Source organism: Gambusia affinis, linkage group LG06 (assembly GCF_019740435.1).
Source record: "Gambusia affinis linkage group LG06, SWU_Gaff_1.0, whole genome shotgun sequence".
Taxonomy (NCBI): Eukaryota; Metazoa; Chordata; class Actinopteri; order Cyprinodontiformes; family Poeciliidae; genus Gambusia; species Gambusia affinis.
The window spans coordinates 24,816,220-25,081,126 of record NC_057873.1 but is presented as its reverse complement, the minus strand read 5'-3'; the positions used below and the strand labels follow the sequence as shown (position 1 = coordinate 25,081,126).

At 39.2% G+C, this 264,907-nt stretch overlaps 7 protein-coding genes, 2 long non-coding RNA genes and 2 other non-coding genes across 26 annotated transcripts; 7 read left to right on the top strand and 4 right to left on the bottom strand.

Annotated features, from left to right (window-relative positions):
* Nucleotides 1-6,814: 6,814 nt before the first annotated feature.
* On the top strand, nt 6,815-14,467 carry zpld1b (zona pellucida-like domain containing 1b). The gene is made up of 10 exons (XM_044119440.1): nt 6,815-7,276; nt 8,383-8,603; nt 8,708-8,889; nt 9,758-9,830; nt 12,236-12,333; nt 12,674-12,754; nt 13,004-13,175; nt 13,275-13,380; nt 14,141-14,170; nt 14,295-14,467. The coding sequence occupies exons 1-10, from the start codon at nt 7,138-7,140 to the stop codon at nt 14,465-14,467; spliced, it is 1,275 nt and encodes a 424-aa protein (XP_043975375.1). The 5' UTR covers nt 6,815-7,137.
* Nucleotides 14,468-72,754: 58,287 nt separating this feature from the next.
* On the bottom strand, nt 72,755-73,528 carry LOC122832121. Its single transcript, XR_006370798.1, has 2 exons — nt 73,393-73,528; nt 72,755-73,326 (listed from the first exon to the last, which is right to left on the bottom strand). It is a non-coding gene; the product is annotated as an uncharacterized LOC122832121 (long non-coding RNA).
* On the top strand, nt 73,238-189,220 carry LOC122832119 (CD166 antigen homolog). 10 transcript variants are annotated; one of them, XM_044118553.1, is made up of 19 exons: nt 73,238-73,341; nt 97,655-97,760; nt 97,864-97,919; nt 100,077-100,219; nt 164,158-164,267; nt 164,516-164,729; nt 165,925-165,989; nt 167,423-167,510; nt 167,672-167,833; nt 171,892-172,016; nt 173,406-173,538; nt 173,905-174,017; nt 174,123-174,249; nt 176,048-176,169; nt 180,148-180,280; nt 182,499-182,528; nt 182,963-183,074; nt 186,654-186,788; nt 186,882-189,220. In XM_044118553.1, the coding sequence occupies exons 2-18, from the start codon at nt 97,734-97,736 to the stop codon at nt 186,754-186,756; spliced, it is 1,863 nt and encodes a 620-aa protein (XP_043974488.1). In that variant the 5' UTR covers nt 73,238-73,341; nt 97,655-97,733; the 3' UTR covers nt 186,757-186,788; nt 186,882-189,220. The 10 variants fall into 10 exon arrangements, with proteins under 10 accessions (XP_043974488.1, XP_043974492.1, XP_043974489.1 ...); XM_044118557.1 differs by having other exon boundaries at nt 73,247-73,341; nt 100,173-100,219; XM_044118554.1 differs by having other exon boundaries at nt 73,247-73,341; nt 100,080-100,219.
* LOC122832120 lies at nt 85,349-87,636 on the bottom strand. Its single transcript, XR_006370797.1, has 4 exons — nt 87,511-87,636; nt 87,330-87,437; nt 86,579-86,737; nt 85,349-85,453 (listed from the first exon to the last, which is right to left on the bottom strand). It is a non-coding gene; the product is annotated as an uncharacterized LOC122832120 (long non-coding RNA).
* A 10,480-nt stretch (nt 189,221-199,700) lies between the features above and the next one.
* Nucleotides 199,701-213,033, top strand: dyrk1ab (dual-specificity tyrosine-(Y)-phosphorylation regulated kinase 1A, b). 4 transcript variants are annotated; one of them, XM_044120466.1, is made up of 12 exons: nt 200,532-201,229; nt 202,262-202,328; nt 203,808-204,004; nt 204,294-204,386; nt 204,642-204,830; nt 204,922-205,069; nt 205,166-205,452; nt 205,547-205,693; nt 205,777-205,917; nt 206,015-206,318; nt 207,065-207,189; nt 208,795-213,033. In XM_044120466.1, the coding sequence occupies exons 3-12, from the start codon at nt 203,885-203,887 to the stop codon at nt 209,380-209,382; spliced, it is 2,142 nt and encodes a 713-aa protein (XP_043976401.1). In that variant the 5' UTR covers nt 200,532-201,229; nt 202,262-202,328; nt 203,808-203,884; the 3' UTR covers nt 209,383-213,033. The 4 variants fall into 4 exon arrangements, with proteins under 4 accessions (XP_043976398.1, XP_043976401.1, XP_043976399.1 ...); XM_044120463.1 differs by lacking the exons at nt 200,532-201,229; nt 202,262-202,328 and adding an exon at nt 199,701-200,486; XM_044120464.1 differs by lacking the exon at nt 202,262-202,328.
* Nucleotides 213,034-213,218: 185 nt separating this feature from the next.
* trnap-cgg lies at nt 213,219-213,290 on the top strand. Its single transcript has one exon. It is a non-coding gene; the product is annotated as a tRNA-Pro (tRNA).
* A 241-nt stretch (nt 213,291-213,531) lies between these two features.
* Nucleotides 213,532-213,603, bottom strand: trnap-agg. The gene has a single exon. It is a non-coding gene; the product is annotated as a tRNA-Pro (tRNA).
* Nucleotides 213,604-214,758: 1,155 nt separating this feature from the next.
* On the top strand, nt 214,759-220,832 carry thap12b (THAP domain containing 12b). The gene is made up of 5 exons (XM_044120460.1): nt 214,759-215,103; nt 216,147-216,267; nt 216,370-216,477; nt 216,571-216,607; nt 217,822-220,832. Exons 1-5 carry the CDS (start codon nt 215,015-215,017, stop codon nt 219,714-219,716), a joined length of 2,250 nt encoding a protein of 749 aa, XP_043976395.1. The 5' UTR covers nt 214,759-215,014; the 3' UTR covers nt 219,717-220,832.
* A 1,187-nt stretch (nt 220,833-222,019) lies between these two features.
* On the top strand, nt 222,020-249,739 carry map6b (microtubule-associated protein 6b). 2 transcript variants are annotated; one of them, XM_044120462.1, is made up of 4 exons: nt 222,154-223,063; nt 226,291-226,504; nt 227,995-228,043; nt 247,128-247,253. In XM_044120462.1, exons 1-3 carry the CDS (start codon nt 222,360-222,362, stop codon nt 228,037-228,039), a joined length of 963 nt encoding a protein of 320 aa, XP_043976397.1. In that variant the 5' UTR covers nt 222,154-222,359; the 3' UTR covers nt 228,040-228,043; nt 247,128-247,253. The 2 variants fall into 2 exon arrangements, with proteins under 2 accessions (XP_043976396.1, XP_043976397.1); XM_044120461.1 differs by lacking the exon at nt 227,995-228,043 and having other exon boundaries at nt 222,020-223,063; nt 247,128-249,739.
* Nucleotides 249,740-252,003: 2,264 nt separating this feature from the next.
* zgc:112083 (uncharacterized protein LOC550461 homolog) lies at nt 252,004-257,703 on the top strand. Of its 2 annotated transcripts, none has more exons than XM_044120455.1 (10): nt 252,004-252,111; nt 252,440-252,619; nt 253,466-253,692; nt 253,778-253,886; nt 253,970-254,122; nt 254,226-254,300; nt 255,319-255,439; nt 255,783-255,921; nt 256,004-256,128; nt 256,799-257,703. In XM_044120455.1, the coding sequence occupies exons 2-10, from the start codon at nt 252,469-252,471 to the stop codon at nt 257,229-257,231; spliced, it is 1,533 nt and encodes a 510-aa protein (XP_043976390.1). In that variant the 5' UTR covers nt 252,004-252,111; nt 252,440-252,468; the 3' UTR covers nt 257,232-257,703. The 2 variants fall into 2 exon arrangements, with proteins under 2 accessions (XP_043976390.1, XP_043976392.1); XM_044120457.1 differs by having other exon boundaries at nt 252,010-252,152.
* A 132-nt stretch (nt 257,704-257,835) lies between these two features.
* Nucleotides 257,836-263,119, bottom strand: LOC122833132. Of its 2 annotated transcripts, none has more exons than XM_044120458.1 (6): nt 262,926-263,119; nt 260,941-261,022; nt 260,737-260,844; nt 259,381-259,452; nt 259,063-259,183; nt 257,836-258,986 (listed from the first exon to the last, which is right to left on the bottom strand). In XM_044120458.1, the coding sequence occupies exons 2-6, from the start codon at nt 261,013-261,015 to the stop codon at nt 258,466-258,468; spliced, it is 897 nt and encodes a 298-aa protein (XP_043976393.1). In that variant the 5' UTR covers nt 261,016-261,022; nt 262,926-263,119; the 3' UTR covers nt 257,836-258,465. The 2 variants fall into 2 exon arrangements, with proteins under 2 accessions (XP_043976393.1, XP_043976394.1); XM_044120459.1 differs by having other exon boundaries at nt 260,737-260,823.
* Nucleotides 263,120-264,907: the final 1,788 nt, after the last annotated feature.

The window sequence follows — 264,907 nt, the reverse complement described above, 5'->3', positions numbered from 1 at the left end:
CACCTTGCACTGGACAGCAGATCCCTGAAATTATGAATGCAATCAAAAGTAGTGAGCATTGGGTGTGCTCTGGTGGCGCGACCCACATTTGGAGGCCTTGAGTCCTCGACGCGGCTGTCGCGGGTTTGATTCCCGGACCTGATGACATTTGCCGCATGTCTTCGCCCCTCTACCTCCCCCTTTCCTGTCAGCCTACTGTCATATAAGGGACACTAGAGCCCACAAAAAGACCCCCTGGAGGGGAGAAAATAAATAATAATAATAAAAAAAGTAGTGAGCATTCTGTAAAACTATTCCCACGTTTGAAATACGTCTTGCTTTAAAGTAGACTTGCTGTTCAATGTTGCTCAAACGGCAGCTGAGCCTTCATGAGTACGAATGAACTCATGAGGAGAATTTATGTTCAAATGAACTAATTTCTGAATATCAAACTGTAAAAAGTCTTAAATTAAATATCTTTCATTGCATGTCTGAAAACACCTCATGCAACCTTTTTCTTGCAGCCTGGTTCTTAAAAGCTGCCAGGGCGTGAGGCGCCTTGAGCTGCAGCTACGGCAACCAAAGAGTCCACTGTGAAAGCTTGATCCTTGAGGAGGGATTTCAAATTTCCTTTCCTCTCCGTTGGCAGCCGTTCTCTTCCGAAGAAAGACAAGCGATCGACTTGCAGGGTTCTTTGCTAATTCAGCGCACGCACACCTCCAGCTAATAAAGGTTTACTGATACACTGCTCACCCTGTCCACTCCTTTCATTCGCACCAGATCAACCTTGTTTGGTGTGGAGACGGAGCACACGGCTTGGACTGGAGTCGTCGTTACGAAGAGTTGCAGATATTTTCAGGAGTTATTTTGGCGTGGACCGACACACAACGCGTTCTATGACATTTAATTTCGTTGGTGTCGATCAAAGTTGTTAAAAGGTCAGTCATTAACAGATAAAAGGCAGACTAGACATTCTGTCTTTTTCTCCATTTAAGTATAAACATGTTAAATCTTTTCTTTGGCAAGATATTATACCGTTGACATTTACTGGTCATGATACGCTTACACCCGGAAGAAGAGAAAACCAAAAACACAGCGGTTTTTGAATAACATCTAAACTATTTTAATATGGGTTATTTTTATTTGGATCCCCATTTGTTGCTTCTACTCTTCCAGGAACCCATGCATTCAACACAAACAACTAAAAATACATAACACACAATGATCGCTTAACTAATTGAAGATAAAAGTAACTTCAAAACTGAACAGATACAAATGTAAAATAGAGGGAAAAATCAAAACAAAAGGATGTTCAAAATATGAAAAAAATATACAGTCAATATAACACAGTTTAAGATTAAGAAAAATCAATTAACATCATTGTTTACCTGTTAATCACCTTCTTAGTTTTTTTTTTTAATGCGAACATTGAACTTCTTTTAAGTCATATTTGACAACTACTTAAGTTAACATAGTTACTTGATTGTGGGATAAAATGACACTATGTGCCCAAAAGGTAAATAATACTGCCCCTTTAAGAAACTGGCACTAACTGCATTAAAAGCAGTCTCCAATCCACCCAGGACCTCAACTGGTTCGCTTACAGAGCGAATAGAGAGACCAACAATCCCGTCGCCACCTCCACACCATCTTGAACAGAAATCAATGTGACGAAATGTTTTCCCCAATGTGAAAAATGGGAAAACAAAAGAATACAGTTCAAACTTCAGTGGTTCTGCCTCCCTCCATTTTTCATTGTGGAGATGAAAAGAAAACCAAACATGGATACTAGAACACAACGGGACTGAAGGAAATAGGGAAAGTGATAATCAAGGCTGGAACAGAACCAAGACAGGGAAGACGAGGATAATGGAGACGAGACCAGGCATGAGAACTAGATAAAACTAAAACAGAAATCTAATTTCATTAAAACAGATGGAAACAAAATATGATACCAGGACAACTGTAACTAAATAACAAACCTATGGAAAACAAAACACAAAACAAAAACAAACACCCAGACATCATCACAGACCTACATTGTTTCAGCTTTTTAGGGAAAAAAAAAAAAACCCAACCTGTGTGAGTTGCTGCTGGTGCTTTTCAATCGTTCCACCATTCAGAGTTCCAACGTATGTGTACAGTGTGCTTCAGCGGACACAAAAAAGCTATGCAGAGAGCAACTAACACAATCGCTGGCCGCTCTTTTCCATCTTTAGAGAAAATTGCCAACTAGTGAATGTTTTCTAGAGATACCAAAATTACAAAGACTCTTCTGAGCCTGGTCACTGACTGCCTGAACTTTGTTCCCCTCAGCAAAACATTACAGGTATCTGAAAAGAACAGAGAAGGAGGTTGAAGAAAAGCCTCTTTCCAAAAAAAATCAGGAGACGTTCACCTTTAGCAAGACAATGTGGCTAAAACACACACACATAAAACAAACAAACAAAAAAACATATCCATTACTTTCTGCTGGCCCACCCCAAAAAATACATTGAAGTATATATATATTAGATGACAAAATGTAAAAACTTGAAGGTGCATGACCATTTTTGCAATATGTTGACAATGAAGTACTATAAATACTTTATTATTTTTAATATTTTACTCGGAATAAAATGTAATTGTCTTTCCTCCTCGTTCGTATTTTTCTTCAACCGATATAGAAAAGAAGAGCAATAAAAGCGAAAAAACGTCATTTTCACTGTGATATTTTGAAGCTGCATGCAGTGGGATGACTTCCCCACCAGGAGGCGCCACAGCGCCACGGCTCCCAAACGTTACAGCTTGTAGACAGTTTGAAGGGTAACTAGCTGTAATGAAAGAATTATAATTAATTTGACTTATTGGTAAAAAAAAAAAAAAAATTAAACATAAGTTAGCTTACATTTATTGATAACAAAAAAATATTGTAATTATTTACAAAAAAAATTATTTAACTCTTTAATATATAAATCCTATATTAAATTATCTCAGACGAGAACTGGACAACCCAAGTTTTTTTTTTCTTCTTCTCTTGAAACCACTCTTAGAATTAGAAACAAAGATTAGCAGATAAACAAAAATGTAAACCTAGACAGTTTTCTGTGAATTTTTTGATGATGTCATGCTAACAGCTGCGCTATAAGCTCCTAAATAATCCTTTCCATCTCGCCTGGGAATTTTCACAAATCTTGACTCCTACAACAACAACAACAACAACAACAACAACAAACTCTGTCAGGAACCTCAGGACACACTGCAACCTAAATTCCCTTTTAAATGGAAATCTCAAACAAACTTTTACCTTTTTAATCTTCTGCACTAGTGGAGCATTATAAAAAAGAACTTAAATTAGATTAATTTTTATTTTGCCTCTCCTCCTACTTTTTGTCCGTAGTGCAAGTCATTTGCGGCGACATAAACAGCCTTATTACCCAAATCCATTTTAAATGGTCCCCCTTCTGCTGTGGCAAGAAAACAAACATTACTCGGCGAGGATCAAATGGCAAAGAGGCCTTTGATGAGGGCTTTACTTTCCTGTCTGCGTTAAAACTGGAGCGTCAGATTACAGCCGCCATTCTCTGTTTTTTTTTTGATTTGTTTTTTGTGTGTGTGTGTGCGTGTGTGTGTGCTGCGCCCCAGATTGTCGTCTGCTCGCTGAATCTGAATGTTTTACAGGTGGATCAGATAGAGGACGGTCTTATCGGGCACATCTAAGTTTGGCAGTCGGTCCAGAGACATTTTAAGTCTCAGAGCACAACGACCTGCAAAAAGAAAAGAGCTCAAGGGTTTTTACTCAGGCAAGGGCTTTCGATGCAAAGGCAGAATAAAGTGTTTAGGGGTCGAATGTAAATTGAAACATAGACTGTGTGTGTTCCTTCTCTATTTGGAGGCCAAAGAAAGAGGATATATGTGAACATAATCGACCCTGACGCGCCGAGCGTTATGGATGTGGAGGAGGAATTTAATGAGTGCACAAAGAGTATCTTCACTACTCTATGATTCTCTATTATTTCCATTTTTCTAATGAATTCACACCTCTTGAAAATTTTGGACGTTTTGCCCCATAGGGTTTTCTGTTCTGTTTCAAATAACATTCCCAAATCTAAGGCTGTTTTTCTTAGCAATTACAAACTTTATGTCAATAATCTTGGTATCTAAATGAGGCTAACACCTGGGAGACTCCTTCAGAAGTCTTAAGTGTCACATCAGCTGCAACGGTTTTAACCAACAATGACGATGAAACATGAAATAATAGTATATAAACCTTTTAGGAAAATAAATAAGTCTGCAAACTTTTGGAAACTATAAATTCACATTACCTGTGCAAAAGGCTGAGGTGAGCTAGAGCAAATTTACAGAGGGGTTAATAAAACAAAATACCTGGATGTTTTGCCTTCGCCACAGGTTGGCACCATCTAACCTGGAGATATCTTAAACTGCTAGATTTGATTTTTCTTAAATAGTCATATTTATTTTTTTATCCAGTTAGAATAAAACAACAGGAAATTGTTACATTTGACTCCAGTTGAAGTTGTAAACTACTACAACAAATTTAGGCACATTTTGCCAAATAAAAAGTTAAAACCACCAAAATACTGACTTTTTTTTGGCAGTATCATAGCTCCCTACAAGGTCTTTTTGGTGACTTTCCTAGACAGAGTCCTGTCATGAACTCATATGTATTTTATCAGCTTCCAGCCAATAGTCTGACGTTTCTGTAGATACCAAATATGTTCATGTTTAACTGAGGGGAGATGCAGTAATGAGTGTAGGGTAAAAAAGTTCAAATCTGACCCCGGGGGAGGGCCCAGATCTTAACAAGTATAATTTGTTTGATGGAGATGTTATGTGACAGAGTACATGATGTGGGACATGACAGTGAAGTGAAAGAAAACTGATGTTTGTTTTTTAATCAATAAAATCATACAGCTATGTTGAATAACAACCAGCAGCCTGCACTTTGGTCTGTTAAATTGAGTGCAACCAGTTACCTTTAGAAGTGAAGAGTAGTGAACAAAGTCCATAACCACAGAACACAGGGATGATTTATAAAAGAAAACACTTCTCACACAGCAATGTTCAATCAATCAGCATTAAATTTAAAGTGTATGACCCAACTGCAAACCCATCAAGACTTGGTCAATCTTCACTCTCATGCTGGGCAAAGACAGCCTTCATTCGAGAGGGTAATGTCGTTTTTGGAAGAGCTGCAGAGGTCAATAGCTCAGGTAGGTGGATGTGTTGGCAAGCAACTACTAACTCCTCAAATATGGTATCTAAGGAAGAAGAAAACTATTCCTTGAACAAAATCATTAGATATCTAATCTAAGCTTGACACAAGCCGTTTTTGGTGAGATGAGACCAGAAGTAAACGTTCTGGCTAACATGCTAACATGAGCCTGTTAGCTAGCATCATGGTGTGGGAAAAGGTTTCTTCAGGGAAACTGATAAACGTTAATGTGAAAAGATGGCAGATGGAGCTAATGCTGAATTCCAGTTGTACTCTGAGCAGGGAAATTTTGACTTCCCAGTTGGAAAAAAAAAAATCAAGCGGAATGCCCACCAAAGTCAGATTTCCTACTGGGAAACTAGGAGCAACTCCGATTTTTTGTCCCGATATGGCAGCTCCTCATGTCAACAGTTGTAAGATGTGATGGAAACATGCTTGTTTTACAAGATACACATGAAAAGGTGTGTCTAAAATAATTATTATTACATGTAGCACCTGCAACTCTAAACTGAACAAATGAAAATTGGTGTTTGCTTATGGAAAGTAAAGCTTAAAACAATGTTTGTAAGTCATTGCCAACAATGTTTATGGGTGTTGCCATGTTGAAATTCAGACTTTTTAACTAGAACACTGTTACCTCGGGTCTGACGTCAAACCCAACTTTGAGTTGCGACTTCCGGGGTAACTGGAACGCAGCATAAATGCAGAGTGAAACCAGAAAAAAAAAAAAAAAGACTCCAGACAAGGTCAGAGGTTCAACTTCCAGGACATTGGTGCTAAACATACAGATAGAGAAATGCAATGAAATGGTTTAGATCATATTCATGAGCTAGAACAGTACAGTAAACAACCAAACCGGAATCTAATCGGTCATTTGTGGGAGACTCACAACTTGCGTTTGACAGATTCCAACCCTACTGAGTTCGGTTAAAGAAAAAAACCCTCATAGACTTTTCAACAAACTGAAACTTCAACAGACTAATCAAATCATTTCCTTCTTTGAAGATCTGTAGGAAGAGTGAAGGTAAGGCCTGTTTTCCTGGTAGCGATTTAGAAAAAGAAAACGTCTGCCGTGGCTGCATGAACAGCTGAATGCTCCTACTTTAAGTGATGCCTTGCGCATCACAATTACTCACACACAGCTCTGCATCGGACCGTGATCTGACTTTTGTGCTCGCGCGAATGTGAGCCGCCAGTAGCCGATGAAAGCCGAATCCCCGGGCGACACCTGCCCCCTGCTGAGGCCCACCATTTGTTTGACCTGACAGATGGAGATCAGACTGAAGAGAGATGAGTGGGAACCCACCGAGCACGCTCAGGTTTCTTGGTGCCGTGAAAAGATTTGTCCCGTCCATTCAGATCCGATGGAGTTTCCCATGTTCCGCGCCGCACCGGCTTTTTGTCGTACTATCTTTCTCATCTCCGCGTGCACAAGAGAGATACAGCGTGAGGCTGACGTCGGGGGTTCAGTTTGGCTTCCTGGGTGCCCACCACAAACCGTGGCGTCCCCCCAGTTTGGAGGTTGCTCTCTCGTCACAAATCCGCAGGAAGACGACGGTTACGGCCAATTACCTTGGAAAAAGACTGGAGACAGGTAAACAGGTGAGGGGAAAAACACTCAAGGGGGGTGGGATGGAGGAGGGAAGTGGAATGAAATGAGCCGGAAAGAGGGGGTGACCTCAGTTTAAAAGGCGTTGGGTGTAGGGGTCAAAAAGAGGAGGCAGAGAAGAAGGATTAGTAGGGGACCTGAGGACAGAAGGCTGAACTCCTTGGTCCAGGTCAGAGTGTGCAGCAGATAAGTGGAAGGAAGCATTGTGTTTGTCACCTCTAATTTCGACATAGGTGCTGTTTTTTTTTTGCTGTTTTTTTTTTTTCTTTTTGACATATAACTGAGGAATGTGGTTGATCCAGTGTTGACTCCCCCACCCTCTGCCTCCCTGACGATGACCCCGGGCAAACCTCTGTCAGGCGCCAGAATGGCACAGACCTGCTTCCTCCTCCTGTTAATTGGGAACGCCATCTCGGTTTCCACGCAGTTTAACGGATACAACTGTGACGCCAACTACCACAGCAGGTTTCCTGGTGAGATAAACGACAAAACACTCACAACACTGTTTTTTTAAGGCCATATTTTGTCTATTATTCTGCACTGATGCGACTAAAATCTGCACAAGCCGAATTAAGCTGTGCCCTCCTCGGGTGTTCTTAGTGAAATGTTTAGTATTCCTTCCACTGTGTTTCCAGAGAAGACGTTAGCTTTCTGCAGGGCAAGATTTATTCTCACAGTTAAAAAAACAACAACAACAACAACAACAACAAAAAACACCGTTAGAGAACAATTAAATCTTTGCGGATGAATAAATTTGTAATATTTGCATTCGCATCATATTTGTGTTATATTTTAGCACAGCTACAAACACAATTAAAGCAAAAGTATGTATTTTAATAGCTGATGGGTTTTTTTTCCGCCAAAGTGTGTTTATTTTATTACTATAGTATAAGGAAGACTTAGAAATATCCCATCTTGATGGGGATTGTCACACTGTACATGTAAAACTGTAGAAATATTTTGTCTTGAAAAGAAAGTACAGTTGAATGATTTTTTATTTATTATAAAATATTTTATTTTTTTACAATTACATATTTAATTATTTTGCTATTTTTAAAATATTGTTCAAATCTTTTTCTATATCTTATCTGGGTGAGAGTTTTTATTTTTCAGCTCAGTCTGATTTAAATAACATTTTATTTAATGGCTTTATTTAACAAAATATATCAACTGTTTGTTTCACACACACACACACAAAAAAAATCCCAAATTGACTACATTTTATTTAGCTTTTTACCATAAACAAAAACCTTGATTTCTATTCACTCTTCCCTTACTTGAAGTGCTTCATGAATCCCGCCAAAACAAAGAAAAAAGATGAAAACGCCATATTTCTACAGTACAGACCAAAAGTTTGGACACAACCGTGTGTCTAATTAGTCACACGGTTGTGTCCAAACTTCTGGTCTGTACTGTACGTTTAAAAAATTAAGCAGCAAATAGGACAGATGCGATTTGCTTTCACTTACAGCACAACTTTAAAAACAAAACGTTGCTGCCGATTTAAAGTGACTCACTCTGGTACGAGCTTTACCCCCGTCTGTCTGTCTGTCTGTCTGTCTGTCCTCCGCCCCTCCAGCCGAGCGGGACATCAGCATTTACTGCGGCGTCCAAACCATCACCCTGAAGATCAATTTCTGTCCCGTGCTCTACTCGGGCTACACAGCCGCAGACCTGGCCCTGAACGGCCAGCACGGCGATGCTCAGTGCCGCGGCTTTGTCAACAACAACACGTTCCCCACCGCCGTCCTGTTCAGCATCAGCCTCAGCACTCTGGAGGCCTGCGGCAACAGCCTGGTGGTGAGGGACGACGGAGAAAAGGAAAAAAAAAAAAAAAAGCCTCCCTTTTATTGAATCAACAACCGATTTCATTGTTCTGTGAGATGTTCTCCCTGTTTGCGCAGGTCAGCACAGCTCACGGGGTCAACGCCTTCGGGAACATGTCGCTGGTGCAAATTGGGAATATCTCAGGATACATCGACACCCCCGACCCGCCGACTATAATCAGCTACCTGCCTGGTTTGCAGTACAAGTTCAGCTGCAGCTACCCGTTAGAGTACCTAGTCAATAACTCACAGCTGGCGTCGTAAGTTACCTTCCCTTAAAGGGGCAGTGTTTTATAACAGCAACTTTTTTCTCTGTTTTACATCATTATAATGTTATTCCCCACTCAAAAACACACCTGGAGTGTTGCATTGATTCTCTCATGCATGTTTGAGGAATTCTTGAATCTCTGATGGCAACCATTTGGGTTTGTAAGATGCCTAGGGCGCCTGCTCCTTCAAACTAGCTGCAGCAATTAGCAAACACCTGGCCACTTCATCAAAAGCATTCTTGGAGTGTTGCTTTCTTTACTGCACGTCTGAGCAATCATTGAATCTCCCGTGGCAACCATTCGAGTTTGTAAAACGAGCGCCGCCTTCCACGCTCAGCTCCTTTAAACTAGCTCAGCAATTAGCAAACACCTGGTGGAAGTGCACATCTGCTAATGAGTTCATTATTGAAACTATTTCTCAGTCCAGAACCCCAACAGATGTTTTTAAGTGCTTAATAGAGGAATGCTGATGTGTCAGAAAGAGCAGGAGCTCCTTAAAGAGACAGAGGCCCAATTTCAAGGTGTTAAATTGAAATCAGATTTCTTTTATATCATGTTTGATAAATGCCGTATTTTTATAACCACCGAATGTGACATAATTACTTGATTGTGCTATATAATAGCACTATGTAGCTGACAAACACACAATACTGCCTCTTTTTAATGTCTATAAGATCCCCTGGCCTGTTTTTTTTTTTTTTTACTGAATTTCTGAAGCTTTCATATCGGTGTATTTTTGTCTGTGGAGTTTTGAATCATCTGATTTTTAAAAAGGCTCGCATATTCATTCAGACCCAAGTACACAAATCCAACATCAGTGAAACACAGTCAATAATGAGTCTTGAATCTTTTTCCACAGCTCGTCTGCCGCCGTGTCAGTGAAGGACAGCAACGGCACGTTTGTTAGCACGCTCAGTATGATCCTGTACAATGTGAGTGCACAGCTTAATTAAATGACCCTCCAGAAAGCATTCATTCAGTGGAAGTTTATCCAAAATGCTCGAATGATGTTTTCGTTCCTCTGTAATCTTTCTAAGAAAAGTAGACATTCAGGCCTCTTTCTCATGAAATGGATGTTAAAAGACTGAATTCTTTTCAACAATTCTGGTGAAAAATCAAAACAAGGAGAGAAAGGAAGTCACAGTATTTAAAAGAAAAAAAAAAGGCAAAAAGAACTGAGTTTATTTTCACTTTGTCAATGTGAATACTCCACAAAAGGGCTGCTAGCATATTTATTAACTAGAAGCAAAGCTGAAAAATTAGCGTTGTGGATTCTCATCTTCTATGAGAAAATGCTACAGTTGTTCAAAATGAGCGTGTTTGTAGCCAGATAAACCATGAACGTTGCCTAATTTGTTTCTCTCTGTTAAAATATTAAAGCTGACTCTTGAATTGTAAATATAAGCCACTTTAGATAATGTTTTGTTGAAAGAAGCCCACAGCATCACAGATCCTCCACCATGCTCTATAGTGATCATCCTGTGTTTCGTGCCAGACTCACGTGGAAAGTTTGTTGCTGAAAAACTCAGTGTTGGTCTCATCACAAAAGCCCGCTGTGCCAGTTTAAATTACACATTTACATTTTAATTACACAAATACACATTTACATTTGTGATGGTAGGGCAGAAAATACTTCCTCATTGCTTGAGCTTGACTGAGTTTTCATAGTTATTTCTGCAACCAGATCACTTTTTACTGACTGTATGTATGGAATAGTCCAGGAAAATATCCAGGCCAACTTTATCCAGTTTATCGTATAAGACCAGATAGATGCACATCATAGCAAAACGATCCAGTTTTACTGACAGCTCTGAGTCAATGAGTATCTGCTTTCTTGAAGTTCATTTTCTGACACACACGCACACGCACACACACACACACACACACACACACAAAATCAACACTTCTACTGTTTCCTGTCTTTCCCATTTTGAAGAGAGGCTTAGAAAAATGGGGGTTTGAGGTGCATCATATTTATAGCCAAAAGAAATTGAAAGTGACAGATTCTAATTAAACGTTAACTAAACTTTGCTTAACCTTTGAAAATACATCATAGGCACAATTAGGGGTTCCAGTGATTATTGCATAAGTAATTTTATAGAAATATTTATTCATTAACATGATTTCTTTTTATCACTTTATAAACTCAAGTTGAAGGTCAAATTTTTCTAAAAATGTGAGAGTGAAATTATACTAGAGCAATAAAAGAAATGCAGAAATGTTTTTGGTTAAATCTTTACCAAGAGCACCAATAAATATGTAACTCCTATAAATGATTTTAAAGCATTTCCCATGTACCGTATATTGTGACATATTGTCACCTGTACTGTAAATTACAAACAAAACAAAAGAAGAAGAAATATAACATAGCGAAAAAACAACAACAAAACAAAACAACAACAAAAAAAACAAATCAAAGAGTCTTTTGATATAATTTCAGCTTTGAGTTTTCCATTTCCATCCTTTAGCAAAAGTCAGCGTTTGCAGAGAGGTTCTTAAGTTATGAACAATGTCACTGAATAAAGGTATCAGTCAGGAGAAGCCCTAAAAAAACCTTCCAATGCATTTTATAAGGTAAAAACTGACTCAGAATGGAGACATTTACAATTTCATCCAAAACGGCATGAATCAAAAGGAGAAATGGTCACATTTCTTCCTTCTGAAGACATGTAGCCACAGAGCATCATACTGCCACTACCATGTTTCACTGTGGTCATGAAGTTATTTAATTGACGTGCAGTGCTCTTTCTAAGCCAAACGTACCATTTGGTATTGTTCCCCAGAGTTCAACTGTGTCTTCATCTGATCATAGGATCTACCCCTACAAGGTTTCGGTACATTTTAACCAAGCATGCATGTTTTCTGGGAATGAAAACGCTTCTGTGTTGCAATAATCCCAGACATAAGTTTAAAAAATAATAATAAAAAAAAAGATTGTTGTGACAATGAGTACTATCTGATGCAATTTCAGTCGTGCTGTCCACCTGCTGACAGCCTAGTCTTAGTTTTTCATCCGTTTTGGGAAAATATAGTTGAATGTTTTCTCCAGTTATTAATGTCTATTTTCAACTTGGTATATGTGCTATGCTGCACAACAGTTTCTAATCTACTCTTACTTTATTTAATCTTACCGCTTTATTTTAATACTTTATTATCTCCATGTGAATCATGGCACGTTACATTAAAGGAAGACAAAAGTTAGGAAATTATTTGTCAAAAAATTTAACACGGTGTGTACAGTTTTGAGACACACTATACATCGAATCAGATTTCCAGTATTTGACAAAGCAGAACGTTAGTTTTATTCATTTGAGGTCACTTTTCCCTTCTCCTGCAGGACTCTACGTACAGTCAGCCCCTGTCAATCCCAATGACCGGCCTTGCTCTGAAAACCAGAGTGTTTGCTGCTGTAAAAGCTACCAACTTAGACAAACGGTACAGAACACTTCATTATTTTTCTCATTTCAGCTTCATAGGTCTTCACATTTTGAAGGAATACATCTCATTTATTTCGTCCTTTGTTAACATGGCGTCTTTACTCCAAGGCTTCACTGATGATATTTTTGATTCTTGACACATTCTTTCCCAGCATCATTTTTTCTCTCTCACTTTTTCCAGATGTAGTCATTTTTTCTGTGCTTAGGCTACTTTCATTAGGCCATTATGTTATTATTGGACGTGAAGGCGCCAGTCTGCGGCAAAGAAAGCCCAACCAGTGCTTTCCCATGTGCAGTTAGATCTCTATCCCATCTCACAGTGTTGTCCCCCCTTGCAGATGGAATATCTTGATGGACTACTGTTACACCACCCCCTCAGGGAATCCTAATGATGAACTCCGCTATGACCTTTTCTTCGGGTAATCTTGCTTTTTTCCCCCCCCCCATTCAAGATGATGACTTGATAAACCCACAAAAGAGAGTCATTATCTTTTCATGCTCTCTGCTGGGCTTATCCTCATGAATGCTTCCACCCTATGACAGCTTAGGCAGACACCCAGACATCCAGTCTGTCATTTTTTTTTTTTTAGTGCATGCATGTTTAAATATGCAGGTGTGCTTGTGCTTGTGCTTGTGCGTGTGCGTGTGCGTGCGGCGCATGTATGCAGATGCTCCAAAGACTCGCAGACGACCGTTTTCGAGAACGGAAAGAGTCAGATGGGGCGTTTCTCCTTCGAGGTCTTCCGATTCGTGAAGCACAGACACCAGAAGATGTCCACCGTGTTTCTGCACTGTGTCACCAAGCTTTGCAGGGCGGATGACTGCATCATGCTCATCCCGGTACGGGTGGCAAAAAATAAAACAAGCAAAATAAATCTGCGAGTGTGTGTGAGCAGATGATCTTGGCGAGGACTGAAATGCGACAATTGTGACTGACAGATTTGTGGGCGACGGCGCAGGAGGGATGGAGAACAGAACCTTGATTCCCGGCCAGTGGCGTCTGGGAATGCCGTTATCACGGCCGGTCCAATCATCACAAGGAGTGGTATGAACAATAAACTGATCCGTCTTGTTAGGTTTTTTTTACAAGTAGGCTGATCCTAAGAGTCCAAAGATAAAAAATAAGATATTTTGACCCAAACAAACAAAAGCACTTAAGGGGCACCTAATATGTAAAATTCATATTTTGCTGATTTTTCTACTTCTACTTGGGTTTCAGTTGCTTATAAAAAATGGACCAACCACTTGAAATAAAAAACAAATTTTTTTGACAATAGGTTTTTTTGGTGTTTGGAAAATGTGCCATTTCAAAGACCTCCCAATTCTTGAGTTACAAAGCGCCATTACTTAGCAGCTCCAGCCGATGGCAGCCCTGTTACCTAGCAACCCAAGCTGAACTCCAGCACATTTGGTCAGTTAGTTTTACCACTATATGCTATGTACAATGGCTGCTGGAAAAGACAAGTGTTTTGTTGTTGAAGTACCACCTGGAAACCCACTTGCTGGATTCGTGTTGGTTGTGCAGGAGGCTCCACTTCTGCTTTTCAAAGATGTAGAGTGGTACAGTTACTCATCTATTTTAAGCCATTTTCAAGAGCAAGTGTAAACATTGAGTTAAGCAGGCATGGCCAACAGAAGCCAACTTGGATTTAAAGTGACAGAGGCTCTATGATTTTGTGCAAAAGGGGTAATGAACCTGTTTAGTATAGCCCATAGTTCTAGTCTAACCTGTTCAAGGAAGCATAACAGGTCACCTTTAAAATTATGTAGAGATTTTAATGTTCACCTACATTTCCTTTTTGCAGATGAAACACCTGTCAACAACTCTCAACTTGGTAAGAATATTTTTTAAGCTCTGACAATCATTTGTAAATTTAAATAAATTATTTAAAAAATACTATTGACGCATCAACAAATTATTTGTTTCTTTTTTTTTTTCTTAAAATTTCCATCCACCAGCAATTGGCAACTCCTCCCAGCGATTAAACGCTTTGACCATTGCGCTGATCTCGGGTGTGGCCATACTGGGCGGAGTCAGTGTTGGCTTCCTGGTTCTGTCGCTCCGCCTCCTGCAAAAGTCCCGCCTCCCGACAGCTGCAGCCTCTGGTGTTTGGAATCCCAGCTTTAATTGAGTTTGACTGCATTTTTTTGTTAGTTTTTCTAGTCTCTTCAGAGCATTGCATACTTTGATACACTCATACCTACGTTTTATATACATATACCATGTTTTAGGTATTTATTGACTTCAATACCTCAATTTTTTTTTTCGGGGGGGTTTGTCAGTAGTTGACGACAACCTTAAATGTTAGGAAAATAGAAAGGAACAACATGGGTAGTTTTTGCAAATATTTTTTTATTTTAACTTTTCCGTCATTCAGTGGATAAGTTGTTGCATTTTAAAAAGATAATATGCCTTAAAATTACCAATGAATTTTATGCTGGATACTGTAAAAGCCAATGAGTGACTATAAAATGGATTCACACTTGATCATCTTCACATTTTGTCATGTTACATCTACAAACATCAATGTATTTTGTTGGTATTTAATTTTTCATAATATGCAACACTTGTCAGTTTTTTAACTACCTTCTAGAAGTAATTGCATTATATTTTGCACAATCCCAATAACATATATTCAGGTTTATGGTTATAACTTAACAAAATTTGAGAAGTTTGAGTGATATGAACACTTTTTTGCCATACAGCATAATACAGTCAATTCATAACTTTTTTTTTAATTATCAAGGTTAAAAGTGTATGTGTAAAACAAAGAAAGTGTACATTTTTTGTTGTGTTTCAAAAATAAAATTTTATTCAACCTTTTGTATATGCGGTGAGGCATGTCATAAATGAAACATTAAAGAGCTGCTTTTAGAGCAAGACTGAAAATCTTTATATCATGGGAATGAATTTATGAGCTACGTATTTGTTACAAATTAAAAATACCTGGTGCTTCTTCATTTTTGACAATGAAACCAGTAACCAGTTAAACATCTCAGTTCGAAGTCAGTCTCGCACTTATGCAGTCAGTATAATTTTCTCAGAACATTGAATCTTTAGCTGTCTAAGACGCTAAATTTAGTGATCTATGTAAAGGGCACGTATCATTTTTACAGTTCTCCTCAAGTGTTCAGAAGTCATGATAGGCAAGTTCAGTTTTATTTGACTGTCTGATGTCTAGAAACATCATATATAAACTGTTACCACAAGGATACAAAAAGATGCTGACCGGCGAATGATGCTACGTCTGGAACACAGAACTTGGACCTCAATGCGAATCACCGCTTCCACCCCGAGAATTACTAGCCATAAAGTCTCCAGCTTGAATTTGAGTCCATAAAAGTGAGGATTTATTGAATGATTTATGCGGCGAAGAACATGAGCTCAAAAGAAGCCGTTGCTTGAAGGCCCAACAAACCGGCAGCCTGCCCAGAGATTGAAAAGCAGGGAAAACCGTCACGTCTGAGGTTTGTTGATGAGTGCTCAAACGGCAGCAGGACATTGGGAGGCGCATGATGGAGTGTGCAACGACAGGTTCAATAACGGAAAACTTAAAGGAAAAATCAACATGGGAGCCAGAGCAAGAGTAGACTCCAGCAATACTGAAAACTCCTAAAAACTGAGGAGTGTGATTACTAAAGCCGCTTTTCGCTCAAAGTCTCCCTCCAGCCAGTTAAAGTCTGGCTCGGTTCTGGCCGTTGCAGTCTGCTCCTCACTATTGTCGATGCGAATATGGGCAATGGAAATACCTTTTTTGATTTACTTCTGTTTTATTTTTGGCTGTTTTCTGGCTCTCAAACATGATGATGGCCTTTCAAGATCGCGGTCGTTTCAACTCGCACGTTTCTCAGGGCGACTGACTACTCGCGAAGATTAGGAATTACACCCACTCTTATCTAACGACTGTTAGATAAGAGTGTGATTTATTAAAAGATGAAGCAGGTGTAATAATGGACGAATTAAATGCTGCAGCGGGAGAATCATTATTTCTTGCAGATAACTCTCCAGGGAAGGTTAGAGAGGAAAAATATTCCTTAGCTTTAAAGATAACCAAATCTGCTTAGGTCAAAATCTGAAATATCATGTCATGCCTTAAAGTTTACTCTTAAACGGTAATTCTTCTTATATTTGCACACAACTTTGTTCAAAGTTGTGTCACATTTTCACTGTTTTAGGGTTTCACAACAACCTCAGATCATTCTGCGACCTCAGAGCATGATGCTGCCAATACCATGACTTGTTGTGTTCCTTCAACGATGTACAGTGTTTTGTTTTCTGAGCCAAACATATTGCTAGAGATTTTGTTTTCATCGGACTACAACAACTTCTCCCAACGGGGTCCTTTCAGTTTATCCTGTCACCGTTTCCCTGGAGAGAAAATAATGAGGAAGTTGATTATTTTTTTACATTCTGAGCACACTATAATCTTGCCATCAGCGACAGCAATTTAAAGCACGAAACATTGCTAGCTTGATTAATTAAACATCCTTTTTATACAACAATTTGATTATGTGTGAGCAGCCCCGAGTGCCCTGAGAGTTTAATTCAGAACTTGTTACGCATTTTGATGACAGCTTATCCCAGTTTTGACAGGAAACGCTCAAGAAACAAAAGGATGACAAAAATTACACACCAGCTGTGAAGCATTAAAATAAGAAAGGTTATTAACAGTTTCACTGTTTTTGGTCAGTTTTAGCCCAGACTACATGATTGTAGCATCACAATCCTTCTGGTATATCGGTTTCTGACAGACTCTCACGACGACGCAACATCAAAAATCATAATTAAGGCCTACAGATTACAGTTTGGAATAAAAACAGATCAAACACTGTCAAAGAGTTCCTGTTTCTGTGTTAGATAAAGTCTCTGGTAATCCTCCAAAGATCTGCAGTCACAGGAAGATCAAAGTTTGTGTGTGAAAACATAAAAAATCTCAGCCTTTCATGTGTTAGCAGCTGATATAGGTAAGGAGTAAAACATGTTTACCAGTACACTGCAGCAAGTTAAAAACATAACAATAAAAAGTTGCCATAAAGGATTCTCAAACAGCAGAGGTTTAAAGCTGCATCCTGCAGGATAACCAGCCATCTGCAGTTATCAGGAGTGGACAACTCTGGTCCTGCAGGTCTAATGTCTTACATTTTAAAACATTTGCTTGTACACACTGTACTTGAAGGAAAAGTTCATTATCAGGTTCTGAAACACAGTGGTGAGATGCATCAACCATCTGAATCAGATGTGTTGGGACTGGGACACGTTTACAACATACCCGACACTAACCCTCTAGCATCGGTAGAAAAATAATTATTCATCATGGAAGACAGAATGCTGACAGAGGGGCATAAATATTTAAAATGCCAGTTCATGAAAACGGCTGTGACTCAGTGGTTCAGTTTGACTGACAGCAAAGGAGAAGCAGAGGTAAAACAAATCAAATGCTACAACTGTTTGAGGAGAATCTCGAGCCTAGCACTGCTTTAGCCATGCTACGGCTATCTCCACATCTGATAACGACAACAGAAAGCACAGGAGAAAATAACAATGGATTAAAGTAAATAAATAAAAAATTTGACGTGGAAAATTTCGTACATTTAAAAATATTCACGTACTTCTCATGTAAACGCGATATAACTCCTTCCGTTTTGCGTGTTGCTAAACAATATAATTTCTACATGTGTGACACACCAGGCAAAAAGTTCACATGAAGTGAAACCAAATATGCCGTGCTGCAAGTCTTCATAAATGCCACGCGACACCTTTTTACGCACTACTACACAGTTGTCGTAAGGGAAAATCGTGTTTCTTTCACAAAGGCATTCCCAGCGGTTGCTAAGCAACACCAGTTCTATGTTCAAAAGACGAGGTTACGGGCAAAAACAGAGTATAATCGTGCAGCGTTTCAGTGTGACGAAACATGTAGGAAAATCTTCCACGTGTGAAAGTTAGCACTCGAATCTGAAGAAATTCCCCATTTAAATGACAGAAGCACATCAAATGCCATTCCCGTTTAGAAATATATATTTCTGAAGACGCACGTAGGCTACTGACCGACTAGAGGAAATTTTAGGGCACGATAAGAATCCTAACATCTAATTTAAATCAATAAATTTGTGTTCATGTTTCCTACATGAAACTCAGTGTAATGATTTTCACTTAATCATTTTCAAAATCAGATAACATCTTAAAACTCATGTTTGGTTCATTGGTATGACTGCCTTACCTGCTTTTTGGATCTTTTGATTTCTCATCCCAGACATTCACCCTGCGTAAATCAAAGTGATAGAAAAACAATTCAAGCATCATTTTTTAAAAATCTTGAGATCTTTTCAAGCGCCAGGGTTTCAATTTTAAATCTCAAATTTAAAATTTGAGATTTTAAATTCTCAAATTTTAAAATCAAAAGCCTACAAGTCAAATCAGGTCTATATGTATGGTGCATTTCATCAATAAGGTGACATTAAAACACAAAAATAACACTTCCAACCAAATATAAGTTTCCTATGGATTTGAGGTCATGTACTTCACTTCTTTTCTAATCACAGTACGAGCCAACAAGAGCCATTTAAATGTCACAATTTCGTGAGGGCTCCAGTCTCTTTGAAAATAAACAAAAAATAAAACGTGCTATCAAAAACCTATTTGATAAGTGAATCAATCGTAGATTTTTCTTCCTTTTTTGCCCTATTGATTCCCTCCTCTGATGACCTATCTAAATGTCTGCTGGCGGCTGCTGTGTCTCACGTGTCACTCCGCGAGGCTCGCTTTTTTCTTGTGCGCCGCTCGGCTCTGCTAAAGTCGGCGCTCCTCATTACTCTAATCCGTCCTTTCAGCAGCCATTCTGCCGCGTATTCAGCATCTACAATGTCCACAGATAACCAAAAAATGGGACGAATGAATTCTATCATCCCCCCTCTCGGCTTTCAATCGGCGATAATTGATTAAACTCCTCCTCGGGAAAAACAGACGCGAGGCTGAGCTTTGGCTTTTTAACGCTGAGCCCAAAGTTCAGGTGGACCTTGAGGCAAAAAGAAGGTTTTTTATTTATTTATTTAAACAAAATTTGTTCTGCATAAATTATTAAGGACAAAATAGCAGAAAGACCTGGTGTGAGGCTTTTAAAGGGACTCCATACTTTCAGGAGATGGACAGAAACTCCCCTCTTCCAATCTCTTCAGATGTTTTCCTTCCCAGGTGGCTCATCTGACAGGATCGGGTTTCTAATATGCTTACATCGTTTCCTCCCTCAGCTAATAATGTTTTAATTGACGCTTTAAGGAATTAAAAACGCTAACTATGATCAGAGTATTCTCAGACAAAGTTTCAGCCTAAATCTTTTATTTTATTATTTTTGTCCTACTTGCACTTCAAAACTAAGCAGATCACGAGGTTCGATTGTGACTCTGTCAGGCTTTTATTTTCACGATAATAACTTGTCACAAAACTGGGAGCATCAAAAGCCTCCTCACAAAAGCTCCTTTATTCTAGTTTTTTTTTTTTTTTCCCCCCTAAATTAAGACTCATTCAGGTCGCACCGAACCAATAGAAATCGCGGCAGACTTCATTCCTCCGGGTGAGCTGCTTCATTTTAAACAGAAACAGCCACATTTCCGAACTTTTTTTAAGCTTAACATTTGTAGGAAACAACAAACTCACACCAGATAATTCCCATAAAGACTATTTAAAGGATTACGGTTCAAACCAGACATTTAGCTACACAGTATTAAAACGACAGCCTATCCGCCCGCCCCCCCAAAGGTCAGATATTAAATCAGGCTAAACATTTACCGTTTCTGTTCAGCTAACCAGATATTTATGGTTGATAAATACCAACATAGTGAAAGATGTCAGTCTTTCAAAAGACTGAACACATTTTCTTAGCATTTGGTAGAATTGCTTTTAACTGCATAACTTTGGTAAGATGCTAGGACGGCCCTCTGCTAGCATTTCACAATACTTTACTGAAAGTTTGGCTAATTGCAGCAGAGATAACTGCTCCAATTGATTTGGTTACCTTTTCAATTTGTCCATTTTGACCAGTTTGTACCCAAAATATAACTTTTAACGTTTTGCCTTAATGGTAAGATGATGTCTAATTTGTGAATTCAGGACTCCCTCCTTCACCTCCCGCCTTCTCCTGCAAACGCAGCAGCGGTCGTCATGGCCACAAATGACTCCTTCTTTGTCTCAGTGTTTGGAAACGTTACTTTTTAAGTTGGTTTTGAAGTAGAACTGAAAAATGTCTCGATTTTTCTATCGTCTTTGCAATATCAATGTGACCAATATTGGAGCCCCAAACTAGAACTTGTGATATTTAAGATGACGCAAGATTGTAATTGCAAATTGTCAGGTTTAACACCTATTAAAGACAAATTAAACAAACACAAGAAAGACAAGAGAGTTAGATTCACAAATCTCTTCCGCTTCTGAAAACATATGTGTCCGTTCTCCCTTTTTATTGCTGGTAGGATCCCTGTCACAGAGAGCGTTGCAATTCTCAAGGGGTGCGGAAAAACACTTCAATCACATGATTGCAACGCACATGTTAGTCGCTATCTAGACACATGTTATCTACACACTAGATTCTTCTGTTCCAGACACAGGGCAAAACAGAGCAAGTTGTACGTCTTCACGGCGACAGTTTTACAGCTATCTAACAGGTCAGGAAGGCCTTGGTTTCTGCTGAGCGATAAACCCTGTTGGACCTGGTCGTCACTGCTTTTCTTCAGAGAGGCCTTTCCTTCTGGAGGAAAGAAACAGAGCAATACAACAACACAAACATTCCTTAAGCTAAGATAAAACAATGAAGCTATATAACTCAAGAACATTATATAGGTAAAACTAAAGGCTACATCCATCCATCCATTTTCTGTTCACCCTTTGTCCCTAATGGGGTCAGGAGGGTTGCTGGTGTCTATCTCCAGGCGAGAGGCGGGGTTCACCCTGGACAGGTCGCCAGTCTGTCGCAGGGCAACACAGAGACACACAGGACACACAACCATTCACACACACACTCACACCAAGGGAGAATTTAAAGAGACCAATTAACCTGACAGTCATGCTTTTGGACTGTGGGAGGAAGCCGGAGAACCCGGAGAGAACCCACCATGCACAGGGAGAACATGCAAACTCCATGCAGAAAGACCCCGGGCCGGGAATCGAACCCAGGACCTTCTTGCTGCAAGGCAGCAAGATACTAGACTCTAATTAGAGATACAGAAAATACAGAGATACAAAAAATTTGGGAGGAAATAAAAAAAAAAGAAGTTTTAAGCATCACAGATGTTACACAGAGGATTATTTCTCTTAGCAACTTTTCAAAATGGAAAAGACAAAAGAACATGGCGTTCAAGTCAGGAAGCTGTTGCACAAGGCAGCATGTGCAGCCCTAAAGGCTACATGAAACAACAAATATTTGATAATAATATATACGATATATATATATATATATATATATATATATATATATATGAAATCATACAAAAACTGACAGTATAAGTCCCTGTATTCAGCTGTATCTCTAATTAGAGTCTATTTTTGCTTTTCTTTTAAGACTCACTGGAGGCGCTGCAGTGAAAGCTTTAAAATAATCAATGTTTCATTCAAGTAAACCCAGTTCCCGCTAAGTATGTTTTCACCCAGTTTTGAGTCAGTGACGCCCACGTGTGGAGTAAAGGGAACCATGATCTGTTTATTGAGGAGTTAATAAGCAGCTGAGATGTCGCAGAAAACCAATAAAATGAAGAGATGATAAGAATGAGAGTTGCACTAAAAAATAATAATAATCAACATTTCAGCTATATTTAAAAGACAAAAAAAACATCAAACCCTGTGGAATGAGTGAATGTAAGAAAGAAGTAAAGTCATTATTGGTTGAAAGCAGCGATGTGGAAAACTGGAGGCAGAATTATTTTGAAAGCAGGAAAGTGGCCGAAATGTTGCAGAACTTGGAATACCGGACAAAGCATGCAAGAACATTTTGCTCTTACTTCATTTTTACTGCATGTGGAGTAAAAACGGTTTGTTCCTCGTCCGAGAAATCACGGTCAATTATGAAGTACTGCCTGGAGTTAAGCACATGGGCGGCTATGAACAAGTGTTCACAAATAAGCACGGCTTAGCACAACCGCATATTAACGAGAGAGAGAGAGGGAAAATGGGACGCATTGTCTGTTTTGTGACATAATCTTAGGAGTACTTTCTTGTTTTGCGAAAGTCTGATTAAATATTGAATTCTATTACAAAATTAACAGAACGTACAATAGACAAGAGAAGGGAAACTTTGTCTTTTCACATCATCTTATCTTTGAAATTAAACAACCTCTTCTTTTAATTAAAAAACTGTGTATATTTAGATGTTTTTTGCAAAACGTTGTAATTTGATGGTCTTAAGGTTATGAGAGTTTTGCGGTAAATTACGTTACTTTACAGAAGGCAGAGTAATGTGAACCACAGCAGTTCTCACTCCTCTGATTGTGCTGCTCCGTATTAACAGAAACTGTCACAATTTTCACTTTTTTAAGCTTCAGATTTGTGGGAGGCAGCTGCAGCACGAGCCATCCTTTCTAAATCCTCTCTTCACTGATGTACATTTCAGCTTGTTGGCAGAAATGTAGGACCTGCTCAAAATTAAATCTCTGATGTTTTTCAAAACGGCAAGTTTCGAGAAAGATGTCTGTTAACACAGGGATGTTTTTCTGACTTCCTATTGTTCCATCTATTCCATCTTTGGTTTTATTGGATTGTAACGGTTAGCCACTGGATTTCATCGTCAGGATAAAGAATTAATGTTTATGTAAGAATTCTGAATGTCATTCAGCTGTTATCTATTTAAAGGGCCAGTGTGTGTTTTCCAGTAACATACTGCTATTTTATAGCACAATCAAATAACTATTTTACCTTCAGGTGTTAAAAAAAAATGCTATATATAGAATATGGCTTGAGAGAAACCTTACTTTGTAATTTAACGACTTGAAATTGTGCCTCTGTCGCTTTAAAAGCTCCTGCTCTTTCTGAAACTCCGCCTTCTGGAAGTCATCACAACATGGCTCCTCTATTAAAACCTTAGTAACGTTTTTACCTCGATAGTGAGGTCAGCAGATGAGCAGTGCCACCAGGTGTTTGCTAATTGATGCTGGCTCGCTCCCCACTGAGCTCCTACAGACTAGCAGCAGCAATTAGCAAACACCTGGCGGAACCGCTCATCTGCTGAGCTCGTCGCGCTACTTCTCAGTCCAACAACTAAGAACGGCATCATGAGAAGCATTGTTGTGAGGACCTGCTGAAGGGAGGGGGTCAGAATGTGTAGGAGCTTCTTAAAGAAACAGAGGCTCAATTTCAGAGGTGTTAAATTGCAAATGCAAATTTCTTTTAAGTTATGTTTGATACATACAGTATTTTAATAAGTTAACGCATTTAACCCCCCGGCAACAAATATTGCTAGACATTTTATCTAACTTATAGAAGCTCTAAAATAATTATTTTGACTTTTGGCAGCTAACTGAAGTTTTAAAATAAAATAATAATGTGTTTACTCTAAGCAATATTAATTCCATGTGGCACGTGTGAAAGGTCACACGACCAGACCTCTTTACTTCCCGCCTGTAACGCTGGAGGTAAATGTCAGTCACAAACCTGCACAAGAGGAAGTCAGTAAAATACTTCAACAAATATAAATGAAACGTTCTTTCAAGTGTCTTCTACTGATATATAAAGAAAATTGTATCCCTTCATTCATATTTTGATCATAAGAAGAAGCAACAATAGTAGCTGCTAGCGTAATACATAGACAGCACTATGCTGTGTGTCCATAGCTTTGCTGTTTCTTCTATATGCCTTGTTGTTTCCACACAGCTTAAAACCATCAGATATTTTAGATCTTCCAGACCTGAATGAACCTCAAAATGATGTCTTCTACATCACTGTCATTCCCACTGTTGAAACCCTCCCCACCTTCACTCCCCCAAAAGGTGATCCTTCACACAAAGTGTGGTCTATGCACTGAATGACGACTAAAAGCTGACGCCACGCCTGAAACTACTTTAGGATGGGGCTAAGGCGTAGAGTTTGGTCTGGTGAAACACAGAGTCTCCTCCCAGAGGCAGATTTGTTCATGAGAACATTTATGAAACGACCAAATGAGGTCAAAGGTCGCTCGGCACATTGAGACAATGACATCTGCAGGCTGTGGCATTAAATTTTTATATACCTAAAATATTTCTGAACACTCTTGTAACCATTGTTTGTTATAATAGACTATGCGTGTCGTAATTTTTCTTATTTTTTTCTATGTATAAAGAGGTCAATTTAGAATATGCAGTTTCCCACCGGCAACAATTGTTGCCGAGTATTTTCACTAACATAACCAACATAAAATGTAATAATTCATAAATATCATGTGTTAGGGGGGGTCCAAGGATTGAAATGCATGGACTTATTTTGCAGGAAAAAAATTGGGATTAAAAGGTAACAGTTACTAGATTGCACAATAAAATGGCTCTATGTGCCTGGAAAATAAATAAACCCACCCTTTAACATCAAAGAATAAAATAGAGAAATTTTTAACTAAGACAACAAGTGGTGTGTGGTTAAACATGACTTGTTTTCTTGCATATTGAGTGCTTAAAAAGGTCTTTTAAAGTCACAGAAAATTTTCTTTAAATATTTTTTGTTCTTTACAAAATGCAGTATTTCCAAATTTTCAAACAAGTGGCGTTAAAATAAGCGTGGTGCTTTTGTTGTCTTCAACCACAGGCCCGTTTCTGTGCAGACTGTAAGTCAGAGGGAGCCGGCTGTGACCCCGTCGCGTTTATTTCTCTGTCGTGGTTCATGGATTTTCAGGTACTTTGTTCTACTGGACCAATACCACAGCCTTCGACCGCCATCTTCCTTTGTTCTGTTTGTCTCGTAAGGCACAAAAACACATAAAACACGATGTGGCAAAAGAGAAAGAAAGCGAGCTGCCCAGAGTAACCATGATTTGATTTATATTCTTAGTACTGTTAGGCTTTACAGTGTGTTCTGCCTCTGAATCCAGCAGTCCAGCTTTAAATTTCAACCTTTACACATACCCTCAGGTTTTCCTTTCTTCCATTTAATAAGAGCAGCGCAGCTACCTAAATCCATAGAGAGCCCCAGTCTCGTTTCTTCCCTGCCTTCATTTCAATCAATACCACACAGCCGGGATGTGATGTGCTGTCGGGATACATGTGAGGCTTGCCTTAGACTGGAAAGTGATGCCAAAATCCAGCTCATTTCCATCCTGGAGAGCGCGGACTGAAGGAAAGCTCGTTCTTGCCTCCAGTCGTATGACTTGGAAACTGTTGGCTGCTTTAAATGAGGACCAAGATCATCAGGTTTATCTGCAGCAGCTTTTACGAACAAACTGCTTTACAGAAACACAGATGGAGATCAGCGAACCACTTCAAAACATGAACAAGTCATTCAAAGAACCAGAGGTTTTTTATTTTTGTACTGTAGTGATGGAAAAGGTGAACTGCTAATTCAAACTGAAATAGAAAAAGTTGTAATTCCTATTTAATGGAGCCAACAGTGTTGACATGCCTCAGTTTTTCCAGGAGATTGTTACAAATTGGAGAACAGAAAACAAATGTTGCCTCCTGTGGGGCAGCAGAGTCTGGAAAATAAATATTTAGTTTGAAAAGTAATGTTTAGTTTGGAAAACAAGTATTTAGTTTGCAAACTACATTTTTAGCTCTACATTAAATATTTAGCTGGGACGCAACATATTTGTTTTTACAAACTGTACACTAAACTTGCAAGTGAAATATTTAGTTTTACATTTTTTGTAATGGTGTCTTATTGATCCTACCTACTTTTCACTTGTTGTTCAGGATGTTCTGATCAACTGTTTTGAACGCAGCAGTAGGATTCTGTTGTTATGGATTTCCCTCAAATGTATGTCCATTGTGTCTCAGCTTAAAATTTTTACCAAACTTTCTGGCACAAAATTCTTTTGTGTAATCCGTTTCTTCTTTTAAAAATACATTTTCTTCACTTTGGGTCTCTTTATTTTCTTTAAAGCACTTTAAATTCCCCTCTGCACCTGCAGAACAAATGCTCCTGCTTCGCCTCGCTTCAGCGAACCGGAGAATGAGACCGTCTCCATCTGCGCCTCCCGACAGTCTGGGAACGCGCCGTCTTCATTAGAGGCAGAAATCTTTGCAGATCCAGCTGCGATTGCCCAGGATATAAAAGTTAAAGCTTTGATCTGCAGGTTCCCGGCCATTCATCCGTGTTTGGCTTCACGGAAACTTGAGGAGTTTCCATACAAATGTAAAAATTAGCACACACAAAAAAGAAGAAAAAAAACAACTTCAAGGAATCTTGATGTGAAATGCAACACGGTGACCGAAATGAATGCAGATCTTGGCTTTTGTGTTTTTATTTATGTTTAGGAAATTAATCGACAGTCGTCCGCCTTCACCAAGATAGTGAAAATAAATCACTAAACGCGTAACGCATTTCCCATTTCCTGTCACTGCTACAGAAATGCAACCCCACAGCATGATGCTGCCACCACCGTGTTTTGGTGTTGCAACATAAAGTCCCCACACACATCAAAACACACACACCATGTAGGAATCTGATCATAGTTTCATGTTTTCATGACTTGTTCTGTATGTTTTTAGGACTTCTTATTTTTTGCGTTTTTATGATGTAAAACACTTTGAACTGACTTGTTGCTGAAATTTGCCATACAAATGAATTTGATTTCCTTGATTTAAGGTCAGTGTCAGGACTATTGTTCAGTAAAGGTCTCACGGTTTGTTAGAAAACATCATTTAGCAAATTTTCATTTTATACGCCGCTTAGGGAACACATGAAACATGTAAAAGACGTTAGATAAAATTATAACCAAAATCATAATCAGACCTTTTTGCCCGCTTGTTAAACTCAGAATGTTACCAAACTCTTCTGTTTCTGAAAATAAATCTGTTGCTCGACTTTTAAACACTTCTACTTTATTCATCTTTCCCCTTGTAATTTAATTTCTAGCTCCAATGTTGTGGCAAATGTGATATTTTGCCCCTTTTAATGAAATATTGATGTTTCTCTGCCTGCACTTGCAGCCACTGTCTCCAATAAAGAGAGAAAGATGCTGGTTGCTTATTAACTTTGCTGCCATGTGAACCGCCATTCACAAGGCATTTGCTAATTAGATTCCTGAGAAGCGTAAAGCACTTCTTATCTGCAGTAAGCCATAAAGTCCTCTGTTTCTCCTCTGCATTCGTGTCACTCTCATTTGTAAAAAATAAAAAAAATTAAAAAACTCCGTCTGGTGGACAGTTGGACGACAAGGGAACATCTGCTGCGCCGCTGGAGCATGTGTTAGTTTTATGACAGGTTTGGTGTCCATTTTGGTCGCAACAGTATTTTTTTTTATTTTTTTTGGCAACAAAATGGCAGCTATCACTAATGAGGTCAACTGCAGTTCCCTCTGCAAAATGTGCACGTTTATTTTGGGTGAAAAATGTTTATAATTACTTTTCTCAATGTCACCAGCAGTGGTTATGGGCAGATCTTCTCCACATTAGTAATTTTACAAAATACACAAAAAATTTGGGAGGAAATAAAAAAAAAAAAGAAAGAAGTTTTAAGCATCACAGATGTTACACAGAGGATTATTTCTCTTAGCAACTTTTCAAAATGGAAAAGACAAAAGAACATGGCGTTCAAGTCAGGAAGCTGTTTCAAAATAAAAGCCGGTCATCTCAGTCTTTCCATACATACAGTTAGAAAAATAACAATAATAATAAAAAAATCATGCTGGGTGTTTATGTTGCTACACACAGAGAGGAGGATGCTGAAAAAGAGTTAAAAAAAAACAAAAACAAAAAAAACTGAGGTCACCATCCAAAGCTATTTTGTTCCAAGCATCACAAACCTTAAAACTGAACGAAGCTTTGTGCAAAAGGTTCAGTTTTACATCAGGCTCCAAAACCTGAGCTCTGCCTCCTGATCAATGAAATGATTCATGTAAATTCATTTCATTGATCAGAAATGAATTTACTATCAGTTATAGAATGAAACTGAATCTTAATTGGACTCATTTTCCATCAGATATATTTTGTATGCCTTTTTTTCTCAGTGCTGTGCAAAAACAGCTGGTGAGTACAGTGTGCAGAAATGGTAGTTCTTGTCTATTTTGTTTAGACAACAACAACCGGTTGTTTTCGGATCCATCTAGTGACTATTTTTCAAAGAAGCTGCCAGTGACAAATCCAGCGGCTTTATCGACCACGATGTTTGTGTGATCGTCTTGAAACCTCAACTGCAGTAGCCACCTTTCAACCTGAAGAGGGCAGCACTGAGACGGTTTTTGGCCAAATAATGCAGAATTAAAAGGTTTACTCGCAAGTTTTCTCTGCAGGATAAACATAGCACCATAAAGTTCCAAATTATACAGTCTATCTGCAAAAACTAAATAAAGAAAAAGTTGATCTGGGTGTTTAGTCTCTCTTTATACTGGGAGGAAACCTGTGCAGAGTTCAGATGAAAGTGCTATTCAGCAGATAAAGCAAATTAAGAAAACCCTTCATCTAGCTTCATACATAAAAATCATTTTCTGCACTGAATAAATGTACTGAAACAAAAACATAGAAAATATTTCAAAAAAGCATTATGCAGCTTCAATAAGAATTTTTTAAGGCTTCTCTTTACCAGGAGAATTGCAGAAGATGCTGCAAGTTTGCGACATTCTTGTTACAGAAGAAAAGTTTGATATATCAGGGGAAAAAAGGCGGCAAAGCTAATTATTGCTTGATGTGAGAATTTAGCTTTTTATGCATTGAGGGTACAGAAGGACGCAATAATATGTGCTAGAACTGGTCTATTAACGAAAAAGACATTAAATGTGTTTGCTTATGATTGTACAGAATAGTAGAACAAACTGCTTAGCTAGAAGTTAACTGCTTCCTAATCACATGCACAAATCTAATAAAAGTTCAGCAAAGTACCAACTAATACCACCCAAAATGTAATTCCAATGAAGGACTAAAATACAGATAAAATCACAAAATCATGGCGTTAAAGGAAGTAGCTCGGAGAGATCGATAGTCGTCTGTCAAATTTAACGTAGAAGTGAATATATGCAAACTGGCAAAGTAGTTGCCCTCCATTTACCTTGGAATGAATGTTCACTTTTAGAAGTTTTTCCATACTTTTCAAGATCAAACTATACATTTTTAAACAAGAAAAGACAAAAAGCAGAAAGTCAGAAATCAATCTCCCAGTATTGCAGAACCAAAACAAACCTTGAAAGCAGGAAAATAAACCAAAGAGTCAGGCAAGAGGCTGCTTTGGTGTTGCAAACACCATCTATTTCAACAGTTTTTTGGGGGTTTTTTTTGGTGGGGGGTTTTGAGTAGAAGAAAAAGAAATGAAAACAAGCTGAGCGAAATTGATGCTTGGAGCAGTGAAGGTGCATTTGCACTGGCGTTTTTGAGGACCAGCGCTCTAATTCCATCACAGCTAGCAGGAGCTCATCGAGAGACAGCAGCACTGAGATGTGCAAAGGAGGGGGAAAAAGATCAGAGTGTTCGGAATAAGGAGCTGGCTGGTGTGGAAAGCATCAGATACGAGATGAGGATTACAGATGGAACAAGGCTGCTCTGTTCGGTGTTAAAAAACAGAAAATAAAATAAACCGCTATCTCAGAGAGAGAGCTCTTCACTTCACAGGATCCTGTGTTCACAGGAGAGTGAGAAAGGGCTGGAAAGGTTTGTTTTTAACACATGATGTGGTGCCAAACGTAATGGAAGCTTCATATGAGTGGAATACTTTGGGCGTTGGTCATTTCGTCCCTTTGCCTTGTTCTGGTCATTTCATACTCGACATTTTTAAGCTGCAGAAAATGAGCAGAAAGGAATGAGCTACAATTCACACCTTTTCACTAAATGTTGCCAAGTATTTTTTGTATACTTTCTAATGCAAACATTATGGTACATTAAGTAAAAACAAAATGACTTAAAAGTAACTTTTTCAGCAAGAGAAATAAGGTAGTTTTTCCTCAATAATTCTTGAATATTGATTTGATAAACCACTAGTTCTACTGGCAGATTTTTTCACTTAAAAAAGTAATGCCTTGTTATAAGTGGGGGAAAAAAACTGCCAGTGAAACTAGAACTTTTTATATCAATATTCAAGAATTATTGACTGAAAAATATATTTATCTTTACAAAAAGTTACTTTTAAGTTATTTTTCTCTTATTTCAAATGCAACAATATTTCTTGTAGAGAGTAGATAAAAATATCTGGTGAGTTTTTATGTTTCTGCAGCGCAGGTTGATGTGTAGAAACCACTTAGACAACCTTCGCTTTTAAATATTTCCATAATATCTAAGCACAGTAAGGAAATGTGGCTATAAGACTAAAATATTGACAAACAAGACATTGCCTAGACTTGTTTTGGTTTTGTTCTGGGATCATAATCTGTCATGTTTCTTTTTAGCTTTTTATTCTGTGTCGTTTAATGTCTTTGGGATAATCCGCGGTTAGATCGGGTTGCACATAAAATTCGAGCAGTTTGGTGGATATGGATGAGTTTCTCTAGATCTGGCTGAGACATTAGTCCTTGGAGAATATTTCAATAATCAATTAATCATCACTAATTAAATTAACCCTTTCAGCCCCAGTCCAGAGTGACGTTTTTCACTGTCAGATAATTTGTTGACTCGTGTCATCTGCTGGTGTAAGTCCAAACTAAGTGCTTTGTGATACTGAGGACATTTTTGAAGATTCATGTGTTCACACATTTTCTGTAAATTTGTTGGGTTTTTTTATTCATTCGTTCTTGTATTCATCTTGCTTAATTATTTCTCCGGTGTTCCTTTATCCATTTGTTAATCTTTGTTTCACCAGGAAGATCCCATTGAGACTAAAAAGTCTCTTTAGCAAGAGAATCCTGGACGAGGAATTTATGGAAATATTTCCACACTCTCTATCCAAGCCTTTTCTCCCACATCTGAAGCTCAGTTAATGCTTCAGCCCGGCTCCAACACATTCTGTTGATCAGACTAACCCGTTATCATCCTGTCTCCTTTCCTTCATGCTGTTTTCACCTGCCATTGCTCTGCTGCTGAGCTTCACTTCATTAAGTTATAAATGACGGTGACATTAGCAGCTTCTTGTCTGCATACGAGTCCACAGAAACCACCACTCATGTCAGATGATGCCTGCCTGTACTGACAGGCTTAATGGAGATCCTGGCTCCATTCTCCAGCTGGACTTGCCTGATTGCCGCCATGCCAACGGCGCATTAATGCATTAAGTCATTAATTCATGTAAAAAGAGCAGACTTTGCAGTTGGAGTACAGAAATTTAAGTCCTTTAGTTTAATTCTCTGGATAATATATATTTTAATATAGAGTGAGGATTTTCTATACAGTTTTCCTCACCAAAATTCCCTGCTATTATTAAAAAAAAAATTCTCAGTCAGGTTTTTTTATTTTTTTGCCTTAAATGCATTAATAAATGGAATATTTTCATGTTCTATTTTTTTTCTTTTTCCATACTTGGAAAGTACTTGTACAGAACAGAATGACCTGTTAAACCAGTATTGTCCAGAGTGGGTCCTGGAGGGCCGGCGTCCTGCATGGTTTAGTTCTCTCCCTGGTTTAATGCACCTGGATCCAATGATGGCTCATTGGACGGTCTTCAGTCGTATTGATTATTGTAACGGCGTCTTCACAGGTCTGTCCAACAAATCAATCAAATAGCTGCAGCTGATCCAGAATGCTGCTGCTGGAGTTCTGACTAAAACCAGGAAGATAGAGCACATAACACCAGTTTTAAAGTCCCTCCACTGGCTCCCTGTAGCTCAAAGAATAGACTTTAAAATACTGTTGTTAGTTTATAAATCACTGAATGGTTTAGCACCACAATACATTAAAGATCTGCTGCTGTTGTATCAACCTTCCAGACCTCTCAGGTCTTCTGGTTCTGGTTCTGCTCTGCATCCCCAGAACCAGAACCAAACAAGAAGAAGCAGCATTTAGCATCTATGCACCAAAAATCTGGAACAAACTTCCAGAAAACTGTAAAACAGCTGAAACACTGACTTCCTTTAAATCTCAACTAAAAACCCACTTGTTTAGAGTTGTATTTGAAACGTAATCAATTACAAATTTATTGACGGAATCTGACTTAATGTTCTGTTTTTATTGTTGATTCTATGTTGCATTGTGTTTTTGTGTTTGATTTGATGTAAAGCACTTTGAAATGCCTTGCTGCTGAAATGTGCTATACAAATAAAGTTTGATTGATTGATTGATTGATACGGTTGTGTACGCTATGACATTGTACTTCTGTATTAGTTTCTTGCTCTGGTGTAATGAGATAGTTTTCAAACGTAATTTGGTGGATTTATTCGCTGTTAATCACAAACAACAAAATATAAAAAGTAACATGAAATATACCACTGCTTACTTTTTTGATAAAATTACTGACATAAACTACATTTCTAATGACTCATCTGCTCATGCCTTTGCGATTTTTTTTATTTAACGTCACTCATTTTAAATTTTTATGTCAAGTGAAAAAAAGAAGTTGGTTTTAGATGAAACCAGCAGAGACTCTGCAGCAGCTTAAAGTAAACGCGCCTTGTTTGCGCTCTGCAGTCCTGCGTTGGGGAGCGCATCTTTCAGTTCCTGAGAAACAATTCCTGACGTATGAGGGGGGCTTTGGTTATTCCGAGCTGCAGGAAATGAAAGGAATTAATTTATCAAACTGAGTGTAAGTGGCACACACACATTGTGCTTTGTTATTACTTCAGGAATGTGGCTGGCACAAACAGAGGAGCAGCACAATATGAGAGCGGCATTCAAATTCATGCATTCAGTTTGAGTTTCTTTTTCTTTTTTGATGCGTGTAGCAGGCACAGAAGAAAAAAAGTTCGTGTGTGAGAGAAAGACAAGAGGGAGAGAGAGAAAGAGAGAAAGTGGTGTGTGGGGTATTTGGGAAGTCATGTTTGTGTTCAGATTTTCCACTAGGGGGTGTATAATCACCATATTTATAAATTTTTAGACTTGAACAGCAACCTACTTGTCCACATAGTTTGATTTGGGGATAATTGTTCTACCAAGAATTTGTTGAGCTGAAGATGTGAACTTTTCAAGCTCCAGTCAGGATTATTTGTGAAATTCTTACATCACCACAAGCTTAAGTCGTTGTCAGCTCCCTGAAACGCTGGTTAGTCTGCAGGATGTTTGTTTTCCCAGCCTACATGGATTTGCTAAATTCACACACACTGCCATGTCGCACCACAGACTATAATGCACTTTATTGGAAATTGTATGTACTAGACGAGCACAAAGAAGCAAGTGCTTGCAAAGTGGAGGGAAAAGAAGAGTGTTCAAGTTGTTTTTTTCCCCATAAAAATCTGATCAGTGTGGCGTGCATTTGTGTTCAGGCCCCGTTTGTCAATGTTGTCGAGCACAACCTTTGAAATTACAGCTGCAAGTCATTTTGTAATGTGTCTCTCTTCCAGCTATTCAAACTAAAGATTGGAAGTTTTGTCCACTCTTTTTCATAAAAAAGTTCATGTTTAGTAAGAATTTAGGACAGGACTTTGTCTAGGCCATTCTAAAACATGATGAACTAAAATCTAAACCACCCTACTGTCAATCTGGTTATATGGATATTGCTGTGGTCATGATGGGATCTATTTCAGTGTCAAGTCGGCCATGATGCTGCCACCACCATTATGACAGTGTTAGTTTTTCCTAGTGTTTTTGCAGGTGGGTCAAAAAGTAAAACTTTGGCCTGATCTGATCAGAGCAATCTCTACCAAATATTTATGGTGATCCATTTCTTTGCTTGAGATAAACTTGAAATTGACTTTTTAATTTTTTTGATATCATTTTATTTCTTTTTCTTTTTAAAGGCCACATTTCTGGAGTGCATCTGAAGAAATACACAGAAGCAACCAGTCACAGCAAAGAGGAGTGTCTTAACGTTGTCAATCACCTTGTGTATGCGCTGCTGTGCCATTTGTGGAAAAACAACTTACCGACACGGAAAAACTGTTATCACTGATAGCCATGCTAACTAGCTTGCACATTCATGGTCCGCTCCTCAGTGCTTTGAGGGTTCGGGAGTGGACTGTGTGAACAGCATGCACACAGGCATGATTGACAGCGTTAAGACCCTCCTCCTGGCTCTGATTAGTTGTTTCTGACTGAATTAGTTGTTTCTGCAGGTGGCAGAAATACACGGCTCAATTTTTTTCAAAGATTATCTGTCTCGTGTTATATTAAGACAGTGACAGTTTTAGCAAAGGTGTAAAAACAAAAAAAGCAACTAATTTTTTAATGAAAGTTACCTCCTGCTGCTTCAAGATGTTGCACCGGGGAAAGTACAACATTACACAAATCCCAACAACACAACTAAAGTTTGCTGCTTACACACGACACATACAAAGTTCAAAGGTACTTTTTGCAGCACACTGTGTCTGTAACTAAGGATTTTCAGTGTGAGCTAACAGAGTTGTTTTTTTTTTTTAAATCCCCCTTTGTATGTGGCAGAGAAGGACTAAGCCAATCAGCTGATTTGACGGATGATCCAAATAAAAAAAGTTACTGTATTGTTAAGTAGGCCATAACAAACTCAACATGAAGACGACCCACTTTGAAGCCTGAGGGGGTAAATCAGCTGAACAGCGATGTGGTGCTCCATTAAGGCTGCAGTAACTGCGCTGAGCGGGATAAATCGCCCCTTTATGAATTCCCTGTAATTTAATTAAACCAACAGGGATAAACGTGTGCGGTGTCGCTCGCTAATGATGTGGACATTAACCTTTGGTTCCAGCTGCTTTGCCCTCTAAAATGTTAACGGCCCGGCGAGGGAGGGGGAGGATGCCCGCTGGAAATCCGTTCGGCTCTCGGCTCGCGATGCTCCTGACACGGCACGAATTTATTACGTCGTATTTTATTTGCAGTCAAGTCGTGTTGTGATACGTCTTCATAAGCTCTATTTTATGCTGCTACCAACATCGTCGTGCCTTTTAGACTGTTGTCTGTAAATCCCCTCGCCTGGTTTCTTTTCTTTTTTTTTTTTCTTGTCCTCGGCTCAGAGACTAATTGTCCTGTCATTTCCATACTAATTAATATGCATAAGTGTCTGTCTGTAGGCTATACGTAAGGCTTAGTAGACGGCACAATCATGAAAAATTGATGGGCCAGCTGTATTTTAGGCCATTCATCGGAATATGACACTTTTAATAATCGGCTGAAAACCCGAAGCGGGATGATTTGGAGGCAGCTAAATGCGCGGTTTTCTGAAGGCGCAGTGTGGGACTGGACTGACGGGGAGGTGAAGTCACACAGGAAGGTCCTGTCGTTCCATTAACCTTTTATAATGAAACAGTGAAGCTGGACAAATGACACCATGTTCACATCATATCAGGGGGAGCAGAATAATAGCACCGGCACACAATCCGTTTTCTTTTTTAAAAAAAAAAGGCATCTGCTTCCCTGAATTATTTAAGACTATTGGAGGATTTTTAAAAAAATGACTTTTCTCTCTGACTTGCTGTGAAGAGCTAAATAAGGTCTCCAATGTCACTCTGGTAGAACTCAAGGCTGAGTTGGAGGCACAGAAATCTGCCAGCCACTGATAATTTGTGCCTGATTTGGCAATTCAGTGTATTAGTTTTGCACACAACCCGTCAAAACCGATGCTTACTCAGCTCTCTTGACTTTGCCCCAATGGATTTTGTTACCTTTCGATCCAGAAAAGGTCTTCCTTTTAAGAATCTTTAAGCTCAGCCACACTTCAGTTCAAGCAGAAGACAAATAAAAAACAATAAAAATTAAAGCTGCAAGCAGCCTCGTGCGGCGTCAGCAAGCGCGCTCGCTCACCGCCACCGCGGAGTTCCAGCCGCCGCTGAGCTCTCGCCGTTCCAGAGCCGGGCGCCGCCGCGAAAGCGGGAGCCGCCTGCGAACCTTCCCACTCGATCGCTGCCAGATCTTCTGGCGTATATATTGCTGTTGGATTAACCTGGGGGCGCAGTGGAGTCAAATTACATTTCAAAACATTTGAGCTCTTTAAAGGTTACCACAGGTCTTACATTTCAAGTTTGGTGCCAATCGGATCATCCATGTGTGATTTAAAGACAATCGTATGAATATGGCGAGGTCTGACATTTGCAATTTGGCCACGCCCACACTGTTCAGCCAGCATTGACAGATGTCATCTAAAAGTTGCAGGACAGCGCCCTTGAGGACTGGAGTTTGACACCCTGCTGTAAGAAGATGGTTGGATAAATAATTTTAATATTAAATAATATGATTTCTACAATAGCTTCCAAATCGTGTGGCCCATTAACTCAAAATCAAGGTGAAATTGTTCTACTAGAGAGTATAGATGAAGCACATTCATCTTTATTACATTTGACCCATTTTTTATTTAACTAATTTTGTATTTAAAAAATATACTCTATATAAAAAAATTCATAAAATGTATTACCTCACATTATCATCACATTTGTTAGCTGTAATGTTCAATTACATAAAATTGGAGGACAGGATCAATTTCATTACATGTTCACTTCTTACCTGAAATATGTTAAATACAACAAATATTTACTTTAAGTGTGACAGTTTAACCTTAGTGATGTCATCATTTGACCACATGACGATTAATCACTGAAAGTTTGGTTCCTCTGAGCTCCGTCTACTGTGAAAATCACATTGAGCTTTGCCAATTCTTAATTGTAAGCTATTTTATAATGGTAACATCAACAATGTGTATCCACTGATAAGGTTGAACTGAAGAGGAGATTGTCCAAAAATAAAAACGTGAGTAATTTATGTGGTCCACTGCTGTGTGGAAAACTCTAAGAATTACTTTAAAGCCCCACCCCACCCCGCCTCCAGGTTCTGCGTTCGGCCCTCGTTTAATATCATAGCTCAGCGCTCCTCCTGCTCATATTTGTGACAATTATCTCAATATTAATAATTATAGTGCCGTTAAGTTTCCATTATAATTCTTAGCAACTACGGACACGTTCATTCGTGGCTGTTTTCACCAATTTTGGACCAGTTTATTTTATTGTCTAATAAATAAAATTCACTTCCTGTCAACACTTTGGAGGTAATATCGTTTAATAGGTTTGCCAGGCAAACTTTTAACTGTAAGGATATTTTGAAAGTACTAAACTCCACAGCTTTGAGTGTGCAGCCCAGTTACGGTGCAAAAAAAATAATGTGGCTTCCATTACATGAGCAAGAAATTATTTAGCATATCAGACTCACCAGAATCCACATCTCTGCAGCAAACACGTTGATAAGTTGGAATGCAACAACAGGACATCTCACCGCTAATACCCATGACATCTGTCTCCTATTCGTTAGGTCCGACGAGCAGCTTAGCTACGTTAGCTTGACTGTCAACCGTCATATTCACCCCTTCGGGGGGAACGGGGGAACAGGATTGCGTGCGTCGTGCGTTATAAAGATTGAACTGCACACATATCATGACGGCTTGATTGATCGTGAATGTTATCCGTGGAGGCTATTTTTATCCCAACGAGCCAGCCATTGCTACGTATATGTGGGCGGCGGAGGGGGAGGAGGGGTGGGGGCGTGCGAAAACCGAACTGAGAAATAAGATTTAAGCTTTGGCATGCGCTATGCGTACAAGATGTTTTGAAACAATGTTTCCACAATTTTCTTAATTATAAAGATGATTCAAAAATAAAAATATCAGAAATTCTTCTTTTCTTTTTTTACTTCAGGGAAAATTAATAAGCAGCCGTACAGCTGCAGGCGCTGCTCTCTCCGTTAAATCATGCATGCTTCGTGCACTTGATAGCTTAGCTGCGTTAGCTTGACTGTCAACCGTCATATTCAGTTCTCTAGTGCTAATAAGTGATATAAACGCAAATATAGGAGATGGAAATGTATACTTACATAATAAAAACGCACATGCAGACGGGATTAAGGAAGGCTTGATCGTTAATGTTATCCGTGGAGGCTATTTTTATCCCAACGAGCCAGCAGAAGTATCGAAAACAACGTAACTGTGGAACTACAAAATACACAGATGCATCTTTGGGAATTGCAGTGGTAAAATGTACACATAGTCATGTATGGCGTGATAGTGACACCAAGTGGTTAATATCGCCATTACAGCACCTCTCTCATACTGTGTAATTCTCGCCTTATTCATGTGTGGAGTAACAGTGACACCAAGAGGACTTAATGGGAATAACATATTTTTTTTCTGAAAAATCTAAAATTACAGAAAATCCGTTGAATTTAGAATATGGCTCCAAGAGACTTTTTTGTTCGTCCTGAAAAGATACACATATGTACCAAGTTTGGTAATTCTAGGTTAAAGCATGTCTTGGGGCTGATCATTTAAAATTTTCTAGCCGCGCCATAAATACATTAGGCCACGCCCACCAAATTTTATTATGGATTTCTTTCAGGGGTGGATAAGGATCCATCCTAGTGAGTTTGGAACAGCTTTGCCCAAAACTGTGGAATTCAGAGCCAAGCGAATGACAGCGGCGTTAGAGGTCACTTGACACGCCGCCACGCCCACCTGCTCCATCAAAGCCGGTCGGGCTGGAATCCAAAATACACCAGCATGTCTTCTGTTTCTGGAAAAACTTTCAAGTTGATTAGGTCAAAGGTGTAAGATAGCGACCGTTCCCAGTAAAACATGACACTTCCTGTTCTCAGGGGGCGTGGCCTGAGTGATGTCATCATTTGACCACAGGGTCTTTTATGTCAAACTATGATGATCAATCACTGAAAGTTTGGTTCCTCTGAGAGTTTTAGTGTAGGAGTTATAAGAGTTTTATGTTTCATGGCGAATAGTCAAAGTTTGACACATAGCCACGCCCACATACTTTGAAGTACGAAAATTCCTTTGATAACTTTTCACCTTTGATGCCTCAAGTGTGTGCTGAGCGATTTTGAAGTCTGTATCTGAAAATCTGTAGGGGGAGTTCGATCAAATCTGAAGGCTGTAAACATCAAAATGGGGTCAATTTTAGAACTTCATTCCAAAATGGCCGACTTCCTGTTGGGTTGAGACCATGGCTCCAAGAGACTTTTTTGTACATCAGGACAATATACAGATGTGTAACAAGTTTCATAATTCTATGTTAGAGTATGGCTTGGGGCTGATCATTTAAAATCTTCTAGGGGGCGCTATAGAAAAATTAGGCCACGCCCACCAAATTTTATTATGGATTCCTGTCTTGGGGTGGATAAAGATCCATCCTAGTGAGTTTGGAGAAGCTTGGCCCAAAACTGTGGAATTCAGAGCCAAACGTATGACAGCGGTGTTAGAGGTCACTTCGCCACGCCGCCACGCCCACCTGCTCCATCAAAGCCTGTCGGGGCTGGAATCCCTTATAGAGCCACATGTTTCCTGTCTGTTAACACAGTTTCATGTTGATTAGGTCAAAGGTGTAATATAGGGACCGTTCCCAGTAAAACATGACACTTCCTGTTCTCAGGGGGCGTGGCCTTAGTGATGTCATCATTTGACCACAGGGTATTTTAGGTCAACCCATGATGCTCAATCACTGAAAGTTTGGTTCCTCTGAGAGTTTTAGTGTAGGAGTTATAACTGTTTAGAGTTTCGTGGCGAGTCGGTGAACTTTGACCCCTGCTATCCCCCCTTCAGCATGCTCAAAAACACACCAGTTTGATAACTTTGAATCGCCCATGCCTTCTGATCGGACTCACCAAGTTTGAAGCCAATCAATCAAAATCCCTAGGAGGAGTTCGATCAAATACCAATGCTGTAAACGGCCAAAATGGGGTCAAAATGTGACCTTCCATCCAAAATGGCCGACTTCCTGTGATAGTTGGACTATAACAATAATTGTAAATTCTGAGCATCTTGGGGAGCTCTACAACTGTACCAAATTTCAGGTCTCTACGATGAAGTTAAGTGATTGGTTTGGGTCTTTTGAAAATTGCTAGTTGGCGCTGTTGAGCCATTTTTTCTGCGATTTTTGCGTCGACCTTAAAATTCAAAATTTTTAAACAGTCTCTATGTGTCTGCCAAGTTTGGTGAGTTTTTGAATATGATAAAGCCCCCAAAAAGGCACCCAAAGAGGGGGGCAGAAAAAAAAGAATAATAATAAACAGTACAGATACAATAGGCCTTCGCAGCGCTTTGCTGCTCGGGCCTAAATACAGGACAGATAGTGCTAGCTAAACCTCCGGAAGATAGAAAATAATAAGGTTTAAAGGCTTTCAGAGGCAGAGAGATTCTGCTACCTTTATGCAGAGCAAGTCTTTCTCCCACATTTTTTGTTGATTTATGCTACTCTTAAAGTGAATCTTAAAAGGTTTGACTCAGCAGTTTGCTCCAGCTAATGGACACTCACAATGGTCCATGCATACACTTTAAACGTCCGATTCACACATTTTGTAAATCGCCATTGATCTACAGTTCTGGCGATTTTTTGTGTTACATTTAGTCACATTAGAAACCACAAAGTTAAATGCATTTTAATTTGATTTTATTTGATAAGCTGTGTATGCTTGTGAAGTGAAAGAAAAAAAAACATTTCAGGATTTTCCACATTACATAGGAAAATCAAAAAGGGTGGCGTGAACACGGGTTTCACCAATATCAAACATCCCGTCACTTGATTGACATACAGGGAAACCATTCAGATGACAACTGAATTTTGACCTTTAGGTCTCCACTCATGTGTAAACGAGTAAGCAAGTGCAAAAAAAAAAACAAGCTAGCTAGCAAATTACCTCAGATTTTAAGCCTTGCTAAAACATGCTGATCAAAATGAGTGAGAAAGCTGGACCAAGTAAGAAGGCAAAAACATATCACTTTCATACGAAATGGGAGGTGGACTTTTTTGTCACGTTGTCATTTTCGAAGTGCGTTTGTCTCATCTGCCTGTCTACCATCGCAATACCAAGGAAGGGAAATGTGAAGCGGCATTTTCGGGATTGTTCATGGAAAATACGACATCAGCTTTCCGCCGAAAAGCCAGCTGAGAAAGAGAAAGGTGGAGGAACTAAAATCCCAGTTGTCCGGGCAGCACTCGTTTTTCCCTCAAACTTCAAAAGCGAAAGCTGCCACAGAAGCATCGTTCCAGGTGAGTCACGCCATCTTTAAAAACAATAAGTCCTTACTAGACGTAGAGATGGTCAAAGAAGCATTCGTTGAAGCAGCTGACTCATTGTTCCGAGACTTTAAAAATAAGGCAGAGATATTATCTTCAATCAAAGCTCTCAGCTGTCAAGACATACAGTTAAACGGCGCTGTGAAGCCATGGCCAAGGATTTAACCCAGCAAATGTGGAAGGACATCGGAGATTGTGAGTGTTTCTCCCTGCAGTTGGACGAATCTACAGATGTGAGTGACACAGCCCAGATGTGCATTTTCACTCGTATGGTGTTTAGTGATCTTAGTGCAAAAGAGGAGCTATTGATAGCACTTTCCATGAAAGAACAGAAGCGAGGAGAGGACATTTTTCAGACGTTTCACAACTTTATCGAGAAAACTCAGTTCTCAGTGTAAAATTGGTGTCCATCACCTGCAATGGATTTATTGCAAAGCCCAGTCAGGACGATGCGTTCCCAGACTTCTTGAATTACCATTGCATAATCCACCAACAAGCGTTATGCGCTAAAATGCTCAACATGAAAGAGATTGTGGATGTGGCAACGAAGATCACCTGTTCTATTCGAGCCAGATCTCTTCAAAGACGGTTATTCCGTGCACATCTGGAGAAGGCTGACTGCAGCCACTCTGAGTTGTTGCTACATACTGATGTGAGATGGCTTAGTCGTGGGAAATTCCTCCAAAGATTTCGAGAACTCTGTCCGGAGATTAAAGAGTTTGAACATGCAGAATACAAGCAACTAAATGATGGTCAATGTTTGGTGGACTTGGCATTTTTAACGGATCTGAAACTTGTTGAATGACCTTAACCTTTAGCTGCAAGGAAAAGACAAAACAGTGACCAATATGATTAGCTCAGTTAATGCTTTCAAATGATTTGGCAAATTTCCAGAACCTGGCGTCAGAGGGAAGGCCCGTGAGCAGCTTGACAGTGCACGCTACTTGGAGCAGATGAACAGTTGTCTGTCAGAGTTTGACAAATGCTCTCAAGACTTTTCTTTGCTCGAGCCAGTCGCTACATTCATGTGCTTTCCTTTTCAGGAAGATGCTGAGGTTGATTCACTCGCATCAAACATTGCAGCACTGTTTCACTTGAACTATTCTGAGATGAGATTTTGACTCCACAAACTGACATTGAGCTGAAGTCGAGAGCTCATGGACACTTCTGGAACTTACTCACAGAGGAAAAGTACCCCAACATGAGGAAATGTGCTACCTCCTTGATTGCATTATTTGACTCCACTTATTTATGCAAGTCAGCCTTTTCCTAAATGAAGATCATTAAGTTCAAATACATTTCCACCATGACTGATGAACATTTGGAAATGTGCTTGAGGCTGGCTGTCAGCAGCTACTGTCTGGACTATGCATCCCCGGCTGATTCAATTCAGTGCAGGTCATCAAAGTAAACTCAGGTAATTACAAAAAATTTAAATAATCATTTATTATGCGTGTTGTGCAGTATTGGCTTATTCAGTAATGCAAGGTACATTAATATACATTGTACACACAAAGAATCTTTAATAAATTTGAAAATAGTTACATGTTCTGCATTTTTGGAGTGGGTAGGTAGATCATTTTGAGTTGGTTGTTTTAGAAGTAGCTTGCATGCTGAAAAAGTGTGAGCAACCCTGGCATCCACCAAGCCATTCTGAGCAGCGCTGAACTACTGGAAGCTACTAAAAAAGACCTTCTGCTACTACTAGAAAGTTCCAGAATACTGAGGCCCTAATTGGCTGTTATTGACCATGACTGACAGGGAGGCCAGCCAATCACAGTCCAGATCAGCCTACAATGCACAGTCTGGGAAACTCATTGTCTTTTCCACATTAGGAGTCTCACATTCAAATGAAAATTGTGTCAAAATTAAAAACTTGAACAAAGTCCAAGTCCTGTGTTAGCCTTGATATTTACTGAGAAAAGGTCTGCAACCCAGTTCGTTTCTCTATTACTTTCAGATAAAATTCCAGTCACCGCAGTATGGAAAGGAGCAAAGATTAACAACACAACCTCATGTGAAGTCAAAGGTCAAATTTGGAACCGTTTTGACCTGTCACAAAAAATCTCCAACCACTGACATTAAATACACAACGAGAAAATGTTAAGGGGGTCTGACTACTTCTGCTGCTTAACCATATGAATGTTAATTCACTAGAAAGCGAGTTCATTACTTAAAAAGATTCATGCAAGATAGAAATACAAATATATATATATATATATATATATATATACATATATATGATCACAATCCTTCTTTGGCCTAGAAATCCAAGATAACTGTATCTCATCACGGTCATAAAAGAGACCAGCTGAACCCGCCATCAAACTAATTATCAGACTGACTGATATAAGAGGGGCAGATGTGCTTGAAATCATCCTCTCTTGTTACCAGTGGTTACGTAATGAGAAGCAGGGAGCCATCAGTTCTCTATCAAAATGGCCTCACATTCAATGAAATTGCTGCTAGAACATTTTTTAGATGAACAAAAGCTAAAAGGTTTAACAGCTGTGCAGAAGGCTTCAGGACATCTAAGAGAGGAGAATAAGTTAGTGTTATACAGTACAGTGTTGCCACCAGTGCAGAGCACACTGTCAGAAGGTGAACCTTAGTGCATCTGTATGGAAAGACAAATGCCTTGAAGCAGTTTCAGTCCAGGAAAAACAGAAACAACAGACTGAAATTCTGCAGAAATGACAAGAACGGACATAAAACGACTGGCGAAAAGGTTTTTTTTTCCTGATGAATCATTCATCTGATTGTTTGGGACATCTGGAAAATTGTTTGTCCACGGAAGAAAATATGAGTGCTACAATAAATCCCCCATGTCCAAACACTGTCATGAATACTGAGTGGAGTTAAAACATCTTCAAAGAGTGACTTTTTAAAGCAATGCGAGAGGGAGAGGGAAAAAAACCAATACATTTAGATCATGTGAATTTTCTGACAGGACATAGCACTATTTCACAAAAGCAAAGGTGATCACAACGTGGCTTAAATATCCTAATACTGAAACTTTGGATTAATAGCTAGAAAACTCTCCAGACGTGAATGATCTTAAACTAAAACAAGGGAAAACTTGAGGTAGTCAGCCCAAGTTTTAATGCAGTCTTGGGAATAATCACGGTGATAAAATATAGTAAACGACACAGTTTACGTGAAGTTCACACAGCATTCAAACAACATTATTTTAATCTAAATTGTGATAATAGAAGAAAACGGTATTACGCAGGTTCTCAAGTCCAACTTCACTAGAAAATAAGATGATTCTTTCTGCCAAATGAACAAGATGGTGGCTTTTGATCTAGCAGAAAATAAGAATGTGTAATAATGAATTCAGCACCTTATTTTTGATCATTTCTAGATTTATAAGAGCCACAGAGACTCTTATTTGCAACAGTATTTTTTGCGGTTGGTTTGTAACACTTTCATCTCTCTCGTTTTCCCATTCTAGAGGGGTATTTGATATTTTTATGGTTTTGAGGGAGCGAGGAATTAATAAAAAGTGCCTTCTGCTTTCTCATTCGCAGGAATCCCAATGTGTTATGAACAATTGGACCCAAGAAAGTCCAGTGTTACAACTCTGACCTCAAGTTCAAGACTTTCTAAAACACCTACAATGTGGTTGTTGGTGGTGCAGTGCCCTTACTTGTCAAACAAAGATCTGTATTGATTAATCCTTTCACACTCTAGGGCTAGTAGAGTGTGTGAGCTTCTGTGTGGAAAACAGAATATAATTCTGAATTTCTGACCTCATGCAAACCCTGCAGAAACAACAATTTGTATAAGATAGTATAAACTAGGCTATTTGAAGGGAGGTGGGACCAAATTCTAACAAACATGATATGGGGCATTTGTAGAAAGGGTTCTGATAATTTAGGACTTTCTTTTCACACCTGAGAATCCAGTAGACTCGCTTTGACTGGGGACCAAAGTTGCAATATTTGACGCATTTGCCACTAAAACAACAACTACTGAAGGAAATGAGGCAAAAACCTGTGAAGAAGACTTTGAATACATTTCTTTTATAGGCAATGAAAACAGAAAAGGGTTGTAGAATGTCTCTCCTCTTTGTATTTACCCAGAATGCCTTACATTATAGTCCACATTCTGCTTTGGGAGCAGTCTCAGGTCTGCTTGGTGTTCACATATGTATTTGACCTGTGCCAGAGTTCACTTCAACCGAACTGAGCCTTGGTTCAATTATTGTTTGCTTGTCTTGGCTTGTTTTAAATTTTACAGTTTACTGAAGAGCAAGTTTGTTCCAGAGTTAATCTGCTGCCGTGTAAAGGCTTTATACCGAAGATGAACCTGAACAAACTCAAGTCCAAGGCGTCTAATCTCAGTATAAAAGATTTTCTCACAGATTTAAGAACATAGTCCAATCTTGATCACACAAGTACTCTAAGCAAATGTAACAGGATAGTACACGCCACTCCATATTATGTTTTTGACAATACATATATAATAATCAAAGTTATGAAACATTTATCTTATTAGATTTGTGCTAAGAGAACTAAAACACAATTCAGTATCAACGATAACCCGTGTGTTGATCTGTGAAAGTGGGTGGATAAACAAAATGTTAAACGTTCCAGTAAACTACAGAAATATACATACATATATACATACATTATATTTGCTACTGAAACAATTGGTAATTACTGAAAACATGCTTAGCTTCATATTCAGTTTTCTTTGAAAACCTCACACTTAAAAAAAAAACAAGCTCATTAGCTACAGTCACCACTATGAAAACCTTGTACTTAAATTAGAGAGCAGGTAAAAATTACAGTTACACAACAACCACAGGCACATGAACAGTCCCAGAAATCTGAGAAATATGTCTCTTGAGTTGGTGGTTCAGAACAGTCACTTTAACTTAGCTAATAGAATATCAGCATATTTAAGTGGACTCATCTATATTTAGAGCTACTGGATCACACAAAGCCGATTAAAAAGCAGGCACGTCTGTGGGCAGCACTGTGTTGTTACACTTGACCTTGTGCCCCTTTTTTCTAATGTTCTTCCATAATTAGAGTGTTTTTAACTGCAGAGGAGTTTTATTTCAGTATCCTTGATGGCCCCTAAGAGACTGGCCAGAATATTACAGAGTATTTTGTAACTGAACAATGTCCTTTTTTAGCAGGGGAAATGGTTAGGCCTATTTCTCATTTTACAAAATCTATTAATTTTATAGATTTTATATACAATATTTCTTTTAAAAGAGAAAACGTTTATATATCTTTGGAAATGCTCTCATGCTGAGCCTTGAACAAGCTATAGCACACAAAGAAATATGAATAATATTACACACCGGGCCCCTGGGCCACATCACCAACTGACAGGCAGTCATTGTGTGATTTATTTCCCCAATCTACTATGGTCAAAAACATATGAATATTAAACTGTTATGGGACAAAAAGGAACAAATACATCTTGTTTTCAGATTCAGCTAAGGTTTTGTTTTCACCATCAGGCCTGAATGCTACCTGATGTGATTGAGAAAGTGAAGACAAACCAACATTTTCCAAATTTGAAAAAGACCAAGCAGGCCATTTTTAGGGTAGTGATCATAATTTGCATTTAAAAATTTCCCCTCATTGAATGCCTTTTAATGCCACCATACTGGCTAAGCTGGCTAATTACAGGCTAATTGCAAGCTTAACTGCTGCTAACAGCAGGCTATTCACTGGCTATCTAACTATACTGTAATTATGCAAACCAGTGAATAGGGCAAGACTAAAACATAAAGTAATTTTCAGGCTGTGTTGGATCACTGCAAGCAGACTATTGTGAGATAATTAAGCTAGCTACTTTAAGGTCCATTGTACGCTAGTTTTGAACTATAGTTCAAATTGGCACTAAATCAAACTTTGATCTATGAACATTATTCTCAACTTTACCATGTCCTAGTTACAATTAGGAAAACTAAAACGTCTATCAATTGTAGCACTCAACAACCAGGTTATTTAATATTAGCATCATTAGCTAATACAAATATTTGTTTCTTCATTATGCATTGAAATACTAAAGGAACACCCATCCATACCTAGAGTCATATCTCCAGTGGTCATTGGGAAAGAGGGGGGTACACCTGGACAGGTCCATAACAGGGCAACACCGAGACACACAGAATGGACAAAAACAAAACTGAGTTGTAGAAACTCATAAAAAAATCCACTTCCTAAGTTTTGTTCTGGGTACAAATGAGAAGAGGCTTCTGTTACGTCTTTAGCTTCTTTTCGGAGGACGACAAGAACAATTTGGGTACAATCTAAACTAACAGTCATGTTCTTTTTGAACTGTGGGAGGAAGCCAGAGTACACAGAGAGAACCCACACATACATAAGGAGAACATCCAATCTCCACGCAGGAAGACCTAGAAATACCCCAAGCTGGGATTTGAGCCCAGACAATTTTGCTGCAAAGTAACAGTGCTACCAACTGTAGTCCTATGCAGCCCTTCTAAAGAAATGGGTTCTCAAAGAAAGGTTTTACATGTATTACTGTATTTTCTGGACTATGTGTCACTTTGGAGAATGAGGCACCTTTCAGTCAAAAAAGAAAGCATTACAAAGAGAAGAAAAAAAAACATACAAGTCGCACTGGAGTATAAGTTGCATTTATTTAGAAATTGTCAATCGTGAGGGGGGCCTCACAGAAACTGTTTACTTTTGCATGAAAGTTATCTGGCAGTTTCTGATGCACCAAATCCTGCTCTAAATCAAGAATGGTTCAACTCTGCCAGTGAAGTGCGCAGCGGGACAGAGACGCATGTGGTGTAAATCCAGAGTGACAGAGAATTGTGCGGCATAAAGCAGTAACACCAAGAATGTCTGCATGCAAAATCATTTATATTATTGTCCTGAATAATATAAATGCCTCAACAGGTGTCGAAGTAGTTGCCAAAGGTAGAACAGACAGATTATCAGAACTCCAACAGCATGTTCTTTGTGGACTCAACTGTGGACTCGTTTCAAAGGCTCTGGGCATCTTGCATTCAACCCGCAATTAGCTTTATTCACGGTTGCAGGCCATGCTTAATCCTTGCTGCATGTCCGTATAAATTAATATTTAACGCATCAGTCAAAAACATGTCATGAAGAGGAAAAAAAGATAAACAAGTCACAACTGACAGAGTCAAAGGAACAACCAATTAGTGAAAAAAATGCAACTTATAGTTTGTAAAATACTGAATACTTGTCTTTAAATGTGTCGTCCAGATAAAATCACCATGTTTTACCCACGCGGCAGCCTTTTTGGATTTTGGGCTTGGGGTTGTTTATCTTAGCCTCTTGAAATTCAGAATTCAGCAAGCTTCTTGTTTACTTTTTCAACTTGGAATAAGAAATGTTCCCCCACTTCATGCCCTCCAAATAGATAAAAACACAATGAAAGGAATAAGTCAAACTCCTGTTGTGTCTTTTAAAATGTCTCAACAGAATAGTGGAACTCAAAGAAAATCATTTAATGAGGAGGCATTCGTAATGAAAAGCCTGGCAATAACTGTCACACTAGAACAGCAACAATCACATCTTTACCAAAAAGCCTACTGTTTTCCACTCATGCTGTCATTTTCAATTTCAAATAATCCCCTTGAATACCGATGCAATTAAACTCTTAGAATACATATATTAACCCCTCTAAAAGGACTTCTGACAATTGGAAAGAAACCTGCTGCTATAATGCTTATTGTGTTTTTAAACACTATATGCATCACCACATGCTGGTGTCTTTAGAGCTAATTCTGAAGAGAGCCAATTACTTTCTCCAAACTATCTATTCATACAATGAGCAAAGATTATTCCTGCCACATTTGCATGTCCCGTACCTGCATAATGTTCATTGTACATTATTCAATGTTGTATTTGCAGTTATGGTCAGAAACATTCAAGCCTTTAACCAAAGAAATAGTGATTTAGATGACATATTTCAACATTTACTAAAAAAATATTCAATATCAAGTTAACTTCTTCTGAAAAAATAACTAAGTCAAAATTAAAAACGTAATTCTGCAGCATGATTTGCTTTACCTCTGAATCAGGTAAGTAAGCGATGCTAACTTGGAGTGTGTCCGTAACCGGACAGTGAAGCAGTGGAGTAATGAACAACACGTCTGTCAACAATACATAAATCTAAAAAAATTTAAAGAAAATTAAATTGCGTCAGATTTTAGCGGTTGTAAGATTTCTATTTTGTCTTGGCAGAACACCACAAGCCATTTGCTCTGCTAGACTCATGTCTGTTTAGGTTGCATATTCCCAGAATGCACTGTGTCATATTCCGCTTCCTGCTTTCGGAGCGGTCTCCGGTCAACTTGCAATTCACATATCCAATTGAACCGAGCCAGAGTTCACTTCAACCGAAATGAAACCCAGGTTTTAGGACGGAAAAGAGTTTGCTTTTGAGATGTAGTGAGATAATCTACACTCGGCTTTGAAAGAACCATTTTTCCCCATCATTACAACTCACCTTGAATATCTTCATGATTGAGGTTTACTATTTATAGATATACATGATTCACAGCTGAAGCTACAATCATTGCAGAACTCCTATGGGTTTTATTATGCTTCAACTCCAAGCTTCACCTTAATGTGATTTTGGGATTAAATCACTGGCATATGGCTATCTTAAAGTATACAACATGCATTGCCCGTGTTGATTTTATGATTTAATTGTTTTTTAATTTATTTAACATCCAATTAAAGTGGAATCTTTAATCACTAAATCCTTAAACCCTCAGGAGGGATGGAAAGCTTTTAATGCAGCTGTGGATGCACAGTCGTTTCTCTGTTGCAGTTTTTTTTAATGTTGTTAGGCTAACAGCTTTATGTCTGTTTAACATTTTGCTTAATTCAGAAACACAATTAGATAAATGTTTTTATTTAACTCAAAGGAGCTAATGTGATAGCATGCATATTTTCTGTGTCTGTGATAATTCTTATTCCGTTTCAAGTGCTAACCTTCTCCTTCGGTTCAACGCTTAGCATACGCTAATTTGAATTTGAAAGAGGTTGCTCTGCTTTCCTGCAGCTGTAAAGAACTCGTCCAAGTTGTGTCTGCAACCTCGGAGCAAAAACAGGTTGCGTTTTACTCAAAGGCAACCTCTAAGTAAAAAGCTAATTTTCTGTCTAAATAAAGAAAAATGTTAAGTGTTTTTCCCTCTATCTAATGGAAAATTGATGTTTATTTAAATGGCTTTGTGATGTACTGCTGCTTAAGTCAAAGATAAACCCTTGTGACTCCAAAAGAGAACTATGTGAAATCTGCTAAATTGAATAAAATAACTATGCATATTTGGATGAATAAACATATAATTTTAAAGGAGAAAAAAAAGGGTTGTGAGGAGCCAGACGGAGACAACTAACTGGACCTCTGTGGACCCCATGACCTCTGGTCCTTTGATTTACAGTGCTGTTGTTTTTTTTATTGTAATTTCACTCAAGACCTCAAGACTTTAACAGTAAGACACTGCTTTTGTGTTGTAATATGAAATGTAGTGCATGCTTAAAGGTAAATACACCATTCGTACAGCTTCTGTAGCGTCTGGGAGCCGATATCGGTTCAACTGCATCTGAGGACTCAAAATATAATAAACTGAATAGCTAAGAGGCAAGTTCACTACTAATGCCTTCAGATATTTTCTGATCAATTATCACTGCACAACATAGGATGAAGCAAACTGATTAAAAGAACATGAGAACATTTACAAGCCGTCATGAAGACAGGTTGATTGACATGTGGCTTGGAAAATTAATAACCGCGAGGATGAGAGCTGCAGAATCTGATTAGCAATAACTGTTGCCATGGAAATCGGGAGACAGACATGCAGCTCTGGAGAGAAAAACTCAGCTGGTGTAATTAAAGGATAGAAAGTAAACTTGAAGCCAATCAGATTCCAATGGGTTCGTCTCAGTTAAATGCCAACAGTTTAAATGAGTTATGGAGGATGCTCGGGTGAAAAGCAAGACCAAGTGTATCTCTTTTATTAAAATTTGCCACCACACTTTGAAAATGTTTTCGATTCGCGGGTTTGACGAGCTCCTCTGTGCTGAATGAGTGCAATCAGGAGCTGTGATTAAGCGAGGAGTGGGATTTTGACAACAGAAAAGGTTGTGTCACAAAGTGTTGATGACTCTTCAGAAGAAAAAAAACAACAACAAAAAAAACCAAACATATTTTGAACTTTCTACAAGCTGCATGTCATGTTTTATTCTCTTCAGAAAATGATTGGACTGTGTTTTTACTTTTCTCCTGGCTGAATCAAACATTTCTACTCACATTTATGTTGTTTAGATATTACTCCCATACATGCATTATTTCTCCTATTAAAAGACCTTATTCTATCAGCAGCCAAGAAAATTCATTATTGGATAGTGGAATTATAATGATAAAATCATATCATATTTTCTAGACTAAAAGTTGCACTATTTTTCATAGTTTTGTTAGTCCTGCGACGCAACTTGTGTTTTTTTTTTACCTCTTCATAATGCATTTATTGACTGTTGCATTAAAGCGGCAGTATGCACATTTTATGAAAATGTTTCTTACATATTACAAAACATAACTATATTGAGAAAATTTTTAAAAAATTAATCAAATTAAAATAAAAAAAATTGAGGTCACAGTGGTACTATTGTAATAAAAAGAAATGCACCACTCCTGATCCAAAATAACCAATCAGAGTCACGAGGAGAGTCTTTGTGTGGTCAATCAAGCTCGTGTATACTCTGCTCAATGTGCTATTGGAGGAGAAACAGCGTATAGTTAAAGGAAAACTGTTTATCTGCCGTCATCGGTGGATAAACTATCAGAAAGAAGCTGTAATAGCAGAGAGCAGGGGGAAGGTATGAACAGCGTGTACTCAAGCATGATTGACAGCACTAAAACCCTCCTCCTGGCTCTGTTTACTTGTTTCTGACCGGGCTGTGGATTCTGCCATGGCTACTCAGCAATTAGAGGAAAAGAGCAGAGCTCAATTTCTCATAAATGGGTCTCATATTACACTGTCATGACATGGTGACAGTTTGACAAAATATGTAAAAAGCATACTTTTTAAAAACAGTTATTCAAACTGCAGCTTTGAATGTAAATTCTTACTGAAAGTATGAGCCAAGGAGTCAGCATTAAGTCTGGAACAGCAAGCTGACCATCGCTGGAGGAATGAGTCTATAAAGCATGTACAGATCCGTGAATTTGTTGAAACTCAGGAAACATGTCACCGGATCATATCATTAACAAGGCCCGTGTTAGTGATACTTTAGTAGCATTTAAATAATTCTATTATTTAACACCCTCCAGAGTTCCTTTTTCTCGTACATTTTTTATTTAACAGTCTTGGTTGAAACAGCTGTTTTCCAATGCGCCCGATTCATCACTCCCGTTGTCGCAGCTTAAACTGATTAAACAGTCTTCAGCTGTACTAACGAATGTATGTTTCTGATTATGTGAGCGCGCGTGAGTGTGTGTGTGCTCACACAGCACTGCAACATGTCCAGTCTTTAAAGTGGAAGAAACAAAGGGCCTCTGAGACCGTTAGCTTGTCAGATTTGATAAAGCTACCCCAACCTCTCCTTGTTTTAAGCCTCCTTTCAGACAACATGATCTGGACCTCAGTACTGAGGTTACTGAGGAAAGTTATTCTTATTCTTACTCAGCTTCTTCACCTCTAACTGTGGTCATAGTGCTGCTGGAGCTCTAAGCAGTGGTCCCCAATCATCCCCATATTGTTTTTCTATGCAACTTGCCTCTATGTATCTTTTTTCTAATACATAAATGTATTAGAAAATAGAAGAAGAGGCTCACTGTGGATGTGTACAAGCAGAGGAGGGTGATGAATGCCGCCTCCAGTAGAGTCAGTCCAGTAGATCCAAACTTCTCAGAGAAAGTTTTTGACAGTTTTTCAGAGTTTTGTATTCTTTGTGAACAAATCTTTTGGGTTTTATGGCATCAAATCCTACTGTTTTGCAAAGACGTATTGATGTACTGACACAGGCTTTGGTAATGTTGGGCTGGCACATTTACTTCTAAACCAACATTGTCTTTATAATGTAGCTTTTCTTTTCAAGCTGTTTTGTAGTTCAACACTAGAGGCAAGAAGAGTTTACTGGTATCAAAGTATAATTAGGTTGTTAAGGTTTTGTGTGGCATAGGATCCAAACTCAGACTGGAAGCAGATTTACAAATCAGTCTGAGCAAGAATGAAGAAATTTGGAGGACCAGAATTGGCATGGCAACAGGAGAGTCTCACAATGACAAAAAATAAATAAAAATCCAATGAGCCATTGGAGAACATGGATTGAAGTACTGAGGTAAAAATGTAATGAGCCCTGATAAAACCTGGAAGAAGCAGAAACAAAGAAATATAAAAACCATAATGTTATGAGAATATTGTCATTTTCTCTTTTTGCAAAATATACTAGTTGACATCATGAAAAAAAACTGTCCAATGTTTTAAATAACAGTTTTGACATTTTTAAAAAGGTAAACTTTGTTTGAATTCAGCCTATTTTGCAGTGTCTGACTGCCCGGCACACAGCTGATTAACATACCCGCCTCGTCTGGCTATTCCTACGTTTTTGTTATTGGTTTTGGACAATAAGCTGCATGTTTGACAGTTGACAGTCAGTGCTGGGGAGGCCAGAGGGGCGAAAGGCTATTAACTGCAAAGTATTGTAAATAAACAGTCTTTGTTAACACCAATAAGTAAGGGGAGAAACTAAACTAAACATACGGTCAGAAATGACAAGTTCAAAGGGACCTGAAAACGAACCTCGAAGTCCTAAGGATAACGTAAAGGTTTTAAAACTTTTCTACCATAAAGCTTCTTCTGAACACAACAAGTCGGATGGCTAATATAAGGATGCTATGTTTTCTGAACTTGTACGGTCTTCTAAAAACAAATTTGGCTATTTGAGAATATCTTCAGCTGCAAAAGCATGGACAGTCATGAGATGGAAACTACTGGAGTGAAACCCATTTCTCTGATTGAGGTAACAGTTTCCATACAAGCTCCATGTCTGTTAAGCAGCAGACTGCATGCTAGCTATCAGAGCAGATAGCCTGACTAATCAGCTAATATCAAGAGATTAAACTTGTATTAAGCAACTGAGTGAAGTATTTCACCATTAAACACTTAAAAATTATCACTAAAGTTCTAAAAAAAAAAAAGAAAGCATTATTAAAGGTGCAATAATCAATATTTTAGCAATAGCTTCAAATAAAAATTGTTATTGTTTACATTCTATTCTTTTTTTTGTCATATTACATTATCTATACATAAAATTGCACTGTAAAAATGTGTTTTCTACTCCAAGTTAGCAGATTTACTGTCAGACTCTCATACAAGCATAAGCTGTGACCTGACCACCAACCAGGACAAAATCCAAGATTACTACAATGTTTAACTTCCACAATCTGAAATAACCAAACTGATTTCACACCACGTCAGGGTAAAATATTCCCAAAACACCTTAAATTGTTGGCTTAAGCCAGTGCTTCTCAATTCCAGTCGTCAGGCCCCCCTGCTCTGCATGTTTTAGATGTGCCCCTATTCCAGAACAGCTGATTCAGATGATTGCATGACCATCAAGTGCTGCAGAAGCCTGTTAACCACCCACATATTCAATCCAGGTGTGTGGCAGAAGGGAAACACCTAAAACATGCAGGGCAGGGGGGGGGAGCATGAGGACTGGAATTGAGAAACACTCGCCTAAGCTGACTAAAGTGTCAAAGCAGCTTTTGTCATTTAACACATCCAGTACCATCATCTCTTCAGTAGGAAAGTGAACTTATCAGATAAAATTCTAAATAAGTGCATTTTGATGACTGACGGCAAACAGAGTTGAAGGTTTTGGGTTTCTGTGCAAACTTTCATCACAATAAAGAGACAAGGAAGACGCCAAAGAAACCTCTCAAAGAGCCAAACAATCCTGTTCCGCATTAGCGGATAACGCATCCGTGGCTACAATCTCCTCACAGGCTTCCAAGACTGCTGGATTATTATACCTGGTTAGATGGGGGGAAATGAACACCACACAAGAATCTCAGTGAGAGTGACTGACCACCCAGGAGAAAAGCATTAAGAGAAGCTCGTGTCTGAGCACTTCAGATTCTCCTAAAAGCATCAGCCGATTCACTCTGTGATTCGAGTTCAGTCGAGGTTAAAGCTCTCCAACCGCGAGCGCATTATCCGTTATTATTTAGCTTCTTTTTAGAATTACAGCAAATTTCTCCCCGGAACCATTGTGCCGGCTGCATTTAGATGCGCTACGGCAGCATCCGCGAATGAACTGCCTCGAAAGTGGAAAAAGGCCTGCATCGCCTCGTCCCGCTTCATCTCAACTTATTTGTCGAGCTGTCCGTCATCCTTTCAACGGACGACTCCTTGTTAATGATTGATGTGGCACCTCTTAATGTGATGGATGAATCGCCTGCTGCATGATGGGATAGGGGTGAGTCACACACCCCAGTGCCCTTTCTCCCACTTCCCCCCCGCAGCACTCAATGCTACCCTCTGCGTGGAGCCGACACACGCCTGGTGTCCATCGATGGCGGAACAAAGAGACATTCAATTTAAGCCCCATCAATAATGTACAGCTTAGAGGGCCTTCTGCTGAGGCAGCCCTGTAAAAGCCGGGACATTGTTGCGGTGAAGCAATAGTTTCTGACTGGTTTATTATCTCCGGATCTGCACACTGACTCACGGATGATATCGCTTTATTTACTTTGTCACGGCAGCGCCACCGCGACGTCTGAAACGGCTTTCTCGAGCCACTTTGTTTCCCTGCAGGATGAATCTTCGCTTTTCGGTGGAACATGTCATAAAACAAAACGGCAGCGCCATGGTTTCTCATTTGTCAACCATGTCATATACAAGAGCACACATGAAGAAAAAGAAATATGTTTGCTTTAAATGTAAAGTAGGAAGCAAGTTGCTGCTTAAAAAGTGATAAAAGTGGGTTTATATATATATATATATATATATATATATATATATATATATATATACACACATAAACACTACCTTTATATAAAGACAGCCTGACAAAAGAGAGCAAAATGTAACAAAAGTTATACTTTTCAGAACCAGCTAACGACAACAAAAAAATAATAATTGTACAATGACTCCTGTAAACAGAAGGGCAGAAAAAAACTTACCCTTAAACCTTACAAAAAAAGTTGTTTTCGAGATAAATCAGATAAACAGCCCACATGAGACTCCAAGGATACACACAATGTCTAAAAGGTTAGTTAAAGGTCAGGGTCAGAGCACAGCAACACTAATCAATATATTTTTCTTAAATGGGGAAATAAATTGTGCGAATGACTCACTGTTTGGGTGAGCTTTTTTTTATCAGAGGGAACATTTGGTGTAGCTATAAAAGAAATATCCAGGTGTCGTAGCAGAAGCGCAGTGTTCTGGAAACGTTTGCTAAAACATGTGTGTTTGTGAGAGGTTAAGCCGGTGCAATAGAGTCACACAGGCTTAACATCACTTTAAAATATTTGAAAAGTCCAGCATTTCCATTTGGTCCATTTTGTCGGTCAGGTCAGTTCTCTTAGCTGCTGGCCACAAAACTGGATGGAGCTAACATTTATGTCACCACCCTTTACAGTGAGCTAGGCTCATCTTAATTAGACAGTAGGTTTACCAGGACATGTTAGGAGAAATTTACTTTCATTGTGACAGAAGCTGAAGGAGCTACATGGAGGTTTTGATGACCTCTAGAGGTGACACCGCAAATAGCATTTTAAACATGCTATTTAAACAGCTGCAATTTCTTCAATTTATTTTTGAGAAAAAGATTAACTACTCTGTTTATAATACATTAAAAACACGATCTTCCCTCAGGTCTAAGCAAACTGTAACTTCTATAACTTCTATGACTTGACATTACTGAAACCAAATGTTTAAAAGGTCAGTGTTACAAAGAACATAAGATAGTCGTTGTTGTTGTTGCTGTTGTTAATTTTATTGCCGAGTGCTTTTACACAGACATGCTGTCCGGTTAAACTGTAAATAAAGTAAAAACAAAACATCAATACTTAGTATTGCAATATTCAATAAACAAACTTAGACATAGTTTTAAGAGCTAGGATTGACTTGACTAACTGGTTATAAGGCAAAGTTTACTCTTAGAACACTTCTTAATGTAATAAACATCGGTATTCAAACGTCACAGTGCAGCAAAACACAGATAGCATTTGGCTAATTAGCTCTAGCAAATTCACCAAGCTCACGCTTTGAACAGATAACAAAAACTCATATTCCCGCAGCTTACAACATTAATATAACTCACCACGCTGGGCAACACTCATAGGATGTGATTTTATGGTATATTCAGCTTTTTAGCTTCAGCTAACGACAGTCTCAGTGCATTACTGGCCTGCCGTAAGTTTCTTCTCTGGTTTCACCTCCCCTACTGTACCAATACAAAGCAACTACATCGCCCCCTAGCGGAATGGGAGGAGTGAATCCAACAACCAGATTACGTAAAATTGACTTTTATAAACTTTACATCATGTTATGTTATTTCCACACCAAACAAATACCTGGAGTGTTGCCTTGATTCTTTCATGCATGTTTAAGAAATTACGTAATCTCCAGTGGCAACCGTTCAACTGTGCAAATGTTGACTAGCTATCCGCAATTAGCAAACACCTGGTGGAACTGCGCATCTACTGAGCTCATTATACTCTGGTGGCCGAGCCATTATGTGCTGGTAAAACATTAAAGGAATGATAGCGATAGCTTCCTGAGTGTTGGAAAGCGTCAGAGTTTCTTAAAGAGACAGAAGCCCAATTTGAATACGTCATATTATAAAATCTATTTCTTTTAAGTCATATTTATATATAAACTGCTTGTATAAAAACTGAAGTTACTAGATTGTGCTATTAAAATGATACCATGTATTTAACAGTGAATAAGAAGAAAACAAGCAAAAAAATCGTCATGAAATTATCCAAATCTTATGGTCATTCCTGTTTCATGAAATCTTTTTCCAGATCTACGTTTGGTACATTTTCCTGTCTGTCGATTTATTTTCTTAATCAAGTATTGGCCGTTTGGCGTCTTCTTAAGCTGCACTATTACTAAGGGCCAACGTTTGTGTTTCTCAGAGCTGCTGCAGACGCTGATCAAATGTTTGACCCTCTGAGTGAAAAACAGAGGGCTAACATTGTAACATTGCCATATGGCACCTGCGGTAATCATATTACTGTGTCCTACAAAGAGAAAGTTACATTTGTCTGTGTTAGGTGCCAACATTACATTTTGAAGCTATAAAGATGGCAAAGGAAAGTTTCAACTCTGTCTCTTGTTACTCGGAGCAAAAGAAAAAGAAAAAAAAAAACAATACAAGCTGTATCATCTTTATGAAAGCTGAAAGTGAGGTCATATTCTCGACTTTTGTGGCCAAGGGGAAAATATTTAAGAAAACAGAAGTGACCCTCAAAGGAAAGGATCCACAATTCCAAGTTTTGAGCAGAGATAGCAAAGCTACTTTAAAGCAAATTCATATCAGCCTGTCGAGTTAACTTGTGCGATCAGGCCCATCAAAAAGCCCCAGTAGAGGCTCGTTGAATCGCAATGGATGATTTCTTTGTTTGGCTGCTACCGCGTTCACAAAAATGATTACATTCCAGAGAGATAATTTCTTATTGCAAGTGCAATCAGCTGATTAGCAATTAAATCATCATGGGGTGTAAGTGAAGTTGGCTCCCTGTCCTTCCACCCTTGCCAGACATCAATTCCTGACCTAGAACAGAACCACATAATAGGCACTCTGGTGGCCGAGTCATTTAGACCCCTTTGCATGACACTCTATGTAATTGATCCCTTCCCCCCAATTTCTCCCCATTACTTTGAAAAGAGTCTTTACCTCTAAGGGTCAGGATCTAAAACTCACACCTGTTCCCAATCTGATTGTTTTTCCCCCCACAAGCATATTTAGTCAATTTTTCTAACCTGAGACCAACCTGGTGCACAGAAGCCAGGGGAGACGAGCAGCACTTACCCAAACAAGTGAATCCCTCCCAACTCCCCCCACCTATCCCAGACGGCCTCAGACACTTCTGGCTGAGATGGTCTACTTTGCCCCCAATCCATCTGCAGGCCTCCAGGGAGCCTGTGGTGATTATGGTTTATAATTTATAGAGGGAGGGCCAAACATCCAAAGGAAGACAACCCCAGGCTTACCTTTTCATAATGCATTGGACCTTGAGTGCTGGATGTTTCGCCTTTTTTCCCCCCTGATTTTTCCAAGCAGTGAATGTAGGTTATTAGCTTAGTCAGATATGCACACAGCCACAGAGTCACAGTCCCTGAGCAGACGGGATATACGGAAAACATAGTAATTGGAAAATTCCAAAGAGAAATAGACTCCGTTTGGTGTTTGCGTAGGTCACTGATTAAGCTGGATGAGCCGGAGTGCTCCTGGGATGAAAAGCGGTGGCAAACCTACAGCTCTAAAGGTTGCATAAATCCCCTTATAGGAGTCTGACTCCCACTTCTCAGTTAAATCCTGCCGCATTCTTAAGAGTCAGGGAGTGATGACGAATGCCAACAGGATGCTCAGACCAGAATTAATTTACTCTGGTTTTCCCCTAGGTCAGGGTTTTAAGTTGGATCTGTTGTTGTTTTACATGATGTGTACTAATGTCTCCATGCGCTCTGTAAAAGCTAGTGTGAATGCTGTCAGCTGGTTGTGGGAGCTGAAAGGTGCTGAAAGAGCTGAAGTGAAGCAGAAGCGCCAAAAATTAGGAAGAATATAGAAAGAAAGAAATGTGTTCAGGGACTTCTGTAGAGGTAAGACGAATAGCGCAAGCTAAAACTAAAGGATAATTCTGAAATCAAAGTGAACTGATCATTTTGGGTGGATTCATACCAGTCCTGTTTAATCCGGTTTAATTGGACTCTGGTGCGGTTCAAATGCAAATGTAAACATCAAGCGGACTGGAGACTTGTCCAAAGGCAGGAAGAGGACTGTATCAGGGCATTCTCGACTAAAACAAACACATGAGTCTAGCACTAGTGGGAGAACTGTCTCGTGATCGTTTACCACAAAAGACAAATCATACAGCCTCTAAAATCCACTGTTTACATTTTTCGAAGCAGGGATCTTTAGAGGTTTTTGTGTCATTTTCTTCAGTTTTACTGAAGTTTGAATCGTTTGCCACAGTGCAGTGTGGAAGTGAACTGCAGCAGCTGAAAGTGGAATAAATGGTGCAATTTTGGTCCCCAATTGAAACGAGTCTACTGGACTACCAGGTGTGAAAACACCTAAAATTTGTTGTTTAGAAGTTAAAAACATGGGAGAAGCAATACCAGAAAATCTGAAACGTTACAAGGTGAAATCTGTTCATGAAAATGAATAGTACATTGACTTTGTAATACTAGACACATAATTTAGAATTTTGTCATCTTATTTACTAAAAAAAAAAAAGAAACTCAAAAAACCCGCTCTATCAAGTATATATGTTGCAAATTTTATTTTGCACAATCTTTATAGAAATAAAAATAAAAATGCATGGAGAATCAAACATGTATTTTTAGTTATGAGAATAACATAAGTTAATCGACCTATTGTGTCACCAATAGTCAGAAATGGGAAATGAGGCAAAGTTTCTAAACATTTTATGTTGTCAAAATAATTTGACTTAATAACAAAAAACTAAATTCTGTTAGTTCCTTTAACAAGTTCCAAAGATAAAGATGTTTTCAAATCAAACGTGGAAAACCAACAAAAGTAGTGTCGCTATGAATTTAAATAGCTAACATGTTAGCAACAATTATTGTAAGTAAGAAACTGTTTGTTTCTTTTTAATGACCACATCCATAGCAACACGTCTGAATCCAGCCTGGCTGGTGGTCAACATCCTTCTGTCTAGGAGAAAAAAGTAGTGGCTTAGCTTTGATATATCTTGAGGCTGCAGTAAATATCTAATAAAACCCAAAGCAGTAATGAAAGTAGTGAAGACTACCACCACCCACTGGCGAGTGCTACAGCTTGTTACTTCAGCAACTTCCCCTGCAGCTTAGGTGTAAGAAATGTTCCAAAAAGCAGCTTCTATACCAAATGATGTTTGGTCTCTTGACAAAGATAATTTGTTTCAGCTCCTCCAGGACTAATCATAAATTTCTTGGCTTCTTCTGCACTTTAATTACTATCTTTGCGTCAACTAACTTACCAACTGAAACTACTAGCTCTGGTAGCAACAAGCAAAGGAGATATTTGCTTGTTGCTACCGGGAAATATTTGAACCCTGAATATTTGCCGGGTCAAATATTCCTACAGTACAATAGTAGTATCCTCCAACACACTTCATCAGAGCATCGACATCCAGAAGGTGGCAGTAAATACTGTTGAAGTTTTGATTCAGGATTACTTCTTCATTAATTACCTTTGGATAGAGAATTTGATGAAGAGGGAAATATGTATTTCCAGGCACATAGTCATTTTACAGCACAATATAGTAGCCATGTCAACTTAAGTTGTTATAAAAATGCTGTATGTATCAGACAGGATTTAAAATAAATTATACTTCCAAATTAGACATCTTGAAAATGGGCCTCTGTCACTTTAAGAAGTTCCTACTCTGACACTCTGCCTTCAACACGTCATCGCAATGCTTGTCATTTTGCTGCTTACAATCATTCTTAGGAGACTGAGCAGTAGAGCAGACACATGCAGTAGTTTCACCAGGTGTTTGGTAATTGCTGCAGCCGCTAGTCTGGAGAAGCCGAGTGGCAGCGGCGCGGGCCAAGAGGTGCTCTGTGAGACACAAGCTTGGATGGAGCCTGCAGCTCCAAGGAGGAGCTTTGTAGAAATAGGCGGGGCTTTGTCAGGGCAAGCGTTGAGGCACCCTGAATGGATGTCAAGGGAGATTCATGGATTCCTCAAACATGCATGAAAGAATCAGAGAAACAGTCCAGACATGTTTCGGATGAGGGAATAGCATTAAAACATGACGTAAAGCTAAAAGATTATTTTGCACAATACTCCCCACCTCTTCCTCCTTTTTCAGTATCAGTTGACATTATTTTACTTCTGGAGAAAAATCTGCAACAATGCACTCCGACCACCTTACCAGGTGAAATTAGTGCTTTGGCAGAAGGTTTGCATGTCAGCTCATGTAGCCGGATACATCACAGATAATCATGAATCCTTGTTTGGACAGCTGTTGTTTAAAACTAGACTAAACATGGCAGCTTCTTTGTTCTAACCAAGAGCCACTGCAGTTCCTCACTGGCGGCTGAGCAGCCCTAAACATCTGATCCCACAAATATCTCCTATTTATTCCCTAAAGCTTTGTGGTTCTCTTCTGGCTAAAGCATTTTTCAGAAAGTATAAATAAATAAATCTCTCTGACTGCGCCATTTGTGTGAGGATGCTTGTCATGTACTTTGTGTGGTTTGTGGAAAAAAAAATTGTCTGTTTCGGTGGGTTTTGTAACTCCATGAAATTTCACCCAGTGAATTTATTTCAAAGAACTTTCAAAATCCAGAGTGTTTCTGAGGTTGGCTTGTCGCATTTCATATGCACGGTCTCCAAATGTCTGATTTAAAAAAAATGAAAAAATTTCCGACCCAAAATGTCCTAAAATTTTAATCGCTGAATAACCTAAATGAGAGGAAAATCTTCCCTTAGATTGCATCACAGAAGACTGACAAGTGTGGATGATAATCTATTAATGCTAGGCATCTTCTTTAAACTACAAAACCGCGGATGGTGTGGCAGATGGAGTCTTGTCACATTTGAAGGCAAGGTGGAGTGTTTGTGGAAGCCTGAATTCATAAGCACATTTTACATTCATTTTTCAGTAGACAAATCTTTATATATTTTTATATAAAAAAAAGGTTCTTCCTGGAGATTACATTTCAAAATCTAAGACTGGCACATAAGATTCTCTAAAGCCTAAATCAAATCCTGGCAAAAATAAAAATCATGAACAGCTAAAGATGTCTGTACATAAAATATATATGTGTATTATGAATAATGAGAAGAAGGCTCAACCATTTAAGCAGGGAACAGCATTCTGACCGAGGAAACAGTCTGTGCATTTTTGAAAGACGGCAAATTAATGAATCTCCACAGAATAGATCAGCGGCGATAATGTTCGTGGTTAAACTAATTAGAGACGCTCTCACGTCTCACAACCAATAAAGCTGCAATCTCTGTAATGAAAACGGTTCTAGCACTGATATTCAGCAGCTGGAACATGCATGAATAGAGTGCGGCAGTGATGATGAGTTTGTTTAACTCCTCTCGGCTAATCACAGTGTGTTTGCTTTCTGGTTTATAGCTGCCAGCAAACTACTTCTTGGTTCGATTTTTACTGAGATTGATGCTGTCCTCTCCTGTCATTATAGCTTCAAGATCAGGTGGTAAACATTTAGGCTAACCAAAAGCAAATGCCAATTAACCTGCAATGATGTTTAGCAAAAAGGCCCCATCTTTTTCAACATTTTTGCAAGATTCAGGGGATGAAAAAATATTCAACACCCTCATAATTAAACATTACTGCATTGCAGAGGCTAAATGCTATAATTTATTTACATTTACTAACACCTAGAGCATGTTTCAATTTTTCTTGCTACATATAAACAGCCACATCAGCTGAAATAGTATATATTAATGCTGAACAATGACTCAATAACAATGGATATTGACAGACATCTGATCAATATCAATAGATAATACGTCTGAGAATATTCAATATATGGTAGATTCATTGAACTCCGAACCACACTGCATTCTGGGAGATATAGGCAGAGGAAAGGCTTTAGCTGTTCAAGCAAGGTTAGAGGCATTAACTAACCTGTTTAGTTACCTAGCAACAACCTGCCAAGTTACTTGCACAGCAGCAGTTCCAGGTTTGTACCTCATTATTGGTTAAAAAAAGAACAAAAAACAGCATAAAGTGAAAACTAACTCAGAAAAGGTTACTGCACCAGTTTGGCAGTATTTCAGATATTGAGTGACATTAAACGCCTGGAAATTGTCACCTTCCTAAAATAATAACCCAAATAACTTTTTCCCTAAAGTGATTTCGTCAAAAAAAAAAGGCCATTATTTCAGGAAGGTGATGATTTTGTATAGATAGGTAGAAATAAAGAGAACGTCTGTCAAAATTACAATGCAGGGCAGTCAATTTATAAGCTATTGCTGATTGGTAAATGTCATTTTATGTAAGAATTCGTTATCTTTGCTGCAACTCCTCCCTGTAAAGAAGCCTGCTGTCGACAGTGAAGAAGAGCCACTGGATTTTAAGTGGAAGAAACTCCAATTTGGAGCAGCTCAGAGTGACCTGCTTGGGACAACAGGGAAGACTCTAAAAACGAAGAAGCTCCCTAAGGCCAGGAGTACTTTCTATGGGTGGAAAACACCAAAACAAAAAGCAAATAGTTAATGTCAGCGAATAGCTCAGTCAATGTCTCTGTTCAGGAAAGAGGCACAGCTGAACACAGAAGCATTAAGCCAATAGAAAAGCTAAAGTACAACTAAAGTTAATTGCAACGTTCGCTGTATGAGTGACTCGGCCTGGAAAATAAAGACAGCTAAGCACAAAAGCAGTGAGTCAGGAGTACATGAGGAATGATAGACAGACAGGGTTTGCAGAGGTTTAATGATTAGCTTTGTTTAGACAAGAGGACTAAATCAGTGAGCCAGAGCTGGTTTGAAGGGAAAAAGGAGTACACAAAGGAGTTGGTAGCAATATTTCTGTCAATGGCTCTATGCAAGAAAGAGATGCAGATAAGCACAAAAGTATTGAGCCAGGGACTTTCTGGGATGAAAAACATGGGGAAGAAAAATAAAGAAAACCAAACCAGATGGACTCATCTGGATGTGTAGATATTTTTAGAACATATTTTCATTTTGTAAAATTATACATCAATCAAATTTTATTTGCATAGCACATTTCAGCATCAAGGCATTTCAAAGTGCTTTATATCATAACAAACACAGAAACACAATGCAACATAGAATCAATAATCAAAACACGACAATGAGTCAAGTTCCATCAGTAAATTTGTAATTGATTACGTTTCAAATACAATCCTAAACAGGCTGGTTTGTAGTCGAGTTTGCATCCATAAAAGGTTTACTTGTTCCACTCCTACTGCGTTTTATGGAACAAAATACCTATTGCTATTTTTATTCCCACTCACGCTCACAATCACACAGTTTAAAACGATGTAAACAGCTTTTCAAAGGGCTTCCCGTACCAGGCTCTGTACAACTCTTTCATGGAATTTCGAGCAGGGACTCCGCTGTCCCTCACAGGTTTTTGTGCAAAATCATGTAAAATGTAAAATAATATGCTCATATAACATCCAGACTGTATTAATCACGATATACTTTCCATCTATGCATTTTCTTCCAATTATCCAAGGTCAGGTCGCCAGGGCAACAGCCTAGGCAGGGATACACCGATTTCCCTCTGCCCAGCCACTTGGGCCAGATCCTCTGGGAAAACGCCAAGCAGAGAAATATAGTCCCTCTAGCGTGTCCTGGGTCTCCCACTGGTGGGACAAACCTAGAACTCCTCGCCAGAGAGATGACCAGAAGGCATCCTGACCAGATGTCCGAGACACCGTGACTGGCTCCTCTCGATATGGAGAAGCAGTGGCTTTACTCCGAGCCCCTCCGGATGACCGAGCTTCTCACCCTGTCTGTAAGAGAGCCCATAAAAATTCATGTCAGCTGCTTTTATCCACAATTTTGTTGTAGTTGATGACTGCCCTCATGACCATAGATGAGGGTAGAACTTAAATAAAAGGTGCAAACTGCTCCAGCAAAAGCTGTAGATCACGACATGATGAACCCAATAGGACTATATCATCTTCAAAAAGGAGAAACATGATCCTAAGCCCTCAACACCTTGACTGTGCTTAGAAATTCTGTTACAAACAGAATCGGTGACAAAGGGCATCCTTGGTGGAGTCCAACTCTCACAAGGAAAGAGTCCAACTTTCTGCCACCAATGGAGACCAAACTCCGACACCGGTCAGGTACCTAACTGCCCATAACAAAAGGGCCTGATACTCCATACTCCTGAAGTATCCTCCACAAAACACATGTGGACTGGTTTGTCGAACTCCCACTCATCCTTCAGGAACCTGGTGAGTGTGTAGAGCTGGTCCAGTGTTCCACGACCAGGACGAAAATCACAGCGCTATTCCTGAATCTGAGGTTTGTATATCCGGTGAATCCTCCTCTCCAGGACACCTGAATAGAGCTTACCAGAGAGGCTTAGATGTTTATAGAAAATAAATTTATACGCCAAAGATATCAGACAAGTGATGCAACAAATAAAGGTCAAAGGGTCAGAGATACTTAGGAAAAATCACTGAGCTTATTGTGGTTTAGCATTTGGATCCAGTTACTATCTGCCTTAGACATGCACTCGCATAATAAGATCAATCCATCCATCGTCTATGCCTGATTGTAATTGCGGTCATTAGGCAAGAGGCGGGATAAACCCTGGACATGTGGCCAGTCCATCAGAGACATGATAGGATCGTTTTGGAAACCTGATCCATCTGGAAGGGTACACAACTCTGCCAGGCCTAAAGACGCCACTGCGGTTCTCACTTTGACCGCCATGTTCTGCAAGAGACGTACACGCAGTCAATAGTGGGAACAATAAAATATCACACTATCATACTAAGTTATGAATAATTTAATAAACTGTACTTATATCCGGTTGGCATTTCCTCGAAGCTCTCTAAAGATTGATTGTTTAAAATCTGTAAAAAGATTTTTATGACGCAGACACAATAAAGCTGCTCGTGTGCCGTGTCTAGCAAAAAGAAAAGAAAATCAACCTACAGACACAACAAAGCTTATAAGTGCAAATAAGTATATACAGAAATATAACCCTGTCTCACATCTGATTCTCCATTTAGTCATGCAGAGTGATGAATTGCATCCAATGCTTTCCATTTATCTCCACTGCCTTCATCAGCATTTCCCAAAACATACTCTCGTTTTTCTCTCTGATAGAGTGTGTGAAAGAGAAATTTCTCACTTTAAGGTTAAAGCATTCAATGACTTCTCATTTTGTCTTGCCGCTGCTGCTGCTGAACCATCTTCCTTCCTTTGTCCCAGTCTGTCTGTTTTTGAGAGAACAGCTTAACAAGGACGAAGTTTTGCATCGCGACACTGCCGCAGCCTACCTTGGTTTCTTTGCATCAGTTTTTTTGAAGAATAACCTGTTAGCTGAGAGAGCCGTATACATGAATGTAAAGTGAGCACACTCGTGTGAATGTCTGTTATTTTTCTGCCTTTGTCCATTTTTTATTTTCTTCCTTCTTCCTATCATTTTTCATGTGTTTTATATGTGCGTTCCTTCTCCTGTGGGTGCATATGCATATGAATTTGTAGGCAAACACTCACTGGGAGTACAGCAAAAATCTCTTTGAAGTCATTGTTAGTGCCACTGAGAGAAATTATGACGCGTTGTGTTTGACTGTATGACTGTGTGGGAGACAGCCTTTCATCTGGTTATTTACATTAATAGGTGCATTTTAGAGAAATGTCATGATTTTAATGTGGATGTTTCATCATATTGTGTTTTTTTTACTCCGCTGATTTAAAACCCGTGACTAAGATACCGCGTTCAAAATATTTTCTGCAGATGAATGCATTGTCAGTGCATTAAAACACTTTATGTGGAAACTGTAATACAAATCGCACTTGCCGGTGCACTTATTACAGTAATAACACATGAATCCCTGTCCGCAGTCTAATGCACTGCATGGTTACCTCACTAAAGTTTCCATCTCTGCGCTGTCATTAATCGGTTCCATTCATAAATAACCACTTCCTCCTTTTGCTACAGCATTAATGCATGTTTTGCGAGGAGCACTTATCATAAAATCCATAAACTGCCAAGATGCCTGAAGTAAAACCTTTAAAGAACTTTAAAGAGACACTCCAGAAAAGCCATCAATGAGCACAATAATCATAAATTATTACAATTAAAAAGGGAGTGTAAAATAATAAAAAAAGATTGTGTGCGGATTAATTATTACACTAATCTTACATTCCTACTGTCATTCTTACGTTCCATCTTGTGCTCAATCTGGCGTAATGTTAATAAGCAGACTCATGTCTGGGTGTTTATACCGGGACTGTTTTTAGATATTTAACTGGAGGCAAAAAGATTAGGCGTGTGCTCGGCTGCCTCCTGTTCCTTACCCTTTTCAAAAACGCTGAAACAGTGCTGATTCCCCGTGGGAGTTTCTGAGGAGGGAACCCGAAAAACACAGCAGCTCCGCTGCACGCAGAGCTACTCCCATGACACATTTGTACTAGAGAAGGGGATTTATCTTCCTTTTTTTTCAGGAGGGAAAAAGTGAAGGGAGGGCGGTGGGGGGGCAAGATCTGAGATCTCTGCATCTGCTCAGCAGCTTGTCACTAGGAGTGCTGGAGGCAAGGTGCGTCACCGTCGTTTGATTAAAGATTTATGCCCTCCCAGAGATGTTTTCTCTCATTTTTTTGGTAAACCTGATCTCCTACAATTTGCTGAAAAATGTGTAAAGTAAAGGAGTGACTCTTGCCTTAATTGTTTTCCTACTGCGGGGTGGAATTTCCAAAATGCAGGTGAGGGTTTTAAATCAATACATTTTGTTTGAGTTAATAGCATGTTCACATAAAAAAAAATATATATATATATATATATATATATAGAAAAGCTAAAAGATTAAAAATGAAAAAAACATTTCTAAATTCTCTACTCTAGTTTTCTGTTATCTCCTCTTCACGCACGACTGGAGGAAAGCTGAATTTCCCTCTTTTCTAAACAGATGTTTAAAAGCCTCCATTCGCCAAATTTACATTTGAATTGAGGATGCCTCTGCTCTCTCTGTAAACCATGAGCACCATTGTGGCTCCTCCGTGAATCCAATAAATAAACATACACTTTTAATCCAAACATTTAAATGGACAAAACACATCTTCGAACACAATGCCGTCCATTATTCCGAATTGAAAGTGCATTTTAAAAAATCTAAAATTCACACAGCTTGATGTTTTAACCCTTACCGGGACGAATCACAAACGTTTAAAATCCATTTTGTTGCTCCTTTTCCAGACTTGTGTTGAAGTCTAACTAATGACAGGTTCTATAATGATATTCACGCAGGTGTTGTTCTACTTCAAAACGGACTTCGGTATAAAGATGCAGGATAATCTTTACCAATGTCTGATTTCCACAACATGCCCTTTTCACAAAAGGTACTTTGGTAAAGTGCCCACTTTCTTTTGAGCCAACAGAGTGACTCAGCATGCAGAATCCAACGAAACCAAAAGCCAAGCTGAAAAACAGAAAAATATTAATTTATTCATCACTTTTATTTATTTATTTTTTCTTTTCTTTTGGTGCTGTGACGTAGTTTTGTAGTTTTTATATAACACGCAGTATGTGACAGAGAAGACGAAAAGAACAAAAACGAACAGTTTGAATTTAAATTGAAGTAATGGATCTAAAAGCAATACCAATGGTAAATGGACTGAACTTCTATAGCGCTTTTCCAGTCATTTTAACCACTCAAAGCGCTTTACACTAGAGTCACATTCACCCATTCCCACTCACAAACACACACCCATTCATACACCGATACGTAGATCGGTAGGCAATTCGGGGTTAAGTGCCTTGCCCAGAGGCACATCAACATGTGGCAGGAGGAAGCTGGAATCGAACCTACAACCTTCCGATTGAAAGACGACTACTCTACCATAGAGCCACAGTCGCCCCAATAAACTTTAAATAAATTAAGTGAAATACATAGTAAGCAACTATGTGGCTTATGTTAATCAGGCATACTGTTGATTTTGAATGTCATAAAACTGCTGAATGCTCATTTGGCTAACGCGACTGTTTCATTGATACTTAAAACGTGTATGTTTAATATACCACGTTTCAACACTGCAGCAAATGTAATGTGATCTTTAATTCTTCTAAGAATTGGTATGCATTTTATAAAATATCAAGCCTCTCATGACTAAAAAGTACGCTCGTCTGATGTGATGCAACCATATTTTGCATCTGGAACAGGCTGCAAACTGTGATGCGCTCTTCATCATCTTGCTTTTACTTCGTAGTTGATGAACGAAGTCAAGTATGAAAATGATCTTCTGATGATTTGTGGTGGAAAGTTTTACAATAATTAACAGTCTTGAGTGCCCAGAACGGGTCAGATAATCATGTATTTGCTGAATTAATCAGCATATAGGCTGTGTTAGTCATCCCAACCGTTTGGCACTCTGAGGTGAGTGAATCTTAATTAACGCATACAGAGAGTCTGCATGGTGCAACATGATTAATGAATGAAGAAGGGTTTTTTTTTTTTCCCATTAGATGAATTTTACAGTGATGGCTGGGAAATATCAGTACAAGCATGTTATTTACAAATGTCTTAAGTAAGTTCTTATAATCTGTTTGAACACCATTTCATCTTACTTTTTAAAAGGGTACAGAGACAGAAATTCATTGAACACCTTTCTGATAAAAAAAACTTCACATTTAGATGACTTATAACTTTCAGTGACGCCCCTCATTTCACCATAGACTTACTTTAATTTCTTAGCCTCATGGCTACACAAAACATATTTGCAAGACCTATAAATAGCTACTTTTTACTTGGAGTCAAAATATCAACACTGATGATGTGAAAAGACCTAAATAAAGGCCACAGACAAGAGGAAGAAGGGGGAAAAACATCCCTTAAACAAATGGAAGCTCAGAGGGCACAAGGCAGAGCCGCCACAAAACTAGTGCAGATGGTGAGGCAGGAGCGAAAAGAGGATGTGACAGTAAATTAAAGCAACCTGGGAAAATGAGCACTGGATGGGAGGATTATTGAGTCAATACAGGTGTGCTATTACAATCTGGAGCAGATGTTGAAACAGAAAGGCAGGGAACCGAGGACATCACAACGTAGACAAAAACAAAAAAAAAGAAGAAGAAAAAACTCAACTCAACTGAACAAGTAAGAGTTTTAAAAGATGTATAATTAACAAAATCTGATAGAAAACATTACGATAGCACCAGAACCTGGATAAAAACAGAGACTGAGTCTCTAGCAATTTTAGCAGCATCTGCTACGTTCAATAAATGTCAAATAATCCCAGAGAAACTTGCTTTGTTTTGATCATAGTCAGTAACTTAGCAACATTAAGAGGGAACCCGTTTCTGGTTGGACCTCCTCGACTTGCTGTTTACTAGAAAAAAAAAAGGGTGCCAATTTGGGTTTTATATCATAAAAATCAGCATTAAAAACTGATTTAACATTAAAACATGTTCAGCTTTTTTAAGCTAAAAACAAGTCACCTTGACATAATGCTTAAGGAGAATGTGAAAATACAGAGAGAACAGAAACTGCAGACCTTTCAAATTTCAGTGGATCATTCATCCATAACAAATTGAGCAATTGGCTCTCTTCTGCTACACAGACAAAAAAATACCACCTACATCCATACATGGTGGGCAAATGCATATTTATCATAAAAGAAAAAAAAATGCTATCTGCATTAAATTTGCTCCTACTTGGAAACTGTCAACAGCAGGATCAACTTCAGCTTATATGAGTAATAAGTAATAGGATTAGTACAGTGAGTTACCAGTAGAGCATGAAGCTGTCAGCTAGATTACAAAATGCTGGGTTGATTATATTTAAGTGGCCCTATGTAGACGTCTCCACAAGGACAGGTCGGAAAAACAGAAATCCTGATACAAGATTTAACTTTCACCCTCAAAACGCTTACATGCAAGTCAGTGGGTTTGGGTTAACACTAGTTTAAAACAATAGGGAGGCAACAGTTGCTCAAATAACCATTCCCAAGAACCATTTCAACTCATTCATGTGGTCCCCGAATTTTAAGACCCACAGTGATCCCATGACAGCCCCCCAAAGAGGGCAAAGTTCACCTAAAAATACCTAAAATGATCCTTCTTGGCCCAGGTTAGGTGAAGTTCCATTTATAGCCACCAGGTGACATCGGGACATCCAGGAGGATTTAATATGGGAAATTTGGGAAGATTTAGGCCATTATTAAAATGATGTAGGCCATTATTTTGGGAAGTTGACAAAATATCAAACTCCACATTCCACCTGTTTGTTGACACTGGACTCAATTATACACTATTTACAATAAGTAAGCACAATACGGAAAAATGTCAGTATTGTGAAGAATTTCAAAATATAGATACGATTTTAGTATGTTGGAGATATGAGACAGAAAACAGGTTAATGTTGCGGGAATTTAGAAAAAATAAAGAAACATTTAATTTAATCATTATACTACAGGAAAATTCAGAAAGTATAAAAATTCAAATAGCAATTAGGTTTTTATGGAGAACAAAGTCGATTAACAAAATATCGTCAGATATTAACCGTGTAAAATAAACATTGAGCCACACTCCATACCAGTAGGTGGCGGTAATCCACCAATCTTTTCTTGCTAATCGCCAGTAAAACTTTAGTGGAGTCTCCTCATGTCCGAACAGACGCGTTCAACTCGGCTAGAACCGAACCAGACATTAACCAGCTGGAGTTAGACTTTGACAATGGACAAGGAGCGTCCAAGAGCTTAAATTTGGGGAGAATGAGAACCGTGAGCTGGACTCCAAGTGTTTTAAAACTCAATAATCCAGCAGGTGGTCAGGTAAGACTTTACTCTGCATTTCTCTGGGAAGATACAAAAAAACAGAAGACTCATTTCTACCCGTTTGGTCGACCGTCAGATGTTGAGGGGGTTGTCACAATATGAATCCAACCAGACGATGGGTAGCTTGTTCGCAGGTGTGAGAGCAACCATCTCAAATCCATTGCTCCAACCCTTTTCCTGAGGAAGCAGAAGGTAAGCAACACAGTCGCTCCAAAACATGACAAAGACTAGTATTTTAAATACCTGTATTGATCTTTTGGATATTAGTTTACTGTTCTTACCTTAGTTTGGAGTTTTTGAGGTTATCGTGATTTATTTCTTCCGACATTTTTGTTGATTCCCTATTGTGTCGTCAACTTCCCTCGGTTGCTTCTAGTCAGTTAATGGACCTTACCAAGCTCCGCCCACAACCGACCCACGTGACCGCAAGTCTCACAAGCAAAGCCTCTAGCGCATTGTTTCTATGTAAACATGACTCCATTAGTGCATAATTTCTACCTGATTTTCACAATATATCAGCTACTACAATGGACAGAGGAAATAACAAGTTCATGTCATCATCTGGGAGGAGGTTACTGGTTTCTCAGTCACAAGCTGGTTGCAAACCTGAGGCCAGCAGGTGTCAGTCGGTCAGTTATGGTAGATCTGAAATTTGGTTTGATGACCTCAATATGAGAAGCTACAGACTGATAAGAGGAACCAAAGAGCTCTGTTACGGTAAAGAAGCCATTTGTTTGTTAAAAGTTTATGAAATCTATTTGTTCTATTTGATGTTTGTTATGAATGACGTTAATCACAAACAAACAGGGTAATTAGTCCAACGTTTAGAAACCACAGCGGCTGTAATGAGCCACAGCAAAGGTAAACAAAGGTAAAATAACCCGAACAGGTGATCAACTCAAAACCATTCGTACCTTTTTAGTCTAGTCTCTCTTTGTAGTTTAAGCACACTTGTTACCGTATCAACCGCCTGCGCCCCGCAAGACGAGCAAAGATTACGTTAAAAACATAACATCCAGTCCGTTACGATATCAAGTTTCCAGGCTTGATATTTATTTCTCGATTATTAATCAGCGCTTCCCTGAACACAGCGATGGTTGATTTACTAGCTGTACTTGGTGCTAGAGAGGCTAACACGAGTAACAATTTAGTCCAAAGCCTTTTCTGCTAAAATAAAATCTTTAGTGTGTGTCAGATACAGTACACGTTGCATATTGATCTGTTTAGCTAACATAAGACTGTGTAGCAGACAGGCTTCAAGGTGTAGACGTTGTATCAGAACTGCTATTATGCTGTACTTAGCTAACGAGAAGCTAGTGTTTGTGAGACTGCCACCCACGTGACCACGTAGAAAGAGCATCAGCCAATGAAAAGCGGCCCCTCTGGTAAGGTCCATTAGTCTCACCTGGTACCATCCCATAACTTCTCCCGTTGCAGAATTTTTTTCATACTTCCTTCCGTTCTTTCTTCTTCTTCTCTTATGGCAGTTGGCAATCAATGTTTAGATGTGCATTACTGCCATCTACTGGAACGAAGTGTGCACTACATTCGGTTGTTTGGTCTTTTTGTCTTTGTAAATTTTGGGTTCTTTTCATCGAACCTCCTCAATATGCGTTGGTCAAAATCAATGTGTGCTGTTGAATGTAACTTCTCAACATCCTGTTTCATTGACTTTTATTTCTTTGTAGGCCTAGCAAAAATAGAGGTTTATAAATGTGTTTATGTATAAATGAAAATTCAGGACTTTATTTCCCTGTAAGACGTGTACATACTGGGTGTTTGTTCAGTCAGCGTTAGTCCAGAAAGATCAGCTTGGTGACAACTGAATAAAATAAGACAAAATATGGTTCAAATATTAATGCCACTGGGCTTCTGGCAGGTCTTTAGGCTGCCAATACTGGAGGGGAAAAGAGAAAGAAAGAAAGAAAAAAAACCCAGACTCACACAGCTGGTGGTTTCTTTTCCCAAATGTGACCTTCAGCAGGCGCCGGGGCAGTTGTTAGTCGTGGAGGGTCCCTGGATGAGAAACAGCTTCTCCTGAGGCCAAAATAGTGTATGCCTCTCAGTGGGTTGGGAGTGAGTTACAGCCTCAAGCAGAGAACATGTCCTTTAGAGTCTTGCTCACAAGCGCCAGAATAAAGCAGGTGATTCACAAGTGGACGGGATGCAGCAGTGATGTGCATAAGGTATGAGATCATGTTGAGCCAGGAGGAAAAACATTCCGTCCAGCCATCGATCTACGTTGAAGCCTTCATATATCATTGTTACCTTGAGTGAATAAGTAAGCAAAAAGAGGATAAATGGGTTTAGTCCTTTTGCTCCCGGACCCGGGAGGACATCTGGATGCCACTGTGACCCAACCCCTGATGAACTGCTGAGAACCGACTGATGGGAGAATAATTGGTGCTTTCAGACGTTGCACAATTGCATCGGCTGTCTGGCAACATTAGAGCTGCAAGTGTGCAACTTTTATAAAAAGTGTTTGTTTTTTTCCCCCCCCCACATTCTTTAAAACTGTCACAATGTTGAGACAGTACAGCATGAAACAGATAATCTGTGGAAGAACATCAAAACAAAAACAACTTCACTTTTTCAATACCTTCATAGTGATCATCATAAATTTCTGCCAGTTAATTTTGGGTTTATCGCCCAGACCCACGTTGAAGTCTTTTTAAAAAAATAAAATCTTCTGTTACAACATGAGTAACAGAACTAAGTTTGCTCTTTATTTTACTTCTCTCTTCTATTTATCTTCTTCTGATGGTCCTAAAACAAATTATTTTTACAAAATGATTTGTTTTGCAGAGCCAATGCATGGAGAAGCTGTTTTTACCCAGCAATTTGCTAACCTTTTGCCGTTTTCCCTCTTGCTCTCGCATTTGTCCTGAAGGGACCCAGCATTCACAAAATAATTACTGTAATTTGCAAACTAATTTGCATTAACTAGCTGTGCAGCGACCAAACACCACAATGTGTCTCGGAAACCTGGGAGATGTTTGGAGGTTAACTTAAGTTTATTGTATCAGAATGTACCGGCGTCATTACGTGTCGATTTTCTTTTCCTTCTTTCTATAACTGTAGGCTACAATATGTGTTCTCAGCCGCATTGCTCCAAATATTTAAACGAAGCATGCAGCAAGTCTTGACAAATTCAGCCAAGAATGCAGGAAGCACGACTTGAAAAGTGGGGAAAGCGTTAAGCGAGGTTAAGATGAGAGGGACGTGATGGAGGCGAGTGCAAAAATATCAAATGCAAATTGTTGCTTTGATCACAAAACACCTAACAGAGAGAGCTAAACATCACAGACTTAATGATGTACGAGAAGTGTAATTTTGCTTTAAAGAGTGCTGGTTGGTTTTCACTTGAGTATGCTGTTTTGCACCGAGGGTGTCAGTCTGTCTGTGCCCTGCAGCCTCGAAACAACACCGGTGACTTTTAATTGGTCTCCGTGTCATGGAATCAGAATGCACAGACTGCTCTCAGCCCTTTAATTCTCCTCTGGTTTGAAGGAGCCAGAAAAAAGAAATCTAAGAAGTTTCATTTTTCATGAACTCGTGGCAGGTTTAAAGAAACCGAGATTAGATGTAAATGAGTGAGGTTGGGGGGTGAATGAGTCATGGCAGATATTTCTTTTTCTGACTTCAGAAACTTTTGGCTCATAATATTTCAAAGGCCTTGTAATCACCACGGCGAGGATTGTTTTGTTTTTTTATTATTATTATAATTTTTTACTGAGGACTAAAGGGTTAACTGAAGCCTGAAGGGTAAAACTTTTGCACGATCTTGCAAATGTTTGGTGGGATTTCCACGAACTTGAGCAAGGACCTCGAACCGTATAATTGCCATCAATAAATGGAGTTCTTGTAGTCTGTTTGAGTGATTATTAGTGATTTAAAGGTGAATTTTTTTCATGCACAAAAGCTCAAATATAAATCTGTGATGTAATTTATTAAAATTTAAATATAAGACAATTATATGTTGAGGTGTTAGAAAATACAATTTCAAAAGAGGATTCAATTAAGCGAAACACAAAGCTATGTATTAAGAATATTAGATTGCTGCGTATTAAATTTGGCCTCCTACTTCTTTACCTAATTTTAATTAAACCATATTGGAAAAAAATTGACCATGAACAGCCAGTTTAGGATAAAAAAAAAAAAAATCTAAGTGTCTTTGAAGGCAAGTTCACACACTGAATTCAAGATATTCTGCTTCAGGATTTTGTGATATAAGAGCAGAATTTATGTTTGCGTTCTGACTGTTATGGTTTTCCCAAAATTATATTGTATCTTCTAGATTTTATTTTATTTTTATTTTTTATTTTTTGGACAAATTAGATGACTTGGATCAGTGCATCATGTTACTTTTTGAAATCTTTTCATCTACCTCGCATTGCCAGTTTCTATTTTTGTAACATGTTGCTTCTACGGGCCGGACGGTAATCAGGTGTGGTGAGCGAAACTAAAACAGAATTATAGTTTCAGTTTCACTTCTGTTTTAGCAAAATTAAGACAGAATTATGGTGAATCCATGTAAGACCTTCTAGAAAAGTTTTACAGAATTTTCAAATTATTCTGTAGGTTAACGTTTGGCCTTTGATTTTTTAATTTTTTTTTTAAATTTTTGCTTAGGATCTGTTTGTGGTCGACTCAAGAAACCAGGGATATGTGAGTCAGGAAAATGTGCTGAATGGATTTTGTTTTGCCCTGACGGCGAGGGAAAATGGAGGTCTCCCCGATCTGAAATGGAGAGGACGTCAGATGTCAGGGTTCGGAAAGCGCGAGCTAGCTGACCTCTGACCCTTTACAAGAAGCATGCGGCTTGTTGACACAAGAAACGGTGGGAAACGGAGCCCGGAGGTAATGGGAGGGCCTCAGTGGTTAAAACATGTCACGGAGCAGACATTGCACCTCCGGGAAAGGAGATTTAGCAGCGTTAATGCAACATGACTTTCATACAAAAAAAAAGTAAAAATTGTCGGGTTCTGACATGTTTTATGTTTCTGTGGAATTGGACCGGCTCTAGCCAGGGTCACATCATTTCTGTTCATATAACAAACGGAGCAGGCAGCATGTAAACAGCCGAGACTGAAAACAAAGCCCCGATTCTCACAATTATCTTTGGGGAAAAAAAATTCCTTAGAAGTGTAAATCTGGGAAAACCACTTGGCGAGTCCTTCTACGTCTGTCAAAGGAGGCAGGTTTAAAGAAACCAAGATTTTAGAAGTTGGAGAAGTCTTCTTTTAAAGCTTCCCTCCTCAGATGTATTTTAGGAAGCATAAAGTCACAAATGTAAGGTGTCGTTCCCATTATCCCAGAAGAAAAGATGAAAATCAATTTTTTATTTTGATTTTTTTTTGTTAAATAAAGCCCACAAAATTTTCTGACGCACTGCAAAACCCGTAGCGTTTTCATTTCTCCACTTCACACCACTCGTGGCGCACCGGAATTGGTTTCTTTGTTTGTAGACGGTTTAAGTCCGCGCAGACGGCGAACACAAAGACTCATCGGCATGTAATTGTGCAAACAGCCTTCTAGTTTCAAACTCATCACTGTGAAGGTCAGCGCTCCGAGTGAAGGAACAACAAGTGAAATTATGTTTTTCTTCCTCGCCGAGTCTACAGACAGATCGCTTTGTAATTCTGCACTATTGAAAAATATTACATTTAATGCTTCTGGATCACATTCACATGCCACATTTAGTCCAGTTAAAGAGAAGAAGCATGCTTTTATGGTTCAGAAACAATACAGCGATGGCTGAAGGACATATTGGTTATTGGACTCTGATGGTGAAGTTGAGGACTTTACATTTTGTTTTTGTGCCTCTGGGCATGTTGCTGTCTTTATAAACCAAGATGGAGAGCATCTGTGTGCTTTCGTTTGTTACTCCAGGCTCAGGTTTGTGAAACACTGCTGTTTCATGTGCACAGAAAGGTTTGAAATCATCTGCGTGTGGCAATGTGCTGGAAAGTGTAGAAAATCAGAGTTTTTGTTGAGCAAATTCTCATTCAGCATTTGCTTATCTAACACATGAATATCAATCAATCAATCAATAAAATTTTATATAGCACATTTCAGCAGCAAGGCATTTCAAAGTGCTTTACATCAAATCAGACACAAAAATATAGTCATGCAACATAGAATCAACAATCAAAACACGACATTAAGTCAAGTTCCATCATTAAATTCATAATTGATTACTTTTCAAATACAACTCTAAACAAGTGGGTTTTTAGCCGAGATTTAAAAGAAGCCAGTGTTTCAGCTGTTTTCTGTTTTCTGGAAGTTTGTTCCAGATTTGTGGTGCATCGATGTTGAATGCTGCTTCTCCTCATTTGGTTCTGGTTCTGGGGATGCAGAGCAGAACCAGAAGACCTGAGAGGTCTGGAAGGTTGATACAACAGCAGCAAATCTTTAATGTATTGTGGTGCTAAACCATTCAGTGATTTATAAACTAACAAAAGTATTTTAAAGTCTATTCTTTGAGCTACAGGGAGCCAGTGGAGGGACTTTAAAACTGGTGTTATGTGCTCTGTCTTCCTGGTTTTAGTCAGAACTCCAGCAGCAGCATTCTGGATCAGCTGCAGCTGTTTGATTGATTTGTTGGACAGACCTGTGAAGACGCCGTTACAATAAACAATACGACTGAAGATAAATGCATGGATGAGTTTCTCTAGATCTGGCTGAGACATTAGTCCTTTAATCCTGGAAATGTTCTTCAGGTAATAGAAGGCCGACTTTGTAACTGTCTTTATGTGGCTCTGAAAGTTCAGGTCAGAGTCCATCACTACTCCCAGGTTTCGGGCTGATCGCTGGTTTTTAGTTGTAATAACTGAAACGAATATGAGCGACATCCCATTCTTAATCCTCTGGCTTTAATGCAGTCAGAATTAGAACAAGTGCAATAATTTATGTAAAATAAATCACGTGTATTGATTTGCTGTTCATGAGATGAAAAGTGAACATGGTGCAGTCATTTTATAGATTCATGACACGCAGTGGAAAATATTTCAATGTTTTATATTTTTTTCTATCTAAATGATTGTCTTACAAAATCTGATGTTTCAGAAAATCATCACACTATTAGATTTGATGTCCCGTTTTTTTCGGAATCCCTTCAGTGTGATCAATTTGATCGACAGCAGACTGTATTTGGTGTTTGGTTGATGGATTTACGTCACTGGGTGAACAAAGGTGAAACAGTTAATTGCTTTGTGACAGAAGAGTGCATGAAGCATCATCTGACCGAGGCAGCGACCAAATATAACCAGAGACTTTGGAGAAACTGGCCAAATAGAAAAAACTCATTGCCAAGGAAAAGTTGTATTTTTTTATACCAAACATGTAACCCTTTTTCTTTGCAGATTTTATTCTTTATGTTTCAGTAGAAAGAATTCAAATTCAAACGCAAAAGTTCTTCTTAGTCTGGATAATATTTTAGTTGTATGACATAAAAATTTTGACATTACACCATACATAGCTGAAGATTTGTAAAAATTAAATGTTTTTTTTTTATAATGGCCTTTTTCTTGTTCCAGACTGAATTATCAAAAATCCCATAATAACATGAAAAGATTACGCTTTGATTGAGTTGAAGCGAAAAACAAACTTTCTTGTGTAGTTTGTAAACCAAGAACATTTTCCTTTCTATCGGTTCCAACTTGAATGTAAAAACAAACTGAAAACTAAATTGCTTCGTCCCTAATCTCGTCAATCAGTAAGCTGTCCATTTGTAGCCTATTTTACTATCTAACCTATTTATCTAATAAAAAATCCATGCACTAGTAGTTGTTTTCTATTATCTTTGATAGAAAACTTCCTACTTTCATGTAGAGGTTGTGCATCATGTTCTCGCATGTCTTTCTGGAGCCGAATAAAAAAAATCACCACTGTGAAGACTTGTCTTGTGGTAAATCCCCTGCTGACTTTTTCACAGGCAGTGGGCAAAGTCTGAATCTGATTCTGCTGCTGTTGTGCCTGTATTCATTTGTGGAAGAACTATGCATCTAGCCGAGCCTTTTCTCTCACAAAAATAAAAATTGCAAGCTAGTAAAATGACATTGGTAGAGAACTGAATGAACTTTGTTGTGTAAATTATTTTTTTTTCTTCTTCTTCTTCTTCTTTTTCATTCAGCACTGAAGGAAAACTTCCTGTGGAGGTTTTTGCTGTAGTTCTGGATTCAATGCCTCTTTTATTGCAATCCCATGTAATTTAAGTTGGATTTTTAAATTTTTTTCCAACCGTTATTTAACAAACACTCACCTCAAAATGAGAATATTTGTGGATTATGCTTTCATGACATCTGACTGGATTCTATTTGGCAGCGTTTTGCGTTGTTTGGGGTCAGTTTGTTCAAACGGGGAGCCTAATCCCTCATCATTTGAAAATGAAACTTAATTGAGTCTATCTCTTCAACACTGATTGATGGAATAAATGTCACCTAGATTACACCAATGTGACTAAGAGTAACCCCACTGTGGAAATGCCTAATTCTTATTTGAAAATGTAAAGTTCGTGTCTCTTCACTGATAATTTGAGGTCATTCTTTGGCTCAAGGGGAGGAGATCAAGTGTATTGATTGGTTGTTCATGAGCGATCAAAGGCGAGAGCACAAGATGAAAAGGCAGGAGGTTTACAGTTCAGTCCAGAGCACCTTGCCTTTCACAAGATGGCGGCTTAAACAGCTGGAAAGAAACTAGTGTTTTGCTGTTTTTGAAAAAATGTTTTTAATTCCAAGTGCCATAAATAATATTTATTGTTTATGAATGCTAGCAGTTCACCAGGGTCGACCGCAGAGGCAGTGAAAAGCTATGTTTTTAAGCACGGCGCCTTAATAGCATTTTGCTATTAACTAAGTTTGGCTAGCGTTTAGCTTTTAAGAAAACAGAGCACATTAGCACATTTTAGGGGTATTTTATAGTGCTTAGCGGCAAGACGGGGAAGGAAAACTTCAGTAAACTTGAGAATAAACATAAAGCTCTGCATTCACTGGCCTCTTTGTACCCAATCAGCTTGAAGGATTAAAACAAAGACACAGAAAGCACCTCTTAAATTGTTTATGCTAAGGTAATCTATAAGAAGTGGACCTCCTTCCCGTGACATCAGCTTCTTTCCTTAAACTCTTCCTCCTCCTCCTCCTCTTGGAACCTCTTCGATGGAGTACATTGTGGGATTAGTAGTTCTTATGCCCACTTCCTGTAGTTCAGGTGTAACCGGATCCCTTCTGCGTTGTGCAGGTTATTAGATGTTAGTCAGGCCGTGACTCTGTTTGGCTTTCAACGATTTATTCTGACGAAAATATCCAACAGAAAAACAATTGTTACAAGCTGCCCGCTCCAAGTCCTCTCCCGCAGGACAACATGACAAAAGGGGCGCGGCGGGATCATGTCTCACATTAAATAAAATAAATCTTTTTTATACAACATACCTGACGAAAATATCCAACAGAAAAACAATTGTTACAAGCTGCCCGCTCCAAGTCCTACACAAACAAAAATACATAACAGAAATTAACTTAATAAATCTACAAATAAACTGGAAGTATTTAGATAGAAAATAAATAGGACACACCTCTCCCGCAGGACAACATGACAAAAGGGGAGGGGCTAAGGAGACTAAACATTTTAAAGTCAAAACCATAGAAGAAGAAATAAAAAGGAGGGGCTACCGTTCTTAAAGTAACACATTCAAAACAATGACAGCTTTTCGGTCAGGTAGAGAACAATACAAACAATAACAAAAAAAAAGACATTTTGTGTAATTATAACAACCAGGTTACACAGGCACGTCAACTTCATCTGGTGAGCACTGTCATCCAGATTAAGCACAATGTCTCAAAGCTTAAATTATCTCAGACTGGTTTCCTGAACACAATCAGGTTACATAATGTCGACAAATAAGAGTTAACAACTCTGCAGTAACTTTCTTATGCTAGCATGCTATAATGGGCTGTAATCTCTGTTTTGTTTCCAACGCCCTGTTGGAGTTGCGTCACAAATTAAGGTAATTCTGAAGGCGAAACGACATTCATTCAGGTGCTAGCAAGGTGCACCTTGAGAAATTTGCACACATCTTTAACTAGAAATTACTCCTGCGTCACTCTCTGAATTGCAGTCGATTCAGGGTGTTGATGCAGATCTGTAAACCCATCTCAGATGGATGGATTGAAAAAACATTTGGTGAGAATTTTTCACCGTCAAATCCTGTAGAAAATGAAACCGGATGTGTCTGGCCGCTTTACTATAGATCCATACTAACAGAGAACCTTAACTAGGGGGAGAAAGCACCTTTTTCTGAGATAATGTAAAAGTAGAAGTTGACTCATGGGGAAGGGATTGTGCTTCAAACCCCTCAGATTAGCTGTGAAGCTGGAGAGCGAAATGTTTCTTCTGAACATGAAAGGAAACCAGGACGCAGTTCGTTAAGAGTAATGAGACATTTTAGTAAATGCCACATTTCGCTTTTTGCCCCCACAAATGAAGAGATTGAAGTTTTGTTTTTTTTACGTTACATAAATGACAGCTCTGATGAAGTTAAACTAATGACATATTTTCCAAAAAAATCATTTAAAAGTGCTGAAAATTGTATGATTTCTTTAAAAAATTTATGGGGATTTTCAAAGCATTTTCTTCCCTCCTTTTTATAAACATGCTTTTTAAACATGGGTGACATTTCGCAGGGAGTGCATCTTAATGATGTCTTAACACATCATTTTAACTGAACGCACACAAATGAAAGGACAAACAGCTGTATATCCAGGACTATCTCTGGTATTTTGGTTGAAATGGCGCGTTATAAGTTAGAGGGACACGCAGGTTATTCGAGCCGTGTGAACAGGGTGCTTATGCTGCTCAGTTTGCTGATTTGTTGTCCTCGGAGCAGTTGCCAAGGCGTCCGGAAGATGAATGAAGGAAACGTGATTTATTCCTGCGAGGAACGGACAACAGGATATACGAAGATTTAAAGAGGCTGTCTAATTAGAGGTAGAGATAGGCAATCCTTCTCATTATCAGTCCATACAGACATCCAACGAGAAAACAGGGTTGACAAGGTTGAGTAATTGCTTTACCCCTGTGTGTCCCACAAGCACGGCTGCAACAGTATGCAATGGGAGTACCGATTCCCCAAATGAGCCAGAAACGAGGCGAAATGCTCCATTTATAAACCAAAATACAAAACTACTGATTAATATTGGCTTTAAATTGTACTATATAAATTGGTTTCTTTTTTTGTTTTTTCTTAATTTTTAGTTTCCATGTGTACCAATGTGATACTGGCGAGTTATACAGCTATGTTGTCATGCATTACTTCACATTGAATGCTCTTAGTTTGGCTGGAATGGAGGCATCGTACAACCATTCGATTCTATTAAAGGAACTGATCAATTTAAAAACTATCGTTAAGGTTATAAGATGAGTAAATATTGTATAAGTTACAGAAAATTAACAAGTTACATTTTATTTGATGAAGTCTCTGTCAAAATGTTTGATCCGAGTCATTCAAGATGATCGATGACTTATCTCAATTCCAGTCACAATTTCATCATTTCATCAATATTACACTAATTCACGAGTAACGTTCGGGATGCTAGAGTTTCTGTTTTTCTTGAACATATCTGGTCTTTCGTCTCGACTGAAATTTGTGCAGTTGCTATGGAGCCGCTAAGACAGGAGTGGGCAATCCTGGTCCTGGAGGGCCGGTGTCCTGCAACTCTTAGACGTCTCCCTGGTCCAACACACCTGAATCCAACAGCTGAATCATTTGCAGTCAGGTTCTCCAGAGTCCTGCTAATGACCTCATGACCCCTTATTTGACTCAGGTGTGTTGAAGTAGAGATACATCTAAAAGTTGCAGGAGTCTGGCCCTCGAGGCCTGGAGTTGTTCACCCCTGTACTAAGAGGATTTGGAGAGAAAACAAAATAGAAATCCCGACTTATTTTTCTCGAGATCCAAAAGGTCAGAGACGTAATGAAATAATCACAGCGATTATTTCATTACACACAGGGGAGATTTATAGGTTTTTATTTCAAGCTTGGGCTTACATATAAATATATCAGATCAGTTCTTGACAGAAGGTTTTTATATCGGTCATTATGTGTCATAATGCTACAATACCTGAATTTCTAACTGTAAGTGTTTGCAAGAGTGAAGCGGTCTGAACATGGAAAACATTTTTATTGAAACAAAATTAAACACAGACATCTAATCCCCGAAAACTCTTTGCACATTAATACGTTGTCTGGCAGTCTTCAGATGTAGCTCACCGGTCAAAATGTGTCCACCAATCTGCACAGGTCACTGCACCTGAAAAGAAAGGGTAAAGCTTCTTAATATAGATCAGAAGCAACTCTACATATACACAGCTTTAATCACTCTTAATAACAACATGCGCTGTTTGGCACGGTTTAATAAAGAAAGTATTGTTAAAAAAATATTTAAGAGCCATTTTAGAGGCAAAATGGCTCACAAAAACAATGTGTTTTGTTCACTTGGTTGACGCCAAGCAATGAGACTTTCTAGTTTACAGTTTGGTAACTACAGACTAAACCAAAGCGTTTTCAACCGCCTGTTATGTAAACTTAAAACATGAAGTAACAGAGCAGCTTGAGGAAAGCTAATTATAAATAACTTAAATAGAGCTTTCTGTAATCTTCAACAAAATAAAACGGATGGACTTTCCACAGGTAGGATGTATCGATGAGGGAGCTGCTGAGTATGCAACAGGCAACGTAACGTCTGCTCTGAAACCAGGGAGGACGGATGGATGGGCGGCACAGATGGTCAGAACAGCGCAGGATCTCGAGAAAATAAGTCACGACTTTTATTTTCTCCATGTCCCCTTTGGGGCTCCGTAACTTATAAAACCCCATTAAAGGGGTCAGAGATTAAAGCCTCTGACCCCAGTGACTTAAAGCAAGGTGTTTCGAGGGTGAGAGTGAAGGGGTCAAAGAAGCTACTGCAACGTCTCGACAATGTGTCGCTTTGTCCTGATGTCTGAAAATGTTTCTGAAACCAAAACGGACATAAGAAACTTACACGTTGCTCCTTCTGAGTCATTTTCAATGCCAGAAGTGTTAATGTTAGCATAGTTACTCTCTGTTTTAATGCCAACATTTGGTTGGCAACACATTTTGACTTTGTGTCACCTAAGTCATGTCTGGACATGTCTCACAGAACCAGTTCCACTATTTCAAAAAATTAATGTTTTGAACGTCCGAGTAATAAACCAGCTAGCATTTCAGTCACACTGCAGCAACACGCATCTGTTGAGTTTAGGCAGGGTCTCCCTCCCGTATTTAACCGTGATTGGGGACCCCAATCTAATTTTTGACTTAACCTTTATTTAACCAAGAAAAACTCTTGGAGAACAAACATTTCTCTTCAAAGAATGTCCAGGGACTGGCAGAGAGTGGTACAAAATCCACTTACATAATCAGCATTTTCAACAAATTCAGTTAGGCAAAACAACTCCAGACAGATGTAGCCGCCTCGGTCAAAAGCAGAACCACAACGGCAGCATCGGGTCCAAAATGTTTCACTTCTCATTCCTCTACCTTTTCTTTTTCTTCCAAGCAGTCAGACTTTTTTCTGCAAATGAGATTTTGTTTAAAAATGACAAAGTGGAAAGTTCTGAAAAAAATAATCTACAGTACAGATCCTTCCATTAGATTAAAATATGATTGAAAAGTCCATTTATTTCAGTAACTTCATTCACAATGCGAAACGGATAATATAAATTAATTACACACACACACTGTTTTGAAGCTTTCTATTCTTTTTCCTTATGATTTTCTGCTTATTTATAAAACATCCAACCAATAATTTTGCTTTAAAATACAGAAATGTAGGCTTGATAATAAAATATGTTTGATACCTGCTTGAAAATGATTTTCAAAAGGCTGTTTTTTATCTCACAGCACAGCTTCATTGGAACTGGTGATATAATTTATTGAATGACTGTAAATTAAAATTGAAAAATTTTATATCTTCACAGACACATCTGGAAAAATGTGCATTGTTTTTAAGCTATCATATTTTTTTAAGTAACATTTTGTTTGCTTGCAGAGTTGAAAAGATTTTTTAAAAAGTACTTTTTTTGTATGGACATCTGGTATGCAACTACACATCACTTCAGTTTAAGAGCTTTTTTACACCTACCTGATTCATTGCTCAAACTTACCGGTATGTGTTTTGCAGGGGAAAAATCATTCCTCTGAAATTAGTCATCTACCAGACATGAAATGGCCGCCAAAGCTCCAGAAAATATTCGGAAAGACCTTCAGAAACCCTGGAGGACATTTTGTATTAAAAATGAATGCACAAAATATACATACATAAATTTTTTAGTGTTTTAAAAATACTTTTTCTATGCAGTTCATGAGCTCTCTGGAAACAAAAAGTCCATTTGATTCTGCTCTTTGGCACCGTGAATGATTAAAATATTTGGTTTTATTAACTGCAAGATGGGTTTGAATGTCAATCCACGCTGAAAACGGTGGGAAGTGTTTTGCCTGGTGGGGAGAAAATAAAGAGGTCAAGGCCACCGGCTCCCTCCTGATATGATTGTCCGCTACCAGGAAGCCTGGTCATGCATGCCTGATGATGCTCAAACCAGCTGCCTGTATTCAGTAATAAAGTCTCTCTGTTTTTGTTACATCATCAGTTTACTCCCGCGATTCTAAGCGCTGCCAGTCTCCACTGCAGCCTTTACTTTTGAGACCCAGTAGTTTCATTTCTTTTATGTTTCTCTTATATCTAGTGAGTCGATGCTGAAACGCACAAAGGCTTTGGAGAAAGCCGAAACCAGACGATATGGGGTGTGCATCGATCCGATTTTAATATCTGTGTCGGTCCCGATCTTGAACGAAATTCTAGATCAGGTGTCTGTGAATAATTACCGGTTTCAGTTTCGCTGTGCGGTCCCGTCGACGCGGCCTCTGCTTTGACGGCGCGCCACGTCGAATGTGGGTCGGCGCTCGTCCTTGAACCCACAGCAGAAACGGTCCCGCTTTTTTAAAACGCCCGGTCTTCAGCAGCTTGTGACGCAGATGCATCATTGACAGAAATCAGAGGCAGCATGCCGCTCGCTGTGATGGATTACTCGTCTCCAGCAAGTTTCAAATCTCTTTAAGCTTATTTTCGTGGCACGCTGAAAATGAATGGAAAATAATGGCTGCCAAGACGATGGGAAATCAATCTACAATCTGGTGGTTTGCTCTGGAGAATAGCCATTGATGCAAAGTGTGCCTGATTTGTAGCTAATGAGCTGGAAGATGCAGAACTACCATTATGATCCTTTAAGAGACTCTCTGATCGTACGATTTGAGCAGATGAAAGTTATCGAGCAGATGCGGGATTAGCACTCGACGTTAAATATTATTCGTGGAAGTTTAAAAGCGGGTATAAGAAACTCATCAACCATTAGACGAGCCCAGCCCTGCCTCCAGCACCTAATCCTATTTTGCTTTGCAAATGCATTCACTTGCACCTAATTGCAGCAGCAGCAGGCAGCCAGAGTGGATAAAGATGCACATTTAGTTGATTGTTAGAGCTGCTCTGACCCTGCATGAATATTAAGGTTAATCAGGCCGAATTACCGACTAACACAATAAGCTAAAAAATAGATAAATTGGTAAGTAACAAGATGATGGTTTCGATTTACCAGCGTAAAGTGGCAATGAGCTTTTGATGGATATCTAAAAAATATTTTCTGTCATAACGAAAGGCTTAAAATAGGACAGTCTTTTTATAGGGGCTGCGTGTTCCTTTTCCCTTTTTTTTCTTTCTTTCTTTTTTGAAGCCACTCTGACATTTGCATGGTTGACTCAGACACTGCAGAAACTTTCTCTGCAATGCGTGATAAGCCGCACCTCCTGATTCAGCCTGACAGCAGTCCGACAAGCTAATAATGGTTCGCAGAGACACTTACAGCCTCTTAAATGTTTTCCATTTCAGTAATATGAAGCCTGTTCCTTAATGGCAAGACAAAATGAGTTTGTTTGTGGAAATGTTTCTGATTTGTCATATTTCTATTTATTTATTTTTTTTGTAGCTATGAAAGCCACAGCAACAAAACAAGGACACACAAAAAACCTTCTAGCTGTAAAGCTGCTCTACAGAGTGTTTTTATATTAAGACTTGAACAAAGCATTGTATTTAATCTGAAAGCTTTTACTTTCAAAGATCCGTGCACAAAAGAAAAATCAGTTGCTCCTGCAGCTCGCATAACCTCAGATGTGCCTCATCACCTTCTAACCAGTTAGCGAAACATGTCATTGTTCTGAATTTAGACACATGCATCTAAGAATAGGGCAGGGGAAGCTCCAAAAGTGAATGCATGTCACCTAGTGGTTAAAAGCTAGTTCCTTTAAAGAACAAATGACATCGTTTTGCATCGTCCTTTTTAATGGTGTTTGGGTTGAGATGATTACACTGATGCTAGACAACAAAAACAAGACAAGAGCCGTAACAGCAAAGTCTCCAGCTCGGATTTCGATCATAAAGTGATGATTTTGAGGGTTGTTTAAACATTGAGGAGAAGAAATTCAGAAGGATGTTAAGAGCGGGATCTTGGAGACCTAAATAACTGGCACTCTACGGAGGAAATTAAAAGCTCTCTGTCCAAAGGCGACAGGATTCTCCAGAGTGCTGAATCACCACTTTGGACACAAACTGTCCTACAAATCTCTTACATTTTGGCAGTAGATGGATGGATGCAATAATTTCTGCCACAATTGTTCCTCTGATGCGGACAGAGGTTTGTCCTACCAACCACTGTGTCTAAAGAATAGCCTGCTTAGTTACTGGTACTATCATATGTTTCTGATCACATTGCTGTTATTTTAGCAGAGGCCTGATCCGTCTTATCTGGGTCACCTGAGTGAGGGTGCATGACGTTTTGACCCTTAACACCCAGTTGACCGAAACATTTTTTAAAATTATTTCTACTGTTTTGTGTTACCATAACTTTATTTTTTTAGAACATTGCACTTGCTTATGTTACTTAACTTTTCTCTTCCTAAAAATATCTATCTATCCAGCGTTTTCTTACTAATGAACATGACTGGGCTTGCACAGTTTCTCATTCCCTATTGTTGATTGATTTATCTCATGCTTCCAATTTTTTTAATCTCGGTGTTATTTCTTGACTTGTTAGTCAGTTCAGTTAGTTTGATCATTATAATGCCGTCTGTCTCTGATCTACAGGAAAATCGTTTTTAAAAGCTTATTATGGTGATGCTGTGCAAAAAGCCACCTGAACTCTTTAAAGCAAGTCCATGTTGTTTGGGTCTTGATAGTTGATTCAAGCTAATGCTACATCATGCTAATGCTACAACAAGTTAGTGCGATATTAAGTTAATGCTACATCAAGCTAATACTATATTAAGCTAATGCTACATCAAGCTAATGCCACATTAAGCTACTGCTACATTAAGTTAATGCTACATAAAGCTAATGCTACATTAAGTTAGTGCTACATCAAGCTAATGCTACATTAAGCTACTGCTACATTAAGTTAATGCTACATCAAGCTAATACTATATTAAGCTAATGCTACATCATGCTAATGCCACATTAAGCTACTGCTACATTAAGCTAATGTTACATCAAGCTAATGCTACATTAAGTTAGTGCTACATCAAGCTAATGCTACATTAAGCTACTGCTACATTAAGTTAATGCTACATCAAGCTAATACTATATTAAGCTAATGCTACATCATGCTAATGCCACATTAAGCTACTGCTACATTAAGCTAATGTTACATCAAGCTAATGCTACATCAAGCTAATGCTACATCAAGCTAATGCTACATTAAGTTAATGCTACATCAAGCTAATGCTACATTAAGCTACTGCTACATTAAGTTAATGCTACATCAAGCTAATACTATATTAAGCTAATGCTACATTAAGCTAATGCTACATCAAACTAATACTATATTAAGCTAATGCTACATCAAGTTAATGCTACATCAAGTTAATGCTGCATCACGTTAATGCTGCATCAAGCTAATGCTGCATCAAGCTAATACTATATTAAGCCAATGCTATACCAAGCTAATGCTATGTCAAGCTAATGCTACATTAAGCTAATGCTACGTCAAGTTAATACTACCTATAGCTAATGTTACGTCAAGCTAATGCTGCATCAAGCTAATGCTGCATCAAGCTAATGCTACAAATGTGGTGGACTGAAGTCAGAATGCAGTTGAACACTAATTTGGCTTCATTTGTTTTAGAAAGAGACAAAAACAATCTGAATTCACAGCGAAACATCGGCTGGAGCTAACCACTTAAGCTAAGTGATTCCAGCAATGAATTTAAAAAAACATGTGGACATCCTCACTTATTATATACAGACTCAAACAGTAAAAATTGCTGTAAAATGATTGTAAAATGATTTTGGTTGATTGGCCGCTGACTCTGCTCAAACTGTTCTGGCTGTGGAACAGCTGTGTTGTGTTGTTTTCTCCTTTTAATCAACATTTGTGCCGTTTCATAATACTGGGGCCAAAAAGTTCTTCCAGCATATTTTCTGGTAGGTCAGTAGAAATCTGTTCTTTTCACCTGTTTACTTCCACAGAGCTCACCCACATTTCCTACCACTGCACTTGATTGTAGTTTAAGTTTCTCATCAGTCTGACATCCATTTGACACATTCCCACTAAAAAAAGATCTTTATCGAAAAGAAGGTCTGTTTTCGCTGTAAAACATCTGACCTTCAGATACAGAAGGCACAACTTCATTCCTGGTTTAAGAGACGCGTGGCTGCAAAATCTTAAAAATAAAAAGAGCAAAGAAAATATAAAATTAAAAAAAAAAGAAATGGAAAGAAATACGGCAATTATTGATGTTTCATATATTTTATAGCTCTAATATATTTGCCATTCTTGCCAAAAATCCACACTTCTATATCCTTCTTAATACATATATATAAAATCATTGTCATCCAAATAAGATGTCTTTCACACAAGTTATTCATATTTGTCAAAACAGTTTAAAAGTGTTTCTGGCACAAACCACAAGGCTGATTTATTATTGACAGCATGTGTGGGATATGCTTTTTGGGTCTTTTTTGTCTATTGTTGATATTATGTAATCAAATGCCCTGTGGAGGACATGTTCCTTGTAAGAACAGCAAACTCAAATACGTAAAAAAATTTTTTTTTAATTTCCATAGTAAAATTAAACAAATTCATCCATAAATCATCATCATCATAGCTCCAAACTGTTTATCCATCTCTAACCAACCTGGGAGATCGAGAGAAGAAAAAATAATAATAATTAAGACTTGAGGAATCTGCTCCTTTTTATAAACTCTGAAGGAAAGTAAACTTTGTAGACAGACAAAATGAAACTGTGAAACTTTCTATTTGTAGCTTTAACCACAACAATCTTCACAAAAGTTGCAGAAGTACATTTTGAGATGCAGTTCCAAGGTGTCATGATAAAAAAATTTAGAAAACGTTAATTTTAGGACATTTGTGCAAAACGTTAAAACGAAATCACTGTTTCTGATATAATTACTAGTGCCACAGTCAGTGGTGTTGCATTATTACAAAAAAAACACTTTGTGCATTTGTTTAATGCAAGAAACATGACAACACAGTTTCCTCTCCACACCAGTTTATGCAAACATTAAGGGCAGGATTAATTGGCAGCACAAAATCCTCTTTCTTCATCTACACACAGCTTCCGGCAAAGAGTAACGCAGCCATTGGTCACATTATTCCATACAATGAGGTGTAAACTAAATTATGACCGATCAATCGTCTCCGCCTCTTTGAATCGTCTTTGACACATTAAATTATCGATTCATATAATTACTGACATATATGGGGTCACTTTTCTGAGAAAGCAGGACTCTGTGTGTGTTTTTCTAAATGTGTGCTCGTCTGTGTGTGATTGTGCATGTTGGGGATTTTTTTTTTTTTTTGCTTGCCAGTTTTATCAGGTCTGGCTCCAGCACTCGACCTCGCAGTCAGTATCAGTAAGCCGCCTGTCACACTGACCCACACGCTGACAATAGCCTCTTAAATCACTGCCCAGATGGTATTCACACCCTCGTCTCATGTTACGACTGAAAGTATCCAAAACTTTCAGAATTTAACAAAACCTTTTTTAAGTTTCTTTAATCTTAAATTTTTCAGGAAGTCTAGGATCATCTCCCTCGTTTCGAAATCTGGATTGTATCATATTTATCTTGAAGTCCTGTGTACAGTCCAATAACAGGAGACTTTTTTTTTTCTCTCTCTCTCTCTTTTTTTACCTTTAGCTACTCTTCAAAATGGCAAGACAAGAAAACATGCCATTTAAAAATTGGATTTATAAGTCAGTCAACGGGAAAATAACATCTCCCATAAATTGCCCACATTTCCAGTCAGAGCAGTAATTAAAATGTTTGGGGGAGAAGAGATGTCACGGTTCTTTCAGTGTGAAACGTTTTGGGACATTTTATACGTCTTTACCAGGGGAGCCTATTACAAAATGCTGGTTACTGTACGCAGGTTTGAATCCCGCCAAGCAACCTTTAAAGGTAAGATAACACGACAGAAACCCCCCAAAAAAACAACATTTAGCAGGAGTTGAACTTTCTTTTCTTCTTTTGTCTTTTCTCGGTTTCACCATCTAAAAAAAGTAGTATAGACCACAAAAGTAAAAAAAAAAAAAAAAACCAAATGCATATTTGCTGCTTTCTCACAAAAAAATACAATCTTAAGAGTCTGTTATCTTAGTTTGCAACATTCGGGGCGCCACCGAGTCGCAGGAACTTTCAATATAATTGTAGGAGTGCAAACATTTTCTTTTTTTTATCTGCACCAGCACACAATATTGTACCACATTCTTCTGCAGTCAATCATGCAACACTGAATATTTCCAGAAAACATTTTTTTTTTTGTTTTAAAATGGATGTGGGTATATAAAAAACAAAAACAAAAAAAAAAACCATTAGCGGGTGCAATATTTTGTGTAGTATTAAACGTAAAAGTATGTAGAAATACAGTGACAAATAAAAACATCACATTTTATGACCATTTATTTGCCCTTGGTGCAAACAGATTAATCTCCACCAACCGTGTCCAGAAAAGACTTTGCTGTGACTCGGCTTTGATATTTTATTCTGATGGTCCTCAATAAGAAAAAAAAAGAAAAGAAAAAATAAAATCACACCAGTTCCACCAGATTGCATTCACACACCGAATGAAGCAGTTTGCTAATCTCCATATGAAATACGCACAACAAAAGAGGAAAATTAACTGGAAAGCAGGATTGTATAGAAGGGAAGTACAGAGAAAGTCAGCACAAGGGAGCACAGGCAGCAGAGCAAGAACATGTCAGTCTCCTCTGTGGGCATCATGGGAGTTCATATTGAAGGCTGGGTTTTTTTATATACCAAGAATAAACAAGAAAAAAATCCATAATCAGCTACTGATTTAATTTTATGTTTATTTTCCAAACAGGATCCGACCGAGAAGTTCAGTCAAACTGACAGTTTTTTGATCAAAAAGCTCATTCATGTGCACAGCATTCATTAAAAAATATTGTTTGGGAATTAGTTGGTTATATTCGTGAATAAATTCGTAGCGAGTTGTGCGTGGCGCAACCAGAAACGAGACAACAGCAGAGGGGAGCGGGGGGAACCCAGACGGGGGCGTAAATCCCAAGTTTGATGCTCATCTGCAGGTTGCAAATGAATGAAAACGAGGAAGTGAAGAACATTCTAGAAAGACTGAAAAACAAAAACTGAGTAACTCCAAATGGCCTTTCACCAAGGAAAGGGTCGGTGCGGTGTTTATTTCACGGCGGGTTCTGCCATTCCAACTTTCTTTCTGTGACCTCAGACGACCTCTTGTTCCATCCTTCATACCTAATAGATCATGTACTCCATTTTTCTTTAACATAAAAAAGTACTGCTGGACCGGTGGTTTTATGTTTTCTTTGTTTTTATTGTCTCCTCTGTACTTTCATCCCCCAGTCAGTCTCAGCTGATGCCTACCCATCCTGACCCTGGCTCTCATGGAGGTCACTTCCTGTTAAAATGAAATATTTCCTCCATCGTTGCCACTCAGGACGAGGGGTCGACTCAATACAATCGGCTTAACGTCCTCGAATAAAAACAGTTTCATTCACATTATTAGCTGACTCCGCTCGTACTTACATTGCACTTCGTTTACACCGGTGGACCTGATGACGAAATGATCGGCTGGGAATTAAAGGAGTTGATTTCATCAGACTCTGATCTGAACTGGGATTTAGTGCTGATATAAGGAATTAACGTACACTGCATAGAAACAACTTCTCCCCTCTGTCATCAAATCTATCCAAGACTTTCCTGTTTAGGGCCAGTCTGTATTAAGAATACATTATTTTGATCTGTAAAGTAAGAGAATTGTGAAAAATGTAATTCTGCTTGTGTACATTACCACAATATTTCGTAGAATTGCCTTTTAAACTGAATGAGTGCATGACTCTGTGTCCTTCCAGAGGCTTCTCGCAGCAGTTTGATGGACGTTTTTCCCATTTCCCCCCCCAACAGAACCAGTGTTGCAGTGTTGGGTTCTGAGGACGACGCCACATGATTCATTCACTTCTACTGGTAATCAGGCCTGTAGATGGTACTAGTTCCCTTAATCGTACCTTACTTATTACTTACCTCACTCCTTGTCCTCCGTTCTTGCAGTCAGTTCCTCCGTGGATGATCTGGTATTATTTTGCCACCTTCTTTACGTCACAGTGGGGATGCGTTCTGACTTTCTGAGGTAATGGCTTCTCCCTGTAGAAGCAGCATTTCAGGACAGGACATGTTACATAATGGATGATATGTTAATAGTTTCAGCCAGCCTGCTTTCCCTTTCACATCAAGTCACATTCGTCTTTGGGACACAGAACTCATCTCCTTCTTGAAACGGTGTGATGGCTGGTTATTCTCATGGTCTTAATAATTATTAGAATCAGTGTTTGAAAAGGTGAACACGGCACCTTTAGACATCTGCAGGTACTGCTCAATGATGAACCAAACTTGTGGAAGTCCACAGTCTTCTCCTCATGTTGATCCTGGTTCTGTTGGGTCCTGATGGGGCTCACTTTTCGTTAAAATGAAATGTCCTTTGCTTGGCTAATTTATTAAGAATTTTTTTTTTTAAAGATGTCACAAAATGAAGCATTGTTTCATCAGAACTCTTTTCTTCCCCATCTTAATTTACAAGCTCTGTTCTGACATCTTGTGTTGCTTTTGAAGGAAAGGTTTCTTCCTATAGGAGCGGCGTTTCAGTTCATGTCAGTACAGAACATGTTTTATTGTTAAAGTCCTTTTTCTCGTTTCAGCCAGCCTTATTTCCCTTTCACTGCAGGGTTGCTGTTTCACCTCAGGTCACATCCATCTTTGGGATATTTCTTGAAGTATAATGGTTATTCCCATAGGTTTAATACTTTGCTGTAAGTGGGAAAAAAAAAAAAATAACCTGGCACATTTAGGCATCTGTAGATTTTTCCCTGCTACAAACCAAGCCTGTGCAGGTCTTCATTTTTTCTTCTTCATTTTCATTAAGGTGTTGCCTGGAAACAGATTTGCACACATTTCAAAATCAGATGTTTTGAATTATGAATGTGAATGTTTAGTTTCAACCGCATATGACTTCATGAGTCAAACCGATTTGTAAAGTCACTTGAGCTGAATTCAGTTACAATGTTGTGACATATATATAAAAAAAACAAAGTAAATTGTGTTTTGCCTTACAGAGGGACTATGACTTGGGCTTAAGTTCCACATTAAGCTGTTTCCAGAAGTCTGTCTTGAGCCGATAGCTGTAACCAGTCCTGATTTCCATTCCCCTGCAGGCTCTGTCTCAGGAGCCTTCATCGCTTTCATTTAATAATTTCCCCCACTTTTATTGTGTGAACTCAGACAGATACTTATTTTACTAATGTGGCATCTTTTTTCCGCACCCCAATTCTGAATAGGAGGATTTTTCTTTTTCTTTTTTTATTTTTTAACTTTTACAGAAACACAGTAGATGGGAATGTTTAGGAATTCCCATTTTTCTTGCCACATTCATTTTAAATCCTCCTGTCCGTGCCTCTCTAGTGTGGTTAAATTCAAAATACAAGGTTTCGGGATGCACAGGCAGAACCCTGTGCTCCGACCTCGACGTTGCCTTTATGGCCTCAGGCTGGTTTCAGAGCAGCTTTCCTGCTTTCAGTGCAAAACAACAAAAAAAAAAAAGACAGACATCATGATCCGTCCTGCTCCCGAGTCACAGCTCTCCCTCTCTGCAGCCGGAGCAGCTGCATTGTCATGAACACGGCATGAGGCGGTCAGAAACAGAGCCGATTGTTATGGTAACATGTGTTTGTTTGGAGAAGGGATGTGAATGTAGGAGGGGTTAATTGCTCTGTTATAGTGGGTGACCACCAGCAGCACATTAATGCTCCAGATAAAGCCTGCAGGCGCCGGAAAGATAAAGTCATTACATGTTTTCTTTTTGTTTGGTTTTGTTTTCAGCCTGGGTGCTCATGTCCTGAGCCGGCAGCAGACCCTTCAGGGCGACGGCACTCCAGCTCCTCCACATTCCAGAGTCGGGATGGCTTCACTCGTTCCTCCTCCACAGGTCAGCCGACTGTTTGAAGAGCTCTAATCAGATCTACGTGCCGGGCCTGTCGAGGGCAGGGCTGGACTTGCATTGTTTCCTGAAACAATGGCTGCCTTCACAGGAGCAGAGTGAGGCGCGAGGTGCTGCTTCTCCACCTGGCAAACGAGGAGCTGCGAAGTGAGTGAGGTTCATCTGAGAGTCATTTTCAAAGCAGATCAGATTTGTCTTCCAAAATGACACATTCTCCTCTAAGCACTTTGTCACATTACAGCTAGTGCTGGAGCAATTAATTGCATTAATTGGTTTACAGAAATTATTGACAACTAGTGTAGATGGCGATCAATCGTTGAAGCTGGGGTATGTAACTTTTCTAGAAAATATGTTTTCACTATTTCGGGACAGCGTGGTATGAGACAGATGATCTGCGGTAAAATTTAGATCTCCTGTCTTCTCCCAGTGCTAAATAGAAACAACCAATCAGAGTCAGGATGCGGGTCTTAGCGCTGTCCATCACAAACTCTTGTGGCGCTGCTAACAAATGCTTTTGTTTTTGATTTTGTAGATTTTAGATTGATTTGAGGTTTATTGCAGAAAATGAATCCTGCTTTATTTCCCAAATATTTTTGTTCTCTCGGAAAAATCAAAGAAACCTCCATTAGTCAGAAAAAGAAATATCACAAAACTACACATTTATTTAAAATGTAACGAGACGGCAAGCAAGTTTCTTCTTTTTTTTCTGCAAGCAGTGAAAGCTTTGCTAAAATAAATGCAACTAATTCAAATCAAATAAATGGCAGGGTGTCATTAATGCACGCTGCGTGTTTGCATACGAGAGTGACTGTCGCCAAATCCGAGGCCTGAGTGGGAAACTGAGCAGCAGCAGCGCATTCAGGAATCTGACAGCCCCGCAGAATAAGAAAATATTCAGAGGGGCTTTCAGTTTCAGAGCCACATATGTTTAACTCCGTTACTGCAAAGTATTCTCATTGGATAACAGGGCATTTTAATTTGGATACTCATATTTATTTCATTAAAAAAATTAATAAATCATCCTCTCTGGTTTCTGGCAGATAAACGACGTATTATTCTGGAGCAGAAATGAAAAACGGAATACCACATTCATTTTCAAGCTGTTACCTCTAAAGAAAACCTTGGACCAACTTTGTAAAAATAAATATTATTTCATTTAGGTTTCATAAAATGTTCTGCATTACTCTTTTAACCCTCCTGTTATGTTCGTTTCTGGGGTACAGCAAAAATGTTCATGGGTCAATTTGACCCGAGGAATGTTTAATCATGCAATAGTGTCAGAAACCAAAAAATGCAAACGTGTAAAATGAATAAATTTTTAATTTCTATGTAGAGTGGACCTATTAAGACAACTAGAAAGAGTTTCATGCAAAAAAATACCCCCAACTGGGGTGTGCTCCGGTGGCGTAGAGGTTAGCGTGCCCCACATTTGGAGGCCTTCAGTCCTCGACGGGGCCGTCGTGGGTTCGATTCCTGGACCCGACAACATTTGCCGCATGTCGTCCCCTCTCTCCTTCCCCCTTTCCTGTCAGCCTACTATGAAAAAAGGGACACTAGAGCCCACAAAAAGGACCCCCTGGTGGGGAAAAATAAAAAATACTCCCAACTATTTTCAAAATTTTTTTAAAACGGGTCAATTTGACCCGGAACATAACATGAGGGTTAAATTCGTATTCAAAGCTGCAACAGTCACTTTTTTTTTTTTTACACCACCAGCGGGTCAAATGTTTTTTTGTTTTATGCGGAAAATGAAACTTTCAGCTTGTTTTGTGGTTTGATAACCCGCGGATGCATCTCGCTGGTTCATTGTTGCCATAAGTATAGAGGACTGCAATTCCGTTGCCAGCAAAAAAACAATTCCAGTGGAAAAAAAACAAACAACCTTTGTTTACTACCTACCTACCATTAAAATCAGCAGACAGAGTAGGCACCATACCGGAGAGCATGTCGTGACATTTAACAGCCAGAGCTACATCTGCGCTGGCGCCTTTTCATTTGGAAAAATATCATCTCCATCCAGATGAGCCTGTGAGCCCAAATTTGGAAATCAATGTGTGTTTAGAGCAGCAAGTCTGAAAATGTCCACTCATGCATTCGGCAGGTAGATAATGTTCAGATCGGGGAACGAAACAAAACGCAGCCGTAATCCTTTGGAACGGCAACAGGGATACAGTTCAAACATGACGGGCATGCAGGTCTAAACATGCTGGTGCTAAAATAAATAAATAGAAAAAAAAAGTATGACCCAAAACACTAACACGCGTGTCTCCGTCAATGTTTACTAAAGTCTCACTTTATGCACAGCAGGGAAGCTTCTTCAGAAATAAATTCTGAATGGACGGCAGATGCTCTGACTACACCTACTCGGCTTCGTGATGCTGAGGATTTCTTTGGTTTCAGGATTGGCCATATCGACACGTTTATCTCGATTCTGAGTCGAGCTGGAGGTGAGTGAAAGCGTGAGCCCTCGACAGTGGAAGGTAGGCAACACAATGGCAACCGGAGGAGATGAAAAGGAGACAAAAAGATTCAAAATGAGCATCGCTCGCTTATGGAATTAAAAAATGTAAGGAGAATAAAGAGGTGGGGCTCCAGTCACATGACATTAACTCTAGTCATTAAAGGATGAGTGTTGTGTGTTTTCCAGGCATATAGTGTCATTTTCTAGCACAACCAAGTAACTGTTCTGTTCAATTGATTTAAATATGATGCATATATCAAATGTGACTTGAAAGACATTGAACACCTTGAAATTGGGCCTCTGTCTCTTTAAGAAACGTGTGCTCTTTCCAACAGTGTGCGGTCAGGAAGTCATCCCAACATGGCTCCTCTATTAACCCTTTAACCACATTTTAACCAGAGTTGCTCTGAGACGTGGCTCATATAATGAGCTCTGCAGATGAGCAGTTCCACCAGGTGTTTGCTAATTGCTGCTGGCTAGTCTGAAGGAGCTGAGTGGGGGAGGGCTGCTCTGTGAGGCAGAAGCCTGGAAATTTTCCACCCAGGTGTTTTGCACAACTGAATGGTTGCCACGGGAGATGGAAAAAGTCCATTTCCAGAGAAATGTCACTAGACTTGGACTTTTACACCAATAACTTTGCACTTGAATTGGGCTGTTTACTTGGAAACACTTGGTATTTTACCCTGAATTCAAAGTTTAAAACAGATATTTTAAAAGTGTTCCCCATTTACTAATTTCATTCAATCCATTGCTCTTTTTCCCCCCCACACAATATGTATACGTGCAACCTGCAGCACAGCCAATCACGTTAACCAGATGTAAGAAAAAGAAAAGAAAAAAAAAACTCCTAAGAATAGTACCTTCTGGGTAAATAACTTACAAAGTATTCAACAAAAAAACTAAATGCAACATCAAAAACAAGAAAGAATCCCCGTGGAGATGGAACAACATCCGACTTTGTCCGACATTTGAAGCGGCGGTAAGAATGGCAAGCGGTGCTTTCCTTTTCCTACGACGAGACAGCTGACTTTAGCTCACGTGGTGTTGTGAGCTGATGATGATACCATTTCACACCAAGAAAATAGTTGGAGGCTCACAAGTTAGACTTCAATTTTCTGTGTAAGCACATTTGCCTTTTTGTGAATGATCCACCAATGTAAGCAGAAAAAATGCCTGAGGATCATAAAGTGTAAACCACACAACAAAGGTAAAGAGAGCTCTAGTTGGGACAATCTCTAGAGAACTTCAGAGGGAATCAAGTATGGAAACGTTTTTTAACATCTTCTGTTAAAACACGTTTCCAGATTCTCTTCTTTTCAAGACTTTGTGTGTGTAGGAACCCGCTTGAATCCATTTGCCCATCAGAACCTCACTTCAAAAATCATGAATTATCCCTTTAACTAGATGTCGATACTGGCAGCTATTTGTTCGCCAAATTAATTTTTTATTTTTTACTTTTATCTTGCTTCTCATGCAGCCCAAAACCAGTTAATGAAAGCTTTGGTTCGTGAGGCCTTTTTGTAGATTAAATTTAAATTAGTTTCAAAGTCTGAACAGGGAACCAAAGAATCTCACATCATCATTTCACTTTTAACATCAGTAAAAATAACCAGACTCCTCCTCGGGCGCTCGGTGACAGAGAAACCTCAGGGGTGGGAAAACCTCTCAGGGCAGAAACTTCTGTGGGAAAGCTGTGAGATGCCACGATATGAAACATTTTTTTTTCTTTTTTTAGAATCTGAAACTTCTCATTGCCTCACTAAACCTGGAGACCTAAAGTGGAACCAATTTGTCATGATCAGATCGGCAGTCACAGCTGATCAAGAGCTTCTCTGTATTTTTTTTTCTCTCTCTCTCTACCTTGTCTTTTTCCTGTCTATTTTGTGTGAGGATTTAAATAGAACTTCTTGTCACATTCGTCAGCGCTCTTATGAGTTAAATTATTGAATGTAATTTGCAGCGACAGCAATCAATTTCTCTAGTTTTTTTTTATCCACACAGTTGAACAAATAACCTCGCAGACTCTCTAAACCTTGTGTGGTAGCACATTTTCAAACTGTTGAACAGGAGCAGGATTATAGTAATGTATGTAAAGCTCCAAAGCAGAAACGCGCAGGCCTGGGCGGCTGAAAGCAAGGACTCGTTCCTCCACATTGTACATATTCTCCTGAAATTCCAGCTTTCCAGCAGTCCGACCAGTACCTATGCTCAGCTGATTCCGGAAATGCCCATCCTTCCTATTTGATCACTTTGCCTTCTGTTTGATATTTCTGGCGTGCCCTTTTCACTCGAATATTTCAGCCGATTGTATCTCCTTTTGGGGGGGTATCTCTGCTTTCTGCTTTAAAGATAAACAGAATGTCAGCCTGATTCGCTACTTTGTTGCCAAAAAAAGAGAAGTTGAAAAGGCAACGGGGACCGACGGAGCAGAGACAAATCGCCGGCGCCAAACGTCTTCGAGACACGCCGATGAGTTGGAACTTCTCAAAACGCGAACGGCGGAGGGGCGCCGCGACATGACTTATCTTTTGTTTAAGAGTTAATTTCATGGAACATTTGAGAGTCGTGCGAGAAAGTGGCGGGAGATGTATTCCCCTCCGAAACGTCGGCGGCCGTATTAAAAAGGGATAACGAGAGAATGCCGATTGTGTTTGTTCCGGCTTGTTGTTTAAGGCGTCCACCGGCAGCGGGGCGGCATTTAAGTACTGCCGCTGCTTCCTCCCGCTGGCAAAAAACTAAAGAATAAAATAAAATCAACGAGCCGTCCGCCATTAAATAACAAACCAACAGCGGTTTGAGGCTCAGGTGAGAAATAAACAGTACAGACAGCTGACAGATGCCTGAGTTGTAGCTGGCTGGTCTACATTCTCATGAATAATTTCTCTGGCTTTTCATGCTGCCAGTGAATTACTTGTGAGCTTTCACACCCACCTAATTTGGGAAAACAGACACAACCTGGCAGCCCAGGCCTGCCAGACTGGGTCAAATATATCATACAACAGCAGCTCCGTCTGCCGCCGACACAGAATGGGAGGACGGCTCTTGTAAAACATCTGAAAGTTATTTCCCTTTCTTTCAGCAATACATGCCTCCTCAAGTGACTTTCTTTTTGTCCAGAAATCACCTTCCCTTTCTTCTACTCGCTAATTCTTCCTCGATTCTTTGTTCTCAGCTAATATTTTGTCTCCTTTTAGCAATAATTGCAATGCTAATGTAGTATTTCCTTCAAACTAATTTCTTTCGAAAAGGATTCTGCCGTCTTTGAAGGCTATAATAGCTTGCGTGCCTTGCTGTAATTGTCAGACTAAAGCAAATAGGAGATTTACGCGATTTTTCTTTTTTCCTCTCCACAAGATCATTAGCCACAGCCACATACAACAGAAATTGTACTTGGTATGTGAAGAATTTGCTCTCCTGTGAATACTGATTAAAACTGCATTAGTCTCTCTGTAAAGCCTTGCAGTGAGGGTGTAGGACTGCAGAAATGTTTGTTTCTTACAAAGCTGAATGCCTTCAGAGGGGAATGCTGTCTCCAAGAATTTGTGCTGACTTGTTTGGCACTTCCACAGTACAAGGTTTCCACAGCTGGAGAAACGCCAAAGAAAAAACAAAATATGCACCTTTCTTTCACTCCTGGCATTCAGAATAATGCAGCATCTTAAAAAAAGAGACAGAGAGAGAGATCAAACGTTTACCAGGAAAAAGAATTAATCAAAATATGGTACAATTATTTATTTTGGCAACTTTTCCCATCGTGGGGGGTTTTGTGCAGTTTGACAACTTTATATTTTTGTGCTCTTTGTATTTGATGACAACTTATTTGAATGTCAGAAAAACTGAAATTATAGACTGTATACACACCAAAGATGAAAGTGTCCACCATGACAGAATCCGTTGGTTCCTTGGTCGCCTTCTTTTCAGTATTTCACCATAAATTAGGAATCTGAGCTGAAACCTATGACAGAATCGACACACTACTGCTAAACTATTGCAGTAATACATTAATATTGACACCACGTATTCTAATGGAACGTAATAACAAAAAATTCTCACCTCAGGATGCCGGATGCTTGAAATTTAAAGCGAAACTGAAGGCTTGCCCTACCATTAGGCTGCCAACAAAGCATTTAAATTTCAAAAGTTGGTGAAAAAATAGAAAACCAGAGAGATGACTTGCCAGATGTAACACAGCAGAACCCTATGAATTTCCACTCTCTCTTTGTGCATTTTAGGGATCCCATGTAAAACATAAGAAGACTTAGCAAAATGTCCCTCTTTGCTCATGTTTGGACCCGTCACATGGCAAGACCTTGAGTCATCCCTCCATCTTCTTCCAAGGAACATAAATCTGTTTCTGTGTTTTCTTTTTAAAGAACTGGCCTTGACTGTTTTTCTTGTTACATTCCTGTGCCTTCATCTGCAACCAATCATATTTTACAGAGTTCTTAAAAGAAAAAAACAAACTTTGGCATTTTAGTGCTTGACTGACCTTTCGTGTAGTACCCGATTGTTTTAGGAGAAACAACTGGCTTGTTTTGGAGCCTTTGTGTCATTTCCTGTTCAAAAACAAACCGTTTTCCAACCTTATACTTAACCATAAAATCCTATTTTCAATCTCTTTCTAGTCACTTATGATAATCTGCACAGGCAATTAAATAAGTGTTCAAAGTGCTTCCTAAATTAGGCACGAGGCAAAAATACGATGGTTTTATTATTTAGAAATAGCAAATATTACACTAAGCAACATGTAAAATAATCTGCTTTAAATTAAGAGAAAAAATAGATTATTTTTAATCTGGATTTTAGTTGTTCCTTATTTTGATTTCAAAACATAGGCTTTACCAAAAACATAGCCCCTAAAATAAATGATTGTAATATAATATTTACTAATACTAGTAACTACTGTAATAACTAGTACTTTTTTTGGCCATTTTCCCTTTTATAGAGCAACACAAGCATGATAGAAGAGTAGCACAATGTGATATTAGCTGGCTAATTTAGCTAGGTTAGCATCACAAATTGAAACGCTGACCTCCAGCCATCTCCTTAAACATCTCACTTGTGGCTTGGTACCAGTAGATATTCATATTTATCTGAATAACAGTGAAGGATGGGGTTCACACCATGAATGTCTGTGTTTCATTCTTTATTCAGCCAGCTGACCAGCAGCTTGCAGTCACAGTTGAGGGAGAGGTGGTGCTCTGTTGCTCTTAGCAGGATGAAAACACTGCAGTCATTCCAACATTTTGTCTGGCATCTGATCTAAAAAGGATCTCAACCATAAGAACAGGATCCTTTCGACGGATATTTATCACGTTAGCATATTTTCTAGCTGCAGACTTTGTGTGTTCTCTAGAAAGTTACTTCAAATCCTCAGTTGTCGGGTTTTAGAGCCCTTTGTTTGAAGCGCTCAGAGACGGCTTAATAAAAACCAGAAAAAGGCCGGCGCTGCAAAAACAAATACAACATGACAAAGTAGCAAGAAGATGAGCCACCCCTGGTTTTGTTTCTCAAAGCCTGTCATGAAGACACAATGTGAAAAATATCAAATGTAGCACAGTTTGATACACAAAACAATGTTTTTCCTTTAAAAAAATAAAAAAAAAGCACTTTCAGCTGAAAATTTGTCATACGTGGGGACGAAGGATCATACATCTCTCTGTTTCTGTTTTTCTGTTTCACATAAGCAATACTTTCATATACTGTTCATCAACTCACAGATAAGGGTTTTGGAGTAAAATGACTTCTTTCCTTCCCCCGCCCCCCTCAGGCGCTCAACACATAAAACATTTTGTCAAGATCAGGTGAAATGACTGTGCAGAAAATAAATAAATAACGAGAGCTATTCAAAAGGTATCTCAGCGCGCACGCATGAATGTGCAATAACTGAAATCTATCACCTGTGCCAATCTTGTTCATGAGATGCATATTTGTCAGTCAAATTAGCCTGCTGGCATTTCTGCTGTCATAAAACAAATGAAATAAAAACCCGGTTGAAGAAAAATCATGTCTGCAGCACTGAGTTGTTTGACTGATGCTTGATTTACTGGGCAGACATCTTTGGCTTTGCAGTCGTTCAATGGGGTTTTGTTTGTGGCTCGCGACAGTTCAAGTCGATGTTAAAATCCTCAAATATATATATATATATATATATATATATATATATATATATATATATATATATATATATATATATATATATATATATATATATATATATATATATATAAGATGCTGTTTATTCTTGTTCTTATGTTATGACTACCTTCATAGATTTCCTTTTAAAAACAGTAGAAAAGCCTGATTGTAACACGTCTGTTTTTTTTGTTTTGTTTTTTTTTCCAATATTAAAAAATGTTTTTGCCTTTTAAGAAATGCATTTTAACGGAGTTTCCGAAATGTCCAGGCGATCATAATAGATAGTTTTAATTTCCCTAAAAGGGAAAATGTCTGACGCAGTAAAAATTAATGACTGCGTGAGTAATTTTCTATCAGCAATAAACCAAATGACCACATTAAACATAAAACATGAAGTCCACGGAGCTCACTCTTCATCACGTAGGGATGCATTTCGCAGATTCATCTGAACCAGCCCTGATCCATACCAGTGTTTTGGGAGTTTATCCACTCCAACTTTTCCACCAGTTGTCATGAATTTCAGCTCAGCAGTTTATTTTTTGTTGTTGTTTTGTGACAATCCTGACGAATAGAGCAGACAGAGAGAGACAAACATATGGGACTGTTCTCACTTGAATTTGCATCTCCCCTCAGCGTTTCAGCATCTTTTCATCTTAAGCCCTGCAGCTTTGCTGTTTTGGTTCGCTTTCACCGCTCTCATTAGCATCGCCTCTGACAGCCGGCAGCGTGATGTACAGCATTTAGCAGCTGGCTTGTCAGACCTTTCCCACTAGAGTAGCTGCAGCCCCAAACAAAGCCACGATGAATGTCAGCATTGGACTTCAATTTGTTGAGTGGACAAATGGATCCCTGGAGAAACGTCCATGCTCCACTGTACGTGTTTGTATGTGTAGATAAGAAACGGGTTTCTATAGAGTAGCCCATGCACATCAGTGGAGCGACTTGCAAAGGTGTTCACCGAAGCTCGCTCACATTTAGCTACATTTCCACCACACACTGAACGCATTTTATTGGAATTGGCAAAACTGCAAAGTGGGAGTAAAACAATGCACATTTGTAAAACAAAACAAAAAAAAAAATGCAACCAACAAAAATGTCCAAGCATTTCTATCGCAGTCACCTTTTACTTTTACTTGTATGTGTTCACATTTTATTCATAATCCATACCAACAAAATAAGCTATTTTATATATTATAGACATATGAGCTAAGCAACAAATGCATTTAATGTTTTATTCTATTGTTTAGGTAATTCAGCCATCAGATTGGTTCAAAGTGCTATTATACCCATTTAGCTTCCAAGTGTTTATCTGGGAATAACTTCAAATCCAATCTATGTTCCAGCCACTTGCTGGAAAGCAAGAATTATATGTATACTAACTGCTAGCTTGTCAGTTTTTGTTATGTTTGGGGGCTAAATAAAAATCCACACTACCTTTTCAAGATTTTATTTGCTTTCACATCATAAATAAACACAATATTTTGTGTGGTAGCACCTCAACTTGCCTCATTGGAGTGAACTGCGTGCTTCAGACCAGCGGGGTGTTTTGGCGTTTATTTCATTGATTTGTGTTTGTTGTTATGTGGCAGCCACGTTGTCTTCCCCTTATGTGTTATCTCAGGAGGTCAGTTTGTCTGACGTCTGTTTGAGGGTTTTGTTGGTTATGATTTTGAGTCTAGTGTATCGAGTTGTACGACTTCCATTGGCATGCCCGTTTTAGTGTTGGTTTTAATTATTTTTCATACTTTTTGGGGTAAATTTAAACCCACTGTTTGAATTAAGCACTTGTGTGCTCTATTCCATACTGCTGTGTCCCCGACATACATTGAGGTTTTTGGTTATAGCATGAAAAGACAAAGTTCAAGGCATTGTGCAGGTTAACACAGATTGTTTGTTATTCCTTCTTTGACACTCGGATTCATTTGTTGATGTTTTAGGACCAGGTGCATGCTCAAAGTGGTTATCGTTTCACCTTTCAAGCAATAACTGTGTGGCGTCATTACAGATGCGATGGATTCTCATCATTAGTTTTTCTGTCGCTAACGAGAAGCCGACTGTATTGATCTGTTTTAATACAATGAAGGCGGGGATGGCATGAGAAGCTCAAAGAAAAAGACCCGTTCTCCTCTTCTTCGTGTAAATGTGGAGATTAGTTGGGGTGGAGCGGGGGCAGGAGCAAGTTTGGCTCTGCGGTAAAGAATGAAATCAATGAAACACAGACTCCACTCAGAAAGAGAGGTAACTGTGCATTGACTACAAGCTGCTCACACACTCAATCAGATTAACTAATGAAGCAATTATTGATCCAGCGCAGAGACGGTGGCCGGCTGCAGGACGAGCCATTAAGTGGATCGTCCTCTCCCTTTGGTCACGCTGAAAAATGTCAGGGTCACTGTGTTTTGCCTCTTGACACAGTTTACCAACGTTCCCGTCTAATCACTTGTTCGCCTCCCACGAGGGACACTGAAGAGGCTAACGCCTCCGTGGGCGAAACCTGATTGTCACAATGCTCGGAAAGGAGCCAGGTTAGCATGCCTTACTTGCTGCATCAACACAGGACTAATTAAGGTATGCAAAAGAAAACCGACATATTGCCAGAAGGGAAATAAGTGCCATCCCGTTTGCTGCGTAACCCAGAGCTGCGCCGTCGGTTCAGATTAAGGATTTTTCTCTTTGTTGTTGTTGCAATCCACCTGAAAAGGTAGGGTTTAATTATTTTATGTTGGCAACACACCTCTGGCAAATTAGCGCGGATCTTTTACGCGAACCTGCCGAGGTGAGGAAGTGGAAGATTCGCTGTCTGCAGCGTCCCTGGATTTCAGGAACGCGTACTTTCCTTGCCTGAGTCCTTAGCAACACACTGTTTTGTTTGTTTCCATGTTCATAGCAGGAGCCGTGCCACAAGATGCCTCACGAAATGTCAAAATAGGAGCCCTCATTCTTTCATCAAATAAAAGACAGCAGGAGCTGGTACAGTTTTCTCCTCTATGACATGATGTATTGTAATTCATTATTCTGTGTGTAATCTCTCTCCTGAGTCCTGGGGACTGACTGAAAATGCTCTCCTGCGAATACAAAATCAACCTGAACTACAGCTGCGTACAGCTGCGGGGTGGGGTAAAAAAAAATAATAAATAAATGAAAAAATAGCCTGATGTGGAGTTTTAGCACAGACTTCTCACAGTCTCTTGGTCTTTTCAATATTTAGTCCTTGAGCATGCCTCACCTGAAATCCCAATTATGACAGGGATGTTATTGTTTGGTAATTGAACACAATGCTCCAGGCTTGGTCATCAGTCACTCATTCACTTTCACCCACATTCACATGAAAAAGTAAATAGTTATTTTCCTTTCTCACACACACACACACACTTTCTCTCTCTCTCTCTTTCTCTCTCTCTGCGCACTGAGGCAGGGAAAATATTGCTTTGCGGTTAACTTCTAATCAAATTGCATTAGGTTTTCACAGCCTGCGCCTTCTCTCCATTTGCACAAACCATCATAGACCTTACATGAATTTCACACCCAGGGTGAGGAATACTTACTTCTTCACCCCCAATATATTTCTGCTCTAGCCCACCACACACATGAGTGTGCATCCCCATACAACCCACCCCCCACACACCCACATACAAACACACACACTCTCACACGCTCGCATGCGCACAATTTGTGATCAGACAAGCATGATCATGCAAGTTACAGCCCAGTGGTGGATCATTTTATTTGCAGTAAGTGAGGTTTTAATGACATTTTACATGGTCTGCTGTTATTTTTTAACCAACTTCTGAAGTGGACCTGAAGAGACTCACTGTGGCAGCACTCTTACTGGGTGGCATGTTTTGCAGCACACAGGTTCTTTCAAGTCATAACTTGTATGGCATCGGATGCGCTGTATTCGCGATGATCAAATCATAAAATTATGCGGATCCTCGAGCTCATTTTTACGAAATGAACTGCAAAAAGTTGGTTTAAATCATATTGTCACCTTGCTCAAGTAATGACCCAAGTCATTTTTGTTCCAAAAGTTATCACTTCTGCTGAGTCAATGTGATATTTAATTAAATAATTTCTGTTTACTCCATAGAAATAGTGTTGAATTTTCCTCATTCCTCATAGTTTGTCAAGGAGTTCAGCAGGGTTGAGTGCTTGGACCACTTCAATATTTTTTTTATTACCATTTTGTTTTTCATCACCATCTTCACTAACTCTGAAGAATCTAAATTAATGGGTTACAACAACATTTAATTTCCCTTTCGGATTAATAATGTTTTATTGAATTGAATTGTTGGGCAGCAACAAATGTGAGTTGTTACGCAGATGATGCTCTGTTTTACAGCACTCGCCATAGTTATAAACACGTGTAAAGGCCTAAAGATACACATGCACAAAATTGCTGGCAACCCTCTATTAATTACTGAAAAGCCCACAATTGTCACAAAAATTACTTGAAACTGGCAAAATTCAGAAAGTATAAAAATTTACTGAAAATTAACCAATGAAAATCAGACTTTGCTTTGGTATTGTTGTTCCAATAATAATTGTAATAATTTTAAGAAACTAATGAAACAGGCCTGGACAAAAATAATGGTACACATAGCTTACATTTTGTTGCTCAACTTTTAGGCAATCAATTCAATCAAATGATTTCTGTAGCCGTCAGTGAGGCTTCTGCACCTGTCCACAGGTCCAGCTACCTCGGGTTCAAAGGTTTCCTCCTCCAGACGTTTCAGCTTCTTCAACAGATGTTCACTTTTAATTTTTGTGAAGGGTGTCCTGGGCTCTTTGGTTGCCATTTGTATTATCCTTCTCCTCAATTTGTCATCGGTTTTCCTCCTGAGATCACAGCCAGGGCGGTTGGCTCCAGTCCCATGGACCTTAATCTTCTGAATATTATGGTCAGCTGTCGTCACAGGAGCATGAAGCTAATTAGTGGTGGTCTTGTAGCCTTCACCTTAAACATGTTTGTCTGTAATTTTCCTTCAAGTCTCCTGGGACAACTGCTTCTATATTCAGTGTGGTACACACCATGTCACCAAATGAGCACAAGGACTACTTGTCACCCTTTAACTGGGCCGACTGACTGATTACAGAAATGTGTCCTCCAATCATCACTGCAGGTGTCTTCAAGCTTGTAAAGTCTCAAATTATTATTTATTTTTTTTTTTTCTGCTGGACCTCTTTTGAAAAGCAATGTATGGTTTCCATCGATTAATTTTCAGTCAGTTTTTATTTATTTATTTGTCATTTTTCATGTGATTTCAGTGACAATTGTGGGCTTTTTGGTCAATTAGCGACGGAAAGTTTTTGTTCACTAAAAGTTCACGGACATGAACGTAAAAAGTAAAGAAGTTCCAAAAGGTACTTCAGCTACACTGAAGGAGATATTGCTAGGTGTCCCAATACGGGTAGCAAGAATGATTTTTGTCAGTAGTAATGATTTCTTATTTTTCTCAGTTCTTCAACTGGCATCCTCAAATGCACACCTGTAGGTCATTGGGTCCATGAGGACAATGGTCTATCATCATATCAATGAAAGGGTTAACAAATTTACAGCACTTTGATGAAACCCTTCTTTAAAATTCATTTCAAGCTTTGTCTTGATCAGCTACCACGAATGTTGAAGAGGCCACTGACAAATTTCATCAAGTAAATACGTTAGAGGCTTGTCCTGTAAAATTCATACGAGGCCTGGCTGAGTTTCATATTCTGTTTCTAAGATTAAATGAGGGGGACGCAAATGTCTTCAGAGTGAAACTGTCTTGTTGTTTAATTTTTCAAGATGAGATCCTTCTCTTCTCCCTGTAAAAATCCAGAATAAAGCCACAAAAAGATTTATTCTTCTAACATACCAAGAGCTGCTAATCGCCACGCCCCATCCAGCTCCAGAGACTAAAAATTTCCATGCTTTCCCAGCAGTCGTTGCTCTGAGACTTTCAGGTCCAGCCGTGGTTGTTGGAGCATCTGAGGCAGAGCCTTCACTTATCTTATTCTCTTTGCTCTCTGTGTGTGTGTGCATGCTAATGACATTGTGAATAAAGTTGGGTTGAAGTAGACTGTAGGTCTCTGGAATTGAATTAGGCCATTTTTTTCCCCCCCACCCTCCACTTGCTTACTTTGGTTCAATGCCATTAAATCACATTTGTCCTCAATTGGCACCATCTAAACAAACAGTTTTTAGCTGAATTATAATAGCATAGGAGTAATTCAGAGATCTGCCAGCAGAACTCGCAGCCAAAGGAGGATGTTCATGAAAGCAAAAGCTGTCTTTGTGCCATTATTTCCATTTAATGGACAGTCATTGTCTATCATAGTGGCATTGCTCTCGACTGTGTTGTGAAATAATTGAAAAGAGGGGAGATACGAGCGAGGGTTTCATTAATTAAGAATGAATTCTTTATTTATGCGGACATTTCCTCTTCATTGTAATTAACATGCAGCTTTACCATTGGCTTTATGTTCTTTTGCCTGACGGGCACAGCAGCGGAGTGACGCCCGCTCGCATGAAACACCCCTCGACGTGGGGATTGGCAGAAAATACATGCGAGTTCATGCAGTAGCATGTGAGAGCGCGTGTCGGATTCAGTAAAAGGGGGAGAAAAGGTACAAAAAAAATGTGCTTCTGACACTTTCCATCATATCTTCTTTAAGTCAAATTTCTGTGGATTTCATCAGTGAATTTTTGTAAGCAGGTCAGCAGCACTTTGAAGCTGCTTCAGATTCTGCTAACAATCTTTTGCAGGTTAAAAATACCTAATTTCTCTGATGGGATCGCTGAGCAATTACCTTGATGTCAAATTTAAGTTTTGTTTTTTGTTTTTTTCTCTTGCATTTTGGAAAGCCTTGTTCTTTAACTTTTTCCTGTGCGTGGTCAGAAACTTAACAGTTTTTGGAAACACAAAGGTTATTAAAGTTCCTTAGATTTAGTTTCGGATATGGTTTATTCATATGGTACAAATCCACAACTAACGTCATCTCTAGGGGCTTTGCAAGACAAATAGGTCAAATTAATATCCAACATCACCGAATCCAGTTTGGTTGGAGTTTTGATTCAGATCAATCTGATCAGTTTGATCATACAGCCAGACCCTAAACCAGTTACACTCGTTCCAGTTTAGTTAAATTACAACACAGTAACATGACTAAAGTTATCTTATCTGTTGAACAACGCTTTAATTCACTTTGCACTTCTTACTCATCCATACATTCATGCATCAGTTGAAATTCAATTTATTGATCCCAAAGTGAAATTAAACGTTAATTAAAATGTTACTGTAGATGGTGATGGTTGTGGGCAGGAAAGATCTCCTGTAGCGGTCTGTGCTGCAACAGATTTGGAGAAGCCTCTGATTGAAGACGCTGTTTTTCTATGATTGTCTCATGAAGAGTATGTTAACCCTAACAATGATAAACTCTGGTTAATTCTCAGGATGCCATTCCCATCCAATAAGTTACATGGTCTCTACAGTGATCACTTTGTTTGCTTTTCTATTCTGGGAGTTATAATCAGAAAACCTTCACATCTCAAGTGATTCCCCTGGGTGTGGAAAAGCAGTGGCTCTCTACTCTCAGCTCCTCAATCTGTCTTTAAGGCTGAGTCCTCCCACCCTACAAAAGAAGCTCATTTCAGCCATTGATCTATGGGATCTTGTTGTTTCAACCACAATCCCAATCTCATCACTGTAACTGAGGGTCAGTAAATCAAGAGCTTTGCTTTTTGGCTCAGATCTTTATTTACCACGACAGCCCTGAGCTATCTATTCATTACCGCAAGTAAGACCCCGATTCGTCCATCTTCTGCTACATTCTTCCATCACTCAAGTAAGGCACGAAGGTGCTTTACGCCATCCACTTCAGGCGGAGATTCCCACCAGACCTGGAGGGAGCATTTTACCTTTTCCGTTTGAGACTATCGCCTCAGACCCCTTCCCCCACTCAGCCATGAACCACAGCAGTGCACTTAAAAGGTGATTACGTGAAGATGACAACAAAACGACATCATCCGCAAAAAAGATAAATCAGACCCCGAGGCTTCCGAACCAGAACCCCTCTTCTCCACGACACACAGAAAACCTGTCTGTCAACACTGCAAAGTGGATCAGTGACAAGATGCACCCCTGGCAGAGTCCAACCTGGACTGGGAACAAGTTCAGACTTTGCGCTGAGGGTGCGGACAGCACTTTTGCTTTGGTTTTTCAAGGACCGGACGGCCGTTAAAAGCATCCTTGGTGCCCCGTGCTTCCTCAGCACTCCCTAAGAAAGCTTTAAGCAGCAAACTGCTTTCCTCCAACCTGATCTTCTGAATCTGGAAAGTCCTTGGAATAGTGTTCCTACAAAGCTGAGAAACGGTGAACTATTGTTTCAAAACCAAAAGTTATCTAAAATTTAAAAAAGGGAAATTTTCATGACACATTTTCCAAGCACTGCTGCGTTCAGAATTTTTTTTTCTTTTGTTAAAAACCCATCACTTATCGTAACACGCAGAAAAATTCTCCGCAGTTGCTGTGAGAGTATGTCAGATGTTTAAAAGCAGAAACATTTCTTTCTTTCATTCTCTCATTCTCTCTAGTTCGTTCTCTTAAACTATGTAATTTCTGGAATCAAACTGCTGGGGAAAAAAATTGAAAATGTCACCTTGGTATCTTTTCTTTTCCAATATAGCAGTCTGGTGGGATGTCACTTATAAATGGCCAGATTCCAGGAGAAGATTTGAATCCTGATATTAAATAATACACCAGAAACGGGTATTCTGGAGGGCATTAAAACTATTAAAGTTGAAGAAAGCACACCAGCTGTCTGAAAGTTGGTAAGTGTAAGGTTTTGTGAAAGTATGACAAGGTCCAACTTGTGATGGACAGATGATAAGCAGACCTGGACCTGCCATTAAGCGGTTGCTTAGGATCCCACGGTCACTAGGAGGCCCTGCGTGAAGCAAGGCAGACTGACTCACTGTTGCTCTAACATGGAGCAAAACTATAGAACCTACATAACGTAATTTTAATCAACCAGAAGCTACTCAAAAAGGTGTTCATTCTGTGTCTCTGCAGGAGCAGGAATAAAGAGAGTGGTTGTTTTACGGTCTTCCTGCAATAGCTGGAGAAAGATTAGTATAATAAGTCTATGTTGGTTATAAAGAACACATAGTTAGAATAATGTCAACAGTTTCTAAAAGCTGACTACTCAAACTAGTGCAAAAAGACAAACATTTTCTTGGTGAAGTTTTATCAATTCAGGGTGTTTTCGCACCTGATCGTCTGGTAAATTCAGTTTAATTGGGAACCAAAATTGCTACGTTTGTATCATTTTCAGCTGGTGCAGTTCTCTTTCACAGTGCACTTTGTCAAAACGAGCCAAACTGTTCACCTCCTCGCCTGTGGTGGGGCTGCACCAAGAACCACTGAGGGAAGCGACAGGAAAACTTCGCACAACTTCCCTCCTCACAAAATGTCAATCCAAATGGAGTGGCATCAGATTTTAGTAGTTGTAGGATTTCTCTTTTGTCTGTGGTAAAAGACCACAAACCATTTCCTCCTCTAGCATTAGACTCCTCCTTTTGTTTTGGTTCGATTTACCCAGAATGCCCTACACTATAGTAAGTTTCCTGCTTTTGGAGCAACCTCTTCCATCCACATACACTTTCAAACCTCACCAGAGTTCGCTTTAATCGAACCGAGACCTCGGTTTTTAGGCGGACCAGAGTTTGCGGTTTTTGACCACATTTGAGTTTGATTGAGCACTCGCACCTCCCCAAACAAATTGGACTTTGGAGACAAACGGGCTAAAGTTTAATTAAAGCTGGCACATGTGAATGCACCCTCAGTCATTGACCTTTATTTTGTTCATTTGAAATTCTTTCTTTAGTACATTAAATATTGCTAGTGTATGTGCGTGTAAACCTGCTTCATCTCTGCCTGACGTGGATGACCAGATGTGTCTCTGGTCCAACTCAAATGAATCAAACGTCTGAATTGTCTCCCCATTATGCAGTCAGGTTTCTGCAGACTCCGGCCAGTGATGTCATGATTTGATTCAGGCATGTTGAAGCAGAGAGATGTAAAAGATGCAGAACAACGGCTCTTGAAGCTTGGAGTAGAAGACCCCTGGACGAGGTCCATTGAGTTTTACTGGATAACTGAGCAAGAAACGTTCATTATTTTTATCAGTATAAATGAAGGACTCTACTACAGATGCTATCTTTATTTTCTATATTACTCTAATGGCAGCATGACTGACTGAAGTTAAATATAGTTGTGAGTGAGCAGGGAAGCACTTTGCTCAAGGGCTGAGTTCTTTATACGTTCCTCTAATTTGCCTTGGCGAGAAAATTTTAGAAGACACAATATGATTAATTTTGTAATTGACAAGGTCCCATTTTTTTAATTTCTATGAACAAAATTTAAAAAATTGTGGAAGGCCCCCTGTTGGTCAGAGGCCCTTGGAATTGTCATACCAGTATGTATGTTTAAAAGTGAAAAACGCAATTAAACATTAATTAGTTTTGACTAATTATAAATGTTAATAGAAAAACATAATCACAATAATATGGAATTAAGGAACATTTAAAACATGTTATAGCAAAGTCACAATCATTTCTATAATGGTTGTTATTATTAGTGGTAGCAGTTCTGTTATTATTGTCTTTCCTCTTCTTACTTATTGCTGTGTTTACATTGTGTTGGTAAGTTACTGAATAAATCATAGTACTTAAAATAATTGAATAATCTATCTCACACAATTGTTGCAAAGCAAACTTTTTCATCACCTCAATTATTATTATATTTTTACTTCAGTTAGCCTTACCTCTCTGTGTTGTGGTTTTTTTTTAATTAATTTATTTTTTTAAGAAGTGCTACTTTCCTCCAAGTGTCCCTTTGAGTTCTAAATGTGTGTGCAGACTGAGGATGAGAGTGAATGAATGAGAGGACGGTCAGGCAGAGAAACGAGGAGTTGGAGATGAGAGAGTACAGAGAGGCGGTGGTGGTGGGGGGCTTAAGGAGGCCGGTGTGACGGGGGTGCACTTATATACGTGTGTGGGAGGAAGGAGGGGAGTGCTGCTGGAGGGAGCGGGGGAGGCGGGTGAGTATCGGAGGCGGAGCCGCGCGCTGGATCCTCCGCCCTCGCGCTCGTCTGCGAGCCCCTCGCAATTACCTGTTCGAGCAGAGCTGATGTGAGCGCGAGTTGGCGAGCACATGCCACGTTGGGAGAGGAGCCAAGACTAACCAGCGCGAGGGAGCGAAGCGAGCCGGGCGCGCGAGGACTCTTTGGTTTAACCCACCCGCTTAAATAAGAGCAATAACAGAAAAAGACAAAAGAAATAAAACTGTGAAGTGGGTTTTAACAAACAGAGCTGACTAAGGATCTGTGAGAATCGCCAGGATGATGCACTTGTTGTCCCTCCTCTTCTCCGCGCTCCTGTGCCAAGGTAAGCTAATTTTTTTATTTATTTAATTTTTTGTCTAGGGTTACTGCATGGTGGTAGGAGAAGTGGACGCAGGTAAATCTGTGAAAAGTGCGTCCTCTTCCTCGCAGGTCCATCACAACTTCAACAACAAGAAATAAACAGAAACGACGAGGTTTTTAAATCACATTCTTAAGTTTGAGCTCTCGCTGATAGTCTGTTTGCTTTAAACAAGCCTTAGAATAGGTCCTTCAAACATCCACGTTTGATTAAAATTTCCTCACTTACCTTTTAAAAAAAATCTGTACTAACTCTTTGCGGTATTTTTAAAAAAGTGTCCGGCTTTTGTATCGATAGGTGACTTATTACTGTCTATAAACTCATTACGAGCCCATTGTGGATCTGTGAGGTGGTCATCACTCAACCCTGATATGTGCTCAATGCCATGGTTATGATGATCTCATTAACGTGAGTCATTTTTCCGTGTGTGTTTTCTGTCCTTGTTAACAAGCAGGCTGTTGAGACCGAATGATGCCGGTCTCCTTTATGATTTATGATAATTATGGGCTGTCCATGCGAGGGAAACATTCCTTACATGCTCTGTCTAGTAATTACACATAGGGATGTTGGCAGGACTGTTGGCTTGTGTGAGTGAATGGGCCCTTAGTTTTAGCAAATCCAGTGGAATCTTTTGTTTTCAAGCCAGAAAGTATGTATTGAAAGTGATTGTCTTCTTTTATGGGGCGGGGATGCATTTAAATATGGACAAAGGAGGTGCACCTATGTGTTTTGCACATGTTTTGCATTTGTGGACATGTCTGCGGCTCTTTGTAGTTTTCCATTTTGTCTGCTCTTGTTGGGTCAACAGGTAGCAGCACCATGTGTTCTCATCACTCAGCCTGGCTGCAAGCAGAAAGCCATAAGCTCAGAGCATTTCCTGGGATAAGTGAGGGGCGGGGAGGTTGAGCCCACTCTGCTTCCCTTCGCCTGGCTGCTCAGCAGAGGCGCCTGTTGTTGTAAAAGATCACCGCGCAGCACCTTTAAGCTCAATCCAGGTGCTTCCTTTGAATGGAAATACAAAAAAAGAAAAAAAGAGATCTCTTAATGGCTTTACATCATTGTGTTGCTACGGTGCGGCGTGGGCTTTCAGATATCCTCCAGAGTTGGCCATGATGCGAGTAATTAAATAGTTGAGACATTTTGTCTTTGCTCGCAAGATCGCGAGAAAAGCAGCCACACTGATTAACGCGGTGGGAGAAATCTACTCAAAGGCCCTCAAGCTAAACATTTGGGAATGGCAGTAGTAACGCTGCTGCAGAGCTTGTTTCACAAACGGCTGGGGTTTATTTGATTTGAAGAGATCACATTTATAACAGCTGCGAGTGCTTGAGCCTCAAACTCCAAGCAACTGCTCGCAACCAGATACAGCAGGAAAACAGGAGTCAGTCCTGGGACAAATACTCCAGAAAGATGCATCTGTTTTTTTGTTCACCGCCTCAGCTCCACCCTTCCCCCACCGCCGCTCCCCCAGCCACCACTCCCTCCTGCACTGCCCTTCCTGAACAGACAGACAGACAGACAGACAGTGCCTCGGTGTCACAGCTGGTCTTAGTTTTCGGGCAAGTGGGGGCTCTTCTCTTGCTAATGGACTAATCTCGTGCTGGGAGGGGGGTCACCCAATTCCACCTGAGAGTCATTCACTCGCCACTCTTTCATCTCCTAACTAGGTTATGTCGAGGCTTGCCTGATGTTTGAATCTCAGGAAAAAGGGATTGAAGGGCTTTAATTGCATGTTTGGGTTCTGCGCTTAATTTCCCACAACTGTTCATTTGTGCACCGTCTCTTTTGAAGACCGCGTGCAGTTGGGTTTCTTCCTTTTGAAAAGCGATTCCTTTGTTGCAACTCGCAAGTATCGTGCCCCCTTCATGCAAAATTCAGACGCAGTCATGAGAGGGATGGGGAGCCATCCGAATCATGACTGAACAGAAATCCCGGAGCTTTACTTCCCATTTCGATATCCTGTTTAACTCTTCACCTCCTAAAACACTTTTCTGTGGACTGGAATACGAAAGTGGAAAGCTGCCCAAGCGCCGTGATGGGACTAGAAATTAAAATTGACTTGATTAAAAAAAATATTTTTATTTTTTTTAATTAATAGCTGCACTTTTATTTTGGTGGCAAGTTTTGACTCGAGGCTCAGTTAACATATTTGGATGATAACTCTCCTGGTGACTTTAATTAGTTTCACTCCAGATTGGTTGGATCTGGAGGCTAAAGCTGGATGGTAGTTCAACAGAAGCTAATGCCACTGTGGACATCCACCCTCTTCAAACAATTCCCACCTGAATAAATGTCACTGGGGCCTCTGTGAACACTGTTATATGAGCGTTTGAACCTCTGCTGTGTTTACATTGGGTGGTCATTTGCAGAAGAGCTGATAATTATTTCCACAGGAAGTTGAGGTTGGAGGGTCGGTGTTCCACCAGAGATTGTCCTGCGAGAAACAAGTTCTGAGCGTGATAATGCATGCACACAGAGCATACGGATTAGTTTCCTAATGGTTGACGTTTTGTTTGCTGTTGATATTTAAAACCACCTAAATGCTTCCCTTCTTGTCTAGTACATGTGAACCCACTGTGTAGCATCTCATGAGGTGTGGGTAACTTTGCGCTTGCATCTAAATGAAAGTAAGGCAATGTAAAAATCAATAAAACAGCATTCTCTTAGTCTGATAAAAATCTGCTCCTCGTCCGAACAGAGTTGAGGCTTACCGGAAGTTGCGTCCGCTGTTAGCAACCATCCACCATTGCGAAGAGATAAGTGCGAGTTGAAAGAGTCTAATTCAGCATTTGGAAAACTACAGGCAGGCTAATGTTCACTTAAAACACTATCCAGACTTCCCTTTAATACAACTTGAATCCCAAAAGGTTCATAGACTTCCACAGGAAGAATATTTATGCGACAGGTCATCAGAATGTTGCAGAAGTTATGTTTGACACAGGAAGATCATCGATGGTGCGCCAGCTCCTACCTCCACCTCTCTGTAAAAGTTCAGTGGGTACTCTGTGAATAACCACACATATAAATGTGACAGCAACTTATAACACGGTTTGTATGAAGTTTTAGTTTTATTAGTAGACTACAACAATTTTAAGATGGTAGAAATCCGCTTTGGTTTTGGGACTTCTTGGACTGGCCGTTTTAGCTTCAGGTTTTTTGTTCAGCTACTCTAAATATTCACAGACTTCTTGTGCAAATAACTGCTCATGACTGCAGATGAGAAATCACATTAATGGCATCAACATTTTTCCTGTTGAACAGTATGAACCTGTTGGGATTTGTTTGAAAGGGAAGTCTGTATTGGTCTTGTTTTTATTATTTGTTAACTTCAGAATCTGGCACCAGCTATGCTAAGTAACCGTAGGATTACACCCAAGAGTGGAAATTAGCACCCGCTACTGGCCAAATGCGGGTAAAAGTATGAAGTGGCATGCAACTTGGAGCAACGCACCTGCCAATGTGGCGGGTTGACAATTTGAACAGAAGAAAAAGCTGCATTCAGTTTGAACTTCTGTCCAGGGAAGGAGAGGCTGACTGGACTAGAGACTGACGGATGTACTGTATGTTGGACGGACCTAGGCTGTCGTAATTTAACAAAAATATATATCAAATCTAATTTTTATCGACCGCGGTAGCCCATTGATTGATTTCATTGACGGACATTGGGCTTATCCAATGAAATCCCTCAGTCCTCCTTGGCCCCGCCCCTAACCCTAACCCTACCACACAGTAACGTCACAAAGGTATTACTACTGGAGACGCGGTGAGGGAGAGAAGCTAACGTGGGAGTAAAGCGGGAATATAAAGTACAGTAGGTAAAATACATTAGTTTCCCTGAAAAAACGGGAGACTTGACAGGTATGGGGATATCATTTGCTTGGACTGGTGGGATTTGTAATTGAAAGAAAGAAAAAACAGTGGCTGGTGAAATGTCTGAGTGGCTGGTAATGTGGGTGGTGGAGAAAGTTTTTAATTTCCACCCCTGATTACACCAGATGCAAACAAGGCAGTGGTTTAAAGGCCAAAAGAATAACAGTTGTTTGAAATAATAGGGTTATTTTTTATTGATTGTTTTAAGATGGTAGAAGTCCATTACAGCCATGGTCACTCTCAAACTAGCTGCTAGCTTCAGCTCCTGGGACCAACTTACCCAAATAGTCATTGCAAAAAAATACAAATGTGACTGTGGTCTAACATTTCAATAAATGGAGTTACTATAAAAGCTATGTGATTTTTTTAAAATTAGAGTCATTTTAAGATGGCAAATACTCATCTTTTCTTGGTCCTCCTGGACTAGCCACTAGCTTCAATCTCCAGGACCAACTATGCAAATAACTACCTAATGCAAAATGAAAGCATTTTCATGGTTCGTTCAATATCATTCATATATATATATATATATATATAACAACCATTGCACTTGAGACTGAAGTCATTTTAAGTAATTCTTGGCTCCTTTTGCTGTAGCTGTGAGTCTAAACTAATCTGGATTCACTCTAAATAAATAAGCCAAAGGAGCTGCAGTATTACGTTTGCATAACCTTGCTTCAGACATTCTAAAATATCCTTTTAAAAGGAATAAATGGGCTGCAAAATCCATGTAGTCTGACTAACCGCATCTTAAAGGAACAAAGGGAACATCAGCCCTATTAATCCACAGTTCCCCTCACTTCTTATAATAAGAATGCTTGAAATGCTCCCAAAAGTGATATCTATGCAAGTTATTGTCCTGCTGGCTGCTTAACCCAAATTTAGCTGCTCATGATGTCTCTCAAAAGGCTCTAAAGGCCTCTTAGTGCTTATTTGGGAGTGAGAATGTGAAGTGGACCCCCCCCCTTTTTTTTTTCTTCATTTCACACAGTTAGCACACTTGTGTTTCGGATGAAAAAGACCACGGATAAAGGGAGGCAGACGCTATTACTTATCCAAGAAGCACAAAGAAAGAGAGATATAAGAAGGAGACAGATGTTCGCTGCTGAGAATAAGGTTTGTGTGTGCTTATTTGTGTGCACCTTGCGCTCCACTGGCCTTGATCAGAATAAGAAATGAGCGGAAAGTCTGAGCAGAAGGCAGAGCTGTTGCTGGTGGAGAGAAGGGGGGGGCTCCTTTAAAAAAAGAAAAACAAAAGAAAACCTGAGGCCTGTTCAGGCTGGTGAGGTCATACTGTAAATTTAAAGCAGCATTTGAGGCTGGGAGCCCCGTGTCATTTCTCACCAGGGGTCCAGGATTCCTAGCATCGCCCCTGGTAGCAACACTCCATGACCAGACTATAACAACCAAGCCTAAACTACTTCCCCCGATCTGCCAGCGTCACTATTAAGGTTACGACCAACTGGAGGTAACGCAAAAAAACAGCGCAGCGTATCAACGAAATAGAGACAGAGATGTTACGTTGCTTTTGATTAAAACTCCTGGAAGAGCCGGTTTTATTACACACCTAACAGTGGGTAAGCACACATTAGAGCGGCTCGTTACCCTGCTCTACTTCTCCGAGACGGAAAAGACGCTTCAGATACCGGCGTTTCTAAGAAATCAGGCCGGTGCATCTTCTCCTCCCTGGAGAATTGATGCTTATAACATGTGCATCCTTACCATATGGTGCTCTGCTTTGGGTCTGCTCATTAATACTGCGCACCTCAAATTAGAGGTAGAGTAATAGTACAGTGCAGATAAGGACAGTTTTTTTAAAACTGTAATTTTTCATGGTTAGACTGCACTCGGCACATTGATTTTTTATTTTTTTTTTGGTTCTTTGTCTGTACCCCCTTACGCAGTGAGCAGTGAGTGGGTGTGCTCAGGCTTGTATCTACCCCACAGCAGGACACCGAACAGGTGGAGGAGTGTTGGGATTTTTTTTTTTTGTGTGCCTGAGGAACGGGGGGGAGGGTATCTCTTTATGATCCAATGCTTATGTGTACAGTTGCTGGAAGAACAGCTTGTTCTCATCACTCACCTTGAGCAGAAAGATAACTCCATCTCTCAATTGTTCGGGACTCTTAAATAGATTCTCTTTCTTTTTTTTTTGTTGTCTTTTTTTTTTAGATCACTTTTGACTAGTGGTGTAGCGATGCATCCAGCTCTTGAGATTAGAAGCTCGATTCTGGATTCATGAGGATGAAACCAAAGTTTGGTAATATTTTGGGGAATCCTTAAACTCCATTTTTGTTTTAATTAATCAATAACAAGTGTTGGAAAAACCAACACTTGTTAGTTTCACTCAGTTTAGTTTCATACATCTGTTTATTTTTGTCTTGTGTCGATGCCTGAAAATGATTTTAGTTCATTTCTCCTTTTTATATAATACTTTCACAATGTGTCCAGTGTAGTTATAAAGGTTTGATTAGTTGAAGTATTTTAGATGTAGGAAAAAACTTAGCAACCATTTTAGTTTAACAGTGAGAAGCTACAAAGCACTTGCAGGAAGTCAATCATGATTTTCTCCCATTGCTCATAAGTTGTTTGTATTGTGAACATCATACATTAAATATTACATTTTTTCTACTTTGCAGCCAAGATTAAATGATTTTAAAAAAATAAAAATATTTAAATGTGTGTTGTTGGCCCAATTACTTCTTCTGTTAGCCGACTCGCTCAATCCAACTGGGGAGGAGAACTGTGGCGCGTCCTCTTTTCATCCAGAAATGAGTTTTTCCTAGTTACAAGTTGACAATACTACAAGAAAACATCCCTTAAGTCAGAATTACAACTGTGAAACTGAACCCAAAGCCCCAAATTAATCCACAGCTCAGGATACACACCTGCAGCTGTGTAACTTCTGTATGTTCCTTTACTGTTTGACCACCTGATATAGATAAAAATACACTGTTATTGACTTGCATTGTCACTAGTAGTTGGTACCAAAATAATCCTGCTGGCATTCAGACTTGGAGCCAAGCCTCAACCTCCTGGACAATTCAAATGCTCCACTTCCTTCCTATTACTTCCAGGTCAAGCCATGTTCACACCAGTCCTGTTTAGTCCGCTTTAATCGAACTCCAGGTCATTTGTGTAGAGAGTCCGGTTTGTTTGGGGAGATGTGAGTCATTTGAACTCTGATGCAGAGCAAAGATGAACTCTGGTCCACCTAAAAGCCAAGCTCCTGGTTTAGTTTAAGTGAACTCTGCTGCGGTTCAGATGCACATGTGGACGTCAAATAGACCGGCGACCACTCTAAAAGTAGAAAACGGACAAAATAGCTGAGCATTCTGGGTAAATCCAACAATTGGGTGAGTCTTACACTAATGGAAGAAATGTCTCTTGGTCTTTCTGCTAAGGACAAAAGAGAAATCCTACAACTGCTTAAGTCTGTCGCCACGTCATTGTTTACATTTCGTGAAGAAGAAAGTTGCGCTCAGTGTCTTCTTCAGTGATTTTTGTGTCATTTTCTTTGGTGGTTCTTGGTGCAGCGCCACCACAGGCAAGTGAATGAACAGGTTTTTCAAAGTTTGTTGGACACAGTGCAATGTGAAAGCGAGCCGCACCAGAGAACAATGTAACAAATGTTTTGGTCCCCAATAGAACTGATAATACCAGACTATCAAGAATCTCAACTATCAAGATGTAACAAGGTGTAAAGTGGAGTTGCCAAGAACATTTCAAATATATCATCATTGTGTCCGTGTTTGCAATATCAAAACCTCAAAGTATTATTTGAACGTGTTTGTTAATAAATTCCAAATATAATGAGTTCACAGTTTGCATGCCAATATGATAATCCAGTTTGTAGGATGGAGTCTTAAAGCATTAGATTCCCATATCAGACCTGGATTAAAGTAATTATTTAAAGTCAGATTTCACAAGGCAGATTTCACTCTGATTAAAAGTAATGTGGTGTTTTTTTTTTATTGTTGCCAGATGTTGTACCACAAAACACAGTTATACTCCTAGCTTGAAAATCTCATCACCTTTCAGATTAAACGCCACGGTGGGAATACGAGCCACCATGTGAACATGCTGAGTTTTCTTAACATGTCACACAGAGCAATTCCCTTTCTGCTGGGTTCACAGAGCCGGGAGACTTATGACTGTCCTTTCCTTGAGAAAAACAAAAGACTTGTGTGGCAAAAGTAATCACTCTCAGGCGACGACTCAATAAAGGAAGGGTCCTTTGTTCGCCCGCAACAGTTTTACACACAGGATTATCAGTGAAAACAGCGGCGAGTGAATCTTAATTACGCTTTGGTGATTGGCTTGCCCCACTTTGAAGGCAGAGCGTGAGAGATATATTCAATTTTAATCATCTTTGCCAAAACTGCCTTTTCAGCTGCTCGTTTCTGATGTAATTAGGTCAAAAAAAAAAAAAGACTGTTGTGAGTTTAGCTCATTATTTAGTCTTCACAAATCGAGTAAAGTAAAAATAGAGATAAAAAAAAATAAAAAAATTCCCCCTCAACATTTCCTGACTTTCCTCACTGCTCACAGGTTTGCCTTGCAAATGGTTTATTTGTTATCCGCGAGGAGGCAGTAGAAAAAAAAAATCTATTGTCTCTGCTTTAAAGTCTTAACAGCAGAAAGGTGACTGCTCTGCACAGTTGTGCCTCTTTCTCTGTGTGGGAACGCTCCACCATTGAAATGCATGAAGCCGGTCTTGGGTTTTTGGTAAAAGACGAACGGTGCTCTGAAACTCTGTAACCCCTGTTTCGTGGAGTAAAAAGAAGTGAGGTTGCTTCTGCCTTTTGTCATTGACTCATCCCCCTCCGGCTTTCGCTGGATTCCTGCGGACTCCTGCCGACTGTATTGTGAGGGTGGCTCTTTTTAAACAAATGAGTATATGATAGTGACTTCTTGCTCCCGCTTCTCTCTTTGTCATTAATATGGAACAGCACACACCCCCTCGGAGGGGCAGAAGGAGGGAGGCGGCGCGGAGTAGCTGCCGCCGGTCCCGGCACTTCACATGTGCAACCTGGAGAAGCGGGAGGAGGGAGTCTCTCTGCTCCATATGAAAAGCCTGGTGCCACACCCATCCCTAACAGGGCCTAGATCTTTGTTCAAATTTTCCATTAGTCGTTGCTCCATTTTAATGAATTCTTCACTGCCTCCCTAACCACCCCTATTAACTGTGTTGGTAATGAATCACGAGGAGTAATGAGGAATACCACAGATTGGCAAATCACATGTATACAGGAAGCTACAGGATGTTTGCTAATGCCACTTTTTGTTGTTATGAATAGCGTTTAATGGACTTCTGTGGTCACGGTGTCTGGGTGAAATCAGAGATAAAGTGGTTCCCGTTACTGCTCTCCTCCCGGCATAAAAAGTAAAGATGCACCAATCCACTTTTTTAACTTCTGATACTGACACACATGTCTGAGGTTTACAGAAAATCAACACTCAATTGACTTAAAACATTTCTTTTTAAAAAAAACAAAAAAACAAAAGAATAAAAATGTACTGAAATACAAATGTCTTTGATACTTCTACAGTCCAGCACATCCAGATCATTGCATCTCCATATGAAAGTGGATCATAGTGGTGATGCTTTAATATTTATGCTTTAAAGTCATTCTTTCTAACTATTAACGAGTCTCCTGGTATGCGAGGAGTTTTCGTTTGTATTAGACCTTTTTTAGAGGTTAAAGAGAGTCAAGAAAGTTGATACAGCTTTGGTGCAGAAAAAAAAGGTGAAACATTCATTTCATGCCTCGAGGCAACTAATAAAATGACAAGGAGTTTTGTCTTGCGATTCATGCATGAATCACTCTCTTTTGCAAGAAGTCTCTCTCTATTCACTCTGTTGCCGTCAAGCCATTTTCTTTTTTTTTCTGATTTATGAAACATCGCGCCGGTTCCATCACGTCCCAACCCCATGGGAACTTGGAAACAACGGTTTTGTGTCGGCATTTGACCCCCAAGTATTCGCATTCTTGCCGTTTTAAAAGCGGCTTCTTTGTTGCGCCGCTGATGTCCACCATCCCTTCCTTCACAGGCTGTGGCAGCAAGTCTGCAGCGCCTGGAGCTACTGCTGATTATAGTGGTGCAGCTGAAGTTCTTGGAGACAGGGATTCTCATTCAGGGAGGCTCTCTGTCACAGGGCAAGGGTTTGTAGAGAAGATCTCTGCTTGGGAATTAAAAGCATCTTATTTTGGCGGTATCTAAGCAGCAGATATAATGAAAGACTAAATGGTTAGTCTATCTCACTTAGTCTTGTCAATACACTTTTGGCTCTATTGAATCTTCTCAAGAAGTCAATAGTGTGCCTTAGGGGAAAAACAGATTGAAATGGTGTAGCTTCCCAACAACGGTGAAATCACACATTTTAATAAAATATTCTAGTAATAGACATGAACTAGTGGTGATCAAGGTATTACCGGCCAAAGGTAATCTCAATTTTCCTTTAATTTCTTACCTTCCTGTTGTAATTATCTTTGAAATGACTGAAACACAAACTCAGTTTTATTTTAATGTAACCTTAAGGTTTATAAAAAGCATTCAGAATGAAATGGCCTGCAGCATCTTTAATAGTAATAGTCTAATGGAAATTGAAGGAATTATTAGACTATTCCCATTTATTCATCTAAGCACATCTTCCTAACCTCTGTACAATTTTTAATTAACTCCAAACAAGGCTGCTGTTCTGTTTATTAAAAAAAGTGTGAGTTTTTAATTTTGGTTCAGATTAAACACGAATAGGATAAATAATTAATTGTGGTGAATCAGTTATTGAATTAAAAGTTAACTAATTCAGTAACTGATTAATCGTTAACCAAAATATACAGACTCTTTAAAAAAATGTAATTTTCTAAAACAACGGCATATTCAGAGCAGCAGTTTAGCCAAAAGTGTCCAAAAAGTACATATATAATTTGGATCTAAGGTGGAAAAAAAATAAAAACTGTAAACATGTTCTACCCAGAATTCAAGTGGGATAGTTTTGGCTCCATCTGGTTAAAGTTCTGTTAAAAAAAAAAAATCAATAAAATCCTCGAAAGCATCTTTTGCTTTTAATCACTTAATTAAAAAAATAATCAAATGTATATCTCGACACTGCATTGCTGTTAAATTAAGCAGAAAGGGCCGAAAGGCTTTTCACAGGTTGTTTTTTAGCTGCAGATTCATCTTTTGCTACAAATGATCAAGTGTTCATTAAAGGAATTCTGTTATTGCATTTTAGCAAAAAAAGAAAAAAAATCTTTTTGGCATTAATGTGCTACCATAACACTTACTTTCCTTGTATATTGAGGGAAAATATTCTGACTTCAAAGCTTGGCTGGCTGATTGGTGCTCCACTCAAATAAATAATTTCTGCTAAACTACCAGAAAAAAAGCAGATTATAAGAAATCTGCTTTCATCCTCGGGTTGCAACACCTTTTGGCCACGTCTTAAAATAAGCAACACGTTCCACTGAACATTAGTAATGCTTATCCAGGCGGTTTACACACTTAAAACAAGTACCTAACATTTATGAACATGCCAAAAGGATAAACATTTGGGATGATTGGGCAAAAAGTAATGAACAAAATGAGATATGTAGCTGGAGGAAGTAAAAAAAAAAAAAAAAAGTTTGAACAAAGTACTAAAACAACCAGCTTCATAAATTATAATTCCTTCTCCTTTTCCCATTTAAAAGCATTTTTTTCCTCACATTCTAGTCAGTGAACAGCTAAGACTTCCTTTCTGGCTTAAGGGCATTTCTTTTCTAATGAGAAACTGCCAAAGAAAAAAAACCACGATTTAGTGTGAGGAAATGTAATCCTCACAACAGCTTACTGTGACTTGAAACTGTCTCGTCACTTACAGGCAGCGGCAGAGTTTCCTCCCCGGTTCAGATTCGCAGGCCAGGTTTCTTGGCTCGCGCCCTCCTTGTGGACGTGTTAGATGTTTTCTGATAAAGTAGTCTTCGTCGCTGCTAAGTATTCAGCTGCCTCCTCTGCCAGGCCATTCGAGGGGAGGTGAAGAGATGCTTGTCTTGTAATTGGATGCAAAACTTAATTTTTCTAATGGGACGTATTAGGAGGTCAGCAGCCTGTGTGCACCTGGAGTGAATTTCAAAGCAACGCAGAACCCCCCCCCCTCAGGCCTCATTTACTTTCAGGTTATGGTGCCGTTTTCCCTCTCGGTACAGAACAAGAAACAGGTGTTGTATGATTCCTGCTTAGTGATTTAATACAATTTATCCTTTATGATTGTCGCCCTACATTGTTTTTAAGTCTGCTAAATCTGTGGTTTGAGGGAAAAAAAAAATCTGAAAAAGAAAGACGCCATAGGATCAAGTAATAGATGCAGAAAAACTGAGATGTTGTGTTGTGATCCGCTGAAAAACAGACCGAAAATCTGCTCAGAAGAACGGACCCCCAGGGCGTAGCAGCTGGGATTTTCTGCATTTTTTTTTCCCCCTATTTTTTTTGGAGAGGAAATCTTAGGATTACCTGTCTCATTGTGGAGGACTTGCTGTAGCACGCTCATATAAACAAAGCCAACACGAATGACTACTCCGAACCGAGACGGCATCACAGCCACGGTATGTTTTTATGAGCATGTTTACCCAGATAATATTATATTGTGAGCTTCAAATAAATCGATGAGCTTGTTCTCTGCTCAAGGCTGCATCTTTTATTCTTTATTTTTCATATTTTCCACATATCATGCTTGAATGAATCCATTTCTTATTGAAATGTCTTGTAGTTAATGCATTTTCATATCTCAGGCCATTACGTCTGTTGGTAGCCATGTTCGCTATATTATCAACAACTTGTAAGCTTGTAAGAGTTTGTTTATATATATATATATATATATATATATATATATATATATATATATATATATATATATATATATAATTTTTTTATCTTTTATTTTCCATTTAGTGTACTTGGAATGGCTCTGCTTTCCCTCATGCTTCTTTGAGTATCCTTTTTTAGTTGTAAATCTGTTTGGCAATCTGATGAAAATGGAACTATGAAAAGTAGAAGAGTATCCACAAAAGGTCTGTGGCCCGGGGATCCAAGGAAATGATTTCTTGTATCATGTCTTAATCCAGACAGTATGTCCTTGTTTAATATTCTCATTTCCTTTTGAACCTAAAGCTTTAAACACAAGCCCCATACGGAGACTTGGGAGATTTGATGCAAGCTAATATTCCAACTTTGACTGTGTGGTGCAATACAGTGGTTTGAACTCAGAGGGGGGGAGGAAAGCATGTTTTCCATGTACTTATAAAAACGGTCTGTGTGTTATCCACAGGTAGTGACCTAACGGTTTCTAGAGGCTGAAATTGATACTGATGGTTTCTCAGAAAGATCCGTTGACCATCTGAGATAGTGCTGTAAGTCTAACACAGCGTTTATAAAGAAAATGTTGACTTAATATAAATAAGGAATCTGAAGGACAGTCAACTGTATATAGTCGACTTATATATACATTTATTAGCAAGAAATGAGTTTTGAAATTTGCTGTCCAATAACTAGCTTGACAGAAATTCTTTTGTAGAAAAATTTGTGACCTTTTTGGTAAGAGCTAAAGTCTAGGTATTCAGAATAAACTGAGTCATACTAGGCCTGCCACGATAACAAATTTTGCTGAGCGATTAATTGTCTGAAAATTATTGGGATAGACAATAATATTGTTTGAAGACCTTTTTACACTGATTTAATGGAAATGACGTAATAATACATGTGATTTCCTGCCAAACATAGATGCACTTTATTTTCAAAAGAACATTTAACACTGGAACTGATAAAATAAACAAAAATAAAATGGATTCTCAGTCTCCATTAACAAAAATGTACTTGAATAAAAACATCAAAGTGTAAATAAAAATTGTATTCAACCAAAAGAGTGCAGATTATGAAGTCTGTTTACTATATTGCCCTTAAGTAATCATTAGATTTAAATAAAGAAGATGGAACATCGACTACCTGATGCAATAGTTCACACTACATTTTCCCCTTAAGACAATCTTAGAACTTTGATCGTTCTAAGATTGTCGCTTGTGATCATCCTGTAGTGTGTGTGTACAGTAGATCGTTGTGGCGCTCCGATCTAAATCCGGGGTTTTCCGACTGGGAGCGTTAACGCAGCCTGTTGAATGTGACAGGTAGCCAATCAGAAAGCGCGGATTTTCCTCCTGCTTTCTGAGGGGAAATTACAGAGGGGAATCTCAAACAGCTGAAACGGCGCAACCCGAAGTCCAGCGGACATTGGAGATGATATGTGGAAACAACATTAATGTTTATAAAACATTTAGTACAAAGAATATATAAATGACGAGGGGAGGAGTTGGAGCGAAATCGCTACTTGATGAACCCGGTAACTTTTCAGCTGTTCTTCGTTAACGTGACATAAATAGGTTGTAATGATTTTCATTCAGTCAGGACGTTACACTGACACTAGAGACACATGTGTTGCAGATAGATTGTAGTAATGCATTGATTAATGCCTGGTTTTAAAATGAGTTCACTGGACTTGTAGCCATTATTTTGTGCCCATTGTTGGACACCACGGCAGGATCAAACCCGATCGATCCGTTATACCTAGGATTTCTGTCGGCTAATGTGTGATCTCTCAGGTTTTGAAATAAGGCCAACAATCGACCGACAGCTCTAAGATGGTGTAGTGTGCGCTGGACATTACACTGAGGAAATGAGGACGTGAGGGTCAGTGGAGAGCAGCGGAGTTGAACCTTTTTTCATTCAGTGTCAAAAACAGAAAGAGAAAAAGGCCGGAAGAGACGGTAAAGGCGATAATTAAAATGACGTCGATAGTTTTAATTTATTGTGCGATTAATTGATTTATTGTTCATCGTGACAGACGTAGTCATGCTGGCTCTATACAAAATTACTTTGGCAGTCGACATAGCATTGACTCAGAAAATAGTTCACTAATATTAATTTAATATCAATCTCTATCCGTAGTGCACTGTTCAAACACAAAGAGGGTAAATAGGAAGTGATGGGAAAAACAAGCAAACCAAAAAGAAGGTATAAGCTAGATATGGGACAGGGTTTGTCTGCCACTTTGTTAGCATCAAACAGAAAATGTCAATAAATAAATAAACAATTTTATGAATTCAATGGAGTTGAATACCAGTCCTCCAGGTACGGGAGGAACCTCAGGTATGGCTGGCAGCATGCCGAGCATGTCCAGTCATGGAGCTTCCTCCACCTAAATATGGGAGGAAACGGGAAAAGGGAAATTCAGGGAAGAGGAGGAGATTAGTTAGCTCATTCCTCAAACCAACGCTTAACACTTTTAATTGTTAAGCGTTGGTTCAGTTAGGTTGATTCAGATAGGTTCAACAGTAAAGCCTGTTGCACCGTTTCTCCAAGTCAATTTCTTGTCCGGCTCATGTGTTGAATATTTGGCGCCACCTGCTGAGTGGGAGGTTTATCGTCTGTATCGGAAAGCCCAAGAGCTCCCAAAGGTCACTGAAGTGTGAGCTGTGATTGGCCTGGGAAGCTCCAGCGAGCGGTGATGATTAAATTCACGTCAGAGTAGCTTTGCCATAGGCCTGACAGATTGAGCAAACCGATTGGGAGAAAACACAAAGTTGTCCTTATAAGTAGCTCTATAGTACGGCTTGTTGTCTCCACCTGGTGGGAAAAACAGGCTCTACGGCCAACTTCCAGCGTATTTATACATTTTACTGAGCAAGTTCATGCCCTTCTGTTATTTTCACGCTACTAAATATTTATGAAACTTTTAAACTTCACAAGAGACCATTTCTTTACTTGTACTTTCTGAAATTGTCTCTTAATTAAATTGCAGTCCCAAATAAGCCTCTTCACTGATTTGCTGCGTCGCCCTTTTATATTAATCAGTCGCATTTGTTGTGTTTTAAAAGACTTTTTGAAAACGCCAATGAAACAATGCTGTTTTCAAATAAAAAGAAAATGCCAGCAGTCCTCCTCCATAAAATTCACACAAGGCACCCCTATTGAGTTTGTGGGTTCTCGTAAATACCTCGGCATGTTTATTGATGTAAGTCTTTCTTTAAACTCCCTTTTTGAATATATTTGAAAGAAACCAAATCCTTGGCTGGTTTGTTCTTTCCTCTTCAGAAGTAAATCATGTTTTCTCATTTAATGCCAGAAAACAGCTTGTTGCTGTGACCTTTTTACCTCTTATTGACTTTGGTGTCATTGTTTGCATGAACGTCTCTGTTAGCTCTCCTCGCTTGTTTGATGCTCTTTGTGAGGTTTACAACAGGCTGTAAACACCTCGCCATTATGCTCTGTATTCTCTGGTCAAATGGTCATCAATTTATTAAAGCAGACTTTTCTATGGCAAACAGAAGTCAGTTCTGGGTTCATATGCTTTAAAAAAGAATTATCTTGATGAACACGATACAACGGCATGTGCAGCTGTTCAGTTAGACTCCATCTAGGAATTTTAAGCTAAGGATAACTAAGCATGTTGGGAAAATTTGCTCTCGTTTTGACAGTGTGCTTTGCACATCTGGAGACTGAGATTTTAGCCTATTTTTCTTTTCAATATCGCGCAAGCTCAGTCTTTTTCTGTTTACTGATGACATGGCCATTTCCTCCCCACGCTATTTTGCTTGATTCTAAACTTACTTACGGTACAGTCTGGGCTTTCTCCCATAGAATCAATCGGCGATTAGAAGGAGAAATTGTGAACATTCATGTTGATCTTCTGCTCTGTTTTTGAATTGCAGTTTTAGCAATGGCAGGTCAGGGAGTGCACAAAGCCAATGAGTCTGTGTTGGCCACGCCCCCAAATATTAAATTTTGGTCATAGCGTCAATCTGGCACATTACATACGTCACAGATAAATGTTATCGATTGGGTAAAATGTTCAACTTCAACACAGTCCACGTCCTCTAGGAAGTAATCATTCCTCAATATCCAGGAGCCCAGACCTTCTGTTTAAAGCCAATAACCTATGACCATTGGCTGGTTTTTACTAGACCAGTTTTCTGATGCTGCCACCACCAATAACCTGAATTAGTCTGGTATGTTAAAGGTGTTAATTTTTTTTTATTATACACCGTTTTATGGATGAAGGCTAAAAAGTTTAGTTTGGTGTCATGTAGCCAAGGTTTCTTCCACTGTGAGACTTGTGACAAACTGCAGAAGGGAATTCTATTAATTCATTTTTTATTTTATTTTTTTAACAATTTACCAATCTTGCCACCTTTCCATTAAGGCCAGGCTTTTGTAGTCCATGATAAATAGTTGTCCTGTCAACAGATGCTACCACAACAACTCCCCCATCACCTCTTGGCTTATTTTCTGATTTATGCTCTCCTGACCTGGCTTGGAAGTTAGGTGGAAAAACTCTGCTGGGTAGGTTTGAAGCTATGCCATGATATTTGAAATTTCTAAGTTTAGTTTGTGAGATGTTGAAAGCTTTGGATGCTCCTTTATAATCTAGCCCCGCTTTAAACTTCTCCTCGGCTTTCTTTCAGATCTGTCTTGTTTGTTAATAATGATGCTCTTTGATTTGTAATATTCTCTAAAACCATCTGAAGCTTTCACAGAACAGCTATGTCAATACTGACTTTAAGTTACAGAAAAGTGGAATTTTATACTTGCTGCTTGACTTTTGAAGGTAATTGGTTGCATTGGATTTCATTAAGGGTTATTTATCTGTAATGTTTGTCTATTTAAACCTCCTGCAGTGCTAACAGGGGGTGAGTTTTGTTCAAGGTTGGTTTTTTTGTGTGTGTGTGTGTCGTTTTGGGAACTGATGATCTGATGGGACACGCCCTTTACTTCCTTCCTTGTCTGACCGTGGTATCTGCCACATTCTTCCTGTGCGTCGCTCTAGGATCACGGTTTGGTTAAACATGCTCTACTTGTGGTTGCTACTTGACCAAATATAACAAAAAGGTTTAAGGGTGTAAGTACTTTTGCAAAGTACTGCAGTTCTTTTTAGTTAGGAAGCGATCTTGAATTAGTTTTAGGGAAAAATAAAATAAGCCTGAATAATTTTATGAAGACTAAATGTAAAATACTGTGTCAAATCAAGTGGGCTTTCCCTGCTTTTGTCTGACTGTCTTCTTTAGAGAGCTTTCTGAACTCGGTGTTTTACTCTTTCTTGCTTGGAGGTGGAAAACCTGCATGGAACAGCTCCATTGGGGTTTTTACTTCTTAGCACTTGAGGCCACATTTCTGATATTTTGAACATCTTTCATTGGTCGAAAAGACGTTGGCTGGCTATTGACAGTTTTTTTAAAGGGCGGGGGGCAATTTTTTGTTGTTGTTTTTTTTTTTTAGGGAAATGGTTTGTTTCACTGTTGCTGATACATTTCAGAATCAGACTGATCTGCAGGACTTTTTTGTTTTTCCGATTTCTGCCTGTGTTCAGGGTGCACTGCACAGAATAGGAGGGGGTGGTGAAATAGTGAAACAACAGGGTTGATGGTTAAAAGCACTTTCCTTGATGTATGGCTTCTCCTCATGTTGCTGTGGAAGAGGAAAATGTAATAGCCAAAGCTAATAAAATTTTTAAAGGTTTTGTGTTCTCAAAATGACTGTGACGTGCACTGAAATGGTTGGTTATTTAATTTTGCAGACATAAAAGGACAGCAGAGACTAAAAAGGATGATTGGGTTTCTGAGACAGCCAGAGATCAGAATCTGCCAGATTCTGCTAGAATGACTCTTATCGGCGATCGTCAGATGTGATGTAGCAAAAAACTTTGAACTCCAACGTAGTTTGGTCTGTGAATTTAACTTTCAGAAAAATCATAGTAAGGTTACAAGTAAGGTTAGCACTGAGAAAGCATTGTTTCTCCCCCTTACAGATTTCTTCGATTTTTGCGTTTTGGTCATTCTGGGTGAAACTTCTGACCAAAAATTAACACAAGACCTTCCTCCCTCTTTCACTCAAAGCAATGTAATAAGTCAATATACTGTGTATGATTGGGGACCAGAATGGCAACATTTGGTACATTTTCATCCAGTGCAGTTCTCTCCTCCACTGTGTCAAACAAACCAAACCATTTTAAAAACCTTTTAGAAACCTTTCAAAAACGTTGCCTCTGGTGCTGCACCAAAAACCACTACAGGAAATGATACAAAAAGTAGATACCGAGAGCAACTTCCTAATTGTTTTATCATTGGTATAAGACAAGGAGCCATTCCTCCTGCTTGTGCTTGACTTGCATGTTTGTTTTGGGTGTATTTACCCAGAATGCATTGCACCATAGTCTTCTTTTTGCGATTGCAGTGGTCCCCGGTCCACTGAGCTCTCATACGCATATGAACTCCAACCGAATCGCAACCAAACTGAGACCTAAGTTAATAGGTGGACTAGAGTTTGATTAATATGTTTTTGGTCCACATCAGAGTTTTAAAACATTTTTTTTCTTCTTATTTTTTTTATGCGCATTCACACCTCCAGTACACAATAATTAAATAATTTCACCAAACGAACATAAAAATGAAGTATTTTTGGAGTGGTCTTGTCAAAACCGGGATACAAATTAATTTAAGAAGCTGTGACATGACCCTAAACGAGCTGGTAATGTTTGAGTGCTTCAATGTAACAGAATTTAGGGCGGCTCAAATTTCCTCCTCACTGATGTGCAGCAAAAGACATTCCCAGTTAGCACAAACACTTAATGGGAGCTGTTGCCACCAAGAATGGCACAGTTAGTCATTAGGGTTAGAGGGCAATTATATTTCCAGAAAGGACCAGGTTGGTTTGCATATTCCTGAACTTAGCAATTAGTTGTTTTCCTTTTGTAATTATTCTGGTAATATTTTTATGTACTATTAGCATTTGTTTGATGTTCTAAAATATCTAAGTGTGACAAAAACAACAACAGGAAAAACCTGCCAGGACAGCAGATACTTTTTAGTGTAGAAAATTTGTATTATCTTTTCATTTCTTTTTCAATCATGACTTAAAGCTACATCTTCCTGGTTTCTTAGCGCAGTTGGACATTGGGAAAAGGCAGAGGTTAAGAGTGGGGTGGGGGACTGTTCCGTCAAATCGTCAGTTCCCAAAACCACACACACATACACACACACACACACACACACAAAAAAATTGGTATAAGCACATGCAGGGTCAGTGGGACCTTGTGGACCACACCCAGAGTAAAAAACTCATCTGTTAAGACTGCAGGAGGGTTAAGAAACAAAAATTGTTTTGTGTTGTCAGTTAAAAATTTCATCTGCATATTAAACTTTCAGAAAAAATTGGAATCAAAAAAGCCACCAGAAAAAGCCTGACTGGTGCATCCCTAGTTTATTATAGCAGTTGTATGTGCTATGTGACAAAAGCAGCAAACACTTTTAGTGTTAGTGTCCATTGTGCACAAAAACCCACTTTGTATCGTTCTAAGTTTCCCACTTGTCAAACCTTCCACCCAGTTCGTGTTAGCAGTCATCCCACCGAATAATCCAACAGTCCTGAAGTCGAAGGAAGCCTTGGCGGCGTAACGGCGCACGTTAATCTCCAGCCTTTCACAGCGGTCCATCAAAGCAGACGCTCGGCCGTGGGTATTAAATGCAAAACCACACAGATTTGATGTGCAAGCAGGTACATAATCCTTTGTATGTATTATCTGCATTCCATGTATTCTTCTCACCGTTCTCCGCGCTTTTTAGTCAGCAGAGGCTTTAGGACCCCCCACCCCCAGTGTCTAGAAAACTGAAGCAGGACACGATTTAGAACCATCATTTTTTTTTTCTTTCTCCCCTAATGCCCACCAGCCTTATTGGGATGAGAGGCACTGTTTCACAGTGAAGGGTTAGAAGGTCAGCTCTGTCGTTACTGTGTGCACACACACGGCTTTTTACCCAACTAATGCGAGAGTACAGGTCTTGCTCTTTCTATTAACAAAAGGTGAGAGCGACATGAATCATCTGCTGAGCAAATTTCTGCCTGGTAGTTTCTGTTGTTTACAGCATAACAACTTAGAGGTTATTAATGCAGCAAAACAAGTGCTAAATTCAGACACTAATCAGACTTTTTTTAATGCAGATATTTCAATAAATCATTCTGTTCGAATTAAGAAATTGTAATCCACGCATCATGTGACGTCTAATGAAGCGCTAAAGGGACGACGATCATTAGAAGGGTTCTCGTTCCACCCCCACCTGCCCAATTTTCTCTGCCCGTCGTTCCTTTCTTTCAGTTCTTTCTTTCGTTCTCTTTCTTTCTTTCTTTCTTTCTTTCTTTCTATCTTTCTTTCTTTCCTCCTTCCTTTCTCTCTTTCTTCCTTCCTTTCTTTGCTTCTTTCTTTCTTTCTTCAGGATCTGTTTGCTCGCAGCAGGATTGTGTTGCTGCAGCCAGGTTTGATTGGTATCCTCAGGCGACACCTGACAGTGTAATATGGTCATACAGATATCCTAATCGTGAGCACAACTGCTCCCTTGTGACCAGTGGGGGGGCTTCACGTGTTCACAGGATTGTCTGCCGTCGGGTGGTGAACGGGTGCGGGGGCTGGTTCTGCCTGGGTGGGGCTGTGGAGGCAGCACACCGGCAGGCATGAGCTTCAACAAAAGCCCGTAGCAGTTGTGTAAACAGTTTGAATCTGTAACTCCCGGCTGTGCTAATATCTCACAGTACAGTAAAAAGAAAAACAGAAAAGAAAATCCCAGATTTTAACACCAGTAAGAGGCGGAGTGCGTTTTCTTTGGCTTCCTTCTCATCCGTACTTTCTTTTTCTGTCTGTTTGCATGTGCGGCCGCTGAGAGCTGTACCTTACTGTCTTTATCAATGCATCAATTTAGTTAGAAAGTACCAGCAGCCTGGGTTGCCATGGTTTCATCTGATCATCGTACCGAAACCTCTTTTAAATATATATGAATAAACCAAAGACACATTTTGCCTCACATTTCTGCCGCTTCAAAATAGTTCATTAATACTTTAGTCACTGAAGTCATTTTTAGGCACAAATTCCAATCAGCCTCATAATTTCAAGTTAGAAATTTGTGCACTTTTATTTGGTGACCAAAGTTAGACCGTGACCCTTTAAAGGATTTATCTTGATTTAGTCTGCACATAATTTTGACACTTTTTTAGGATAATTTTTACAGATTTTAGTACATCTTAAAAAAGATGCAGACAGTAAAATCTTACAATGGAAAATGTGACGTACAGCACAAAGTATTCCCATGTTGTGAACTTTTTTCTTTGCTTCCACTTTCCATTATTAGCAACAGGATCGCAAGTATCCAGTCACTTTTACTCAACTTTTTTCAACAGCCATGTCCTGTTTCTGTTGTTGAGACTCTTATCAATATGTACTAAAACCAAAATGAAATTTTAAAACATCCCCATGATTTAGGAAAGTCTATGGTTTTCTATTTCCTTTTTTGTTTTACAAACAATACTTCTAACATGAACATAAGAAAAGTGTAGGGTTGATCTTTTGACTACTTTTTCTATTGACCAATTAAAAATTGGAAGGTGTTTAAAATATTTAGTTTTGACATAATTTGAACTGGGTGAAGCTTAAGCAATGCTACTTGATGAGTTTTCGGAGACCACATTTACAAAGAAATATACTTACATTCAAAATGTATATTTTCAAGGGACACAAAAAAAATGACATCGTCTAGAAAGACATTATGTGCAACATTGGAAGACATCAGCAAGTGCATTAAAGCTTGGGTGCAAATGGATCTTCATTATCCATGTGCAGCCAAATTAATTATAAATCAGTTTAAAGGCTATAAATAAATACATTTCTTAAATCTCACATAAGACTTAAGTGGATTCTGATTCTTGTGTCTAAAGCTCTTACTGGAAAAAAAAAAAAAACCCTCACCTCCACCTCTGTGTTTGAAAACCTAGTTAGCACTTACTGTAAAACTTTCACTTTTTATTTTCATTCTCTCAGCTGTGATATGAAATCTGCCACATTCGTTGACTGTAAACAAAGAAATCAGAGCTGCTCTGCTGGACAAATGAGTCGATGGCATTTTCCAAATTACTTCAATCTTTTACTGTGTTGTGATCCGTAAAAACGCGTCTGCCTGTCGTTCATTTTTATAAATGCCTTTGTCTTTATCATATCACACACGCTGCGAGCTGTTTCTCAATCTCCAGCTCAAGGTGACATCTTAAGATTGCTTGTTTGTATTTTTGTGTCTTTTATTTGTATCAAAGAGTCTGGAGATTTTCCTGTTTTTTGTGACGGCAACAGCCAACCTTCACATCTGCATGTGTGGTAAACAGAGCTGCATTTCACATCTAATGCAATTCAATCATCAAAGATTTTTATGTTTTTAATTTAAAAGCAAATTATTCAACTAACTTTTTTTAGTTGGTGTGCTTCAGGAGCTTTTTTGCTAATAATCATTACAAATTATGTTCAGTTTGTAATCCGGAGTGCAGATACTTAATCTAAAAGTCAGTCCCACTCTCGTTGGCTCTGCTGCTTCAGGCGAGCCATGCTGGCAGGTTTACGGTTTGTATGCAAAAAATAAAAAAAAATCTGGTGCCTGATGTGACACCTTGTGAAGAAACCTAGTGAAATGACAAGTACTTTGATGTGAAGAAGCTTGTTTTGAATGTGTCAGGAATATTTTACTGCTTCCTGTTAACTGAGAAAAGCGAGAGTCTTTTAAGGATTCATTTCCCGCTCTAAGATTTACTGATATCACTTCAGATTTTCTCAGTAATTCAAATGGGCCTATATGCATCATTGCAAAGCATTACTTTCTGCTGGCTTCATCTACCATATCACACTATCCAAGACTCTGCCTTATCATTTTTTTTTTTTCTTACGACTGTAAACATTTATTTTATCATTACTGCGGCGGCACTTTTAAAGCCTTAATTTGGTTAATTCTTCCCAGTGATTGCTAGAGGAAAGGGGGCTCTGTAATTTTAATTACCCCAGCTAAATATAGAGTTTTCAGACAGCAAGTGCTGCCCTCTGAGAAACTCTGCGCTCTTATCTAAGCCTCATCACAAATGCGGAGAAACACCAGAGGACCCCAACAACCACGTGACCTGATACCTGTTATCAAAGCTCAACCGCCAGCCTTGGATTACCTGAATGGTTGTTATTCTTCAGGGATGGGCTGAAGTCCAAAAAGATATACAGCGAGGGAGAGAATTAAAACTGCAAGAAATCGCACTTTACAAGTCAAGAAAATAAATCCAATGCATTGGAATTATGTATTCAGATTCAGATCAAGCGTCTTAGTCAAATGTATTCCAAATTATAGTGATATGCTGTCTAATTCAGTTGCTTGTCTAATGCCGGTTTGATTGAAAGCTATCTTGGCTAAGCAAGTCCAGCAGATTGCATCGTGCACTCTTCCTGAGAGGAAAGAAAAATAACATAAATGCACTATTTGAGATGCACTTTCTGTAGGGGGAAAAAAAAAAAACGAAGGGTTCGTCAAGTTAATGGCAAAAGTAGATTTTTCATTGGGTCTAAAAAGGGTCTGCAAAGTTCATGGCAGCGATTAGATCTGTTTTTGGCTCCACATAGGAGACACAGGTAAGTGCAGAAGCACTGAGCTAAACATGTTTTCTGTAGGAAAGGATAAACACAAAGTTAATGACAAAAGCACCTTGACCCAAGAAAGAGCCACAGCGAAACACTGAAGCAATGAAACAAAAACAACTATAGTACATTTGTCAAGATGTCTTTCTTGGAGTAAAGCGTGGCTAAAGCTTGTGGCCATGACCTCGGAGTAATTTTTAGGGAGATGAAACAGAAACTAATCTTGACAAAGCCAGGATTGACTTTGTCAAGTAAATACCCACTGAGCCAGGATTGTTTTATAAGAAAAATGAAAATAAAGATAGAACACACAGGTAATGTCGACAGTACCTCTGTCGATGTCTCCCTTGACCTTTAGCGCAACGCTCAGGAGGAGTGCAGCAAATGTCGAGTTTGGACAACGGCCGGGTTGTCCCATCAGACCATCGGTTTCTGAAAGCACACAGAAAACCTCAAAAGCGCACAATGGGTGTTTGCGATCCCGTCGGTCTGCGCACACAATGAAAAACTTGTGGGTTTTAAATGACCCCATCTCTCGAGTTTGTGAGAGAGTTAAACAAGATACTCAGCACAACGCAACGTGGCGATGGTGGCTGGAGTATCATCCAATAATTGGTGGGTTGCTGGTTTGAGCCCAGCTCTGTTCATCACAGTCATTGTGTCCTTGGGCAAGACACTTCAGCCATCTTGCCTGCTGCTGGTGGTCAGAGGGAATGGTAGCTTGGCTACAATCCAGTGGCTTGCCACTATTAGTGTGTGAATGACTGAATGTAGTGTGAAGTGCTTTAGGTGTCCTCTGGACTTGATAAAGCGCTGTACATATGAAGACCATTTACAGAATCACTTGGCCAGGAAAACTTTCCACTGCAAAGAAAATGAAAGAGCAGATAAAGTTAATAGCTGCAGTAGCACCATTACTGGTTTCCATCATTTCTATTGCAACAAAGAAAAACTAGAAGAAAAAGACAGTTATTTCAGTAAAAGTTATGTCAGTGTGAAGAAAGTAGGAAGAATCACAGATAAAACCACAATTACCCTTTGAGATTCTTTCATCTATTAAAAAACCAAGCAACAGTCTTCTGACTTCGGTGTAAAAAATTCTTACATTTTCTCCTTCTTTCACTCTAGCAAAACACTCTTGTATGTGGTTTATCAACTGCAGAGTTACCTAACTTTACAGCCAAGGTCTCTGCAATTAAAAATGCTGATGTTGCATGTCAATGTGGGTTCGTGACCAGGCACGAGGGCGCAGCACTAACTCAGTGATGCTTGTAGGATGCAGTTTATTAACGTCTGAAACCTCCTTGGCAGATGAGAACGTTATCATGCTTAAATTACTCAAAAATGATTAAGAAGAATCACCTTGAATGTAGAGTCAATAGGCCCAGGCCTTGCTATTCTTCAGCACAGCAAACATTTGGAAGAATAAGTTAATTGAAGGAGTGGATTTTATTTGATGCTTTTTAATTTGCTGAAGTGAAAACATTGAGTAAGAGTGCTGAACGGTGCTTCACTTTATGGATGAGCGCTCAGAGTTACATTTATTACAGTGCATACAGCGTTCTGAGAAGACTGGAGGTCGTCGGTTCTTTTTGTTTGCAGTTTATATTTTTAAAAATTTGTATTTCAGAGGTAAGAAGGTGTTTAACTGAGCTCCACTGTTATTAGATTGAACTATAGCGCTATAAAGTGTTGTAAGATGAGTTTACACATGCCAAACCTCTTCTGCAGACTATAACTCTGCTCTACTGCGCAGCAATCAGCATTTCCGTCTTTTTCTGGGGGGGAACATTTATCGTATCGTTTATCGTGAAAATTAAGAATCTTGATGAATGATAAATTTCAATTATTTACCTGCAGAGCGTCAATAAATAACAGTAAATTCAAATTTGCAGTTCCTGAGTGTAGTGATGCAAGTCACACATCTTTAATTGTCACTTATAGAACTTAAAGACATTATGAAGGAGTCTGTCTCAGATAAGAATGTTTTTCGAGGACAAAAGTTGTGTTTGTGGCTGTGCTGTGTAGTCTTAGCATTGCTGCCTGGCAAATTATTCCCTAAACAAGAAGTAATAACTCTTGACAATAATACCACAAAATATTATAATAAAACTCTAAATCCATATTGCCCACCCCTGATTTCCATTTTACTCAATTGAAAGTTTTGATCCCTTTTGCCTATTGTTTGCTTAGTCTTGTGTCTTATCTTGGCTTTGAATATTGAAGTTGTGGCGTTTAACAGATGGGCCATCAACTTGACAGGAATTAAAACATGGGGATCCATTAGCCTCTGATCGGCCCTGTCACTGTCTTGCTCATTTATAGCCCAGACGCTTAGGTGAGCTAATGCATGCACTTCCAGAAACAAAAGCCCCAAGCCTCCAAGCCGAAACGTTAGCCACTGAGATGCATTAGGAAGGGTTAATGGATAAATAGGAAGTGGTGGGGCCGAGCTTTGTTAATGGCCATAACGTTGCCTTTAATGGTACGTCGTTAATGGGTGGGTGGAGGGGGTAGTGGGAGATGTTGTTGGAGGTTTTTGTGTCAGGACAGCGAGCTCCACTTTGATCGGCCTCCAAGTCTGCCCACAGGCATTTCAGGGCTACTTACCCCCCTCAAAAAAAAGTCCCCACACACACACACACACACACGCACACATCATGCCGGGGTCCTGTAGTATTCGCCCCTCGAATACATAATTCACGACATAATGGTCTTGATTTCTGAGTGCACTTACCGCCCGATCGCTCCAGCCAGCTGTGATCCTAAGAGCTGTCCAAGCGACCAGCTACAGCTCATCTGCTGGTGTAATTTATGACATTTTTTAAGAGGTTTTTACTGACGCGTGTGGTCGAGTGTGCAGATAAGAACAGTTTTAAAGACTAACGATCATGCACCAAGATCAATTTCTAGGAAACCGTGTGGCAAGTCATTTAGCAGGATGATCACCCGTCTTCTAATGCACTTTTGTCTTTCCTGTCTCCTCTTCAACTGTGGAAAAAATGACTGACATTAGGTGCAGTATGAGTCAAATGGGAAGCTGCTGGTACTTTCTCCACATATGCCTTCTTGGTCTTTTTAGACAACAGTAGTTTGTCTACAACCTTAGTTTTAGACAAACTAAGGTTTGTCTAAATCCTCCGAGTTGTTTATAGTTTCTTTTCTGAGGCTCAAATGAACAATTTGTAGCCAATCAGGGGTGAACTAGCTGGGTTGATTGTGCTGTCAGCATCTATAGCAGCAGAGTGTTATTTTAAAGAGTCTTGATTGTCATTCATTAAAGTTCTTGGTAATGGCTCGCTTTAAGATTTCATATTGAACTGTCTCACTAATCAAAGAAGAGAAATGGAAGAGACCAATGAATATCAGTCTTCTCTATATGTTATGTAATTTATATATGCTTTATATTTTTTTCAAAGCTTTAGTAATGTTAATCTTACAGTGGCTTGGAAAAGTACCTACCCTCCATTATCCATTGTCATCATTAAATGGTTTCACATAAACAAATTTAAAATTGATCATTTTAAGCTAACCTGCTCATCTATGAAAAGCTAATTGCTGTTGTTGTTTATCTATGAATCAGCTGTGATTAACCACGTAACTCATAAGCTAAGTTTAATTTTTGCCAGCCGTCCCAAGGCCTGTAGAATCGAGAATCAATTTGAAAACAACATCCAAGTCAACACGACGTAGGCCAAAAAAAAAAAAAAATGAACGTGCCTATCATATATCAGTTTGGAAAGAGAGAAAATCATCCCAAGACTTTCCAACCTACCAGAAAAGTCTCCAATAACCTCAGGTCAAGTGGAAAATATCACTGCAACATCAGTTGGAAACGGCGGCAAAGGTCCATCGGCATAAACTTTTACGACTTAAACAGAGCGAATGTGGTTTTTCTTACTGCACCAGGATGCAGGAGAACCACGAGGCGTCCTGTGTTTGCAGCTGAATCGCGGCTCTTCATCTTCCTCTGGGCTCATTCTTCTCGAGCTCACGCTGTTGTTCTCTCCACCCACTCAGATAACACTCAGCAGGTGCAAACAGTTTCTACCTGTTCTTGAGGGCTTGTCAACAGGTATTCTGGGAATTGTAGGCAATCAAAGGATGCAGACGCAAACAAGCCATGAAGTGAGTCATCTTCTGCAGAATGTGTCACTCATATTCTCATACTGAGAAGATTGAAATGTTTCCTTAGACATGGCAGAAAATAAAAAAAATAACAGGAAATATATTTCAGTTTCAGAGGCTGTGAGCTGAGTCTGTACCAATAAGATTAAATTTGAATTCAAGAACTTTCCTTTCTCCATCACTGCTTGAATAAGCAAACCAAAGGGCATTCTGTACTTTTGTTGCAATGCTTCGCAAAGGTCCAGATGCCTGTTGTACTTTTCCACATTTTGTCGCCTGAGGACAACAACTCTAAAAGTATTTTATTGGGATGTTATTTGATTTGGTAGGGGTAGGTTAAATGTTATTTTCTTTTGTACAAGTAAACATATTAAGAACTTTTATTCTGCCACCCTGATTCAACATTTAATCCACGTTACTGCTGCTACTGTTCTGTGCACGTTTCTACCAACTCTGTGAATCCGTCACCAATATGTTTGTGCAAAGTAACTCACACTTAGTCAGACTTGATGCAGACCATATCATGGATGTTAAAATTTTATTTATGATTAAAGTGACTGGACTTTGACTGGATCAGTCTAAAGGCCCACAACATACTCGGGCGTACTTCACTCTGCAGGGGTCCTCGCGTACTCAAAGTGGACGTCCGTCAGACAAATAAACACTCTGACACACAACAACCTGTTTCGTATGCGACACTGAGCTGATGAAGCTGAGAGCCGGTGGAACCAGTCCTAAGGACGGGCATCAGCCAGACTACCACTGTGTGCCGCACTAACAGGTCCAAGTGGAGAAGAATCGGGGCTAAGTTCCCAACTTGCTAGTGTCCATTTGGATTGTGTGAAATGAAGTAGTTTGTCACAAGAAACGTAGGAAGTTGGCACGCTTAACTAAGACATCTCAAGCGTCTGCGGACAGCAGAGTCACCTTGTAGGAGGGTTTTTGTCCTGCTACCAGGTTAACCTTTGTCCCAGTCATGAACGTCTTGGTAATTTGTGTCTTTATGGGAGTTGGTTGTATTGAGTTTTTCTTAAGGTTATAAGAGTGAAAAGGAATTATATTTTTATTTATTGATTGATACAGGTTTTGGAAGCCATGTGCCTGGTTCACTTCACATTGTTGTCTACTTTGTTTTCATCAAACTCGAGTAAAACACACTAAAGTTTATGGTTGTAACGTTAGCTATTAACCTTTATTCATCTGGTCTCATTGAGATAAGAAATCTCATTTACAAGAGCGTCCTGGTCTACGCAGCAGCAAAACAAGACAGTTTGTCACAAAAGGTGAATGACACAGTATTCTTGTGTGATTAATGTTTTCACAAGCTATGACTGATGGAAACTTTAACAGAGTGAAGAGATTTGAAAAAAATTGTAATTCTGCCATTCTTTGTAGAGATATGATTAGAAATGGCACTTTTTGGTGGCCTTGAAAGAGTCGGAGATTAAAAATATGAAAGGGTTTTTTCAAACAACATGTTTCTTCTCAGCAGCCATGGCCAACAATTACACAAGTGACCTATAAACCTGGAGGCAGAATAAGTCTCCTCCTCCTTTCCAAGCCCTCCTCTCTTGTCTTTGTCCTCTCTTCTCGTTCCCCGATGAGAAACAAAGGCAGAATCCGATCCCTCCTCAACAGGTCTGTGCAGGTTTTAGGGCCTCCTTAGTTGAAACCAGAGAGCACAGGGCAACAATGGGATCTCGACAGGTGAGACTGCAGGCAGTGCATTAGCCCCATTCCCGCCTGCTGTGGTCTGTACGTGTCTGTTGACCACACATGACGCGGCTAATGAACATTGTTTTCTTTGCCCGAGGGGGAGAGATGGGCCTATCGACGTTTCGCTTTTGAAAAATGTTTCTTCTCCACCGCAGGGGTTGAACTTTGTATCTGTCTAGAGAGATCTTCATTGCTCAGGACTTATAAATTGCTTTAAGAATCTCTTGATCGTTAGTCTGTGTGCTGTATGCGCCGACGTGCTCTGCGAACTCTCTCTCTCTCTCATGCACGTTTGATTCGAATGCTCCTGTAATATATTCTGATATATTCTGAATCGTCATAAATTGGGTGACATGCTTCCCAGGCATGACTGGTTTTGTCATCTTTCGGAGAACAGCGGACTGAAAATGTGGCCGTGCTGCGGGGTTGAGAGAGGGAAGCTATTAAGTTTAATAGGCTCAGACTAATAACGCCGTGTGTTGCACGCTCTGAACAGGTTCTGTGTTTGCTGTGTCCACACATCTTTCAAAAGAACAAATTTGTTTAGACCAAACACTGAGTTCCTAATAGAGTGGAAAAAAAAAAAAAACCTGAAGTGATGCTACTTATTTTTTTTTAGATCATATTTTTCTGGATCATAAGATCCATTTTTAAAACACTGCTGAAGATCCAAGGCAGTAGGGAATCAATAGAAAATGTTCTGCTGTTCTGTTTGGACCTTTTGAAGTAAATATGCTTTTTGCACAAAGCACAATAACTTTTTGCATTTCCAAAGAGATGGCTTGACACGGTTGGACATTGTTCCCTGTTTTACTTTGATAGTGCTTCTCCATTTGTGCGTTCAGTTCAGTTTGCTTCGTGTATCGGTGTCAGACCAGGTTTCTGTTTGCACTCAACCCACCTGCGGCTTATTGTCTTAACTTGCTTCAGTGTGGTTAAGCCCAGGGTTTTCTGTTTTCTTTGTCAGATGTTTTCTTAAGTAAATTCGCTTTGAGTTTGTAACCTTCATCTCTGCTGTATGCTCGCATTTGGGTTTTTCGGCAAACAACTCGTGATTCCAAGGCTCAAGGTTGTATAACGACCTAAGCTGAAAGTAATTTTTCAGGATTTCCCCAAGGTCTGAAGAAGCCTTAAATGTAATAAATTAAATTTTAGGCCTTGGAACGTCTTGCTCATATGTTAATATGCTGAGACAAAACTGGAAGCAAAGCGCTGAATTCTGTTGAAAATGAAGTGCTTTAAGTTTATGATTGACCCTTTTCAACTACGTCACCCAATCACGTCGAGGCGCCACGACGGACGTCAGAAAAGAAGAATGGGAGTTCTTCTTCCTCTTACACTGGAGCAAACTTAAAAACACACAAACGTCTAGATGCTCGCCAGTTTTTTTCGTTCATGCCACATTGCCTGATGATGGGGCATTTTCTCTATGGTTGCTAATAATTAGATGTGAACCTTCGCCATAATGCAGCCTTTGATTACTTGTACTTAATAAACTTACTTATGAAAGTTAATCTTCTTACCCTGTAAAAAGTGTTCGCTCCACTCCGCAAATACACCGACGATTGCTAATACTTTTGATTTATGGCTGCTATCTATCGTTGTGTAATTTTCTCATCAAAGGTTATGTAATAAAAGTCTGGTTTGCATCCTTGTCTGTTTGGGCACAACATTTTGACAGTGAACTCAACTAAATGAAAGCGACTTCAGGCTACCAACTGTATGTTTTTTGACAGGAAGTTGGTTTATAAGAGTTAATTTACGCATATGTAATTCATCATTTATTACGCTAAGTTAGTTTTTATTATTTAAGTCGGCCATAAATTCAAATTGCAAGGATCTAAAGAAGGCCTTAAACTCACCAGTACCCTGTTTTTGGATCTACTTTCATCTGATGTTATCAAAACCCTGGAGAGTTGGGATAATTGCGGCTAAGCTAAATGTTTTGGTCACAACGAACTAGTGGAAGAAAGACTATTCCCTGTTGATCTACTTGCAAATAGTCACAGCGTGTATGAAATATGACTCCAGCTCAGTCACAAGCAGCAGAAATAATTAAATCTGCATTGTTTGCTTATACCTTGTGCCAACTGTGTCCCACCCTCTAGTGACCTAACGAATATCAGCTTTTATTACTTCTGGTTATTCACACACCAATATAGGCAAAGTAGAGTAGCATTTCTCCAGCTGGGTGAAATAATGTGAAATAAGGGACTGTGCTGCAACAATTGGGGGTGGGTCAATGTTGCTTTACTACAGAAAACCATTAAGTAGCAGTTTCTCTGGTTTTTCATAAGTTTTAAATGGCAGCACTGGTTTGACAGGAAGCTATTTGTTGCTACGAAACTGTCACCTTTCCAAACCTCGGCCGACTTCAACACCAGAAACTTAGCTGTGCCTCATTTAGGCAAAGAAAAAAGTTTTACAAGGTGGTAAATGCAATCATTTTTTAAGCAATTGGTAGCTTAACATATTCAGTTTTATGCTGATGGCTGCAAAATGTCAGCAAAACTGCTTGAAAGTGTTAAATTGTGGCTGTAGAGTGCATGTAAAACATTAACCCAAATGTGACATCATCCGTCACTTCGTGGGGGGCTCAGTAGATTCTCAGGTGTGGGATTAAGCTGCTTCCATCTTGGATTTCAGAATTAAAATAGCAACTTTAACTTTTTTGTGAGGTTGGCTTTTAAAAAGCCCTTTCCCTCCAATCTGGCAAAAAGCCAGTAACATGAACTGATCGATTACCTCAGATCATTTCTGTAGTTCTGGTCTGGAACTGTTTAAACAAATGAGTCTTATTTACAATGTCACTGATTTGACTTCGAAACCCTGATTTATTTTTGCTGAATTAGTTTTAAACTGATCACTGGCGAATTGTTAAAAGCCGGGCTTATAGCTGTAGTTATATAAATCTTGGAAGTAGATTTATTCCTCCGGTGTTATCTCGCTGTGAAATTGCTCACATACTGTAGCGTTTAATGTGTGACAGTAAATTGCTCCGCTTTTCTTGAGGCCAATTTCACATTTCATTGTAGTTTCATTGCATGGCCATGCATGAATGCAGTGTTATATTAGTGTCAGACAGTATCACACACTCTTTTTCCCTCATAAAACTAATAAATGTGGGAGTGTTTCTTGTGGAAGTTGTAGATAAGAATCCATTGAGAGCGGATGACTTATTAAAAAACCAAAGAAAGAGCAGACAGGCCTAGATGAGCCATCCAAGCTGCAGATGGAGCCTTCGGGTGTGTGTGTGTGTGTGTGTGTGTGCGCGCGCGGAGTGGGGGGACTTTGTCAGAAAATGAAAGTTGTGTCTCAACTCTTTCTGTCCATAAATTGACCTTCTTTTCGGACAGAAGGTCAGGAAGCCATAAAGCCACATCTTCATGTTTTGTTTTTTGTTTTGCTCTGTGCCCAGAAGCAGGTGGCGTGGCGTAAAGTAGGGAAATTGTTGTGAATGCGTTATGACACAAGCTCAGTGGCGCTCATATTCCACAATCGGGGTTTTTGTCAACCGTGAAGTACAAGACAAAAATCTAATTTGCTGGTAAAGTTGTGAAATGGAAACGTTTAGAAATAGTTTTGACAACAAAACACTGGCATTTATGCTTTTTGACAAACATTTTAAAATCTCAATCACATGTTTTTTTTTGTTTTGTTTCGGTTTTTTTAAAGAGTAAATTGCTTGTGTTGGTATTTATTTTGAAAATTGATCCATTCAAAGCTGAAGGAGCAGCTTATCTTAATGATTAATGCAATTTTGCTGGTAGAGAAGATACATAGATTACAGATTTTGAAGGCAAATTTCCAATGACCAATGATGTGAAGCTGTGAAAGTGGGAACTCAGGACCCATTTTAGCTAAAAAGTTGGAATTTCAACTTGGTGATGTCCATAAACATTTGGAATATCTTACAAACATTATTTTAAGCTTTACTTTCTCTAAGCAAACTTATTATTTTCTCAGTTTGTAGTTGGATGCTCTTGATTTTAGACGCTCTTTTGCCTCCATGTCTTGTAAGTACAAGTTTCCATTTTACTACTGTTGATGCAACGAGCGGCCATATTGAAACACAAAGTCTCAATATGTTTCCCAGTGGGAAATCCGACTTCCTATGGCCTTTCAGTTGATTTCCCAGTTTTAGTCGATTCTAATTTATTTTTTTAAACCTATACGTAGCAAAAAAAATAAATAAAATCTACTATTTTGTATTCTTTTTTTCTTAGTTTCATGGTTAAGTGCCAGATGGTGGTAAAATCTGTGCACCAGCCGACTCCTCCGGTCACCTCCCATTGCCGACTCAGACACGCTTGATTTCCACCCTGCACGGTTAGAAAGTTTGTATCCTACCCGGAAAAGTTGTGCGTTCCTTCTCATTTCATGTTTTAAAAATCAGTCGGCTGTAAAGAGCGAGATACTTTTATTTCCCCCTCCTTCTTCTTTTTTTTTTTTTTTTGTCCTGTGCCCACCAGCTCTTGACAGTTAAAAAGTACAAGCTGATGGCTTTAGTTTTTATGCTCCAAAGACAGTGACAGGCAATTACAGCGGGAAGGAAAGAGCTAAATTACAGAGCATACAGTGTTGACGGTTGGAATGGTGCCTCGACGGTTCAGCTCGCTAGAAAAAAAAAAGGAAGAGAGGAGCTGTGTGAGAGGGATGTTGTGCGAGCCCTGCTGTCAGTTATCCATCAGCAACATGATTACACCTCTTCCCTCGAGAGACAGAGAGAGAGAGAGAGACAGAGAGAGATAGTGAAAATGTAGCTGTGTGTTTTTTTTTTTTTTTTATAATGTCTGTTCAGCGTGCTGATGTTATACACTTCCTGAGTGTGATACTGGAGCAGAATTACAATATAGTCATGTGTCTGTCATAGTCGGTAACAGATGAGCCGGCTCAGGGTGTGAAGGGTGAAAGGTGTGACAAAGCAGCCGAGCTCAGATGGTGAAAGATAGCTACAAGGATGCTTTAGGGACTCCGGTGATAGACTGTTCTGGTTTCCTATAAAAAAATAAATAAATAAATAAATTTAAAAAAATATAAACCCCTCTCTCACTTCCCGGTGTGACCGCAATTTTTCCTGACAGCAAGCACTTAGAGATTGAGCTTATTAAATCACTGATCTCTCTCATTCGAGGTACTTGGTGCGGCTAATCAAAATTCAGCACTTGTTGAATTATTAAAGGAAAGACAAGGACGAGAAGCGGAATGTCACGGAAGGTTAGGCTTTCTTTGATTTCTCTCTCCTTAGGCAAGTGCAGTTCACTAGAAGAATCTGGCCTTTCTCCGAGTTGTATTGATCTAGCCGGAGTGGGTCTGTTTGCCCCCTCTACGCTGAGCTGCCTCTGAAGCGAGGCTATTTGCCATCAAGTCTTTGTGGACATGTGCCATGGGATCCCCCATTCACTGAGCAAGCCTCATTTTCGGCACTTAATAAGTTTGGGCCTCGGCTTTCTTTGGGATGTTGTAGGTGAAAGGCACGGACACGTTCGCACTCACGCGCACTCACACAAAACTCCGGCGTAAATGGGAGGTTTGGGTGTAAGGTAGCACAACAAGGATATGGAGACTTTTGCAGGGTGGAAGCTGATTTCCCAGGCGAGCTTCTATCCGAGCTGTCGTCAGCTGTCTCCTCTCACGAATAGAGGCGCCTTAATCAGGAACATGAAAGTATCTCCTGTGGTGCTGCCTTCTGTCTCCATCACTCACCTGTCTATTGGTTGATTTACCTTTTGCAGGAGCATTAGCTAACTTCTTCTTCTTTTTTCTTGGCCAGGATGAGAGCACTTTTTTTTCTTATAACTGAAGAGGAATTCAGATAAAACTCTAGGAGGCATATTATTTGTGGTTCAGAGGACTAAAATGCTCCTCTGTGATTTGTAAATCCCCAGATGTATTGAACTGAAACCTTTGTCTTGAGAGGTAGCTGGATTGTCAAGAGATATGTTTTATTTGTTTTTAGATTGGTCTTGAGAAAATCCCTTTGAGCTTTGTGTTTGTGCCTTTAGTGAGTTGACCGATGAGAACCTAAAGTGTTGCGAAGGAATATTCATCCAAATGTATGAAAATATATCTGCCAAAATTTTAATAAAGACAACATGACTCAATGCAGAAAGAGATTGTATTGACATTTTTGGTATGAAGGGGAAAAGGCTTTCCAAACTAGCCTGGCCTCATGTGAAAAAGTAATTCGTTAAATTACAAATTCACAGCGATTACTTTGATTACTTGATTACCACTGGACTTCAAAATCAAGTAGACATTTTCCAGCCACTTAGTGTCATTTTACTGCACAATCAAGGAAATGCGTAACCTTCAGTTGTTATTAAATGCTGTAAGTAGGGATGCTCCGACACCGATCACCCATGAGGCTGATCTCTGCCGATCACCTGGACTGGCTGTTAATCTTTCGCGTTAGGTATAAATGGTAATATGTGATCTTCCAAAATGGAAAAATGATCTGGCAATAAATTCACCTAATTTAGACATAAAACATGCAAAATACTTGCAGGCACAACACTGCCGCTACTCAGTCAAAAGGACAACTGAAAAACCTGCAATCAGTAAAACAATATTTAACAGTAAGGCTCTCAACAGCTTGATCACCGATCGATCAGCACACAAGCATCAAATGTAACTTAAATTTTACATTGTAATTAAACACCTTGAAATTGGGCATCTGTCTCTTTAAGGAACTCCTGTTTTTTGACAAATTGTCAAGTGGTTGAACACCTGACAAAACAATTAACAGTGTAATACTGACATATTTTATATTTTGGCTTGAAATGCATCTGTGATCAGAATTGGGTGATTTCCCTTTGACCGGCTCTGAGCTGTCATAAACTCTGCAATTTATTTTCCTTGTTAAATAAACTTAATGAAAACTCCCTCCATTTTTGTTCTCCAAACAAGTCGACATGATGTTTGATGCACTGTTTTCAATTTAGTAAAACTCAAATAAAGCAAAGAGCGCATTGCATAAATGAGGACGATTTATGCGGCAACATTTCTTATTGATTCTTTGGACGATGCTTTTCCCATTTAATCACACAAAGTTTCTGAAAATCAGTTTGCATGTCTTCAAATCTTAAAGCAAAGCAGAGGTCAGAATTAACTAGAAGGTGCAATTTTGTGTTTTAGTATAAGAAGAGTCTTCTATGTATGTCTGTAGCTTCCACGGCCATGGAAGGTTGCAAAGTTTACAAAAGAAGCCGTGGCCTGTTGTAGACAAAGTCTGAATTCAAAGGTTACTGGCACATCATTCCTACAGTGGTGAGTTGCAATTTGAGCCACGAAGCACTTCAGCCTCATCAGTCCACATTCAAACTAAACTATACAGCTGCAGCTTGAACAGCAAGTTTTATTTTCACAGCAAATTTACAGGGATACCATTCATACAAGACATAATTACCAGCATCCCATTGAATTTAGTCTACAATAGGTACAGATGAATAGATTAATTTTTTCACTTACTAATATTTTGAATGCCAGATTTTTCAGTTGAAGCTAGTATGTTTTAGTTAAGTCATTTTAGTCATTTTCTGTTTTTTTTCTAAATATGCACAGATCAGAAATCGAAATTTCTGATCTTTTTTTCTTTTTCTTGTGAAACTTTAACTTGCTAATACTGGTTTTAACCAACTCTCATATCCGATATTAGATCTATTCAGAATATTTTTCTAGTCTTTCTGCCAGTCTCTCTGTGTATATTCTACAAAACTGAATGACTCTTAACTCTAAGATTTCCACATTCATCTTGTTTTATGATGGACAGAGCCTGAAAGCTCACTGGGACAAAACGACAGGTTGTTGTTATAACCACCTTGTATGTGCTGAAAGTCTTGCTCTCGCCTGCTGACCTGAAAGTGGAGACATATTTCCTTTTAAATGGCTTCTTATATTGTTAGTGCTTCCTCTGACTTTATTTTTAACAGCTGTTTGAGAGTGAAAATGACATGAAATGACATCAGACTTATATAGAGGTTTTCAACCCCCAAAGGGTTCTCAAATATGCTTTGAGAACTAAAACTAGTTAAAGCAGGTATTATAAAGCCATTTTAAAGCCAAATTTATCAAGTAACTATGCTTCCTTCAGTGGTTATGAAAGTGCTGTACATATCAAAGGTAACCAAAAAGAAATTTCACATCATAGCCATATCTAATGCCTTGAAATTGGCCAATGTCTCCTACTTAAAGGACCGGACTGATAAGCTAAGCAGGCTCAGTTCCACCAGGTGTTTGCAAATTGTTGCTGCCGCTAGTCTAGTGGAATGTCCTTTGGCTTTCTATTGGCACTGGTCTGGCAGAGTGCAGAGCCAAGGTTGCTCCTCAGCGCCCCCTGTGAGAAATCTGAACCAGGCAGACTGTGAAAAAGATAAAAACATCTTACCCAGTAGAGACCATCCTCTTTTTGAGGAAATTGCACTCCTGCCTTCAGGTCAAAGGCACTTGTTGCCGTCCATGAGGTTCAATCGGTACAAATACTCCTTTGTCCAATGCGCCAACCAATTGTGATCAAGCATGGCACATTCTGGCATATTTTAGGATGGATTTGTGTGGATTATGCCTTGACTATTTTTTACTAAGGGTGCATTCCCACCAGCCCCATTTAGTCTGCTTTAGTCAAACTCTAGTTCATTCATCTACAAAGTCCAGTTCATTTTGAGGAGGTGTGAAAACTCTGATGTGGACCAAAATAAGCTAACTCTGGTTTCCCTAAAAGCCTAGATCTCGGTTTGGTTGATGTGAACTCTGTGATTTGGATTGAATGCATAATGTGAACACCAACTGGACTGGAAACCACTCCAAAAGCAGGGCATTCTGGGTCATTAGAATCAAAACAAACATGAGAAACTAGCACTAGCAGGAGAAATGACTCCTGGTATTTTACTGCTGACAAAAGAGACATTCTACAAACGCTGAAATCTTTCTCGACTCTTTTTTTGTTTACATTTTGTAACAAAAAAAATTGTGTTCGTGTCTTCTTCGGAGGTTTCCATGTCTACTCCTTGAGTAGTTCTTAGTGCAGCGCCACCTTAGACGAGGGTAGGAAAAAGGTTTTTCAAGGGCTTTGAGTTGTTTGGCACAGAACAGTGTGAAAACGAACTCCACCAGCTGAAAATGTAACAAATGATCCAATTTTGGTTCCCAACTGAACCAAGTCTACCAGACTGTCAGGTGTGAAAACACCCTAAGTTTCCCCCCATCTGGAGCAACATAAACTAGACTGATAAAGCTCAAAAAGTCGATTTTTCACAGAGTCTTCCTCACTCTATGAAGGCGTCCACACTGAAGAGTGTTGCTGCCGCCGTGAGCTGATGGTACTTGGTTTGGTGTGTTCACTGATCGGAAATATACTGGATTTTTGAGTTTCCAACCGGTCAGCTACTGGAAACACTTCCTTGTGCCTCTCGAGTTTTACTTATACATTATTGTTTTCAATACCTTATCTCAATGTTCGCCATCATCCCCTCGTTGCATAGACAGCCGTCGGAGGTGGCAACTTGCTTTTTGTTTTGCATTGTGCACGAACATGTGTGCAAATGTTTGTCACTCTGAAGACACTGTTCTCCTACTTGTGTTGTGAAGGATTACCTTATCTCGGCAAGCAGCAGGAGCTCTGCTGTCTGCACCACAACATGTGCGATTAGTTCTCATTCTATTATGGCGTAATCTCCACAGATAATGGCTTTACTTAATGCACACTCTTTTAAAGTTCTCAGAGATGCAGGTTTATTAGAATATTTTTTAAAAAGTCTATTTGAATTTTAAATGGAAAGGATTCTATTAACAAGGAAGAGCGATAACCTTTTCCATCTGTGCTGGGCTCATGGTGTAATCTCATTCTAACTTTCTCTTGTTTTTACGAGCAGTTGTTTGACTCATCCTAGCAGGTTGTGCTGCATTTTCCTCCTGAGAGGTTTGCCTCTCATCACTCAATATATGATGAGTATATATCACTCAATATATACAACACTGCTGGTCGCATACACGTGCAAAAAAATAAAAGAATTACCACCTTCAGCAGGTTGTGTAGTGCATTCAGATTATTATTGGTATTTTTTCTTACATTACCCAATGCACAGGTGGAGCACACAATCAAGATAGTGACGGATTAGTTCTGGCACCCTAAATACCTGCAAAAATGAAGTGTAGCAGGATGTCATCAAACTTGACACGTATGCAAAACATGTCCCCGTGTCTTCCAAAGAGAGCTCATTAACGGCCCCCTCTCAATATATTCACAATGTCTCCATTAGCCTTTCCCTTCCCCCCTTCCTCTTCCACCCGGCTCGTGCAATCATTTCTGCCTGGATCAGAAACCTGCACGTTTCATTAGATTTCCATCAGACAGGCAAAATAGCAGAGTGCCGGATAGCTCCATCAGCATGCTGCGTCCAAACCAGCCATCTGCGGTACTGTTTCAGGTGGATCCCATTGAAAAGCACAGTGCAGATGCATATGTAACGTCCAGAAAAGTGCACACATGCATGTGCAATGTAGTATTTTTAATCAAATGGTAAAAGTCATTTTTAAGAAAGGGTTTTAATAGATGTAGAAAGGCTTGTCTTGGTAACAAATTTTGCGGGCATTGCGATAAACGATGATACTGTTGTTTTTGAGATCATGTGATGTAGCAGTAATGGCAAAATAATGCAAGAACACATTATCAAAGATCAACGAAGTTTAACTTCTAATGAACGTTTAACACTGGAACCGGGAGACATTTTAAATATCCAGAATAAATAAACAAACCAACAGAAACAACAAACACAATGAATTATGAATTCTCTGTAAACAAGTTTGCCCTCCAATAAAAGGGGCTAGTTGAGAGCAATGGACCGAACCGAAAACTTTTGTCATCCAGGTTTCGGTAGAAAGAGAGAAAAGAGAAAAACAATAAATCATCCATATGGAAATTATTTAGCGTGTTTTAATATATCATGCGATTAATTGATTTATTGTTTATTGCAACAAGCTTAGGTGCAGAGGGAAATAAGTGTGCACAATTTTTTTTTAAATGTCTTAAATTATTTAGCACATTTTCCTTAAAAAGTTAAATCCTTTAAATAAACTTCTCAGTACTGGGGGGTTGGTATTTCAAGGTGTTATAAACAATAAAAGGAATCCAGAGGAAGAAATTCACGCAACCAGGCTGACAGGCGACTGGGCTTATCTCCGTGTTTGCTAGGAAAAAGTCCCGGCGAAGGTGTCAGCGGTGGAAATGTGGTGATGTTTTGTTCCGTCCCATGCTGTCACGAGTAAATGTCGCCAAGTCTCATTGTGAATGCAGGGATTGTAGCTCTTTGGGTGAAGCCCTAAGGTAGGGCTATGTGTCTCTCATAGTCTCCACTGGCGTGGAAGTATTCCACTTTGATGCTCTCATAACTTGTTCCTGCTTCGTGGACACAGCTGTCGGCGCCGATTTTCGTCACTTTCACAGATTTACTCCACCTTACACCATTATCCACACATTTTAGATCTATCTGTATGTATATAGTGCATATTTTATTGAACATTCATATTCATAACGTCTTATGTTTTTTTATCAGTCATGCTCACCCAGTTTTTTCCACTGGAAAAACCAGGAACTGATAAACAGTTGCTTTTGGGGGTAATTATGTGTGGCATAAAAAACACGAAATTAAGCATTAAGCATCAAAACGTATATGATTGTAAATAAAAGAGGACAGGATAAAGGCATATTTGTTATTCAAAGCTGCTGTGGCAAAAATAAAAAAGTTAATGAGGTAAATAACCTGCACCACAGAAAAATAATATCAACATAAACAGCCATGACTTGATCTTAACTATTTAAATAATGATCCATTATCACTTTTGTATATGTGATATTGTAAAATGTTACAACTAAGCACAAATCTAAACAATTTATAACGCCATTAAACAAAATGTGATAACGGTACTAAATTATAAACCTTGTATTGCTCTTTCTGCACCAGTGAGGATTCCCTCACCTTCACATGCCAAATGCATGCACTGCCAAACAGTCCTGAGCTCTTTAATTCTTAACAAAGCCGATAATTATTTCCCCACTTTGAGGCATTCATAAACCGTGTATTGTGCAACAAATGGAAGGAAAAAAAACAAACAACAAATAACCAACTCATTCTTTTAACTGCGTTAATACATGTAACAGAGCCGATGTTTCATGACATGGACTTCTTTTCTTCATATTTGATCTCACGTCAAAAGTGTTTGACGCACCAACATACAGCAGAAAGACAGTAGAGTGGGATAGAACATGTTTTTAAAGTCCCCAAGATCTTACGTTTTACAGAACTTCTGACAGCTAAATTAGAAAATAGGAAACAAGTTTTGGATTAGAAAAGGTTACAACTTAACAAGGTTATTTTTTGACATAGAGGGGATTTCAAACATGTAGAAAACTGCTGGTGAATGACCAGGTTTTGGACAATTATGCATTCAGGATGTTATAACCTTTTAAAAATATATAGACATATTTTTATCCCTAAGACATTGGCTTGATTTTCTGCTTAAATTATTGCAGGATTTATCTCGCAATAAAGGTGCAGAAAGTAAAAAAAAATATTTAGCATGCTCTCAGTTTTCAAGTTTCATTTTACAATTAAAATGAATATTTCCAGAATTTGTACTTGTTAAAGAAAATGTTTACAAAGTCTTTGGAAACGGCTGAGGTTAAAAGAAGGGAGAAGAGTAGATAACCCGGTATTGGTAATAGACATTAACTCTGATGATAAAACATTGATTTTAATCAGATTAAAAGACGGCTATAAAATGTTTCTAAAAACGTTTCTCTGGATATTGACTTAACTCAAATTAAATCAAAAGGAACCTTTGACACATTTACAGGAAATTTAACATATGAGCTAAAGGTTTCAGTGCACTTTTAATTAGGTGTGAAAAGCTGCCAAAAAGCTTTAAACAGGTTATCACATCTCACATGCCGGCTAACCTTGACTGACTGAGTAATAAAGCTGCTACAACTTGCCCGGATCATTAAATTTGACTAAGAAAAAAAGATTTGCAGATGAACCAGCCTGTCTAATTGAAAAGTAGCTTCACAACGTAACCTTGGGTGGCACTTCATTAGTTTCCATACCATGACTTTCCCAAACATGACTTTATGGGGTAGTTTCTGCTCATGTAAGCTAATTTGAAGAAGATAATGTGTTGCAATTTAATATTTAATCATATTTTCTTCTAATCTTTAATTAGGGTGGATCACATCAGCCCTGTTTGTTCCTCTTTAATCGAACTCCAGTTCATTTGCCTTGAAAGTCCAGTTTGTTTGTGAAGACGTAATCAAACCTTAACCCTACACACCTGTTTCTTGGTTTGGTTGAAGTGAACTCTGGCGCGGTTCGAATGCGTAATGTGAACACCAAACGGACCTGACACCACTCCAATCGCAGGACGTGAACTGTGGTGCAGGGCATCAAAACAAATACTTGCGTTGCTCTTTTACCAATGACTGAAGAGAAATGCTACAACCGCTAATATCTGATGCCACTCCATTTTTGTTAACATTTTGTGAAGAAGGAAGTTGTTCTCCTGTCTTCATTTAAGGTTTTCATGTTGTTTCCTTCTGTAGTTCTTTGTGCAGCGCCACCACTGGTGGGAGAGGAACAGTTAGTTAGGGCCAATTGTTTGGCCTTGTGCCCAATTAAACAATCATACAACATAGTTGTATTTGCAATTGTTTAATTGCAATTAAACAATTAAACAATTGTTTGGTTCATTTGACACAGTGTGAAACCAAACCGCAAATGTTGAAATGTTTGGTCTCTAATAGAACTGAGTCTACTGAACTATCATGTGTGAAAACACTCTACATTGCTTATATTTTGTCATCATCTGCAAAGGCAGTTGCTGCGTTTCCCAGATGTCTCATTGATAGCTTAGAGCCAATATGTTTCCACAGGGTAGTGGAGTCCTAATGGCTGTAACTCCCTACAACGCTCCAGGATTGTGAGTCAAAGCGGCTCTGTTTCAAACAGATGTAATTAAGTCTGCATTTTGTCATCCTCCTTGTTTTGGTGCCATAAAAAAACAGGTTTTCCTATTTGGTCCGGAACCAGACTGGTAGTTGTTTGGCAGCTCATAACGATGAGCGACAAGTGTTGGCGCAGGAACTTGTTGGGCCGAGTGCCAAGAACATGGCAACATGAGCAGAATTTGCTGACTCCAGGCGGGCTGTTTGATTTTTATTTTTTTTTTGTTTATTTTTTTTTGTTCTTTCTCTGTTTAGTAATAAATCACTTCAGTCCTTGGCTATTTTATAAACTCGTGTGATAATTTGGACATGATGCGGGGTAGGAAGCAAACATTTCTAAATGCGTCACCTCGGCTTCAGGTCACATCAACTGTCCAAACGGTCCCTTGGGGTCGCAGTTGTTACTCTGTCCTAACATGGACAATGGTAACCATAGTAAAAGTATCTACTTTCTTTCAAACGGGATTCAAATGAGGCTCTTGCACACAGCAAATGAATTCACTCCAACTCTGCCGCAGCGGAGAGGAAACCTTTTAAGCTCCAATGAGTTTAAAGTGAAACTGAGAGTGAAATTCTCAGTGTGCTGCTTTATTTTTTTTCCTTTACTGAAAGAACATAAGTCGGACAATTTCAGAGCCGAACAAGCACAACCAAATATTCAATTAGCTTCATTCCTTTCCTGTAAACACACAAGCATGACTTGTCACAGATTCAGCAGATGGAGGAGAAGGGACGGCTGGCCGCTGGTTTGTTCTCGTGTGCTGAACTGCCGTTGAGCTGTTTGGGACTTTAGCTGTCAGATTTGTGCTCCCGCACGCCCACTTCTACATTTACCTAAGCCTGAACTCTGAAGAGTCTGAAATGCAAATGTTGAGCGCCAGGGACGTGTGCGGCGCCTCATTTTCAGTCGGGCCGCGGCAGCCTCCTCTTCCCTGCGGCCCTCATCACAAACCGTAGAGACACTTTCCGCTGGCAACATCATGTCGAACTCCATGATTTGGATCAAATTTAAAGCAGGAAAAGGAATTGTAAGATGATTTGCACTCCTTAGGAATTGTGTGTTTTTCATTAAAAGTTAAATTTATTATTACTATCGGAATTAAAATTGTGATTCTAAGTAGGTGTGTCAGTGAAGAGTTGCAGATACTAAATGAGACTTGCATATTTTAATGATACCCATCTTTGTGCAGTCCCTCTACCTGCCTGAATAATTTGAAGCAAGTGCATAAAAATTGCAAAAGAAATTGAAAAAATAAACCTTAAGTCTATAGGATGCTCCACAGATGTTCCCATTCTTGGTGAAATTATGTAAAAAGCAGAAAAAATATTTCAGGAACAGGATCTGCACTGAAATATTTGGATAAATATAATCCGACATTCACTACATTTAGTTGAGAAAACACCACCGTCTAAAATGATATTAAAATAATCACTGCCAAAGTTATGGACTCTCTCTCACTATTCCTTCAAGATAATGTATATCTTGAAACTTTCATTTTGCAATCCATATGGAAGACAAAAGAGAACAGAAGCTGCACACAGAGACCTATCTGAGTCAAGTATCCATAGCAACAGATTGTTTTAAGGCTTTTCTACACATTATTACTAAGGTTGTGCGTAATACTGGAGTATTGTGTGAATACCAGTGAAGGTCGGCCTTGTGCCATCAAGTAATTTCTCCAAATAATAGTAAACTTGAACTAAAGGGTATTGGTCCAAGCACTCTTCCAGGTGGAACACCGCCATGTACATTTTTCAGGGTTGCCAGTAATGGTGGATAGTGGTGTAAAAGCACTTATCCCTAGAGAAAACCTAACTGTTTGGAGAAGCTGCTGGTCGCCGTTCGCCCTTAAATTTCAGTCTATAAGGTCATTTCTTTTAGTTTCATTATTAATAGCTTCTTATACCTTTTGTTTTTCCTTTGACTTCATCGCAAGTGGTCTTCACGCAGGATGTTTACCTCTCACATATATTGGGTTTAGTAATTAGAATCTGAGTTTCAGACCTCAAATTCCTGAGCAGGAGTCTCTTCAAAATGTACAAATAGTGTATTTTAGACTGACCTTCACTGTAAACGATGATTAACAAACTCTTTTGTTATCCCTTCCTCAGTGTCGTCGCTGGAAAAAAGCGTCATCGGCCTGTATGGGGAAACGGTGGAGATTCCTTGCACCGTCGGAGCCGACAAAATCGATAACGTCACGTTGACGAAATGGAAATATGTAAGTCGCGGTGGAGGTCAATGGATTCACTACAGTGACATTAGTCTGACACCCATTTATCATGTCTGAGCCACGCCCCGTCTGGGACCCTGTGCATTAGAGCACACATCTGTCACCTCCATATGACGGCGCATTATAAACGAGGCCGGGGGGACGGAGGGCGGAGCCAAACAATGTGCATGCTTTTATTTGAATTGGAAGACATGTTTGACAGACAAATAACAAATGCACTCTTCTCTTGTCTTCAGGAAAATGTAGACCTTTTGGTCAAATCTAAGGGGAAGGAAACTGTAGTCTTAGCCACCGATGAGTACAAGGACCGCATCAGCCTGGCGGCAAATCTCAGCCTCCTGCTTACTGGAGCCAAACTGACCGACCAGCACACCTTCACCTGCCAGGCGTTGATTACCACAAACATTGGCCCAGATATTAAAGATTTTTCACATGCTCTAATCGTCCACAGTGAGTACAGGAGTCGTGTTTCTGCTTTAAAGGTCCGCTCAAGCAATTCTTAAGTTGTTCAAAAACACTTATGTTTGAGCTGCATCCGCATTTTCCTCTCTGCAAATATCTTAGGACAATTGAAATAAGACTCAACTAACTTAAATTTTTCTGTAATATATAGGAGCTTGTTTCAATAAAGAATTATATAAGCATATCTAGTGTACATATATAAGCCGCACCGGGCTATAAACCGCTAATATCTGCGCCGCTCTCGGTTTTCCACAATAAATCTGCTGTTAAGGATGCAGCCTTGCTTCTCCATGGATTTGTTCATGTCGAGTTTACGTGCAGCGGCTATCGATCTGTACTGCCAGATCGATAGCCTTCAGCTTAAAAGCTGCATCATATGAACTTCTTCGTGTTGTTTCCATGGTGATGGGGTATGTGTTTGAAAACATTGTCGTGCCTGCTGCTAGCCTGTGCTTGCTCTAAACGTAAATCAAGGCTTTCTTCTTTGATTTTCAATTTTAACTCCCAATGATCCACTTCCTGCTAAAGAGCCCCCTGGTGGTTGATGAAAAATCCACTGAAAAGCCGCACTGGGCTGCAGGCCGCATGGTTCAAAATGTGGGAAAAAAGTAGCGACTTATAGTCCGAAAAATACGGTAATTCTGATGGTTAGGTTTTACAGTGAATCCAAATTCTTATTACACAACGCCAATAACAAAAATTTAAATTCAGAAATACTTGCTAAATGTCCATGTATTATATAGTACATGCAATGAAACGTTTGGATTGGACACTTTTTCCCACCACACCTTTTCCTTCCACTGAATTTTCCACCAGCATGCAGTACTTTGTGAGCATCCACACACTTCTGTACGATAATCAAATTTGTCTAGATGCACTTGTATTCATTATCCAGTCTAATTGACCAGGAGGTCGTCGTAGCACAAATATCTTACAGCACGGTGCGGCTCTTTGAGGAAATAACATGCCGGGGTCGAGGCGTTTCCGACGGTTAAGAAGCGCCGTCTCCTTTGGGACAGGATGAATTAATTTGTTTTGGATTTAAGGCTCTAACCCTGCAGACTTCACATGCACAAGCAGCTCTTTAACACTCTGAAGGAACACATAATGACTGACACCAGCAACAGCTGTGTCTCCAATGACAATAACAATGACTTTTTTTTTTTGATGTTGTTTGTTACAGAGGCGCCCGAAGCTCCTTTTATAACTGAGAAGGCAGCAGAACTGGAGATTGGCAAACTCACAAAGGTGGAGTTTATTTTGTGATAATTGTTGCTTACACCTACAGTATTTTAAGCAGTTATTCATCAGGAGAAACCCTCCCGATTCGTGCGGCGCTATCTCGGGACCTATAGGAGAGAGCGTGAATGTTACTACAGTAATGAGTTCTTTGAAGTGATTCTCATAAATTAGTGAAGAGCAGAACCCCTCCTTCCCTACAGCAATTAGAATACTCAGAGGATTGGACGGGCTTTAGAAACGCTTCGGGCATTTCATGGTCTGCTGCGTGGAAAAGTCTTTTACTCCTCAAATGCTGTGGAGGCGTTTTTAAAAAAAAGAGAAGGAAAAAAAAAAAGCTAATGTTTGGTAATTTAAAACATAAATGAAATGCTGACTTTTCAATGAAGTCATACGACTACAGTGGCTTGCAAAGGATTCATACCCCTTGAATTTCTCTTGTATTTTGACACATAACCGTAAACTTTAATGCATTTTATTGAAGTCTAACGTGATAGGACGTAGGCTTCATTATCAAGTTTATTTGTATATCGCATTTCAGTGGCAAGTCAATTCAAAGTGCTTTACGTCATAAAAACATTAAACAAAAAAAAACTTTACATTGCAGTGGCAATTAAAGAGCTGCAATAAAACGATGCAAACCAGACTAAAACTGGTGATATTCCAGTTATTATTAATCAAAGGCAACTCTAAGCATGTTAGTTTCCAGCCTTGATTTAAAAGGAGCTCAGTGTTTCAGCATTTTTGCAGTTTTCCGGAACTTTGTTTCGGATTAAATGTGAAACTGAAACATTTAATTCTACTCTTCTACAGAGACTAATACAAAGAATAGGAGTTGTCTGACATTTTTAGGGAGTTGCAGTAATCAATGCGACTATAGATGAAGATTTCCTGAGACATTAATCTTTTTATCTGGGAAATGTTCTTCAGGTGGTAGAAGACTGACTTTGTAATTGTTTTTATGTATCTCTGAACGTTCACCCAGATTAGTTCACAGCTGAGACTGAAAATATCTCATTCAGTTTTGTTCCTACACACCATCTCTTTCATTTCACTTCACAATGGTGTACTACTATGTCTAAAGTTGACAGGAAATTTGAAATCATCACTTGATAATTACCTGTTATTAAAATATTGGAAGATTAATACCTGAACACCATCTATAAAGTCTTAAAAAATGCAAACATAAAAAAAAAATAAAATAAAAAAATAAAATAAAATTGCAAAGCTTAGTCTGGTGGGGGCACAAGTAAAGCCTGGTGGCCTGCCAGGCTTACAATACACTGGGGGAAACCCTGCTGGTGATATCACAAAGAGTTAAATGTTTAAACGGTAGGAATACTTTTGGAAAGCACTCTCTTTCTCCTTTGCTATTGAATTAATTAATGAATCCATTATTTCTTTGATTTTAAGAGATTTTTTTTCTTTCATTTATTCCACAGCTTGGAAAATGCGTTGCAAAAAATGCTAATCCACCTGCAAAGATCGTATGGCTGAGGAACAACAAAACCCTTATGCCTGAAGAAAACCGTACGCTTCTTTCATCCTGCTTCACAATATGAGATGATGGCAAAACATGATCTCTATCAATACTTCACGCACAGATGTTTTTCTGCTGCCACAGCATATGCGAGATGTTTTAAACCATGCTGCAGCTTTTTCTACTTTTTTTTTTGTTTTGTTTTCTCTAGGGACTGTGATTAATGCGGGAAATCCTCCTAGCCCCTTAGACGCTGAATCCACGCTGCTGTATTCTGCGCGGAAAGAAGACAAAGGCGCCCAGTTCAGCTGCAGGGCGGAGCACTCGCTGGCCAGTGGCCTTGTGTCCCCCCCACAGACCTTTGTCATCAACTGTGAGTAACAATGAACATACCTGATGTTGTTTGGACATAAGAGGAAAGACAGGAGGTCAATAAGCCACACACAGGATGATAGATTTTGTTTATCCGCAGGATACCTTGAGAAAGACTGCATGGTCAGTGTAAAGCTGGGCAGTAGTGACAGAGTCAAAGGTTTGTAAGCTTTAGAAACCTGAAAGGCTTCTTTGACAATCGCTCCTTCAGAAGTAAAATTTGTCTAAATCAGAAAACGTGCATCATTGTTTTTAGAAGATAGCTTAATTTTTGGAAATATGTGCTGTTTTTCAGTTTTCCTCTTCCAATATGTCTCATTCTGCTGCAGAGATCTGGGCAGGTTTTGCAAGAAAACCTTGAATGTCTGTTAAGCCAGAGTTTTTAAGCAAGTTTGTCAGAATAAACTATTAACATTGGGATAAATTAAAGTGAGCTCGATAATTTCCATTCTAGTGGTGAATATTTTTGATGGACAATTTTGTTTAGAGGAACATCAAAATGTGTTTTACCTGTGGTTCTGGTTGTGTGTGGTTTTTATTTCAGTTCTGTTTGTTATTCCCGGTTGTTGTGTTTTATTTTAGATATTTAAAATCTCTTCTAGTTCCAATGTAAAGCACTAAATAAAAAAAAAATTATAATTTATTGGGAGGGCGAACTCGCGTTAAAATTCCATTATCAATGTATTACTTGAAAACGGCCTCAAAACAACAATAGTATCGTTTATCGCAATAATTACTGGGACAAGTTATCGTCCAGCAAAATTTATTGTTAATTTATACTTTACATTTTGGAAACTCTACTGAGTTTTGCTCCATTTATGAGAGTCACTCTGGACTTCCAGATCTGCTTTGACTGGGCCATTTTAACAGAAATATCGTAACTCTGGCTGCATGTTCACACTCATCGCTTTGTTAGAGGATGGACATCTGTTCTGTTTCCTTCAGGATTCTCATACGTTTAGCTGCATTCATCTTTTCAACAATTTTATGCCATAAGCTTTTCCACAACTTTATTCTCAACATGTCTCTACCTGTTTCTTGATCCTTGTGATCCTCTTTGATCACTGATGTTCTCTAGATTTTTTTTTTTTTTTTAAATTTGACACCTCTACATGTTTCTCTTTCTTCTGCACAATCGTTTAAGAACTTTTCAAAGAAGTTTCTGCTTGCAAAGTTCTCTGGGAACAAAGGTTTTTACAAATCACTGAGTAGTGTTTGCTTTTCTTTTTTTTTTTTGTTACTTTCATGTTTCCATATCACTGCATGAAAAGGTTGAACCTTTGTGAAAATGTTTCTTATTTTGCACCTAATCTCTTGTTCTGTCACTATTGAGGTTGAGATTTGTCCTGAACAGACTTGAAAGAAACCACAAGAAAGTCTTCAATTTGTAAAACAAAGCAGAAAAAAATAGAGAGTAGGCAAAGATCGAAGGTCAGTCAAGTCGGTTTGGTCAAGAAAAAAAAAACAGTCCACGAGGTTTTGCCGTGTTAATTTGCTCCTGTAAGTGCGGCTTGCCCTGCAGGGCAACCCGACTCACCAGATGTCAACCACCGCAAGCTTCTAGCACCCGTCTCGCTTTTAGACGTTCGCTTGTTATCATTTCCAAAGTCTGCTTCTCCTTGGGGAAACAACAACACCTCCGTGTTGCGCCAGCTGAAAATGTCAAGTTTGATTTGGATTGGGCAGAATATTAATTATAAAGTTTATGGCAATCATTAATCCGTGTAAGCAAATGCCAGAAAACGAATGTTAATTTTGTTGATGACGTTTTCTTTGTAATTGCGGTTTTAGAGTTGGTGTAAAACTTTTGTTCACGCCCCTGCAGGCACGGTCTGCTCTGATGGTCTCACAGCAGGATAAATTCGAGTGTTTATGTACATATATTAAAATAAACACCAGTACTGTATATAGTATGACCTAATTGTTCTTTCTTTAAAACATAAGAGCAACTGCTAATAAACTGCTCTGTATTACTCATTTTTACATTTACAATCAAGTTTTCCGATGAATAACTTTACTGCTACTTTTGCTAGAGTTGGATAAGCTTAGAAAAAATATAGAATAGACACTTGTAATAAGTTGTGCTTTTCAAATGTTAATTTAGCAAAATATTAGATCTTATTCTGCTCTACAAAATCATACAAAGTTGGCATGCACGTTAATTAGTTAATGAGTTGAGCTGTCTGCTCGGGTATTTAGCCTGTAGATTTAAATGCCGCTACTGAAAAAGAAGTGTGGTGCTTCTTTTCTTTTTTCCTCCAGTTTTTTTGTTTTGTTTTGTTTCACCTGGAAATATTTCAGAACAGTTATTGTTGTAAGCGACGGAAAAGCGTACGCTGGAAGAAAAAGTCTGTTTGCATTATATATACAAAACATGTCCGTCAGTTGCATTAGATCCTGCTTTGGTTTTCTAACTTCATCATATTTAAAACACATTGTATGGTTATGAATATTTCATGTTGAATCATTTCATGTCGAAACTGTTTAACCATTTCATGTTGAAGACTTGGGATCAAATTATGTTTGTGTGTATGAATCGATCGTCGTTCACAACTTCTCCCTCTGTGTGTTGATTGGCCCAGTTGAAATTCTGCAGGAGAAATCCACTGCAATGGGAGAAAGCCCACTGAACGAAGATGAGAATTGAGTGAAATTGTGTTGACCAGGTAGGCTGGTCCCACGTAGGAAGGTATCTGTTTCTTCTGCCATGTGCATCAAGTTGCTTCGGTGCTTTTTGAGTGAACAAAAGAGAAGCTTCCCTAGACAAACCGCACAGGAGGAGTTTCAACAGATTGGCTGGAGGAAAATAAAAAATATCTTTCAGGAACTCACACAGAAGAGATCATGGGTTCCCAAGCCTGAATCCACTGAATAGCTCGTTACCAGGCCATCTGCAGAGCTGAATGACACGCTGAGGAGTAATCAGCCTGAAATCAGTCGTCTGAATCCGGTGGGTTGGAGGAAGAATGCATCTAAAAGTCAGAGGATATTAATTAGAAATATTCCGCGATATTTATACGTATTGCCTCAAGTACGTAGAAATATCGTATCTGGAAAACAAACCGAGAAAACTAGAGGATGACCAGTCCCCTCTTTGGTCCAGTCAGGAAAAATACTTTTTGTTCTAGGTAGCCTCTTGTGAATGTATTACATCTTCAATTTTTTACTTCTTATCATATCTGTCGGCAGCTTTTCACATAAATTGAAAACGAATAAGCAAGGTCGTGAAAACATTCATTGCTTTGAAAGCAAAATTGTCTCTCAAAAAGAAAAGAGTTTGGGAAAAGGAATCCCTTGTGGCTGAAAGGTTAAATCTAACACATATATAGTACATTTTAAAACCGATAATCGGTTCCCGCCTGCAGAAATGTAGACTATTAATTCATGTTAACAACAAAGGGTATGAAAATACTGATTCTTTTTGTTTTTATTTATAGCGTGTATCTGAGCACAGATGTTTGCTGTCTGGTTGCTGCCTGGGCAGGTTAAGTTATTAGCTGATGTGCTGCATCATTTGTAAAACACTCATCTGTCTATCCAGTAGATAATGAGCTGCGGACAAAAACAGCCTCTGACCCGTCAGAGAATCAACAAACACTGTTGCAGCTGTTGCTGGTTAAAGCATGGTTTTCTTCTTCTTTTTTTTTCATTATTTTGCTTCAAGCCAAAACAGGCAAATTTAATAAAATTAAAAAAACTCACAGACTGGGTTCTAAAAGGTTGTTTGGGATTTTTTGTTTGTTTGCTTGTTTGTTTGAGGCAATACGTATTGAAGTTACCTACTGACTTCAGTCCAAAGTGGAATTTCATTTCTTATAAGAAATGAAATTCTTGAAAGAGTTTGCTTCAGAAGGAGCGGAAACTGCAAAGCTTTGAAAGGATCGTTCGCTCGAGTGCCTCCGATTATGGCAGTAATTCAGCCATCTTCATCTCCGCTCCGCTTTATTCTCGGTCATAACCAATACCGAGGTGCAGAGTTTGAGCTCGGCCTTCCACTCAGTCGAGGCGGGGCCCAATCTGAAAATCGGGATTTTTTTTTTTTTTTTTTTTACTGCACAGACTCCACAGAGAAGCTCGTCCTGGAGGTCATCTCAAATTCTCCACCCGTGGAGGGAAACGACGTGACTCTGAAGTGTGTGGCGGATGGAAACCCTCGTCCCACCAGCTTTAACTTTCATGTCAAGGTACGTAAAATCCAAACTTGTGAAGAAAACTCCGTCGTACATTTGTTTTGTTTTTTGGGTTTTTTTTGTCAGATCATTAAGAAAATCTAAATATCTAACCGAAATTACCTAAAACATGGTTTTCAGAAGCTACTCAAGCTATTTTGTTAATATTTGGAAAAGAAATTGGTCCTTAAACATAATAATTAATAGTTTTGGCTTTCTTTGTGAAATGTTTGCAATAATTGGTAATGACAAAATAGAGCTGGGATTAATCAAATGATTGGTTTTTGACCAATCCATAGTTTAGAGTGATGTCGGCACATCCAAGGCAGCCATCTTGTTTGACAAGCATGCTTTACAGCTTCTATTTATTTGGACTTTGGATTCAGGTCAACTCTACGATGGAATATTAGAGACACGTTAAGATTCTTCTTTTTTAATTCTTACAATAGTCATAATATTACAATACAATGGTACGGCAATAGAGTTGAGATGAAGAGAATAAATAATGTTGCCAGTCTGAAGCTCTATTAATAGAAGAATAAAGTAGTAATTTTAACTCTGACAGATTAAAACCAGAACAAAAATAGAAAATCTTTTAACACACCATCAAAATATCATGAGTAGCAGGACTTTGAAACGAAAGTTTTTATTCTGGTAATTTTATGACATTTTTCTGGTAAAATTGAGTCCTTGTTCTGCTAATATTATGTTCTCGAAATTAAACAAAAACTCCATCGTACAAAACACAGGAAGCACATTTTGAAATAAAAGCCACATTTTGAAAACATTTCCATTCATTTGTAGTTTCTCTTTCAGAAAAGAATCCAGTAAAAAAATGGATTAAAATCTCATCTGATATGTAAAATATAGATGTTATTTTTTAAGCCATATCATCCGGTCCTTTGTCCAAACTGTTTTAATTCTACCACATTAAAGGCTTTTTAAGTGTGAATAGCCAGAAAGTTAATTTAAGTCCAGACTTTAATTAGGCCGCTTCATAGCTATTCTTGTTCTTCTTAGAAGTCTCTCTTAGATGCTGCTCAACTAATTTGCATATCTTTTCTGTTCTTGAATTTCTGTATATTGGTCATAATACATTGTTTTGTTTTTTTTCTCAAGACCTTTTAGCCTACTTCCTGTTGTGAAACTAATGTAGGTAGTGACATCCAAAATCTTTGGTTAATGCTAATCTATTAGTAAGTCAACAATGGCGATTTACTAATAAATTAGTAAATTTAAATATTGGTTGTTTTTTATGAAATCTTCTACTGAAAGCTGCATTTTATATTTAGCTGGGAAACTTTTGTCCTTTTGATGATGCAAGACATTTAAATGTTGTAAAAAGAACGACACCGTGGCCTAACCGAGCCGACCTGCTGCTGCTGCGTGGAACTCTTTTTGCAGGGAAATGTGACGAAGGTGGAAAATTCAGACAATTACACCATCACAAACATCTCGCGCAACGACAGCGGCGAATACAAATGCTCTCTGATTGACCACCCCTCGATAGAAGCAGCCAAGAACATCGTAGTCCAGTGTAAGTAGTGTTTTGTTGTTTTACTTCCTTTTTTTTTTTAAGAAAAGCAACTGGAGTTTTGGCAATGTGTCTGCACGCCTGCAATATTATCTCTGTAATTTCCTCCTCTGCCTGCAGACTCTCTTTGCTAAAATGAGACGGGAAGGTTTTTTTTTTTTCTTGCTAGAGAAAAGGAAGTCCTAATATCTCCCTTTTGCCGGACCGTCCTTTAGTGATTTGCAGAGGCGGCCGTTGTGCGTCAGCCGCACGACTTCTAATAGGCTCCTTCTGTGAGCAGAGAGCGGAGCTGTGCGGATTGAGAACGGAAAACGCTTCCGCCCCAATCACACCTCTGAACTTTCTTTTCCACATCCTGTCTCCCTCCAGTCCTAGACGTCAAATTAAACCTGGATAAGACGGTCATCAGACGCGCAGGCGACTCTTTGAATCTAAGTGTCGGCATTGATTCCTCCGCAAAACCAACAGTCTCATGGACAAAGGTAAAAAAAAAAAAAAGCAATCTTTCTTAGAGCAGCGCTTACATCGATTATGACATGTTTGTGCTCGTTATTGAAAGTGCAGATTTTTCTATTCATTTGACTCAGGGGGGTGTTAAGATGAACAAAGAGCCCAAGATCGCCAAGCTTACCTACTCAGATGCCGGTTTGTATGAGTTGGAGGTGACGATGGGCCCCCTCAGCAGAAAGGCTTCTTTTCATCTGACTGTCGAAGGTACAGGTTAAAGGAAACGCTTTGTTGCTTAAAGTTTGCTGGGAAGATTTCTAATTCCCTTTTGTGCAGATGGGGAAAAAATAAAATAAAATCTCCTGCCTGTTTGAGCAGCTCAACACCAAAGAAATGAAGCGAAAGAATGGTAAACATCTCTGAAGCTCGACAAATGATTAAAGCGTGATTGAATTGATATAAATTAAAGCAAAGGAAAACAGTGAAGAGAGCTCTTTACAAACATAACTTAATTTCTGTAGAAGTAAAACATTCTTAACATAATGTTAATTTGCAAAAGAGGCATGATTAGGATTTCTCTTTTTTTACCTAAAACATTCAATGTTTCTATGGATGCACGCAAGAAAACAAAGAATTACAATTTTTAATTCCTTTGGAGATTTCTGACATGTTGTGATGTCACAACCTCATTTTTGAACATATTTTATTTGGATTTTATGTGACTGACAGACACAAACCTGAGACATAAATAAAACTGATCTAAAAGCGGCAAAGCGTGAAGACGGATCAGGAATAAAACTGTGGAGAAATGTCAAAGCAGAGTTAGGTTATAAAACAATATCCTAAGGTGTGACCATCTCAGAGAGAGTGTAGAACAACTACCAAGACATGGACGTCTGTCCAATCTGACAAGCCGGGCAATCAGACCAGCGGCCAAGAGACGCACAGTAACTTCAGAGAAGCTGCTGAGAATCACGAGTCAGACGAGACATGTTGCTGACATGAGCACAGTTAGTCATGAGTAAGGCTGCGCGGTGTATCGTAAATGTATCGTTCACGGCGGCGGAGAAAAAAGGCTCTGTCCAAAGTTCACAGAGTGATGGAAGCACAGATAGAAAAGAGTGGAAACAAGAAAATATGTATTGTGATTAATATTGTCACTGCAATATTTTCCAATACTGTCATTTCACATGATTTTCTATTAATGTGCCGCCCTAGTCATGAATAACCAAATTGACATTTATAGAAGAATGGGGGAAATTAAGGCCTTAAAATATCTTAAATCATTTTTTATTTTTTTTTAAATGCAGGTTGGCCTTAAGCATGTTCATCACAGGTATTAAATTTTGCAGTGGCAGGAATCTTTCTGGCAGCCAAACATTTGAGTGGCACACATTCATCTGCATTACATTCTTTGTTTTGAGCCGGTTGAGGCTACCGCTAACTAGCTGCTAGAAAACCCTTGTTAACTAGCTAGGTTTTTCTGTCTATCATGGGTAAGTGTAAATTACCAGCAGTTTGCTAACTAGCTGATAATGAATCTTTGCTTACCAGCTAGCTAGCTGGCTAGTAGCTAGCTGCCTACTGATACTAGCTGCTAATATACACTTTTTTGTGTGTTTTTTTGCGTCTACCATCTTGGTAGACTCCTATGACTTGTCCAGTCTGTTTATTGAATGTAGTATGGTTTGTTGTGCTATTAAATAAATCAAGAGAATTATATAAAAACGAGATTTTCTCACTTTATCTGTTTTATCTGACCTAACACTTTAGGGCAACCTAACCTGTCGTAGTGATTGCCTTTGCTGCTGGGATAAAATGCTATAAAAGAGGAAGAAAGAGCAATATTTGTTTTTATTCCCTGCATCCAGGTTCTTTGTTTATATTCCTAAAAAAATAAAAGAATCCCTTTGTGTCGTAGCAAATGTGGGTTCTTCCCAAAAATGCTATTCCTTCGAGTTGAGATTTTCCTCGTATCATTTTACATTTTGCCCACGAATGAAACGCGACCATGACAAATCACCTTCTGCTTCAGGTGTATCTGAATTGTTCCGTGCCGTTGCAGGTGCTCCGGTTATCAGAAAACTGGACGATCAGAACGACAAAGACGGCCACCGTAAAGTCTTAATTTGTGAGGCTGAAGGTTCCCCGAAGCCAGCTGTTTCCTGGAACATCAACGGCACCTTGGTATGCACACACACACACACACACACACACACACAGAAACACACACTCCCATGGAAACTCACCCCCCTCTCCAGGATTAAATGAAATTCTCTCCTGCATAATTTTTGCAATTTTTGTAGGGCATGTGTATAATATTTTATATAAGTGCACATATATTTATTCATAGTGGGTTCAGATTTTAGGCAGTTGCAGCCTGGACTTCTGTGCTGCTAGCAGGTGTTAGCTCCCTTGATAAAGATGTTTGGACGCCTTGAAATAAATATTTTGCTTAATTTTATTTAAATAAAATTTTTACAAGAATCCAACAATAAATACAATGTTGTTACGTTATTAGTTAACAAAATAACTGGTGCCAAAATTATCATTCCCCTAAAAACACTACAAAATAAGTCAATTTAAACTTTTATAAACCTTCTGTTTCACTGAGGGGAAAATCTGGAACTGTGAAACACAATGCTTACCACACACAGCAGGGATGTTTTAGAGAGATTAAAATAGTCATTAACACTTACTGATATGGAGCTGCAGTAGGAAAAGAGCATAAAAAAGAACTCTGGAGATATTGTGCAATAAAGGAATTTATACAATCATTTTCTCAATTTTGGCACCAGTGATTTTATAGAAAACAATTCTTCCTTTACTTAATATTTTCCCCAAATGAATAAATGCACAAGACTGAATTTTTCAAATCTTTTCATTATTAGTTTATGTTACTGCAATAGAAGATTCTTTTATTGTAAGACTTTTAAGTGTTACAGTGAGGAACGAGAGGACAGCTTAGAGGGTGAGGCTTACTGCATTAAAGGGGCGGTGTTATGTATTTTCCAGACATGTAGTACCATTTTATAGCACAATTAGGTAGCTATCTTACCTTAAGTTGTTCTAAAAATGCTGAATATATCAAGACTTAAGAGAAATTTGACTTTGCAGTTTGGCGCCTTGAAATTTGGCTTCTGTCTCTTTAAGAAGCCCCTGCTCTTTCCAGACCTCTGACTTCAGCAGTGCTTCTCATTACGCCGTTTACAAACATTCTTAGGAGCATTGCACTGAGAAATAGTTTGAATGATGAGGTCAGCTGAAGAGCAGCTCCACCAGGTGTTTGCTAGTTGCTGCTGTCGCTAGTCTGGAGTAGCCGAGTGTGGAAGATGCAGGGGTGGGATGCTCTGTGAGGGCGAGGCTCGGCAGGAGGCAGCAGCTCGAAGGAGGAGGTTTTGTGAGCGTAAGCCTTCAGACATCCCTGCGTGGTTGCCATGGGAGATTCAGGGATTTCTCAAAACATGCATGAAAGAATCAACGCAGCACTGCAGGTGTGTTTTTGATGAAGGTATAACATCATAACCTGATATAAAGCTAAAAAAAAAAGTCAATTTTACATAACACTGCCCCTTTAAGAAGTCAACATGCATCATGAGCGCTGTACCTCTACTAATTTGTCTTTGTTATAAAGCAGAAAGCTCACAGAGTCGTGTTATCTTCTTGGCTTCACTCTATATTTCCAAAACACTCGACTTTATGATTTTCTAAATGCCATTAGCTAAATTCAATTTAGCTGAATGCAAAGTGCCAGTGGAAGTTTTCCTTTTTTTTTCTTTTTTTTTTTTTTTTTTGCTAGAGTGCTTGGTGTGAACTGCAAAGTCTGTAGTTGCAACACAGAGACATGAAAGTCTGTAGATGTGAATACTGTGACAGCAGATCGGGATTCAAAGCTGTCGGAAGCGCTCAATGAGCAGCTCTTTTTATTTTGTATAACAAAATTGTTAGCCAGACAATGTATGGCATTTAATGTGACCCTGCAGATGATGAGCAGTGCTACACAATGAGGTGACAGTAAAAACTGAGCTCTTTCATGTCTCCTATGTTGTCCACAGGAGACAAAGAGAGGGGCTTTTGTGTTTTTTTTACTGTCCACTATCATTTCTTCTTTATGGTTGGCTAGTGAGACTGAAGCAGGAGGCAATTGATGTCATGTTATCCCTTACGGTATTCGTTAGATACAGAGTTAGGCCGTATTTGGGAAACTGAAAAGAAGCTTTATTCATCTTAGCCACATTTAAACCAACTAATTATAAAAGAAATGGCTGGCAACTCTGGCTAATAACTCCACATCTGACACAGGTCCCCACTTATCACCTGCACACGACTTATAGGCACAACTAATTCGTCGTATTTCAGAGAACTTATATAGAGTGAAGATGAATTGAGAATACATCCTGTTAGTGAGGAGAAATGTAGTACAGCGAATGGTGAGGGAAGGGAGGCGGGGGACAGACGGAGAGAGCTGCTGCTCTATACTTCATACAGTTGGAAGTATCTCCTGTAGCTTCAGCACTTTTTCTAGGTTCTCATTAAAAATAGCTTAAAACTGTAGAACAGTGTGTCCGAAAATATGTGCAGCTTTTTTAACTTTTGCTGAAACCTCAGTATGTCTTGATACCATAATCCATCTCAAAATCACATTACATTGGTACTTTTTCTTTTTTTTTAGCTTGTTTAGGTTCATTTTGTAACATAGCATTTGCAAAATTATTATTATTCTTTTAACATTAACAGAATATCAGCGAAATTTGTTGCACGTTTTTAATGGAAATGCAGCTAATGGTCGACATACTTGATGTGCATTGAGGTTTTGGATGAAATGTGATGTTTATGGCTTGTTTCATAATTGATGACTTTATGCTGCTTTTACGGAGTAAAGCACCTTGAACTGCCTTGTTGCTGAAATGTGCTGCACAAATAAACTTAACTCTGTAGTTTTTTCACTTTTGACATCCAATTTAATCTGGAGAAGGCTCCCTAGTTTATGCAGACCGATTCTAAATGTTTTTCACCACCCTGCCTTCTTTAACAAAGTACCATCCCATTCAAGTTTCCCGTGCTTCGACCTTGAGTTTCAGACAAACTTTTCAAGCCATTTAATGCAAAAAAAAATCGAAGAATCCTTTCAGCGTCCCAGAAGTTCCCCTTTAAAGCTCTGATATTTTCTTGGCGAATCAATTGCGGTTGTCATAGCAATTCATTCTGATACTGGTCTTTGATGCGAGAAGACAACATGTCTGCATCGCAGTGAACATGGAGGTTACAGCTGCTCCACTAAAGAACCCCCGATAATTAAACAAGGCGAAGGACTCTGAGAAATTCAAAAGAATCGACCAAAATCAAGCTTTTTTATTTTTTTTCTCCACGCGTGTCATTCTGCTTTTTTTTTTTCGACTGAAAAGAAAAGCAGTCGAGCCTCCTGCCTCTCCACATTAAAATTAAATCACTTTGTTTCTCCCGAGCTGCAACACGTCTGGACTGAACTGATCCGGTCTGAGCATTCTTGGGCGGTTATTCCAGGTGTTTTGAAAGAGTAGATTTTTTTTTTTTTTACTTTTTTCATTTTACTTTTCCTGAGGCTTAAACTCAGTATTTTGCAGCAGAGCACTATAAATACATCTTCCCCCAGCAGCCCCCGCCCCTCCTTTGTTCCTGTGGTCCACCTGCGTGCGCACTGATGGGCGAGCCTCTCAGAGAGGCACTGTGAAATACAGATGAACCTCAGGCGTGTGTGCGGGATTCTTTTCGGCTCTCTCGCCACAAAAATCCTAAACATCCTGAAGCTGTGTGCAATAATTTATCAGCTGTAAAGGTGTTCTCTTATCCTACAGTTAAAGTAATGCAGCTAGCTTCTTTTTTCCTCGATTTAACACTTCACGCCTAAACCAGTGTAGGGATCATTTTGGCTCGTTAGCGCATTCATCGCAAACGTCGCATCCTCTTTTTTGTGTGTGTTTGTTTGTAGAGGATGTGAACGGGGTGTTGGCAGTTTGTCTTTGTGTCTGGGGTTTTCCTCTGAGGCTTAGAAGTCTGTGTCCCACAGGCAGAGGCTGCTCCTTTTTGTCATGAGTAGAGGCTCGCTTTTGCTTAACTATAAAACGGTGCCACCTAGTGGCCCGGACAGGTATGTGAACACTAACGTTTTCTTTCTCGTTTTTTCAGATTGATGAGAAATCCTTCGACAATGGCACAATAAAACATAAGATCTCAGTGATGCCCTCTGCAAACCTGAGTGTAGCTTGTACAGTGTCCAATTTGTTTGGCATTGACACCAGAGTCATAACTGTGTCTTCTCGTAAGTAAAAAAGAGTGACTGCATGATCCTCTCTTATCTCTCTCTCTCTCTCTACTCCAAGTTGCTAGGAGTGCTGTCTTTCTAAATGTTTTTTTTTCCTATTTCATCCACTAACTCTTTGTGTCTGCATGCTCATATAACAAATACACGTGGAATATTTAATCAAGATATAATCAAATTTCTCTTTTAACTGGCTGATTCTTAAAATTGGATATTATCCTATTCGGTATTTTCAACTGTAGTACAGCTAAACTCCGCTTTTGGTCATGAAACACAGAACGTGACATTGACATTATTTCCAGACATCAAATTAAATCTAAAAATGGTGCCATATATCTGGTGTCATAATTAGAGATGCACTAATCTCAAATTCGAAATATCTATTTTTTTCTTTTGTTTATCTTTGATTTGATGACATAAAAGATATGATTGGCATTCAGAAATAAATTTCTTTTTGTCATTGGGTCAGGACAGTTGTTTAAATAGGAAGCAGAGACAGCAGCATTCACATGTAAAAGTGTCTCTGCTTCTTAACATAATGAAGATTAGTGCAACTAGAACTACTAAGACTCGCCAACTGTAATTTCCTTGAAAATGGAGATCTTGATCTTAAGCCTGAAATTTCTAAAAGACTGCCAACATTTTCAAATCCAGCTAAGCAGAGGCTGAAAGCTGAGAAGGACAAAGCAGGGCTGCTTTTTTTCTGTACCTCAGTGAGGAATTATGTACATTTGTACCATTCTTCAATAAATACCCATAAATATTACACAGCTGAAATGATTAATTGCATTAATCGCGATTAGTCGATTATTGAAGTAAGTTAGTAATAAATCATTAATTGGATTATACATTCAAAAAAGGCAATTTGCTGAAAGGACAACGTGCTCCAAAAAGGAACTGAATGATTCCTGTTTTGTATATTTTTCATTTTTTGTATTTGATTGATTGTCAAAATAATCGACAGAGCCGTCGACTACTAAAATAATTGTTAGTTGCAGCCCTAAAATACTGTGAAGATTTGTGCGAATACGAACGTCCCACAAATGTGTGACTGCGCGTCATTTGTTCAGCAATGGGTGAAGTATGGGAGATCGTCTAGCCTTCCTGTTACCTGCTATAAGTCTTGCTCTCCATGACTCTAACTAACATTCCTTTACATTTACTACACATATATAATGTTGGCAACTTCTGATATCTATATGCTTCCTTTGACATATTGTTTAATGTTGATACTGAAAATGGGCAACTTGGCGTTCAGTAAGTGATTATTGTTTGGGAGTTTTCAACGATCGGAGTCAGTCACGTGGAATGTTCCCCGTCAGCCGGCGACGTCTTGGTTCATATTTAGCCCTAACCTTTACAGAAGACATATTCGCAGGTCTTAGGGACCACAACTGTTTTTCTAAAACACCCGTCACATCTTATTTTAATCATTTAAACACTGAATATACCTAATATGCATCAAAAAGCACAGTGATAGCAACAGCAGAAGCTAACATCTTTGGTCTCATCTCCACTCTTGGCTGACAGCCAATCAGCGGAAAGGAAATGAACTGCTGCTGGACTGGCTGACTTTCACACGCCAACCAGTAATGTGTCAAGTAGCGTTGCAACCAAGTATTTTCACTTTCCAAAATGGTGTTTTGTTTTGACTATTTTGGATGTACTCTGCAGAGAAAATGAAACATGGAATGAGCAATTTTCTGCAAGTAGTGTAGAGAAAAATCTGCAAATGCTATTTTATGTGGTCAAGAAACTGAGAAGTTAATTGGCTAAAGATCTAACTTTCACAAAAAGATTAATCAACTGTATACTATTAATCACAGGATATGTAAAGTTTGGTTGTATATCCTGCAGTTTGTTGGTACACTGTTGTCCTTTTTTATGACACACCTTCACTGACACAATCTAAACGATGCATGCATTTGCACTGATTTTTTTAAGAAGTGTGCAGTGTTTACACCATGTTGTGCTCCTTCTTAATCATTCATCCCTGTTCGGAACGGCTTTTCACATCCTCTTTCCACCATGTTGGGATGCTGGATTTAATCTGTTCCCTCTTTGCATGCTGAACTAGAGTAGAAGTAGAGTAGTACGTTCTCTGGACGACCAACTTGGTTTTATGTTTTGTTTTGGGTTTTTTCCTTTGGTTTGTTTTTGTACCCACTCCCCTCCCCTTTTTGGTTGGACGTTAATATTATTTCATATCTGATTTCAGTATTTGAGGATGTGAAAGTGGATAAACGAGGTAAGTCGTAGCAGTCTTCTACGTCTAACGTCTGAGTTGGAATTATGTAGTGCCGACCGAAAGAAGGCTCTCGGGTCGAATGTGTATCCCTGCATCGCTTTGGGTTTTGCAACTAGTGAAGAAGTATTAGGCTGTTTCTGTGTTTTTTTAGTTATTTTTTTCTTTTTTTTTTAAAAATCGTAAGAGGAATAGAGCTACCAGCATCCTGGCAAGATGTCAACGATGATCATAATCCCATTGAGTGATTACATAAAACTGGAAAGCAACCTAACAGTCCAGTCAATAAATCACAGTCATGCTCAGCGCAGACGTGGCCATTCATCAATGCATTTAAAGCACATTGTTAGTTTTTTATTCTTTACGCGCACCCTGGACTTATTTTTCCCCACCAAAAACGGGTGTCAGGTCACCGATTGCTGTGGTTTGTCTTCCAGATTCTTCAGACGACGATGACAAAACCAAACTGGTTGTCGGAGTTGTAATCGGGCTCCTGGTCGCAGCGTTGGTTATAGGCACGGCCTACTGGATGTACATGAAGAAATCCAAGTAAGAAGACCACTTAAATCACAACCCTCGTAAAGTTTCCTAATTTATAAAGTTGCTTTTGCCAGAAGCCCATTACAATAATGAAGCAAATTTCCTGAAAAGCTTCCACACTTTGAATGATTAGCACATCAAACTGACTTTACGTCAAACCGGTTTCACTTTATTGTGTAAAATGGCATTGCTCCCAAAGGCTTAAAATAGATTCATGACAGAAAAACTTCTCCATTACCTTACCTTGCATTGTAGCTCTCTAAATAGCTTTAGAGAAACAGAAATCAATCCTGACCTGAGAGTTGACTCACAAGGGGGATTTCTGCAACCTTGAATAGTCTTGAACAACTTTACAACCAGCATGAAATCTCACGGGCTGTGGTATACAGTGGCCCTGAGGTGCAAACCACTTCAACATTAACGAAGCACAATTACAAATTACAAAAACACAACATTAACGGAAACGGAAAGGGTATGTCCCAGTTGGAGACGGGAGAAATCGCTGATTGGACGACAAGCTTTTGAACTGGAAGTTATCGCTTGAACGGATCGACTCGTTGTTGAGATACGTTAGAGCGTCCGCCATATTGAAAGTGGCTTATCTACCAGCAAGTTAATACAAATAAATGGACTGAACTTCATAACGTGCTATTCTGCAAAGTATTTCAAGTTAATGAATGCCACTGACACAATCTCTCACACATTATTATATAGGAATGAAAAAGAAAAAAGGACGTTTCAAACATTTTGATGTGATTATTTTATTGTTTTGGGGAACAATAATTACATTTGATACAGCTGATTCTCATCTATCGTTTTTATTGATGAACACACACACACCTTTACAGTGATGTATTCATAAACATATTAACACAATCCCATAATTCAATGTGCACTTGCTATTTCAAGATATGAATTAAAAAACATAACTTCATTTAAACTTTTAGGCATTTTATTGAAAAGACAAACTTTGATAATAGTTGTCAAACTTTAGCTACATATTTTTACTTATTACAGTGTAATATGTCAACTGTGCTACAGACATCAGTGTGAACAAAATCTAACAGACTGAATTATTTTTTAGTTTCTTTACATAAACTGTCATAATACCCTAATACTTAAAATTGAGATCTTTCGCTTAAATACACAAAAATTGAAAGAAAAAAAAGTGTGCAGTACATTACAAATTTATTTATATTATACTGGCAACACAGTATATATTATACTGACCAGCAGACCAGTTCAGTCTACTGGTCAAGCTGGGAGCAGTTTCTGTGACTGGGCCTTCTGAGACATCTGGCTGGCCACAGGTTAAAGCCAATGATCAAAATGATCTAACAGTGTAATAGAAAAAAATCCCTGATTCATTCACATTCAGAAAAAAAAAAAACATATCTTCACATGCTAAACACAATGTCTGTGTTTAGCATGTGAAGATATGCTCATTGTGGAGATGAGCTGTGAAACTGAAGGCCGAAGAAAACCAGCTCCAGCTCTGATCTTTATGGACCTGTCCTGACGAAATCCCCCGGTCTCCACGCTGCTCTCTGGATTCATGTGCTTTCAGTCCACTTCAGGTTCGCTGTTATATCAAACAAATTATTTTAATCTACATAAATTCTAAGAAACAATTTACAGACAACTGATGTACCTTATAGTAACCATGTTTGACCGCAGACAAACAGCCACTTGTCTTGCAAACTTCCAGGTAACCATGGCAACAATAAACAAACGGCAAAAGCGCCCATTACAGGTTTCTCATTGCCTCTCCCTCTTTAGAAAAACTACGCAGTGTAAAAAAAATGTTAGCTAAGCTAAGAAAATAGTCAGAGATGTTAACTGGGCCAATTTAGTTACAAAGGAAATATTTCTCTGTTGTTTAGAAGTCTGTTTCACCATGGAAATGCACAGTACTGGCCACAAAGTCAAGAAATTCTGCTCGTAAACTTACGTTATTATAATCTTTAATTCTTACCTGTGAAAGGTAAAGGCAGTGGGTCCACTTTGTACTGTAAAACGGTTGAAACTAGTCCACGCAGCACGTTTTCTCCACTGCCACTTTGAAGATGACGGTGACGTAAGTAGGACTGACGCGTATACGAATTATTGTGCTTCGTTAATGTTGTTGTGTTTGTGATTTTGTTGAAGTGGTTTGTACCTCAGGGCCACCGTAGTGGTAAGTGTTCCTAATTCACCAATAAGAAAAACTTTTTTCCATTAAAGACTTGCAGTGGACTGATGAGACTGGAACTTTGTGCTAAGTTTGTGTCCCATTTGATCTGACTTAGAAACATCCAAACATGGTGGATTAACATGGTAGTACTTTGGTCTTGATTATCCTGGAAGACGATATCTGGTATTCAGCTGAGTTACTCTTGGGTTACGGGGCAAAATCACCTCTGACTCAAATCAATGTAGTTTAAAAAACAGCAACAAATAGTTAAGACTGCCAAGTTTGAGCATGATGTACCAAACATTGTGGACATTTCTGAAGGAAATGCATTAAATGATTCCAGATCCAAGGAATTGCGATTTCCCTTCTCACTATTCTCAGAGTAAGAGCAATATAAAATTATTCCAACTTAAGTTTGTTGGCTTAAAATTTAGTTGTAAATAAATAAATGGAATGAATAGTACTGGTATACTGGCTCCCATTGGTACTTATTTATTACAACAATCTACAAACGATCATCTTATTCCCATGTGTCTTCTTCATTATTGTGGTTATAAGTAGTTGAGAAGCTTAACTGGCATTACTCTGAGACCTGCGGTTTGTGCTTTGACCTCCTGATCCTGCCCGCGGCAACAAAAACAACCACCTACTCCCGCTTGAATTGTCTCGGCTCCTGCAAAATCACATCTCCAGTGAGCTCCTCGACTTCATGCACTACCACGAGTTTGTTTGTTTTTGTTAACTTTTAGCTCTGACAGGATGGATTACTAAAACATTCAGCATGTCCTTAAATAGCCTTAAATTCATGTATCTAAAAACGAAGGCCTTTAAATGTCTTAAATTAATTTAAAAATATATAAGTTGGTCTTAAATATATTTATCACAGGGTTTAAATTTTGTCGTGCCAAGACTACTTAATCACATATTTTATTGTTTATTTTTCTCATGAGACTTTCCTGTCAGGCAAAAAGTTAAGTTGCATACAAACATATTCCTTGCGTCCTGTGACTCGAGAGGGTTGAGGCTACCGCTAACTAGCTGCGAATAATCCATTGCTAACTACTTGGCTAGCTTTTTTTGTGTCTGTCATGGCTAACTGTAACCCCTTGCTAGCTGGCTAGCTTTTTTGCATCTATCATGGGTAAGTGCAAATTAATGCCAGTTGCCTAACTATATGCTAATAAACCCTTGCTAGCTACTTAGCTAGCATTTTTTGTGTCTATCATGGGTAAGTGTAAATTACCCAGTTGGCATTCTGAGCAAAACAGCTTGGCAGTACTACTGTTTAAAATATACCATTTTCCTTTGTAGACAGGTTTTAAGTGTTTTATAGTAGCCTTGAAAAGGTTTTAGCTTTGAGTAGATAAAACCTGTAGGAACCCTGATGTTACATAATGAAATTTGAATCCTTATAGGCAAGGAAGCTGGAAAACTGGTGAGAAGGAGAATGGGTCTTCTGAGGAGGAGAAGAAGTTGGAGGAAAAGATGGAGGAGAACAGCCAGAAAGCCGACGTGTAAACAAAACCATTTCTGAAAGAGTGAAGTGAAAGGTAGAGACCAAGGTATTTTTATTTGTCTTTCTAACGTCCTGATATGACCACTGGCAAAATTTACGATAACCTTTATTTGACATTTCTTTCCAGTGAGGATGCAGAACTTTTGCACATTTCTCTTCACCTCAGTTCTGGGAAACATTACCGTTCATTTGGGATGACGACAACTTGGATTTGGTTTCAGGGACACTTTTACAAAAAAAAAAGAGAAAAAAAAGCATAATCCAGACATCCCTCACCCCCTCCACTAATTAAACAAAAAGAATGGATACTGTATGTGATACATAAGTTGTCTGCACTACTGATACATGTGTAAACTCGTCTACCATTAGGATTCATGTTTGTTAGAATGACATTTTTTGCAAAGGGAGAACATGCAGACCTTTCCTTTTGGGTTTCTTTTAGTTTGATGGAAGTGAAGTTACTCCTAGACGCGTCGCCTTCGCCGTAAGGATGCAGAGGCCTCCGTTAGTCCGTGTTTGACTCTTAGCTCTCAAGTATGTTGCGGGAGCTAAGAGATGTTTCCATTTCTTCTTAGTTTCATGCCATCTCAGGCCAGCCACCTCTGCCTTCAGCGTCAGTAGATAGTAGTAGTAAAATCTGTTTGTGCATTTATTTCACTTTGTAAATTTATCGGATGGAAAAATGTATCATGAGATCAGGGCCTTGAGTGCCTCGAGAAAGCATTCGTTTCCCCTTTGAGCCTTTCCATATTTTGTCATCATGTTGCAATCACAAACTTAAATGTGTTCTGTGGGACTTTTGTGATATTTGAACAATACAATACCCTTGGATTTAATTAAAGGGTGTCAGATTAAAGGGGTCTGAAAAAGTCAAGGATTTTTGGTCTAGTTTTTAGCCTTGGAATAAGACATTTCAACTTGTATGGCAAAATGTCTTCAGACATACACAGATTTCAACTTCACATTTAAATTGTACATATTGAATAAGAATTCATTCCAAGGCTTGAGTAATAATAAAATAAATAATAATAATAAAACAAAATCTTGTTCCACTGGCAGATTATTTCACCTACTAGTCTTTGTTCATAAACACCGAAGAATTGACTTGAAACAAGCTCATATTTCTTGCTGAAAAGTTACTTGCAAGTTAGTTTTCCCTTATTTCAATTGTACCAAGATATTTGCACTCAAAACTAAACCAAAGATACTTGACAAGATTTTCTTTCTTATTTTCAAGCATTTTTTTTTAAATGAGTCCATGACATTAAATACCCCCATTCCCCCCTAAAAATACAGATTAAAGCTTGTGGCGGTAACATGACAAATGTGGGGACAAAATGGAGTTCTTTAGATACTTTTACAAGGCACTGTATGTTCTCAGACGCAGCATTAGGTAAAAAAGGCAATATGATTTTCCATGTAAATTAGGAACTAGGTAATTTGTCACAAAGCTGTGTGGTGTTAATGAACATGTCTTTGGTTTTCTCTTTGTCTTTCCAGGAGATGAGATGAGATTATTTTTGCGTTTCTTTTTTTCTCGTTTTGTTTTGTTTTCTTACTGTCCGTGAACTGTGCGTTTGGCGTAACCACGGCACAACACAAAGAAGGTAGATTACTGGGAGAATGTACAGCACCCGCTCGACTTGCCTGGCTTTAGTTTCCGCTTCACGCATCTCTCTCACAACATGATCCCGTCGGCCTGCAGTTACGAGGGGACGTGTTAGTCTGTGGGAACTTTGAGTCTGGTGTCATCAGTTTTGCGCTCCACCAGTGTTTGAGGAATGATTGTTTCTTAAGTAGCCATGGCGTCACTTTGTGGAACTGGGGGATGGATAAGATGCGCGTCTCAAAGTAGCCTTTATGATATGTTTGCCTTCTTTTAAAAAAAAAAAAAAACAGAAAAAAAATCTACCTGTAACTACTTAAGTTTGTGATGTGCACTAGGGGTTCATGTTTCAAGTGTGTGTAGAATAGAATGGGATACGCGCAGCTGTACATGTCACGATTTTTGGTCCATTTTAAGAGCATTAGTAAAAACTGACAGGAAAAAATAAAATTGTTTTAACATTGGGGATGTAATTGTGAAGTGTGTGAATTTTATTTTCTTTATGCTATTTATATCATTCAAAATTAACAATCCTGGTAGGCGTATCGATTACCGTCACATATCTATGATTTAAACCGTCGCTAACTTGCTTGCAGACCTTACTAAAAAAAAATAAATCAAATCAAAAGAGATTAATTCATCAGTAGTTTGCGTCGAGTCTGGTTGAATTATATATCAAGCATGTTATAATCTCAGATCTCCAAACTGCTGTTTGTTGCCTACCTTGTGGGGAAAAAAACAACTATCAAATTGGAAGAATGACCAAAGAAAGTGAACATTGCCATGCAAGTATTGTAAATATCTGATGTTTGTTCTTTTTGTACTTTTGTTTAAAATAAAATGTACATTTTGAAAAGTTATGGTCACTGAATTTGTCACAGTTTTGTGTTTTCCTTTGCTTATTTTTCTAATTTTTTTCCCCCCTCATCTGATCATTTTTTTTGAAATAAAGAAAAACACACATGAGAGCTTAGATTCATTTCTTGTCTACATACACACAATACGGGGTCTCAACACTGTCAAGAGAAAGCCGACGCTTACTTGTGGCCTACTGCAAGTTAAGAGTGACGAAAAGTCTGAAATGAAAATTATGTTTTCTGTTGCAATTTTTTAAAAATAATTAAAAGACAAATAATTCCTTTATTTGTCTTTTAATGTCAGCATTTAATAAAATGCATGACCAGATATATTGTTAATGCAAGTTTAATCAGAATTTTCAATTTGTCTAACTTAAAAGTAATTACTGGACCGTCTGAGTGAAGATTGAGCAGAAATGTGTGCTTGTTCAACTGAGAACAGTTTTCTTGCATAATGTGAAATAACGTTTTGCCTGAAGTTACAGTATTAAATCATACCAGCTCACAATTCAAGACAAATGAGCTGCCATAACTAAAAATATATATATATACAATCTTCAAACGACCTGTCTCTTGTTATTAAATCATTCTAAAGAACTTTAATTGCCAAGTTAAAGCAAAAATAAAATTCTAGTTGACTAGTTGCATTTTCAAGGCAGCAGTTGAACCTTCATTTTCAAGTTAAACCACCTCCAAATGTTTTGCAGTGTGGATGACTCTGCCAGGAGCATGAAGTCCCTGATAAGTTGGTTCCTGCAGTGGTGCTTCTAAACCAAATTTACCAGAGGCAGGCAGGGTGGGGCCAGTGTTTTTTAATATTGTTTTTTTTTGTTTGTTTGTTGTTGTTTTTTTTATCGGACCACAGAACAAAAGATTTTTTAAAAACAGGGCTATATTTCTTCATTTAATATATTAAGTGAGCCAAAGACTCACTTGCAGCTCCTCAGCTACCGGTTGCAGAGCCTTGATCTAAATAATAATTTTTTTTTAAATCAGTAATTCTAACTCAAGCTAAAAGTGCAACTAAGTTGTCCAGAGGACTAGTTAGTTAAAGTTTCTGTGCCTTAAGAAGTTGAGTTAGCGTCTCTCCTGTGCAGTGGCACCGCCCCCTGTTGGCCAATGTCTGGAACCGCCCATGGATGGTATTTCTATTCCCGCCAATCGTCTGACAGCGGGATCGCGCTCAGTTCACAAGAAGAAACTAGTTTAATTTTGTTAGCAGGTTTTTCCTTACCCAGCTGATTACGGTATGTTTAGAAACCTTGTAATGCTTGGGATCGAGGGTTTGTGGTTAGGTAACGGAAACACTTTTTTCACATCCCACGAGTGTGATCAACAGCCGGATGTTGCCACTGGCGCAACCCACGAAGAAGAAGGCGGACAGGAAATAACTGGAGGATGATGCTTGATCAAACTTTGTGTGATTTCATTGATGTTTCCTGGAATTGGAAACATCAATGAAATAATGTATCAGCAGCATACAGTGGGTAAAAATTTATTCAAAGAAACGGGAGGAAAATATTCCAACTTTAAACCAAATGGATTAAGCCCACAAAGAATAGTGGATAATTTAAATACTTATAAAATTTATTAAACTTGGAGGGAATAAAAGACTTGTATATCATTTCATTCAGTACATTATCTTTAAAAAAAAGAATTAGTCAAAATCACTGACCTCTTAAGTGATTTTGCAAAAAATCAAGACCAATCAATGGGCATTTACTGAAGAATAAATTCATCCATCCATCCATTTTCTGTTCAGCCTTTGTCCCTAATGGGGTCAGGAGGGTTGTTGGTGTTTATCTCCAGCTACGTTCCGGGCGAGAGGCGGAGTTCACAGGTCGCCAGTCTGTCGCAGGGCAACACAGAGACACACAGTCTCTCCCACTCCCCTTTCCCCCACCATTTCCAACAACAGCTAATGATCATCGTCTGCAAATAAATAAAAAAATATGAAGAGTCTGGATATTTGACTTTTATTACGCTTCTCTATCTAAAGGTTAAACTCTTATCTTTGTCTCTGACCATGGAAGAGATATGCATAATAGATTGATCAAGTGAGCATTGAGCCCAACAAGACGGCTGCGATTGTTTTACACTTCGGCACACAGCAGAAAGTGTCTGCTTGTAACGTCAGAGTCAAAAATAAAAGTGTTACTTTGCAATAATAAAAGTGCTCAAAAGAAGAAAAAGCAAAACAAAAAACGAGCAACACCAGAATCATCCATACACGGTCTGTGTTTGCCGACTGGTTGACATGGAATCCTTCTGACCTGGAAACACCCCAGGGTTCGCCCAGGACGAGCTGAGTGGAGTTACTTCACAGAGAAATGTTTCCTGCTACCTCTGACTGCAACCTAATCTCACTTTTTAATCTCCCGTGAAAAGATGAGCAGCTTTACTTTGAATCGGCTGCTGATGACTGGTCTATGTGTTAGTACAAGGGTTATGAATGCATGTTCTTTTTTTAAAAAGTTGTTAAAGATATGATATGCTTCTGTTATCCTTATTAAATTAATAGAGGTGTCAATAATTACATTGCACTACAATGTTCTATGAAGTGATAAAACCCAATGATATTAACATCTTCAGAGTCTGAAATCCAAAAGAGGGGGATCAAGTCATCTGCCATCGACTCATCGTAATTTAGTCAGTACAGCAGAATGCTTTTTTTTTTTCACTTATGAGAAAATGCATGAATGACAAATTAGATATAATCAGAAGTGTATTTGTGGAAAAAATGTTATATATTCCTAAATTGGAATCCCCAAGGGAATATGTAAAAACAATAGTTTCTAGGATGGACCCTTGAGGGACACCGTAGTTATATTGCTGCTGCTGCTGCTGCTGCTGACAAATAAACATGTTGAATGAGATGTCAACCAAAAGTCAAAATTAGCAGTCACAGGGAAAATTAAATAGTATTTAGTTTTATATTCTAAGTATTTCAATAATTTTGTACGTTAATGATTTCGGCCGACCTAAAGGTCAGGTTGTTGTAAAACATGTTCATGTTCTAAATATTCAATTGTAGATCCTTTTGTATGGATTACTGCATCCATGCAGCGTGGAACGGAGGTGGTGAAACCGAGCTGCTGCTGAAGAGGGAAGAAAACTCATCTGCATTGTTGACTCTAGCGGAGTCCTTCATCTTCCTCTTGACAACACCCCATAGATTCTCTACCATGGTCATTAACTCAGTACTTTTGGCTCTGCCATCAAGGTGCCATGTTCTACTGGAAAATAACAGCATCTCCATAAAGTTTGTCAGTAGAAGGGAGCATGAAGTGCTCTAAAATGAACGAGAAGATGGCTGCAATGACTTTAGACTTGATAAAAACATAGCTTCACACCAGTTTGGATTCTGTTCCTCTTCACTCTGCAAAAACACAAAATCTTACCAAGTATTTGTGGTCTTCTTTCTAGTGCAAATAACTTGGTACACGTTAAGTAAGACGAAATGTCATAAAAAGTGACTTTTTAGCAAGATATTGCTAAAAATATTGACTTTTTCTTTTCTTTTTTCTTTAAGTCGATAAGTCCTTAATGTTGATGAAAAAGAAATAGTGCCACTGGCTGATTATTTCACTTAAACCACCATTTTGCCCATGGTATAAGTGAAATAATCTTCCAGTGAAACTAATACTTTTTAATTAATATTAAGGAATTATCAACTTAAAACAAGCTCATATTTCTTACTAAAAAGTTTCTTTTAAGTTAGTTTTGTCTTTTCTCAAGTTACAAAGACATCTACACTAGAAACTAGAAAGGTTTTGTGATTTTCTTTGGGGTAAGATTTGGGGGTTTTCAGCGCACTCTTCCTCCAGACTTTGGGATCTTGATTTCAAAGCCAAGTGAAAACTTCACCTTCATTTGAATAAAAAATAAAAAGGACTTTGGACCACTGAGCAGCAATTCAGTCATTTTCTCCCATCGTCCAGGTAAGACGTTTCTAATGTTGTCTCTATTTCAGGAGTGACTTAACACAATAACTATTACAGTTACAACTAACTAAGTCATTTTAGTGTAACCGTGGCTCCTTTGTTGTCTTTTTTGAATTAGAAGAGTGGGGGTTTGAGCACATGCTAAAGGATAATTGACCAAGACGTTGTGCTGCACAGGCCTTTTGTTGTGTAACTCTGTCACAATAAAAGTGAAGTGTAAAAAGTAAAAAGCTTAATGCTTAATCGTTTTCCAATTAAGCATTTAAAATTAAGTTTAAAATTGTTCCCTAGTAGATAATTAACAACTTGGAGGATTTAGGGAAGATTTCCTGAATATATTATTATTGTTCCAATACAAAAACCTCAGGTACACAAGATTGTTGGAATGTAAATTGTTTTATTTTAGTTATATTTTGTTTTTGGCAGGAATATGTTTTGACCCCTTGAGTTCTGCATGAGCTAGTTTTGGTTGTATTGTTTCAATTCCATCACAGGGAGAAATTAATATTATTTTCATCTCCGATGCATTAATTTGATGATGACTGTTACATGACATGATATTAGCAGGACATTATATCTTATTGCGTTTTTTTTTCCAGGTTGCTGGAAGAAATACATTTGGTTCTCTTAAGATATAAAACATTTTTGCTACTCTAGATAGTCCGTAAATTAATCTGTTACTGGACTCAACCTAGACTAAATTTAGAGCAAAAGAACAAAAGAAAAGAAAGAAATAATAAAAATCGGACGTCATCTAATCCACGCAATCAGCAGAGTTAAAGTGAGCCTCTGCTGCCATCCTGTGGCAACAGAGTATACTGTTCTCAAACAAGCTGGATGACTTTTTTGTTTCCTTCTTTCTTTGCTTTCTTGAACTTAAAAGAGGATGCATCTGCTAAAAAGCCCTCTAACATGGCTGATTAATCTCATGTGACTACTTGATTGTGGATAGAAATATCTCCACAGCAAGCAACTCATTGATAAGTATCACAAAATGTAACAAACATTTTTTGTGTTTTGGGAGGCAAATACTTTATTTTATTTTATTTTTTACACGGGGGTTTGGTTTGGATAAATGGTCTTCATTAATAAATTAACTCAATAATTTGGACCAAAAAAAATATTGTCTACATACTTAGCAATGTTTCGTTTTTAGTTATTTATCATGATAAAATAAACCATAACTGAACCACATTGCAATTTATTTACAAAGAAACAAACCAACCACTGATAGAAATAAACAGCAGAAGTTTTCGCTTTATGTTGATGATGTTATTAGTCCGGACTCAACAGTTCCATACTTGTAATACTACTACATTGTATTGACACTGTTACCTTCCTGTCAGGTTTCAACTTGGATAAATCAGAGGGGTTTTTTTTACCTTTATTACGTTGTTGTCCACCTACTACTTTTTTAAAAGTAGAAGTTCCGATGTTCTCCCAAGGGAATAAAATCCTTGACATCTTGATTACCCCCAACTACGACAAGATGGTCCAGGATCTACAGTCTTTATGGGGTAAAATTAATTTCCTTAAATTGATTATACCTCATATTATTAACTGTGTTTTAGCTCACGTCCCATTGAATATTATCAATCAAAGAAATTGACATAGATGCTAGCATTTCTTTGGGGTATAACTATCAACATTATTTAAGTAGCTACTTTTCCAAATTTCTAATGCGGCACCTTGTGGGACAATACGTTTATTTTTGTTGGAGCAGTGGCTGGCACAAGGAGGGAATTAAAAGTATTTCAGTCCTATACTTGTGTCTCAGCTGGCTGGCTATGATAGCCTCATGCTCTCTCAAAGACAAACTAGATCAGAGCTTTTAAAAAATGTGCAGCGTGGCCTCTTGGGGTGCGCCAGAGCTTTTCAGGGAGGGCGCAACATGAGGAGGAAAAAAAAGTAACTTCGGACATTTAGCCAACTTCACCTAGCCTACCCTAACCCGTTCATTCATCCAGTCACTGGGGGGCGCTCTTATAAAAGTTGGCCGTGCATGGCAGGAGTGGAGCTGTTTGCCTTTCACGTCCCAAAATTGGATGAAAACTTGATATGGAGTTACAAAATTTAGCGGTAAGTTGCTTGATATTTTGGATATTTCCCATTTTAACTCTTCTGACATACAGCAGATGGAACACTTTCCTGTATTATGCTCATTGTAAATTAGTTTAAAGTGTGCTCTAAAGTAAGTTAAGTATAATCTAGAACGTGTTATTGAAGTGTTTGAACCCAATAAAATTTGACCATTAGAAACAACAAAAATTTTTATAAATCAGCTGGTTCAGTCACAGTAGCTACATTTAGGAAATTATGTAGTGATATAAACAAAACACACACACACAATGTCACACGACTGCTGTGGGAGGTCAAATAGATGCCACTTTAGGTTGTGAAGGATTAAAATTAAAGAGAAAGCTGAATGAAGAATTTTCATTCAGAGCATCAACATTGTATATTACATTGGATTTAAAGAGAAGAACGGAAAACTCTTTCACAGATGAAATCAAAAGATGAACATAACTTCAAAGAAGAAATAACCAATGGTGGTGTTGATTCAAAGCAGAAATAAAAACAGGTCTGTTTGTCAAGGCTGCTTAACAAAGACCATCTGGGAGACAATAGTTATTTTTCCTCCTGGGGAAACGTCACTAAGGGAACAGCTTGAATTATATATCACCTAAGTGGACAGATATAGAAATCATCTGTGTAGAAGTGAAAAAATATTTCTCTTACACACTTTTAATATCAGACAAAGATCACCTGAGTAAATACAAAATACATATTTTAATTGATTGTTTCATTTATTAGGATAAAGTATTATTAACAGGTTGCACTCTATAAACTGACAATAAGTCTTGTTCATCAGTGTTGAAGAAGTTAACCTTTCTTGGTGGGATTGTTGTGATTTTTTTCCAGACAAGAGGGTTGTTGGACAGCAAAAGTCTATTTAATTTCATGACCTCGCATCTTATTTGGGTTTTAGTACCAACTTCACCGTAACATAGTCCTTGACAGTCAAAGTCTTGTCTTTTTAAAGCAGCACGCTCTAAACTTCATGGGCCTAAATTAAAAAATTGATACTTGACTGAGCCGTGGATACCTGCAGCTGCTGTAGAGCTACCATGTCCTCTAATAATTCTGCTTTTAGACGGCCTGTCAGTTTGGAACGGCCATGTCTTCCTGGGTTCACAGTTGTGTCATACTCTTTCCATTTTCAGATAACAGACAGACAGACAGACTCCTGAGAGACGCCAAAGATTAGGATCTTGTTTTATAACCTAAATCTGCTTTAAACTTGTCCAGACTTCACTTCTCTTACAAACTTCAGATGCCTTCACAGAACACTAGATGATCTCTGTGAAATATTCCCTTCACAATTTTACACTGTTTTGTGAAAGTTTAAAATCATGTCTTAATTGCAAAAATCTCAAAATGTATGTATGTATGTATGTACGTATGTACGTATGTACGTATATACGTATGTACGTATGTACGTACGTACAGTACAGACCAAAAGTTTGGACACACTTTCTAATTGAATTCAATTAGAAAGTGTGTCCAAACTTATGGTCTGTACTGTACACTATATATATAAATATATAGCAAAGCACTTGTTTCTGTTTAAGATTTTGCAGTCGCATCAATTGATTTTGCACCATTGACGGTCCCCTACTTTTGTCTGACAATAGTTTTGATAAGTCTAATATTTACTGGAACCTAACACCAAATCCTTTTAAATTGACACTTTGAAATTAAAGTCTTAAAGGGAGGTAGTATGTAAAATCGACATTTTTAACTTTATATTATTATATTATAATGTTATGCCCTCATCAAAAAAAAAAACATACCTGGAATGTTGCTTATAATCATTTATGCATATTTGAGAAATCCTTAAATCTCTTGCGGCAGCCAATCAGGGGTGCCAAAACGATTGCTCCCACAAATTCCACAAAGCGTCCCTTCCTGCACCTCCCCCGCTCAGCTCTGCCAGACTAGTGGCAGCAGCACGTAGCAGACACCTGGTGGAACTGCTTAGCTGCTGAGCTCATCATACAAGCTACATCTCAGTCCAACACTTCTAACAACAGTTGTAGGTGGAGCATAATGAGAAGCGTTGCTGTGATGACTTCCTGAAGGTGGAGTTTCAGGAAGAGTAGGAGCTTCTTAAGGAGACAGAGGCCCAATTTTAAGGAGTCAAATTGCGAAGCCAAATTTGTACTCATATATACAGCCTGTTCATAACAACTGAAGCTAACATGATTATTGTTCTTTGTAAAGGCTGGAAAATACATGCTTTAGTACCTATCTGTGCACTTGATGGTAAGTAATAACAAATCAAGATGAATGGGTGAATTAAATATCTAGGTCATCACTGTTTATAGAAACTAATTGCTGCTAGCATAAATTATGGATTAGTGTTTTGTCCTGCATCTTGGAGGGAATGAGGTACTTCTCTGGAAAAATGTCCAGACCACAAACTGGATGCGGAGGTGTTGCTGAGGATAGAGTTCAGTCTAAGGAGCCTTACTCACCTCTACCACCTACTGGCCACTGGCTGGTACTGCTCCCATTTGTGGAGCTTGCCTTACAGATCAGCTGATTCGTCCTTTTCTTGCTTTTATTCAGACTTGAGTCAATTCTGTGAATAATAAACTTTGGTTTCTACTTGAGCTAAAATATAGTAAAGTGCTTACAATTGAGTACATTTTTCCCCACTATGCTGCCTACCCACATTCATGGATTGTTTCATATTTTTCCTTACATTTAATTTTTTATATATATATTTTTATTTTTGATCTTACCAGTCTGGTAATTGAATTGATTCTTAATATTTTCTGGAACATTTAAACTTTAAAAAAAACAAAAACAATACAGTTCAAGTAACGAACTGGAGCTAAGATGGGCTGTCCATCACTTTTGTTTATAGCAACAGCTGATGAAATCCTCAACATTTTGACTTTGATTTCAACATTTGATATTTATCATTTAAACTGGAAAAAAATATATAAATTGTCAGCAGTACCTGTTTTTAAAACATTACATGATATACTTTTGTAGATGTTTTGATCTTAGATGTGTTCTGTCTTGGGCTTGTTGATATAAAAAAAATTACTTGACTCTACCAATAAGGTGAAAGTAAAACAAAACATCGCTGTTATTTTATCTTCCTTAGGTGACCTTTAATAAATTTTATAAAGCCTGAATGAGTGCTGTTTATTTATTTACAAATCATTTGAATATATTCTGAACATCTAGACTTTGATGTTGAGATTATTTTTTTAATTTTTGGTATTGTATTGTATCATAATTGCCTGGACCTGGCATGGAACATGTTTTGCTTCTGTTCATATTATAAAATACTTTCCTTTAATCTTAATTAAAAACCATATACAGTACAGACCAAAAGTTTGGACACACCTTCTCATTATCACAGCAAAGAGACTTGCTGTGATAAATGGATCCATGTAGTCTGCTGTTTACCAAAAAAAATCCTGAAGGAGCATGTCCGGCCATCTGTTTGTGACCTCAAGCTGAAACCAACTTGGGTTCTGCAGCAGGACAATGATCCAAAACACACCAGGAAGTCCATCTCTGAATGACTGAAGGAAAACAAAATAAAGATTTTGGACTGGCCTAGTCGCCTTTAAAAATGCAGTTCATACCTGAAAACCCTCCGATGTGATGGAATTTCACAATTCTGCAATGTGGGCCAAAATTGCTCTACTGCTTTGCAAGTTATCACAAACATTTTATTGCAGTTGTTGAAGAACCTTGAAATAAGTTAAAGCAACATTTAATAAGGTATTTTTGCATTTGAATTTGAATTTGAATTGGATTTGTCACTACTAAAGGTGGCCCAGTCAGTTATTAGGTTTAGGTACCAGTCACTTTTTCATACAAGGCCATAGGTTTAGATTTATTTTTCTTCCTTAATGACAAACATCTTCATTTAAAATCTGCATTTTGTGTTTGCTGGTGTTGTCTTTGACTAATATTTAATAGGTTTGATTGTTCTGAAACACTGAGATGTGACAAACATGCGAAAATAAGGAAATTAGGAAGGGGTCAAACACTTTTTCACATCACTGAAATACACATATTCTTTTTTTAAAACATCACAAATTGAAGATAAAAATAAATAAAAATAAAAATGAAAGCAATTATTCATTTGGATGTATATATACAATTGTCAGTTTACTAAATTGCTTTCATGTATTATATTTATATATATTGATATTTTATTCAACTGACTTTCATGCATGATTATAATTATACGGAGAAAGTCCCATCTCGCTTCACTTATCACCACATTTTATTTTTATTTAACATTTTCAATAAAGAGAATAGTTGAATATATCCCACAACAGTATTATTACCATCATTATTACTTCATTTCTATTATTTGTAAAGAGTCTCCCTCAGTTTGTGTGTGTCAGCGCTGTAACGCTGGCGAGCTCAGAATTTATTCGTCATTGGTACATCCGGGTCCTCTTCTTTTTTTTTTTTTTTGATTGACAGTTGCCATGGCAACAAGCTAGAGCATCGCCATTTTGTCAGGAGGCTTTTTTCCCCCCCCCAGCTCAGTCTTTTTTCAAATGTTCTCCCTTCCCGCCGGAATAATGCTGTCAGTGGATATATGTTTCAAGTTTTCGGATTTCGAAACGCGTCTACTGAAACGGATTAAGAAGATCGAGGGGCCGACGTTTTAACAGAGTTGGGAATAATTAGGCGGCGCCGCTCTAACTCAGTTGTCCGTGTCTCTGGTCCACCGGGCCGGTTCACTGCGCAGGTTTGGACCGCGCGCCATTTTGTGAAAATTGACACAAAATTCCTGACTAAAAATTATAAGAGGACGCTGCTTCTGTTCGGTGGCTAGGATGCTCTGGATGTAACCGCGTTGTCGTGCCCGTCGAAGAGACCGACGCATTGGCTGCAAAGACGGCGTTAAATCAGAATTTGGCGTAACGTTTATTTAGAGGCAGCTACAGTCGTTAGCTTCAGGCTAGTAGTCAGGGCAAGCGGCTAACGTTAGCTGCGTTCATTTTGTCAGCTAGCGCTAGTTAGCATGTTGCTTGTCATCAGCTGATTAAAAACATTTGATAAATTTGCTTCGATCGTGGATGTTGGTTATCAAAACCTTGGACATGAAGCGCCCACAAGATATGACTGACGAGTTTTTTTAGGAGTTTTTTTGCCGGCCAAAGGACGGGGGATTGGATTTACTCGCTAACCCGTACAAGGAGGGGAGAATCTCGAACTGGATAAGTTTCCTCATCATACAGTTTATTGGACTTTAAATGAAGATCGTGCCATCAGAGGTGAGCAATTCCAAGCTGTCCTGTTGCGTATTTATTGTTCATTTATTGCCTTTTCTCTGATGTGTGTGCTGTGTGAATGGTTAACAATGATGGACGCGGTAGTGAAGTTGAAAATGGTAGCTTTTTTTTTGGTGTGGCGGCTAGCTAACAGTTCGCGAATTCGGTTCTGCTTAACGTTTGTTTTCAGTCAGTAGGTCAAGGGATGCATTGTAATGTCGGACGGGAGGAGCATCCCAGCTGACTATGAGTTATATGTCTGAGTTTGGATGGAGTGTCATGCTGGCACAGTTACTGCTAGCCCTGCTATATTAGACCTTGTCATTGTATGATTGAAGCTCTGTTAGCTTACCTCACGATTTGATCTGCTGTCAGTGCTTAACTTTGGTAATATCGGGCGGTATGTTTCGGGTTTAACCGTTCTAATTGCGCTAACCCGGCTAATGGTCAGCGTTGACTTGTTGACGAACCAGCTGAATGGGCCCCACAGCCCGCTGGCTTGAACACAGCGTCACCAGCTAACGTCGGGTTGGTGAGCAGATATGCTCGTCTGTCCCGCAGATTTCAGGGTAACGACGACAACGTTAGCTAGTTGGTCTGCTAACGGTAACGTGAGCCCGAATCCGTTTGTCATCTATTTGAGGATTTCGAGTCTCCCACGAACGATATGTAGCAAGAGAGGTGGGGAAATTAACTCTGAATATGCATCCTAAATTCTAACCATGACGAGATCTACCCAATCTTCTGTAAGTACAGAGCCACTCGGGATGCGTCTATTTACATTGGGGCTTTCTTTTCCTTTTTTAATTGTTAGGATGAGTTCTGTTTGATTCAGCTTTGGAATGGATCTATCGGTTGGGCGTGAGAAGATGACACACAGGCTCGTTGCTGGGATCTCTATCCATCTCTTTATGGCATAATTCGGCTTCTAATATCGAGCTAACCATCGTTATATTTACACATAAATAGGCCCGCGGATGCCGTAATGACTAGAGCCAGGAAAGGAACTGTTCATACGTTAGTACTGAACATTAAGGATATAGCTGACGTTTAGAAGAAACTAAACAAAAAAAGCTACAAGTGTGCTTACAAAAAGGGCTTTTCTTTGCCATTACAGTTTTAATTCTCTAACCTGGACTTTTATTATACATTTTTTATTCTAAAATGAAACCCATAATTGTCTTAGTATAATGCTAGCTTATGTGTTTATAAAATAAAATGTAAACCAAAGTTTATTTATTTCAGTTCTTGGTAAATTTGCAAAGACCTTTATTGTAAATATAGCTGCTCCACCAGGGTTATGGCTAACAACTGCCTATTTTAAGATGATTTGTGTCATAAATAGCAGATTTTAAATAGCATATGTACTGAATGGAGAGCAACCTTCTTTTAGGCCTTCAGCAGTAATAATTCCTATTCCACTGTTCAGGGCTCTGAGCTTCTCTGAGCTAATTTATTCTTCAGCATTTATTTATTTATTTTACAACAGCTCTATGTCCCTTTTTCATTAACTACATACATTTCTCTTTGAACCACAAAAAACTCACTTTTTAAATTTTATATATGTATTTATTTTTTTTTTAAATAAGGAATTGTATCATCAGTAGTCGAACTCCCACAGAATCCTGGCGCACCCGACTCACTTAAAGAAGTTTTCGGGGTGTCCTTTTCGTCTGTCCGTTTCTCACCTTTTCCCCAACTAAAGTTCTCGCTTCAGCGCAATTAGATAAAACATGAGCAGTAAAGATTTGTAATATTTGTGTTTTTATCCTTTATAGTGGGTTGTGGTTTGCTGCTGGACTCTCCTCCCAGGATGATATGAAATTTTACAGAAGATGCATCCAGGTTAGCTGATGTATGGGAAACCTTAAACCCACTGGTGGGGGCATAGATTACATTTCATTTCTTCCTTCTCCCCTTGTGCGGCTGCTTTAAATTCGGTTTCTGATCCAACATTTTAGTACAATTTTAAATCAGAAAAATTTATATACCGGTGTGTATACGTATATATATACATATATAATAGTTAAAGAACAGTGCTCGAAGAAGTTAATTTGTTTTTAAAAAGCAGAATAATAATTGAAAATGACGTCCTCATAAAATATCCCTGTTTTTTATTTTTTCTTAAACTGCTTATGTTCATCTAGTAAATTTTTAAGAGCTAACATAAATCTATATTCGGGTTTGTAAATGTAAATATGACAATACAATGGATAGGAAAGGGGGAAAAAAAAAAGGTATGTGCTAGTCCTCAGATGCGTTGCTGATCTGTGGTCTATCATCTTACAGTTCCTCTTCTTCCTGCCAGTGGATGTGTGGATTTTTTTTTCAATTTTTTTATGCTTTTCCATAGCTGGGTCAGCTTTCTAACGCTATTAGATGGAGTGCAGGTTTTGGGCTGTGCAGCTATTTTGCTGTCAGGCTCTTGTGTTGAAAGCAACGTCTAAGTGTGCCAAAGTTCAATTTTATTTCTTGTTTATTTCTTGTTTTCTCATTGGAAAATGGGAGCAGCTCTGCCCTGGCAACAAAAGTAGGCTATTTGCATACTGCGTTGTGATTGGTCTGTGCATTGATGGGCTTGCCAAATCACGCTGTATCTCTGTGGTGATAGGCTATGCTAATTAGGTGCTGTTGCTGGGATTCTGAATAGTGGTTACTGTGTAGCACTGGTGAATTGTGTTGTCTGGAGAGAGATGCTGATAGCTGAACATGCTATTTAATAATTTTTTGATTCCTTCTGGCTTAAAATGAAGGATGATTCACTGTACAGTGTGGAGATGCTGTGTTTTCACCCCTTCTCACTGCTAAACCTGCTGTTTTCCTCCCTTTTCCTCACAAAGGTTGATTTATTGCTGTTGTATTTTACATTTTTCTTACACTGGAATGCTTTTTCTTTTTTAAACGTGTTTAATAAATCATTGCTATTTATTAAACTGAATTATCTTAACAATTTACTGATCTTTTGTTATTCTTCACGTCTTTTAATGTGTATTTCTTATGTCTGGGCTTTATAAATTTTAACAAGGTGTAAATGTTACACTTTATTGCATTTTGTATATGTCTTTTATACATAAAGATAAATTTAGGAATTTAAATTTTTGTTCATATTTGCTCCATTCAGCCAAATAAAGGTTTTGTTTATATTGTGCCCATACAGTAAGATCGAATCCTTTATCTGTTTTATTTGTAGACAAAAGAAATCTGATGCTACATAAATGATGTGCAATTGATTCATATGTAAATGAATACCTTTTCCTTGCTTGTGTTTTTAATAAATTCTATGTGCGAATCAGTGCAACTTCTAACAGTGTTAATTTCTCCCAGGAGGAGAGACTTAAGCATGCAAACCTTCGTCCGTCCGGCTTGCGCCCTCTTTTTCTTTACACACTGCTGGTCTTCAGATGGCTGCTCCAATGCCCCATACGCACCAGCAGTACAGTGACCGCCACCAGCCAAGCACTGACCAATCTGTTACGGTCTTACCGTACAGCGACCAGACACCACAGCTCACTGCCAATCAGGTATCCTAACCCCATCCTGCTGCACCCCTTGGATTTAAAACACTTAGGAGAACCGTCGTACTTACTGTAACGTGCAACACTGCTTCCCTCTTTTTTCCCTCTGTCACTAGGCAAAAGTAGCAGCTTGTCAAATAATGTCCCCTTCAGTTTGGTCATGTTGTCCTGAATTACTCATTTTAAAATTCAATGATATATAAAGTTAATAAATGTGATGTTTTTTTTGTTTTTTTTTTTAATGAGTTGTGTTTTTTATTAAAAAATATATTTTTTTTAACTTTTGACACTCCAGAGGCACATGCCCCAGTGCTTTCGTGACCCAACTTCAGCTCCCCTGAGGAAGCTCTCCATTGACCTTATCAAAACATACAAACACATCAATGAGGTTAGTATGCTTATTTTTGTTTCTCGCCATCCAGTTCTCTTAGATTTTGCCATCTAAACGTGTAAACAATCTGACCTGGTCATGCAAGCTGAGAGAATTTCTAAATGTAATTTGCAAGCCCAAAATAGAGTGATTAATAACGCAAAATGCCAGATTAAACAATGTTGTAAATAAACTTTTAAAAGCTAAATTGTAGTCAATTGTCATATTTGCTCTGTGTGTGATTTTTATGGGGTTTCATCTGTGAATTCACAGGTGTATTATGCAAAAAAGAAGAGACGGCACCAACAGGGTCAGGGTGAAGACTCCAGTCACAAAAAGGAGAGGAAAGTCTTTAATGATGGCTATGACGATGATAACTACGACTACATCGTCAAGAATGGGGAGAAGTGGATGGACCGTTATGAGATTGATTCCTTGATAGGAAAAGGGTCATTCGGACAGGTGAGTTTAAAAGTTATTGTGGTTAAAAATACTTAATTAAATAAGGTTATTTTTGCCCGGTGTAAAGATTTGGTAAAAATTTCCCTCTCAGGTTGTAAAAGCGTACGACCGAGTAGAGCAAGAATGGGTCGCCATTAAGATCATTAAGAACAAGAAGGCTTTCCTCAACCAAGCCCAAATAGAAGTGCGCCTCCTGGAGCTGATGAACAAACATGACACCGAGATGAAATACTACATCGGTATGTACTCCCAGTCTGGCAAAAGCATGGCTTTTTTTTTCTTTCGCTTTTCCTAAAAGAAAACGGAAAATAAAATTCCAACTTGCTTTCCCGCAGTTCACCTAAAGCGACACTTCATGTTTCGGAACCACCTCTGCCTCGTGTTCGAGATGCTTTCGTACAACCTCTACGACCTGCTCCGAAACACCAACTTCCGCGGCGTCTCGCTCAACCTCACCCGGAAGTTTGCCCAGCAGCTATGCACGGCACTACTCTTCCTGGCCACGCCTGAGCTCAGCATCATCCACTGTGACCTGAAGCCGGAGAACATTCTCCTCTGCAACCCTAAGAGGAGCGCCATCAAAATAGTGGACTTTGGCAGCTCATGCCAACTGGGACAAAGGGTATGAAGCCGCGAGGCGTCTTTATCTGTGATTAAGATGAGCGATAAAGCTTCTTGTTCGTTTATTGGGTTTTCTTCTTCTCCCTTTCGTGTAGATTTACCAATATATCCAGAGTCGCTTCTACCGCTCCCCAGAGGTGCTGCTGGGAATGCCCTACGACCTGGCCATCGACATGTGGTCCTTGGGTTGCATCTTGGTAGAGATGCATACTGGAGAACCTCTCTTTAGTGGAGCCAATGAGGTAAAAGATTACCAGTTATGTTTTGCCTCAGGATTTATGATGTATAGCGTGATTAATTCATCGGTTTTTTTTTTCCCCATCAGGTTGACCAGATGAACAAAATAGTCGAGGTTCTTGGCATCCCACCTAATCACATAATGGACCTAGCCCCCAAAGCCAGGAAGTTCTTTGAGAAGCTTTCGGATGGTACATGGAGTGTTAAGAAGACCAAAGATGGCAAAAGGGTGAAGCCAACTTTCTTCTTATGAAATGAATACTATTTAAAAAATATTTGCGTTTCAAATTTTCGTCGTTTTTATTTAATTTTTTTTTATTCTACAGTATAAACCTCCAGCTTCGCGGAAGCTCCACTCCATCCTCGGTGTGGAAACAGGGGGTCCAGGTGGCCGGCGGGCGGGGGAGTCCGGCCACGCCGTTGCTGACTACTTGAAGTTCAAGGACCTGATTCTTCGGATGTTGGACTACGACCCCAAGAGTCGCATCCAGCCCTACTACGCCCTGCAGCACAGCTTCTTCAAGAAGACTGCGGACGAGGGGACCAATACGAGCAGTAGCGTGTCTACGAGCCCCGCGTTAGAGCAGTCCCAGTCTTCAGGAACCACCTCCAGCACCTCCTCAAGTTCAGGTAGAGGTCACCGGAAGCAGGGACACGCCCCAATTGGAGATGCACCAGTCATTGCCTTTTCTGGCTTTTTAACAGTTTTTACTTTCTTTGATGTTTGACTTCTTAACTCCTGTTGTTTTTTATTATTATTATTTGTTAAAGTAGCACAAGAAAGAATTCAGAAATACTTTATTGGTCCCATAGGGAAATTAAATTCTGTTGTAACTTGTATTCACTCAAGATTCTTCAAAGAGTTGTTGCTTAGAATGAGATGATGTTGGTGATTTGGTTGAAATGGTAGCTTCTTTCTCTACAAAATATAAATAAATCACAAGATTATCCTAGTTTAGGCATTAAGCTAAACACTTTTGGATGTTTGACCAATTCAAAGTACTCTGAAGATGGCAAGAAGTTCCTTTTTTTCTGGTTAGACTTACCAATCATTGACCAGATCAGAATAGAAATAGCCTTTATTATCCCACAAAGGGGAATTTTAGGTGTCATTTAGGCAGCAACAAATATAAAATTTCACACAATAGGCATTCAAAATCAGTGGAATATTGTTCAATACCAATTGACTGGTACATCTCCGATTGTGATAGTTTGCAAGTTTGGTTTCAGGATAGTTTAGTAATCATATTTAAGGTTTGATGCATCGTCTTTCTAACTTCTTGCCGTTTACTTTATCCATTATTTTAAAGTTATAGCCAGAGAACATGGATGAGGCTGATGAAGTTGTACTTGTGACACTTGTTGTTTGCACTCAGGAGGATCGTCTGGAACTAGTACCAGTGGCAGAGCGAGATCAGACCCTACCCATCACCACTTGCACAGTGGAGGACACTTTGGCACGACCATGCCTGCCATGGATGGTGACAGCCTCTGTCCACAGGTCAGTCAGTCAGTCGGAAAGATTTATGATTTGCTCTTTCATTTTTCTTAAAATGTAAACAGAAAACGTTAATTGCATTCTAATGAAGTTACAAAGTCTGATCTCTTCTTTCAAATGAAGTTTTCTAATGTTGCTATATTGGAATTAGAAGTTTTAATATTGTTATAATAGGTGCCATATCGTAAAATGTTATAATATTGTTTGGGTTCTCAAAAGATTTTAACGTTTGCTTAAAAAAAGCTTTTTCCAGTTTAACATGTTAAAGGAATAATTTGGCCTCTGTTGAGAGTGTAGTATATATTTCTCACATGTTGAATTACTTTTATTTAGTCTTTTTTTAGGTTATTTACTACAGTTGATAGTTCCATTTTTACCATGTCAAAAATACCCACCATGCACTGCTTCATAAAGTTTTACTTCATTCTAAAAATGTTTTGCAGTTTGTAAAACGTAATTATTTTAAGGCAACAAATTGGTTATCTGGAAACACAAACTTCTGCTTCATGGACATTGTAATGCAAAGATGTTGATCTAATAAGGGTGAAACATTCAAAATGCATAAAAGAACTTAAAGAAAAGTCTCCAGGTCATTTCTCATGTGGCCAATTTTATACCTACACATTTCCATTTTCTCACTTTCTACTTCTATTCCTCAGTTATTGAAACAAGTCGATGTAAATTAAACCATGTCATACAAATTTATTTTATTGAATCGTGACAGAAAACACCTTAGACACAAATATGCTTCTTTGTGTCTTTCTTAAAGGTAACCATATTCTGAAGTTTGAATACGACCAGCTTCAAACTTTTTAATACGAGCACTTTTCCGTTCATTTGTTTCTGACTCCAGTTTGGACCGGTTGACTCTTTGGATCCTCTTTATGACAAATGAGGATCCCAGATCAAATCAAAAAAAAAAAATGGTTACTATTTTTTTGAAGTATTTCCTTTCTTTACACTAGGAAAAATGAAATGACATCAGACTGATAAAGTGCTTTATTAGGACACTCAAAGACATGAAAAAGAAGAAGAATTGAATTTAATGAATAGAAGAATGTCAAGACATTTCTTCCCAAAAGTGATTTGGGCCGTTGTTTTAGGAAGGTGACGATATAGAGCGCGACCTCATTCAGGGTTTCCCCCAATGTATTATAAGCCTGGTGGGCTGCCAGGCTTTACTTGCCACCCCACAAAGCTGCCATGCAGGTACAACTGGGTGGCGTGAGGGTTGAACCAGCAACCTACCTATTGCAGGGCAAAGTCACACCACCGTCGCCACTATCGTCCCAAAGATTAATCAGGCTAAGTTCATAGTGGGCGTGAGGGGGTACGCACCAGTTGTGCCGTGTCTGCATTGGATTGTTTTTAAATTATGGCGTCTGCTAGAGCAGCTCTGAATTTTTGTAACTTTAAAAAAAAAAAGAAGAAGTTTACACACAAATATGGCTGGCTGCTGGTGAACTGCCCCTACCACTGGGCATAGCAGGCTTTTTTGGGGAAAACCTTGACAGCATTGGATGTCAGAGTGGGTGCAACCGGGTGGACTCGGGTTGTTCTCTTTAGGTTGTGTGATACTGACTCCTCTCTCTCACCTGCCACTCACAGGCAAGACAGGCTTACCCACCCCCACTGGTGTGGGGAGGCGGCGTCGGACCCGAGTCAGTCACTGGAGAAACCCACCCAGTCCAGGAGACCACCTTCCACGTTCCCCCCCAGCACCCCAAGGCCCTGCACCCCCACTCCCATTTCCACCACCACCACGGGCAGATGATGGCGACGCGTCCGCGCCCGCGCCACTACACCTCCCCGACACACAGCTCTTCGACGCAGGACTCCATGGAGGTGGTGCACGGCCACCTGTCCATGACCTCCCTGTCTTCCTCTGCCTCCTCTTCCTCGACATCGTCCTCTTCCACTGGGAACCATGGGAACCAGGCCTACCAGCTCCGCCACTTGCCCGCCGGAGCCCTTGACTTTGGTCAGAACGGTGGGCTGAGCATGGGGCTAGGTGCCTTCTCGAACCCACGGCAGGAGACTGGAATGGCAGCGCACCCTGCATTCTCCATGGGCACGAACACTGGGCCTGGCCATTACCTAGCGGAAGGCCACCTGGGCATGAGGCAGGGCATGGACCGGGAGGAGTCTCCAATGACTGGAGTATGTGTGCAGCAGAGTTCTATGGCCAGTTCGTGACTGCACTGACAATTTGGCTGTGTGTTTTTTTTTTTTTTTGTTTTGTTTTGTTTTTGTTTATTCTTTTTTTTTTTTTTCTTTCCTTTCCCTCCTCCTCTCCCCCCGTGCGTCATTTTTAAAGGTGGTGTTTTTTACTACAAGGTGTGTTGAGAACAAAAAGCTGCTCACGTCAGAAGGGAGATATCACTGAACCGCTTCTACAGAGAAAAAAAACAAAACAACAAACCCTTTGTTAAAAAGAATATATGTAATTTTTATCTTTTTTTTTTTTGTTTAGTTTTTTTTTTGTTTGTTTGTTTTTGTTTGTTTGTTTGTTTCCTTTGCAATCATTAGGCACAAAATAATACTGCGGCGTAACCATAGTGAGATTGAGACATCCATCTTACCATTTCACCAGTTTCATGTAACCACAAAGTAATCACCATATGGTATTATGTGGCAAAAAAAAAAGTCTTTGTTTTGAAGGAGCATTTCAGGAGCAAAGGTCGGAGCTCGTCTCTCAGCTAGCTTGTTGGTGAAGAAATGCTCCGGCGTCCTCTTTAGGTTCAAACTGTGGAGCGCCTGACATTACTCTTCCACTTGGTCAGTAATTATTTTTGCCCTTTTTTTTTAAAAAAAAAGTGAAATTTCACATAAAAGCTGCTTGTAAATCCTGTAGCTTGACAACAAGGGGGAAGTGTTTTTGCGGTGATATTTCTTGTTGTTGGTCTTTTTTTTTCTTTTTTTTTTTTTCCCCTTCTTTTGTGTGTGTATGTGTGTGTGACTCTGTTAAAGGGGAACACACAGAGCTGGAGCCCGTGTGCTGGCCTGGTGGGGAGGGGGAGGAAGGGATTCCTGCTGGGGAGGGGGGAGTGAAGTGGGAGGTCGGATACCGACACCAGCCAGCGTTCAAAAAGGAGGAGGGAAGCACCACCAACAACAACAACCACCACCACCACCCCCAGACCCAACCCCACCACCTCAGGCCTAGAGGCCCTGTTGTCCCCAACAAGACGCAACCCGGGGGGGCGCGGGGGCCCGACACAGGCGAAGAGCAGCGACGGGGCACAGGAGACGAAAGGATCCGGCCCAGTTAAAGGAAGACAGTCAGCGGCTGGTTCTAGATAACCCTTTGGCCTTATGACTCATGGACTTTGAATGGAAATGGAGCTGGACATTATCATTTGAATTAAGATGGCTTTTCTCTCTTTTCTCTCTCCCTCTCTCTCTCTCTCTCTCTCTCTTTCTCTAGACAGCCCTTAATTCTTTAAGGAAATTTAAAACAACTTAGAAAAGGTAAATAAGAATGGTAAACTGAGGCCTTTCTCGACAAAGATTTCGTCTTCAGCAGGGGCCCCACATAACAGGGTCTTATTGTACACAACAACCTCCTAAACATTACTTCCTTGAAATTCACTGGTTAAGGATTTTGCAATGGAAAGAACTTTCTATTCCAGAGTCTACCTTATTATTTTTGTTTTATTTTTAATTTTTATTTTTTTTATTTTTTATTTTATTTCCTCCCCCCCCCTTTTTGCATGTAGTCCCTCATCAGAACCACCCGCACAAGTCTCTCCATCCAAAACATGGAAACTGAAGAAAAAGAAAAAAAAGAAAACAAAACAAACAAACAAAAAAAAAAGAGTTAAGTGACTGCCTTTTTTCTCCTCAAATTATGCTGTGAATTTTACAAGAATTTATTTTCCCTTTGGATATGTTTTTATACCAAAGCAGTTGTTTTATAGCATATAGGTGTCTGTAACCAATAATGTAGCAGTTCACCACTTTGACGCAAAGTTTATCGAGATCTTATTTTAATGTCAACACAAAACAGCTGCAATATATTTACTTTTAGCAAAACTGGAGACCGTTGGCTATTGTGTATTCTGGCCAGATTTGTTTGCAACGTTTTACCAAAACTTTTTTCCATATTAAATTGGTAGATTATTTTGGGAGTCTTTAAAAAACAAGCAAAAAAACAAAAAACAAACAAAAAAAAAAAAACGGGAAAAAAACTTTGGTATGTTAGAGAACTTGGTAGTTACTCTGCAGGCTACAGAGTAGCAAGATAGAGGCTGATGGTTTGAAAAAAAGGAGACTAATGCGTTCTATTTCTGTGTTTTGTTTTTTTTTCTTTTCTTTTTTTTCTTTTCTTTTTTTTTTTGCCCCTTCCCCCCATCATACTATTTCAAAGGGTGTTGCTGCCTTTCATACATCATTTGGTCAACTTAGCTAGTTTCTGCCGTGATGCAAGACTTTGTCATTGTCTTGCCAGGATAAGGGTATTTGTGGTAAACCAGTTTGTGTTGAATGGTATAGTTCTGATTTTGGTAGGGCAAATCCCCGTGATTGTTGTCCTATTCAAAGGGAGAGAAAAAAAAAAAGGTGTCTTGTCAGCCCCACCATAACAGTGCTTTGCCTAGGCAGACATGCATGTCCTCAAAACAGTCAATAACCAGAATATTATTTTTTTTTTTATATCAGGGATTTTAAAGTGCTTTCTTTGTTCTGTTGTTCATTTTTACCACTTTTGAAATTTGAAAAATAAAAACAAAAGTATTATAAAAAAAACCACAAAACTGCCCACTGTCACCTTGCCAATTAAGGGCGGGCCACAGGTCATGCTGTTGTCATTTTCTAAGAGAAACCATCCTTTCAGCAGTCATGCTTGGTATTTCCACGAACACAAATGTAAAGCTACCTATATTGAAGATTGGGGTTTGATCTGGATGTCAAGAATAATTGCAGATTTGCAATCATTTTATTTTATTTTTATTTTCATACCCTGCGGAATTTGAGACATTTAGGTCTTTTGTCAGTGGTTTTTATTACTGGCACTCATACTGGTACTAAACATTCCAAAAATAAAGACTGAAAAAAGAAAAAAATTTGACTGAAGTGACTCGTAAGTGTGCGCCTATTTCAGATCATGCTGATTGACCTCTTATTTAGAGCAGTTGTCATGAAATGCAGCCCCTTTTTAATAGTTGAAATAGAATTTATGTATATATTTATATTTTTTTAATAAAGGAAGTATAGAACTCACTACCTTGCTCCTGCTGGTATGTTGATTATGTTTGTCAATTTGGTGACCATTCAGTGGGCAGGAACTCCTGTTTTCTTAGTGGCAAAACCTTGCCTTTTGGCAAAGGTACTTGACTACATCAGGACAACACTATGAGGTAGGGTTTGAATCAAACAGGGAAAGCTAGATCTTCAAACCTTAATAATTTTCACAGGGTATATTGTAAGTGCATGTACATCACAAACCTTACTTTTGGTTATATGAGAAGCACATGGTTGAAAAAAAATGGTTCCATCTTTCATAATAAGCCTGTTGAGTTTGTGGGTTATACACAAACACAGATAATTGTCGACATATCTGAACACCCAACCGAAGTTGAAATCCTTTTTATTTAACTTGGATTTAGCTTTTTTTTTTGTTTGTTTGGTTTTTTTTGTTGTTGTTTTTCATTTTTTGGTTTCACTTTTTTTTTCCACTTTTTTTGTACATGCAACATGCACTATAGAATTGAACAGCATGGGGGAAAGGATAAGTCCATGTATCCACAGATTGTAAGATCTAGTCAAGACTTTGCTGTGTTTATGACAATGCCCTTTGTATTATATTAAGACAGTCTTATGTATGATATATAAAAGAAGTTAATTGAATCGCTTTGTGTCATCATTGTTTTTCTTTCTAACAATATTAACACCGCTGCTGCATTAATAAAAACCATACCGAAAAAAAGCGCACATATAGACGGTCTATGAAAATATTGCAATATGACCAAAAACATTTATCGACACGCCTTCAGTGAATATTTAATGATATGTTGCGCAGTTGATGACGCCGTGGCTCGTTGGTCTAGGGGTATGATTCTCGCTTCGGGTGCGAGAGGTCCCGGGTTCAAATCCCGGACGAGCCCTGTGTATTTTTGACTCAAATCTGGAATTTTAAAGAAAGGTACATTTTTACAAACTTTGAATAGGTAATAGGATTTCTAGCACTTTAATAATGTGAATAGTGAAGCATGATACATTTTTTTGCGTATACTGGACACGTAGTCCTGTGACAGAGAAAGAGAGTGTGTCGTTTATATTTAACGTTATTGAACTTGAAAAACGAATGATAAGATAAAACTAAAATAAAACAAAACAAAAAAAAGAGGGCTCGTCCGGGATTTGAACCCGGGACCTCTCGCACCCTAAGCGAGAATCATACCCCTAGACCAACGAGCCGTCAAAATGAAGTCCTCACAATGAGAACTTCAACAGGGGCCAGGTGCGTCGGAAATTTCCTGTTATTCTGATATGTTTGTGACAACGTTTTATTTTGTAATTTTATAAGCACGTATAATGACAACTACAATAAGGCGGCATAAACTATGAAGTTGCTTTAACAGCAGGAGAGAATTACAAATATATTCTCATAGCCCTAAACCATCTACCTTTTCGATGGTATTTAACTTGACATATTTCATACTTACAATTTTAATTTCAAAAATACGAAAGAGGCCATTTCTCCATGACTAAAGAACAAAGCCAAATGAACGTCCGACTTCCACGTAAACGTCACCGCCATATTGTGACTGGCATTTTTCTTAAACGGTTTTAGGTTTTTAGGTTAAGCGTTGTGACTGTGTCGTCTCTTTTCAATGGATTGGAACCACATATCTCTGTAACAGGACATTTCCTGAAACTAGACTAGATTTATTCCCCTTTGTCCCCCATTGGCTCTCCTGTGGTGTAACACATGGGTCAACTTGGAGGTCAATCATTTTTGCTCTGTGAATGCGCTCCCTCTGAAACATCAACAGAAAGTTAAATATATCTACAGATTCTCCCATCACATATGGATAAAAAATAAATGGTCTTCTTCTGTAACTAAAGTTGTTCTGGATTGAGATTTCTACTAGGTTAAACTGACTGACACAGGTGTGCACAGCTTGCACTAATTAAGTTTGATTCTGTTAACTGTAAATGCTGGTGCAGGTTTTTGCAGCCAACAACAATATTGTTTTAAGATCTGAGGTACAGCACTTCGGACAAAATAGACTGCATTAAAATCAGCTGTATACTTGCTTACGAAGCTCTGAATGTTTGCATATTAGATAAAGGTAAGCTTTTGTTATTTTTATTGAGAAAATTTAATTTCAAAGCATACTTGTTTTTGGACTCCAAGAAGAACACCCCACTCACAATATGGCAAACGCCCAGACGGCCTGTGTTTTATCTGCTGTTATCAGATGCCTGTGGGTGGCAGCAGAGTGCTGTAGGACGTAAGGTAACTACGTCAGATAGACTAAAGAAGAAAAAAGATGCCTGGCTGAAATTCGATTGGTCTGTCTGACAATTCGATTGACCAATAGTTATACAAATGATTCTCCATTCGTCCAATTACATTCGTCGTGGGCGGGAGATGGCGCTGCTAAATGAAGTCGCATGAGTCTAAATGTAACTGTTGTTTGTGTGGCGGTTTTCTGGATTGTTGATCTGTTTTTGAGATGTTTATGAGACATTTCTTTGCCGAAGTAAAAGTCCAGCTTTGATTTGAGAATCACACCGGTGGACTTGGCTTCTTGAAAGGATATCAAGCTATCAGAGGACATTAGCCAGCGAAGTTAGCTAAGCTAACCGGCCAGACTGGAACATGCCGAATTTTTGCGCGGCTCCAAACTGCACACGGAAGAGTACACAGTCCGATTTGGCATTTTTTCGATTTCCTCGAGACCCTGAGAGGTAACGGAACATAAAACGCATCGCACACAAAGACGATCTTAAAGTATTTCTAAAAGTCCCGCTAACTTTACAAGAGTTCTTTGTTTTGTGTACGTTGAGCTCATGCTAATGAAAGTTAATGTTTTACCTACGACCACATCCTCTTAGAGGGAGGTTTAAACTTTAGACATTAAAATACCTGTCTGTCTGATTACATAAGTAATACATATTAAATATCACGTATTCAGTCCTTGGGTAGCTTTTATCCCGAATATTAATAATTTCTTTTTACTTTTACTTGAGTAAAAACCATGTCGAAGAAGTCCCACTACCTTTTGGGTTCCCTGGTCGTTTTTTTATGTAAAAAATTCAATACTTTTTGCAAATTAGAATCCCCCAAGTTGCATTTAAAATGTAAATAGACATTTATATTTATAAATATAATGCTGATATTGTTACAGACGTAAGCCATTAGATAGGAAAAAATCACAAACAACAGACAGACTTGGGGGATGGATTGGATTGGCAAATGAATGGAGGTGGGATCAACTGAGTGCTGGGGAAGCAGATAGCTGAGCAAATAAATGGAGTGAAAAATGGATTGATGAGTGGATTTTGAAAATGAAACTTGAAATGCAACCTAGTTATACATATTCTTCCTGATCTGTTTTGAAACTTATTTAGATCTGGAAAGCACTTAATCCTTATTGGTTTAAAAATAGAACTCCAGACTGATCCAAAATTAGACTAATTTGCTAAAACATTTACCCAAAACATGCACATATGCATTTACATATATTTGTACAGTTTCCTACTATAAAACAGACTTGATGGTATTTTATTATAAACATTGGAGAGGTCAAGTTTCCACTGGAGGAGAAAAATTAAGAGAAAATTTTTTTTTTCTTTCCACAAAAATGTTTGGAATGTGGTTCGTACAATCATAACAGTCTGAAAGATCAATATTTAAAAAAAACCTTTTACTTGGGAGACTGTGACCACATTGTTTAAACTTAAAGTAAAATGTCATGTTTTCGAATCCCATTATTTGTTTTTGTTTCTAGATGCAGAATCTGGGTGGAGAATTGCCGCAGGGCGGATCTCGAAGCCAAAACAGCCGACCAGTTGAATAAGCACTACAGATTATGTGCCAAACACTTTGACCCCGCCATGGTGTGCAAAACTGTGAGTGTCGACGCTTTCTGCGTTTCAGCACTTGCGTGACAAAAATCTACATCTGTATAATTCTGTGTTTCTATAAGGTTATCTGATTGTTTTTAATTTCAGAGCCCCTACAGGACGGTCTTAAAGGACACGGCCATCCCGACCATTTTTGATTTGACAAGCCATCTGAAAAACCCTTACACCAGGCATCGGAAGCAGATAAAAGAACTTGTAAGGAAAAACTAAAATCTTGTTCAGTAATTCAGTTAACTTGATTTTTTTGTTGTTTTTTTGAGTTAATCCCAGTTTACTAATTTTTCCTAGACTGATGAAGACATACAGAGGATTAAAGAGAGACGACGTAAGTATTTGGGGAACTGTTTCTAGGTACTTTTGTGTCAATTTATTTATGCATGAAAAAAATTGACTGGTGACTGGAGTTGATTATTTTGGCGGTTAATGGAATAAGTAAAATGGCACCTTCTGTAGATTTTTCATTTAACCTCTTAAGCCTTTTTTTATATAAGATGTCAAAAATACATCAAGTTGCTAATAAACAAATGTAATAATTTTTTAAAAGGGGAAAAAATAAAAACATTTTTGCCTCAAATGTAACAACAGATTTTTTTTTTAAGTGTGTGCTTGATTATTTGCAGCTAAAAAAATACTTTTAACATGAACATGTGAAAAGCTCAGCCCCTTCTACTTTAGTCAGCATCAGTACAATGTAGGGCTGCTCTGTCGATTCATTGTTTTTTGATAAATAAAATTAATAACTGGATAGCAAAAAGGTTCTTGATAGAAGTTTTTTGAGTTCTAGGTGGAACATATTAATAGAAAAAGATTTTTATATACCTCGTATGCAAGATGTATATATTTTTATACAGCTTTGGCGTAATTGCTGCTCTGATTGCATTTTTCTTTCAGCAAATTGCCCTTTTTTGAGTCTGTATATTCCAGACAACAATTAATTGATTACAAAATAAGTTGACGATTGTGTCAAGAGTCGATAAATCTCGAGCAATTTGATTAACCGTTTCAGCTCTAGTGACTGGGAAGACAGAAACCACAAAATCCCTTGTTTTCCAACGGTTACTGCTCTAGCTTAGTACCTTCAGAATAAGTAACAACAACCCTCTTCAGGGTGGAAGTTGTTACTGGAGGAAGGATCAAAGTTAGCAACTCTTCCTTCTCCGAAGGGTTTTAAATCAACCAGTGGGTGAATGTAGAGGAGGTTTAAGAAGCAATCAAAAATAGAAGTCTATTTTTAGGACATGTTGAGACACGTTTGCTCCATCGGGCTGCTTTACAGTGAGATTTAGAGATAACAGGAAGGCTGCATTGACTAACTGAAAAGGAATTCTGCTTTATCTCTTTAATCTTAATTTAGAGATTTTGCCAAGAGAATGGCTAACATAAAATATTAAAGACAGTTTCAGATTAAATTAGAAGTTAAGGGTTTTTTTTTAAGGCAAAAACAAGTTATTAATTTTGGTTGTCACTAAACCTTAAACTGATTAGTGCATCTCCATTGAATTATTTGTGTATCTGTGTTCCTTATGTCTCTATCCTCAGTGGCTTCTGCTGAGCAGACCATCAAAAAAGAGGATCTGTCAAACATCGTTGACAACGAGCCTCAGCTCTCAGCCGATGAGAAAGAGTACCGGGATTATTTGAGGTCTTTGTTTGAGATTCTGTTCATGCTGGCAAAACAAGCAATCCCTTTGACCACCGGCAGAGTATCCGAAGAAGAACTCAAGTCCAACAACTTCCAGGCTGTCATAGATTACTGCATGAATGCCGGAGACGAGGCTCTGAGGAAGAGATTCGAGGTGACTGCGGTGAACAGCGAGTACCTCAGCGGTGCCCAGCTGAATCAGCTCCTCGACGTTTGCGAGAACACGGTGAGGGAGGAGATGCTCATGGAGGTGAGGGAGAGTCGTTTCTACTCCCTGGTGACGGGCGACCTGGTCGAATTCGCCAACAGCAAACACTTGCCCGTGTTCCTCCGCTTTGTCAACCAGCAGAACGTTCTCAGAGAGGAGTTCGTGGACTTCCTCCCGTTCGTGGACGGAGACGAGGCGGCGCTGGTGGAAAGCCTGGAGGCTCTCCTGGTTGACCGCTGGGGACTCAGCATGGAGGACTGCCGTGGTCAGGCCCACAAGGCCACCGGGACCGCCACCACTAAGATGAAAGCTGTTGCCGTACTGCTTATGGAGAAGTACCCTCTCGCGCTGCACATGCCTTGCTCGCATATGGCGCTGAACATCCACCTCGCCAACAACCTACCTTTCCCCAACGTGCAAATCGTCATGGAGAATCTGAGGAGGATTACGTCCTTCTTTAAAACCCCACACACTCAGGATGAGCTGGAGAAGGCCATCTCCATTCAGTTCCAGAAGAATGAGGAGAAAGGAAATGCTCTCAAAAAGATGTGCTCCTCCGGATGGACGGAGCAACACAACATCTTTGACGTGCTGCTGGATATCTTACCTTCACTCCTGCTGTGCATGGATAGCATTCGGGAGAATGGCGGTGGAAAGTTTTCCAGTAGCGTCACTGCGGATGCGTATTCCATCGGAGAAAGCATCGCGGACTTTGAGGTGATTGTCACCGTCGTCATCTTGAAGAACGTTCTGACGTTCACCAGAGCCTTCGGGAGAAACCTTCAGGGGGAAACGCTCGACGTGTTCTCCGCCGCAAACAGCCTAACGGCGGTTCTGTACTCTCTCAATGAGGTCAACGACAACATCGACGTGTACCACGAGTTCTGGTACAGCGAGGCCGTCAGCTTGGCCGCCCTCATGCAGATCCCCGTGTCCGTCCCGAGGCTCTTCCTCCGGAAGCAGCGGGCGGCCGACCTCGGCGAGATCCAGGCCGAGACCTACTTCAAGGAGTACGTGACCGTGCCCGTGATCCGCGGCATCATGCAGGAGGTGGAGGACATGTTCTGCGACAACAACCTCCGAGCTCTCAAGTGCCTGTCGCTGGTTCCGGCCGTCATGGGCCACATGAAGTTCAACACCACGGAGGAGAACTTTGCCGAGGTCTACAGCGGCGACCTCCCGAACCCGGACACGCTTCCCGCCGAGCTCCACTGCTGGAGGATCAAGTGGAAGCACAGAGGGAAAGAGGTGCGCTTGCCCACCACCATCCACGAGACCCTGCAGCTGCCGGACGTCAAGTTCTTCCCCAACGTGGACGCCTTCCTCAAGGTGCTGTCCACCATGCCGGTGCTCAAAGTCGAGAAAGGCACGGGCGACACCGCCACCGAGCGGCTGCGGGCGTACGTCGGCAGCGTGCCTGCGAGGCATTTAAACAAAAGTCTTGCGATGCTCCACATCAACACCCACGTCAAGCACGACCTGGATGTCATGGTGGACAAATACTGCCGGCTGTACCCCGAGGATGACCCCGAGGCTGAGGCCGAGGACGTCAGCGAAGATGTTATTGTGACCAAAGTGATCTGAAGCTTTGGGTCAGATTCTCTCTTTGAGTAAAATACCACAGTTTTAACTGCAAATAAAATAAAATAGAATAGATTATTAGCTTATTACTGCATCTGCAATAATTTTGTCATCTTAACGCCACGCAGTCGGTTGTTTTAGCAGACATGGTGCTACTTAGCCCGCTAGCTGTAGCTACACAATAGTTACTACAAAAGAGTTAAAGGTGGTGATACCATGACTTTACTACGATGGAGCATCAGGGCCACGTTACGAGAACTAAGATCATAAAATTTGAATAAAGTTGTGAGAATTAAGTAGTATTACAAGTTGTACAATAATAAAATCCAAAATAATACAAGAATAAAGTCGTATATCGACTCTAGTCTTGTAAAAGAATCGTTTTCTTAATACTGTTACTTTATTTTCGTACGAGTTTATTTACATTGTACAAACAACTCAATCTTTCTTGGAAGGATGAGTCACGTTGGTTAATAGACGAAACGACGAAGCTTCAGCTCGTCAGCAGAACAACGATGTTAAAGTTCGCTCCGAAATTCAAAACAAATGCGAAGTGGATGTTTGTTTTCAAAGCTTACAATTTTGAGACTTTTATCTAAAAATGACAGGAAGTGCTTATTGTGTGATGTGTAAATATTCAGCGTTTCTCCAGCAGACTGTTGAGCTCTTGTACGGGATGATGCCGTAATAAAATGAATCAAATCTTTGGGGAGGGGTTATTATCTTTTTTATTATTATTATTATTAGCCTTTTGATATTTGTGACTTTTGTAATTGATCTGATAACTTCTGTGTTTTTTTTTTTTTCTAAATCAAATGATGCAGGCAGATCTGTTTTTTTAGAAAAAGGCTCTTCACCTGGATACCAAATGGGAGCAGCAGCAAAAGTTTGGTCATTTGTCTCCTACTGTGTTCCTTTATTCTGGTTTTAAATAGTGTTGGAAGTTTGTCTATACTATGTTCATTTATTGTGTTATGCCAGGACACCTCTAAACAAAATGTGATGTTTTTTTTCTACTTGTGCTTTGAACATGACTTTGTTTTTGTATATTTTTGAGAGAAATGTTTAATTAGTTTCTATTAAACGCCCTGTAAAGAACATAAAATCTGTTCCTTTTTATTTTTCCACGTTTAGGTCATTAATCCATGTTTTTAGTCCTGCAGAAATATTAAAGTTGTACGTTAAAATAATCTATTAAAGCAGGGCGGCCTGGTTCGTTTTGGATTTCTGTCCACGTCAAACCTCAGCTACAATCACATCCCAAATAGCTCTAGTTAACTCACAAACATAAACCAACACGCAAAGTTGTTAATATAATCAAATTGTTAGATGTAGAAAAAAAAATTTACAGTATTTTAAATAGAAATGTTGACAAGCAACATCTAGAAGAGGTCATATTGTCAGTCCTTTATACGCTTAACTGGTTTAGTGTCTGCATCAAAGTTGCTGAGTCACACAAAGCTAAAAGAGATCAGAGTAATCACATTACATTACAAATCATCTTAAATGTTTAATATTAGAATATAATTTAAAGCTGGATGTTATTCAAGTTTAAAAAAGCAACAATCTAACCAAAAAAAAAGTTTTCAAGTTTGTTTTTTTTCTGTTCATTTTGATGATTATGGATGTCAATTTGACCTGAATAAATAAATAATTTACCAATAACATATTTTTCATACATTTGCCTTCTGAAAAAAGTTTCTCCATGCGCATATATGCCCTCAATACTTAAGCTACGTGAATTTCTGAAAAAAAAAAACGAAAAAAACTTTCCAAGTTTCTGGATTTTGATTTTGATTTTTTGAATTTTTAACTTCACAAAGTTTCAAGAATTTCAATGACCCGTGGAAGGATTTTCTAATATTGTGTGACTGTATGATTGTAGGCTGTACATTAAATCCACTTTGTTTCACTGATTCTTTTCTGACACAACTACAAGCTTTTCATGTTTTGTTTTGGGTTTTTTTTAAAAAATACAGTTTATTAAAATCGTTTATTGATATCATATTAAGGGGAAAGAGGCAAATACCGTCGCGCGTGCTATTTAAATGTGATGAAATCTGGAAAGTCCTTGAATTTTATGTCAACCGAGGTGTGACAACCCTGAGTACACGTTTCCATTTTATTTCTTTTTTTTTTTTTGATTTACTACCTTTTCATTTGTAACTTAATTTACTGTCATGCTCCTGTTCCTGTGCCGTGTCGCCTGTAAGCATTTATCTACGCTATTTAGTGATATTCCTTTTTGAATGTCGTAACGTGGCAGCAGCAGGGTTAACTGTATCTCCTCCCTCTCCGCGCTGGATGGATGCAGACGGAGTTCAGGTGATGTTTCGCCGTACATCCACGCAGGGCATCACACAAATGTGGGGTGGGGTCGCTTTGATGCGCAACCAGGCGGCGATGCTCACTCCACGGTTAGCCCCAAAGTCTTAAACTTCACCAAGACCGAGCACCCTGCAGAGGGAGGCGATCTGTTCAAGGGGAACTGCAGAATTGGGAGACTTTTGCATCGGACGTCGCGCGTTTAAAAAAAAAAAATCTTATTATTTACCTCCCTCCTCTCTGCGCGTTTGTCCACGGACAGAGCCTTTTCCTCCCCTTGCCCATCTTCTCCAGTCGGCTTCCTCTTCAGCGTTGAGCGTTATGGCCTGGCCGTGCATCACGCGCGCTTGCTGCATCAACCGCTTTTGGACCGAGCTGGACAAGGCGGACATCGCGGTGCCTTTGGTTTTCACCAAATACTCGGATGTGGCCGACGTGCAGCACCTGCCCCACCACCCGCAGCCCAGGCAGAAGAAGGCCGCGGCCATCGCCATAGAAACCCAGCCGCATCCGGAGGAGCGAGAGGCCGCCAAGGCACCGCCCGCGGCGGGGGTTGCCGCAGCGGCCAAAGACGGCGCGTCCGCTGAGTCCGTCATGCGCCAAGACTTCAAGGCATGGAGAGTGCGCCCCGAGCCCAGCTGCAAGCCCCGGAACGAGTATCAGCCGCCGCCGGCGCCGTTCAACAACGAGACTCAGTACCAGAAGGATTACAAGCCCTGGCCCATACCGAGGAAGCACGACCACCCGTGGATCCCCAAGCCCAGTCCCACCGCCGGCTCCAAGCTGGAGCACGCGGCGGCAGCTGGCGAGAGCGAGAGCGGCGTGGAGAAGAGCGAAATCGAGGAGAAGATTCAAGAGAAGGAGTCAAAGGAGGCGGCGAGGAGGGAGAAGTCCGCGGAGAGGAAAGCGGCAGAGAAGACGGAGGGACCCGCAGAGGTGAGCGCAGAGCAGCGGAGAGGCAGAGCCGCAGCGGACGCACTCAACAGACAGATAAAGGAGGTCATGTCGACTTCTAGCAGCTACAGGTAAGAGTGTGAGGGTAAGCCAGGACAACGCTGGAGCTTGTATCCTGTAACCCTTTCACGCATGATGGGATTTTTGCATTATCTATGGGCATAAAACATATTCCACTTGGTGTACAGGAAGTCTTCAGACTATATGTGGGGAGAATCCAAGCATCTCGGAAAAAAAACCATGCAGGATTTACTTTGGGCCCACCTCCAGTGATGCCCACACAGCTTGATCTAACAATCTGTGCGTCGACAGTAAATCAACCGACAGGATGGGTTTCGCTTAATTAACACAGCAGTCACTTCACAAATGTGATCGAATAAATGAAAGTAGCTATATTATAAAAAGTAGTTTTTGCCTAGTGATCCCGTAGAGCTTCCAAGTTCAGAAGATAACAGGAAGCAAACAAAGAGTTAAAATCACCACGAGGGACGGTCCTTTATTTCCTGAATCGTTGAAGTAAAAATTGAATTAGTACAGTTTTTTTCTTTTAGACGTTGACTCAGCATGAAGTGGAGGTGTGCGATACTTCATATTGTGGTATCGATACCCTGATACTTTTAATTCAAGTTTGATACAACCTCAAACGTTCTGGGTTTTTTTTAATGGTTTTTCCTTTAAAATGTTTTGTTAAAACCTTAGACTAAATTAGGAAGAAGATATCCACAAAATACTTTAATTCCTTCCATGAACTTAACTCAATACAAAATACTCTTATTTTGGACTGGGTTACAAGCATATTGAAAATTAAAGAGAAATAACAGAAAAACAAAACATATTTGTGTGACTCTAAAAAAAATCATAATTTGAAAAACAAAATCTTACTTAGAGTTGGGACACAAGAATACCAAAAATGAAATAAAATTTCAGAAGGGAATTTGAAACTATCTCACCAGGAGAGTATCAATCTGATGCTGATATCAACTTAGTATTGATATGCTATGCTAAAGTAGATCATTTGTTTTTAGGAAGCGGCCGACCTGTTACCTTTTCGCCATCAACTGCTAAAAACAGTAATTACTTGCTGATTTATTGACAAAAAATTTTAAAGGTATGCCTGAAATGAAGCAGCAGAAATAATGAAATTTGCGTTGAAGTATGACTGGTATAATAGCTGATAATGTTTTCCTTATTATATGTGCAACTGGTATGTTTGCCAACCTGTACTCTGTGAATTCAGGTACTTTTGACCTAAGCAGCCACAAACTGTACTTAAGCCTGTGTGGCAAAGACATGTTTATTGATTGTAAACTCTAAACTATAATTAAAATAAGTTCAGTATCAGAAGAAAAAAAATGCATTTAGCTTCAATGGCTCTGCTTTTTGTGCATCCAAATCCTTTTTCTGTTTGTTTGTTTTGGACATGTTCTACAGCTCCTGTCACTGTCTTGCTAATTATTTTTGCTAAAATATTAACTGTGCTTCCCTTCCTGCAGGACTTTGTGTTATGCATGGCTTTTCTGGACACTAACTGAAACTTGCACAATTAAGTAATTTGCTAATAATAATATGCTGCGACAGACTGGCGGCCTGTCCAGGGTGACCCCGCCTCTCGCCTGAAACATTCGCTGGAGATAGACAGCAGCAGCCCTCCTGACTCCACTAGGGACCAGGGTGTACAGAAAATGGATGGATGGATGCTAATAATATGATTTTTTTGGGACAAAACCACATAAGTTACGGTCTAATAGCAAAATGGCTGCGATATTATCTCCTGTTGAAGTCTTTTCAAGAACAGTTCAACTCCATTATTGGTGAAAATCGTATTTGATTATTTTCATTTTACTGCCAACATAAAATAAAAAAAAGAAAAAGAAAAGAAAAAATATAATCAGAATTTTTTACATTTTTAAAATACTTGTTAGTGATTTATTTTTTTCTTAACCTGAGAGGATGTCTTACAGAAGGATGTGTTTAAATACATGTTTTGTGATCTTACTCTAGCTTGCCAGTAGGGGGCAGTGTATGGCACACCACACAATACTCACTCAGAAGGAAACGGCTTTAGTGTAGTTTTCCATTGCAGTGACCAGTGGGGTCAAGTAGTAGATTTTCTTTAACCCTAAAGATAGAGCCTGATGCCTCACTGTTTGGGCTGCTATCAAAGATCTTTTTTTTTTTTTTTAAATAAGCTCATGAAAAGATATTTGGTGTTCCAATGTCTCCTATTTCAGTCTAACCAGAAAGCAAGTGATACTGCAACAGATAAGGGTTTCACCATCGATCCCACCACCGCCTTACACTTCCCGGGATTACTACCTAATCAATGCTCTTGACCCCGAGAGAATGAGGTCAGTAAAAGGGTCTGAAGGCAGCCGAGTGTGTGTGAACATTTTCTGCAGAAAAGCACCCATCAGTCTTTTGACCAACATCAATTTTCAGTTTCCTTTAAAGTTCGATTTGAACTGAGCCGGAGCAATTTTCTTTCAAAGGAGTGAAACCTGATCAGTGTTGGTTTCATTAAATGTAACAAGGTTTGACTGCAAAAGAAAAAAAAGGTTTCAAAATTTTTTAATTATACAAGCTGTTTACCAATTGATGAAGTAGGATTTTTTTCAGCTTTAATGCATTACATGAGCAGGGAAGATGCAATATGATTCTAGTGGACTGTTGAATCATCAATCAGAACCTGCCAAAGAAAATCAATGGTATCGATTAGTTAGACATAAAAACAAGTTGAGCCAAACAACAGATGACTAGTATGTTCATATATATATATATCATATAAAAGTCATCATCTAATGACGCCTAACTCATTTTCATGAGGAAAACTTTTGATTCCAGATGCAAAGTTCTACAGTTTTGCCTCAGGAAAAAAGATGCTGTCCTAACTGTCCACAGGTCTGCACTTATGCATTTTCCATCCAGTTAACCCAGAGAAATTAGAAAACGCAGATTTTAAAGTAGAACTCAAAACATCAAGTTCTGACTTTAGTCCAATGAGGCCGTTTCTAAGCAGAAATGAAAAACCTAGTCATTAAGGGAAAAGCAGGCAGAGATAAATAGAAAAAAAAACTAATAACAGGTCATTTCTATTTTTAAATGGACAATAATTAGCACTGAGTCGCAGTTAAACATTAGTTAAATGTTTAGTATCTCTCATGAATCTACGCGATGATGAGGAGGCACTTTTTACCAATTCACGACGGAGTTCCTTTCGTCGACTGGCTCGTTTTTCACGTCCCGTCTGCTCCGTTTTGAGAAACGCTTTTATAAAAGTCGATTTTGCTGTTCTTCTTAGGACCGAGTTTAAGGCGTACAAGGATGTAAAACCCGTGAAGCTGATCAAAGCTCCCTCCCAGTATAAACCACCCGGACAGGAGGCCAGCCTGGAAACCAGCTACAATGCCACATACAAAGGGGAGCAGGTGAAGGCCCAGGCGAATGACAACAAGCTGCTGGAGCGCCGGAGGATACGCAGCCTGTACAGCGAGCCGGGCAAGGAGCCAGCCAAGGTGAGACACCCCCAAACCTGCAAAATTTAACCACTAGTCCTCCAAGTAGCCAGACTTACATTAAAGTCTTTTCCTGTGGCTGCAAAAGAAAATATGTTCATGCTTTGACCTAATGACGGGTCGACAAAAGCCTTACCAATCAAATTTACCAAGCAACAAAGCCAAAAAAGGTGCCTTTGTAGAAATTCATAAACTCTTAACCATACAAAGTACCAACAGTTGTTGCTATTCAAGGCTTCAGAGTAGCTAAAACAACAGGTGAAATAGTAAATCAAACAATGACAATTCAGTTTAACTACAAAAGCACAAACCATGCTTTGGATTACAATCCCATTGCTTTCCGTACGTATCTCCACCTTTGGTAAAAATACGAAAAATGTCCTAAAACTGGATTTATATTTTACAACATTTTCTAAATATCCCATTGAATCTACCCTTGAAATCTGACTGCCTACTCCCACTAGAACCACTTTATTTGTTGCGAACATAGATCATCTTTCAGACTAAAGGACACAATTTCCACCAGTTGTGGCATGCTGTCCATCGTAAAATAACACTTCAGGGAATTTAGATGAAATTTACATTTTTGTGTTCCACTCTCCTAACCCTGACTGGCTATTCCAAGAAAGACGTTCGCGACACTCCCCTTGTTGACGATCCCATAAAGAAAAATGTAACTGAAGTAGGCTTCATTAGTTGAATTTGATTAGGGTTCATTTGTAGCCCTCGACTTCCTCTTTCCAAGTGGTATAAGTTTGAAACGACACAGAGGACTTTTTCTCTCAGCATCTCTTCAAAACAGTCAAGAGCAGAGAGCACTCTCTCGTTGGTCAAATCTTTCTAAGTCAGAAATTGTCTATGAGAAGAATTGCATTATTTGCAGTCAGAGCGCCGACACTTGGGACCTTGTTTGACTTCATTAAATTATGAACTATTTGAAAATCCTTGGAAATGTTTCATTTAAATTTTTGGCTTGTGCCAGAAAAAGATCTGAAATTCAACCTCAAAATGGACTACAGGTAAAAAGCTTATAATGTCAGATTTTTTTTTTTAAATAAATGTACTCAAAATAAAGAGTATTAAATTAAGTATTAAATAATGTTTAAAATATGGATTATGTTATTTTAAGATAAGTGGAATGGTGTTGTGTCCCTATGTCACACTCACTGATGTGCAATGCAGTGCAAAAGTCTTGAGTCATCCCTCATTTCTTTACATCTCATGTCAAAGGAGTCAGATTTCACCTGATCAGGAAAAATGAGAGGAAACAACAGCCAAATAAAATCAAAAGACCTTCAGAAACACACACACACACACAGACTGTGACTGATACCACTTTAAAATATAAGGACAAACAGTCTTGCTCTTTGAATCAACTGACCACAAAGAGGGGTCGACTCAAAACTCTTGCACAGCAGGCATAAAGCTGGTTTCATCCTGTGTGTAACGCTGGTTTGTTCACGTGGCCGCTCCCTCTCTCGTTCTCCTAGGACCTCTCAGAGACGGAGAGCAGCTCTGCTCTCCACCTGCTGTAGTCAGGTGTGTTCTCTGTTTCTTCCAGACAAGCATGGAGACTGACCCCCGGGTTGATCAGACGAATGCAGACATGCATTCTGCTCACGCACATTCTCACGCCCTGAATGCATCCCGGCCTTAGCGAGCCTCAGACACATTTAACCACCAGTCCGCTGGAGAGCTCTCAGACACATGCTCACTATGCGCCCACCTCTCGGGCTGGCTGCCACGCCCGGCCCACCGACAAGACGTGGAACATTTGTTGAAGGAGATTTAGCATAAATGACGTGCAGATGTTCAGTGAGTTACAGATAAGAATAAGAGCAAGAGGGTTTTAGCGCTGTCAATCACTCACATGTAAGCGCTGCTGCTGATTGCCGGTTTGCTGCAGCTGTGCTACTGGTGGAGGAATAACTTACGGTTACAGGAAAGCTGTTTATCTACTCTTATCTGAGGCTATGCTAACTAGCTTGCGCAGTCGCGGCAGGCTCTACTGTGGGGAAGGAGCTGTAGCATAGCACAGCTAACACCCTAGCTGTGCTAAGTGGCAGTCAGAGCCAGACTCTCCTCCTGGCTCTGATTGGTTGTTTCTCACTTAGCTGCAGATAGCAGTAGGACCACATCTGTCTCATACTACGCTGTGACAGATTTAAGTTATGAAATGGCGACAGTTTGGACAAATAGGTCAAAAATATTTATTTTTTTCGTCAGTTACCTACTGCAGCATTAAGCAAACATATCAAATCCCTGCTGAATTTAGCATTTTTTTTCTTACTTCCTATTGTAGACATTGCAATAGGAACAGATTATTGCTGTTGAGCTTTTTATAGAGAAACCTGTCTTTAACGTGCAGTCGGCTGATTAGCAGCTTTGTTGCCTGTACTTTCCACTAGCCTCTGTTTATTCACATATACGTCATTATTACCACCAGATGCAGCCTTCCAGAAGACATCTGTCATCTTTTAGATTTTTAAGTTTACTTTTTCAAACAAAAGTTGAGCATGTTTTGCAACTTTTTTTGCTTTATACGAGATCATTTGTAATAGCTGGAAGGTCTTCCACTATGCTGTTTTTTAAATTTTTACTAAGGAGGAGAACTACGCTTAGTGGCTCGCTTTCAGCAGCACTCTGCTCTCAAAGTCTGTATTTGAACCAACAACCCACAATTGCAAGCTTGGTTGTTAGGTCTCTACATGTTGCCACCGCTAACAGTGTCTGAACTAAAGCATTTCATCCTTAAAGCCATAAGACTAACATTAAATTTCTGGTGTGTTGTTCAATTAAAAACTGTTTTTTTTTTTTTTTTAAAGAGACTGCATGAACCACCATTATGTAGGAAGAAAGGCACAAATACTTTTGTGCTTTTTCCTTTCTAACTGCACTAACAACGTTTATATACATCACCTATGGAGTAAGGAGGCATTATTTTAAGAAGAAGGGTAAAAAAAAAAAAAGGTATGTACTGCATGTAAAAATGGGATTTTTACTCTTATAATAGTAATGTTTTAGGCACGTTTTGAACAATGTGCTCAGTGTTTTTTTTATATATATATTTAGGAAGAAGAATAAAATGTCTTTTTTTTCCCTAAAAAAACCCCCAAAATTTAGATGTAAAGCTGGAGCCAGCAGCTGAATATCTTGCTGTACTCAAAATGCCATTTAGTAACTGTGGTATCATGTTATCTTAGAATAAAAGGCTGATTGATGGCAGATGGCTACAAGAAAAATCTCTGAAAAGTTTTCAACCAAAGGGGCTAAGACTAGGGGCATGGTGTCCTAACAGTTTTTTGCTATTGTTTCATAAGTAAAATATATATTTTTTTCTGTTTAAGTAAAATTAAATCAGCAATCTAAATTTTTAAATAAGAGTAGTTTTCAATATTTTAACACATTTTTAAAATAAAGAACTAAATATCTTGCAGAGCTTTTCTTCTTTTTTTACTTGTTATTTGGTAAAAGCCTTGTAGTGATTTGTTTTTTGCAGTATGCTAATACCACTTTGAAAAATTTGGAGAAATTACAACTTTAATTTGAGTCCATTTATTCCTTTAGGGAACCAAAACCAAGTCACAAAAAATGGTCCAGTTCTTTTATCGGCCAATATTCCCTGGCAACAGCACAGGAAACAACGCAAACTTTAAAGTACTGAGAGGATCCATTGTCCATTTTTTACCATCATAAGCTAAGATTAAAGCTGCGGAGCAGCGTCGTGCGGCCCTCGCAGCAAGCGCCGCTCCGGCTCACTGGCCACCGCGGAGTTCCAGCCGCCGCGAAAGCTCTCGCACCGGCGCCCGCTCGCCGCAGCAGGAGCTGTCACGAACCTTCCCCGCCCGATCGCCCGCCAGACGACACACATGAAAGCGTTCGGCAGCGCTCCCCGACAACTCACAAAAAATCTGGCGCAGATCGGTCCATTTACGGCGGAGATATAGCTGATGGATTAACCTAGGGGGCGCAGTGGAGTCAAATTACATTTCAAAACTTTTGAGCTCTTTAAAGGTTACCACAGGTCTTACATTTCAAGTTTGGTTCCAATCGGCTCATCCATGTGTGATTTAAAGACAATCGTATGAATATGGCGAGGGTCTGATATTCGCCATTTGGCCACGCCAACACTGTTCAACCAGCATTGACAGATGTCATCACCTTATCATTTTAAGTGAGTTTGCACTGGATTAAATCCATATGCTCGGGTCTGATATTGTATTTTATCAGACCCGGCGCAAGAGGTCACTGCATGCCGCCACGCCCACCTGCTCCATCAAAGCCGGTCGGGCTGGAATCCAAAATACACCAGAAAGTCTTCTGTGTCTGGAAAAACTTTCAAGTTGATTAGGTCAAAGGTGTAAGATAGCGACCGTTCCCAGTAAAACATGACACTTCCTGTTCTCAGGGGGCGTGGCCTGAGTGATGTCATCATTTGACCACAGGGTCTTTTGGGTCAACCCATGATGATCAATCACTGAAAGTTTGGTTCCTCTGAGAGTTTTACTGTAGGAGTTATAAGAGTTTTATGTTTAATTTAAAATAGTCAAAGTTTGACACATAGCCACGCCCACATACTTTGAAGTACGACAATTCCTTTGATAACTTTTCACCTTTCATGCCTCAAGTGTGTGCTGAGCGATTTTGAAGTCTGTATCAGAAAAACTGTAGGAGGAGTTCGATCAAATACAAAGGCTGTAAACATCAAAAATGGGGTCAATTTTGGAACTTTATTCCAAAATGGCCGACTTCCTGTTGGGTTGAGACCATGGATCCAAGAGACTTTTTTGTACATCAGGACAATATACAGATGTGTAAGAAGTTTTGTAATTATAGGTTAAAGCATGGCTTCGGGCCGGTCATTTAAAATTTTCTAGGGGGCGCTATAGAGAAATTAGGCCACGCCCACCAAATTTTATTATGGATTCCTGTCTTGGGGTGGATAAAGATCCATCCTAGTGAGTTTGGAGAAGTTTGGCCCAAAACTGTGGAATTCAGAGCCAAACGTATGACAGCGGCGTTAGAGGTCACTTCGCCACGCCGCCACGCCCACCTGCTCCATCAAAGCCGGTCGGGGCTGGAATCCCTTATAGAGCCACATGTTTCCTGTCTGTTAACACAGTTTCATGTTGATTAGTTCAAAGGTGTAATATAGGGACCGTTCCCAGTAAAACATGACACTTCCTGTTCTCAGGGGGCGTGGCCTTAGTGATGTCATCATTTGACCCCAGGGTATTTTAGGTCAACCCATGATGCTCAATCACTGAAAGTTTGGTTCCTCTGAGAGTTTTAGTGTAGGAGTTATAACTGTTTAGAGTTTCGTGGCGAGTTGGTGAACTTTGACCCCCGCTAGCCCCCCTTCAGCATACTCAAAAAGTCACCGTTTTGATAACTTTTAATCGGCCATGCCTTATGATCAGACTGACCGAGTTTGAAGCCGATCAATCGAAATCCCTAGGAGGAGTTCGATCAAATACGAAGGGTGTAAACGGCAAAAATCGGGTCAAAATGTGACCTTCGATCCAAAATGGCCGACTTCCTGTGATACTTGGACTATGACAATAATTGTAAATTCTGAGCGTCTTGGGGAGCTCTACAACTGTACCAAATTTCAAGTCTCTACGACAAAGTAAGTGAATAGAAAAGGGTCTTTTGAAAATTTCTAGGTGGCGCTGTTGAGCCATTTTTGTTGCGATTTTTGCAACGACCTTAAAATACGTAAATTTTAAACAGTCTCTATGCGTCCGCCAAATTTGGTGAGTTTTTGAATATGATAAAGCCTCCAAAAAGGCAATTCATTTGGGTGGAAGAATAATAAAGAATAATTAAAGCTGCGGAGCAGCGTCGTGCGGCCCTCGCAGCAAGCGCCGCTCCGGCTCACTGGCCACCGCGGAGTTCCAGCCGCCGCGAAAGCTCTCGCACCGGCGCCCGCTCGCCGCAGCAGGAGCTGTCACGAACCTTCCCCGCCCGATCGCCCGCCAGACGACACACATGAAAGCGTTCGGCAGCGCTCCCCGACAACTCACAAAAAATCTGGCGCAGATCGGTCCATTTACGGCGGAGATATAGCTGATGGATTAACCTAGGGGGCGCAGTGGAGTCAAATTACATTTCAAAACTTTTGAGCTCTTTAAAGGTTACCACAGGTCTTACATTTCAAGTTTGGTTCCAATCGGCTCATCTATGTGTGATTTAAAGACAATCGTATGAATATGGCGAGGGTCTGATATTCGCCATTTGGCCACGCCAACACTGTTCAACCAGCATTGACAGATGTCATCACCTTATCATTTTAAGTGAGTTTGCACTGGATTAAATCCATATGCTCGGGTCTGATATTGCATTTTATCAGACCCGAGCGTTAGAGGTCACTTCGGCATGCCGCCACGCCCACCTGCTCCATCAAAGCCGGTCGGGGCTGGAATCCAAAATACACCAGAATGTCTTCTGTGTCTGGAAAAACTTTCAAGTTGATTAGGTCAAAGGTGAAAGATAGCGACCGTTCCCAGTAAAACATGACACTTCCTGTTCTCAGGGGGCGTGGCCTGAGTGATGTCACCATTTGACCACAGGTTCTTTTGGGTCAACCCATGATGATCAATCACTGAAAGTTTGGTTCCTCTGAGAGTTTTACTGTAGGAGTTATAAGAGTTTTATGTTTCATGGCGAATAGTCAAAGTTTGACACATAGCCACGCCCACATACTTTGAAGTACGACAATTCCTTTGATAACTTTTCACCTTTCATGCCTCAAGTGTGTGCTGAGCGATTTTGAAGTCTGTATCTGAAAAACTGTAGGAGGAGTTCGATCAAATACAAAGGCTGTAAACATCAAAAATGGGGTCAATTTTGGAACTTTATTCCAAAATGGCCGACTTCCTGTTGGGTTGAGACCATGGCTCCCAGAGACTTTTTAGTACGTCCTGACAAGATACAAATGTGTAAGAAGTTTCATAATTCTAGGTTAAACCATAGCTCGGGGCTGATCATTTTAAATTTTCTAGGGGGCGCTATAGAGAAATTAGGCCACGCCCACCAAATTTTATTATGGATTCCTGTCTTGGGGTGGATAAAGATCCATCCTAGTGAGTTTGGAGAAGTTTGGCCCAAAACTGTGGAATTCAGAGCCAAACGTGTGACAGCGTTAGAGGTCACTGCACGCCGCCACGCCCACCTGCTCCATCAAAGCCGGTCGGGGCTGGAATCTTCAATACAGCAACATGTTTCCTGTCTATTAACATAGTTTCATGTTGATTAGGTCAAAGGTGTAATATAGGGACCGTTCCCAGTAAAATATGACACTTCCTGTTCTCAGGGGGCGTGGCCTTAGTGATGTCATCATTTGACCCCAGGGTATTTTAGGTCAACCCATGATGCTCAATCACTGAAAGTTTGGTTCCTCTGAGAGTTTTAGTGTAGGAGTTATAACTGTTTAGAGTTTCGTGGCGAGTTGGTGAACTTTGACCTGCTAGCCCCTTCAGCATACTCAAAAAGTCACCGTTTTGATAACTTTTAATCGGCCATGCCTTCTGATCAGACTGACCGAGTTTGAAGCGATCAATCGAAATCCTAGGAGGAGTTCGATCAAATACGAAAAATATGGCAAAATCGGGTCAAATGTGACCTTGATCCAAAATGGCCGACTTCCTGTGATACTTGGACTATGACAATAATTGTAAATTCTGAGCGTCTTGGGAGCTCTACAACTGTACCAAATTTCAAGTCTCTCGACAAAGTAAGTGAATAGAAAAGGGTCTTTGAAAATTGCTAGGTGGCGCTGTTGAGCCATTTCTTTTTGCGATTTTTATGACGACCTTAAAATTCAAAATTTTCACCAGTCTCTATGCTTCCGCCAAGTGTGGTGAGTTTTTGAATATGATAAATCCCCCCAAATGGCCCCGCTTTGGGGGGCAGAATAATAATAAGAAGAATAATTAAAGCTGCAAGCAGCCTCGCGGCCCTCGCAGCAAGCTGCTCGCTACTTGACCACCGCGAGTTACAGCAGCAGCGACGCTCTCACTGCGTTCCAGAGCGCGCCCCGCCGCCAGCGTCTGAACCTTCCCGCCGATCGCCGCCTCACAACACACGCGAATGTGTTCCGCAGCGCTCCCCGACGACTCACGAAAAATCTGGCGCAGATCGGTCCATTTACGGCGGAGATATAGCGGATGGATTGACCTAGGGGGCGCAGTGGAGTAAAATTACATTTCAAAACATTTGAGCTCTTTAAAGGTTACCACAGGTCTTACATTTCAAGTTTGGTTCCAATCGGATCATCCATGTGTGATTTAAAGACAATCGTATGAATTTGGCGAGGGTCTGACATTCGCCACCTGGCCACGCCCACACTGTTCAGCCAGCATTGACAGATGTCATCAAGTTATAATTTTAAGTCAGTTTGCACTGGATGAAATAAAGCATGGCTTGGGGCTGATCATTTAAAATTTTCTAGGGGGCGCCATAAATACATTAGGCCACGCCCACCAAATTTTATTATGGATTTCTTTCAGGGGGTGGATAAAGATCCATCCTAGTGAGTTTGGAACAGCTCGGCCCAAAACTGTGGAAATCAGAGCCAAACGAATGACAGCGGCGTTAGAGGTCACTTGACGCTGCCACGCCCACCTGCTCCATCCAAGCCGGTCGGGCTGGAATCTTCAATACAGCAACATGTTTTCTGTCTGGAAAAACTTTCAAGTTGATTAGGTCAAAGGTGTAAGATAGTGACCGTTCCCAGTAAAACATGACACTTCCTGTTCTGAGGGGGCGTGGTCTTAGTGATGTCATCATTTGACCACAGGGTCTTTTAGGTCAACCCATGATGATCAATCACTGAAAGTTTGGTTCCTCTGAGAGTTTTACTGTAGGAGTTATAAGAGTTTTATGTTTCATGGCGAATAGTCAAAGTTTGACACATAGCTACGCCCACATACTTCGAAGTACGAGAATTCCTTTGATAACTTTTCACCTTTGATGCCTCAAGTGTGTGCTGAGCGATTTTGAAGTCTGTATCTGAAAAGCTGTAGGAGGAGTTCGATCAAATACGAAGGCTGTAAACATCAAAATGGGGTCAATTTTGGAACTTCATTCCAAAATGGCCGACTTCCTGTTGGGTTTAGACCATTGCTCCTAGAGAGTTTTTTGTACATCTGGACAATATTCAGATGTGTGTAAGTTTCGTAATTCTAGGTTAAAGCATGGCTTGGGGCTGGTCATTAAAATTTTCTAGGGGCGCCATTAAGAAATTAGGCCACGCCCACCAAATTTTATTATGGATTCCTGTCGGGGGGTGGATAAAGATCCATCCTAGTGAGTTTGGAGAAGTTTGGCCCAAAACTGTGGAATTCAGAGCCAAACGTATGACAGCGGCGTTAGAGGTCACTTGCCATGCGCCACGCCCACCTGCTCCATCAAAGCCGGTCGGGGCTGGAATCCCTTATAGAGCCACATGTTTCCTGTCTGTTAACACAGTTTCATGTTGATTAGGTCAAAGGTGTAATATAGGGACCGTTCCCAGTAAAATATGACACTTCCGGTTCTCAGGGGCGTGGCCTTAGTGATGTCATCATTTGACCACAGGGTATTTTAGGTCAACCCATGATGCTCAATCACTGAAAGTTTGGTTCCTCTGAGAGTTTTAGTGTAGGAGTTATAACTGTTTAGAGTTTCGTGGCGAGTCGGTGAACTTTGACCCCTGCTAGCCCCCTTCAGCATGCTCAAAAGTCACCATTTTGATAACTTTTAATCGGCCATGCCTTATGATCAGACTGACCAAGTTTGAAGCCGATCAATCAAATCCCTAGGAGGAGTTCGATCAAATACCAATGCTGTAAACGGCAAAAATCGGGTCAAAATGTGACCTTCGATCCAAAATGGCCGACTTCCTGTGATACTTGCACCATGACAATAATTGTAAATTCTGGAGCATCTTGGGGAGCTCTACAACTGTACCAAATTTCAAGTCTCTACGACAAAGTAAGTGAATAGCAAAGGGTCTTTTGAAAATTGCTAGGTGGCGCTGTTGAGCCATTTTTTTTAGATTTTTGCACGACCTTTAAAATACGTAAATTTTAAACAGTCTCTATGCGTCCGCCAAATTTGGTGAGTTTTTGAATATGTTAAAGCCTCCAAAAAGGCAATTCATTTGGATGGAAGAATAATAAAGAATAATAAACAATACAGATACAATATAGGCCTCGCAGCGCTTTGCTCGGGCCTAATAAACAGTACAAAGCTTTGCGCAGCTCAAGCGCCCTCGCAGCAGCGCTGCTCGCTCGCCACCGCTGGAGTTACAGCAGCCGGAAGCTCTCGCACCGCTTCAGAGCCGGCGAGCCGACTCACAAAAATAGATCGGTCCATTTACAGATATAGCGGATGGATTGACCTAAATTACATTTCAAAACATTTGAGCTCTTTAAAGGTTACCACAGGTCTTACATTTCAAGTTTGGTTCCAATCGGATCATCCATGTGTGATTTAAAGACAATCGTATGAATATGGCGAGGGTCTGACATTCGCCATCTGGCCACGCCCACACTGTTCAGCCAGCATTGACAGATGTCATCACCTTATCATTTTAAGTGGGTTTGCACTGGATTAAATCCATATAAAAAACAGAGAAAAGTTAGACATACTGCAGGAAAAAATGGTGACTTTCTGTGGGTAGTGGGTGGGGCTAATGAACTAATCATTCTATCCAGGTGGTGCAGCAGCGGCACATCTAAAGTCACCAGGTTACTCAGAACCCATCCAAACACAGAACAGATGCTTAGAACAGATAATGTGCCAAACTTTCTCCAGCTGAACAGAAACAAAACTGAAGTTATTATCTTTGGACCTAAAGAGGAACAATCTAGAGTCAGTGCAAAGCTTCAGTTATTACAACTAAAAATCAGCAATCAGGCCCGAATCCTGGGAGTAGTGATGGACACTGACCTGAACCTTCATAGCCACATAAAGACAGTCACAAAGATGGCCTACTATAACCTGAAGAACATTTCCAGGATTAAAGGACTAATGTCTCAGCCAGATCTAGAGAAACTCATCCATGCGTTTATCTTCAGCCACATTGATTACTGTAACAGCATCTTCACAGGTCTGTCCAACCAATCAAACAGCTGCAGCTGATCCATAATGCTGCTGCTCGTGTTCTCACTAAAACCAGGAAGATAGAGCACATAACACCAGTTTTAAAGTCCCTCCATTGGCTCCCTGTAGCTCAAACAATAGACCTTAAAATACTGTTGTTAGTTTATAAATCACTGAATGGTTTAGCACCACAATACATTAAAGATTTGCTGCTGTTGTATCAACCTTCCAGACCTCTCAGGTCTTCTGGTTCTGGTCTGCTCTGCATCCCCAGAACCAAATGAGGAGAAGCAGCATTTAGCATCTATGCACCACAAATCTGGAACAAACTTCAAGAAAATTGTAAAAGAGCTGAAACACTGACTTCCTTTAAATCTAAATTAAAAACCCACTTGTTTAGAGTTGTATTTGAAATGTAATAAATTGCAAATGTATTGACAAAACCTGACTTGATGTTTTGTTTTGATTGTTGATTCTATGTTGCATTGTGTTTTTGTCTTTGATTTGGTGTAAAGCACTTTTAAATGCCTTGCTGCTGAAATGTGCTTTCTTTAACTAGGAAGAAAGTAAACAGATCTCAAAGCAAAAATTAATCCCTTAAAGCTCACATAAATGCTGAAGAGCCATGGCATTAAAATTAAAATTAATTTAAACTCTAATTTAAACTCTAAGAATGAGTTTAAAGTTCATTCAAATCATTGATTTTTATTTGATTTGATCAAAATCAAAACAAATTTTGTTTTGATTTCAAACAAAATCCGATTTGAAAAATAAATAAAAATTCACTGTGAAAATGTCAAATATTTACAAAAATATTTTTTATAATTTAGAATTACAATATATACTGTAAATTTCTTAAACTGATGTAAAAATATTGCAAACAACAGTTTTACAACATTATTAGCATGAAAATTAAGGCAATTCTTCATTCGTTTCTATGCAATTTTGAAAAAACATCATAAGTCAAAACAAGGGAGCTGCGTTAGCTTGACTGTCAACCGTCATATTCAACCCTTGGGTGGGGGATGGAGGCGTGCGTGCGTGTGTGTGTGCTAAAAGATCGAGCCAGAACCGCACACAGTAAAAATCTCTGCTGGGATCCAAACCGCTCTTAGAACTACGGAGGTTCAAATTCTGCTTATTCATTTTAGCTTACAGAAAAAGCACCAAATAAACAAAACCGAACTGAGAAATAAGATTTAAGCTTTGGCGTCGCTTCATACAAGATGTTTTTCGCTGGGATGCAAACCGCTCTTAGAAGTACCGGAGGTTCAAATAAAAAGCGAACTGAGAAATAAGATTTAAGCTTTGGCGTGCGCTTCGTACAAGATGTTTTGACAGAGAATCTTTTTTTCTCCACAATTTTGTTAATTATAAAGATGATTCAATAATAAAAATATCAGAAATTCTTCTTTTCTTACTTCAGGAAAATTAATAAGCAGAGTGCAGCTGCAGGCTCTCTCCGATAAAATCCTGCATGCTTCTGTGCACGTAGATAGCTTAGCTGCGTTAGCTTGACTGTGAACCGTCATATTCATATTCTGTTCTCTAGTGCTAATAAGTGATATAAACGCAAATATAGGAGATGGAAATGTATACTTACATAATAAAACGCACATGCAGACGGGATTAAGGAAGGATTGATCGTTAATGTTATCCGTGGAGGCTATTTTTATCCCAACGAGCCAGCAGAAGTATCGAAAACAACGTAACTGTGGAACTACAAAATACACAGATGCATCTTTGGGAATTGCAGTGGTAAAAATGTACACATAGTCATGTATGGCGTGATAGTGACACCAAGTGGTTAATATCGCCATTACAGCACCTCTCTCATACTGTAATTCTCGCCTTATTCATGTGTGGAGTAACAGTGACACCAAGAGGACTTAATGGGAATAACATATTTTTTTCTAAAAATCTAAAATTACAGAAAATCCGTTGAATTTAGAATATGGCTATCCAAGAGACTTTTTGTTCGTCATGAAAAGATACACATATGTACCAAGTTTGGTAATTCTAGGTTGAAGCATGGCTTGAGGCTGATCATTTAAAATTTTCTAGCCGGCGCCATAAATACATTAGGCCACGCCCACCAAATTTTATTATGGATTTCTTTCAGGGGGTGGATAAGGATCCATCCTAGTGAGTTTGGAACAGCTCGGCCCAAAACTGTGGAAATCAGAGCCAAACGAATGACAGCAGCGTTAGAGGTCACTTCGGCATGCCGCCACGCCCACCTGCTCCATCAAAGCCGGTCGGGGCTGGAATCCAAAATACACCAGAATGTCTTCTGTGTCTGGAAAAACTTTCAAGTTGATAAGGTCAAAGGTGTAAGATAGCGACCGTTCCCAGTAAAACATGACACTTCCTGTTCTCAGGGGGCGTGGCCTGAGTGATGTCATCATTTGACCACAGGGTCTTTTAGGTCAACCCATGATGATCAATCACTGAAAGTTTGGTTCCTCTGAGAGTTTTACTGTAGGAGTTATAAGAGTTTTATGTTTCATGGCGAATAGTCAAAGTTTGACACATAGCCACGCCCACATACTTTGAAGTACGAGAATTCCTTTGATAACTTTTCACCTTTGATGCCTCAAGTGTGTGCTGAGTGATTTTGAAGTCTGTATCTGAAAAACTGTAGGAGGAGTTCGATCAAATACAAGGCTGTAAACATCAAAATGGGGTCAATTTTGGAACTTCATTCCAAAATGGCCGACTTCCTGTTGGGTTGAGACCATGGCTCCAAGAGACTTTTTGTACATCAGGACAATATACAGATGTGTAAGAAGTTTCGTAATTATAGGTTAAACCATGGCTTGGGGGCTGGTCATTTAAAATTTTCTAGGGGCGCTATAGAGAAATTAGGCCACGCCCACCAAATTTTATTATGGATTCCTGTCTTGGGGTGGATAAAGATCCATCCTAGTGAGTTTGGAGAAGTTTGGCCCAAAACTGTGGAATTCAGAGCCAAACGTATGACAGCGGCGTTAGAGGTCACTTCGCCACGCCGCCACGCCCACCTGCTCCATCAAAGCCGGTCGGGGCTGGAATCTTCAATACAGCAACATGTTTCCTGTCTGTTAACACAGTTTCATGTTGATTAGTTCAAAGGTGTAATATAGGGACCGTTCCCAGTAAAACATGACACTTCCTGTTCTCAGGGGGCGTGGCCTTAGTGATGTCATCATTTGACCCCAGGGTATTTTAGGTCAACCCATGATGCTCAATCACTGAAAGTTTGGTTCCTCTGAGAGTTTTAGTGTAGGAGTTATAACTGTTTAGAGTTTCGTGGCGAGTCGGTGAACTTTGACCCCTGCTAACCCCCCTTCAGCATACTCAAAAAGTCACCGTTTTGATAACTTTTAATCGGCCATGCCTTATGATCAGACTGACCGAGTTTGAAGCCGATCAATCGAAATCCCTAGGAGGAGTTCGATCAAACGAATGTAAACGGCAAAAATCGGGTCAAAATGTGACCTTCGATCCAAAATGGCCGACTTCCTGTGATACTTGGACTATGACAATAATTGTAAATTCTGAGCGTCTTGGGGAGCTCTACAACTGTACCAAATTTCAAGTCTCTACGACAAAGTAAGTGAATAGAAAAGGGTCTTTTGAAAATTTCTAGGTGGCGCTGTTGAGCCATTTTTTTTGCGATTTTTGCAACGACCTTAAAATTCAAAATTTTTCACCAGTCTCTATGCTTCCGCCAAGTTTGGTGAGTTTTTGAATATGATAAATCCCCCAAAAAGGCCCCTCTTTTGGGGGGCAGAATAATAAGAAGAAGAATAATTAAAGCTGCAAGCAGCCTCGTGCGGCCCTCGCAGCAAGCGCTGCTCCGGCTCGCCGGCCACCGCGGAGTTACAGCAGCCGCGGAAGCTCTCGCACCGTTTCCAGAGCCGGCGCCCGCCGCCAGCAGCGGAGCTGTCGAACCTTTCCCGCCCGATCGCCCGCCACACGACACACGCGAATGCGTTCGGCAGCGCTTCCCGACGACTCACAAAAAATCTGGCGCAGATCGGTCCATTTACGGCGGAGATATAGCGGATGGATTGACCTAGGGGGCGCAGTGGAGTCAAATTACATTTCAAAACATTTGAGCTCTTTAAAGGTTACCACAGGTCTTACATTTCAAGTTTGGTTCCAATCGGATCATCCATGTGTGATTTAAAGACAATCGTATGAATATGGCGAGGGTCTGACATTCGCCATCTGGCCACGCCCACACTGTTCAGCCAGCATTGACAGATGTCATCACCTTATCATTTTAAGTGGGTTTGCACTGGATTAAATCCATATAAAAAACAGAGAAAAGTTAGACATACTGCAGGAAAAAATGGTGACTTTCTGTGGGTAGTGGGTGGGGCTAATGAACTAATCATTCTATCCAGGTGGTGCAGCAGCGGCACATCTAAAGTTACCAGGTTACTCAGAACCCATCCAAACACAGAACAGATGCTTAGAACAGATAATGTGCCAAACTTTCTCCAGCTGAACAGAAACAAAACTGAAGTTATTATCTTTGGACCTAAAGAGGAACAATCTAGAGTCAGTGCAAAGCTTCAGTTATTACAACTAAAAATCAGCAATCAGGCCCGAATCCTGGGAGTAGTAATGGACACTGACCTGAACCTTCACAGCCACATAAAGACAGTCACAAAGATGGCCTACTATAACCTGAAGAACATTTCCAGGATTAAAGGACTAATGTCTCAGCCAGATCTAGAGAAACTCATCCATGCGTTTATCTTCAGCCACATTGATTATTACAACTGCGTCTTCACAGGTCTGTCCAACCAATCAAACAGCTGCAGCTGATCCATAATGCTGCTGCTCGTGTTCTCACTAAAACCAGGAAGATAGAGCACATAACACCAGTTTTAAAGTCCCTCCACTGGCTCCCTGTAGCTCAAACAATAGACTTTAAAATACTGTTAGTTTATAAATCACTGAATGGTTTAGCACCACAATACATTAAAGATTTGCTGCTGTTGTATCAACCTTCCAGACCTCTCAGGTCTTCTGGTTCTGGTCTGCTCTACATCCCCAGAACCAAATGAGGAGAAGCAGCATTTAGCATCTATGCACCACAAATCTGGAACAAACTTCAAGAAAATTGTAAAGAGCTGAAACACTGACTTCCTTTAAATCTAAATTAAAAACCCACTTGTTTAGAGTTGTATTTGAAATGTAATAAATTGCAAATGTATTGACAAAACCTGACTTGATGTTTTGTTTTGATTGTTGATTCTATGTTGCATTGTGTTTTTGTCTTTGATTTGGTGTAAAGCACTTTTAAATGCCTTGCTGCTGAAATGTGCTTTCTTTAACTAGGAAGAAAGTAAACAGATCTCAAAGCAAAATTAATCCCTTAAAGCTCACATAAATGCTGAAGAGCCATGGCATTAAAATTAAAATTAATTTAAACTCTAATTTAAACTCTAAGAATGAGTTTAAAGTTCATTCAAATCATTGATTTTTATTTGATTTGATCAAAATCAAAACAAATTTTGTTTTGATTTCAAACAAAATCCGATTTTAAAAAATAAATAAAATTCACTGTGAAAATGTCAAATATTTACAAAACTATTTTTTATAATTTAGAATTACAATATCTACTGTAAATTTCTTAAACTGATGTAAAAATATTGCAAACAACAGTTTTACAACATTATTAGCATGAAAATTAAGGCAATTCTTCATTAGTTTCTATGCAATTTTGAAAAAACATCATAAGTCAAAACAAGGGAGCTGCGTTAGCTTGACTGTCAACCGTCATATTCAACCCTTCGGTGGGGGGATGGAGGCGTGCGTGCGTGCGTGCGTGTGTGCTAAAGATCGAGCCAGAACCGCACACAGTAAAAATCTCTGCTGGGATCCAAACCGCTCTTAGAACTACCGGAGGTTCAAATTCTGCTTATTCATTTTTAGCTTACAGAAAAAGCACCAAATAAACAAAACCGAACTGAGAAATAAGATTTAAGCTTTGGCATGCGCCGTACAAGATGTTTTTGCTGGGATGCAAACCGCTCTTAGAAGTACCGGAGGTTCAAATAAAAAAGCGAACTGAGAAATAAGATTTAAGCTTTGGCGTCATCGTACAAGATGTTTTGACAGAGAATCTTTTTTTTCTCCACAATTTTGTTAATTATAAAGCTGATTCAATAAGAAAAATATCAGAAATTCTTCTTTTCTTACTTCAGGAAAATTAATAAGCAGAGTGCAGCTGCAGGCGCTCTCTCCGATAAAATCCTGCATGCTTCGTGCACTTCGATAGCTTAGCTGCGTTAGCTTGACTGTCAACCGTCATATTCAGTTCTCTAGTGCTAATAAGTGATATAAGCTAAATATAGGAGATGGAAATGTATACTTACATAATAAAACGCACATGCAGCGGGATTAAGGAAGGATTGATCGTTAATGTTATCCGTGGAGGCTATTTTTATCCCAAAGAGCCAGCAGACGTATCGAAAACAACGTAACTGTGGAACTACAAAATACACAGATGCATCTTTGTGAATTGCAGTGGTAAAATGTACACAGTCATGTATGGCGTGATAGTGACACCAAGTGGTTAATATCGCCATTACAGCACCTCTCTCATACTGTGTAATTCTCGCCTTATTCATGTGTGGAGTAACAGTGACACCAAGAGGACTTAATGGGAATAAAAAAATTTTTTTTCTAAAAAATCTAAAATTACAGAAAATCCGTTGAATTTAGAATATGGCTCCAAGAGACATTTTTGTTTCCTGAAAAGATACACATATGTACCAAGTTTGGTAATTCTAGGTTAAAGCATGGCTTAGGGCTGATCATTTAAAATTTTCTATGTGGCGCCATAAATACATTAGGCCACGCCCACCAAATTTTATTATGGATTTCTTTCAGGGGGTGGATAAGGATCCATCCTAGTGAGTTTGGAGAAGTTTGGCCCAAAACTGTGGAATTCAGAGCCAAGCGAATGACAGCGCGTTAGAGGTCACTTCGGCACGCCGCCACGCCCACCTGCTCCATCAAAGCCGGTCGGGGCTGGAATCCAAAATACACCAGAATGTCTTCTGTGTCTGGAAAAACTTTCAAGTTGATTAGGTCAAAGGTGTAAGATAGCGACCGTTCCCAGTAAAACATGACACTTCCTGTTCTCAGGGGGCGTGGCCTGAGTGATGTCATCATTTGACCACAGGGTCTTTTAGGTCAACCCATGATCAATCACTGAAAGTTTGCTTCCTCTGACAGTTTTAATGTAGGAGTTATAAGAGTTTTATGTTTCATGGCGAATAGTCAAAGTTTGACACATAGCCACGCCCACATACTTTGAAGTACGACAATTCCTTTGATAACTTTTCACCTTTGATGCCTCAAGTGTGCTGAGCGATTTTGAAGTCTGTATCAGAAAAACTGTAGGAGGAGTTCGATCAAATACAAAGGCTGTAAACATCAAAAATGGGGTCAATTTTGGAACTTTATTCCAAAATGGCCGACTTCCTGTTGGGTTGAGACCATGGATCCAAGAGACTTTTTTGTACATCAGGACAATATACAGATGTGTAAGAAGTTTTGCACTTCTCGGTTAAAGCATGGCTTGGGCGGTCATTTAAAATTTTCTAGGGGGCGCTATAGAGAAATTAGGCCACGCCCACCAAATTTTATTATGGATTCCTGTCTTGGGGTGGATAAAGATCCATCCTAGTGAGTTTGGAGAAGTTTGGCCCAAAACTGTGGAATTCAGAGCCAAACGTATGACAGCGGCGTTAGAGGTCACTTCGCCACGCCGCCACGCCCACCTGCTCCATCAAAGCCGGTCGGGGCTGGAATCCCTTATAGAGCCACATGTTTCCTGTCTGTTAACACAGTTTCATGTTGATTAGTTCAAAGGTGTAATATAGGGACCGTTCCCAGTAAAACATGACACTTCCTGTTCTCAGGGGGCGTGGCCTTAGTGATGTCATCATTTGACCACAGGGTATTTTAGGTCAACCCATGATGCTCAATCACTGAAAGTTTGGTTCCTCTGAGAGTTTTAGTGTAGGAGTTATAACTGTTTAGAGTTTCGTGGCGAGTTGGTGAACTTTGACCCCTGCTAGCCCCCCTTCAGCATACTCAAAAAGTCACCGTTTTGATAACTTTTAATCGGCCATGCCTTATGATCAGACTGACCGAGTTTGAAGCCGATCAATCGAAATCCCTAGGAGGAGTTCGATCAAATACGAAGGCTGTAAACGGCAAAAATCGGGTCAAAATGTGACCTTCGATCCAAAATGGCCGACTTCCTGTGATACTTGGACTATGACAATAATTGTAAATTCTGAGCGTCTTGGGGAGCTCTACAACTGTACCAAATTTCAAGTCTCTACGACAAAGTAAGTGAATAGAAAAGGGTCTTTTGAAAATTTCTAGGTGGCGCTGTTGAGCCATTTTTGTTGCGATTTTTGCGACAACCTTAAAATACGTAAATTTTAAACAGTCTCTATGCGTCCGCCAAATTTGGTGAGTTTTTGAATATGTTAAAGCCTCCAAAAAGGCAATTCATTTGGGTGGAAGAATAATAAAGAATAATAAACAGTACAAAAACAATAGGCCTTCGCAGCGCTTTGCTGCTCGGGCCTAATAAACAGTACAAAAACAATAGGCCTTCGCAGCGCTTTGCTGCTCGGGCCTAATAATAAACAGTACAAAAACAATAGGCCTTCGCAGCGCTTTGCTGCTCGGGCCTAATAAACAGCAGCTGGCTCTAGCTTCGGTTTAAAACCCAGACGTCATCCGCTACGTTCAGACAGCAGGCAAATTCAACCCAAATCCGATTATTTTTATTTTTTATTTTTTTTGTGCAACTATCCGACTGAACAGCCCAACTACGATCTTTTCCCACCCTTAAAAAAAAACTAATTTGTGCCACTTCCATATTCTATAGTTTCTAAAGTCTCTGCGGACTGATCGGCCATATCGTATTTTATACGGTTTTTACGTCATTGACGTGAGGCCTGCTTCATGATTCGGCGCCAGACGAAACCAGACGCGGAAAATCCAGACGCGGTAAATCCAGACGTGAACAATGGCTGAGACTTAAATCTGTGAAATTATGAAAGACGTCTGTGTCAGTGAAGCGCGTCACATGGCAATCCCACCTCTACACTGACTAGCATTCAAACAGATTTCTCTACAGAAGTTGGTCCTTCTTTCAATCGCGTTCCTTCATATTATGATCTTGTGACAATATTTCCAGTTGCCATAGCTTAGCAACTTTAAAATTTATCAACAGACCCATTATTATTTTCATAGCGTCTACGATTTTATTTATTTATTTTTTTTTTTTGCGCGTTTGGGGTCGTAAACTGTTCACACAAAAAGTCTGATTGTGGACACACTACTCAACAATATGAAAAGACAACAAAAAAATTGGAATTGAGGATCAAGACCTGCCGTGTGAACGTAGCCATTCTTTTTTTTTTTTCAGACTAAAAGTCAGTGCTCTGAGCTTTATCCTCTTATATATATAATTTTTTTTTAAAACCCGTTTTCTCTTTTCCAGGTGGACAAACCAACGTCTCGCACCAAACCAAAAAAGGCGCCGACAACAACGACCGGGAAGATGGTGAAAAAATCTAAGGAGAAGCAGGTTCCTGGTTCCCAGCTGGCCAAGAAGAAACCGTCTGCGAACACACCCGAAGCCACGCCAGAGGGAACTGTGACGAAGAAGAGCAAAGAGATCAGCAACAGACTGGCCGAAGCCAAACATTAGAAAAAGGGGTCCACTCGTGCGCTTTTTAGGTGTGTGACGACACCGCAGAGAAAACAATTCTCTTCCTCTTTCCTTCATCTCCTCACCTGTTGCCGGGTTTACACGTAGGATCGCGTTTGAATGACGTTGAGCTTTTAGGATAATACGAATAATTTCACTGTAAACCGTATGTGAACGTGTGAATGTTTGTGACTCCTTTGTATTCCGGCGCACAGAACCGCTTTTCTATTATTGAGCACATCATTTGCACATATGAGTTCCACTTGACGTTAAACTAAAAACAACAAAAACAGACATGAGTGCTTGTACGGTGTTGTGACAAAAGCCCAGAGCTAGCCCTCCTTACTTTGAAATGTTGCCTTAAAACAGTCGACTTTTGCGTAGGTTTCAAGCCATATTTCTCCAGACTTTTCAAGAATCTTCTTTTTGGACCTCACCTTTTTCAGTAGTCCTTTTCTTGAGTGCCATTATTTTTATTAAATTCTTGGTCTTTTTTTTATTTTTTTTACTTGTAAATGCTTTAGTTTAATTTTCAAAATGCAAAAGAATCCCAAATGTTGCTAGCATAAAGCTGTATTCCGGTGAACGTAGCTAAAGAAAGAGAAACAAAATGATTTGCCTCAGTTATTTTTACTTTTTAACACAATACAGGTTAATTGCCTAACTTAGGGAACTATTTTATGTTTACGTGATCTGAGGGCCAGTTTGAAAACAAACAGTGATGTATAGGGCGTATCATAAAAAATAAGTGAAAAAGTAGTCACTCATGAAAAAGATGGATAGTCTGGAGAACGTTTGCTCAAACCTGCTTTAAAGAACTCAAGAAAGTTTTGTGCAATGGTAACAAAATCTAAAGCTGCTGTCTTACTGTTTCTTATCCTGTCATGTTTGTTTGCAAGTAACCTTTAACCTATATTTTTTTACATTTTTTACCATGATTGACTGACCATCTTGGGTTGAAAGTCCGACGCTCATTACTCGCCAAACGAGTGCCTCTGAGCAAAGTAGCCTAATAATTCAAAGCCAAATTAATCAAAAACAGATCCAACTCCAAGCATCCGGCATGTGAAAATCAATTCATCTTCGTCGGCTCAGACAGAGCGTCTGCATGTCTTAGCCTGAGATGAAATACATATGAGATCATTTTGATGCGTTCAAAGATTATGAGATGGGCTCTTTTCTGGAGATGTGTGCTACAGTATCAGTTGCACAGAAAGGTGAACATTATTTACTCAAATATTAATATATATTCATGCAGCTTTAAAATGCAACAGTGTGACGAGGGTATAATGAAATGAGGGATGGCTCAAGACTTTTACACAGCACTGATACATGTCTAATAGGGCTTTTGTTTCTTCTCTCTGAATGGATGATTACTAAGTTAAGTACTGACATAATTGTATTAAAAAAAAACTATGTCAAGGAGATCCTTTTTTGACGTGAGTGTTTTTATTTTTATTTTTGCGAAACGCTCTGTTTTTTTCTGGTTTTTTACTTACAGTGCCTCCGCTGTTTGGTCCTGGTTTTTATTTCATTGTTCCGGGTGATATCTGGCGTAATCCGATTGGTTGTTGGGAAATTCAATTAACTGTAATGTAATTGCTACAGCTTGCATGCAAGACCTTTCTTTTGGTTGAGTGGCAGACTGTACGCGGTCACAGTTGCACTCGAGCTTGTAAATGGAGCCTTTAAATATAAATGTATAGGTGAGATACCTTTTTCAAGTATAATGCATGAGTAGAAATAGATTCTGTTCACAACAAGACACACATTTAACTAGTAATCTCATGGATTAGTGGCTGGTACTGCTGTAAAATGACCACACCAGCATTTATGGTTTCACTCTGAAAAATGTTTCTTTCGATCTAAATGCAAACAGGTTCCTTTGATTGGTTTCTGAAAAAACTCTATATTTTGTGGCGTTGGCCACCACACACTCCTCTAAGTTGTGATCACATAGTTGAGGTCATTTAGGGAAAAGAAAAACAATCACTATCTTAGTGATCGGGCCGATCTCTCCAGGTGTTTAAGGGCAAGGAATGGGCCAGGACTTCAAGCTCAGCTCTTTGAAATGCTGCTGAAAGTTTCTGCTTCTCTGTGTGAGCGTGTGTGATTTGGAAAGCTTGTTTCTGTGTCTGATCTCCTTCAAGCCTGCCGCCCGCTAAGATCACAACCACCAGAAGTGCTGCTCTGCACTCTTAACACCTTGGTGCTATCTCTCTCATCCTTCACGCCGTGGGGTTCGGACCGCCTGCAGCTTCGGACCAGATGGACGTGACGATGTCATACGGGCTGCAGATGTGTTGTGATTCTTTTTTTTTTTTTTCCTTCTTTCTTTTTTTTGTGCTTGTATCCTCAGCTTGCTCTGAATGAATTGAATTAAAATAATGGTGCAGACTCCAGTTTTGTGACTTGTTGAGTTATTGCTCGTGCGTAAATGTAAATGTGACATAAAGAAAAGTTCAGACAAGGGTTGACATAAGACAAAAAAAATAAAGCGTGGTCACTTTATTGTTTTCATTTATACATCCAAACACACAAAAAACATTTATATAATAAAAATGTTTGGAATTTGTATTAAAATGTACTTTATCTTAATCACGTAAAGAACCTTTTTGTTTGTTTTGTTAGATTTGGGGGAATATTTTAGAAAACCTAGTTTCAAGCATGACATTTCTTTGACTTCTATTCATTGCATATTCCATTTTTACTTTAATAATGGTAAGAAAATGTGTCAACATATTTCAGCAATTCAGGTATTTTATTATTTTATTTTTAGAAAAAAAAAAAAAACTAATGTGTTGTAACCGGAGCTCCTGAGCCATCACGACAAGCTGAAGTAGTGTTGCTTGCTTGAGAAACAAAAGGAAAAGACCTGAAACAGAACCTGAAAGGAGATCATATTCTTCCTCCCTTTGCGTGCTGATAGTCACATTTTTGTGATCAAGCCACCCAGACAAAAAATAAAATCTATTAATAATTCAGCACTAACGGGCCTTGATTTGCAGAGCACCATGAAATATTAAGTATGAGCTGAGTGATGGCTCTCGTCTGCTTGGTTAGGGTTTCATCTTATTTCGTGTTCAGTTCGACAGTATTCAGGATGTAAGATGTGAAGGAAACCAATCCGCGTGAATGTGAAAACAGCATCCGGATGTCCGGTCAGTCAAAGATGAGTGACGGTTTACTGTTCAGTACGGATAATTGAGCTGTAGCATAAACAGCTTTTAAGTAAACATTTTTTGTACGCTGTCTGTATATGTCTTTACGCTGGAAGACTTTGAGCTGCTACATTGCTTCATGAGGCTTGCTTTTGTGGCGTTAATGCCAGCAAATCCTGACCTCTAGTGGAGACGTGTGGAATTGCTTATTCACCAACTCCTTCGGTTTCTGTGGATTATGTGTATTTTTTTTTAAATAAACTCCAAACTCCTAATACTGGAGTAAAATGTAACGAAAAAGTTACATTTTAGTCACATTTTTCTCCAGATGTAACTAATGCAAAACTTGAATATATTCAAGTTTTCTTGAATATATTGTTTACTTTTTGCATTTACATTTGCGTTTTTGTTACTGCTTTGACAGTCAGTTGGAAAACAGGTTATATGTGTGGTGTTTAAAGATAAATCTTCATAACAGGGCAGGATTTTGGAGGATATGGGGCCCTTGGAAGATTATAGCTAATTTTAGGGTCCAACTTTTCTTTTTATAATATTAGATTGATTAGATGATTGATTACGAGTACACGTCTTCAGCTTCCATTTGAAAGAGGAGTTTCTTTTCTTTTCTAATTATCTTTAATTTTATATTTCTCCATTGTTTCTAGAAATTTGTCACATCCATACTAACACATTAAAATGACTAATGTGCCTATGCCAGATAAATAAAGTTATTCATACCCCTGGAAAGGTTTGATGCAAAACAAGAAGTTTGTTTATCATAAACAGAGATCTCACAATAGATAACTTAAAAACATCCAAATCTGTATAAATGTTTAAAAAAAATATTTCCATTTAGATATTTTAAAAGGTGGTATGCTACACATACTATATACGCTTCCCCATATTCGCAGTACTAATATTACAGCTTTCAAATTCTTTTTATAATTTCTAACCAGCTTTTTGCAAGTCCCCACTAGCATTTTGATTTATCAGCTTTGTGATGCCACTGGGCTAATCTTCAGCTCTTCAGCCACCTTCAACAATTCTCTACCAGACCCAAGTCAGAGAGGTTGGGCCAATCCAGATTGTCAGAAAGACTTCTTGTCAGAAAAATCAGTTTGTCCAAGACTCTTTTAAACCTAAATTTGCCAGAAATATGATATTTTGTGCTTAACTGAACGTGGTTTAAGAACTATAAATAAAGGTGTGGTGGATCTCTTGCAAACATTATTCTAGTATTCTTTTTATGTTCTTAGGTTTGAAATATTAAATTTTGTTATCTTTAGATATTATACAACCTTTAAAAAGTAGGTGAAAACTGATAGAAATAATACATACCTAAACAAGTTCTAAAGCGTATTTAGCTTCATGTGGGAGGAACTGGCAAAAAGCATTTTACTCTTACATCATAAAAGTGTCAAAACTACGAAAACGGGCCCTGAGTTCTCCACTTGAAGAAGGGTAATTTAATAACGGAGGAAAGTAGCTGGCGGTATGCTCCCGACTCAACCCGAGGGAGCGACGAAGAAGAGCTACTTCCGTTTTCGTGCCGAAACAGGAAGTAAACATCGCAGACAAGCTGCAAGGAGGGAAGGAGAAGGAGTAACCGAGAAGTAAGAGCTGCTGAAGATTTATGTAAAAATATAAGGAAACAGTACGTTTTTATCGCTGTATTCATAACACGACTGAAGCTGCATTAAAAATGTCTAGCGTCATTTTATTAAAAAAAAAAAAAAAACAACACACGGATATGGTAACTTATTCCAACTTCAGCAACGGTTATGAAACTGTTAGCCAAATTTCGAGTAAACGTAACTGATAATTGGTTCAAACAGCAACTAATTTCCTGTCGGATTAATTTCGTAGCGAAGGTGTTGGAGATTTTAGGTTGGGTTTTTTTTTAATAATAATAATAATAAAAGTGGGGTTGTTTGTTTTTAGCTGCGTCGGAGGAGCACTGATCACTTATCATGATGACAACGAAGAGGCTGGAGAGCTTCGAGGTGGACTGCGAGTGGGATTCCTGCAGCTTCAAGGGCCACAGCATGGAGGAGCTGAGCGACCACATGTCCCTTCACCTGAGGGATTATCTGGGAGACAAGGACGCCCTGGAGGAGCTGGGTGCGTTTGCAGGAAACTACACATTAGAAACCTTCACGTTAGAGGAAAGGACTTCGCGTTGAAGTTGTCTTAAAACTGGTCGTTGGGATTCGGGAGATTATCGCATCTAAATAAATAAGAATATCGTCAAAAAGGGAAATTATTTTAGTATTTTGATTAAAAAATAGCTTGTATATTATAAACACTCATTAAAGGTTTAAAATATGTTGAATTTCGCTTGTAAATATTATGTATTATTATTTTTAATAAATTTCCAAAAGGAGAACGCTGCTGACTTAGTTTGTTCCAACTGTACATTATTTTTTTTAACAAGCAAGCAACACATCTTGCAAAAATATGAAAGCTATTTGGAGAGCTGTTCTTTGGGAATCTGTCAGTTTATCTTGTGGCAATACTCCATTTTTTTACACACTTGTGGCCTTTTTGTCTGTAACCTCTTTTCATTTTGTTCCCACAAAAAAGTTTTGCTGGACGATAAATTAGATAGATGGATAAATACTTTACTTACTCTGAGGGAAATTCGGTATATTCAAGTTCCCTGTAAAACATCACCACACAAAAAAATAAAAACCCTTTATACATGCTTATGTGCATTTTATTAAGGTTAAACAAGCTTTTCTGTGGTGAAATATAATTTTTTCACACAAACAGAAAATTATTCTGGCTGATATTTTTTAAAAGCTTCATATGTAAAAATCAAAAATAAGGACATTTTTCTGAGATAATTTTCAGCTGGCGTTAAAAACACCTTAGTATCTTTTAATTGGTATGTTATTTAAGGGGGAGACTTAACACACAGATGTGCTGATGCCGCCTTTTTAATTGCTGCTCTCTGTTTCACTTCAGATGAGTTTGCTTGTCTGTGGAGCGGATGCGAGTTCCTTTCCATGGGCAGCCCCACAGAGCTGGAGGTCCATGCCTACTTCCACAACTACCACGGAAAGCTCAAGTTCATTGGCTCACAGCTGCTGAAGTCCCGCCCCGACCTCCCCAGCTGCAACCAGGGCTCGCACAGCCACAACCTGGTGCCAGAGGGCTCAGAGGGATACGTGTGCCAGTGGGAGCATTGCGACGTGGGTGCTTTTGTCCGTGGAAGTCGCTGCTTGTTTAACTGTTATTGATTCTTATTAAGAGAACTTTTTAAAAACCCATTTGCAGAGCACTTTTAACAATCCCGAGTGGTTCTACCGCCACGTGGACAACCACGTAGAAAGTGCCGAGCAGCAGTCTCTTTCCCAACAGCAGGCGCTCTTCTGCAGCTGGGCAGGTAGGACGGGAGGGGAGGAGTCCTGGTCGGTTGCCATGTTGCCGCGTCAACGCGCTAACGGCCCCTTCTTCGTTCCGTCCCAGGGTGCGACGCCTTCTTCAAGATAAGGTACCGTCTGAGGGAGCACATGCGGAGCCACACTCAGGAGCGACTGGTGGCCTGTCCCACCTGCGGCAGCATGTTCTCCAGCAACACCAAGCTGTTCGACCACCTCCAGAGGCAGGCGGAGCCCATAGGTGGGGACACGACGTTTGTTTTTTTGGGGGGGGGTATTGAAATGTTTTAAGGGATGTTATGTATTTGCTAATCTGTTGTTTTTTTTTACTCTAATTGAATCAGAATCCCTTGTGTGTGAACATTGTGGCAAAGCTTTTCCCAGTGAGAGGCTCCTGAGGGATCACATTCGCCAGCACGGTAAAAACCAGCCACCAGTTTATTATTATAAAAGTTATTTTCTGCTGTCTGTGTTTATGAGATGAATCATACTTGAAATGTTTTGCTTAAATAGGTGTTTAATTTTAGACCAAAATAGAGATGGGTGATATAGGTTTAAAGATAAATCTGTAGAGAATAAAAAAAAAAAATCTTTACCGCAGTATTAGTAGTATTATTGTGGTATAATAAAAGGGCCAATAAGAACTATTTATTACTTCTATTTAAGGTAACTGTCTGTGTGCGACACAGCAATCATAGTTCCACAAATACAAATATTTCTCGTGAAAAACATCCCTGTATGTAATATGCTTTTTAGGTGACACCAGTCACATAATGAAGAATTATTTGTATCATTAAGCTGCACACAGTAACTGCATTTACGGTAATCATGTTTTCAAATTTATTGCTGCACCTTTATTAACAAAACTACGACTTTTAATTCAAAGTCTACTGAGAAAACTGTTGGTTTGATATGGAGTGATCATGTTCTCCAAGCTTTCTGGTTTTCTCTTGTGTTGTCATGGTAACACAGACCTCATAATTTATTTATGCTCTAAAGTACACCTGAGTGCACCCAAATCTTCTGTATTAAAATAAGACTAAATACAGCAAGTGTTTTCAAGTGAAGACTGATCTAGATCTAGTTTTTATTACTGAGAAGAATTGAAATGATTTTTTTTCAGTTTTCTTCAGTTGGGCCCAAAATAATTCTCCATGACAAAGTTTTGATTCTATGATCCTACTTCTAGAAAAAAACACACAAAAAAAAAACATGGTTTAAATAAAATTGTTTATGCTCGGTGAATCGTTGAGTAGGCAGAAAAACAAAAAGAATCACAACATTTTTGGTAATTTTAGTTTTAAAACCTGTTTGGCCCAGTTTTGAGTGGATGATTTTGCCCCACGTGACAGAATAGAAGCGCTAAACGTGTTAGCATGCCGTAAATAGTCCTGCTGGGCGTTGTTTGTAAAAACTGTGGGTCTGTTTGGTTCGCAGTGAATCAGGTCAAATGTCCCTTTTGCGATATGACCTGCACCACGTTAGCAGCTCTGAAGATCCACATCCGCTTCCGCCACTGTGACGAGCGGCCGTTTCCCTGCGACTTCTGCGACAAAAGGTAGACGTCCAAAACTGATCCTCGTCGGTGGGAAGATTTTGATTTATTTTTCTTGTAGTGGTGAAGATGCAGCAGGGCGTTTCAAGTAATCAAATTTGTTACTCAGTTTTGCTTTTTACTCAAAACAGTCATAAAAACAAGATTATAGACAAGGACAATTATTTATTGGCCAATATAATAGTAAGTTGGTTTTTTTTTTTACAGAAAGTAAGTCATAAAAGAGGCATAACGAAGGCATTTTGTCCCAACATGCCTATAATATAATGTTTCACAGAAATTTCTGTGAAACATTATAAAGGTCAGGTTCATTTTAAAGCTGTGTTTATTTATTTTTTTATGTCAGGTTTAAAAACCAACGTGATCTCCAGAAGCACACAGATGTTCACAATGAAGGTACTGTGTATCACTGCACAGTGGAGGGTTGCGATTATTCCTGCTACACGCTGCAAACCGTGAACCACCACTTCAAGAGAGTTCACGAGGTCCGTCAACCATGCACAAGCTGTGGACACAATGACACGTTTTTAAGATATTTTATTAAAATGATTGACTTTTGGCCAACAGGCTGGCGGGATGTCGAAATATAAGTGTCATATCTGTGATAAGGTCTTCTCCTGGTGTTACACGCTCACGCTTCACCTCCGAAAGAAGCACGAGCTGAAGTGGCCCTCTGGGCATTCACGCTTCAGGTAAACATTTAGCTGAATGTGCCTTTAATCATGGCCACTGCATGATTCTGCATCGACTGTTTTCAATTATAAGGAATGTTTGTACATGTGATTTTTTTTTTTCTGGCGCTTTTAACCTAAAATTTTATGCATTGTCTTTGTTTTGCCCTGTCAGATAAAATCCTGATGCAATGAACTGTTTGTAATGTGAAAAAAAAAATCAAAAGGTTTGAGCTCGGGACAAGCTTTGAAAAGCAGCTCGGACTGTAAATGTTAAAAAGTGGGTTATTTGTTAAAGCTGCTGTATATAGCTTTAGTAAACAAAATTTATTATTATCACTTGTTGAAGTATTATATGAAAGAAAATCTGTGTGGAAAAACAAAACAAAAAACGAGCTAGCCTAGCAGAGAGCATGGTGGACAGTGTGAGCAGCTTACACTAGCATGATTGACAGTCCTAAGACCCTCCTCCTGGCTCTGATTGGTTGTTTCTGACTGTATCTCTGCAGATAGCAGTAGGGCCACCGGTAGAACAGCCTGTTCTTTTTTCACAGATCCTGTCTGGGAATATGGTGATAATTTTAGCAAACACATAGAAAAAAATATATATATAAAGGTCACATACTGTAGCTTTAAAGCTTAAAAGCTGCTGCAGTACAATTAGGCTAATCATGACATTCTTTGCACACAGATACAGGAAGGACGTCGACGGCTTCCTAAAAGTAAACATGGTGCGCTTTGAGACTGTCGAGGTGACGAAGGAGATAATGAAGAACATGGCCGAAAAGCCGCGGAACCTTCGGCAAAGTCAGAGAGCCAACAGCTCGAAGAAGAAAGCCGCCGTCGCCCCGGAGAGCGGCCGCAGCTCCCCCACCGGTTCCTCCTCGCCCTCTTCCAGCTCCTCTTCCTCGTGTTCCTCAGACCTCTCCGGAGGGGAGGAAGCGTCGTCCCAGCACAGCCCCAGAGGAGCAGACTCCCCGGTCTACTGCATGATGACGACCATTCCTCACATCGACGACGAGCCCGGAGGACTATCGCAGGACGGCTGCGACGGTGGCGGTACGTCCGGTGCCGTCCAGGCTCTGACGGAAGTTGCGAGGGGTCTCGGGATGGACGTGGTTTAATTGCTCGGAAATATCCAGCTGAGACTGTTGTGTAGCGCCGCTTTTTTTTTTTTTTTTTTTAAGCCTCGGAACTGACAGCAGAAAGCTGAGTTTTATTTTTAGTAGAAGCTGTCTGCCCTGTGCGCTTTTTCCCTAAAGTGACCCATTCCATTTTAAAACTACGTTAATTGTCGGGGATGTCAGTGTCCAGATGTCAGGCTGCGCTTCTATGAACAAAACCAGAAAATGCACTGCTATAGTTAAGCACCTATGTCAATGTATTCTTTAGATATTTGCTCATCTAAAGATTTTATTTTTCATATCATGGTCAAATTTGGTATATTTATACAAGCATAAACATTTGTTATCATTATTATTATTGCTCTGTTGCACTGAAATATTTTAACTATTGGGTGCTTTTTGTAAGGTGAGATTTGGATTCCAACTGAAAAACATGAATTCAATACACTGTTATTCTTAAGGAGGCAATTTATTTGTGATGAGAACTTATTTATTGAACTTTGCTCCAATTTCTTTACATTTTGCTACAGTTAAGTAGCAAAACTACTTTAGTCTTTTAAAGTGGTTCTGTCTGAGAGTTTCATTTTGATATTTGCTAGTTTCTCCATTAGCAAAATGTAGAAACTTGCCTTATGCTAGGAGGGATTTGTGACCCAACTGGTTGGGCTTAAAAAAAAACAACAAAAAAAAACTGAATAAATGTATTAAAATCATAATCAAATAAGTAAATAAAACAAAACAAACAAAGAACCCATGAAATGCAATGCATGGGAATTCCTGGTTAATATTTGTGTTCTTAGCCAGCTGTCCATGGGTGTCTTTACAACTTAAGAGTGATATTTTAAAACAAATTAAAACTCAATCAGAAACTACTACGGCGTATCAAGACCATTGTAGATCTTTTAAAAAATTCTAGAAATTTGGAAAACTTGGAAATGTCAATGGTTGAAAGTTCTCCATTTTTGAAAACTCCAAGTTTGTTTTGTAGTAAATTTCAAACTTTTTCTAGAAAATTTCTGAGACCATCTTAAAAAAAAGAAAAAAGGTTTGTGTTTTTTTGGCTCTCTATTGCCTTAAAATGCCGTTGTAGAAACCTGGTTTCTAGAGGAATGACGTGTCATCAAAAACATTTACAGATCAGATTAAGGACTACAAGCATTCTCTGTTGTAGAAACAATCAGCTCTCTGGTTTTTAGAAGTCCAGAGGAAAAAAAGCCAGAATGAGAGTTATGCTCTACAGCAGGGACAGAAACGACGGGAGCGTGTTCTGGTCTGGAAGGTAAACAGAGTCCAGAGGAAAATAAACATGAGGTGCCAACGTAGGCAGAAACCGCTCACAGAAATACTCTTTGAAGACTTTCTGCCTCAGGTGGACATCCACTCTGTGGCTCCACGTTTGCTCCCAGGATGCAGTTTGGTAGGGATGCAGCTCTGCACCCGGGTGAGAAACGCATGTGCAGACCCTGCTTGCAGAAGGGTCTGTACAAGGTGCGGTGAATAAAGACGGGTCAGGCCGCTCGTCTTCCGTTTCCCGCTTCAGCCTCTTCACGCCGTCAGAGCTGCAGCTCCCCAGGTGCCGCTTCCTGTCGAGGGAGCCACTCGTCAGGTTGGTTTGGCAGCTCTCGGGTCTCTCCAGATCCGCTTTCTCATTGGGGCGGAAAGCAAGTGTAGATGGGCGAGGTTCCGGTTGATCGCTTGGGTTATGGCCGGCATTTATTGCTTTTTCTCTTCCTGCTGTGCTTCTAAACGCAGAATCTAAAAGCAGACCGAGAAGGGTACGTTTTAAAAACTACAATTTCAGCCGCAGTGAGCATCTCAGGATTATACTCACCTAAATATGGGCGTCTGCAGGAGGGCTGGGTTTCTTTAGGTTGTTCCAAGTCTAGCAGGTTTGTGATTGGACATTTCATCACCGTCTCCTGAGGAAGACTGTGGTATTTCTGATGCATTTTCTGTCAAGTCCATCATAACAAAAATTTTACTTTTTTTTTTTCGCAATACAAGCATAAAAAAAATCACTGCAGTATTTTCAAAATAATTTGTAATTCAGCTGTGATTTTGTTACCAGTTCATCAGCACTGTTGAAATTTAAACTTCATTTGTGTTTTTGGGGGGTTTTTTACATTGAAAAATACATAAAGTTATTTACCTTAAGTTGTTTGTGGTAATAAATCCTCCATGCAATGTAGACATGAAGACAACTGCTGCTGCTTCTTCTTTTCTGGGGGTGAAAAAAATAGCTAACTGCTATGCTAGCTTTGAAATGAAATGAAATTTATTCGAACATGATACAAATATAAAAATAAAATAGTGCACAGTAACAAGAAGTGCATAAGAAAGAAGAGAAAATACAGATTTTTTTGTTTCAGTTAACATATCATGCTCAAAATGGGGTAGGAAGAAGTGAGAACTTATAAACTCCTACCCCTAAACACTTGAGACTTTAGAGTCCTACTGTCATTAAAAAAAATCAAAATCAAAGTGGCAGTCAGAAGTAACAGTTACTAATATTTACCTATACATTTTCCCATTTTATGCTGGTTTATCTTTCTAAACCCTTACACCAAGTTGTTATCTTCAATACACACCTTTAAATCAAAGATATCTCAACACATATATTTTCTTTTAACCAATTTAACCCTAATGTTTAGCTCTTATTATGGACTTTTGTCTGCTAACAGAGTACCTCGCAAAAGTGTTCATATCATTAACACGTTTTAAAAATGTTCTGCCAATAAAAATCTGAAAAGACGAGACGTGTTCTGCCGATTTGAGTCGGAACAATGTTTTGCTCCGAGTTGGACGTTTCGTTCAGAGTTCGGTCACATTCGGGAGAGAGACTGTAAACAAGTTTTAGGTTGTTTATTACAGTTCAATGTGCCACATAATTTTTTTTATGTTGTACATTAGTTGTAAACTCTGACTCACTTCACTATTTCTTCTTCGATTAAACGTTTTGATTACCTCGGACGTCACGCGAGGTGGACGGCCATCTTTCCTAGGTTAGCAACTGTAGCTAACTTATTCAATTTTTTGCATGATAGATTGAAAAGTCCTCTGTGAGACGTTCAAACATTTGAACTGTAGTTTTATACCTCAACCCTGCCTTAAATGTCTATTACTTAATCTCTGACCCGCCTGTTTCTTAGTCCACCCTAATATTCTCCAGCAAACGTCTGATTTGGTTCGCCCCATGTGTATTAAAGTAAAGTAGACAAACAAGCATAAGCATTTTAAAATTTTATGTTATAAAAAACTAAAAACTATGCATAATTCTCCTTCAAATTTGTAATTATACTCCATTTTGTGTTGCTCTTAAACATAAAAATACCAATAAAATACAGCAAAGTTTAGAAATGGTTGACTTTGCTATTGACGTAAAAAAAAGACGTGAAAAGAAAAGTTCTGTGGTTCTTGAAAATGTATTGAAAGGTACAACGAGTGCATATGTGACATCCATTTTGAATACGTGTCAAAAATATTGATCCCAGTTGCTTCGACTCACTGCGGATCTGGAGGACTTCTGTGCTGCTCCGTGAAAGGCACTGTCAAAGTACGGCCTCTGTGTTCGTCCGAGAGGCTGCAGGCCGAACTGGAAAGATGGAAAAGATGACTAGTTTCAGTGGCAGTTTGAGTCGAAACACCGACAGGACCGTCAAACATAACTTCAAATTTAAAAAACAGAAGAAAAAAAAAAAAATCTCCTTACATTTCTGTCCTGGTATCCCATCGGTGTGTAGGCCGGGGGTCTGGCTGGAAGGGGCGCGAAGGCGTGCCGATTCATGTTGACGCTAGTAAATTTGAGATACAGACAAAACGATTATTCGAATATTATACCTTCTACAAATCAGCTTTATATCCGGTCACTTTTATGTGGGCGGGAGCCACTTTTCGCCTGACAAACAACACAGTATCTCGTTACAGGAGATTGCATTACAAATGGTAATCCTGTTCTGCTAATCAGAGTCAATCCATTTATTAAGTTTAGACTGTATCCACTCCAAGGACACCTGATTAGTGATTAGTTTGGAATACCGAATATTTGTCGTCACGGGCGTGAAAATGTTTCGTTTCATGGAAAGAGAGGTTTGTGTTGCACATTTCAGCGACGAGTTTAAGGCGGTTCAAAGTGATCTACATGATGAAAATATGTATATATATAAAATGAGTACAGTGCAGTGGCATAATAAAGGAAACTAAAGAAAACTTTTATTAAAATGAATCATTTTCAAGTTAATGTTAAAGACGACTCTAAATAGGTTTGATTTTTAACCTCGATTTAAAGGATCTCAGTGCTTCGACTGTTTTGCTGTTTTCTGGAAGTTTGTCTCAGATTTGTGGCAAATAGAAGCTGAGTGCTGCTTCTCCGTGTTTGGTTCTGGGGAAGCAGAGATCAGAACCAGAAGAGCTGAGAGGTCTGGAAGGTTGATACAACAACAGCAGATCTTTAACGTATTGCGGTGCTAAGCCTTTTAGTCAGTTATAAACTAATAAAAAATATTTTAAAGTTTATTCTCCGAGCTCCATAGAGCCAGTGTAGGGACTGTAGAACTGAAGGGATGTGCTCTGGCTTCCTGGTTTTAGTGAGAATGTGAGCAGCAGCATTCTGGATCAGCTGCAGCTGTAGGTTTGGGTTGTTTCTTTTTACGCTGACCTATGAGGATGCTGTTGCAGTTATCAGTGCAAGTAAAGATAAATGCATGGAAGAGTTTCTCTAGATTCTAGTTTCTCTTACTGGGACATTAGTCTCATAATCCTGGATGTGTTCCTCAGGTGATAGAAGACTGATTTTGGCAACTGTCTTTATGTGGCTCTGAAAGTTCAGGTCAGAGTCTATCACCTGCCCGATCTCTGATCCTGCCCGATCTCTAGTTTCCAGCTGTACTCTAGATTGTTCCTCTTCATGCCCATAGATAATAACTTGAGTTTTGTTTCTATTTATCTGAAGAAACTAATGACACATCAATGCATTGAGTTGTTCCAAGCATCCACTCAACAATGTCACCAGGTGACACGGTAGAGTAGAGCTGTGTATCGACTGCATAATTACTGCTTGACAGTAAACAGCTTTGTTTATAAGTTCAAGTTTTTTCAGTCCTTGCAAATTATTTTGTGACTCTAGATGAAAAATTAAAGGAAACTTTATTATAAAGAAGCTGAGACAAAGCACTGCTTTGCTCCTGTGAACAAATTAATCTAAAAGCCTGACCTGTTTTTTCTTCTTTCTTTTTTTTTCTTTTAATCATGACCAGATTAAATCAAGATTCCATATCGAATGTTTTCATCCCTGCCGTCACAAGAATCAGCAACGGAAAGAATTCAAGGTTTCATGATTTTGACATTTGTTGGAAACAATAACAGATTTTTAAAAAAATCTATAAATCTAGATAGTTAAACAGAAAAAATATATATATTGTAATAAGTGAAAATATCTGTCAGTGGGGCCACTATGAGATCAAGGAATACAGACTTAAAACAAGCTTATTTGTCTTGCCAAAAAGTTAAGTTTGAAGTTATTCTTGTGTTATTTCAAGACTAAGAACTTATATAAGTAATTATGTAAACAAGCACACAATTTTGCATTTTTGCTGTGCAAAACCTTGATCCACCTAATCTGGTCTGGTAAATTTAGTGACAAAGTCAGACAGAAAATCTAGAAAACAAACATATTTCTGCCATAAATCTCAGCCCTACCCGAGCAGGACGCTAAAGTATCATCAAATCCCGTCCCTCAGCTGAAGTCCATGTCTTGGCCAAGAACATCCAAAAACATCTTCATCGCATCCGAGTCTCAGCATCTCACACACGGCGCTGATCCGGCGCTGTTTGTCTGGGAAGACCCAGTCCTGGGAGCCGGTGTCGGCTCTCTGCGGCTGGCCCAGGCCAATTAGTCAGTGTTACTTATCAACACCAGCAAAGACCATTAACTACTCCCAGCTGCTTATGCTAATCTAATCAGCCCTATAAACCTTTCTGATTGAGTTTAGAGGGAAGACGGCTTACTGTGGCAGCCAGGAGTAAGACGAGACGCAGCAATTTGAGATGAGATTGGAATATACATGCATTTAGCTCTAGACCCATTTCCCCCACACTTTTTATGACACGTTTGAAGATTTTAAATGGCATAACAAACATAATTTTAATCTTGCTTAGTGATATGATTTTCAGAAACATTGATATTTTTTGCTCTGATTATTACGGCTGAGAATGTTCCTCGAAAGGATCTCGATTCTCCTCTTAAAGATGTTTTTTCTTCTTCTTCTTGCTGAAAGGTAACAGCAACGGAAAACCAAAATTAATAACAATGCCATCTATCCTGTAGCAAGTTTGGAAACTTTTTTTAAATGCTTATATCATGGGAAGGACAAGCCCTAGCACTATAACTCAATTTTTGTCATTTTTAAAAAAAAGATAGAATATGAGAATTTGAATTGATTAAAGGACAGGGCATTTAACAGAAGTTATTGAAAGCCAACAAAAATAGCTACACGGTCATTTTTTCTTTTTTTATTCGACAAAAAAACTAAAAGAAAAAGAAAAAAAAGAGAAAAAAAATTACTATCTTTTTTGACATAAAATATCAGTTTTGGCAAAAAACAACAAAAAAAAAATCCAACTTTAGGAATGTAACGGTATGTTTTTTTTTTTTTTTTGTAAAACGAAATTGATTTAGTTGGCTTATTTTCATCACAATATTACAGAGTACGGTGTTTTGTTTTTTTTTTTACTATTTGTGTTTTTTTAAGAGCAGGATGCGTCTGAGCCAAACGGTATCGTGTGAGGTCGCCGTTAAGCTGAACAGGCCGGCCGCCATTAATCAAAGTAAGGATTCCTCCTCTCCCGCTTCCGGTAACTGAAGCAGACTTCGGCGTTTCTCGTTTAAACGTCCCGTTTCCACGAACTGTGCGGCCCGCCTCAGGGCTGGTTGTCCCGTACGCGGCATTCAGACGGCGTGGGCCACCCTTCAACCGGATCCCAGTAAGAGGAACATGAGGAACATAAGATGGTGATTGGATGAGGCTTTGGGATGACATGTTCTCCTTGATTAGCTAATTCCATTCTCACAACCGTCTCAATCCTGTTAGTGTGGGCAGGGTCAGGGCTGCCACGCTGTTCGCCCGGAGAACAGAACTTCACCCGCGATAAGCCTCGTCTCCACCGGGTGCCAGGGCTCATTACACCGGCCTCAATGTTCTTCTGGGAAAAATAAAAAATAAATAAATGAGCTTCAAAGTCAGCCTCTCGTGTGTTTTCTTCTCGGCGTATAATACGACCGATTCTATGACCAAGTTCATAGTTTGTTGTTTGTTTTTTTTACAACGTAGAAATGTAAATTTGGGGCATTCAGTGATTTTGCTGAATTGTGTTTTTTTTTTTTTTCCAGTTAGCAATGATGTTTACACAGTAGAACTGGGAAGCCTACACACGTTTGTTTGTTGTGTGTATTAGGGTTAAAATTAATAATTTAGTCCTCCAATATGGCTCTTCTGACAGGAAATAATAGTAAACTATTTCCAGCGATCCAGCCAGCATGTCTCTTTAATCTCCTGGAGTTAAGGATTAGGGTTATGGTAAAGAAAACTCCCAACTCCACACACTGTTCAGGTTGGAAGATCATCAAGGATGACTCAAAGTCACTGGAAGAATATAAAATTAGCAGTTAGAGTAATTGTCCA

Excerpts from the sequence above, each read along its gene's own strand:
- zpld1b (XM_044119440.1), top strand. The coding sequence starts at position 7,138 with ATGACCCCGGGCAAACCTCTGTCAGGCGCCAGAATGGCACAGACCTGC. Across the intron at positions 7,277-8,382 it reads CTACCACAGCAGGTTTCCTG|CCGAGCGGGACATCAGCATT; the intron begins GTGAGATAAACG and ends CCGCCCCTCCAG. Across the intron at positions 14,171-14,294 it reads TGTCAACAACTCTCAACTTG|CAATTGGCAACTCCTCCCAG; the intron begins GTAAGAATATTT and ends TCCATCCACCAG.
- LOC122832119 (XM_044118553.1), top strand. The coding sequence starts at position 97,734 with ATGGCTTCACTCGTTCCTCCTCCACAG. Across the intron at positions 97,920-100,076 it reads GGCAAACGAGGAGCTGCGAA|CAGGGAAGCTTCTTCAGAAA; the intron begins GTGAGTGAGGTT and ends CTTTATGCACAG. Across the intron at positions 174,018-174,122 it reads CAACAGTCTCATGGACAAAG|GGGGGTGTTAAGATGAACAA; the intron begins GTAAAAAAAAAA and ends CATTTGACTCAG.
- dyrk1ab (XM_044120463.1), top strand. The coding sequence starts at position 203,885 with ATGGCTGCTCCAATGCCCCATACGCACCAGCAGTACAGTGACCGCCAC. Across the intron at positions 205,070-205,165 it reads CGAGATGAAATACTACATCG|TTCACCTAAAGCGACACTTC; the intron begins GTATGTACTCCC and ends GCTTTCCCGCAG. Across the intron at positions 206,319-207,064 it reads CAGCACCTCCTCAAGTTCAG|GAGGATCGTCTGGAACTAGT; the intron begins GTAGAGGTCACC and ends GTTTGCACTCAG.
- thap12b (XM_044120460.1), top strand. The coding sequence starts at position 215,015 with ATGCCGAATTTTTGCGCGGCTCCAAACTGCACACGGAAGAGTACACAG. Across the intron at positions 216,268-216,369 it reads CCGCCATGGTGTGCAAAACT|AGCCCCTACAGGACGGTCTT; the intron begins GTGAGTGTCGAC and ends TTTTAATTTCAG. Across the intron at positions 216,608-217,821 it reads GAGGATTAAAGAGAGACGAC|TGGCTTCTGCTGAGCAGACC; the intron begins GTAAGTATTTGG and ends CTCTATCCTCAG.
- map6b (XM_044120461.1), top strand. The coding sequence starts at position 222,360 with ATGGCCTGGCCGTGCATCACGCGCGCTTGCTGCATCAACCGCTTTTGG. Across the intron at positions 223,064-226,290 it reads TCGACTTCTAGCAGCTACAG|GACCGAGTTTAAGGCGTACA; the intron begins GTAAGAGTGTGA and ends TGTTCTTCTTAG. Across the intron at positions 226,505-247,127 it reads CGGGCAAGGAGCCAGCCAAG|GTGGACAAACCAACGTCTCG; the intron begins GTGAGACACCCC and ends TCTCTTTTCCAG.
- zgc:112083 (XM_044120455.1), top strand. The coding sequence starts at position 252,469 with ATGATGACAACGAAGAGGCTGGAGAGCTTCGAGGTGGACTGCGAGTGG. Across the intron at positions 252,620-253,465 it reads GGACGCCCTGGAGGAGCTGG|ATGAGTTTGCTTGTCTGTGG; the intron begins GTGCGTTTGCAG and ends GTTTCACTTCAG. Across the intron at positions 253,693-253,777 it reads GCCAGTGGGAGCATTGCGAC|AGCACTTTTAACAATCCCGA; the intron begins GTGGGTGCTTTT and ends ACCCATTTGCAG.
- LOC122833132 (XM_044120458.1), bottom strand. The coding sequence starts at position 261,015 with ATGAATCGGCACGCCTTCGCGCCCCTTCCAGCCAGACCCCCGGCCTAC. Across the intron at positions 260,845-260,940 it reads TGGGATACCAGGACAGAAAT|TCATCTTTTCCATCTTTCCA; the intron begins GTAAGGAGATTT and ends CACTGAAACTAG. Across the intron at positions 258,987-259,062 it reads CTGCAGACGCCCATATTTAG|ATTCTGCGTTTAGAAGCACA; the intron begins GTGAGTATAATC and ends GTCTGCTTTTAG.